The sequence below is a fragment of the Amblyomma mixtum genome, chromosome 5, assembly GCF_055824585.1.
Source record: "Amblyomma mixtum isolate Tamu chromosome 5, ASM5582458v1, whole genome shotgun sequence".
NCBI lineage: Eukaryota > Metazoa > Arthropoda > Arachnida > Ixodida > Ixodidae > Amblyomma > Amblyomma mixtum.
In genome coordinates this window covers 144,888,263-145,176,620 of record NC_143016.1, presented here as the reverse complement: position 1 = coordinate 145,176,620, position 288,358 = coordinate 144,888,263, and the positions used below count along the sequence as shown (strand labels likewise).

The 288,358-nt window shown below is 48.3% G+C and overlaps 3 protein-coding genes across 5 annotated transcripts; 2 read left to right on the top strand and 1 right to left on the bottom strand.

Moving 5' to 3' along the window:
- The first annotated feature begins 80,952 nt into the window (after window positions 1-80,952).
- On the top strand, window positions 80,953-97,642 carry LOC149343985 (uncharacterized). Of its 3 annotated transcripts, none has more exons than XM_089546115.1 (6): window positions 80,953-81,300; window positions 82,899-82,977; window positions 83,550-83,624; window positions 87,868-87,998; window positions 93,590-93,698; window positions 97,577-97,642. In XM_089546115.1, the coding sequence occupies exons 1-6, from the start codon at window positions 81,285-81,287 to the stop codon at window positions 97,626-97,628; spliced, it is 462 nt and encodes a 153-aa protein (XP_089402241.1). In that variant the 5' UTR covers window positions 80,953-81,284; the 3' UTR covers window positions 97,629-97,642. The 3 variants fall into 3 exon arrangements, with proteins under 3 accessions (XP_089402241.1, XP_089402240.1, XP_089402244.1); XM_089546114.1 differs by having other exon boundaries at window positions 82,896-82,977; XM_089546118.1 differs by having other exon boundaries at window positions 82,896-82,977; window positions 97,572-97,642.
- A 5,050-nt stretch (window positions 97,643-102,692) lies between these two features.
- LOC149343984 (uncharacterized) lies at window positions 102,693-110,135 on the bottom strand. The gene is made up of 2 exons (XM_089547119.1): window positions 109,141-110,135; window positions 102,693-102,762 (listed from the first exon to the last, which is right to left on the bottom strand). Exons 1-2 carry the CDS (start codon window positions 110,133-110,135, stop codon window positions 102,693-102,695), a joined length of 1,065 nt encoding a protein of 354 aa, XP_089403245.1.
- A 35,341-nt stretch (window positions 110,136-145,476) lies between these two features.
- On the top strand, window positions 145,477-280,866 carry LOC149343983 (uncharacterized). The gene is made up of 18 exons (XM_089547118.1): window positions 145,477-145,591; window positions 146,109-146,171; window positions 163,151-163,279; window positions 175,332-175,390; window positions 180,203-180,216; window positions 194,322-194,345; window positions 198,043-198,160; window positions 220,178-220,340; window positions 242,364-242,421; window positions 248,863-249,110; window positions 252,158-252,244; window positions 254,364-254,583; window positions 259,469-259,622; window positions 267,147-267,268; window positions 270,236-270,365; window positions 273,142-273,312; window positions 276,269-276,382; window positions 280,726-280,866. The coding sequence occupies exons 1-18, from the start codon at window positions 145,477-145,479 to the stop codon at window positions 280,864-280,866; spliced, it is 2,130 nt and encodes a 709-aa protein (XP_089403244.1).
- The last annotated feature ends 7,492 nt before the right edge of the window (window positions 280,867-288,358 follow it).

Genomic DNA, 288,358 nt, shown 5'->3' with positions numbered 1-288,358 from the left:
GAACACAATATTCTATCCTTTATCGAATGCAGTTTAATTTCGTCCTCCATCTGTGTACTGTATGTACATGGTGGAAATAAATCTTCTTCTTCTTCTTCTTCACTGTTCTGTAATAAAGAGTGTCCACATTTGTGCCCTCTTCGTTATTTTCGCATAATAAAGAGCCTTAGTGAGCCCCCATGCAGTTTTTTAATGCAGAGATTCTGCGCTTTAAATGGAGTTTTAGAAGTCTTTCAACAAGGCAATGTTGGTTATAATATTGATGAAAGGTGTGCAATATGTGGACGATTCTTTTAGGCGTCGCATGGTCTGTACAATTATTACAGCTTTATTATTATTTATTATTATTATTTATTATTTCAGCTTTACTGTGTGCTTTGGCGTCCTCTGCCGCATTCGTTTTCCGCATATTGGAGAAAACCTGTAGGCAGGCCTTGCTTGATGAGCATCGTCACGTGAGTGCCAAGCGCGTCTCTGAGCTCTACTGTGGTTACACCCTGGTCACAAGTACAGATGATATAGCAACGGAGTTTTTAACTCGACTTTTGCTGACACTTCAAGAATTGCTGACGATGTTGATGTAGCGCGCTGTGTTTCAATGGTGTCCCCGCTCTCTGAGGATCCCGCGCAGAGGCATCTGCAGCGTGCAGCAGATGTTGGTGAGTTGCGAAACCACGGGTTCCTGAGCATCCGCAGGGACATCCCCGCAGGGGGATGATGGTGAGCAGTGCGTCACCACAAACCGAGATCATCCGCGCTTAGCCGTGCGTGGTATCGCCGTGTTCGGGGAAAAGGGGATTCTGGTGGTTGAGCCGATGCCGAGCGTTTGGACCTCCAAGGCCCCTCGGCGGAGGCAACAAACCACTTTGGCCCCAGGTTCCTGTAGATGGCACGTCCGGCCTCACTAGACCGGGGAAAATCGGCAGTCACCTTTTCCTATCCTCCCCTCTTTCTTTCTCTTTCCTATCTCTTTCTCGCAGCTCTCCTGTCTCCTTCTCTTTTCTTGGATTTTTGCTCCTTTCAGGCGGCAAGGGTTAACCTCATGTGTCCCAGCCACCTGCGCTACGCCATATTTGGTTAGAGTTACTGTGTACAACTGGCGTGGGTGGGGATTTTTTAAAAGTACCTGACCTGTCCCCCCTTGTTGGCCTCCACGGAGGATGGTTTAGCACGGTGGCTGAAACACTTACTAAACATGATTGCTCTTTGAAAACAGGGCGGAACGAAGCAGGGGTCTTTTTTCAAAAAAGAAAGATAACATTTCGGAAATTATGGATGTACTACATAGCGAAGGAGAAGACACACTAATATGCAGGTTTTACGTCGATGAGATGGTGTTCGAGGAGCTTCGGCCGTAGGTTAAGGGACAGCCAGCAGCAGTGCAGACGACGACTGCACCAAAGGAGCAAACCTTAATTGGTTCAGTGAATTTTTGAGCGCCTTATCAGCGCCTCTGTCAAAAGAGAAGAACCTGGTGCAGAAGCGGTATGCTCCCTCTCACAGCCATGTGGAACAGGCAAGCCTATAGCCAGTCAGATGGACTCTCGATCAAGCGACTGCTTCCTTACAGCCCGTTTTTTAACCCTAGAGAGGAAGTGTTTTCGAAGTTCAGGTCGGACGTCAAAGCTTTCCTCAGCGAGCGGAGCGGCATGGCGCTCATCACTCTGCCCCGAATGACTAAAAGGGGGGGCATCGGCGCAGTTTTTTACTCGACGCTGCTCAACACTGCACGCAGCAAATACAGCGGGTAGGGTTGAGGAGGTATAAAAAGTGCAACATCACACTTTCAGCCACGCACGGCCTCTTCTGTGCTTGTTAGTAACGTGCACAGCTGCAAAATAGCCGTCAGTAGCCATTCTTGACTTAGGCTTTAAGTTCCGGTGTAGCTTTGCTCAATTTGTTACTCCGATTCTATGACTCGTCCCGCCTGAAAGAACTCTACTTTACACTACTCCCTCTTGTTTCTACTAGTAGTGCTCAATCGTTATCAGAACCTCCCGAAAACATTTATCATCGGTCGCAATAACATGAAAACAGCCCACAGTATGAAAACAGTATAAGGGCCGCAACTGGCATCAGCCTGCAGATGCAGCGCATATGAGAACCGGAAATCAGCAGCCCACCAAACATCCTGAAAACGTCCCCTCAAGGCTTGTAACACATCCTCAATAAGTCCTGATAACGTCCTAGGTTGGATTGTCCTGGAAACATCCTCAGAACTATGTCTTCAAGTCATATGAGTGGGTTTCGTGGTCCTCAAGAGACGCCGTAGTGAAGGGCTCCGGAAATTTCGACCACCTGGGGTTCTTTAACGTGCACTGACATCGCACAGTACACGGGCTTCTAGAATTTCTCCTCCAAAGAAATTCCAGCCGCCGCAAAAATTGCCGGCAAAATAATACATGTAATTTGCATTCTCTCCACCTGACAACCTCTTGTAGAAAATTAATCCGTAAATTGCTGCACGCGCAAACCGCATTCACGCAGAAAAGTGAGGGGCCAGTCCGGCTCGGGCACGGGTTATGCAATGTCGTACTGAACCTTATGCCACACAGCCCGCATCGCTGCGGGTTCATTCTGAGTGAAAATCGATTCTAGGGGGCCTGGGGCCCGTCTGCGTGTTGCTGGGCAGAGAAATTTCGATAAATAGTTTGCATTTCGACATTAAAAAAGTTGTTCTTATAAAGTCAATCATTCCGTAATATTTATGGCCTCATAAAAATCGCATACTGACCGCAACATCCTCATCGTCATTATTGTGTGCGGCCAGTTTGCATTCAAGCCAAGCCAAAGTCAGCGAGAAGTTCACCCTTCTAATCGAGAGCGAGTAGTGTAGGAGTTGGCCGGGGCCACCTTCTCGCGGAAGAAGATGCAAACCAAAGAAAAAAATAAAAGCGTTGGAAGACCTCGGTCAGGCTGCAAACGTGCCGAATAACGTGTTCGTTTCAATCGACGCAGCGAATCTAGACACAGCCCAAAAAACCAGCTGTTCAGCGAAGAAACAGACGACACGTCGTATCTTTCGTTTCCAGACGCCGCCGGCAAAGATCCGTAGGCGCCCTGTTCATTTTGTTTGTAGAGATGCGACTCAGCAGAATGCGTGCGCCCAACGTTAAGCGCGAACTAAGCCAATCTACCAGCACAGGAGAACAGTGGGGAAAAAATGATAAAGAACCCAAGAATACAGTGCAGGAAGGCCAGGGCAAGGCGTTTCAAATGTCTGCGGCGCTCGCGTTCGGGCGTATGCGTCGGCACGTTTCCGACCGCCCAGCAGGCTGCGGCCTCAGGTCTCCCAGATGCATGCGATACGCCTATAAAGCGGGCGATGCGCTTGTTCGCATAGGGCTTCAGTCCCACGCGCTACAGAACACACATATTGGCGCCTCTACCCAGGACCGCCTTGTGGATAAGACGACACAATACAGCCTGGTCTGCGTGCAGTTCCACACGGCTGCGAAAGCTTCTTTGCTATTGTACAAGAGACCAGAAGACTCGGACCCTCCGTGGTCCTTTGCGTCCGCCGCCTGGTCTCAGAGTCCAAAGGCTTTTCTCTCCCTACCTTAAGACCTAGGGGCCAATGGCGCAGTGCGGAGGCGGCGGCACACGCTATTTTGTTCCCCGCAAAAATAAAAAAAGAGGGCAAGCTCTCCTTCTTAGAGCGGTCCCTGAGTGATCTTGTTTGTTGATATGGCCTGTATGGGGATTAACCCCGCAGCAAACGAAACCCGCTCCTGAAATGCTACGGTTGGCTTTTGGAAGTTCTCGCCGCCTTGCTTTGTGCACAGCGGCTCCCCCTCAAGGAATTCTGGACAAAGCAAATTACAGCTGGTTCCCTCCTCTTGGTCGGAGAGTGGGGGGCCTGTAAACCTTAGAGAAAAGGCAAAGAGAGGAGACGCAGAGTTGGGGAGAGGGATGGCGGGAAGGGGCCAGTGGTCGAACTGAAGCTGTGGAGCGATGATCTGTCCTTCTCAAAGCGGCGACGTCTTAACGGGTGTCCCTTTTGCAAAGAGCGAGGGATTTCAAAGGGAACCGCCGTCGGAACTGAGCTGAGCCGATACTCCTTTTGCGTGCGCGGTGCGCGTGGGAGATATCTGCGCACTGCTCGATGAATGCGCTGGAGTCGTTGGCCGTAAAACCGTGTCAAAAGCGACGAGTTAACGAAGCAGCGTCGTTCGGCCAGTACCTCCAGCATTGTGAATGTGTGCGGCCTCTAGTTGCAAAAGGTTTATGGCGACATTTACGGTGCTACGGCTGCTATCAGAAGAGAGCGAAGGATGGGCCTGCGGTCTTCCTTATGACCGCATCTGTGGACAGTGCTAATAGGGGTCTGCATCGTTTCGCTGTGTCGCGGTGTGGGTCACCGTGTGTGCAAGAATCTGACGCTCTTAATGTAGCGCTTATTGCAACCCACATGTGGAGGGGGTGCACCTCTTGATTTGCTCTTGCAGCATATGTGCACAGGAGAGAAGGTGCCCCTGTTTACGGTGTAAGCACTGGTGCGGGCAAAGGGTGCATTGATTTTTTAGCCTCTCCACCCAAAAGTCCGCAACGCCGACTCGCGCAAGACGCAACATAACACAAGTGACTCACTCGCACGTATGCGTGGTTGTGCGCAAATCACGGGTCATGCGTGGCAATTTCGCCGCACAAGGAAACGACGCACTGCCTGTGCTCGCTGCGTGGGCCAAAGCTGATCCTGATCAATTGTCAAAACAGTGAAACCAGCTTCAGTGTTAATTGTGTGCGTAAGTAAATATTTTTTGCCATAGAAGACCATTTTCCTCAGGTTGATGGCAAGGTTTTCGGCGTAAGCCTCAAGCGTGGGCAGTATATTCCGGGGTCGTCGCAAGATGCTGCCACGTCGTTTTTGAAAGTGCTCCGCAGCCACAGGTTACAAACTCCGAAAAATATCGAGTGACCTTTCCGAAATGTCGGGAAGACAGTACCGCCGTTTACGTGTAGAAGTTGGGATACATGTTGCAGTGATTAACTTTTTTTGGCAGTTGCTCATGCTGAAGGGCAGTGCTCCAGCTTGCTCACATTTATATTTCTGTAGGGAGCACTGAAGTTCAGAAGAGACGTAAACAGCCCGGCATAGCGCTGGCGGCAAATAGCAGTGAAGAAAGTGAAGGGTTTCAATACATTTTCAGGATCATTTGAGGGCATCCTGAGGATATAGAATGTCCTCAGAAAAATATCCTCATTATGTCCTCAGGATATTTCAGTGTTGTCCAGGAGGCTTGGTTCCCTCGTCCGATTCCCAATGTTGTGGCCTCGGAGCACGCCACAATGGTTGATCATGTAGTGTGCGACCAGTGGAATCGCCACGGGCGCATCTGAAGATCCGGGCAGAAAGCAAGGAGGACCCGTGCTCCGAGAATGGCCTGGGGAGCGTGAGTACCAACCACCTCTTCGGCCAAGCAAAGGTTATAAACCGCTGTGGCAGAAATACACCTGCCTCATTTAGACACTTGCTACTTGACCTTCACAGCGATCGCTACTGCCCCGCGGGCGAGCTCAAAGAATGCTGGCTGATTAAAAAATACAGCCGCGTGGAACAATGCTTTGCGGGGGACGAGGATTACGCTGACAGAGTTCGAACCGGGCAAGGTCTGTCTATGCTCTTACGCCGACCAAGATGTCGAGCTGGTGACGTACCGGGATTCTGGCAATGAAAACGATGGCGCCTTCCTTCCTCATTGGCTGGCCAACCCAGCACCTCCACCAAATGTCACGGCTTGACGTACAGGCCGGCGGCGAGAACAGATGAGGACAAGGGGCCCAGAAAAACAGGCAGGTCCGCCAGCAGCAAAGTCGTAGTCGGCGCGCGGCGATTGCTGTGTGTGTTACAACGTGTGAGTGCTGTGTCAAGTTGTGTGTAAAGAAGATTGTGATGGTGGGAAATAGAGTTGTTGGAGGTTAGTGAAAGAGGCCTAGTAGTGGAGTGCACTGAACAAGATGAAAAAGCTCAGCATAGTTGACAGCGGAAATTTGCCTTTCGGCGTTACGCTCTGCCTCGACAAGCCGTACATGCTACTGAAGGACGTGGAGGCGACTGACGGCTTTGTTAACGGTGTGGTAGGCACTCTACAAGAAATTGGATATGACCCGGATGCAAATGTGAAGAGGATATGGTTAATGTACCCGCCTAACGTCGAAATGGTGGGTCGCAAGGTGGAACGTACCGCATGGTTTATACGTATACGTTAGAGCCACCCGCAGAAGTTGGTTTGGTTTGGTTTATGGGGTTTAAGGTCCCAAAAGCGACTAAGGCTATCAGAGACGCCGTAGTGGAGGGCTCCGGAAATTTCGACCACCTGGGGTTCTTTAACGTGCACTGACATCGCACAGTACACGGGCCTCTAGAATTTCTCCTCCAAAGAAATTCAACCGCCACGGTCGGGTTCGAACCCGCGTCTTTCGGGTCAGCAGCCGAGCACCATACCACTGAGCCACCGCGGCGGCCCGCAGAAGTTGGTTTACGTGGCTTTCAGCGCGGCGCCACAAGCCTGTACATCCTCTTCATCACAAAAAAAGATGGCGACAATCGGTTACACTGCGCACGGCAGGTGCGTCGGTATGCTCCGAGAATCTGCAAACGAGTGCCACTACAAACTGCGATTCCAATTCGCAGCTGCGACCAAACTTGGCCAGGAACGAAACGCCGGTGTGTGTGTGTGTGTGTGTGTGTGTGCGCGTGTATATTGTGTGTGTGCGTGTGTGTGTGCCTAGGCGTGGGTGACTTTAACAAGGAGCCTACAAGTGACGCAAAGTTTGTGGAAGACGCGAGCCAAGATTTCGCATAGTATTATGCGATAAGCAACCTAGTCAGACAACCAAGTGGGCGTGGTGTATAGATGTTTAAACCACGTCATGCTACTTCACGGACCATCGACAGAAACAAATGCTTGTGTTGCAGTGGAAGTACGACAACAAGTGAACATTCATCTTTTGTACACATAGGCGTCAAGCCCGCTGCCAAAAACAATTTGACCCATGGCTGGGCAAGGCTATTTATTTGCCCGGAAGCAGGCTTGTGATATGTACATTAGCTGTATAGCACAGCTTCCCAAGCCTGATAGAGACGACATGTATATGACCCTGGCTGCGGCGGTCGCATTCCGATGAAAGCCAAATATGCTAGAAGGCTCGTGTACTGTGCGTTGTGAGAGCACGTCAAAGAACCCCAAGGTTATCGAAATTTCGCAAGCCCTCCACAACGGCGCTTTAGGGCGTTAAAGCCCGATATAATATTGTTGGCTAAAAAAACGGAGTGCCTGCAACCTGCAATGTGACTGAAGTGCTGTCTTTATTTATATGGCAATGACAAGAGGAAATTAACGAGGTGATAGGCGAGTACAACAAATAGTGCAAACAGGATACGTGCGGAATATGCTCTTGGAATGGTAACGCTGAATTCCCGTTATATTCCAGGCACACATCTTGTTACATGCAATTTAGCTGCTTAAATGAAACACAGAAATTTTTTTTTTATTCCCCGTTTCTTATGGCGTACGCTAGATGCAGTTCGGCGGCAGTGCTCCGGAAGCACGCATCTCAAGCTTATTTTTGCACATCTGTAGCCTTCTTCCAGAACGGACGTGAGGAACGTGGGTGGATGTCAGCATCGCGCCGTCAACACCTGCACACACTTGCCCTGCCCTGCCTTCTGCCGCACGCTGACAGTGAGACAGGCGCACGGCGACTGTGCATCACCTGACCATTTGACCCCTACCTGCTTTCGTTATAAGAATACCGCGCGACTACGTCCGACCAGTTCGGCGGCGGTGCTCCGGAAGCACGCAACCCAAGCTTATTTTTGTACATCTGCAGCCTTCTTTCGCAACGGACGTGAGGAGCGTCGGTGGAAGACAGCATCCATACTGAACTGCCATACTGAAGTGGCACTCGTACTCGGAGTCAGACATTCTCAACTTCAAGCGCTATATGTGCTATTCTTCCATCCATTCAATCGTGAAATGGAACTAATCATCATGTGCGATCGCATCATTACCGTATAACGCGAGATGCGAGCGCAAGTCGCAGAGTTCCAGAAGTTGAAGCAAGGGAAGACAAAGTCATGCACCCGAGATGCCCAGCGGTCAAGAAGGGAGGGAACATACCACCAACGGAAGAGTTCCTTGATAAGATGCGGCTGACCAATGAGGGACAGTATGAAATGATACGCGAGATCATCCACAGACTCATTACACCCGAGTCACAGCCCATCGAAATCTTCTTATTCACGGGAGGAGCTGGCTGCGGCAAGACAAGCAACAACTGGCAAGGCTGCAGATGCGCTGAGCGGAATCACCATACACAGCGCCTTCAAGCTTGGTGCAGCCCGTGAATCTGAATCAAGGACAGCCACACCAACCTCAACACATTCAGAATGGCGTTCAACAACGTCAAGTGCATCATCAGCGATGAAGTGAGCATCGAGTGACTCTCTTGTAATGACTGAACAACGCCGGCGTCGCATCTTCATGCGCATTGAGCAGTCAGCCATTCGGAGGCATTATTCTCCGTGGCGATTTGCGACAGCTGCCCCCGGTTCAGGCACCAGTAGTGTACTCGAATCGAGATTCTCGATCTCATTTTCAGTACACAGCCTGTACCTTGGCAGCAGCTGTCCTTCTATGCCCTCACCAAAGTGGTTCGTCAGAGCGATGTCACTTTCCTCGCTACTCACCAAGATTGACAATGGATGGCATGTTGACAGGAAGGCACTCATCGAGAGTAGTAGGTTCGTCCATGTCGACGTCGCCAAGGCTCCTAGGTCCAGGACCAATTCCCCTGTACTACTCGAACGCCGATACAGATACCTACAATGCATCGGTCTTTGAAAGCAGTTCACTCAGTAAGAAGACTTACGAGCCTGGAAGTTATCATGGCTTGACTAGCAACCCCAACAGGAAGGAGCCTCATGGATGAGTTCAGAGGTCTAAATGAGCATCGTCTAGCTACAATCACTCAACGATGCAACTCACTCATTGAAGCATCACAGTTCCAGTAGCGTGTGTAAATGTTCGAACGCTATCCTTACATGGCAAAGATCCTCTGTGTGACAGAAACTTCGAAAAGTCCTTTGGTATTACCAGTTGAAATCAAGGGACTGCATTACATCACTGGCGCCAGCCGACTTTCCAACCAAGCAGGGAGTTCTTCAATCAAGATGCCAGAACCGATCGAGATTTCCTCGAAGCAATGAGAATTCGTGACCCCACAAGACAAAAGCTTCAACCAAGAACGGGAGCTGCTTAGATTTAATTATTCAACACTCGCCCCAGCGTCAAGCAACTGGACTGTGCATTTGAATGACATCTTCCTAGACCTCAACTTCGAAGAAAGCATAGATACAACCGAACTCATCGAAGCAGAGAGAAAGTCGTGCTAAAGAAGCAGTCAAAGAAAGTGTGTAAAGTCAATGCGAAACAGTGCGCCAGGAAAAGTAGAGAGCCTCCCCTGAATTTTTTAGAGGCTCCTCTGATTGTTTACGTGAATAATCGCATCAAAGCAGCGCATGAAACATCTGGATTACCTCTCATCAAGCGGGAATCTGAAGGACTTGGCACACAGGTTGCGGTGGACTCGCCAGCTTTTGCACAGGCGGTATATAATCGTGTACTACGAAAGTAACGACTACGCTCATAGAGCCGCGCTGTTGACCAGATCACAACTACTGCCACTCGAACCAATCAGTCAAAATGTAAGAACATTCCGTGTCGATGCAGGAGGACAGTGCAGAAGAGTGAAAATGTACCAAATGTAATTGTACTCTTGTGGATGTGCGCTATGGAAACAGGTACTGCATGTGCAGCAATTTCTCAAAAGTGAGGATTCCTCCACAGCGCAGAAGTAGTTGAAACCAAACTTAGCCTGAGTTTCCCTCTGGCGGCTTCGCGGAGAGCTCTTGAGCGCTAGTTTTCAAGGCGTCTGGGTGCGAGATCTCCAGTTCATTCGAATTACAAGAGTGATTGATGTTTCGCGTTTAGTAATGATGGGGATGCAGCTTTGCAAATAAATTTTTCGGTAAACAAGAAAGTAATCTAGGGTATAATCTGTTCTACAGATTAGGCGGACATGCAGTTGAGCAGCGGCTCCCGTGTTTAATGTATGTGGACGATATGGTACTGTTCTACAAACATTTTTAATTGTTGTGGAGACGAAGGAGACGCTCTAGGTTTCAGTTTTAGCGCAACTAAATCAGGTGTGATGATTTTCAACGATACAGCTGATCAGGTGCTTACAATAACAATGCCAGGAAATACCCAAAGTGGCCGAATACCTCGGGATATGGCTAAACGAAGGGCAGATATACATGAAAAAGCATGAACAGTCTCTTAGGGCAAAATTAAGAAGAGACGCCGGGATAATGAAACATAGGGCATTATGGGGGTACAACAAATATGAAGTACTGTCACTTATTTCGCACCGTGTTATTTAGGACATGCACCCCCTCGTTTGTATGATCCGCATTGTAAGCAGCTAGCGGATCACGAAGAGATCCACAGAGCTCCAGGAACATCATGCAACCAGAGACAGTATTAAGGGCCTCAAAAAGCAAGTTCCGAGGCTCAAAAGCGCAGTCAAAAATTTTTCAAAAAATATCAAGTTCCTGAATAAGAATCAGCTCCACACTCTGTCTAATAAAAAGAACAACCAGGGCGATTCCTGGGCGCGAGAAACAGTCAAGCAGTGCCTACAAATTAAGTTCGCTCGGGACAACTGGATACGAAACGCTCAGAAAGCTCAGTGTCCGTCAAACAGGACACTAACTCGCTGGATCGAAGGTTTGAAGTTCATTCCGGCAATACCTCACCGTGCTGAAGAAGTACTCTTGGGAGGAAAGACGTAGCGCCAAAACCTGACGAGCCGGGTCAATCAGGCATTAGTGTTCATGCTAGGCGGTTTAAATCGGAGGTTGAAAGAGGTGATCGCTTATCAATTCACCAGAAATCACGTAGAGGGCTCTGTGCTCAAGCACTGTATGTCCTCGAACTAGTTTAATCATGCAGCCAGGTGTCTGTTAGAGTTGAAGTTGTGACATCTTATATGGGCGCGTCAAAAGGAGCGATGTGGCGAGAATTTTGCATTTCTAACCATAGGAACTCAATTGTATGCTCTATACCACACCCATGTTACTAGGTTCAGCAGTTTTGTAGCGAGAGCTACTACACCAGCCGCTTCGCGAGGTAAGCATGGCTGGGCGCTGAGCCGCGGCACTACCAATTTGTCCAACGGGCAATAATAATGCATCGCATCGAACGGGCGATGGCGTTCCTTCGTAAAATTGAAAATTGTTTTTTTTGAGGAAAGGGAATCCGCAGTAACTGTCTGACATATCTCTATGGACACGCGAACCGCGTCTTATAGGGAGGGATAAACAGTGGGATCAAAGAAATGGTGTATGGTTTATAAGGTTTTAACGTTCCAAACCGACTATATGAGGGAAGCTGCTAAGGCTCCAGAAAATTCGACAACCTGGGGTTCGTTAACAAGCACGCACTCAAATCGCACAGTACACGGGCCTCTAGCATTTAGCCTTCATCGAAATTATAGCCGCCCACCTCGTCAGTTGCGCGCCTGCGCGGAGTGTCGTCAGAGATGAGGCGTGTATGTATATATATATATCACAACGATACGCAGCCTGTGGTAGAAATGGACCGCTCGGAGGAAGCTAGGGCTCGTTTGTAGGGAAGAGGGCAAGAGGAGGTTCCGAGCCAAGGAGACAGAGGAAGAGAACGCTAAGCGTATCGATAAGTGACATAAGTTCGACGTGGCTTGACGGGTCCGCTTACCCGACGACAGTGCGTCCATGAAGAGAGACAACGATGAATCTAGTTTCTGAAAGAAGCTAGACATAGGAGGTGGAACGAACGCAAGAAGAAGCGGCGAGCTGATGAGGGTGAGGAAGAACATGCAAGGCTCTAAAATTCTTCAGCAGGAGCTCAAGTCTCTAACCAAGCACTATTTACATATCTCTGAGGTACAACCGTTCGGCCGTAGAGGCATTGTCTGCAAGTCCACTGATATTATTGCTTGCGCCACAGACCTGCTACAGTGCAAAATTTTTTGACTCATTGCCGGTGAAAGCTTCATCTCGGAACAGCTCGCTTGCTCCAAGGGTGTTCGTGGCGTGAACCCAGCATCTTCCCCGCAGGAAATACTGGACCAGTTTCAAGATGCAGGTGTGGGGGTTCTTTCTGTCTACCGGTGCAGTAGAGAAGCAAATGGTTCGTGCGTACCGACAGAATCATCAGTCATAAATTTTGCTGGCTCCTCCTCTCCTTCTGAGTTCAAGAGGTCTGGCCGATAGTGTACCGTGTGGACGCTCTGCAGCCCCATCCTCTCCAATGCTCCAACTGCTGGCGGTTCGGTCACAGTGGTAAAGCGTGCAAATCAGCGACGCGCTGCCGTCGTTGTGGTCAAGATCATTCAGCTGACAACTGCGCCTCTGATCAGCCCCTGTGTTGTCTCTGCAACTCCAACCACTCGGCTGATGATGCCAACTGTTCGAACGCGCTGACGAACAAAGCCTGTTGGAGATAATCCAGGTGAAGCGATGCTCGAGAGGAGATGCTTATGCACTTCTGGACCGAATTGATACGCTAGCCGTGCGCGATCTTCTGTTGGAGAACTCGAGTCAACTGTGACTGCTTTTATAGTGTCCACAGTGGAGAACAGGCTCTTTCTGTGGTCATCGAGCGAATGCTGAACACTTTGGCTTTATCCCAACTTGTTGCAGGCGAATCTGCGCTTCCTCGATCATCTGTTCAGGCGGCGACGTCCGCCTCCCACCAGCGCTCCAGGCAGTGTTTCTAGCGTAGATATTTGCACCACGGATGTTGAAATGCTATGTCTACCCAGAAGCGTCGAGCTCCTTCCTCACCCTCGAAGACAGTTTGCTCTGCAATCCAAAACAAATACCCTCAAAAGTAATCCCCCAGTCTGATGTGCTGAAAGAGGCTGTTGGTGCCTCTTTCTTCAGTCGATAACCATGGCGGGTCTAAAAGTTGTTCAGTGGAATTGCCGCAATCCAGATATAGTGCTTTTTGCAAGAACCGCGGCTCTCTCCAGTTAACCACGAAGAAAGACACAGGGTCGTCATTTGATTGCGCATCCTTTACCTTCACTACATCATGTACCAACTAGGCCCTACCCAAGTTTTGTTGTCTTCGCCGAATATGTCGTTGCCTATGCCAGCCGCACACTTACCAAGGCTGAGTCTCACTACTCTGTGACTGAGAAACAGTGCCTCGCCATTTTGTGGGCCTTAGGCAAGTTTCGCCCTAATGTGTACGCCCGTCTCTTCGACGTCGTTACGGATCATCACGCCCTTTGTTGGCTTTCCTCACTAAAGGATCCTTCCGGCCGCCTGGCTCGATGGGCGCTGCGTCTTCAAGAATTCAACTACCGAGTCGTGTACCGAGTCATGTACCGATGAGCAGACGTAGTGTGACCATGCATGACCATCTGCGAACCTATTGCGTCCATAGTGCAACCATGTGCAACAAATGTGCAACCTTGTGCGACCATAGTGCAACCATATGCGAACACAGTGCGTCCATGTGCGACCACAGTGCGACCATGTGCAAACATAGTGCAACAGTGCAACCATTGTGCAACTTATGCAACATAGTGCGACCATGTGTGACCACACTGCGACCGTGTGCAAATAGTGCGACCATGTGCAAACAGTGTGACCATGTGCAACCATGTGCGAGAATAGTGCGACCATGTGCCCCCATAGTGTGACCATGTGCGAACATACTACGACCATGTGCGACCACAGTGCAATCAATCTGCGAGCCTAGAGGCAACATAGTGCAACCATGTGCGACCATAGCACACCATAGTGTGACCACTGTGTAACCATTGTGCAACCATGAGCGAACATAGTACACCCATAGTGCAATTATGTGCGAACATAGTGCGACCATGTGCGACCACAGTGTGCCAATGTGCGAACATAGTGATACCATGTGCAGCCACAGTGCGACCATGTGCAAACATTGTGCTACCATAGTACAACCTTGTGCCACCATTGTGCGACCATGCAAGACCACAGTGCAACCATAATGCAACCATGTGCGACCATTGTGCTACCATGTGCGACCATAGTGCAACCACATGCAAACACAGTGCGACCACGGTGTGACCATGTGCGACCACAGTGCGACCATGTGCGAACATAGTTCAACCATGCGCGAAGATAGCACCACCATAGTGCAACCATGTGTGACCACAGTGCATCCATTGCACAACAAATGTGCGACCATTGTGCAACCATGGTGCGACCATATGTGACCGCAGAGCGACCATGTGTGTATCTAGTGCTACCATAGTGCAGCCATGTGGCACCATTGTGCGACCATGTGCTACCACAGTGCAACCATCGTGCATGTGCGACCATTGTGCAACCATAGTGCCACCATATGCAAACACAGTGCGACCATTTGCGACACAGTACGAACATGGTGCGACAAGAGTGCAACCATTGTGTGACCATATGCAACATAGTGGGACCATGTCTGACCACAGTGCGACCATGTGCAAATAGTGCGACCATGTGCAGTGTGTCCATAGTGCAACCATGTGCGAGAATAGTGCCACCATGTGAACCCAGTGTGACCATATGCGAACATAGTACGACCATGTGCGACTACAGTGCAACCATCTGCGAGGCTAGTGCCAATGTAGTGCAACCATTTGCGACCATTGTGAGACCATGTGCGAACAGTGCGACCATGTGCAACCACAGTGCAACCATGTCCGAACTTAGTATGACCATAGTGCAACCATATGCGACCATAGTGCGAACATGTGCGACCACAGTGTGACCATTGTGTTACTATAGTGCGACCATTGTGCAACCATGAGCGAACATAGTACACCCATAGTGCAATTATGTGCGAACATTTTGCGCCCATGCGCGACCAGTGTGCCAATGTGCGAACATAGTGCGACCATGTGCAACCAATGTGCGACCATGTGCGAACATAGTGTGGCGATATGCGAACATAGTGACACCATGTGCGAACAGTGATACCATGTGCATCCACAGTGTGATCATGTGCGAACATTGTGCTACCATAGTGCAACCTTGTGCCACCATTGTGCGACCATGCGAGATCACAGTGCAACCATCGTGCAACCATGTGCGACCATCGTCCCACCATGTGAGATCACAGTGCAGCCATCGAGCAACCATGTGCGACCATTGTGCCACCATGTGCGACCATAGTGCAACCGTATGCAAACACAGTGCAACCATGGTGTGACATGTGCGACCACAGTGCGACCATGAGCAAACATAGTGCAACCATGTGCGAACATAGTACCACTATAGTGCAACCATGTGCGACCAAAGTACAACCACGTGCGACCATAGTACAACCATGTGCGACCATTGTGCAACCATGCGCGACCATAGTGCAACAAAATGGAAACATAGTGCAACCATGTGCGAACATAGTGCGACAACAGTCCAAGCATGTGCAATTATTGTGTGACCATATGCAACATAGTGCGACCATGTGTGACCACAGTGCAACGAAAGTACAACCATGTGCGACCATAGTACAACCATGTGCAACCATTGTGCGACCGTGTGTGAATATAGTGGCACCATATGCGACCACAGGGGGACCATGAGCCGACATAGTGTGACCATGTATGACCATCTGCAAACCTATTGCGACCATAGTGCAGCCATGTGCAACCACTGTGCAATCTTTTGCGACCATAGTGCAACCATATGCGAACACAGTGCGACCATGTGCAAATACTGCGACCATGTGCAAACAGTGACCATAGTGCAGCCATGTGCGAGAATAGTGCGACCATGTGTGCCCACAGTGTGACCATGTGCGAACATAGTACGACCATGTGCGACCACAGTGCAATTATCTGCGAGCCTAGTGCCAACATAGTGCAACCATGTGCGACCATAGTGGAACCATGTCCGAACATAATGTGAGCACAGTGCGACCATTGTGCAAATATAGTGCAACCTTGAGCGAACATAGTACACCCATAGTGGAATTATGTGCGAACATAGTGCGACCATGTGGGACCACAGCGTGCCAATGTGCGAACACAGTGCGACCATAGTGCAGCCATGTGCAACCAATGTGCGACCATGTGCGAACATAGTGTGACCATGTGCATCCACAGTGCGATCATGTGCGATTATTGCGCTACCATAGTAGCAACCTTCTGTCACCATTGTGCAACCAAGCGAGATCACTGTGCAACCGTCGTGCAACCATGTGCAACCATTCTGCCACCATGTGCGACCATGCGAGATCACAGTGCACCATCGTGCAACCATTTGCGACCATTGTGCCAAAATGTGCGACCATAGTGCAACCATATGCAAACACAGTGCGACCATGGTGTGACCATATGCGACCACAGTGCGACCATAGTGCAACCATGTGCGAACATAGTATTCCCATAGTGCAACCATGTGCGACTCTAGTACAACCATGTGCGACCATAGTACAAACATGTGCGACCGCAGTGCAACCATTGTGCAGCCATGTGCGACCATTGTGCAACCATGTGCGACCATAGTGCAACCATGTGCAACCAGAGTACAACCATGGTGCCATGTGTGACCACAGAGCAACCATGTGCAAACATAGGGCGAACACAGTGCGAGCAAGTGCAACCATTGTTTCACCATACGCAAAATAGTGCGACCATGTGTGGCCACAGTGCAACGAAAGTGCAACCATGTGCGACCATTGTGCAATCATGTGCGACCACAGTGCGAACGTAGTACCCCCATAGTGCAACCATGTGCGACCATAGTACAACCACTGTGCGACCATGTGTGAACATAGTTGCACCATATGCGACCACAGTATCATATAAGCATCAGGACGCCGACGCCTTGTCTCGCTCCCCGCCGAACTTGCCAGCCTCTGCGAAATCGACGCCCCTGTTCCGTCTCCCACCATCAGTGACCTGCCTTCTGAGCAGCGCAAGGATCCCTGGATTCGTGCTCTTCTCGACGTTCTCTCCGACCCATCGGCGGTTGTGCCATCCCGCGCCCTGCGCCGTCAAGCTTCACATTTTGAGGTCTGAGATAACCTGCTTTATTGCCGTAATTATCATTCTGATGGACGAAAATGGCTCCTCGTCATACCTCGCCACCTCAGGTCCTATATATCTGTTCATGTTTTCACGCTGACTTGCAATGCGGTCACGCGGGCTTTTTCAAGACTTACACGCGCCTCCGCCTCCGCTACTACTGGCGTGGCATGTACAATTTCGTTTTGAAATACACACGCTCCTGTCTCGACTGCAAACGCCGCAAGAAACCCACCAACCGTACTGCTGGCGAGTTGCAGCCGCTGTCTTGTCCGCCTCGCCCTTTCGACCGCGTTGGCATCGATTTATATGGGCCCTCCCGTATACTGCTTCTGGCAAGCGATGGGTCATTGTTGCCGTCGGATGTGGCAACCTTTCTTCTGCGTCGATTCATCCTTCGACACGGTGCCCCGCGTGAACCCCTCAGCGACAGAGACCGTGTCTTCTTATCTGACTTCACCAAAGCTCTTCTCCGTGAGTGCAACGTCATCCATCGGACTTGCACCGCTTAAGGCCGATTCACACGACGGACCGTTCGCCCGCGGCCGCGCACTACGTGTTCATGCGTCAGCACATTTAGAGGCGCGCTGCCGGTCGTGAGAGGCCGCGGCCGGCAGAGCGCCTCTAAATGTGCTGACGCATGAACACGTAGTGCGCGGGCCGCGGGCGAACGGTCCGTCGTGTGAATCGGCCTTTACCACCCTCAGACAAACGGCCTCACTGAACGCTTTAACCGAACTCTGGGAGACATGCTGGCGATGTACGTTGGTTCGAACCACACGAATACATACATACATATTTATTTTGTCATATTTACACATGGAAGTATGTGTGCCCGCGGAAGCGCAAGACAGGGCGCTTGTAGGCGGGCCACGGCAATCAAAGTGCAGACTCAGTACAGACAAAATTACATGGTTTGCAATATAAAAGAGAGAAAAAAAAAGAAACAAAATCATATATTGATAGGAACAACAATCACACTTGTACACACTGAAAAAGCAGGTTAAATACAGATTATGACGATGCAACAACAAAAAAAGCACCCGTGCTTCCTAACACAGATCAATAAGACCTTCAGTGTTTCGAGCCATGATGTCAGTGTACCGTTAAGGTTCTACACGTAACTAGCCAGGATTTTACTTCTGATTTGACCTCTTTGATAGTCTGCAATGATAGTATTTTTGTTGGAAGCTGGTTAAAAAGGAAGGGGACGTAGAACATTCGGCACCTTTTTCCATACTGTGTATATATTTTGGGAAGTTTAACGGCTCTACTTTTCTTAGTATTTTAGGTTTGTTCACAGGAAGCTTAAAGTTATTAGAAAAGTAGTTTCTACTAATTACTACATGTGTAAATAAATCTTGAGTGAAGTATACGTACATCAGCTGCAATCATTCTTTCAGCACTATCTAAGGTCTCTCTAGACGTGCCATACAAAATGTTTGCGGAAATTCTGTGTAGTAACCTATCGATTTGGTTCCTTCTAGACAACGCACATGAGCCATAAACAGTGACACCATACCTTAATATAGACTTTCCTATAGTTTTAAACACAAGCTGATGCAACCTAACAGAAGTATTGAATTTCATTCTGTAAAGATACATAGAAGTAACACAGAGTCGTTTGATGAGATGCTCAACATGAGAAGACCAAGACATGTTGGCGTCGAGATGAATACCTAGATATTTGACTCTTTCAGACAAGGGCAGGTAAACACATTGGCATCTAGGGCAGAAAGTACCGTGTACAATAACAGATTCTTTTAATATGACATTTTTGTGCGGATTTCTAAAACAAAACCAGAGCCGTTTTCTGCTTGTTAATGTAAATCTGGTTACCTGAAACCAATCACACACTTTTTTAACATCCGTTTGAAGCAGCTCTGCAGCCCTGTTGTACGACTCATTCGGAACAAGGAGCGCTGTGTCATCAGCGTACTGGTAAAGTACCGAATTCAGTCTAAAGTATGCCAAGTCATTTACATAAATATTGGGACTGGGACCTCATTCTCCCGTATATTACGTTCGCGTACAATACTGCTACGCAGTCTATACCCGGACTTTCTCCTTTCTTTCTTTACGGCGGACATCCCTCCGTTCCCATTGATACTGTTCTCCCCTACTACCCTGACGCATCTGAGTGCACCACCGTTTCCGAAGCCGCCAGGCACGCCGAAGACTGCCGCCAGATCGCCCGGTCGCTCACGACAGCTACCCAGACCGTTCAGAAAACCCGCCACGATGAAAATCAACCTCCCCAGCATTTTTCGGCCGGCTGTCTTGTGTGGCTGTGGATACCTCCCCGTACTCCGGGCCTCTCCAGGAAACTGCTCAATAGGTATCACGGGCCCTACCGCATCTTGCAGCAAACATCCCTGGTCAACTACATAGTTGAGCCCCTCACGTCGTCACCCGATCTCCGACGCCGCGGCCGTGAGACCGTCCATATCACCCGCCTCAAGACATACCACGACCCCGCTCTCTTGTCAGCCCCTTATGTCGCCAGGATGGCTCCTCTTCTGTCCGGGGGCCATTTTAAGGAAGACGACGGGCATACGCGCGAGTCGCATTGCCATCGCCTGGTGCACGCTCCTAGCTCCTTGCCTGACCTCGGACTGTTGTTAGCCCTGCTCCCGTTGTGAAGCTTCGCTGAACAAATCCCACCATACAATTGTAATACCTCCCAGAAGAACACAGCACCAATGCACAGAAAAAAACAATAGTTGTCTCTGGTGTACTGCACAGGTGCCAACCGTCCATGGCGCAAGCGCCTCCTTAGCATGAACCCACACATGCAGCGTAGATGTGTGCCATTTAAAGAAGAATGTTCTTGCAGGAGGAGAAATGCGCATTCGCCTAACACGTTTTAAACCACTGGTGCCACAGCACTCCAGTAATGGTTGCCGATACAACGGTGCAAGAAACAAATACTCTGCAAGTGCCTTAGTTTATATTGCAAGTGTATGAAGGCACGTGTAGTGAATGCACAGATGTCTTAGAAACGTATCTTCGAGTTATGCACTCAGGCAGTCACGAATAATTCAATTATGAGCGTGTAAATTACAGACGTTCCAATGAAGCGAGTTTGTACGAAACGCGCGCAACCTTACAGATGCCAAGACACGTCCAGTCGCCCGATACACCACAGCTTTGGTTTATTTCATTAGGGTTTAACGTCCCGAAGCAACTAAGGCTATGAGGGACGCCGTAGTGAAGGTATCCGGAAATTTCGACCACCTGGGGTTCTTTAATGTGCACTGACATTGCAGAACACACGAGCCTCTAGAATTTCGCCTTCATCGAAATTTGGTCGCCGCGGCCGGGATCGAACCCGCGTCTTTCGGGTCAGCAGGCGAGCGCCGTAACCACTGAGCCACCGCGGCGGGGCACCACCACAGCTTTCGCTCTCACAAGGTTCAATGGTAGCTAAACCACAGCTTATTTTGAAAGCGAAAGCTTCACTACTTGCATTTCCAGCCTTTGCCGTGGCGCGGCGGTGCCACCATTGACCTTTAGTTGACCTCTGTGTGACGTCATGTGTGACATCCCTCCGAAGAGATGAGCGACCGACTCGCGCCGTCGCGAGCCGCGGCGGTGCCGCCACCGGCGCCTAATTCCTGCGCTCTCCGCTAGGAGCGCGATTGTGGCGTTGCGCTGAAAAGATTAGGCTCGAGTCACGTCGCTAGAAAGCAGTAGCTGTGCCAACCACCAGCGCCTTAACATCGCTTCGCGATCTCGCGCCGTCCGTGTGCGACGGCGGTGCACATGAACGGCGGCCTGACTGGACTGGATTGCACTGGACTGGATTGGATTAGAATAGATTAGATTACTTTGGATTGGATTGCATTGGATTGTATACAGATGCATCGCCACAAGTCTAACCACAAGCACCACCACCACCTACACTACCAGCTGAACCATGGCGTAGGTACGGATATTGCTTTCGCAATTACCGGGCTTAGCCGAGCTAAGCGACAGCGAATTTTTTTCTTGGTCCCGGTCACGCAGGTGCATAGGTCAATTCGCTTGCAGAGATGGTGCCGCCCCACGGTCAGCGTCCGTCGCGCGGTTTCGGTTCGGTCTTTGGGCGCGCAGGACCACTTGGTGGCAAGCAATTATGAGGGTGACAGGCATCTTTTCTTGGGCGCTGTACATTTTTAATGTGAAAGCATTTCTAGGCTACGTAGGGGGGGTTATGTCACCAAAACATGTCCGCGGCAGTTGTCACATTCTCAGAAGACGTAGCGTGAGACGAAAGAGGAAGACGTGAGGATGATGGTGAAAATATGTCAGTAGGGTGATTAGTTCACTAATTGGAGGTAAAATCATGTCAGTAGTGTAATTAGTTAACTAATTGGAGGTAAAATGTAAAAGAACATCTAAACAGTGTGGACGTCGATATGGTGAGAGGACAGGAGAACAGCAGTCGATGGTAAACTAGTAGAATATTGTGCAAACAGCGAAGTAAAAGTTTCAAATGAATAGAAAATTGTTTTGATGAATGAAAAGTATTCAATTAAAAAAGTGATTGGCGTGTAGTAATAAGGGAATTTATAAGCAAAGGTTAATGGCCGGTTCAATAGGCAGGATGGGTATATAGTAAGTGGGCAGGAACGAATCGCGGCGCCAAATCTGACAACTCAAAATCGGTGGTTGAAATGAAAAAAGGGTATAATCAGAGTGATCAATAATTAATCAATTAGTTATTCATCAATGAAACAAGAAGCAACAGGTAATTCAGCAGTTGATCGACACGATTTGGGTAATCAATGATCGATCAATGAATCGATAACTGATCCATCTATCAATCAAAGGCAAAGAGGGCCGAGAAGGCGTCAATGCTTTCGCATTCCTCCAATGCGGGTAGCTGCAGTGATCTCTAACGTTTTTTTTTTTAATGCAGGAGCAACTCTCGCATTACTTGGCTCAATGTGCGAAAACCCAGCCGTCATAAGAAACCCATGGCAGAAGCGCGGCACGCGAATGACGTCATCACCCTCTTTGAAGCAACAGGCCGCCGGCGTTCATCAGGTTCATTCGCGCTGGCGTTGACAACGTTACCGCCGGCGTCACCGTATATGCCAAGCCAGGACTACGACTCGTCGAGCTCGGAGACTGCTTCGGTGCAGACAGAGATTCGCGCTGTGGAGTTAGTCGATATGGGACTCATGGTTACCGGTCAGACGGCAACAACGACATCCTCCCTCAGTATAAAGGGGACTTCGCCAACGAACCCGAACAAATGTACTGTCAGCACCATTGCGGACTTCGGAAAAGTACTGTCATCGCTTCGCAAAGCGGTGTAATCCCGCTGAGAACTAGTGTCATCGAGAAAGGACAGCGAACGCAATGTGGGTAAAACTCTACTTTAGTGAGAACTCTGCCAATACTCGGCTGTGAAATCGCGATATGGCCGGTTTGTCGCCTTGCGTAGTGGCGACCTTATAATAATGCTTTATTTCCACCAAATCAAATACAATTTGATGGAGGAGGGGAGAAAAAAGCGGCTATCCGCTTGACGGAGTTCTCCTCTCCTGTTCAGACGGCAGTGACAGAAAACGAGGAACTAAATTGAACATCAAGTCATCAAGTCATTAAGAACATGAAACGAAGAACGAAATTGAACATCAAGTCATAGATGAACAAAAACATCAATATAAGCAATGTCTGTAACCGAACAGAATACACAGAAATCAAAAGGGGGTATCAGCAACGAAAAAGGGGTATCAGCACAGTAGACGACCAGTCATCAAATAACAAAAAGGGTGGAGAGCAATTCATAAAACAAGAGTTGATGTATTAGCACTTAACCAAATGAACAATCATACTACGCAGAGAGGAGATGGTGATTTCACAGAGGTTTACGCCTGCTTCAATTAATTGGTTTTGTAAATACGGTAGTTGGTAATTAAGTCTTTGACGACCGTAGCTAGTTCTTGTGAATGGTAAAACCCATTGTGGTTTGTGGCGATGCGGATATGGTGAATCGGCCTGATGCAAAGGAGCCATAGAGGAAATGGTGTCAACATGGCGCTTTTGCTCAACTGTATACACGCGCAGCAGTCTGTAAGCATAGAGGTTTAATATGGTGATAATGTTGAGGTTAGTTACCAAATCCTGAGTTGTGTGTCTAACGGGCAAGTCAAACTATACGAAGGACTTTTTTCTGAAGTACTAATATCTTGTGTAAGTTAGTATGTGTTGTTGTTGCCCACACTAATGTGCAGTAGTTTAGGTGTGAACAGAACAGGGAATTATATAAGAGAAGTTTGACTGTCTGTGGTAAAATATGTCTGTGGCGTGATAGAAAGCCTATAACCTTAGATGTCTTCAACATGACATGACTGACATGGTCATCCCACAGCATATTTTCGTGAAAGTAAAGACCAAGTGATTTGAATGATTTTACTATTTCAATTTCTTGTGATTTATAAGCGAGAGCTAGTTCTGCACTACAAGTTTTATTCTTCGGACGGAAAATTACAGCTTTGGATTTTAACACATTTATTGAAAGAAAATTTGAGTCTGACCATTCCTCTAGATTCTTTAATATGCGATTAGCATGTATGTTTAGATCGTCACAGGTATCACCAGGTATAAGGATAGTAGTGTCATCGGCATAAATGATAAAGCGGGCGGAAGTGTCAATAGTTAGAATGTCATTAATGTAGAGATTGAACAGCAGAGGGTCAAGGATGCTGCCCTGAGGGACACCGGTATTAACTGAGCGTTGTGATGATTTGAAGTTTCTAATCTGAACATATTGTTTTCGAGATGATAAATAAGATTTCAAGAGATGCAAAGCTTGTCCTCGTATCCCGTATAGTTCGAGCTTTTCCAAAAGAATACTGTGACTAATCCTGTCCAACGCCTTCGTGAAATCCACAAATATGCCTAGTAGTAACATTTTGTTTTCAAAATGTTCTAATATATATTCCTTTTCATGAAGAAGGGCAAGCTCTGTTGATTTATTCTGTCTGAATCCATACTGTGAACTAGTAATTATGTTATGAGATTGCAGAAATTTTTCCATTCGTATTAGCACGATTTTTTCTAAACCTTTAGAAAATACTGGAAGAATACTAATTGGTCTGTAATTACCAAAGTCATTCTTATTGCCCTTTTTATACAGGACAGTCACCTTTGATATTTGCATATCTGAGGGGAAGGTTACGGTTTCTAGACATAGGTTATATATATAGGAAAGAGGAGTAGAGATGTATTCAATGATATATTTCACTGGGCGAATCTGGATGTTGTTGACGTCACAAGAAGTGGAGTTTGATAATTCATGGAATGTTTCTATAATTTCGCTTTCATCAACAGGTGCAAGGAAAAGAGTGGCAGGGCACCTAGAGATAGATCTATGGTGCAGTTTGATGAGATTCACTGGTCACTGACCATTATATGAATCTATGGTGCAGTTCAGATGCAGGTTGAACATATTGTGTGAAATGAGTGTTAAATGCTTCGGCTAAGTTTTCTCCTACATAATCTTTTCCGTCATGGGTCACCTTATCAATGGTAGCGTTGACATACTTGGCATCAAGGGATCGCAGCTTTTTCCAAAGTATGTCAGGACGGTCGACTGAGCCAAAGTAATTCTCATAATGTCTCCTTGCATTGCGGATGTCATTGTTTAACTTATTTCTGTATTTCTTAAATTGTTCAAGAATAGAAATGTTTTTTGATGCAACAAAAGAACTGTACAGTTTGTTCTTCTGTTTTATACGCGCAAGTAGCTCTAGTGATATCCATGGTTTCCGTACGTTCCTACCTCTTCGTTTAGGGAAATGCTTGTTATATATAGAGTTACACTTTTCTGCAAAGGCTTGATAAGCGTAATTCGCGTTGGTTTTGTTATATACATCGTTCCAGTTTACACCGCACATCTCCGCACGAAAAGCGTCGAGGGATGCTGCTGTTATGACTTGGATGAAAGATGCATTCTGCTTTCTGAATTTGGGTTTCACAGTCTGAGAATAAATAGATTCCCATGTGGTCACTCAAATCACAACAAGTTACCCCAGATATTATGAATGAAGGATTGATATTGGTGATAAATAGATCAAGAAGTGTTTCGGAACTGGAGGTTATACGGGTCGGCTCTTTGGTAGTAATCGCCAAACCGAAGCTGCGCAGAATTATACCGAAGTTGACACTATTTGCTGCATTGGATAACATGTCTATGTTAAAATCACCGCTTATGACTAACTCATAATTATGTTCGCTTATAAATGTAAGAAAGGACTCGATGTATTCAAAGAACAAAGAAATGTCACCGCTTGGTGGTCTATAAAACACAGAAAACACAGTATTATTGGTTATTACAGAAACAACTTCCACATCTGAAGACATATAACATAGGTCTTCCACCATGTCACACTCAATTCGGTTGTTAGCAAGAATACACACTCCTCCACCTCTACGACAATCACGGTTCATAGAAAACGTTGAAAATGACGGCAAATGGAAGTTATTCGTATTCAGCCATGATTCTGAAATCATAACAAAGTCAAACGAAAAGCCAAAACTCTGGAGTAAAATTTGAAACTCATCTAGTTTGTTGTTTAAGGATCGCACATTGAGATGGAAGCATTTCAATACAGACGAACACAGCCGCTGTGGGAGCAACTTGTGGCTTATAGCACTGGGTAACAGATAACGTACGCTTGCAGCCATGATTGAAGTTGTGGTATGGCATTGCACTGAACAGGAAATTATCAGTTGACAAAGTTAGCTAGATCGCGTGCATCGGTAACAACCTGCACGTTGTCGCCTTCCTTCTTGCGGATGAGGACTTTGCCGTTTGAATACCAAACAAATCTATTGCTTTTGGCCCATTCTTTAGTTGTTGAGAGAAGAAGCTTTGCTCGGCGTGTCAGGTTGTCACAGATGTACAGATTGCTGTCCTTCTCTCGGAGCAAAGCTCGCTTTTTCATCCACTCATCTTTGAGTGTTTGCCTTTCAAACCGCACTAAAATAGCAGGCACTTTACTTGGCTTAGATGGGAGCCTATGACAAGCCTCAACATCGCTCTCCTCGACCTCTGCTAAATCAACTAGTTTAGCCACCTAATTGACTTTCTGGAGGATGTTTTCCTGGTCAGTTACCGGCACGCCATGTATCTCTAAATTCATTTTCCTGCTCCTAAACTCAAGGTCATTTATATCAGCATGCAGCTGTCGTATTTCTTCAGCATTATTGGCGTTTTCTACATGTTCGTCGAGCTTTTCTTAATCTGTACAATCTCTTTATCCTGGTTGTTAAGACGATTTAGGATATCATCAAAGTGATCAGACATAGTTTGAGTGTTCAATGTTGTCGACCTGTTCCTTAAGTGGCAAGAGGGCGTCGAGCTTGCGACTCAGTTCAGCGAACGCGGCAGCTACATTGAAGTCCTGAGACGCGTCTTTTGTATTCGCCGCGTCACTACGGGAAGCCGCTTTTTTGCATGTCGGACAAACAAATTTTTTGCGGCAGTTCCCACTTCTGATCTTCGCAGACGCATCTGTTAACCCTGAACAATTTTCTGCGTGGTATGGGTATGCGCACTGCTTACATTTAAGAATATTGTCAGCAGGTTCAATCTCAAGATTGCAGGCCAAACAAATTTCCTTTTTTCTGGCAAGCTATAATGTAGCACACTCTTGCAGGCCAAACAAATTTCCTTTTCTGAGTCACTCATGGCAAGCTATAATGTAGCACACTCCGTAGGAAACAACAGCAAAAAAGAAAACAAAAACAATCTAGCAAGCTTGGCAGCAGCAGTGGTTTGAGCATACGCAGCGAAGAAAAGTGTGGAAAAAGTACCACAAACCTGGGAAAAGAGCACAGGGACTTGTCAAAAACGCCCGTCCGTAGCTGCTGTTAAAGGGGGGCGTAGCCAGTCGACGAAGATAACGCTGCGCAGTGTTTGTGATGCAGGATCCGAAAGCCACCAATTCCTGGGAAAAGAGCACAGGGACTTGTCAAAAACGCCCGTCCGTAGCTCGCCACTGCCGCTGCCGAACTCAGCAACACTACACTCGGAAGCATAGCGCAGCAGCACTAACATTTCGCCAAAACACTAAACTCAGAAACAGAACTTGGCGCACACTCAGCGACGAGTATTCCTCACATTTACACATATAAATTGCTTAGGTGTCCCCCTAATTTCCTTTAACGACGGTTGGCAGCACCTGCGGCACGATCTGTGCTGCAGGAAGAGGGCAGGATTGGCCCGCTTGAGGCAGGAGAGCAGGCGAGTCTTTCAACATCATGCTGTAAAATGCCGCCTGAAAATGCCTTGCTGGATCCTATCGTAGGGACATCGGAGGGGGCTTGCTTGGGGGGCGCAGAGGCCGTATTCTCGCCCATATAGGCACGGCCATAACCACGGGAGTCGGGCCAGCGTTCTCCGAGGTTCACGAGGTTGACGCGAGTGTGCCCTATAATTTGTAAACCGCGATGACGTCATGGGCAACTGAGACATTTCCTCCTGAGAACGTTGAAGCAGTCGTGTACGAACGCACGACGCTATGGCTTCTTGCAACATGAGGGCCAGCAGCCCGTCGCCAATCGTCTCCATCAGCACGTCCCCAGTCCGCCCAGTGTCGTCGGAGTTACGGCGGGAGCGAGGGGCTGCGTGCTGAACCCCGGGCCGGTGAGCCGGTAAGCACATGATGTGTATGCCTTTCGACTTGCGCGCACTGATTACCTGTGCTCTGAGGTTTTCTGTGGTTTAGTCTGGAAGGTGCAAGAATGCATAAACTGCTGGTTGGCACATGGCTACCTGTGGCCAGGTGCACGATGTCACACAGGTGCTCACACACTAACACGAGATGAGATTGTCAGTAGCATCTCGTCATCTCGTCAAGCCAGCACAATGAGTCATAGCAGCCACAGGTGCCAGGTGGTGTGGAGCACACTACCAGTGACGCTGCCGCCGTCATTGCACCGTCCACAAATGCGCTTGCCTCTCCTGACGAGGTGTGCCAAAGAGGCCGATGATGTGATCTCGCAGAGCTCTATCACGCAGGCAGGTAATCTCGGATCAGGTCCCCGCCAACTACCCAACAAGCAGAGGCGGCCCATTGCTGTCAGTGCCATCAGCAGTGTAGTCTTCGTCTGCATCCAAGGGTTCCACCAGGCGATGTTGTCGAATGCGGCACATGCTGCAATGGCGACCAACCCCCGCTATAGCTCGTAGTGCAGCATACAGTACTTCTGCAGGCACCAGAAGCAGGTTTTCAGGTCCCAATGCAGTGTTTCACAACACATTGCATTTAGGCATGCGCTGTGTTTTACTGCCTTTCTGGCAAGTTTGCTCCCAGATGTCCCGATAATGGCGTGAGGAGCTACGGATACAGTGATATGCACTGTCTCCTGCACAACCAAAATGTGCAGTGAAGCATGTAGTAAGGTAATGATTCATACTAACTAGTCCACATGACCTTCATAGTAATTACTAAGAAGTACATACCTCTGTAGCATATGCCTTGTAGCTTAACGATGTATAGCTGCACAATATCAGTGATGTGCAGAAAAAAATACACACACACCCTTTGCCTTGCTGTTTTAGGCAGAAAATACGATTCATTTTTAACATAATGTCGCTTGTGCGTCTGCTCCACTAATATCAATAGAAATACAAAAATGGTTTGGTTTGGTTTATGGGGTTTAACGTCCCAAAGCGACTCAGGCTATGAGAGACGCCGTAGTGGAGGGTTCCGGAAATTTCGACCACCTGGGGTTCTTTAACGTCCACTGACATCGCACAGTGCACGGGCCTCTAGAATATCTCCTCCAAAGAAATTCTGCCGCACACGGCCGGGATCGAACCCGCGTCTTTCGGGTCAGCAGCCGAGCACCATAACCACTGGGCCACCGCGGCGGCAGGAATACAAAAATACAATAAGCTGCAGTTGTATGGCACTGCTACATGTCTTCCATAGTATAAATAGCCCGGCTCATTCTTGAAGCTAGGTATGAGGCTATGTGCAGTGCTGTAGCTTATACAAGGTGTCTAAGGTAACTTTCACCAAGATTTTGAAAAAACCTATGCGTTCTTCAGAAATGAAATGGCTTGGCTGTTGCCAGGGTTGATCTAAGGTTACAGTACCATATTTATGCCCGTCCAGCTCCAATAATTAGTCGAGACTAAACTTTTCAAATATAGCTTGAAACGTTGAGGTGTCAATAGGAAAGTTGTGGAGCTCCACAAATAATGTCCACTCCTGGCAATTCCAACGAGATTGACTGAGCACGACCGTTTTTATTCGGGAAAAACAAAATCCTGCGTAGTTTAAAAAATACCACGTGACACAGCGCTCTGTGGGACCGGATGCGCCGCGATTACAGCGCTCTCATGCATGCTTTGGAAAAAAAACATCACTCGCTTCGCGCCTTTCGTGCTGCGCAAGACATTAGCTTCGCGCTGTGCTTGGTTCCAAGTTAAGCGCCAGTGGGCTCGGGCGGCCGTTAAAAGAAAGCGTGTTTCCCGTTTTTCAGTGTAATGCACACGACATTATCAAGCTTGTTACATGCGCTTTTGCAAGATGGGATCTTGCTACCAAATTCGAACTGATGAGATTGTCATCATTCCGCCACATATATTCTGCTAACGTAATATCAGCGTCAAATGAAATGCGAACCGCGGAAAGCCTGGCCACAGGTCCCACTTACTCATCAGCCTGTCGACAGGAAACAGACACGCTCATCCGGTTTGCGATGCTTTTGCTTGCGTTTTCTTTGACGTTCGTTGTCGCTTTTTGCCACTGGAGCGCCACAATCATTCTTTCAACGTATGGAAGCTTGAGCAGCGCGGTTTCGCTGGCGGCAGCGGCTCTAGCCCGCGTGGTTCAGAGAAACGAGCGTTCTTGGCTCGCTTGCCTGCCGCGCTATAATTTTGCTTCCGTCATCGTCGTATTATCAGCGCCTTGCTGCAAAGCAAACAATAAAAAAACTGACCGGGTTAAGGTCGGGGTTCTGAATCCCTTCTTTCTGGTAGTGAGCGATTATCATGTCTACAGTGATTGCAGACGAGTGCACAAAGTCGCGAATGACATGCATTATGCTGTGTGCGCCGTTCTCGATTTCTTGCTTCCGTCTGCAAGCGCTATGAATCCCATGATGACTGAAGGAAACTAGCTCGCCCGCCCAGCAACTAATCGTGTTCTGTTAGTGAACATATTTTTATTGCCGCCGGGAAGACTGTAATAAACTGGGAACCGATCTTCAACGCGTCATTTCAAAGCGACAATGCCAAGTGTTCGGATGGAAGATAGACAGCGAATCGTTTCCCTTTACCTCCACGGTGTGCAACAACGTGCCATTGCAAAGGAACTGGGTCGACCACTGTCGACAATTAACAGAATTTGCAAGGCATAACGGGATGAGGGAAGGCTCAGTAACTTGCCCCGTGGGCACAGACAGCGGGCGACAAGCAAGAAAGAAGACGAGCACATTGTCGCCTCTGCAGCCGACACGCCCAATATTACTGCTCGTGGGATAAAGGATACCTTTCAGTTGGGTGCCAGCACGTCGACTATTAGACGTCGCCTGCACGAGGCTACTCTTCGAACCCGAGTAGCGTCGCAGAAGCCGGCGGTCTCAGAGGCAAACAGAAATGCAAGGATTGCATTTGCGGAAGACCACTCTTCATGGACGGTGGAGGACTGGCGCTGCGTTCTCTGACGAGTCAACTTTTTCAACCCGTTGGTGCCAGCGTCAGCGAATTTGGAGAGCTGTAAACACCAGGTGTGTATTTTCTGCCATGTGAGCATGTAGACTGCCAGATTTGAGGTAGAATTGCTTAAATGCGATAGCCGTCTTCTTTAAAAATGCGAAGCAGAAAGAAGTTTTTGTTATACTCTGGGTCCTATCGATACTTGGTCCTTATGCGTATACTCTTTGTGCTACGTGTTTTTTTAGGCATTTTTGCCGTCTCTGCTGATGGTAAAATTATATCATAGCCACTAAATCCTCGGTTCTTTTCCTCTGTTCAGGTTCGAGCCGAAGAATTTTCATCGCGTTGCAAGCAGCGGCCGCTGCTCCGTCAGTGTATGGGGGGCGGTGTGCAAGGACGGCCTTGGACCATTGGTTCGCCTGCACGGAAAGTTTGATGCCGCAGCTTACCGCGACCTGATCCAGAGTGTCGTGGTGCCCTACGCCCTGAACGGCCCATTTCCCGACGGGCTGTACTATTTGCAACAGGACCGCAGCCCCATACACACGGCCAAGTCAGTTACCTGTCTGCTGGAACAACTGGGAATCATGTTGCTGGAGTGGCCTCCACAAGGCGCTGACATGAACATAGTGGAGAATGTGTGGGGTGCTATGAAGAAGGCTCTTTCGCGGCGGCCACTCCAGGCTGGCTCCCAGGATGCTTTGTGGGCCGCTGTGCAAGAGGAGTGGGAGCGCTTACGGACTTCGGACTTTGCGGCCCGGCTGTATGAGAGTATCCCTCGGCGAATGGCAGCGGTGGTCGCCGCTAGAGGCGATTTCACGAAGTACTGACTTTGTCAGACAGCTGCTCCTCACCGGATGCACGCCACCGACCCCTTGACGGGTCCTCCCTGAGTGCCTCTTGTCTGTCTGATGCCGAGGTTTTGCGCATCCACATAGTTACCCTGAATAAAATTTCTTTTTTCAATGGCGTACGGAGAAAGCACCAACTTTTTTTTTATTCGACAAGTGTGCCATGATGCATAAGTTGAGAATGGGTGAAATAATTGCAGGTGGTAAAAAGTCAAGGAGTGATGTCCCGTTTCCCATAGGTAGTCCGCGCACGTTTCACTTTTCAAGCACAAATACTGCGGAAAGTAGCAACGTTGCATGCTTTAGCAAGCGCCGTGAACCTCCCGTCTTAATTCCCGCGAACCGGCCAACATTTATTTCTTGGCATCGCAGACGGACGCTGATAACACGGCGATGACGGAAGCAAATTCAAAGCGCTCGCTTCACCCACGCGGGCCAGAGCCGCGCCCGCCAGCGGAAACGCGCTGCCCAAGCTTCCATATCTAGAAAGAATGATTGTGGCGCTCCAGTGGAAAAAAGCGACAACGAACGTCAAAGAAAACGCAAGCAAAAGCATCGCAAACCGGATGAGCGTGCCTGTGTTTCCTGCCGACAGGCTGATGAGTAAGTGGGACCTGTGGCCAGGCTTTCCGCGGTTCGCATTTCATTTGACGCTGATAGTACAGTCAATTGTCGCCGCAGAAACGGGAGCCGCGCTTTCTTTTAACTGCCGCCCGTACCCACTGGCGCTTATCTTAGAACCTAGCACAACGCGAAGCTCTGTCTTAGGCAGCACGAAAGGCGCGAAGCGAGTGACGTTTTGTAGCAAGCACGGATGAGAGCGCTGTAATCACGGCGCATTCGGGCGCACGGAGCGCGCTGTCACGTGTTATATTTTGAACTCCGCGCGCTTTAGTTTTTCCCGAATAAAAACGGCCAGGCTATGTCTATCTCATTTGAAGTCTATGGGTTGGACAATAACTGTGGAGCTCTATAACTTTCCTAATGACGCCTTAACAAACGTTTCAAGCTATCTTTAAAAAAAGTTTATCTCCACCAATTATTCAAATGGACGAGCGAAAAAAAATGGTACTGTAAGTTAAATTCAGATAAACACTAGTAACATCCATGCGATTTCAGTTCTGAAGAATGCTTAGATTTGTTGTTTAAATCTTTGTCCAAAACTGGGACAGCCTCTATACAGTATTGTGCGTTTTTATTGTGAATATTTTCAAAGTTTTTCCAGCCTCAACCTCTAGCTCGTTTGCGGTGAAACTGCACACAGAGCTTGTGTATTATGGTAACTTTTGTATGGTAGCAAGTTCTACAATGGTACTTACTTAGCTGAGCCGTGCATGATGCGAAAACGTAATCGTCTGCGTAGAGATCGATGTACCAAAACCCGCAAACGCAGTTTTTTCACTGAAGGGCGACAGTGGCTCCATCTGTTTCCTGCAATGGAAAGCGTCACGACAAGGCGCCGAGGTGAGCGTTGCAAACAATATCCTTTTTGAATGGTGACGACTAGCTAATTTTTTCTGCTCAGCAAGCCGAAATTGTTGGAACCGCTACAGTTAAAACGGACGCAAATGCCGGAACGCCATATTCAAACGGTCCGCACATCTTGCAACGCTCGGCTCGGCGCTTTGCGTGACGCTTTCCACTGCAGGAAACAGATGGCGCCACTGTCGCCCTTCAGTGAAAAAACTGCGTTTGCGGGTTTTGGTTCACTGATCTCTACGCAGACGATTACGATTTTACATCACGAACGGCTCAACTAAGTAAGTACAGGTGTAAAACTTGCTACGATACAAAAGTTACCATAATAGGCAAGCTCTGTGTGCAGTTTCACCGCAAACGAGCTAGCGGTTGAGGAGGGAAAATTTTTGAAAATATTCACGATAAAAACGCACAATAATGCATGTTGTCGAAGTGGCCCGATAATCGACAGGGATTTCTGGTTCTTTACACAGAAGAAACACTACACCCTCCAGCAGTCCTTGATCCACCTTCCGATTCAGCCCTGAGTAGCGCCACCAAAATCCATCATGGCGAGATCCCGGGCAGCGAGGACCAACCGCAAGGATTTCACGTTAGCGGCGCATATCTGCGAGAAAACAGGCGCAAAAACCCAGTCGTCAACTTGCATTGTCGAAGCCTAGATTGTGAACACAACGCCAAAAAGGCAGTCTACTCACGATCACGGTGTCCACCGCGTACATTCCTTTGCGGCTCCAGAATGCTGCCTTTTGCAGCATCAACCCGCGGTGCACTGACTGCGATAAGTGTGCCATCGACGCAGCTGACGATGCCGGGAACGGTGAAGGAAAGTCGCCTTCGCCGGGGCCTTTTCCTCTGGGTAGAGTGGCAAGTGCACCCATCCCCTTCTTTGCGCCATCTTTGCAGACAGCCTCCGCTACCAGACGCACAGACGAGCCGACCGTCAGTTGCGCGAGGATGATCGTAGGCTAGTTGCACCCGCAGACTAAAAAACCTCCGAAGGTAAAAAAACGGAGAGCGCACGGAAAACCTGGCGCCGCACCGACAAAACGCTCATCCGTACGCCTCCCCGCAGTTTGTAGGCAAGTTTGCAGCATAACCATCGCACTCTGTGCTTATCCAGTCGAAATAAGCGGCGTAACAGCTCGCCCGGCAAGTCATACATGTATGTGCCCTCGTGCACAGTCGTTCGTCGTTGCTGGCGCTGATGTTGCATTTACGCCACCAATACATCATGGACGCCGTCGCCATCTTCGCTCTAAAACTTTGTACAGCGACTCCTAGCGCTCTCAAAAAATCCTAAACAAGCTAGCATAATTATAGTAGGATAGAACTTAAAAAAACAGCAGTTGCCTGGGCCGCGGTCCGTGGCATCCTGTATTACTCCGCTGGCCAATTGCAACACCAAACTAAATCAGCCTTTTGATATTTCACTATATAAAACAATTCATGTATCAAAATTCTAGAACTCAGAATCTTTTTCTTGTGATAGCCTTCTTGTTCAGGTAACAAGAATTGTTTATAAGCAGCGGAGAAATTCTGTGCGCTAAGGCTTAATATGGGCGGACTTCATTGCAGACGTATCCGAATATAGGTGTGCAACGTCATCCGTTTTTTTCTTCTCATCCACGACGCAATTGCAGCTTACCGTGACACAACTTTTGAAAATGGCGCCGCTGAGCAACAGGAGTGGGAATTTCAGAGCGCTCTCAATTGTAGAGGGGTTATAGAGCGGTATCTAATTTGGCTCCTTGTAAAACACGATAACTCCATTGCTTGTTTAGATTCACACTCCCTTCATGACTTCTTAAAGCGACTTCCGTTCGCTAATTATTATTGGCTCATTTCTTCTGCTCTAAGGGGTGTAGGCTGCTGCGGCCAATGGCCAACAGCGTGTGAATCGAAAAACGGAATGTAACCGCAATAGAATAACTATCACACAGCGAGGTGTGCTATCGCTACGCTCAGGACGTGCATATAAATGGCACGCTGCTGTGGCCTCTACGTCACGCTCAACTCGCGGCCGCTGACACAAAATTTGCCGAGCGCAATTAGATGCGACAGAACAGCAGATACGTCTGAGTAACGCGGCATGCTATTGCAATGTACCACCACGACCGCTCACCGCAGACACGAGCGTCTTCTATGTCACGGTCATTTGTCTCACCCACATCGAAATCGGAAGTTGTATCCCGAGCATTATTCGCGTCTTGCGGAAATAAACGCACGCAGTAGAATGCTCAGAACGGGCGCAGTAGAACGGGCGCATTGTTCGAGCTCAAATATCGCACAGAAATGGCATTTGGTCCGCAGGATTGTTTTATACCACGTTTGTTTGTGGCACTTACCTGATTCGAACAGAATAAGTCAGATATTCACATCGTCTGCGGCGACGAGGAAGGGAACCGGTGGCGCCATCTCGATCGTTTGTTCGCCGTGAAGATTCAGCAAAGGAGGGGAGAGTTTGCGGGAGGTTCCAAGACTTTTTCAAATTCTTTTTAATTGGTCACAAAAAACGTAGTTTGGCAAAAACTGCGCAAAATTCGCTGACTTTCGGATGCCTATCGCAATCAATCTCTTCGTGCTTCGAGTGTCGTCTGCTTTCGAGGGTCGGGTAAGGCGCAGCGGCAGGCGGTGCGTTAACTCCCGGCGGGCAGGATTTTGTTTGCCCTGATAAGGGCCGTTTCTAGACGTTTTCTGGATATCCTGTGCCGCTCAGACGTCAAAGTGGCCGTCGGTGGCTTGGATGCACACATCCAGGCGGTCTCCATAACTTATGAAAACGTTTGCCCGCATTTCATCCGTGATCTGGTCAAACGCGTGCTCACCCAGTCAAAAAAAAACATTGGAACCACTTGGACATTCCAAATGGAACCAAGTGGACATTTCCATTGGTTCCAATTGGATTTCCCAATTGGAACCAATTGGTTCCAGTAGTGTTCTTGGACACCCGACCAATTGGACCCAACTGGACTAGCCAATTGGACCCATTAGGCCAGGCAGTTATTTCACCCAGAAAATATTCACAAAATATGTTATGTTCATTGAGAGAGGTAGCTAAATGTTTGTGAATAATATGCTCTAAAATCTTGGATAAATATTTCTACAATTGAACATATTATAATATGCAAAAGGAAAACTCAATTATGAGGACTGCAGGGAGATGTGCCTAGTGCCAATCAACATTGTTCTACGGAAATGATATTAACAAGTTTTTATGGAAATAAAAGTCAACAGGCACAAATACATCACACGCAAGCAACATTCAGGCACTAGTAGCATATATTTGCTCAATATGTACATCCAGAGAACATACTTCTGCTCCAACTTATATACCCCATTTGTGAGGCTCTCATGCTGGGGCCAGTGGCGCTTGCCCACAAAGCGCAATTATTTAATTTCAGCTGCAGTGGTGGTGCAGATGATGAGTACAATTTAACAGGTTAAGCTGCTGATAGCTCTTATTCTAGGAACCATATTGGTTCTACCTTGTCTGTCAAAAATGCAAACATTCATTGGAAAAATGGGTGCTGTTGGGCGGGCCAATTGGATAATGGTCCAATTGGATAGTCCAATTAGACCGTCCAATTGGAACACCATTCCAATTGGAACCAGCTGGAAACTCAACTGGTCCAATTGGAACAATTTGGAACTAGTGGGAAATCCAATTGGTTCCAATAGGTTTTTTTTTTGACTGGGCAATGCGGGCCTTGAGCGCAGCGATGCTCGTCAGTGTGCCAGCGCTGTACACAAATGATTTTATGAAGCCCCCAAACAAAAATGTCGCACGGAGTGAGATCAGGTGACCTCAGAGGCCAGGGCATGTTTTCTGGGCCGCGGCCTATCCACTTGTGCGGGGCATCCAACAAACGCCGAACCTTTGAGGCGTAGTGTGCTGCGGCACCGTCGTGCTGAAAAATGCAGACATCTTGCTGCATGTGACTCAGGTTGAGCTCAGGCAGAACATCATTTTGCAGCAGCGACAGGTAAGAGTCGGCAGTGACAGTATCACTGAAAAAAAAAAGGTCCCACGAACCCTTCTCGCCAAAATCTGTCACCAAACTGCCACACCTGGAGAGTGCATACGTGTTGTTGAAAACTTGCGGATTTTCCCGCACCACTGTCGCGTGTTTCATCTGTTCACTGCGCCGTTGAGATGGGAAATAGATTCATCAGTGAACAGTATAAACTGCAAATGTCCAGGGTCTGTAGCAATTCTTCTCTGCTCTGCGCGACAGAACTCCATTCGTTGTGTCAGGTCCTGGGCGGTATGTTCGTGGAGCACGCAAACTTTGTAAGGACGCAGCCCTCTCTTCCTGAGGTGTCGGCTCACTGCTGACGGTGTGGTGCCGAATAGCAAACCTGCGCGTCGGCAGGAAAGCCGAGGGTTGGAGCCGAAACCACCCTCAATTGCTTTAACAATAAAACTCCGGCAGCTCCCATCATCGCATCTTTTCGGTCTTGCGACAGTTGCAGCTTGGCGCTCCACCTTTTCAGAGATGAGTGATACGGCGGTGGGCGATGGAACACCGGACGGAACTTCTTACGCACGAAGAGCATGGAATTAGATGCCCACATCAAAGACACCCCATGGCGTTTTCTTCTGTGTACGGTCTCATTTCTCGGTGCTAAGTTTCCGTACTTTATAAAAGAGGGCAAGACTGAAAGCACAGACTGAGAAGCTGCAGTCGGTAGCGAACAGACGTACGCAGACGATCGAAAAGATTTATTGCGATAGGCATTCGAAAGTCTGCGAATTTCGCGCAGTTTTTGCCAAACTACGTTTGTTGTGACCAATTACAAAGCATTTCAGTCTTCAAACCTCCCGCAAACGCCCCCCTCCTTTGCTGAATCTTCACGGGGAACAAATGACCCGCGCCACCGGTGCGATCGCTGACAGTAAAGCTTGATTTCATTCGCCGTCGCCGCAGACGATGCGAATATGCGGCTTTTAAGGCGAAAGCCTTTATTACCTCATACTGTCAAGACCAAGACGTGTTAGCAAATTTCTCCGCGTTTCAGACTGGTTTAAATGGTCGTGACGTCACAGCGCGCGAATTTCAAACGGGGCCAATTGTACTTTGGCTAGTAATCATGCGACCAATTAAATGGATGATACAGTGATGCTGCAAGTAAGTGGACTGAGTTTAGTTAATTAGCTAATTAAGCAATTAGCCTATTTAAATTTTCTACTAGGACCAGATAAATAAATAAAACTGAGTAGGAAATAGGTCGAGTTGGGGAATCGAACCAGGGTCTTCGGAGTGCGACACGCTCACACTAACCACTCCGCCATGCCACCTTTTTTTTGTCTTTATTGCACTCCGCCATGCCAGCTCGATGGTTTGGAAGGAACAAAGGCGCGTCTAGTGAATTTGGCGTCTTCGTTCACCCCCATCTTCCTTCCCGTACGGCGAGGTTCAGGTGCCCACCGAGATATGCGAGACAGATACATTTCCTTCCCTCAAAAACCAATTTGCCGTCGAGCAAGGCGTAGAGCCGAACGGGCGATGGCGTTATGTGGACTCCCTGGCAGCGTTGCAAGACGCTGTCGCGTTCCACTCTTAGAGGCGAAGCTTAACATCTCACATCAGTGACACAAGCAGCAACACTGCGCTTAAGGCGCCTCACCAAAGTGAAATGGGCTTTCAACAATGTTAAACACGGAAGCATCCTGGCCACCTTGAGTTCTACTGATTGTGGGGCTAGGACCTACGCGTATGTAACAGATTTCTTGACTAATCGCCAGGCCTTTCTTCGGATTGAGGACGAGGAATACGGCCCATACATGAGGGGAACAAGGGGGTACCCCGCAGGGAGCGGTGCTATCACCGCTCCTGTTCAACATAGCTATGATGCGCCTCCCAAGACAACTGGCCCGGGTGGAAGGCATTCAACACGCTTTATATGCAGATGATATTACAATTCTGACCACTCCGGGGAGCTTTGGGGTCATGGAGGACCGCCTTCAGCAGGCCGCCTCCATAGTCGATGCGTATGCTATTGACTGTGGGCTCCAATGTGCTCCAGCAAAATTAGAGCTTCTGCATGTCAGAGCGAACCCAAAGGATCGGACAGCAATACACATCTCTCTGTCACGAGGCACTATTAGAGAGGTGGCGGAGCTCCGTATTCTGGGCCTTTTCATTCAGCACACACTCAGACCGGACTCCACTTGTGAAACTCAAGAAAGTAGGCGAACAGGTAGGGCGCATGATCCGCCGCGTTTACAACAAGCGGGGCGGTCTATGGGGCAGGGACGCGCTTCGGCTCGTCTATGCCTTCGTGACTAGCCGGATCCTCTACACCGTGCCATATCTATGCACTACTAAGCAAGACGAGGCGCGAATAGACGCCACCATCCGCAAACCAGACGCCACCAGTGCCAAATTAAGGCATTGGGGGTGCTAAATTCCTACCAGGAGCTGCGGGAGGCCCACCTCGTGAACCAATACACGCGGCTCATGCAGACGGCCCCTGGGGTCCGCCTGCTAAACCGCTTATACATCCAACACGACTGCACCCCAGAGGAGGCAGAGCGGATCCCAGTACTGTGGCGCCATATGCTCTGGGTCTCCCCGCTCCCCCTTAACATGGACACCGACATGCACGAAAACAGACAAGCGCGGGATCGGCTTTTGAGAGGCAACACGGCTTCCGACCCGGTGTATGTTACGTAGACGTAGCAGGACCATAGCCCACGTGATTTTACACTGCCGCTGTCGTTCACCAGAAAAAATTCAGGGGGCACTTTGACTGTCTAAAGTGGGTAGAGGCGGAAGCGTTTCCCGCACCACCTTCGCTGTTTCTGTGGCACTGGTGGCGTCACATATAATTGAGTACTAATTAAGAAGGGATGACAAATCACTAATTAATGGTTCATTACTGATCAATGCCTGAATACTAATTAACTTCTAATTAATGACGCTTAAGCTTCGCCTTTAGGAGTGGAACGCGACAGCGCGTTGTAGCGCTGCCAGGGAGTCGACGGAACGCCACCACCCTTGCCCTTTGCCTTGCCCTTTGAACGCAACGCTTTTTGAGGAAAGGAAATGGCGCACTAATTCTCTGTCATCTCGGTGGACACCTGAACCGCATCGTAGAGGAAGGGAGGAAGTGGGAGTGAAAGAAGATAGATAAAGAAGATAGATAAAGAGGAGCCGTAATGAAGAAAATGAAAATTGTATTTGAGGAAAGGAAATTACGCAGTAACTGTCTCACAAAATTCAGGGGGGCACTTTTTTGACCTAAAGTGTGGTCACTGATGTGTGGTTAAGATGTTAAGCTTCGCCGCTAAGAGTGGAACGCGACAGCGTCTTGCAACGCTGCCAAGGAGTCCATAGAACGCCATGGCCCATTCGGTTCAACGCCTCGCTCGTCGGTAAATTGGTTTTTGAGGAAAGGAAATGTATCTGTCTCTCATTTTTCGGTGGACACCTAAACCTCGCCGGAAGGGAATGGAGGAGGATGAGAGTGAGTGAAGACACCGTATTCACTAGACGCGCCTTTGTTCATTCCAAACCATCGAGCTGGCATGGCGGAGTGCTGGCGAGCTGGCATAGCATGCTCGTCTCTCACGCCGAAGACCGGGGTTCGAATCCTGAGCTCAACCAATTTCTTAATCGGTTTTATTTATTTATATGGCGTGACTAGTAAAGCTAATTAGGCTAATTGGGTAATTAAGCAATTAACTAAGCTCAGTCCCACTTACTTGGAGCATCACTATACGATCCATTCAATTGGTTGCATGGTTACTAGCCAAAGTACAATTGGCCCCGTTTGAAATTCGCGCACTGTGATGTCACGACCGTTTCCACCAATTGAAAAGCGTGACATTTTCTGTCGACAACTGCTGCTTACAACGATGAGACATTAAAGGCTTCCGCCTTAAAATGCACGTTGATGCACTCTCCTTTCGAGCACCGAATTCAATGCGAACCGAGGAAGTAGCGATAGCGCTTGCTGCTGCCCACGCCCATTCGAGAATCATCATCACGGACTCGCGAAAAGCATGTTATCATTACTTGGCAGGGGAGATCTCCCCCTTAGCTGCTTGTATTTTAAGACGGACTGCCACTGATCCAACACCCAAAAGAATCATTTCGGCTCCTGGCCACCAGGGCTTACGAGGTAATGAGGCCGCTGCCGCGGCTGCCCGAGCGCTTACTCACCGGGCTCCGCATCCCAGCTCTTCTGGCTCGGAGACTAACCAGCCGCGGCTGCGATTCAGGGAAGTAATAACGCATTACAGCGCAAACCACCGCCTTTTCCCGGCCCCTGCAAAGGGGCTGAGTAAGACAGAGGAGCGAACTTTTGAGGCGCCTGCAGACAGGTACTCTACTCTGTCCTGCAATCATAAAACATTACGATCCTAACACGGATGGGCGATGCCCGCACTATGGGGAGACCTGATATCTTCCACATGGTGTGGGCATGTAATCAAAATCCCCACCCCCCCACTTCCCCTGCCACTTCCAGAGAGGCATGGGAGAATGCCCTCAACTGCTCCTTGCTCGAGTCCCAAAGGGCTCTGGTGCAACGGGCGAGAGACGGGGCCTCGTCATGCGGTGTCCCGGACTAGGGACACCGACTATGCAGCGGGGCCACTCTGACTCCCAAACTCTATTTCACCAAATAAGTTTTCACCACTACCACCACCACTGCACTTTTAGTCAATAAAGTGCCCCCCCCCCCCCCCCCCCCTGAATTTTCTTCTTTACTGCCCCTCTTTCTTCTTTCACTCCCACTTCCTCCCTTCGTGGTCGGTGCGGTTCAGATGTCCACCGGGAGGACAGAGAAATACTGCGCCATTTCCTTTCCTCAAAAAGCGCCGCGTTCGAAGGGCGAGGCAATCGCACCGAACGGGTGGTGGGGTTCAGTGGACTCCCTGGCAGCGCTGCAACATGCTGTCGCGTTCCACTCCTAAAGGCGAAGCTTAAGCGTCATTAGTTACCAGTTAATGAATAACTAGTAATTAATTAGTAATTTGACATTAACTATGTGTGACGTCATGGAGTGCTGACGTCACCAGTGACACAGAGGCAGTCAAAGTGGTGCGGAAAACGCTTTCGCCTCTACGCACTTTAGACAGCCTAAGTGCCCCCTGAATATTTTTTTGATCGATTCAGCCAAGTCACCCATACAAATGTAGCATGAAACAATTCTGCCGACCAAATGCCATTTTCTGTGCAAAATTTGAGCTCGAAGAATCCACTATTTTAGCTGGAAGAAGCATTCTACAGCGAGAGTTTATTTGCGCAACACGCGATAGCTCTCGCTCTACAAATCATGCGAACTCAATCCTCCGAGATTTGCTCCAACGCAAACCGCGGGGTCCCCATGAATTGAGGACGCAAGCTGACAATGCAAAAAAAAAATGGCTGAGGCTTAGCTTAGGTTACGCCTAGTAAGATGCGAAGCATATTGTCGCCGAGTTGCATATCGAGCACGCCGCTTGGCTAGACGTTCTTCACGCTCTTCATCAGTCTCTGTAGCACGCCGCAACTTTAGCTTCTCATTCCAACGAGCAGCCCTGTCTCCAGGAGGCATCTCTATACCGTGTACGCCTAGCAGAGGCAGGCGCACCCCCTTGTATACCGCCGCTCCAGCATCACGTGTTCACTACAGCGCACCTAGCGGCAGAAGGAGGAAACACATTCGTCGCGACGTCTCGCGCGACGGCGCGAGCTGGGGCCCCGTTTCTCCTATGTCGTTAGTCACGCATCACGTGGTCCTGCTTGGTCGCGACGCCTCGCGCGGCTCCCCGTTTCTCATCTGCTGTGACGTCACGCACCACGTGGTCATCCTTGGTCACGACGCCTCGCGCGACGGCGCAAGTTGGGCCCCCGTTTTTTATCTGCTGTGACGTCACGCATCACGTGGCATGACATGGAGGTCACGAAAGGTCAATGGTAATGACACCGCCGCGCTCGAGGAGCTGGTTTGGGCTATTTTAGTATGCTTCGCATAAGAAGTTTTCCTCAGTTAAGCCCGGGATACATGCGACGTTTTTTTCAACGACATTCGCACGACAGAAACGTCGCGGCGGCGCGACGCCCGGCAGGAGATACATGGAGCGTTGAAGCGGCGGCGCGCCGCCGCGTGTATCCCTGGACGCGAAAGCAAATGTGATCAACAAATGGAAAACAGCACGGTGCAAGGAGATCTGTGAGAACAGCGACGCTGACGATTCTGTTAAAATCAGGAAAGTTTCACTTCGGCACCATTCTACAAATTTTAGTAGCACGCGCGCTTAACTACCTGTCAAGATTTGCGTGCTCGAATGCATGCCGTCGCGTACAGGCGTCCAAATCTTTAGCTGGCGTGCGCGAGCGGCGACTTTTCTGTACGTCAGCGCCGTATGACGGAGCGAAGTTGGAAATAGGATGAGGCTAAGCGCATGCTCACAAAGCACGCTCAGCTGGGGCTGTCGTCTGCTAAGCTGTTCCTTCTTAAGGACGTCACCCCTTATTATCGCGTTTCGACGAGCAGACAGCGTGAGTAGGCCAACGGTTTTGCTCGCATTTTACGCTGCGAAGAACAGCGTTGTAGCAACCAAGCGACGAAATAAAACTGAAAGATATGCCGAACACGCCCAATCATGCGATAAGCCGGAGAACATGGGTCGTTATCATTATGAATGGACAACATGGGTCATTATCGTTATGAAAGGGTTATCACTAGCTGAGGCAACAATCTGCAAATCTTCTTTTGTTTTCCTGATGAGGTAGCGAGGAGCATCTTCGATCCGGCTTTCGTCCCAGTAGGCACGTATGATTCTGCCCACTGAAGTCCCGGCCACTCCAGTTGCTTTAGCATCTCCTTCTGCGATGAGCCGCCCAAGGACATCCCTATAATTCGGAGTCTTGTCGCTTGACATACACGGAGTGGAATCTTGATAACTGTTCCGAACTGCTGCGAGCACGGCTGCAGAGCAGCTTCACTTAAGTTTCACAGCGGCCTTTTAGTTTCGTCGCCAAGCTGAAGCATAAAGCACGCTGAGTGTTGATAAGCGCCCTTCGTTCAGATGAAAAAGAGCTTTCGCGTCAGCAAGTAACATATGAACGATCCATGTTCTCCGGCTTATCGCATGATTGGGAGTGTTCGGCCTATCTTTCAGTTTTATTTCCTCGCTTGGTTGCTACAACGCTGTTCTTCGGAACGTAAGATGCGAGCAAAACCATTCGTCTACTCACGCTGCTCGTCGAAACGCGATAATAAGGGGTGACGTCCTTAAGAAGGAACAGCCTGGCAGACGACGGGCCCAGCCCAGCGTGCTTTGTGAGCATGCGCTTAGCCTCATCCTGTTTCCAACTTCGCTCCGTCATATGGCGCTGACGTACAGAAATTTCGCCGCTCGCGCACGCCAGTTAAAGATTTGGGCGCCTGTACCTTTCTTTGCACGGCCGCTCAGCCGCGGACACCAGCGGCTGTGGCTGTCTTCGACGCATTCGCTTCAGGGAGGGAGCGCATGCATTCCGATCGAAGATTCGGCCGTGTTCTCCAAAAAAAGCGACATTTCAAGTCTGATGAAGCATTTATTTTCACAATAACATTTCCGTGCCAAAAACACTGCGTAGCTCGACCGCCATGGCGGCGATGTTGGCGGCGGCAGTCAGACGACCGGAAGAGCGGGCTTTCTGCGCTGCTATTGGCTCGCTTCGGCCGCCGCTTCCGGTCTCACCGGACGCCGCGCGTCAAAATCTAGCCGGTCCTGAGCGGCGGCGGAGGGCGTTTTTCTCGACGCCGGGTGTCAAATATGCGCCGTCAAGCGAAAATCGACGACTCGCCGCGGTAAAAACGCTCCAAGTATTCAGGCCTTTAACGATGACGACGAGGGAGTTGCAGCCGCAGAATTATAACAAGAGAAAAACCGCGGAAGCACGAAAAAAACTGAAGGCTTAGCCGGACGCGCAACAAACGCGCTATTTCTCAACAGAAAAACCGCGGAAGCACGAAAAAACAAACTGAAGGCTTAGCCGGACGCGCACGAAAAAACAAACTGAAGGCATAGCCGGACGCGCAACAAACGCGCTATTTCTCAACAGAAAAACCGCGGAAGCACGAAAAAACAAACTGAAGGCTTAGCCGGACGCGCACGAAAAAACAAACTGAAGGCATAGCCGGACGCGCAACAAACGCGCTATTTCTCAACAGAAAAACCGCGGAAGCACGAAAAAACAAACTGAAGGCTTAGCCGGACGCGCAACAAACGCGCTATTTCTCAACAGAAATACCGCGGAAGCACGAAAAAACAAACTGAAGGCTTGGCCGGACGCGCAACAAACGCGCTATTTCTCAACAGAAATACCGCGGAAGCACGAAAACACGAACTGAAGGCTTAGCCGGACGCGCAACAAACGCGCTATTTCCCGCAGCAGACGACTTGAAGAGAATTTTACAGCATAGCAAGATGTCCACAGCAATAATAACAGCAATGAGCAAAATGTTCGTCAAAAGGGATCTGAAACCACAAGCGCCGCTGGGTAATTATCGACATGAGCAACCAACGCACTTCAATTGCATGGCTTGATAACAATTAAAAAACCAGATCGGAAATTTTTTAATTAACTGCAGTCTGTGCTCTACACAACGTCATAAATACATTTCTGGTGATGAGAAGGCGCAACGTAAAACGGAGACGAAAAATGTGGACGTTACGACGCCATGTACCAACTAGCGCAACAACAAGTTCTAATTAATAAATACACCAACTATAGCAGTACCAAGTTGTAGTTAAGAAATGCATGTTGCGAGAAAATAAAAATTGAAGTGCGTTCACTATGCAAGTAGATCAGTCTGATACGCGTAACCACAATGCAGTAACAATCGGACGGATAGACAAGTAAAAAGACAAAGCAAAGCTCTGCAGCGTCCGTTTGTGCGCACACGTCGCATCGTTCTCAAGCAGCGAGACGCAGCTAACCCATAGCGACTCATCATGACCGCGCCTAATCACAGCCCTTCATTTCGTTCGCAACGCTCTCTCAACGCCACTTTAGCGAACACCAAGCGAACCATGAAATTCATCAGCCAGCAGCGATTGCTGCAAAAGGTAGACAACTCACCTTACAGTCGAAGAGTCCCGTGCGGGCAGCGTGGAAGCCATGCTCTCAATCTTGACACGCAACGGCCAGGGGGTGACCCAGGACCTCCGGCTGCCGCTAGCCGCTCACCTCTTGACACCACGGCTCCGAGCAGCCAGTCCAGAATAATGTCCTCACGCACACACCACATTCACCAAGAGTCTCAACGTGACTACACCATTGCACCTCTTCAGCCCAACGCTGCAAAGGGTCACAGGACGCCGACTCGCAACGCCGTCCCCAGCGCAGCCGACGACAGCTTTCCATCGCGAGCATCCGCCGCGTTCTCTAACGCTCCGCGACATCTCGCTAGCGTTCCGGCACGATGGCTCCAAGTATTGACAAAAATGTCGCTCACATGACCTACTCGGCATCAATCATACCGCGAGGACACCCGCGACACCCATTTCCACTCCAACGTTCTCAGGTCGAAACCGAGCTCACCACCTCGCTAACAAATCACTCAGCCGCTGACGCTATATCGCTGCGTTTCTGGACAATTCGAACGCTTCTCGCTCGCGCAGCGAACGCTACAGCGAATGCACGCGCTACTTGACGCCTTGAGAATGAAGTTTCTTCTTTTCACATAAACGACGCAACATTGTTTGCGACCACATTATTCGGCGACATCTAAAATGAGTCAGCGAGCTCCCAAGAAAAGCTGCCACTGCGACGCCATTCCCGCAATCTCCAGGCCATCTATCGCCATCTTGAAGGGGGTCCCGAAAAGCTACGAGTGGGTCTTGTACGATGCCAATAGATTGGACGGTGTGGCATTGCAAAAACTATACTGCGTCCGTCCGCACCATGCCAACGTAATACTTCGTACAGGACACTCTACACCGAAGATACATATCTCACCAGAGCTGCTCTCAACAAAGGACAGCCGGAGCGCCTCGCATCCAGCCTGCACAAAACGATCGCGACACTCCGACCACCACCACCGCTCCGACTCGCCCAGGCCACACGCGGCCTCGTCACTGTAGAGCGTCTGTAGGGAGACTGGCCGGCGTGGCCACTACAACCGTAGTTAGAGTCACGTGCTCGTCGCGGTGACGTCAGTCACAGCAACGAGCCTAGCAACGGCGCCGTGCCGAAAAAAGCAATAAAGCTGCAAAAGCGTGACCTTGGGGAGCGCCGAAAGCCTGACAGCGGTTTCGCACGAAAGGTGCCCTAAAACATTGCATGGATGCGCGGCTCTTGTCGTCGAAACGCCCGAGGACGGACGCGAAAATCTCGAAAATGGCAGCTGGTAAATGCGCTATTGAAGTGAGTTACGCCTTGATGTGCGGAGCGCTGCTGCCTAGGCGTGAATATCAGCGGTAAACGGATGCAATACGAATAGTGTCACTGATAGGTTTTCCAGTGAGGCCGCGGAGCAGCACCGTGGCCGATGCCGTAAGGGGCACCGTGTGGTCTTGTTGAAGTCCATGTGGTGCCTTGGCCAACGTAGCGTCCGAAACTGATTTTGCGTTTTCTCCTGCCTGCTTCTATTGGCACATTTCACGACCTACAAGGGACGCCTAGGTTATTCAATACAGCGGCGCTACTAAGGACTGTTTGTTGGCGCAATGTACGTCGAATCGGGTTTGTTTTGAAATTTGGCGAAGAATTCGCGCTTTTTTAAGGCGAAAGCCTTTAATTAAATGCCGCCGAAATGCCGCCGCGGTGGCTCAGCGGTTATGGTGCTCGGCTGCTGACCCGAAAGACGCGGGTTAGATCCCGGCCGCGGCGGCTGGAATTTCTTTGGAGGAGAAATTCTAGAGGCCCGTGTACTGTGCGATGTCAGTGCACATTAAAGAACCCCAGGTGGTCGAAATTTCCGGAGCCCTCCACTACGGCGTCTCTCATAGCCTTAGTCGCTTTGGGACGTTAAACCCCATAAAGTAAAGTAAGTAAGTAAGAAAGCCTTTAATGCCCCATTGTTGTCGACAGAAGGCTGTGAGTAGAGGTATCACGCTTTTGACGGGTGCCCACCGAGATATGTGACACAGTTACTGCTTAATTTCCTTTCCTCAAATACAATATTTTTCATTTTCTTCATTACGTCCCCTCCTCCTTCTTTCACTCCCACTTCCTCCCTTCCTTTACAAACGGATGGCGGGTGTCCACCGAGATATGTGAGACAGTTACTGCGTTTTCCTTTCCTTAATTACAATATTCATTTTCTTCATTGCGGCTACTCTTTCTTCTTTTCTCCCACTTCCTCCCTTACTGTACGGTGCGGTTCAGGTGTCCACCGAGATAACTGAGAATTACTGCGCCATTTCCTTTCCTCAAAAGGGTTGGGTTCATAGGGCATTGGATTGGATTGGATTGGATTGGAAAACTTTATTCACCGGCAAAAAGTGATTTAAGGTGAGTTCTTGGTCGCGCTAGATGGCCGTCAGCCCGTGGCTTACGGCGACCTCGTTGGCTCGCTCCACTGCCCGGAGTTGGATCCCCGGGTCGGAGCTGAGCAGCACGGCCTCCCACTGCTCGGAAGTTAGGAGCTGAATTAGGGACGGGGGAGGTGGATCCTTTGGACAGTTCCACAGGATGTGGTCTAGTGTCGCTCTGTCGCCGCACTTGTTACATTGGGGGGAGTATTGCCCGGGGTACATGAGCGAAAGTACCGCCGGGTTCGGGTGGGAATGGGTTTGCAAGCGACGCCAGGTGGTCTCCTGGGTCTTCGTGAGCGATTTATGCGGTGGAGGGAAGATGCGTCTTTCGAGGCGAAAGTGGTGTGTTATGTCGTGAAACGAGTTCAGGCCATCCCTCGAGAAACTCGAGTCAGAGGAGCCCACTGCCCGGCCGACGAAACCTCGGGCGTAATCGTGGGCTGCCTCGTTCCCCGGGTTGCCCGAGTGGGCTGGAACCCATAACTCGATCTCCCTAGCGGGGGTGTGGCGGGTGCTTTTGAGGATTTGGAGGGAGATGGGGGAGACGCGGCCCCTCGCAAAGTTGCGTATGGCTGCTTTGGAATCGCTGAAAATAATGTCAGCTGATGTGTTGGCTATGGCTAATGCAATTGCCGCTTCCTCCGCCGTCTCGGAGGAGGTGGTGTGTATCGTGGCGGCTGTTAGGGGCGAACCGATCCCGGTCACTGCGCCTATCGCGTACGCTTTGTGCGGTGTTAGATATTCCGCCGCGTCCACGTAAGCGGCCGCGGGGTAGTCCTTGTATTTGGCGTGTAAGGCGCGGGCTCTCGCCTTGCGCCTTCCCTCGTGGTGCGTAGGGTGCATGTTCTTAGGTAGGGGTTTGACAGTGAGCATTCTGTGTACTTCGGGGAAGAGTTGTTTCGAGTCCTCGGTTAGGGGTTCGGCGTTTATCTTTATACGGTGCAGGATGGCCCTACCTGCCTTGGATCGCGTGAGACGTGCATACTGGGAAGTGAGGTGTGCTTCGCACAGTTCGGGTAGCGTGTTGTTTATGCCAAGGGCTAGCAATCTGTCGGTAGGCGTGTTGTGCGGTAGACTGAGCGCTGTCTTGTAAGCTTGACGGATGAGGCACTCTATCTTGATCTTTTCCGCTTGATAGAGGTGCAGGTACGGTAGAGCGTACACGAACCTACTGAGGACGAATGCTTGGATCAGTCGGCAGAGGTCGTTCTCCCTCATGCCGCATCTCTTGTTTGCTATTCGTCGTATGAGCCGGGTGGTTTGATTGACCGTGGCGGTCAGTTTGCCTATCGTTTTGCTATTCCTGCGGTTGCTCTCAATGAGCATCCCGAGAATTCTAATGGTAGGTACTTCCTTGATAGGGTGTCCTCCTACATTTATGTGTAGTGAAGGTGGGGGTGCCTGGCCTGTGAGGCTGCCTCTCGGTCTGTCTCCGAGCACAAGCAATTCTGATTTAGGATGCGAGCATTCGAGCCCCGCGCCAGAGGCATGCGACTCGATTACGTTGACGGCCTCCTGCAGCGTCTCCTCTATTTGGCCGTCACTGCCCGTGGACATCCACAGGGTGATGTCGTCCGCGTATAAGCTGTGTTGTAGACCCTCGATTGCAGCCAGTTTCGGGGGTAGTGTGATTAGGGAGAGGTTGAATAGGAAGGGCGAGAGGACCGAGCCTTGCGGCGTGCCTCTGCTTCCTAGGGGGATGGGATCGGACGTGAGACCTCCGAGCGATAGCTCAGCCGTTCTCTCCGAGAGGAAAGAGCGAACGTAATTGAACGTTCTCTCCCCTGGGTCGATGCGTGAGAGGTTCGTGAGAATGGCTTCGTGTGAAACGTTGTCGAAGGCCTTTTTTAGGTCTAAACCTAAGATGGCCTTCGTGCCTTTCCTGTATGAGGGGTCTAGGACGTCTCTCGAGAGTTGGAGCATGACGTCTTGCGTGGATAGGTTCGCTCTGAATCCTACCATCGTGTGTGGGATGAGGTCGCGGTCCTCCGCGTAGCTTTGTAGCCTGTTGTGGATAACGTGCTCCATGAGCTTTCCCACGCACGATGTTAAGGATATGGGGCGGAGGTTTTCTATAGAGAGTTTTTTGCCTGGTTTCGGGATGAATGTGACCCTGGCGTGTTTCCATACCTGCGGGATCTCGCCTTCCCTCCAGTACGAATTCATCAAGTCTGTCAGTGCCGTCACCGACGTCAGGTCTAAGTTTCTGAGTGTCTTATTGGTTACTCCATCTGGTCCCGCCGCAGAGGTGGTGCGTAGTTTGCCGAGTGCAAACCACACTTCGGCGTCCGTGATGTCCGCGTCTAGGGTCTCGTTGGGGAGTCCCTCGTACGCGGGAAGCGGGTCTATGTGTGACGTGTTAAGGTAACGGTTTCGCAGGTCTGCAAGCAGCTCTGCGTTCGTGCCTTGGTGTTGGTGTATGAGCTGTGCAAGTTGATCACGCTGTGTGGACTTCGTCTGCGTGGGATCTAGCAGGTGCCGGAGCAGGAGCCATGTTTTCTTGCTTCCCAGTTGTCCGGTTAGATTGTCGCAGATCTGTCCCCATTGTTGTTTCTCCAGTTCTAGCGTGTACGCTTCGATCTGTCTTTCTAGCTGCGCTGCTCGGCGTCTGAGCTGTCTGTTGTGACGCTGGGTCTTCCAGCGTTTGAGTATGCTGGCGTTCGCCTCCCACATGTGCAGGAGTTTCATGTCCGTGGTTTGATGTGGGTCCGTGGTTTGTGTGTCTACCGTGGTGGCTGAGACGTCCTCTTTGAGCGTGCGAGTCCACTCAGCGAGGTCGTCTATGTGCGTGGGTGCGGTTTGTTCCCGGAGGCGTCTGAACTTGTCCCAGTCTGTGATTCTGGTGCGCGCGGGTGGGGGTTTGTGTGGCGTGGTATTAAAAGTCGTGGATACGATGTAGTGGTCGCTGCCTAGCGTGTGTCCGGTGTTTGACCATTGCGCTTCGCGCACGTTTTTGCTCAGGGTGAGGTCTGGCGATGTGTCCGCACTAACACTATTGCCGATTCGCGTCACCGCTTGGGGGTCGTTTAGAATGGTGAGACCTAAGTTTTGGATTGTCTGCCACAGCCTAGTGCCTTTGGGGTTGGTATTGCGATAACCCCAAGCCGAGTGGTGAGCGTTAAAGTCGCCCACTACTAATAGTTGTGCTCTGGCAGCCAAGCGCGTGACTTTTTGGAGGAGGTCAGGAATTCCCGGCCCCCTGTCTTTTGGCGAGCTGTACAGATTCAGTACGAAGAGGTTGGCATCCCCCTTCTTTCTGGGTACGATTTCGAGGAGCGTGTATTGCGCACTCGAACTATCTATGGTGTGTTGGATCGCGGTTATGTTCCTTTGGACCAGCGTCGCAGTGACCGGGGCTAGCGTCGCCGTCGAGTCTGCAGGGGTGAAGGCTTTAAAGCCCGGTAATTTGACCGGGCTATTGGATTCCTGGAGCGCTATAATGTCCGGCTTGTTTGCCGAGTGTTGAATGTGAAGCTGCAGGTTGCCCCGCTTGTTGCGGAACCCCCTGCAGTTCCACTGCCATACGTTAATTTGCTGCTGCCGAGGGGCCATGTTGCGGCAGTTGGGGAGTTAGTGTTTGAGATGGGTTTGGGCTGGGTGGGAGTGGGAGTCTAGCTTCAACGGCCGTCAAGCGGTCCGAGAATTGTTGAAAGACTTCATTTAGTCTGTGCGCAAATCTGGCCTCAAACGCCGCGAATCTCAAGTCTAACTCGGCGTTGAGTGCGGATTTGATAATCTCTTCCGAGGCAGTACACTCTTAGAACTAAAGGAGTGCAGAGGAGTGCCCAGAACACACTTTGAAGGAGTATTCGCTTGTCCCATATTCCACTCCTTTTTCCAGAATAAAATTACTCCCTCTGGACAAAGAGTGATCCAACACCTACTCAAGGAGTACTGTACTACTCCTGCAATAGAGTACAGGCACTCCTCCGAGGTAGTAAAGCTACCACATTGAAACAGCATCCTACTACTCTTTCAGGTAGAGTTCCAGGACTCCGTTTGTTCGAGTGACTATACTCCTTCAAGGAGTATCAGCCCAGATCTTATTTTACTCCTTTAAAAGGAGTTTCACGTGTTTTCAATGTATCGTACTAATTTTCTTATTTCATATATTCTTCAGAGCAAGTTGGTCATATGTTTTGCAGGATCCACCTGCGCTACATCTACAAAAGAGTAATGAGCAAAAGGGATTATAATCTTTGAGTAGAATAATTTTTGCTCATACAACTACTTTATGGCTACACTACAGTTTGCATATTAGTATGGTGCTCTGTCTGCGTTGGGAATAACAATGGTTCAAGAAATAATGACACAAATGTACAACACTGATAACTTTTATTTCTCAAGTCATTGCTGTGATTGCTGTGGCTGCCCAAAACACGCTCGGGAGGCGCTCGCTAGGATCAAGCCCCATTAGTGTCTCAAGCAGCAGACAAGCCCGCTTTGTTTTTGGGGTGTACTTGACATTAAATGCCAAGAACACTGCCAAAAGCAAAGTAAACCCATCTACCAAATCCACCGCAGTGAGCTGTAAGCGCTCAAAAGAAACTAAGATGCTGGATGATGCCGTAGCTTGCTCGGCTGAGTGAAGGAGCTTTGGCTATGAGTGCATTTCACCGGGTGCCTGCAAACATGAATGAAAATAATGCAAGTAAGAGTCAATTCCAATGCCCTTTTCATACTATCCTGCATATAACCCCATGAAGAAAAAGAAAGAATACAACTAGAATGTACTGATCGTGTGTGTCATGTCGCCACTAGTGTGTACCTATATTGTGACCAAGTGCAGACACCTTTCATTGCAAACCTTCATTCAGAGCTACAATTTTATGAAGCCCAATACAATTATCACTATGCTAGTCCTTTCAAAAGCTGTGTGCATGTAAAACAAGCACATATTTACCAAATGAAAATTTTAACATGAGCAAGCTCTTCTGCAAGTATCATGATCAGCCTGACTACGCCCACTGCAAGGCAAAGGCCTCTCCCATGTTCTCCAATTAACCCTGTCCTTCGCCAGCTATGTCCACCGTGTTCCTGCAAACCTTCGCCCATGGAACATGTTGCTGCTTCCTGCTACGCCTGCCTTCTCTTGGAATCCACTCCGTTACCCTTAAGGACCAGCGATTATCTTGCCTTCGTCTTACATGCCCTGCCCAAGCACCCTTCTTTCTCCTGATTTCGACTAGGATGTCTCCAACCCGCGTTTGTTCCCTCACCCACTCCGCCCGCTTCCGATCTCTTAATGTTACGCCTATCATTTCTATTTCCATAGCTCGTTGCGTTGTCCTTAACTTAAGCTGAACCCTCTTCGTTAGCCTCCACGTTTCTGCCCCATAGGTGAATACCGGTAGGATACAGCTGTTGTATACTTTTCTCTTGAGGGGTATTGAAAAACTGCCATTCATGATCTGAGAGAACCTGCCATATGCACTCCACCCCATTCATATTCCTCTAGTTATTACTCTTCATGATCCGGATCAGCGGTCACTACCTGCTCTAAGTAAATGTATTCCCTTATCACTTCCAGTCATTTCTAAAACCACACCTATTGTGCTTGACGGTTCTTGTCACATAATACATTGTGCAGTTTAAAATATAGGGTAACCTTGAATCGGGAAAACACTTAAACCAATGACAGTTTTCTTGCTGAAGAGAAATAGCTGTTGCAATTCCTGTTTCTCAGATACCATTAACTGAATTTCATGCTCTAAAATAGTGAAGGAAAAATTCAAAATTTCTCATCTCAAAGAGGCAGACAACAAATTTCAGTTTGGTTTGGGTTGGTTTATGGGGTTTAACGTCCCAAAGCGACCCAGGCTATGAGAGACGCCGTAGTGAAGGGCTCCGGAAATTTCAACCACCTGGGGATCTTTAACGTGCACTGACATCGCACAGTACACGGGCCTCTAGAATTTCTCCTCCAAAGAAATTCCAGCCGCCGCGGCCGGGATCGAACCCGCGTCTTTTGGGTCAGCAGCCGAGCAAATTTCAGTTGCACATTTTTTTTTTTAATGATGCATAAGGCATTACTATGCACGGATAACCACACAGTATTTGCCTATGACTGCTAAATAATTTGTAATTAAATATCTTCTCTCTCCTGCTTCACTTTTAAAAACTGAGCAATGGCAATGGCATCAAAGGTCAGTATAAGCCAGGGGAGGCATGAGGAAAACTGCAATATAATTGCGGCTTCGTCATTCATTGTGATTCCGACTCTTAAGGCAGGCTGGCTTTAGCATTGTAAGAGGATTCTGGTGTGGGCTAGTTGGTTCATGCTTAATAAACAGATTCACAACAGCGCTACGGCACAAGGACAGAAGAAACACGAAAAATACAGGACGGGCGCTGACTACCAACTCTTTATTGCGTGAAAAACCAGCACAGATTTATACTATTTCCTTGACCACGTGATGCACTGTCAGCCACGGGACACAGCGAAGGAACGCTTCACACGTTTGGGGAGTCATCACACAGCTCGACAGAACTCATAAAACGTGCATGCACTATCAAAAACTATAGCATTACCAAGCTAATGATAAAGGGACTAACAGATACAAAGATGTGCATGGACCAGCTACAGCCAATGACAACTGCAGCTCAGATAGGCAAGAAAATGAGTACTTCAAAGCAAAGCGGAATCTTTGGGCTACGTAAAAAACATTCAAGAGAGCGAGAAGGCGTAAAAGCATGAGAAAAGCATGAGCAAAATGGCGATGAAAAAAAGTAAAAGTTGCTAGGCAATAGGCACAGTCAGCAGGCTAAAAGCGAAAACAAGAAACCGACACCAACAAATAACACGGTAAAAGTAACAATCGTTAAAAAGGGAAACTAAAAGAAAGAACAAAAACATGAACCACCACCGGCCAAGCAATGAAGACGGTAAAACAACTAAAAGTCTTTAAAAGACAGAGGAGCAAAGTTCCGCATAAGGTCAACAAACAAAACAACGCAAAATAAAACACTATAAGGTGAGATGCAGGAAAAACCGTTTGTCAGGATGTCTAGCAGTTAAAACGCAAGAATCGCGTCCGTTCAAGAAAGGTCCTTTCTTTTTCCTGTAAACAGACAGATGAGCTGCTGATGCACTCGTCCCCAGCCTTTTCAATCAAAAAACCTTCAATAATCTCCCTTTCTATTCTACTCCTTGCGGTCGCCAGAAACTTGGTTTCTGAAAACATAGGTCGACAATCGTGACGGGGTTGGTTACAATGTAGTGCCATGTGGCTCCCAGACTTGTTTTTTACGTTCAGGAAGTGTTCGCTTGCTCTGTCATTGAAGCAGCGTCCGGTCTGGCCGATGTATACTTTTCCACAAGTGAGGGGAATCTGGTAGACAACTGCGGATCGACATTCGGTGTACTGACGGGAATGTTTTACTGAGCAGGTCGCCCGCTTCTTCCGGTTTACCATCGGACACACTCTTGCCAACTTACATGGGGCAGAAAACACAACGTTCACATCGTACCCGGGTGCAACCTTCTTAACATTGTGCGATAGCTTATGGATATAAGGAATTACGGCAACACGTTTCCTTTCCCTGGGCTCTCTCCTTCCCTCTCCTAGCTTCATTTTCTGTAGTAAGGCTTCGCACAGGCCTGCTATGAGGAAAGGTGAGTAGCCAGCTAAAAGAAGGCGTTCAACCTGGTTATCAAAGCTGTAATCAGCCATGTGCTCGCAACTTTTTCGCAAAACTTGTCAAGCGGGCAGTCGCAACTAGCGCACTTCATGCGTCACTAACAAAAAGTTGCGAGCACATGGCTGATTACAGCTTTGATAACCAGGTTGAACGCCTTCTTTTAGCTGGCTACTCACCTTTCCTCATAGCAGGCCTGTGCGAAGCCTTACTAGAGAAAATGAAGCTAGGAGAGGGAAGGAGAGAGCCCAGGGAAAGGAAACGTGTTGCCGTAATTCCTTATATCCATAAGCTATCGCACAATGTTAAGAAGGTTGCAGCCAGGTACAATGTGAACGTTGTGTTTTCTGCCCCATGTAAGTTGGCAAGAGTGTGTCCGATGGTAAACCGGAAGAAGCGGGCGACCTGCTCAGTAAAACATTCCCGTCAGTACACCGAATGTCGATCCGCAGTTGTCTACCAGATTCCCCTCACTTGTGGAAAAGTATACATCGGCCAGACCGGACGCTGCTTCAATGACAGAGCAAGTGAACACTTCCTGAACGTAAAAAACAAGTCTGGGAGCCACATGGCACTACATTGTAACCAACCCCGTCACGATTGTCGACCTATGTTTTCAGACACCAAGTTTCTGGCGACCGCAAGGAGTAGAATAGAAAGGGAGATTATTGAAGGTTTTTTGATTGAAAAGGCTGGGGACGAGTGCATCAGCAGCTCATCTGTCTGTTTACAGGAAAAAGAAAGGACCTTTCTTGAACGGACGCGATTCTTGCGTTTTAACTGCTAGACATCCTGACAAACGGTTTTTCCTGCATCTCACCTTATAGTGTTTTATTTTGCGTTGTTTTGTTTGTTGACCTTATGCGGAACTTTGCTCCTCTGTCTTTTAAAGACTTTTAGTTGTTTTACCGTCTTCATTGCTTGGCCGGTGGTGGTTCATGTTTTTGTTCTTTCTTTTAGTTTCCCTTTTTAACGATTGTTACTTTTACCGTGTTATTTGTTGGTGTCGGTTTCTTGTTTTCGCTTTTAGCCTGCTGACTGTGCCTATTGCCTAGCAACTTTTACTTTTTTTCATCGCCATTTTGCTCATGCTTTTCTCATGCTTTTACGCCTTCTCGCTCTCTTGAATGTTTTTTACGTAGCCCAAAGATTCCGCTTTGCTTTGAAGTACTCATTTTCTTGCCTATCTGAGCTGCAGTTGTCATTGGCTGTAGCTGGTCCATGCACATCTTTGTATCTGTTAGTCCCTTTATCATTAGCTTGGTAATGCTATAGTTTTTGATAGTGCATGCACGTTTTATGAGTTCTGTCGAGCTGTGTGATGACTCCCCAAACGTGTGAAGCGTTCCTTCGCTGTGTCCCGTGGCTGACAGTGCATCACGTGGTCAAGGAAATAGTATAAATCTGTGCTGGTTTTTCACGCAATAAAGAGTTGGTAGTCAGCGCCCGTCCTGCGTTTTTCGTGTTTCTTCTGTCCTTGTGCCGTAGCGCTGTTGTGAATCTGTTTATTTAGCATTGTAACTAATTAAAACGATGAAGTAGCGATATCGTAGCTTTTTTGTGCCTTCCATAACCTATACTGAACATTGATGTCATAGCAATTGCTATGCTATTGAAACAGGGAAGAAAAGAAATCTGGTTGTAATTATTTAGCGATTGGAGACGAATACTATGCAACAATTCTATGTATACGAATGCCCAGCACGTCACTACAAAGAACACACATAACCAAAAATTTGGTGTTTATACTCATTTAAGGTAATACTACTTCCCACGCAAGAACACGACAGCCATGTGTAAACTTTTTGCTTTCATAGTAATAAAATCTATCCAACGACAAGTTAGGCGCAGCATGCCTGCTCTTTATAAATATGCAATACTGACAATGTTTGACACTAGCATTTGGCATGAACGAGATAACTGTGATTACTTCGCACATTACGTGCCAGTCCATACTATTATGCACAATTTAGATTTGCAAATGTAATGTGTAATTCTCTATGACTGCCACGTTAGTGCACTGCAAACCAATGAAGTTGTCTTGCATTTGCAATGTTCTCACTACTTTTATGCAACACTGATCACTTCAGTATATCTGCATCGTTCTGTTAGACGGCCACGGGATAGCTAGAATTAAGGCTATTTTATGTGATGGAAACCATTGACTAGACAACAAAGAAGAAAAGCCTCAACTACTGTCCTGGTGCTGGGACGTCTAATAAGAGCTCAGAAAGACTCGGTTTCAATACGCCAAACCCTCCGCATAACATTACCCTGTGCGAAAATACCCCACCCCACCCTAGCTTAATTTCTGTCCACATGCACCAAGGCTCACTGCACCTGTTATAAATATTGCCCTAAATATTGCAATCAAGCTGCCCGTGTATGCATAGGCTATCTGTGCATCGAGAAAGAAAGAAGTTGTTAGGAATGTTTCACACCAAAAACAGAAAAAAAGGCAGCCTGTTTCTCAGAAACAGCTAAGAGCATGAAATGGTGTGTCCAAAAAGATTAGGCTGCTTTGTACTTATTTATGACAACGAGAACTGTCAGAGCTGCGCTTTCAAAAACTCAGGAGCTTTGTGCACAAACGTAGCTTCCGTATGCACGTCTTGCAGCACCAACGCTTCCGAATTGAAACGACCGATGAATATGCACAGGAAAAAGCAAATAGAGAGCGCTTGAATTTAAAAGAAAAGCTACCTTGCACAATCAGAAATTTCACGACAGAACCTTCCAAACAGTGACGTGTACTGGTTGCGGTATACCGAATATATACCTAGCAAATAAGTGTGCGCTTTGTTAACGAGCGGGATTCTGTGGCGGCAATGCTACAGCTCCAATTCCGAAAACCTAATGCTGCAAAAATTGAGTTTTCAAAATACGTGCGAATGCACGATACACTTTTGCACGCATTTAGAACTTTCAGTTGTGAAACACAGACAACGAATCTTGTGTATGCGTCTTCCTTGGCTGGTAAAAAAATTCTATAAGTCTCCAGTTTGCCTGTGTACTCCACAAATTCTAGGATCCCTGTCCGCTACATGTCAAATTTCACTGAAGCGAAAGTAATACAACCGACAGCTGATGATCTGCTAGGGCAACAGGATTTCAAAAGTTTGAGAAGGGCAGTGGGAGTCCAATCCAGGTGGAGTAGTGAAATTTGACTAGTAACAGACAGGGATCCTCCAATCTGTGGAGGACACAGCATACATTTTATAACATGCTTAACGAATTTTTGGGAGCAGCATGCTTTTACCCTTCTACTATTTGTTGCTACTGAATCAGTTTGGCGTTGACAAAAGATCTGTAATAAGGAGTAATTACTCATTGACATCCACTCGAGCACAGCCAAATGGCTACAAAGGAAAGCTATACAGCTTTCACAGAAACTTCGTAGTTAAAGAAAGATTCGTCCTGGTCCGGTGTTCGAACTCAGAACCACCACTTCACTGGAGCAGTCGCTCTATCAATTTGTCCAACCTGGACGGCAAGCTTATGGTAGGGCGAGAGCGAAGTGATCAATAACTTGAGTGGGAACTGTGCTGGTCCAATGTTTTAGGACCCCTAAAACATTGGACCAACACAGTTCCCACTCGAGTTATTGATCACTTCGCTCTCGCCCTACCATAAGCTTGCCGTCCAGGTTGGACAAATTGATAGAGCGACTGCTCCAGTGAAGTGGTGGTTCTGAGTTCGAACACCGGACAGAACCACCACTTCACTGGAGCAGTCGCTCTATCAATTTGTCCAACCTGGACGGCAAGCTTATGGTAGGGCGAGAGCGAAGTGATCAATAACTCGAGTGGGAACTGTGCTGGTCCAATGTTTTAGGACCCCTAAAACATTGGACAAACTCAGTTCCCGCTTCATGTTACCTCTAAAACATTGGACAAACTGAGTACCCGCTTCATGTTACAATACTGAGTGACATTTTGGTCTATACACCAGAAATACCGGTAAAGCATCATGATAGAACACAATATTTTTTAAAGGGATAAAGGAATATGTTCGCCCTTTCAGAGGGCACATATGCATAAGAGGCAACATGTGTGAAATAGTCTCTGCACCTGAAGCAGTGTAAATTCCATTATGTTAACAGCAGCAGTCAAAAGCTTCATGAGCGACTATTTCATACAGATCATGTAATTACATTCATGTAATTCAGGATCAGATTCATGTGATTATACAGGGAGGTACTGCTGCTAAGTGCACGTAGAGCTCTGCATGCATTTCTAAACCCGGCTGTGAGCCTATGTCTACGAAATTTTTCTAAATAGGCAGGTAAGGTATGCATCACTAGAAAACAATACCTACCACAAACAGCTGAGGAGAGATAGCACAGCCAAAAGCTGGAAGCACGAATGGCCCAGTAGATACTGGCAGCTGGCAACTGCAAATAAATATGTCAGAGCAACTGTTGTCAGTGGCCGTAACAATGTCATGAATGACAAGAGAAGAAATTGTCTACTGCTTCATAAATTAGAATAAGGTAGTAACATAGGAACACAAAAAGCAATGAGAGGGCCCATGACAAAAGAAATGAACAGATTGTATGTGATGCACCGATATACATTTTTTCAGTAGATTTACATGACTGTCACACCCGCATAGAAAGATGAGCAGGCTGGAATACCACTATTTTTATGCATGATGAAAAGAGCGTAACTATTCGAATATAGCATGCACAGGATTTTATTACTACTAGGGTGCTTTGCAGCAGCACCGAAGGTATTTTTAAATTGAACGTAGCGACCAGTAGACCCGTCTGCTTTGCACAAATGATGAGAGGATGGAAAAGGCATGCATTCATTAGCAAGAAGCACGATATCTCACATCACAGCATGAAACGAAAATTGGTATTGCATTTAACAAATCTGCACAGAAATAAAAACTGCCTAGTGGCAATGCAAGTAAGAGCAAGGGAAAAAAATACCGAAGAAAACTGGTGAGTGTGGTGCAGGGAGGTCTGTGGGTAGGGTCTCGTGCCTGGGAATAGTTCCGAGCGCGGAGAATCGCCGGCAGCACAGCTGGTGGCAGTCAACCAAGAATAAATAAGAGAAAGTGAAAATCAATAACAAACCATCACCGATATAGCGAACGACTTGAAAGCGGGCCGCACAAACGAGGGATATAGCAAAAAGCTTGAAATCCTAAATAAGTGCGCAGTTGCATCCCAAACAGTTCTCAAAATCTGAAGGCGAGGAAGCATCGACACCTACACCTCAGGGCAGACGCAAGAACGATCTAACTCTGACATAATACTGTGTCAAATTCTGTTCCATGGGGAAGCACAGATAAAAATTTACAAATGACTAGGCAAGGGATATGCCCCAGCCTTTTACACGCGATCATTGTCCCCGAAAAAATTGTATGACAAATATTAAGGCGTAAGCACTAATCCTACGAGTACACACACTGAGCACTGTCTGTTGGCAGCTGGCCTAGCGCGAGTGCTCTGTCGCGCGGCACTGCCGCTCATCGTCATCTTCTAAGTAGCACAAATCAATCCGACGGGCACCAGCCGCGAGGCAACTCGACCGTTGTCAGTTCTCTTGTCTGTCCGCAGCTGGCCTAGCAAGAGCGCTTTCTAACGTGGCACTGCACGCTCATCATCCTCTCCTATGTAGCACAAATCTATGCTATTGGAATGTAATTGTCTGTTGTTTTTCGCAGCGCTAGCAAGCGACCGCATAACTCTGTTATGATAACTGGTGGCATTTTTATTTACCGCGGCACCCGAGTACTAAACGCAGATAGAGACTATGGAGCAACAGTTGCCATGCGGCCTATACGCCCGTTCTTTTCTGGTAAAGGCCGATTCACACGATTTTCCGTTCGCCCGCTGCCGCGGCCGACAGCGCGCCTCTCAATGTGGTGACGCATGAATACGTAGTGCGCGGGCCGCGGGCGAACGGACCGTCGTGTGAATCGGCGTTAACGCATTATAGCTGAGGCAACCGCACGCAGACTGCCTGCACTGCCATCCCTATATAGGCGCACACTAATAACGCGTGCGAATAGAGATCAGATGTAAAGAAACGTACACGGGACTCACCGTTCAGACGGCTCATCAAGGCTTAGCAAAACCGCACATTCTTCTTCGTTGCCTCTCCAGATGACAAGAAGTCGTAGCGCTACCTTTCTTCAGGGCTTTACCCGTTGAAAATCACCAGTGTTGACAGGGCGTAATTCTCGTCGTTGGTTTCCAAAACACACTTGTGTTCTTCATACACGTCCACCGCACGAGCACTCAAACAATGCTACGAAAACCCAAATAACACAAAACGTGACGACGGCTGCAGTTTTGCTTCGTTGAAAAAACCTACAAATGCGCTTTTTTTATTACTAATATTTGAATTGTGTTCGCAACAAAAACAAATTATATTTTTTCATTTTATTTCTTTATTAAATGCGAATACCAAAGCGCTTTTAGATACTTTTGCTGACATGTCGTTTGTAGAAGCTGCGATCCTGTGATCCCATCCCCGGGTGTCCTAGCAGACGACGGCGCAGACGACGCTGTTGACGGAATGCAATTTCGATTGACGGCAGCGAAAATCCCTTAAATGCGACAAAAAAGGCAAAGAAACGCACCGTATCGCAAACTGGTCCATATCAAGGATATGTTCGACGCGAGCGGTAGGACAAAGAGCAGCTGCGATGCATTACTCTACGCGACACTGGCATGGTCGACGGAGATCTACATGAAACAGAGCTTAAATGTGACCCGTACAAGCGGATTACTGTGATATCAACTGCGTTACGGAACTACGACGATACTTGCTTCACACTTTAGCTTATATGCAACAGCGGCCCGCACTCGCCGCATCCTGTTCGAGTGTACTTTCACTAGCAAGAGCCCACATGCATGGAAGCCGACAGAAGCAACTGTCTTTTCGAGTTCAGATTGTTCCGAGAAATACGAGCAGCTTACTTTAGCACGTACTCGAATTCAAGTTCTCAGCCTGTGTGTCACGTACGGTGACGATGGCGTCGAGGACGAGCTTAAGAATCGCCTTAACGTGGCCGCAACGCAGCCGGTATCCCAAGCATTCGTGCGCTAATTGTTGTTCACCTGTACTGCGAACGTGCGCTCAGTCGCAGGCCAGCCGCTAGCTGCTCGATTTGCCAGCCTTGCGAGTACAATTCGCAAGTTTCTGAGCCAATCTTTGAGCGAGCCGAGCTTTCAGCTATGACGCTGCTCGCGAGCGCGCCGCGCGACGAGCTTCGGCCTGCTCCCTGGCTGCCGTATTCGTAGCTAAGCCTAGGAGGTTTCACTTCGATGCCAGAGCTGAGAGCGCTTTGAAACTGGCTAGCGCTGAGGTGCTACTCTTTGCATTGTAAGTACGTTTTATTGTGAACTATGTCTCGTAGTGAAATAAAGATATGTTCGGGTCCACCCGAACGGTGATGATGGCGTCGAGGACGAGCTTAAGAATCGCCGCAACGCCGCCGATATTCCATGCATGCATGTGTGCTAAATTTGTTCACCTGTGCTGCAAACGTGGGCATAAAGGCTCGCTCAATCGCAGGCCAGTCGCTGCTCGATTTTCCAGCCTTGCGTGCGCGATTCGCAAGCTACGGAGCGAATCATTGAGCGAGCCGAGCTTTCGGCAACGACGGCGCCCGCGATCGCGCCGGGCGACGAACTGTGCGCTGCTCGCTGGCTGCCCTTGTCGTCGCTAAACCTAGCCGATTTCACATAGATGCTGTAGCTGAATGCACTTCGAAACTGGCCAGCACTTAGGTGCTACCCTCGGCACCGTTTTACTCTGAACCCCGCGTCATAAGGAAATAAATATATGCTCGGTTTCCGCGACCCCTTCAGGAGCGGAGCTATAGCAGAGGCCAGGCGAACTCCAGAGCAGCAGCAAAGCGGCTATGGGAGGAAATTTGTATGGCTGTTATCGCTTCTACCAACAACTCGACATTGGCTAATGATACTCTATCCCAGAGCTTTGGTCGTGAACAAACAATACCAGTGCATTTTTCTGACGCCGCCATCCAGGCTGGCAGGCCGGCCCCGAGAAGCTAGCGCGCCCTTACGATTGTATGGCCGTAAGGGCGGAGGAGTAAAACAAGCACTGAACTCCCTTGGGGTATGCAGGAGTGGAAATGCCATTTTACTCTTTTGTCAAGAGGAGTGAACAGGACCTTTCACTCTTTCTCGTTTGTAGAGAGAGTAGATTGAGACCTGCAGGAGTAGCGAGGCTCTTTTACTCTTAATGCAGGAGTAGCAGTTCTTAGAGTGTAATCTTTGCGCTGACTTTGTCCATTATGGTGAGTTTGGCTTTGGGTTGCGGTTCCTCCTCATGGGAGGCTTCGGCGGTGCGTTTCTGACCTGCTTCCACTTCAGTGGGGGCGGGGCGTTTAAGGCTGGCGGGCGCGTCGAGTTCCATCGCTTTTGTGGAAGAGCTCGGTGTTTGCGTCTGCGGTTTGCGCGTGGGCGTCTGCTGTAAGGGTGGTTGAGGTGTAGGTTTGCTTAAGGGGGTTAGATTGGGTGTAGGTTGGAGACGGTTTTTAAGTTCTGCCATTTCTCGACGCATGGATGCAATTACCTCCTCTAATGTGTGTATTTTGCCTAACAGCTCCTGTTCCCGAGCAGTGGCTTTGGAGGCCATGGCCGCCCAGCTCACCTGTTTACCGGAGCGGCTGCTGCTTCTGTCGGAGCGGCTGTAGTCGGCGTTCCTTCGGCTGGCACTCGAATCTCTACTTGAACCGAGCGGTGGATAGGATGTCGATCGGTCGCGGGACTTGCTCTGCTTGCGCTCCTTCGGTGTTTGATTGGAGCGTTCCTTGGAGCGGGACTTGCGAAATTGCAGCTGCTGGTCCGGTTGGGGGGTGGAGCTAGCGTCTTGTTCGTTCTTAGACGGCTGGTGCGGGCGCTTGATGAAGCGGTGTTTTCAGTTCCTCCCGCCCGTCATGTGGGAGCCGTTGCAAACGATGCATTTGGCCGTGCATTTGGGTTCTTCGCCTTCGGGTGGGGCTGGGTGGTTCTCGCCGCATCTGCGGCATAGATGCGTCGCAGGTTTGGGACATACGTCGGTGCGATGGCCCGTCTTGCGGCAGTTAAAGCACGTCTCAACGCGGCTGTGGAAGGGGAAGCAATTGAAGAGGCCTGCCTTGAAGCATATCGAGCGGGGGACTTTGCTTCCGGCGAAGGTCATCACGATAGCGGTCGACCTGCCGAGGCGGCGGGCCGCCACCACGGGAATGTCCGGGTTATAATCGAGGAAGCCGTTGATGATCTGTTCGGGCGTCTCGTTCCAATAGGCGTTGTATATGATGCCCTTTACGGACTCGTCTGGCGGTGGGATGTATGCGGCCATGTCGTACGTTTGGTCACCCAGCTTGAGAGATTTGAGGTTGACGTAAACCAGGACTCTGGTCTTTACGGGGGTGCTGATGGTAAACGTGTTGTTGATGGGGTTGATACGGATGCGATCATGGGCTGTTGCCTCTTGATGCGGGAGGTTGAGTTCACGGCAAACTGCCGCGTGTATAACTTGTGGGCTTATGGTGCGTAGAGCCAGGCTACCGCGGGGTCTGACAACGACTTTATATTCGTCTGTCGGCAGGCGGGGAAGCGGCGGCTGCTTGCGTTTCGGTGGCGATGTCTTCTGTTTAAGCGTTGACTTAGACTTGTCCGTGGACGGGGGGGCGCCGACAGCGACGCTGCGCTCCTGCGTCGACGGCGTTCCCTTGGCGTCGCGGGCGTTCTTCCCGGCGTTCGGGCCGGTGCGTCGATATCGGTCGTGAAGCCTAGTGATGAGCTCCCAGTTCTTGTCGGCAAGCTGGTCTGGGGTAGCGTCTTCACCTACTACGGTGTATTCCATTGCAGCGTTCAGGATGCCGGGCTCCATGACTGCGGCGGCGGTGGCGAGCCCCGGCGGCTCCACGGCCCGCGCTAGACCTAGCGTTAGGCCTAGTCAGGTGGGGCACGGAGCGGCGGTAAAAGCCCTGAAAGCGGGCTAAATTCGGGAGTCTCCGGGCCAAAAGTGGTGTCGGTGGGAGCGGACCACTTTCACTGACCTTTTGGGACGAGGCACGGGGCCGTAGGTTGAAAAGAATCGCCAAAGGCGGGCTGTTAAACCGGAGCTCATGCGACGCGCGTCCACACGGCTCGGCGGCTCCTGGCGTTCTCATAGGGCAAGGCATCGCGCCGAACGGGTGGTGGGATTCCGTGGACTCCCTGGCAGCGCTACAACACGCTATCGCATTCCACTCCTAAAGGTGAAGCTTAACCATCATTAATTAGAAGTGAATTAGCATTTAGTCATTAATATATAATTAGGAATTAATTAGTAATTTGTCATTACTTAGTAATTATTTAACAATTATGTGTGACTTCACCCAGTGGTGACGTCACCAGTGCCACAGAGGCAGTAAAAGTGGTGCGGAAAATGCTTTCGCCTCTACGCACTTCAGACAAAGTGCCCCCTGAATTTTTTTGTCGATGGTAGCGACCTAGATTGGGGCAGTCTTTCGTTGCTCAACGATGTAGAAGCACTAAGCAGAGACAAGGAAGAAATTATTGTCCAGCGAGTCAGCACGGCTAGCTGAAATGCAGAGCGGTGGACGGTGCACGCACACTAAGGAGGAAATTTCAAATGGTTAACATCGACGTTGAAGAGTTCAGGTGAATGACAACACAAGACGCGCAATATTTCAAATGTGGAACTATAGCTAAGGAACACTCAGCGACAGCCATGCACGTGGCGCAGAAATGCTAAAAATTCTGTCGTATGAGTTTTAATTTCTAAAGCTGCCCATTTTGAGTTCTCTCGCGCTAGTAAATTTTACTGACCACGTGCTACTTTACATACGAACATGGATTTTAACACGAGAGCGGTAAGAGGTGAGGGAGATCACCGCAGCGGAAGGCGATCAAGCCAAGAAAGCATACGAACTGGCAGCCACGTTGGGGGGGGGGTGTTAGGTAAAGCTCCTCATTTAACCCCTGTCTGTAGCTAATCGTCCCATATATCGGCGACGGGAACTTACTGTGGGGCGAAGGGGGATAATGGCGCGGGGACAGAAGCCGCGCACCTGTCTTAGCAGAAGCGGGCCCTGCAGCGTGGATTAATCTAGAAATCGCAACCAATGAGCGGCTAGGCATTGGGCCGTACCAATGCCTACCTACGAGGTATTTATATTGCAAACGTACACGCTACTTGGAAGCACAAGAAGATGAAAGAAAAATAACACGACAAAAGCAGAAACTTACAAATCTTATGAAAGAGACGAATACATATACAAATAGGCATATACTACGTTTCATACATAGCTGTCAACGCTGCCAAAGGTACGAAAGTAGTCCGCTGCAAAAAAACAAGCAAAAGGTATCCGTCCGCCTCGCTTCGTGGCTGAGTGGTACGAAGCGCGCGCCTGTGTGTTCATTTTACAAAGGGCCTAGGTTCGACTCCCGGCTTGGCTGTTTTTTTTTCATTTCTTTTTTATTTTTCTTATAATTATCATTAGGTAGAAAGTCGAAACTGTCAAACTCTAATGCGTACTTTGAGAAACACTGCGCTATTTACTTCCTCTGCTTACTTGTTTCGAAGGGAAAAAGCAGTGTAGTGTATTGGCGACGGACGTGATTGCGAAGTGCTGTTCTCGGGCGTTCAGTGACGTTTTTGCATGCGGCACACAATGAATCATTAATTGTGTGGTGATAGAATTCAGTGCGGCGTCGATTATTCCGAGCAGCCTCGGCTAGTTGCAACCCGGCACTGATCGGCGTACTCAGCGGCTTTAAAGTGAGCGGCGTCTGATTCGGGAAGTCTCCACTTTTGAGCTGTTGTCACAAGGAAAATTCTTTGAAGTGCTTCCATTCGTAGTAATGTTTTGTATTAGATGTCGGATTCGGTGTGTTATGGGTGTGAGCTAGTGCGGTGAGATGGGGATTTTTGAAAGCTGTGTATTTGAGCCGTGAGCAGAGATTCCGCTGAGCAGGTCATCGAACGCAACAAGTGGTGTCGTATATTAGCGCACTTGCCGCTCCAGTTGACATTGTCATTGTGAGAAGCCGACGACGAGGTTCCGTGGTTCCTGAATAGGGCGCACAAAGAGGTTGACGAAGCTCGCTGTTCGTTCTCCACACCGTAGCTCGTCATCGTCCTCTCGCGGTAACAATATAAACGAGTGAAAATTCGGACTTCTTACACACCAGTGAGATGTAAGCGCAGCGTGAGTGAATGTTGTGGCTGGCGTTTAATTGTTGACATCCGCTCTCATGTTTTTAATCTTCGTAAATATGATCTTTGTAACTAAAGTTGTCCATTTGCTTCAACGTATCTACTATCGTTGTTTTTCACTGCTGCCACAACTCACAAGAGTGTAGAAACTGGTGCTGTAGGTTATGTAATGGTACATATAACATTTGCTACGCGTATCATGGGAGTGGCCTACAGCGGTTGTACGGTCGGTGATTTTTACAGAAAAGAGAACAGCGCACCAGGTCTCGGAGGAAGGAAATGCTTCAGGTGAACCACTCAAGCAGACGACATGACCGGCCGGCCTGCGCGGCTGGCCTAGCTGCGAAAACCTGATACAGGAGGGACCGGAAAAAAAAAACTAAGGCACTCTGTTTTGTAGAACATAAAAGAAAAAGCAATCTTTTTGCAAAATAAAACACCGGTATCATTATACTGCAACATCAACCAATATTTACTTTAATTTTGAGTTCATCACGATTTTTACTTTTGACGCACTACATTACGATGCGGACGAGGAGCGCGAACAGGCGCCGCAGCCTTGGCTGCGTTGACTGCTATGTATGAAACGGAGCATAGGTATTCTAGAAACTATTGCGCCCGGCTACGCTATAAAGCGCCGGCGCTGAGATCGGCGTTACAGCGCGCGCTAGAAAAAAATAAAGATGGACAGCGCGTGCTCGGGGCGCACGCCCGGCACGGGCAGTTCGGAACTAGAAGCCTGCCACGCTGGTCGCCTCTCTCTGGTGCTCCGCTGCGACCCCGCAAGTCTTCAACAGTGGTGACCCGGCGAACCGTGCCTTCTATCTCAGCGGCGTTCCAGCATGGCGTACTGGCAGCACCCAAGTTTCGACCCGCCGCTCCCGGCGTTCCGGCCTGCAGGCGTTGGCGGGTGGTTCGCCCAACTGGAGGCTGCGATGTACCTGAACGGCATCACCATCCAGCCGTTCAAACACGCAGTCCTTTGCGACATCCTCCCGGCCGACCTCCTGCGTCGGCTCACCTACTCTGCTTTCGGCGGCCGGCCATACGATGAGCTGCGTGCGGCCGTCTTGGCGGACTTCGGCGCCTACTACGTTCCGCCGCCGCTCTACGACGCAGCGGACCCGTTTTCGCCGCCGCCAGCCTCTGGCCCTGCACCGGCCTCGCTCGCGTCCACGCAGCCTTCATCAGAATCCGGCCCGCCTCAGCAGCCTCTCGCCGCCTCGCCGCCACTCCAGTCCAGCGCCTCCACACCCCGACTTGAATCGAGCGCAAGCCACCTTGCTCCGTAGGTTGCAGACACACTCCATCCTTAGCCATTCTAGACTTTCACTCATCACAGACGGGGAATACGACCATGATGTAAAAAATAGCGCACAGGGAACACAAGGGACGGAAAGTAAACGACGCAGACAAGCGCTAACTCGCAAGTGAGGTTTATTACTGACGCGCGCAATATAAGGTAGTCACTTTAAAAACATAAAACAAAAACAACCCGGGAATACGACCCCATCTGCCAAAATTGCTACCAGGGAGCAATCGCCACCCAGGCACACATCCTCTGGGGTTGCGCGGGAAATCCGCCCCCTCGAACCTTACTGCCAGCTCCCTCGGAAGAGGGATGGAACCAACTCCTCAGAAGGCCAGACAAGAGTATCCAACTGGCACTCATTTCGTGGGCCCAGGAAGTAGCCCCACCTGGGGGCCACACCAATCCCACCTGCCCTAAATCCCGCCAATCTATGGCAATAAAGTTGTTTCTTTCTATCTGTGTTTTGAGGAAACTAAATGGCGCAGGAGCTCTCGGATCTCGACATCTCGGCGGGCACCTGAACCACGCCTTAAGGCATGCAGCTGAAGCTTCATATGTCATCGATCCTCCCTTATAAAAATGGTCTATAGACTTTCTATAGACTTTTTATAGACTCTATAGCCATCCTATAGACTTTTCCTTTTGTCTATAGACAGTCTATAGAAAATCTATGGACTAAAGTCTATAGCTGCTTCAATTTCCTTTTGTCTATAGATGGTCTATAGACTCTCTATAGACTAAGGTCTATAGCCGCCTCAATTTCCTTTCGTCTATAGAGTGTCTATAGACCCTCTATAGACTAAGGTCTATAGCCGCCTCAATTTCCTTTCGTCTATAGAGTGTCTATAGACCCTCTATAGACTAAGGTCTATAGCTGCCTGAATTTCCTTTCGTCTATAGACTCTCTATAGACTAAGGTCTATAGCTGCCTCAATTTCCTTTCGTCTATAGACTGTCTATAGACACTTTATAGACAAAAGTCTATAGCTGACTCAATTTCCTTTTGTCTATAGACGGTCTATAGACTCTCTATAGACCGAAGTCTATAACTACCTCTATTTCCTTTTGTCTATAGACGGTCTATAGACTCGCTATAGCCTAGGGTCTATAGCTGCCTCAATTTCCTTTTGTCTATAGACTGTCTATAGACTAAAGTCTATAACTGCTTCAATTTCCTTTCGTCTATAGACGGTCTATAGACTCGCTATAGACTAAGGTCTATAGCTGCCTCAATTTCCTTTTGTCTATAGACTGTCTATAGACTTAAGTCTATAACTGCTTCAATTTCCTTTCGTCTGTAGACGGTCTATAGACTAAGGTCTATAGCTGTCACAATTTACTTTCCTCTATAGACGCTCTATAGACTCTCTATAGACTACTGTCTATAGCTGCTTCAATTTCCTTTCCTCTATAGACGGTCTATAGACTCTCTATAGACTACGGTCTATAGCTGCTTCAATTTCCTTTCGTCTATAGACGGTCCATAGACTCTCTACAGACTACAGTCTACAACTACCTCAATTTGCTTTCGTCTATAGACTGTACACTATAGATAGTCTACTGCCTATAGACCAGTCTATAACAATCGTAATTTTATCTAACAATGTTCGATACACTGACCTTCGACTAAGTCCAGAACAATGTCAATTTCTTTTTGCACTGTATGTTGAGGGGACCTGCATCTAGTGACCGCAACTATGTCGGGATTCCCCCACCTCCTTCGCTATTACGGAAATTAAAATGTATTGCGTAAGGCCATTAGAACACCCTCCTGTATATTGTTTTCAGGAGCCTTGACAAGCTCCTTTTCGTTATACCGTGACGTATATTGTCAATACAATTAAATATTTAATGCTAACAAGTAAGCCGAGGAAAAGCAGCCGTTCTTGAAGTAAGGGCACCCGCAAACTGTACTACATCGAACGAATACGCTGTCCCTTAAAGGAATCGCTCGACAAAATTCCATTCCATCTTTCAATCGTTACTGTCCAATGTGCTGAAATCAGAAACATTTTATCAACGGATCTACATTTCTCTTTAGAACGTCCTGAAAACAAAGGGGGAAATACGGGTGTGAGAATTCAAGGAAGCGCCCATGCCTTAGAAACATCTTAGATTAATCTCAAAGAGCCTGGTCCTTTCTGCGATTAACATCTGCCATTTCTACCTTTGCAGTTTGTATTCACGTGAATAAGTGCTGCGACGCAACAATCACAAAGCCAGTATTTTTTCGTTCCTACCCTTGCACCTGTTGCTTCGGAGCCGATGACACGCTGATGTGGCGCATATGAGTTTTCTAAACACGAACACACGCAAAAAGGACGTTATGCTATGTAACCTTATAATTATTATTTGAGAATTGTACCACATACTATTCGGTGGGAGATGCGGCGCGTATACCGACAAGAAGTTAGATTTCGGTTGTGTTTTCACGAAAACAATAAAATTTTTAGGGGGTAAGCGAAGAATTTAAGATTATAAGCCGATTGCCTTCTGTGGTCTTGGATATCAGATCAAGCTGCACACGGCAAGAGTGCGAGCGATAAAGATACGACTGTGAAATGGGTTCTGTTTCACGTTTTACCCATTTTACCGCGAGACGGCGGAAAATCATTCGGGCTGCAAACAACCCTGTGCGTGGCTGCATCAATGGCGGTGGCGTGTTTTTCGCGGATTACGTTTTCTTCAAAATCCAGCTTCATCGTCTCCTTACGGTAAGTCTACACGTTTATATTTTATTCATTTGGTCTCCTATACCACTCTAAGCAGAGCTGTGTGTGCAGAACAGATTATGTGCGCAGTTACAAACGTCCTATCTTCGTTTCTAAGCCGGAAGCCATCGGGCTCTCGACTAATGCCTCTCTGTGCCGCTGTCTCTTATCTCTGTGCCGCTGTCTTTACTAACGCGCGGAAAGGCAGTCTGTGCGATGCCCTTGATGATAAGCCGCTCCTCGCGAGCTGTCTACTAGATTTTTCGTGTTTCAAGGTAGATGCGCGGCCAGAAATGTCGTTTAGCCTGTGAATGACGGCCGAAATGGAACTGTGTGTTAGTTAGCGCCGTGTGAGCTCTATTTACTTTGCACCTCCGAAAACGTACTTACTCGACAAACGTACTCGTTCAGTGGTGGATTACATTTATTTTCTTATCTTTGTGTTATCGCCTGTCTGGACCATGGAGTGCTGTTCTTTTGGAGGTGTGCATTGCTTGCTACGTATGGACGCTCGCTCGGTGCGCGTCGTGGACGCCGACGTTTCAGCAAAGTTGTCTTGTAACGCTATAGACTGGAGCGCGAGACGTTTGTCTAAGTTGTAGTCAAGCGGCGCTGGAGGAATGCTTGTAGTGTGATGGGTGAATAAAATTCGTTGCCGGCGCGAATGGACGGCGTGCTCAAACACCGCGAAGAACCCACGAGCTCCATCCCATCTCTTCTTCGTTGCACACGTATGGATTCGTCCGTGTCTGTCATCAGAGCCGTTGGCCGCCGCCGCTGGCTTGCGGGCACTTCATTTTGAAAGCTGGGTAAAGGTCGGCTCGACAAGAGGTGGCTTACATTTCGTTCCGAGTGGTTCGTTCATGACTCCCGCTCACACGTGCACAGATTTCTCGAATACCATTTGCGCTAGAGGCAAAGTATGTGTTTCTGATTTAAGACTTCTACGTTACGAAAGCGCCGATGTGACTCGCCGCTTATTTGCGCCTAAAATTAAATTAAGCTCTCGTGTTATTATAGCTGCGCCTGTAATTGTTTCATTGAAATACTTCCTACTTAGAGCACGTTCAATGCTTTCGCTGATTTTTCTAGCAGCGTTGGGTTAGGCTACCTCCATGCAATAAACACACCTCTTTACTGCGCTTTTGGGGCTGCACTTGAAGGAAAAACTAAGTGAATTTCAGACGGTATTTTATCGTGACAGTAATTTGCTGTCTCAACCTCGCGACTGCTTTTGAAACGGCGCAGCTGCAGCCTCTGTGTGCTGTATTAGTATTCTGAATAATGAGCGCGGCATGGAAGCGCTGCAACCCGCTTGTTTCTAAGAGCGCGCGCAGATGTATGAGTATGCTGTTCCGTCTTTGTGCTTCAAGTTATAGGCGAAAATCTGTGGTGAACTGGTTGCTTCTGCCTGCTGGTTTTGTATAGCTTGTGCCCGTTTGAGTATCAGCTTACGTACACTCGGCCAAATCTTTAACTGGCTCAGGTGTTGCATCGCTAAATGCACCTTGTAAAAAGGTGCCTTTTGGCTACACTGCTGGCATATTCATGTTGTAATTTGACGCGTGAGATGGCATTTCATAGTTTCTTTTTGTTAATATAATGTTTGAGTGGAGTACGTGCATGTTTAGATCAAAGTTATCAGAAATATTCATCGTCTGCCGCTATACGAAGAGCCGAAACAAGCGGAATACGAAGCAATGGTTCTGGTGGCGCATTTGCACTAATCTGGCTAAACGACTTGTCTGCCATGAAAGGAGTGGTACTTTACACAGAGAATGAGGCCATATGGACCAGATCCATTTCTACGTATGCCGCTTGTTTCAGCTGTTCGTAGTGGCAGACGAATGTTTCTGATAACGTTGATCTAAACACGCAAGTACTGCACTCAAACATTATATGAACAAAAAGGAAGCACGAAATGACATTTCACTCGTTAAATTACAGCATGAATATGCCAGCAGTGTAGCCGAAAGGCACCTTTTTTACAAGGTGCATTTAGCGATGCAACACCCGAGCCAGTTAAAAATTTGGCTGGGTGTACCAGGCTTCACGCAGGGTATTTTGAAGCGCTTCTTCTATAGCGGTTATAAGAATAAATGCTGCAATATTCTCCTTTTTGGATCCCTGTGTGAGGTGCACTGAATCTGTATATTATGGAGGTGGCATTCTTAACAGCTCCTTGCGAGTCAATGCAGATATATGGCACAATTGTTCGAAGTCTTCTGTTACAAATAAAGTAAAAGGATTGCCATAAAGAGGTCAGTATTGGCTGTAACAGTATTGCCATACAGAAATCAGTATCAGTACTGGATTCAGAGTAGAGTGCACCAGGCATTAGGGTTCTTTGTTACAATGTTTTATGACGACGCATATAATCTTTCGTGTATTTACTGATATGATTGAGCCGGCGTGATAGCTCAGTGGCTATCATGTTCGTATGGCGACCTGAAAGATGCAGGTTCGATTCCGGCCTAGGCGGTCGCATTTTAATAGAGGCAAAATGCTAAAGGCCTGTGTACTCTGCACAGGTGGCCGAAATTATTCCCCAGCCTTTCACTTCAGCGTCTCGTAGCCTGTGTCGCCTTGGGTCTTTGAACCCCATAAAACCAAACCAAAAGATCAAGATTGCCTTTCTAGGATGGCATAGCCAGGATATGCCTTGCATTGTAAAGCACATGTGTAGAGATGGAATGGGAATATTTTTTTTTTCAGTTCCTCTTATATTATTTTTTTTCCTTTGTGCTGTACAGGTAAACGTGCCCGGACGATTTACTGCACACAACAGGCCACAAGAATGCTTCTGATGAAACTAGCCGGACTGTTACTTTCAACTTTTATGTAACTGTGGTGCATTCTTATGGTGCATGTATTGCATATTCCCAGCCTGGATAGCTTGGAAATAAACTAAATTTGTAAGTATATTGATTGTTTCATGTGTGAACTCTGTCTGGTGACCTTTTTCAATGATTGTAGACAGTCTATATGCAGTCTATAGATAATGGTCTACTAACAGTTTAGTAGACATATGTCTATAGACTGTCTATAGACAAAGGTCTATAGCACTGCCAGGCCACACACCTATGGAATGTCTATAGACAGTCTATAGACATATGTCTACTGGACCAGTAGACTTTTGTCTGTAGACTGCCTATAGACGGTAATCTACAGGAAGTCTATGGCCATAAGTCTATAGGTCGTCTATAGTCCGTCTATCGACAAGTGTCTATAGACGGTCTATAGACACCTCTATAGGAAATGTATGACCATAAGTCTATAGATCTTCTATAGACTGTCTATAGACCTGTGTCTATAGACTTCCTATAGACCCATAGACTTTCAGTAGACATTTGTCTATAGACTGTCTATAGACAAAAGTCTACTAAAAGTGTATGGCCATAAATCTATAGACTGTCTATAGACCAGTCTAAAGGATTTGTCTATAGACAGTCTATAGACTTCATAGACTAAAGTCTATAGACAGTCTATGGACTGTCTATAGAAATTTTTATAAGGGCTAAGCCCTGCCGCAAGCTAGCCTTCAGCTTCAAATCCCGAAAAGACACCTCAACCGCACCTTAAAGAAAAATGTCTAAAAAAACATGCAATTGAACGCGCATATGTCATTGGTAGGAACCCATGTGCCAAGCAAGCTTCCAATTTGGCTAAAACATGCAAGCTGAATTTCGATGGAGGCTAAACGCAAGAGGCGCCCGTTGTGCTGTGCGATGTCAGTGCACGTTAAAGAACCCCAGGTGGTCGAAATTTCCGGAGCCCTCCACTACGGCGTCTCACAAAGCCTGAGTTGCTTTGGGACGTTAAACCCCAATAAAGCAATAAACCAACCAATAAAACATCCAAGCTATATTCAAAGAGATTTATTGCTATCACACACCACTGCCACCACATTGAGGTCAACCAGTGATGATATCGCTGGGATTTTGTCTTCACCTGAGATATCTGTTGCTCAAACCAGCGTCGTCATTTATGGGGGGGAGGGGGGCGTTTTTGCACCTTGCGTCTCTCTCGCCATCATTTCTTCTATCTTTGGGTGGCAGCGTTTGTGACCCAGTTCGGGTGTGACATCATCACGCTCAAAGTTTTGCGTCATCCTGTCACGTGGCTTTGTGTGACGTCATCACTCTAAATTTTGAGTCATCATGTCACCTGGCTTTGGTGTGGCGTCGTTACCTTCACACGCGACTCACTTTTTGCAAGTTATTGTCCCGTGATGTTTGAAAATAATCTTGCCACTTGCCTCACTATCAGTTCGCTTAGCCAGTCACTAATAGTGATGATGTCACCACTTTTCATTGCGTAATATTTTCTTAATGGCAATTTTTTTAATTACTTTTACTAATGAGTGGTGTGACGTAATCATCCATCACGGCATATAAATCCCTCAATAATGTATTCCTAATTATCGTTAAGCTTTTACATACTTATTCAACTGGAGTGACGTCATCATACGGATACATTTTGTGGACACGTTTTGCGGGCAAGTTCTTCGGAGAAAATTCAGGTATATTTTGCTTTCGCATTAAAAACTGTCTCGTGCTGCATCGCCTGACGTTTTCAAGAAACAAGGCGCCTGCGCCGGTTTGAAATAGGTTGAGGGCAGCACTCCCGAATAAAGTAACCCTGGTTGGATGCTCACAGGAGTGATTCTTGGCGCCCTCTTTCTCGCAGTGGTGTTGTTTGGCAAGTTCCGTATAAAATGTTCAGTCTTGGATGGTGCTTGGCGCGTTTTGCACAATCCCGTGTTGGTTTCACAATAAAAAAATTGGCGGACGCGTAACCTTCACCTTTAAGTATGGAACGCTACAGCTTGTTGAAGCGCTCCCGATCAAAACGCACGACAGAATTTTTTGTCGCGTATCTGTCGCGCGACAAAATTTTGTGTCGCGCGACAAGCTCTCTTGTAGTGCATTGTGTCGTGCGACAGGGGCTCGTGTCGTGGGTTCTTTCTCGCGACAAAAGTGTTTGTAGTGGGTTCTGTCGCACGACAGTCATCATTCCTGTATTTTGTAGTGTGCAGAAGGTGCCTGTCGCAGGATTTGTCGCGCGACAGGTTTCTGTCGTAGGTGCTGTCGTGCTTCAGGGAGAGTCGTGCCGCGCGACAGGGCCTGCGTGCCTCGACAGAGTTGCCTGTCGCGGGTTCAGTCACGCGACACTACAGCCTGTCGAGGTATCTGTCTTGCGACAGATACCTGTCGTGGGTCTGTCTTGCGACAGATACCTGTCGTGGGTTCTGTCTTGGGACAAATATCTGCCGTGGGTTCTGTCTTGGGACAAATATCTGTCGAGGCAAGTGTCGTGTTAGAGGTTGCAGTCGATGGTAATTGTGGTTTTCCACAGAAATCTCGAATTTCTGTAGCGCCATCGTGGGATAGTGATAGGCGGACATTCACCAATTTCGTGTTAAATCGCTTGCACTTTGGCGAGCCACGAAGACGATGCGACTTGCTTTGATCGATTGGCGACGATCATCGAGAGAATTAAATGAAGTGTTAATTCACAAACGCGACTCGAGTTTGCAACTCGCTTCCCTACCTAGCTACCGGCCGCACGAAAATTGGCGGGGATGAGAGGCGCCGCTCGCAATCAATCTTCTCTTCAGTTCGCACATGACAGTGTGAGCGAAAGAAGACCATGCTCAAGAGAAAGGATATGCACCAGCGAGAATGCTAGCGGTGCCTGTGAATGAGGCAGTGCTTGCGGTAGTGGCATGCTGCGAGCCACGCGAGCGTCTTCATTCCATCCGGCGCGAGCATGACGAATAGCGCTACTGAAGGATGTACTCGTGGCTGCTGTGACCTGTGCGTCTCGCAACATACTGTACCCACTACCACATGCGGAGAAAAAGCTAAGGTCACATATACGCGTCGCTTAACGTCACGTAATGAGAGTAACCTGATGGCGAAAAAGCTGGAAGATTACTCGCAGTAATCGTCCTGCTATCACAAAGGCAGCATGTATGTTACGCACGCATGACCTGTTGCCTGTATAAATGATCAAGGCGACTCCCATATCAAGTTTCCACGTTTCAGTTTTTAGCCGCGCATGCTGCAAGATCATCATAAAATATGAAAAATATATATATATATTCTTACGTACGACTTCTTTCATTGCTTCCATTGAAAATTTCATGACAGTGACACAACCATCTCGCTAAATATAGAGAACAGCGTACGAATCCTAAGGCCCAGTACAGCCTTGAGCGTGTTTGAACACGGACGCCTAGAAAGGGCGCGCGCGTGGACCGTTGCGTCGCGCCTGCGCTGTAATTTCCCGGAGGAGCAAGAACCCGAATATTTGCCAGTCGACGTGGCGTTACCCCGCGACGCCAAGGATTGGGTGGCGAGTTCTGCGACATGAAGTCGCGCCGCAAGAATTCGGTCAGTGAGTGACTTCCCCATGAGGATGTATTAGTTCGGGGCTCCCCCTCCGTGACCAAGGGGCTTAATTAACTCGCGCGAACTCTGTGACTCCCTACTGTAAACGTGCGTTTAATGTCCGTTCACACTCGCAATAGCAAAGGCCATGCGGCCAGCAGTCGCCTGCGATCGGGCAGCAGCTCCACGACACTTCCTCACACCTACAAGAGTGACCTGCAGCTCGCCTGCTCGTTTGATTCTCACGTGAAATGAGAAGTATTGGGACTGACGTCAGTCGATCGCGCGCTTTGGTTCAGTCTCCTGCGCCCTCGCGCCTCGTCCTCTAGAGTGTTCTGGTCCCTCACGCTCGGTCCACTAAAGTGTTCTGGTCCCTCGCTATTAACAGTGTGCTACGACAACCTGAGCGAAGAGTAGAATGTCGGGGCGGTTTTGACGTGCGCCACTGCCATGCAAGCGTAAGGGCGCTCTTCTCGGGACCGGCCTGCCAGCCTGGAAGCCGGCGTCAGAAAAATTCACTGGTATTGTTTGTTCACGTCCATTTACTAAGCTCTGGGATAGAGTATCGTTAGCCAATATCGAGTTGTTGGTAGAAGCGATAACAGCAAAACAAATTTTCTCCCACAGCCGCTTCTGCTGCCCATTGCAGCTCGCCTGGCTTCTGCTAGCTCTGCTCCTGAAGGGGTCGCGGAAACCGAGCTTATTTCACTATGACGCGGGGCTCACAGTAAAACGGTGGCGAGGGTAGCACCTCAGTGCTAGCCAGTTCCGAATCGCACTCAGCTTAGGCGTCGATGTGCAATCGGCTAAGCTTAGCGACGACAAGGGTAGCTAGAGAGCAGCGCGCAGTTCGTCGGCCGGCGCGCCCGTGGGCGGCGTCGTTGCCGAAAGCTCGGCTCGCTCAATGATTGGCTCAGTAGCTCGCGAACTGAGCAGGCAAGGCTGGAAAATCGAGCAGCGAGCGTCTGTCCTGCGACTGAGCGAGACTTTATTCTCACGTTTGCATGCAGCATAGGTGAACACATTTAGCACACATATATGCATCGAATATCTGCTGCCTTACAGCGTTTATTAAGCTCGTCCTCGACGTCACCGTTAGCGCGGAAACCGCGCATATCTTTATTTCACTACGAGACATGGTTCACAGTACAACGTACAGTGAAGAGAGTAGCACCTCAGCGCTAGCCAGTTCGAAAGCACTCTCAGCTCTGGCACCTGCCAGGCTTAGCGACGAATACGACATCCAGGTAGCAGTGCAAACTTGTCGCCCGGCGCGCTCGCGGGCAGTGTCATTTCTGAAAGCTCAGCTCCCGCAATGCTCAGCAGCCAGCGACTTGGGCTCGCAAGGCTGGAAAACTGAGCAGCTAGCGGCTGGACTGCGACTGAGGCCACGTTTGCAGCACAGGTAAACAACTTTTAGCTCACATATACGCTTGGGATACCGGCTTCGTTGCGGCCACCTTAAGGTGATTCTTACGCTCGTCATCGAGGCCATCGTCACCGCTCCTGACGCACTGGCTGAGAACTACAATTCGAGTGCGTGCTAAAACAAGCTGCTCGTATTTCGCGGAACAATCTGAACTCGAAAACACAGTTGCTTCTATCGGCTTCCATGTGGGCTCTAGCTCAATTGTGAAAGTACACGCGAGCAAGACGCGGCGAGTGCGAGCCGCTGTTGCATATCAGCTAAAGTGTGACGCAACTATCGGCGTAGTTTCGCAAAGCAGTTGATATCAAAGTTATCCGCTTGTACGGGTCACAGTTAAGCCCTTAGTTTCGTGTAAATCTCCGTCGAGCATGCCCGCGTCAGTCAAAGTAATGCATCGCAGCTGCTCTCAGTCCTACCGCTCACGTCCAACATATCCTTGATATGCACCAGCTTGAGGTACGGTGCATTTCTTTGCCCGTTTTGTCGCAATTAAGAGATTTTAGCTGGCAGCAAACGAAATTTCATTCCGTCAACAGCGTCGTCTGCGCCGTCGTCTGCTCCGTCGTCTGCTAGAACATCCGGGGCACCCTGGGTTAAGGGGTCACAGGATCGCAGCTTCTACAAAAGTATTTAAAAGCGCTTTAGTGTTCGCACTTAATAAAAAAATAAATTTAGAAAAATTTAAATATTTTTCTTCTGAACATAATTTAAATATTAGTAGTAAAAAAGCGCATTTGAGTTGCAGTTTTTCAACGACGCAAAAACAAGGGCAAAGCCGCTGGCGCCGGCGCCATGTCAGTGCGTGCGTTGCCTCACGTTTTGTGTTATTTGGATTTTCATGGCATTGTTTGAGTGCTTGTGCGGCGGACATGTGTGAAGAACAGAAGTGTGTTTTGGAAGCCAACGACGAGTATTACGCCCAGTCAACATCGGTGAGTTTGGACGGGCAAAGCCATGAAGAAAGGCAGCGCTACGACGTCTTGTCATCTGGAAAGGCAATGAAGACGACGGCGCGGTTTTACTAAGCCTGGATGAGCTGCATGATTGGTGAGTACCGTCACCGCTTCTCTATTACTGATCTGTATTCACACGCGTTATTAGTGTGCGGCTATATAGGGATGGCAGTGGAGGCAGTCTGCGTGCGGTTGCCTCAGCTATAATGCGTTGCCTGAAAAGAACGGACGGCAATTTCCTCGCTGGCGTCCCAGAACCCTCCTCGCAGCGCCGCCCGTCCTCCTCCTGTTTTTCTCCATTCTCCTCTTTTTTTCTTTCACGGCTGTTGCGCTCTTCGGTCTATTCCTCCGGCGAGTCTGCCTCCGCGCACCGCCGCCGCGAATCTGCGCGTCTTCTGGACCGCGGCCTGGTCAGCGCGCCTCTCAATGTGCTGACGCATGAACACGTAGGTGGTGGCAAAACGTTTATTGCCAATGATGTAAATCGTAGGGGCGCCTGGTTTGCCGCAAAAGTCTGCATGATGACGAGAATTGGTCTGGGTATCGGGCATGCAGCAGTATTGGGTATTAGAGCAGTCCGGGTTTGTAGTTGTCGCCAATGTGCAGCCTGCGCTATGGTGAGGGACGGAGCGGGGGGTGCGTATTCCCTTCGTTTGTCTCGGTAATACGAGAGAATATCACGGAAGAAGACCAGGTAGTGCGCGAGCCGGCCGCCCTAGAAGCTCGCCAGGAGCAGAACAGCTGTGAAAGAAAATACGAGCAGAATCGCAATCCTTTAATGTCTCATACTGTCGTGAGCAGGGAATGCTAGCAAGTGCGTTCGAGTTCCGGCGAAGAAAAAAAAACACTTTATTGAGACTGGGAATCGAACCAGGGCGTTTGGCACTTCAAAGGTAGTCGCTGCCATTGCGCAACGAACACGGTTTGAGCAAGAGTAAAGGCAGATCTAGTGAGCGCGCGGGTTTCGTGAGTGAAATAAAACAAATGAAAAAATTGCGAGTATGAAAAGAAACAAAAATATAAGAAATTAGATCATAAAACACGAAACATATTGGAGAAAAGGCACATCTAGTGAACGCACGGGTTTCGTGAGTGAAAGAAAACAAATAAAAAATGCAAATATGAAAAGAAACAAAATAATAAAGAAATTAAACTATAAAACATGAAAAATATTAAAGAACACAGACCGCGTGGTCCAGAAAACGCGCAGATTCGCGGCGGCGGTGCGCGGAGGCAGACTCGCCGGAGGAATAGACCGAAGAGCGCAACAGCCGTGAAAGAAAAAAAGAGAACGGAGAAAAACAGGAGGAGGGGCGGCGCTGCGAGGAGGGTTCTGGGACGCCAGTGAGGAAATTGCCATTATTTTGAAGACAGTGATCGCATGTGGAAGGCTGGCGCATATGTACTAGTCATTTGTAAACTTTTTATCTGTGCTTCCCCATTGGAACAGAATTTGGCAATATTATGTCAGTTAGGTCGTTCTTGTGTCTTCCCTGAACTGTAGGCGTCCATGCTTCCTCTCCTTCAGGGCACTGAACTGTTGGGGATGCGACTGCACACTTATTTGGGATTTCAAGCTTTTTGCTGTATGCCTCGCTTATGCGGCCCGCTTTCAGGTCGTTCGCAATTGGTGATGGTTTGTTATTCATTTTCACTTTCTCTTATTTATTCTTGGTTGACTGCCGGCAGCAGTTCTCCGCGCTCGGAACTGTTCCCAGGCACGGAACCCTACCCACAGACCTCCCTGCACCTCACTCACCAGTGTTCTTCGGTATTTTTTTTTTTGCTCTTGCCCCTACTTGCATTACCACTCGACAAATGTTTTGCTGTTTTTATTTGTGTGGAATTTGTTAAATGCACTACTAATTTTCGTATCATGCTCAGTTGTGACGTGAGATATCGGGCTCCTTGGTATTGAATGCATGTCTTTTGCATTTTCTCTTCTCATTTATGCAAGGTAAACTGGTCGACTGGGTGCTATGTTCAATTTAAGAATACATTAGACGCTGGTGCAAGGCACCCTAATAGTAATTAACTAAAGCCTGCGCATGCTATATTCGAATAGTTGGGCTCTTTTCATCATGCATAAGAATAAAGCGGTATTCCAGCCAGCTCATCTTTCAATGTGGTTATGACAGTCATGTAAATGTACTCAAAGAATGTGTATGGGTGTTTCACATACAATCTCCTTATTTATTTTGTCATGGGCCACCTCATTGCTTTTTGTGTTCCTATATTAATACCTCATTTTAGTTTCTGAAGCAGTCGACAGTTTGTTTTGTCGTCATTCATGACAATGTCACTGGCACTGACAGCTGTTGGTCGGGACGTATTTATCTGCAGTTGCCAGCTGCCAGCATCTGCTGGGCCATGCGTGCTTCCTGCCTTCAGCTGTGCCATCCCTCCAAGCCATTCATGGTAATTATCTTTTTCAGTTACGCATACCTTACCTGCCTGTTTTGAAAAATATTTTCAACATAGGCTCACTGCTGTGTTTAAAAATGCATGCAGAACTCTACATGCACTTTACAGCAGTACCTCAGCTTATTACATGAACTGCAAATTTGTACGAAATATAGCCGCTCATGTAGCTCTTGACACTGCGCTGTTATTATAAAGTTGAGCCTGCTTCAGGTGCAGTGACTATTCCACACCTGTTGCCTTTTATGCATGTGTGTCCTCTAAAAGGGCCAAAATGTTCGTTTATCTTTTAAAAACGTGCTGTACAATAATACTTTAATGGTATTTCTTGCTTGTACACTGAAATGTCAGTCAGTAAAGTAACATTGTATGATGACACCAAATCTTGCGTGGCATAGCATCCTTGCAGCGTACTTGGCAAGCTCCTGTCAGCGCAGATGTATTGCTGGTTTATTGCTGTGGCATGTGGTTATACTGTACAGTTTGTACCTCTACGTTCTTGAAAGTATCCTTGAAAAATTTAAAATTGGTTTTTGAGCCAAGGAAGTGACAGAGTAACTGTCTCACATCTTGATAGGCACCTGAACAATGATGCAAGGGAAGGGATAAAGGAGGGAGTTAAAGAAGAAAAGAGGTGCCGTAGCAGAGGGCTGCAGAATAATTTTGGCCACCTGGGGATCTTTATCCTGCACTGACATCAAACAGCATGCAGTTTAGCCTGTGTTCACTTGGGCCTGCATAAAAAAAAAACGAGCAGACCTTCTTAGAACTAACATTTCATTGCACCAGCTACTTTGTAGTTTTGACTGCAGTGACCTGAAATCAACGGTTGTTTACTTTGCACAACCCACATACCCTGAACAAGATGTGATGATGCTAGACGAGGTGACCCTCTCTGCATAGCAGCAGGTTGGTTCAGGAAATGCGAAGACTCATGGAGAACCGCTCAGTTATATTTGATTTCATGTTATTGTAGTATTAATGGTGAGTTGTAGTATAAGTGATGAATTCTTGCAAATGATTGAGGACATCAATACTCAGTGTGAAAATGAGAGCTAAATCAATACTTAATAATCAGGAAAGAGGCCTTTTTATGAAATGCAGTAAGGTACTGGAAGTCGAAACAGAATACACCTCGGCCAGGTCATGCACAGATATAGAGCATTTGAAAGAAATGGTTGGGAGAATAAGAAAGGGGTTTATTGCCTTAGGCATGCACTCAGAAGTTACGAGCAGCACCTTGCAGTATGCTCAAAAAGAAATTTTAAACTGCTTTGCCTTTGCTAAGCTGTCGGGAAAAGTGGGGTACTTTACAAAGGGCTTAAAATTGAGAACAGTGCGGTGAACCACTCAGGAAAATCATAGGGTTAATGATAAGAGATTGGGAGAGAACTGAGTTGGTTGGAAATAAATGCGAATTAAAATCTGAGCGGGAATCATAAATGGACATAGGCAGGACATACATTTTTTAAAGAAGCTGGCTATCCTTTTGGATAGTGGAGCGGTTACTCACAGCAGGAAATTGTGCTCTTCTTGCTTTCATTTTATGGACATATGCTTTGTGTCTTACATCTCTTGGCCTGCCATAGGCAGCATATGCTCATAATAAATTTTTACCTGTCTAATTATGTGGCACAGGGAGAATTGAACTATATAACCTCATCAATGCACACCCTCTCTGAAGTGAACTTTGTCAGCTCCGTCAGTCACCACATTGATGCATGTCACCCCAAATGGGAGCCGTCATGGTGGCTGAGTGGTTATTGTGCTTGGCTGCTGACCCGGAAGAGGCAGGTTCGATTCCAGCCAGTTTTGATTCCAGCTGTACTAGTCTCATTTCAATGGAGACGAAATGCTAGAGGCCCAGGTACCGTGTGATGTCAGCACACCTAAAGAATTTTCCAGTCCTCTACAATAGCGCCCTGTATAGCCTGCGCCGCTTTGTGGCATTAAACCCTTTAAAACCAAGTAAAGTAATGGATACGTCATTTCCAAAAATTGTTTAAATTTATTATTTTCTAAACGTTAACAATTTTCTGCACCTGTTTTCCTTCGTCTTTCCCTCTTATTTCCTCCCTCATGCTAAGTAACAGGTAAGTGATTTTAAGTAAATATTTTGTTCATTTCATTAGGAAAGTTTCTCTGTCTCTCTCTATTGCTTTGCTTTTTGTATCTGCAGTATAGTATTATGCAGAAATATGTCAAGATTAGATCCAAGAGATATGGCCTAGATTTTAAGTTCTATAGTCAACCACACATTACTTATTACGCTATCAAGGCTTTTTTTTGGCATGTGCTACCGGTACAGAACTGATGTGGCCTACAGCGGTAAATATTGTTTGAATGTGCATAAATTGAATAGGAAGGCAAATTTCCCATTTGACTATGTAAATAGATCGGGCAATCATGTGCTCACAAAGCTCATAAACTTTTCTGTTTCCAAAACTTTCTGTAAAAGGCACTGACTCACTGAAATACACTACAGTTACTTTTGCCTAATCCTGATATTATTTACTGAAGATTGGTTTGAGGGAAAGTCCACTGAGCTCGAATGAGTGCACGGCAGCTTGTCTTTGTCCAAAGTATTTGGAGAATAATGAATTTTGTTACCTGGCAGAGATAAAGCAAGGATGGCAGTGTTTTGTAATGTCCACAGGGCATTCTTCCAAAGCCCAGTATGCATCTAATTCCTTCATTTTGTGCAACATAAAATGTCTTCCCTTTACACTCATGGTTGAAACAAAATGCTATTTGAATACTTCACCACTCAAAAAATGAAGGCCATTGTGCTGCTCTACAAAATATCAGGCTGCAGCGGTTGTTGCGAGGCAAATTCACCAGGTTGTCATCATCATCAGTCTAACACCCAGTGCAGGGCAGAGGCCTCTCCCATGTCTCTCCAATTAACCCTGTCCTTCGCCAGTTGTGGCCACCGTATCCCCACAAACTTCTTAATCTCATCCGCCCGCCTAACTTTCTGCTGCCCCCTGCTACGTTTGCCTTCTCTTGGAATCCACTCTATCACTCTTAAGGACCACTGGTTATCTTGCCTTTGCATTACATCTCCTGCCGAAGCCCATTTCTTCCAAATAACCCACGTTTTTTTCACACCTATTTGTCAGGCTCCGCGTTTTTTTCTCACCTATTCGTCAAGCTGCAAGCCACTTGCACGCTCTACAAACCTATTTAAAGTACATTATCCAGCATTGTTGGCATGGAGTGTGTAGTGCTAAAACAAAAAATAATACAATAGCTGATGATCTGCTAGAGCAACAGAATTCCAAGAGTTTGAGAAGGGCAGTGGGAGAACTAGCAAGGCGGGATAGCGAAATTCGACAAGCAGTGGACAGGGATCCTGCAACTTGTAGAGGACAGGCAAATTGGAGACTTGTGGAAGGGGCTGTAGTCTTGAGTGCGCCTAGCCGGCCTTGTGATGCATTGTATAGGGCCCTTTGTTTTTGAGTAAAACTGGTTTCTCCTGATTGTTGCATTCCAGAAAGATTCATCAAGATTGGGTTAAACCCAAGTTTCGCGTGCAAATGTGCCTGTAAGAAAGTGTAGATTGATAATGCATGAAGCTAAAGAACCACTGGAGAGTAGTGGATACGTCTCGTATTTCTTCGTAGCTATATTGTTTAAACAGTGCTGGCTATTTTAATTCCTTTTTAATGCTTATTGCTTGTCGAGTTGCATAAAATTTTAGGATAAATTGAAAACTGCAGGTAGGTTTAATTACAATAATTATACCCGTATTTCTGAAGCTCTGTTCGAAGAGAGGTCCACATTTTGTGTGCATGCTTTGAATTTGATTATTTTCACACTGCAAAATGGAGGACAGGTCTGCTGTGAGAGTTTTTTTGCAATGAAGCGAGAGCAAGTGGTGCGGAATGCTTGTTACTGTGTCGCCCTGCCAATATTTCTAGAACCCCTGGGACCACTGAGCTTGTGAGTATCTATGACTCAAAAGGTCGGAGCTGATTGCCCATTCCGTGGTTGTCTGTATTAACCGGTGCAAGGCCAAGGGCTCATAGCTAACAAGCATATGACACCATAGAACTAGATGCAGTCAGGCTGGGACTGTGCAGTATGTCAGTGTTAACGAGGTCGTGATAAACGAGGTTTACTCTGCGAAGCTAGTGTGAAATAATTGTTCTTATGGAAAATATCGTTTTTTCTTAGTCATTGCAGCAATACAAGCATATAAAATCTGATATCTCTCACTCATCCCTCTATGTTTCAGTTTCAAGGGACCAAGAGTTGCGTGGAAGTCGTGCAAGCCACAAAGTTGCATGCGGCTTGAGCCAGCAATCAGGAGCAGGCTGGGAATTTGCGAATTGCCAGTTGTATTCGCTCAGTCAAGCAGGCTTTACTGTAAGTACAGTGTTTTCGCCATAGCATTTCTTTGAAAAGTACGCATTGAGCTTGAATAGGACAAGCTGTCGGTCTAGTTGGTCTGATCCTTTGTGGTTGACAGAGCTTAGAAACACAGACTGGGGTCAGAAAGAAAAAATATGAGGGCACAGGTGCTGACTACAGATTTATTCCAGAATCACCGAAACACTGCATATATAACCAAAACACAGGCGCCAACAGGTGGCAATTTTATGCACTCGTGGCAACAATAAGTGATATGGCCAATAGTGGGAAAACAACACAAACTAGAAACAGAAACCAAGACTATAGAGCAGGGAAGGATGAAACCATAACAAGGTTAAAGGAATAGTTTTAAGCAAGTCATTTTTAAGACCACCAGCACGTGAAACAGTGGAACGGTTTGACCAAAATTTTCAAGTACTGGTCTGATAACACGGAACTAAAACACTACACGCAAACACAGATCAAGGGCAGTGAAATAAAAGTAAAATGGCAAGAAAAAACATGCCGTGAAAAGAAAATGGTGATTGGGCAAGCAAACAAGAATTGGTCTACAAAGGTGAAGTGAGCTAAAAAACTGAAAGAATAAAAGGGGAATAAATGCACATGAGCAACAAAGGTGAAGCCAAGAATTAGCATGGCTACAGGAGGAAGATGAGCTACTGTAAAAACAAGAGAGATACAATATCAAAATATGAAATTCAATTAGTATTAAAGATAAAAGCAAACAAAAACGCGAAAATAGAGGAGTTGGCAGAAAAGTCAAGGCATGCAAGATGTTTTTAAAACCAGGGCTAGGTCAAACATCCTGAAGAAAGGCAATCTTTTTTTCTGAGGGTGTTCTTGCCCATTAATCCTCGAGCCTCAAAATCCCGGCGGCTCCCACCAGTTCGTCATGTCGGCTTATTCTGGTGCTTTTTTAACACAATGGCACTTTTTCGAACATGGGTGGCATGGCTTTTTTCGGTCACAGTTTTGGCAATGGACTTGCAGATTTAGGACGTGCTTGTAGGCCAGTTGGTTGGAAATCGTTAGAAAAACCGCAAAACAGAATGGGACAAAGGCAGGCAAAACACAAGGCGGTACGACAACTGAACATTTATTGAAGAAATGAGTGCTCATATGGATCAGTTGCGCATGTAATCTGCAAACAATCATTGCAAAAACAACCTAGGGAGGGAAACAAATTCCAATTCTTTCTGAAAAATGGACACAGAAGGCGTGCTATCCCACCTATCTGGCTTCGACCTCAGGATGGCAACAGCCTTGAGAATTTCTTTCCAACTGGCCCTTTATTCATCCAATAATAACGTGCAGTTCAGTTTAGGTTAACAGTCTTTACAACTGGGACAGTGGACAGGCAGGCAAGGTCGTCCGGGCCTACCCAAGGAATGCTAATACTCTTGCAAGGGAGTGTTTCACCATCTACCAATTTGGCCGGTATAAAATCGACCACAGCTGAGAGGAATCGTGTACACCACCCCCGTTGCACATGGCATGAGGCATTCAAAAAGTACCGCCAACGGGCATGTTGTACGAGATTCCCCTCAGCTGTGGCCAGTTTTATATCGTCCAAAGTGGTAGATGTTTACACATTTGTTTGCAAGAGTATGCGTGTTCCTTGAGTAGACCCGGAGGCATCTGCCGTCCCACTCACTGTCTCATTGTAGACTGCTATCCCAAACTGAACTGCACACAGATTATTGGATGAAGAAAGGAGCAGTTGGAAAGAGAAATTGTCGAGGCTGTTGCCATCTTGAGCTCAGAGCCAGATAAGTGTGTCAGCACGCCTACTGTGTTCATTTTTCAGGAAAATTAGCGTTTCTGTCTGTGTTTCCCCCGGTTGTTTTTGTTTCGTTTTTGAGCAGGTGATTGTCATATTTGCTCAGCTCTATGGTTGCCATTGAATTTTTTTGCCTCTTTACGATTGTTTGCAGATTACACACGTGACTTGTCTATATAAGCACTGCTGTTCAATAAATTTTCAGTTGTCAGTACGGCCTTGTGTTGTCACCTGCCTCTGTGTGATAGTTTTGTGGTTTTGCTCTTTCCGACTGGCAGATTCCCGAGAAATGTACCCGATAAATCAATCTTATGCTCCCTTATCCTTTCATTGATGCCAATGTATACCTTGCCGCAAGACAAAAGGATTGATTAAATGCCTTCCGCGCATGGCGCTAAGGGTTTTCTGTGCTGCGTGGTGCAGCGTCTTTTTTTTTTCATTAAGGATTCCGCAACTGCAATAGGTGCTAGGGGGTCAGAGAAGGCAATGTCTACTCCTGCTTTCTCTCCGATTTTCTTAAGGTTCTGTGAAATTTACCTTTAGAAAATTCGAGAGATAGAGTAGATGCTTTTTTTGCCGCCGCCCCCCCCCAATCACCTATCACACCTCTCTAGGATCGTCAATGAAAAAGAAAAAAGAAACAGGCTGCACTGCATTGCACAGAAACCCTTAGTGGCATGCACAAGAAGTGCTTTCTCAATCCCTTTTTCTTGCTGCAAGGTATACATTGGCATCAATGGAAGGCTAAGAGAGCATTACACTGATTTATCGGGTACATCCCTTAGGTACCTGCAAGTCCACTGCTGATAATGGGACGCAAAAAAGCCATGCTGCCCAAAGTTCGAGAAAGCCACTGTGTTAATAGAGCCCCGTAATAAGCTGACGCAATGCAATGGTGGAAGCCGCAGAGATTTTCAGGCTCCGGGGTGAATGTAAAGAACACGCTTGGTTTCACTCGGAGGATTGCCTTTCTTTGTGGACGTACTTGATCTAGCCCTGGTTCTACATGTGTGTTACATGCCTTGCCTCTTCTGCCAACTTCCCTCTTTTGGTGTTTTTCCTTGATTTTTGCCTTCATACTGGTTATTGAATTTCACTTTTTTATATTTTATCTCTCGGCTTCACTGCACGTCATCTTCCACTTTTAACCATCTTAATTGTTGGCTTCACCTTTGTGGCTCATGCGCGTTTTTATTCCCCTTTTATCCTTTTAATTTTTAGCACACTTCACCTTCGCTTGTTGCTTAATTCTCGTTTGCTTACCCAATCGCCATTTTGCTTCTATTGCGTGTTTTTTCTTGCCATTTCTCCTTCATTTTTTTTTCACTGCGCTTGGTCTGTGTTTGTGTATAAGGTTTTTTAGTTCCATTTTATCAGACCAGTTCTTAAATATTCTTTCGGTCAAACCTATCCACTGTTGGCAGTCTTTTAAAAATGACTTGCTTATAAATTTTTCTCTCACCTTGTTCTGGTTTTATCCTGTGCTGTGTCCTCTGGTTTTTGCTTCTAGCTTTTGTTGTTTTTCCACTACTTCTCATACCACTTCTTGTTACCACGAGTGCATAAATCGCTGCGTGTTGGTGCCTGTGGTGTGGGTATTTATGCAGTATGTCGGCAGTTCTGGGAAAAGTTTTAAGTTCAGTGCCTGTGTCATCTTTTTTGTTTCTGTCCCTTGTCTGTATGTCTGAGTGCTGTCAACCACAATCGGTGCATTGAGCTGACTGCTCTGCAGCTACCCATGTGTATGCAATGAAGTGGCTTCAAGAATAATTATACAAAAAAATTGATTGCTTAAAATTTCTGGCATGTTTTTTAGGAAAACATTTGGCATTTAAAGGGCTAAGAGTGCTCTGAAAATCTAAAAATTATGTGCTTCTTGGGGCCTTTCCTCAAATTTCACATAACCTTGTAGCGTGATGCAAGACGTTCAAGTTGTTACCCACAGTTTACTTTTTTGTTGCCCACTTATTGGCTGCCACCTTCTTTGGGAGGCAGTGTCATGGGGTTTGGGAGACAATCTGATTCCTGTGTGTTGGCTGAAGCTGTCTAAGCTTTTGGATGTGGGGAGCAGGTTCACGGTGCCAACTTTTGGCTGTAACTACAGTTTGGCCATGACTGTTAGTCCTTTTCTGTGATGCAGTGTCATTTATGTAATGCATAATTTGATGATGAAGCAGTCTCGGGGGTTGCGGTGCTCAGCTGTTGACTTCAAAGACACAGGATCGATCCTGGCCGCGGCAGTCGCATTCTGATGGAGACAAAATGCTGGAAGCTTGTGTACTGTGCGATGTCAGTGCACGTGAAAGAACCCCATGTGGATGAAATTATCAGAGCCCTTCACTATGGCATCCCTCATAGCCTGAGTCACTTGGGACATTAAACCCCATAAATCCAAACCCATTTTGGTACTTCTCAGCTTCGCCGCTGGCCTCTGCAGGCCAGCGAAACCTCCCACAAGTTGACGAACGGCAGTTTTTACACCATTCGTAAATGCCTACATAGACGCTACATCATTGGTGGCAAAGGTTGCCAGATGTGCAAGCGTTTCCGGTAGTTTTTCTCTGTTGCTTTCGTCAGGCAGCTTGCAAAAGATGTTTTACTAGGCTAATAAACGGTGAGGTTCATTGTGTTCTTAAGGTGGTGCAGCGTGATAAAACAGACACTTAATAGCCATGCCATGCTTTTTTGTAGCCAAAGGCAATTTTTCGCCTTATTCTCATCATCATTTGCCTTTCATGCTTCCTCGAGGGACGGCAGTTGGAAGAAGGTCTCTAGAGCAGCTCCTTGTCTGAAGAAATGCCGAGTGGCATTCTTCAATCCTAACTGCCCATCAAATGGAAGAGCAGTTGTTTTCTCCACTCCACAGAGTGGAGACGGAGTATCGAGTTGAGGCGCACTTCTGAATTCGGCGGTTAGCCTTTCATAGGCAGCAGATATGCGCAATAAACTTTATTTGCTGTTAATCTTCCAGTTAAACACCAAATCCTCCTCATTCCTCATCAGTGCACACACTGTGTAAGGAACTTTGTCACTCCATTTGTCACCACTTTGATGTATGCCATCCCTAATTCAGGGGCTGTATAATTTTTGAAATTTTGTTGAAATTGCTTGAAAACCTTTGCAATTTCCTGCACCTCTCTTTTTCCCCCAAGTCCCAAACCTACGCAGAGTGCAAGTGGGTTTTTAAACTCCAGCTAAATTTTGTTATTCATCAAAGGGCTTTTCTCTCTACTGCTTTGCTGGGTGTATCTGAAGTATAATTTTATGCACCAGTGTGTGAAGCTTTGCTCCCAGAGCTATTAGCCCGAGGTAGTAATTTTAGAGCATTGCGTTGCGTTCTCAGCCTGGTTGCGTTTTGAGCCTGAGTTGTGCTGATTCCACGGATAGAACCCAAGTTGGCAGCCTCCAATGCAGCAGTGTATCCCAGTAGTTGCCATGGGAGCCGAGGTGGTTAGATAATGGAATAAAATAATAGCAGGTGGCAGTGTGATGCTCGAGCACCACAGCTCGAAACTAAACTATATCGATCAGTATATGTATATCTGTCTGGCAGGCATTAAAGTCTGGCTGCTTAGTCACGACATTCCTGTAAAATTAGTGGGTGAACCGTTTGGCATGAATGTACCAGATGGTGTCATACGATTCAGCCTGTCGTGCAGCATAAACTTACTAGTTAAGTTAGAGCCTTTCTTGCAGCACGGATTCGAACTGACAACCTATGTTAGGTGTATTAATGCTCATTATTCGATCTGCTCATTTTTTATATTCAACCACACTAACATTACTTATTACCCCATCTGTGCAGATTCCTTCTGGCACTATTTGAAGCTGAAGGGTTGCTCGGCTGAGGATCTCCAAAAGTACCACAAGAAGGTGACGCGCTACCTGGCACAGAAGTGCTGTGGCCTGCGGCGGTAAATATCTGTTCAAGCCAATAGTCTCTTGTTATATGCATGAATAGATTGGGTAAGCTCATGTGCTTACAAAACTCGTAACTTGACTGTATTTCCTAACTGTCTGTATGGTACACTTAGGCACTGGAATAACCTGCAAATCGCACTGGAATTTGCCTACTATAGTGAGATACTGCTTTACCCAAGTTCTGCTTAAGGATAGTCTGCTACTGAGATGACACACAGAAGATTATATTTATGAACCAGACTGTTAACAGCACTTATGGACCACATTAGCAGACTGTTCTGAGACCGCACGCAGCCAGGCTTTTCAGCGTGGAAGAGGCGGCTTTAGACAAGGCAGGCGAGCGCTCTGTTCCTGCACATTAAGTAGATGTCGGATGAATCTCGAAAAAATATGAACGACGCGCCAGGAATATGACTACTACAACCCTTCGGAGATGTGCAGTGCACAGTATACGGCCATGCCAGCGACATGTCTTTCTGTTCAAACTTTCTCTAAAACCGCTGTCACTATGCAGAAGCAGGTAGCAGTATCTGTACTAAGAATCTCTTAGTGAAGCAGCGCAACGGCACAAGGCCAAGGGAAGAAGGGGACAAAAACAGCGCTGAACTGACAACAAATGTTTATTCCGGATGCTAACAGCATATATATACTCTTTTGCACCTTAGAAAAAACAAAGAAACAGAGAGCAGCAGAAAGTATCAATCCCAGTCATTATGCGCATGCAGCTGTATCGCGTGTACATCGATCATTTGAAATCAGGAAGTTGTGCTCTTTCACCGAGATGGCAACGGAAGGAGTGCTGATACAATTCGCACCCAGCTTCATGATCTCAGATGCCTCAATAATCTCTCGTGTAAGCTTATCCTTGTGTTTGGTAACAACTTGGCTATTTTTGAATTCTGGGTAACATGAACAGTCACGACAGTGAGTACCTATGTGGCGGGCCGCGTTCTTGACATTGTTTGCGTGCTCTTTAAGTCTTTCATTAAGACACTGGCCAGTTTGGCCGATGTATGACCCACCACACTTCAACGGGACTGAGTACACCACGTTGTCTTGGCATGGCACATACTTCATCCTGTGGTTTTTCTTGCAATTATGACCAGATTCCGATCTTTTATCCGGGCGATTAACTCTCGCACACAAGCCACTCAGTCTGACAGGAGCCGAAAAAACATCTACTCCTGCCTTTTTGCCTATTCTCTTCAAATTGTGGGACACAACATGAACATAAGGTATTACTGCCAGATTTTTTTGCTTGGAATGGGGGACAGCTTTGCCCTCCTTCAGCTTTTTCAATATCCCTTCTGCTACTGATGCCAGAATATGAAGGGGGTATTTTGCGTCTGTTAGCCTATCAACCTGATTGGAGAAACTAAATTCAAACTTGTGTGGGCAGGATTTTTGCATGGCATTTTGAAAGCATGACGCCACAATGCCTTTTAACAAGCTTCGAATGGGCTGAGCTGTATGGAAGTAAGGGCTTTTTACCCCTAGGATCAAATGCCCAGCATACATGGAAATCAGTAAAATATAAGGTCAGATCAAGGAACTTAATGCGATCATTCACAGCCACTTCATGCGTAATTTCCAGCGGCGAAAGCACTTCACAGAATATCGCGCACAGGTCATTCACTTCCGCAACGAAGCTAGCCGGGTCACAATCTAGTAAAATTAGGTAATCATCTACATATCGGAACACTCTTGCAACTGTTGAGCTCATGAGTGATTGTTCGAGTGCCCTGTCAAGCTTAGCAAGGAACATGTCACTTAGCAATGGAGCGATGCAAGATCCTATGCAGATCCCATTCTTTTGAATAAAAACAGTTCAAAAGAATGGGATCTGCATAGGATCTTGCATCGCTCCATTGCTAAGTGACATGTTCCTTGCTAAGCTTGACAGGGCACTCGAACAATCACTCATGAGCTCAACAGTTGCAAGAGTGTTCCGATATGTAGATGATTACCTAATTTTACTAGATTGTGACCCGGCTAGCTTCGCTGCGGAAGTGAATGACCTGTGCGCGATATTCTGTGAAGTGCTTTCGCCGCTGGAAATTACGCATGAAGTGGCTGTGAATGATCGCATTAAGTTCCTTGATCTGACCTTATATTTTACTGATTTCCATGTATGCTGGGCATTTGATCCTAGGGGTAAAAAGCCCTTACTTCCATACAGCTCAGCCCATTCGAAGCTTGTTAAAAGAGGCATTGTGGCGTCATGCTTTCAAAATGCCATGCAAAAATCCTGCCCACACAAGTTAGAATTTAGTTTCTCCAATCAGGTTGATAGGCTAACAGACGCAAAATACCCCTTCATATTCTGGCATCAGTAGCAGAAGGGATATTGAAAAAGCTGAAGGAGGGCAAAGCTGTCCCCCATTCCAAGCAAAAAAATCTGGCAGTAATACCTTATGTTCATGTTGTGTCCCACAATTTGAAGAGAATAGGCAAAAAGGCTGGAGTAGATGTTGTTTTTTCAGCTCCTGTCAGACTGAGTGGCTTGTGTGCGAGAGTTAATCGCCCGGATAAAAGATCGGAATCTGGTCATAATTGCAAGAAAAACCACAGGATGAAGTATGTGCCATGCCAAGACAACGTGGTGTACTCAGTCCCGTTGAAGTGTGGTGGGTCATACATCGGCCAAACTGGCCGGTGTCTTAATGAAAGACTTAAAGAGCACGCAAACAATGTCAAGAACGTGGCCCGCCACATAGGTACTCACTGTCGTGACTGTTCATGTTACCCAGAATTCAAAAACAGCCAAGTTGTTACCAAACACAAGGATAAGCTTACACGAGAGATTATTGAGGCATCTGAGATCATGAAGCTGGGTGTGAATTGTATCAGCACTCCTTCCGTTGCCATCTCAGTGAAAGAGCACAACTTTCTGATTTCAAATGATCGATGTACACGCGATACAGCTGCATGCGCACAATGACTGGGATTGATACTTTCTGCTGCTCTCTGTTTCTTTGTTTTTTCTAAGGTGCAAAAGAGTATATATATGCTGTTAGCATCCGGAATAAACATTTGTTGTCAGTTCAGCGCTGTTTGCCCCTTCTTCCCTTGGCCTTGTGCCGTTGCGCTGCTTCACTAAGATATGTCAGACCAACTCGCCCACCAGTTCATGTTGTACTAAGAATTCGTACCTTAAAGGAAAAAAGAAAGCGCTATGTCCACCTTTGGCACGATTTCTGCAGTGATGTGCGTTCTGCCGGCTGACAGTACACCGCTTGCTTGGTGTTGTAGGCCTAACATGTGCTTTACTCAAGGTGTAGCGAGAAGCGCTTTTGAACTAGCCACCAGCGATCACAGAAATGTCTACTCTTTTTACCGCCTCTACAATAACTTTATGGTGGTATGAACGTGTAGTTTTTATTCCCGCAACGTCTTCGTAAGTGAAGCGCGCGGAAAAACGGGCCAGGCGGACCGCCTCGCATTGATAGATGCGGGTTGCATGCACGGACTCATTCTGAGCCGTTGGCAGAACAGTCATTACAGGCCATGATGCACTTGGTCACACGTTGCATGCACGTATGCATCTTGATTTCTATCTGGAAACAGCTTGGTTGATGTCACTTCTGTCAGTAAAGTGCTCTGCATGCCAATGTCTCTCCCATTCCGGACGGTTACCGCCAGCCATCGTATGAAGCGGCGTGTGCATATTCTTCAGTTGTATAATTGAGGCTTTAATGCATTATTCCTATGGGTTTACGTCGGGCCCGTGCCAATTTGATGTTAAATGTGGATCGTTGCATGAAAGGGGAATGCATAATCAAGATTCCACTGTATGACTTTTGTAACATTTGCATGCATTTGTTGTGTATGCATACTATATATATCACTTCTTTTTCTTCACCTAGGACAGTCTGAACAAGAGACCTGCTGAAGAAAAATTCTGTATATATGTAAATAAATAGTCAATTTGCTCCAAGTGAGGTGTTTTTATACCTGGCTGTACTGCAGGAATGCATCGAATGTTCAGTCAGACTGCTGCTCTGTAGCTGCATATTAATTGACAAATAAAGCGTACTTGGTAATGACTACAGGAATACAACACACTACACAAATGCACTACAGAAGGCAGACTACAGAGATACGACACTACAGAATTACGTCACTACAGAAGACAGACTACAGAAATACTACACTACAGAAAGACTACAGAAATACTACACTACAGAAGACAGACTACAGAAATACTACACTACAGAAAGACTACAGAAATACTACACTACAGAAGACAGACTACAGAAATACTACACTACAGAAGACAGACTACAGAAGTACGATACTACAGACTACAGAGGACAGACTACAGAAATACTACATGCCCAAAATACGACAGACTACAGAAGTTTTCTGTCGTAAATTCCTGTAGTGCGTTTTGACTGGGCTGCCAGGGTATTACTCATGTACGCATAAGTACACAAGGACACTTCACGAAGTCAAAGACCACAACGCATTCCCTAGGTCCACTCTTATTCAGTTCCAACAGCGGGACTTCGTAACCAGTTCTGCGCGTGCTCGACTTGGAATCTGAAAGACCTGGAGTAAAGTTTAGGCTCTTTTTCTTCCTCACACCAGGAGTGCCCCGTCAGTGACGGCTTGTTGGCTCGAAGGCATACCTTGTACGCTGATGATATTACCGCATGGACCACTCATGGATCTGATGGAGAAATTGTGGAAACTCTTCAATTAGCAGCTGACACCATCTCCGCTCATGCGTCATCTATTGGGCTCGAATGCTCCGCCTCTAAATACGCGCTTCTCCTCATAAGACCCAAATATTCCGCTAACTCGCCCATTGAAATCGCTTTACAAGGAACCCCTATCCCCGTCACCCCCCCCCCCCCCCCCTCCGCATCCTTGGCCTTTACTTCCAGGATTCCGGACGCAACGATCATTCCCTTAAAACACTCAAGGCCTCCACGCAATCCGTGTTGCAACTTCTACGCCACGTATCCTCCCTGCACAAAGGTTTAGACGAAGCGGACGGCATGAAAGTAGTGCACACTTAGCCGCATTTTATACGCCACCACATATCTTAAGCTGAACCGCATGGAAACAGAGCGAATGAATGCCATGATTCGTCTAGCAACCAAGGCAGCCTTAAACCTACCTCGCAAAACTAGCACAGGCAAGCTCCTTCAACTAGGCATGCATACACCTTTCAGGAACTAGTAGACGCGCACCTTCAGACACAGTATCTAAGACTTGCCGCGAGCGCAGCTGGCAGGCATATCCTCGCTTTCCTTCGCATCAACATTCCGGACAACCATACATCCCTTATAGCCATTCCTCGACACATTCATACCCCCTTCGTTGTGAACCCCCTTCCTCGGAACCTTCATCCCCAGTACCACATCCCTCGTCGCACTGCTCGCGCTAAGGCCCTTCACAAGTATTACGGACAAACCCAGGATGCCATTTGGGTAGACGCCGCGTTCACAACGCATGAAGCTGTAGCAGTTGGTTACAGTCAAGGAAGTAACCTCCTTTGTTACAATGCAGCCCTAGCACAGCCCCTCACACGCCGCCTTCCCTCGGGCTCAACGCCTGAGGAGGCAGAGGAAACCGCCGTCGCCCTAGCCCTTGTACATTCCAATGCAAACTACATCTTTAGTGACTCCAAAACGGCTCTGTTCAACTTCGCGAGAGGCAGGATTCACGCCCCTGCTTGGGAGTTGTTGAACACCCCCACCAAAAACTTACCGCGCAGGGTAGAGCTCCAGTGGGTGCGGCTCGCTCTGGGAATCCACGAAACGAGGCTGCCGATAAATTGGCCCGAGGTTTGATTTGCCGGGCTCAGGACGGCCTCGACCCAGGCTTCTCGAGAGGACGGGCGCACACCTTTGCAGAGCTCACGCAAATGCCCCGCTTGGACCGTTTGACTTGCCCTCCTCCACACCCCTCCCTCACCCATCCCAAACAGATCCTCTGGAGACGCCTCCAGACCCGCTCTCTCTCATCCCCTCAGCTGCTATCTCACTACTGTGGCACCTCTCCTGCATGCTCCCTGTGCGGCGACCCTCACGCCACACTCTCCCACATCCTTTTCAGCTGCCCTGCTGAGCCTCCCCCGCAGGGACAGCCCGCGTTATCAAGTTCGGAGGACTGGGAGATCGTGCTCTCGTCTCTGGACCCGCCAGCGCAGCTTGCTGCGTTGCTTTGGGGTGCCGACGTCATGAACAAACACCATATGAACGGTCCGACGTAGAGTGGGACCGTGCGGTGGTCCAGGGACCCAAGGGGGGTTTGAACACAGTTGCCATAAGAAAGTTTTTCTCTCTTTTTCTCGAAGGCTGAAAGCTTTCTTTGCACCAGTGGTGCCCCATCAGAGGCGGTCTAGCAGACAGTGTCAGGCAAGAACACAGGACTTGCAGATGAGATAAACTGATGCTTTATGTGCATGGATTTACACATTTACAGCAAGTTGAGCAGTGAGCCCAACAACACGAAACTGGCTAAAGTTAGCGGAGGAGGCCCCAACACGGCATAGCCGCAGATGCACATCTGAGCGTAGCACAAAACCCCTTTCCCAGGCTCCGGGGCGAAGTTTTATAGACCTACGGGCCCGGCCCACATTCAGCACCATCCAATTATGATAAACTCCTCATACAATTTGTTATCAACCGTCTGTCCCGCTCCCCGTAAGGCACATAACCCTCTCTCAGTTAGACGTGAGTTTCACTTCAAAAGTCGTACATTCCGAGAATAGACACGGATCTCGGATTTAGGGTAGTTATTAGTCCCAAAAGCGAGCCACGACCGTCGCGAACAGCAGTCGGAAGCGACGAACCGCGTTCCAATGCGAGTCGAATTCCTGTGGACTGCTGACTCAGAAAGCGCCTCCCGGCGTCCTGTTGATGGCACAACTCAAGGGGCTGTCCCTGTCTTTGATGGTTTGGATCATGGGGTTTAACTTCCCAAGGCTACTAAGGGTATGGAAGACCCCGTAGCGGGGGGCTCCGGTAATATCGACCACCTGGGGTTCTTTAACGTGCACTGACATCGCACAGTACACGGGTCTCTAGAATTTCTCCTCCAAAGAAATTCAACCGCCGCGGCCGGGATTGAACCCGCATTTTTCGGGTCAGCAGCCGAGCACCATAACCACTGAGCCACCGCGGCGGCGTCCCTGTCGCTGAGCAAGTGGCGGCCTACGCAAGCTCGTTTCTTGAAAACTGTTGACGTTCAGGCTTTCGAGCTTTGCCGCCATTACGGAGCACCAACTAGGCGCACCGCCGCCGACAACGCCCATTTATCTGTCCCCGTCCAGAGTGAGCGCCTGACCCCGTTTCGTCTGGCAGTGCTTCCTCTTCAAAAGAGCTGCCGAACTTCCGAACGAAGCGCTCGCAGCTGGGTTGCGCCACGTCTAGGGTTCCTCAATACGGCAGGAGCTGTCGGCGTGCGGCACTCTGTCGGTGCAGGCACTCTGTCGGTGCAGAGTACGTGCTCTACGTACGCGTTCGTTAGTTTTGTTCACAAAGAAGGAACTCCGGTAAAACTTAACAACTGGTTTAATTGGCAGAACGGTAAAACAAGAAAACTTTACAGAGAGATTGGAAGCACGGCCTTTCTGTTGAGCGTCTGACAAACCCACTGTCTCTTCGATACCGGGCAGAGTCCTCCTTTCTCCCTCTTCCGCCGCAGCCCCCGCCTCTCCGACCTTGGACAGTAGAGACAGAAATGGTAATAGCACTTCATCTCAGATGAAGTTAGCGCATGTCCTGTGTCAGTCTTTCTTGTGCATGTCTTATTCCAGCGCTATTACAATTTCTGTCTCAAATCATGCACCATCTAGCCCAAATTGTCGTTCTTCTAAACCTTGGGTAGTAGAGTTCCTGGAAAACGGCGACGGGCAACCGCGCTGTCCGACCTCACAGCCCGGCGCCCGGTTCAGGGACGGTCGCGGGGGGACGGCCGCGGGATCCCCTTTCGGGCGCCTGCCGCTTGGTCGGCTCGCGCGCACAAACACACGCACACACGCGCGCACACACATGTACGAGGGTCCCTGGCCGAGGAAATCGCGTGTCGAATGGCGCCGCATCTTGGCCTCCTTTTCGTGTCCGACACACTCCCACCCGAAATGACGAAGTCATTTGATTACCGGAGAGTTCCTGCTGGTTCTGAATGCTTTTGAAATCTCTGTGAAAGCCCTCCCTCTGCTCTTTGCGGATCCAAAATATTTCAGCTTGATCAAGTTCTTCTGCGGTAAGAGCTCCAACTTCGTCGTTCCGTCATCTCACCCTTAAGACGAATCGAAGCAGCCAAGCTGTTACTCTGATCAGTCTTGTGAAGGAACTGTAGCGCTGAATGTCCATTAATGCAGGGGAAGGCCCGTGAGATGGCATGGCTGGCAGCGCCTTCGTTGGCTGTTTATGCTGCAGTTCCGCATAGGTGAACGTGTTTTGCACCAGTCCCTGTGGCCACTCGCCATCAGGTTTGCGGAGCCACTGGAGCGCTGTCCACCACACGTTACTGGCCGCAAGGCGAGAAACGGCAATACCGCGCGTCAGGAGCTCCGCGGGATTCTCTTTTCCGGGGCAGTGCCTCCATTCATAGCCACCGGTGACGAGCTGGATCTCGCAGACACGGTTGCGCACAAACTGCTGCCAGCGTCCTGGGTCTTCTCGTAACCAGTGAAGCGCGATCGCTGAGTCGGTCCACAAAATTACGCGATCCGGGTGCCGCCTGAGCGTGTTTAGTACATAGCTGCATAGTCGAACGGCGAGAAAACATGCCATGAGTTCCAGCCCCGCTAGAGTGAGTTCTTTGAGAGGAGCAACCCTCGATTTGCTCATCACTACAGTTCAAGTTAGGCCGTCTTACGAGGCGATGGTAAGGTATGCGATCGCCCCGTAAGCCGCACGACTGGCGTCTGCAAAGATGTGTAGATCCGTCAGTGCTGCCTGCCTGCCGACATCCGCTCCATAGTACCGAGGCACCTGTATTTCAATGAGATGTTTTAATTCGCTGTACTATGTGATCCACTTTTCGGCTATGTCTTGGTAGTGGATCATCCCACTCCACGTCTTGTCGCCACAGATCCTGAAACAAGATCTTGGCCCGCACGATAAAGGGTAACAGCCATCCCAGCAGGCCATAAATCCGTGCCGTAGTTTGTAGCATGGAGCGTTTGGTGTCTAGTTTAGCAGTGTTGTCTGCAACGCACGGCGAAAAGGTCAGGCGATCTAAAATGGGCTCCCATGTCAACCCTAGTACCCTGAGTACACCAGACAAATCCCAGGGGCTTGGTTTCTTTAGAGCCTTGCCCAAATAGCTGGCGCAACCTCTCGTTATTCGATGACCATTTGTGCAGCTTCATCGAGGCGGCGTGGAAGATTTCATTGGCTTCGGTGTATAGCTTCACGGCCTCCTCTTCCTCGTGTGCACCAATTAGCAGGTCATCTACATAAAGGCCTCGCTGCAGCTGCATCCCAGTGTGAGAAAAACCTGTTGTTTCTCTGCCAATTACTGAGGTTTGCAGTGCCACGGTTTGGAGGCAGTTTGTCTGCTCGGCACCGTCCTAAATAGGCCTTTGAACAGTCCATCCAGCTGATGTTTCCACCGCCCTCAGTCGTTTCCCCAGTTTGACGGATCTGCCTGTCGTTAATTCCCGTATGTGATCAGACTTGATGAGCAGCTCAACATTTTTCGAACCGTCGTAAATTAGGTCCGCTACTTCGTACCCAAGGGACCTCAATTTCTGCAGTGAATTTCCCGGTGGCGAGGGAAACGGTTGGTCAGAAATTGCATCTGTTTCCAGCACTTCGAGTTCGCGTTCGCATCCGCGTTTTGTCTTCAGCGTTACTCGGACTCTTTGGAACTCGCGTTCCTCTTGGTGGCGTCCGAACACACCGACTGTCAACCTTTCATGCCCGAGAAGCGTGCATCGTAGTTTCGGCGAGGTGCCAGCGGTGATGTAAGATCGCTGACTGCCTCCGTCGAACAAAACTCGCACCCGAGCGCTGGAAGCTTCTCCACTACACAACGCAGTCGCGGTCTGCCGCAAAACGGTTCTTTTGTGAGTGGAGCTGTCTGCCGTGGCTCTCGCTTCGAGGCTGATTTGTGGACTCGTCGCTGTTGGGCTTGCTTCGGGTGGCCTGATACTAGAGTACGTCGGGTCGCACATTGTGCTGGCATGCTTCTTGCAGCATTTGTTGCACTTCACGTTTACGCGGCATGCTCGTGACTGATGTCCAGTTTTCGTGCACCTGAAGCAACGGCAGGATGAACGCAGAAGTCGTTTCTTCTCTTCTAGAGCTTTTGAGGCGTCACAATTCTGCGTTTGGTGCTCGTTAGAGGCGCAGACGAAGCAGGTCAGCGGTGTTGCGCTCTGATGCAGCATCGCTGCGGATCGGTCATGCATGTCATGCGTTTTTTCATTCATCTTGTGACTCTTTCATGCCTTCTCTAGGCCTTTGTTCCAGGTCCATGCCTTGCAATGCAGCCAAGTTCTCTCTGCTTTCCACGTCTACTCTCAAAATGGAGAGTAGCTTAGAAAATGAGACGGTACCTTTTCCGCTGTCGTCGGTAGTGTGTGACGAAGTTTCGGAGACGGAGCCTTGTTGCTCGCTTGCGAGGCTGTCGGTGTCGACAACGCACCTTCGGCTGAAGTCCTGTAAGATGCCTCGGGGAATTGCTGGCTGTACAATCGGAAGCAGCATTGAACTGTAGGAATCCAACTTCCGTCCGAGCGTTTCCAAGCCTCTGATGTGCGCCGCCAGGGTATTGTAGAGACGGCGAAGGCCACGGACATCTTCTGAAGAACGCACCGACTTCAAATCAATTAGCTTCTTGAGATGTTATTGAACAAGAAGTTCCTCGTAGCTGAACCGTTTCGTCAGGAGTTGGATGGCGTCGTTGTAACATCGTGACGTCGATGAAAGGCCCGCCAGCGCAGCTGCCGCGTCGCCTTAACCGATGCTCGCAGGTAGTGGAACCTGTCTGTGTCAGTGAAGTCTTCGTTTTTGTCTACTAGCTGCTGGAACACTTCCCAAAAGGGTTGCCAGTCCGAGCGCCGCCCGGTGAATTTGGTTGGTTGGTTGGCCTCAAGAAGAATGGCACATACCCACTACGGGGGAGTGGCCAAGACACAGGCGGTCAACTGTTGGAATGATTAGGAGCTTTAGAGGAAAAGGAGTATGAATAGGGTATAGGCGGACAGATTGGACGACGCAACGAAAGGGGTCCTGTTAGCTGGGAGATCGAAGATGGGACGACGGCTTTATCTGCAAATTTGAATGCACCATATGGAATGGTTCAATTTTGTATTGACTGAAAGAGAGACAGAGAAAAATAATAATAATAAAAAAATAAAAATAATAATAATAATAATTTAAAAAAAGGAATATAATAAAATAAAATAAAAATATAATAATAATAATAATAAATGAACTGTTTGATAATCAGAAAAATGAAAACAAATAGAAAAATAAATAAATAAAATTTACATTAGCATGGGAGTCGCTGTGTTTCTAGAAGAAATTTTTGAACTGCACAACGCGCACTCCTGTTGCTTCGTCCAAGGGAAGTAGCGCCAAAGGAAAGAACAACCTCAGTGGTCACAGGCAGACCCAGCTGGTGAAACGGAATTTCTAATAGGCGCCTCCTCAAAGAAGAGAATCGGCGGCAGAACAGCAGGTAGTGATCCACTGTCTCAGGCTCGGCACAAAATGAGCACAGTGGAGAAACCGCCAGACCAGATCTGTGAAGGTAGAAATTTAGCAGAGGAACTCGGCATCGCAAACGCGTGAAAGAGACCTCCAGTCTGCGCGAACTCCAGTCTTTGCTGCTCCAAGGGTGCAGAACGTGCTTATATTCGGGAGATGAAGTAAGCGCCGAGGCTGAAAATTCCTGAAATATTGTGTAACTGCGAAACCTCACCGCAGCTGTATATGCGCAGGTTGGCAGGACAGCAATTATTGGGCCAAAGAGAGAGGCCCTTGCTAATGAATCAGCAACCTCATTTAACTGAATGCCCACATGACCCGGTACCCAAAGCAACCTCAGCGAATTTAGATGGAGCGGGATCAGCTGCTTAAAGAGGCGTAATGCCTGAGACTCAGAGGGTAATGACAATGAAAAGCAAATAGATAGAGAGTCCGTCATAACCATGACTTGGGAAACGGCAGGATCTAATTTACGTAAAGCTAGAATGACAGCTAATAATTCGGCCAGATAAATTGGAGTGAAGTCAGGGAGACGGAGAGAAAAGGACCATCCCAATGCAGGTGAAAAAATGCCCACACCTGCCTTTTCACGATCCTGCGAGGCATCGGTAGCAATGAGAATATGAAAAGGAAAGGGCCTTAGGTGGTCCTGTAACAAACCGTGAAGGAGAGGAAAGGGCTGGAGCTTGGCATTCGATGGTAAAATGTTATCAAATGCAATCTCGAATGAAGGAGAGATGTTATGCAGTGGATGGATATCTGTGAGCTTAATGTTTAAGGGATCGAGGAGAGACTGCACGAAACATATCTGCGGAGTATGCAAACGAGACCAGGTGGCATTTAAAAAGACTGCGGGTTGACTAAGAAATATTACATTGGATGTGTGGAGAGGAGAGTCGCACAATTTTAAAAAGGTTTGGACTGTTAAAAGGCGAAATCTGGCTAATAAAGATGGAATTCGCGCCTCAAGGTGCAGGACAACATTAGCTACATACTTTGGAAGTCCCAAGCAGAGGCGCAACGCCTCACGCTCCAAGAGCACAAGCGGTCGAAGTTTATAGGCAGGAGCTCCTGAGAACAAAACACATCCGAACTCCAAAATTGGGCGGACATACATTTTATAGATCAGCAGAAGTGTGTGCCTTCTCATCCCTGACCTAGCGCTGCAAAGCCGACGCAGGATGCCAATGGCCCGAACTCCTTTTACAGAAACTTGCTCAATGTGAGCCCGCCAGGAAAGAGTAGAGTCATATATCACTCCAAGATACTTCACTGTTTGAACCTGAGGAATTATATGATTTCTATAAGCAAGGCAGATATATACAGAATGAGAAACCGGGAAGACCAACAAGGCGCATTTGTTCACATTGAGGGACAGATGGATACTTCCTAACCAGTTGTCAAGAATATTGAGGTAATCCTGCAAGATCTGATACAGAGAGTGAATATCTTTTGCAGACGCAAAAAATGCGATGTCGTCAGCGTACACGTAAGTTGTCACATTATGGATGCATGGAACGGAGCTTAGAAAGATGTTAAAAAGAACAGGGGAAAGAACTGAGCCTTGCGGTATACCTCTTGTCTGTCGAAATTTCCTTGAAGAAACACCATTTCGGCAGCAATAAAATTCTCTGTTTTCCAGGAAAGCAAAGATCCAGGCTACGAAATAGTTTGGGAAATTAAGGGCCTGTAATCTGTGTAACAGCATCGAGTACTCGACGCTGTCGTAGGCTTTACTGATATCCAGAGTGACAAGCGCGGCAAACTGTTTAGTGCTGCGAGCTAATTTAATACGGCTCTCAAGGTCCGTATGAGCACACCAAATCGAACAGCCCGGCCTGAAACCAATTTGACAAGGATTCAAGATATCATTTGCAGAAATGAAATACATGATACGACGAAGCAGAACCCGTTCCACCAATTTCACTAAATTCGATGTTAATGAAATCGGGCGTATGTTGTCAGAAGTGAAACCCTCCCCTTGTTTTTTAAGTAGTGGAACTATTTCCGCAAGACGCCACTCATGGGGTATCCATGGACCTTTAAGGGAATGGTTAACCAGAGCCAATAGATCTTCAGGAGATTCGGTAAACAAAATTTTAATCATAGATGTAGTGACCTTATCGGGGCCAGGAGCCGCTGGTGATAGGCGCAGAACGATTTGCGAAAGCTCAGGCATAGTGACCTTAATGAAATCACTTGAGATATATGAGAATGTAGGTGGAGAATGAAGTGCAGATGTGAATCGACGTTCTAGGCCACCCGCAATTCCCTCTAAGGCCTTAGCGATGTCAGCAGGGGATTGAACGAGGGATTCAATATTGACAGCCGGTGGAATCACTTTCCTTCTAATCATAAAATTAAACAAGGCCCGTTTATTCCCTGACTGAGAAAGAAAATCATAATGACTTGTAATATACTCCTCCTTCGCGCAGGAGATAGTGCGCTTAAATGTTGCTGCGACATACTTATAATCTAACCAATTTTTTGGGCATTGATTTAGGAGGAGTTTCTTCCAGGCTGCTTTCCGCCATCTATAGGCACGCGTGCACTCTGCATTCCACCAATTATTGGTGATTGCATTCTTGGATCCTGTGACAATGAATTGAGACTGTTGTCTTGCGCGTTCCAACACTGTGCATATATCTGTAGCTTTACATTCGGAATTTGTAGTGGTGTTTCGGTCCGAATCGATTGTGAGAGCTGATTTGAGAGTGTCTTTAAAGCGACTGTAATTTATGAAGGTGCGCTGTTGTCGTTCGGGAAGAGTTAAGTTACACGCAACCCTGAAACTAATCGGTAGATGATCACTGTTTGTCGCGCAGTCAACAGGCGCCCAAGACGAGACAGAGACTCCTGGGGAAGAAAAAGTTAAGTCTAACACAGACCGGCACAGACCACGTACAAATGTAGGCATTCCTGAGTTGTTGCAGACTATGTTGTTGTCGCAAACCGAATCAAATTGTCTAGAGCCGAAACAATCTGTTTTAAACCCCCACGTCACGTGGTGCGAATTAAAATCTCGAACTAATAAAACCTGAGATCTGCTGCTAGACATCAATGAGTCAAGAGGCCGAGTGTCATGCACACCTGAAGGGAAATATGCGTTAGCTACAGTAAAGGGCTGTTGACCTGGGATATTGAGATCAACCGCAAGTATTTTGCACTGACTGTCCGCATACTGAAAAGAAATCAAGACCCTGTGACAAAACTTTAAGGAAAACAGCAACAACAACCCTCCCCCTCGTGAAGACCTGTCTAGCCGGAACGAACGTTAATCTTTAAGATGATAATTAATATCTGTAGTAAGCCATGTTTCCTGTAACGCAATTACATCCGGTTGAAGTTGATTGCATAGGCATATTAAATCTGTTGAAGCTGAGGATATAGATCGGCAATTCCATTGGAGAACACTTAACGACCCTATCTTGGCGGGAGTGCTGCAGCGGCAACTGCCGCTTCGAGAATCCTGGTCTTAGGATTTTGATTTGCATGAGTTTTCTTGGACTTGGACTGGTGACAAGATGGATCCGGGACACTCAAAGGAGACCCACTTCGTTTTTGGGCGCGGGTATTGAATTCCATCTCAACACATTCATCAGAGGCTGCGTCCTTAACGCTGTTCGGGAGAGATTTTTCAGGAGTCGTTTGTCGCTCATGCTGACTTTGGCCCTGTAGAGCGCTATTGATGTCCACAGATGGTGGAGGAGCAGCCGAAACCATGGAGGACAAGAGCGGAGCGGCGTGCGCTTGCAGCAGATTAGTCATCTGGGTAGCTACTACCTGTGAAATGCACGTGGATACAGTTTCCATAATGCGTTCCAGTGCATTCGCCACTGCTTTTTCAACCGCAGCGGTAATGGCTTGTGTCCAAGAGGCGTCCATTGCAGGTGGACATTTGGCAGCCGCACTAGAATAACATGAGGCTCTATCTTTGACTGCGGCAAAGGCCTCTCGTCGCGTGCATCGACGTTTATCTATAATCTCTACAACTTGCACTTCTTGAGCTCGTGCAGGACAATCAGGACAGTTGGCAGAGTGGGCACCACCACACAGGCAACATTTTTCTTGCTGTTCAGGGCATTCTTCTCTAGCATGGCCTTCGCCGCATGCACAGCATCGTGAGCCCGATTTGCAGGCTTTGGCGCTGTGGCCAAATCTCCAACAGTTCTGACACTGAAGGGGACGAGAGTTAAATGCGTCAACTCGAAACACTAGTGGCCACACTTTGATCTCTGAAGGGCACACTACTCCTGCGAATGTGGCTATGACGGACTCTGTAGGTATTTTCATCCCCTCTACCATTCTGCTGCAACGATGGACCGCAATGACGCCCGCAGACGAGAGGTTCTCCAGCGTTTCCGAAGGGCTCAGTCGAGAGTCAACACCTCGGACTAAGCCCTTGGAACATGCTAGATGAGGCGGAATAAATGCGCTCACCGGGTGGTTGGCGAAGGAGGTGCACTTCAAAAGGTCGGCGACACAATCCTTGTCCGGTGACCTGCACAATATCCCACCCTTGCCGAACTGCCGCACATCTGTGATTCGCATGTAGTGAGGCGATGTAGTCTGAACGGCCACCTGCACTGCTTCCGGATTGTTCAAACGAATCGCACCTCCATCAGCAGGAACTAAAGCCACAGGAATGCTGGTTACTCCACTGCGAAAAAAGACATCGATTGGGAGCTGGTCCTGTGGAAGAGAGGCCGACCAAGGGGAAAACCCTTGGACGGGAGAAGAGGTAGACATTAAGCCGTCGTCCCGCGCCCAATCACCCTATAACAGGAGCAGGCACAGAAAACAAGAAGGAGAAATTCGGCAAGCTAGCACAACACCGCCAGGTACTCAGCCGCTACCCCGCAGAAGGTACTCTCTTCTTTTCGAGACACGTGCGGCAGCGCTTCAGTCTGAGGCAGCTTCCCTCTCGTCTTCACTGACGTGGTCGTTAGGGTGGCTGGCATGGCTATTTGGATGGTAATGCCGCTGCCCGCCGAATCCACAGTAGGCTGCGTTGTTGATGAACCAGTGTCGATTCGATCCAGCAAGGCAAGATATAACATGGTCTTGATAATGATGATGATGATGCTGTCCTCAGACTTAATGGCACATACCCACGGCGGGGAATGGCCAGGGTGCATAGCGGATACAAACGCAATCATGTACAGGGAATGGAGTATGTTGATAATTTGTCTTGGTACTCGTACACTTGCTGGTATTCGCTTTCAGCATCTTCTTCTGGTACCAATGGCTCAAATTCTTCGTTGACATGCTATAGCTGTTGCTGCAGCTTGCTGAGTCGAGCGTGAAACGGTACAGCTTCTGTACTTGTGAGGGACGCTTGGCTCTCCTCCGTTTTGTTGATGAGTGCAAGGCTGTTCGTTTCTTTAAAAGGCGCTCCATTCTCTTCTACAGTTCTTTTGGCCAGTTAGTTTACCGGACTGATGAGATCGGAAGTCGTCGTTGCCGAGACGTACTTGAAGTGGATGTGTTGAGCGTGAGCGTTGGAGCGATGTAGCGATGATCTAAAAAAATCCACAGCAGAAGTCCCGGGTTTAGGCACCAAACTTTTTTGTACATGAGAGAGTACGTGCTCTATGTACGCGTTTGTTAGTTTCATTCACAAATAGGAAACTCCGGTAAAACTTAACAACTGGTTCAATTGGCCGAACGGTAAAACAAGAAAACTTTGCAGAGAGATTGAAAGCACGGTCTTTCCGTTGAGCGTCTCACAAACCCACTGTCCCTTCGATGCCGGGCCGAGTCCTCTTTTCTCCCTCTTCCGCTGCAGCCCCCACCTCTCCGACCTTGGACAGTAGAGTTCCCGGAAAACGGCGACGGGCAACCGCGCTGCCCGACCACACAGCCCGCCGCCCGGTTCAGGGACGGTCGCGGGGGGACGGCAGCGGGAGCCCCTTTCGGGCGCCTGTCGCTTGGTCGGCTCGCGCACACACACTCACACACGCACACACGCGTGCACACACATGTATAAGGGTCCCTGGTCGAGGAAATCGCGTGTCGAATAGCGCCACATCTTGTCCCCCTTTTCGTCTCCGTCAGATACGGTGGCCGCAGCTGGCAAAATACAGGGTTAATAGAGGGATATTGGAGAGGGCTTTGGCCTGCAGTGGGCGTAGACAGGCTGATGGTGATGATGACTCATATATCGTTCGTGTTTTTTGTTGACGGTGCCCTTCAAGCAAGGAAAACTTGAATTCATCCAAGAAGAAGTCCTGCAAGGCGCAGAACTGGCGTTGCATGAAATATAAACAGTCTGGAGGAAGAAGTTTTTCGGGATCCTATCGATGGGTAACAGCTCCGCACAAAGGCTTCATCGTCATCATCAGCATCAACGTCGCAGTAGTTGAGAAGCTAAGCAAAACGAACCTTTATTTCTATTCGGAGTGTCGTGACTGACAAGACTGTAGACTCAGCTCATTTGTTCGTGTGTGGTCAGTGTACAGGTGGCGCTGAAGCCATGTGCGCAGGGTGCAGGATATGACGAAGAAGAAGGGCGGGATCGCCGCTCTAGCTCGCCGCCATTTTATTTGAGGTCCACCAAGCAACCAGCCAACCAAGTCGCCGCCAAACAGCAACCACCTCCTTGCGGGACTCGCGGCCGCACCGAAAACAACTTTCACAAGGTAATTACGAATGTAAGAAGACGCCATACGACTCCGACCCACAGTCTGTATGATAGATTGACCGATTGAAACATGTCGTTACAGTGGTTACGCGGAGTTTCTGCGTTTGAGGACACCAACAACAAATCTGCCACGCCCTTCCTTGGTCTGACAAGAGGCACCAAGTCAGATTCCCTTGACTGCTAACCATGGGTGAGCCTGTTTATTTTTTAGAGCGCAGCTCTTTGGCGCCCGTTTCTGCGTTTCGCGGTAGCGCCGTCGCCATTGTCATTTGTAACCAGCAGTGGACACCTTAGTAGTGCGTTAAGCTGCGAAACCAATGCGACGGTATCTCGGAAAGCAAAGGAAATGCACATAACTTCCCTCTTAGAACAGTGGACACCTCAATTGTGCACTAAGCTACGTGACTGTAGTGACAGGTGTGTGCTGCATGCGCTGGCATTGACAACGCAGTTCCAGTTTAAGGGAAGCAAGTGCGCATAACTGGCTCCCTGCGTCAGTGGTCGCCTCAATCGCGGTTATAGGCACGTGGGGTGATGAGAGACAGATGTGGGCTGCAGGTATTGACAACGTTGTGCCAGAAATGCAGCACTGAAGCCATAGGCCGTCGGCGTTCATTGTGTTCATTGGCGTTGGCGTTAACGTTTTACACTATAATCATTTAAAAAAAAGAAAGTGCGCATAACTGGCTCCCTGGGTCAGCGGACGCCTGAATCGAGCGATGAGAGAGTGGTGATGAGAGAGAAATGTGGGTTGCATGCGTTCGCGCTGACAACGGTTAGCGAACTCTCGCGATCAGCCATTAACTGCAACCTACCGGAGTGGCAGGGTGTGTGGGCACTTTTATGTACATATAAAGACAAACAGGAATTTCTTACCGCTCATGCCGGAGAATATCCCGTGCCTCTCGCTCGCAATGCCTCCTGTGGCTGTGACAACCTCGCGAAATACTTGCGTAGACATCGTCTTCAAGAACCAGGCATTGGTGCACCAAGTCGAGCCTAAATCCGTCTATTTCTTCGGCCACAAGTCTTCCTTCATGACAATCAAGAACTGTTAGTGGAGTGTCTCTTGAAGGGGGATATGTGTGAATTGTAGCAAGTTGTCTAACTGTATATACATGTCTTTCTTTAATTATTTGCTTCACTCTATCGAAAAGCTGTAACAGGTGATGAGCTGCGCTCAAATTTCCCATGAGGAATTCACGTAATCATCGGCAAGTTTTTGTGCCCCCCCCCCATTCTCATAAACAAATATACACATGAGCATAGAGGAGCACACGTTTTGAAGCTGGCAAGCTTTATATACGAACGAATCACCCTCTTGCCTCTGTATTCTGGCTTAGCTCAGCTTTTGTGTGTATGCAGAGTGGGACCGTTCTCCGGGAGGTGGAGTGTGTGTATTCTGGTACATGCCCGCAGAAAGACGTGACATACTTGTCAAGCTGCCGTGTGGAATCGCGTTCGAAACCAGCAAGAATTAAAAGAACGTGGTCAGTGGCCAGAACATGTTCAGGCTCGTCGTCCGGTACTCGTGGATTAGATCACCGAATATTTACCAGTAGGCGCGTTCTGCAAGGATTGTTTTGTAACGAATATCTACTTTTCATTTCATTTGTATCGACGTCCGAGTGACGCAGCATCGCGCAAAAGCAGCAAGCGGCCAATGGCACGAATCACAATGTAGCGGTTCCCTTTGTCAGCGATAGTCTTCACCGTTCGGCGCAAGCACGCTTTAACCATTCGCTGGGATGTGCAAGCTATGGCGAGGTGCAGCCGCCAGTGAGCAAATGGTCTGGGCGCTTCTTACGGGCGCTCGAAATACGCAGCTATGTCACCGAACAACAGTTAGAAATTCTAACGGACCAAATGGGATGGGAATAGACGGCGGAGAAATAGAGCCCCTGGAGAAATATCCCGTGACGGGTATGGGAGTATCAAGACACATGGTTTGCAAGGGGGCGCTGGTATTATAAAGGGGCTAGTTTTAGTGAGCGGTGAAACATTAAATTGATCACGTCCATTATTGGTCATAACTACTGTCCATGGTTCACGGTAATGTTAGTTTGTTTATTTTCAGAGAAAATAATATAGATTTCGGTCTGCTTAAGCCAAAGAAGGTTTGAGGGGCAGTGCCGGGCAGTTGGCGACAACAAAATATGCATAGAAACATAATATTTAGAGGGAAAAAATACAAAAATACAATAAAAACAATGGGGCGAAACAAACAGATCTCAGAGTATTGCTCAAAAACAGTTTGTTTTAGAAATCTCCGGCTTGTTAAACTAACGGCATCGTCAGGCAAGCTGTGTTCAATACCATGAGGCCTCCACGTTGGTTACTAGCCTCGACGTTTGCATCACGCAATGGCTTGGTGTCGTGATGTGTGCGCGCTCAGGCCTGCAGGTTCCCTCACCGCCGCAGTGCGCAACTATTTTGTGAATATTCGTCATTTCGGGCCAACTACGCGATCGTCACATTAAGGCCTTAACCGCTGATGCTGCGATCTACCTAATCACAGCACGCGATATACGGGGTGTCCCAGCTAACTTGGACCAAGATCTGAAAAAAACAAAAAAACTAAGTGCTCTTCAGAACTGTAAAATCGTGGATGTTGTTATGGTTTATCTAATGTTACAGTATCATTTTTTTCGCTCCTCCTATTTGAATAATCAGTCGAGATAAATAAATGAACTTTTTAAATATAGTTTGAAATGTTCAGCTGTCAATAGGAAGGTTGAGGAGCCCCACAAATATTTTCCAACCCAGGGACTTCCAACGAAGTAGACTTCACGTCGCCGTTTTTATTCGGCAAGAACGAAAGCCCGCGGCGTTTAAAAAATACGACAGAACAGCGCGCTCCGTGCGCCGTGATGCGCCGCGATTACAGCGCTCTCATCATGTGAAAAACATACTCGCTTCGCACCTTTCGTGCTGCCCAAGACAGGGCTTCCCGTTGTGCTTGGTTCTAAGGTAAGCGCCAGTGGGTTCGGTCGGCATCTGAAAGAAAGCGCGGATCGTGTTTTTCAGCGTAATTCACACAACGATATCAGCCTTGTTATACGCGTCTTTGCTTGTTGGGATCTTGCTCCCAAATTCAAACTTAACAGATTCTCATCGTTCCTCCGCATGCATTCTGCTAACGTGAGGGTGCAATTATCGCCGCAGAAACGGGAATAACACCATCTGTCGGGCTAGTTGGTTGCGATTCATATGTATCAGCAGCGCGAACACAACACAGGAAGAAGAACGAGAAGAAGGTAAAGAGCTGTGATTACCTCAGCGCTCGTTACCTTCTTCTTCTTCTTCCTGTGTTGTGTTCGAGCTGCTGATACACATGCAGAAACGGGAGCCGTATTTTTTTTCAACTGCCGCCAGACAGTAAAAATCCTATAGACAGTACATGCCTATAGGATTTGTACTGTCTACAGATTTCACAGTGGGAAGTCTATAGATTTCACTAGAAAAAGTACAGGGGCACTATACAGACTGTGTAACGAAATTTTTGTAAGAGCGGTGTCTCTTTCAGGGCTGACACAAGACAAAAAGTGCGCTTTAGCCACACGTCACGCCGCGACATGCGGCTGGGCGTGGTCTCTTAAGATCCTCATGTTTGTGAGAACAGGGCTAATAGCGTAGCCGGTAGAAGAAACTACAGAAAATGCTTGCTACATTCGAATCTATGCAAAATCAAGGATTTATGCTACGTACAAGCGACAATGAGAGGGCAGTGTCGAGGGACAGAGCACTCGGGCTAGGTGCAAAGACAACGCGACAACGGACGATTTTGCTCGGGGGTGGTACCCATGGGATTAGTGTGTACACACTTGCGGTTATTGCTTAATTAAGGCGAAAGCCTGTAATGCCTCATCGTTGTTGACAGAAGGTTGTCAGTAGAGGTGTCATGCTTTTCTAGTCAGACTAGAAAAAAATATTTGTGCACGATGGGGTTCGAACCACCATACTTCCGTTACTCAGCCGAGCGTGCCAATGGCTACGCTACTTCCTTCCAACGCGTATGTAGTTCTCCGTGTCTAGGACGCTGGTTAATGTATGCAGAAAGGCGTGGGATCGGACGGATGCGTCCCAAATGCCCCCCAGTGTGCACCATTTAAGATTCACAAAGAACTGTATACTTAATTAACATCTTAACCACACATCAGTAGCACAAGCAGCGACGCTGCCTAAAGGCTCTCGTCTTACCGCATTTTAGGTCAAAAAAGTGCCCACCCCCCCTGAATGTTTTAGTGTAGAGCTATCGTAGAATCTGTCTTTGCTTCGGGCCACTTTTTCACAGTGCAGCGCAGTACTGAGCAACTGAGGGACTAGCACACAGGTGGTACGATAGGTACCAGACCGCTGCTTGTATTGCCAACTGCGCAACTGCGTCTGATGTTGTCGCAGTGACTAACCGTGCAGCCTTGTCCCGCGCATAATGGCAGACCGCTGCGGGCGCATTTCCAAAAGACTATAACGTAAAGCGCGCCTAGACGACAGCGTTTTCGCGGTAACCGACGAGGTAGATGAGGGGCCCATGACTGAGCGTACTTGCAACTTTGTCGACCTTGCCTCTGATTTTAGAGCGCAGTTCTCTGGCGCCCGTGTGTGCGTTTTGCGGCGTCGCCGTTGTCCGTTGTAACCAGCAGTGGACACCTTATTAGCGCTTTAAGCTGCGAAACCAATGAAGCGTGAGCTTGGAAAGCAGAGGGAAGACGCATAACTGCCCTCTTGGAACAGTGGACTTCTCAATCATGCTTTAAGCGACGTGGTGGCGGTAGTGACAGATGTACGCTGCATGCGTTGGCATTGAAGGCGTTATGCCAGAAGCGCGGCGTTGTAGCCCTAGGCCTTCGGCGTTTATTGTGTTCATTGGAGTTTACAACGTTTTACACTCCGATTACTTAAGGAAAGTACCTGCGCATAACTGGTTCCCTGGGTCAGTGGACACCTCAATCGCGCTTACAGGTACGTGGTGTGATGAGAGAGAGATGTGGGCTGGAGGCAGTGACAACGTTGTGCTCAAAACGTGGCACTGACAGTCATAGGCCTGCGGCGTTCATCGTCGTCATTGGCGTTGGCGTTGACAGTACAAGTACAAAACTTTATTCCGCAAAATAGAACGGGGTTTAGGGGTTGGGGCCTTGAGCAGCAGGTGGTGTTCCTAGGTACAGGATCCCATTGGTTCTTGCTGCCTCCTCGGCCCGCTCAACCAGTGTAAGCTGACCTTGGGGGTCGGAGCTAGACAGAAGGTCCTCCCACTGCTCGACTGACGTGTTTCTAACTTTGGGCTCTATCGGGCTCGCCCCACAGCCCCATGTGGAGTGGTTGAGGGTGACACCACACGCATTCTGGAGTGTATTGCGTAGGCCAAATCGTACTGTATAAGTAGCGACTTGGGTGTGAGTTTGTTTGTAGCCGTCTCCATGTAGTTGCCTGATGTCTTGTGAGTGTCTTGTGGGGAAGCGGGTATTTACGGCGTCCTAACTTCCAAAACATGGTGAGCTCTCCGTAGCTGGTCAGATTAGTGTTGGTTTCCCCTTGTCGTCGCTCGCTCGGTTTGTGTAACCTGGAACTATCGCGTCGACTTTAATGTTTCCGTCCTCGTGTTTTTTCCGCGCTGTTTTACCATGGTTAATGTTTCCCTCCACTCCTCCGTGCCCAGGTGCCCATACCACATTCTGCTTGTTTTTGAGATTTGCCGCCTCCCTGAGGAGGGTGCCGGCCTGCTTGCTTATTCTTCCCCTTAGGAAGCGTCTGCATGGAGTCTGTGAGGCTGTTACTATTGTGTAGCTCTTGTTTCTGTTCGCTTCCGTGATGGCTAAAGCTATTGCCACCTCCTCTGCCGTGTCTATCCCCAGTCCTAATTGACATGCTGGATATTTCTTTTCCCTGGTTGTTAAGACGGCTACAACCGCCGCTTCTCTGTCTCTGTACGTGGAAGCATCTACGTAGCGGACGTTTGATTTCTTTGCCGGGCTTCGGCCTAGACTTCTTGCCCTAGCCTCTCGCCTCCCTCTGTTGTGCAGGGGCCTCATTGTTTTTGGTATAGGGCTGACCACGAACGTTTCCCTTATCTTTTGTGGTGTGTCAGTGGAATTCTTGATCTCTCTTATTGCGTCTCGGTCGCCAAGTCTTGTTTGTAGGTGCCTTCCTACTTAGGATTGTGCTAGCCTGACTTTCTGAAAGAATGTGGCCGCTTCGCTGTGTTCGTTATAGGTGTTGAATACTCCTAGTTCTATGAGCTTTTGCGTGGACGCTCTGCGGGGAAGTCCTAGCACGATCTTGTATGGTTTTCTAATTTGGGCGTCAATTTGATTGATTTCCTCTCGGTTTAGTTTGTGGTACGGGAAGCTGTACATCAATCGTGGTATCACCAAGGCAGTGACTATCCTGACTGCGGCGGCGTCCTTTATCCCGTTTCTTCTATTCGTTATCCTGCGGATCATTCCGTATATTTGGCTCGTTGTTTTGGTTAATGTTTTAATCGTGTGATCTCTTTTCTCGTAGTTTTGGAGCCACATTCCTAGGACCCTGAGTTTGTCCGTTTCCCTTATTGATTGTCCCTTCAATATTAGCGTTATCTTTTCAGGTCTAAATCTTTTTGAGTGTATTCGGATAAACTCCGACTTCTCTAGTAAACATTCCATACCACTGTTTCTTGCGAAATCCACGATGCGTTCTGCCGCCTCCTGCAAGATTTGTTCTTTCTCTCCGGTGGACCCTTTAGTGGTCCATACTGTGATATCTACCGCGTATACCGTGTGAACTACGTCCTTGATGTTGCCTAGTTTTTCCGCCAGTGAGATCATGGCGATGTTGAATAGTAAGGGGGATACGATTAACCCTTGCTTGCGGCGTTCCCTTGTTTGGGGTCTTTTTGCGTTGAGACTGGATGTTGCCGATATATAGTAGCAGTGCTGTCCGTGAGGAAGGCTTTTACATATTGAAATGTTGTTGTCCCGCAATTTGTTCTTGAAAGCCCCTTGAGGATAGCCTTGTGACTGATGTTGTCAAAAGCACCCTTCAAGTCAATGGCCAGGACTATGCTCTCGCAGTAGCTCGATACTTGGTCCAAAATGTCCTTTTTTAATTGTAAGAAGACATCCTGCGTTGAAAGCTTTGTCCTAAAGCCAAACATGGTGTTGGGTAAGCAGTCATTGTCCTCTAAGAAGCTATACAGCCTGGTGTGACCAACTCTTTTGAAAACCTTTCTTAAGCACGAGTGATATGGGTCTTAGGTTGTCCAAACTATGTGTCTTGCCTGGCTTGGGTATCGTGATTATCTCCGTATGTTTCCATGCCTCCGGTACTGTGCCTAGTTCCCAGTGCTTATGCATGAATTTTGTCAACGTTTTACACTTCGATCACTTTACGGAAAGGAAGTGCGCATAACTGGCTCCCTGGGTGAGTAGGCGCCTGAATCGCGCTTATAGGAACGTGGGGTGATCAGAGATATAGATGTGGGATGCAGGCATTGACAATGTTGCGCCAGAAACGCGGCGTTGAACATAGTGTATATTGCCGCCTTATCGTTGTTCACTATCGCTTCCCCCCCCCCCCCCCCGTATATCTCCCTCTTGCTGTCCTTTCCCTGTCCTTTTATTCCCGCAGGCCGCAGCTCAGATGCTTCAGGTTTCCATGGCAGATGCTGCAGTTAGCAACATATTTTCCTTCCATTGCTGTTGTCACTCTGTCTCTGTCCTTGTGGTGCCACAGCAGTATGAATGCGTAGGCTGCTGTCCGCGCTCTTTCGATGAGTTCTTTTTGACTCGTTTCGTCCGAGGTGGACAGAGCTGCCTCCCACCCCTCCTGCGTTGGCTGGTTATTGACAGTGACCGCCTGATTTCGTTGGCAGGCCCATACCATATGGTACAGGTCCGCCTTCTCCCGGAAGAATTTGCAGTGTGAGTCAAACGACTCCGGGTCTATAGCGTGTAGTCTGCGGGGGTTAAGTGTTGGTCTGTAGCTTTCGGAGGGGTAGTTCCTCCCCTTTGTTCAGTGTCTTAGCCGGTGGCGGGTATACCCAGCGGGATAATCTGATGTGCGGAAGTATGTCGTTGTAAGTTAGTAGTGGGGTAGGAGGTTCCACGGCATCCGCAATGGGTGCCCGGGGGAGAAATGCTCGGGCTGAGGCATGTGCACTCTTTCCCTGGGATGCCCTGGTGACCTGGTACCCATATTAAGTGTTTGTGTGTGGGTTGGTAGCCACGGGTGTAGCTATCTTGCCGGATTTTAGCTGCTAATGGTGCGATCCTGCCCCTGAGGTAATTGAGATACGCTGTTTGTGAATCTGTAAGAATATATTCCGAGCTAGTGTGTGTTGCAGCTAAAGCAATCGCGACTTCTTCCGCAGCCAGTATGTCCTGGCTAGCCAGTACTAGTCCGTCCATTGTTTTGTTTTTGTGTAATACCGCGACGGCCGTCATTCCCTGCCCGGGACCCGTAGTATCAACATAGATCACGCCATCGCGCCCGCCGTAGTGCCTTTTCATAGCTTCGGCCCGTGCTTGTCGTCTTGACTGGTGTAAGTCGGGGTGCATATTCCTGGGTAGTGGAGCTGCTTTGAATTGTCCTCTCCATGAGGCTGGAATGGCGTTTTTAAAGTATAGCTGTCAGGGGCAATTGATGTTTAAATCGGTGAGGACTTGTCGGCAAGTCCGACTAGTGGAGAGCCGTACTACCTGCGCCGTGAGGTGTGCTTCTATTAGCTCGTCTATCGTGTTGTGCACTCCCAGCCGTAAGAGCCGGTCCGTCGATGTCGCAAGAGGGAGGCCCAGTGCCTTCTTGTAGGCTGTTCTGATTATGCCGTCTATGATCCTGATGTCACGCTTCTTGAGGCGGAGGTAGGGTGCTGTGTAGACGACGCGGCTTACGGCGAAAGCCTACACCAGTCGCAGAGTATCTTCTTCTCGCATCCCTGATTGCCGCGTTGTTATCCTGTCGATCATCCTGGCGACGTGCTCGCTCACGAGCCGTAGTTTCTGGAGGGTGAGGAGGTGGTTGCCGTTGTTATTTATGTACAGACCTAGTATCTTGAGGGTCTGAACTTCCTTGATGGACGAGTTGTCAATGCGGATGTTGATGGTGTCCTTATTATTTCGTTGACGGAAGGCTATGAGTTCAGATTTTTCGGGACAGCTGGTTATTCCACACGCCCGTGCATAATTTTGAACTATTTTTGCCGCTGTTTGTAGTTGTTCTTCAATCATTCCCTTACTTCCCGTGGTTGTCCAGATGGTTATATCATCGGCGCACAGGGCGTGGCGTATGCCCTGTACCTGATTGAGAAGGGGTGGGAGATGTAGGAGTGAAATGTTGAAGAGAAGTGGGGATAGTACTGCCCCTTGCGGAGTGCCTCTCGCGCCCATCTTCATTTGCGTTGTTTGTTTTGTGCTGGTGCTGACGTTTACGGTTCTGTCCGTCAGGAAATCGCAGATGTATGAGTAAACTCGCTGGCCACAGTTCGTTCTGTGGAGGTTGTTTAAGATCGTGGGGTGCTTGACGTTGTCAAACGACCTTTGAGGTCGAGAGTTAGAAGCGCTCGGTCCCTGTTTCTGCGTGCGGGATCAATGACTTCGCGTTTGAGTCGCAGAAGCGCATCATGGGTGGGCAAGTGTGCCCTGAATCCAAACATCTTTTGTGGCAGAAGCTCACTGTCCTCAAGATAATTGGAGTGACGCGCGTTGACTGCCTGTTCCATGAGTTTGCCTGTACACGACGTGAGGGATATGGGGCGCAGGTTTTCGATGCTGATTTTCTTGCCGGGTTTGGGAATAAAGTGTATATTGGCTGTTTTCCATGCTTGAGGAATGGTGCCAGTACGCCAACATTCGTTTATGTAATCCGTGAGTTGCTGCAGAGCCTCAGTGCCAAGGTTGGCCAGAAGACCGCCTGTAATTTTGTCTTGCCCCGGGGCTGTGCCTCGGCGCATATCTGGTAGTGCTGCAATGATTTCCTCTAAAGTGAAGTCTCTATCGAGGTCTTCGTTCGGTTCCCCACGGTACTCCTTATTGTAGGGTTGTGGGTCTCTCGCGGTGCAGAAACACGGCGATGAAGCCATAGGCCGTCGGCGTTCACTGTGTTAATTGGTGTTGGCGTTAACAAAGTTTTAACTCTATAGGTAGTTTAGGTTATGGGAGAGAGATATGGGGTGCATGCGTTAGCGCTGACAACGGCGAGCGAACTCTCGCGATCAACCATTAAGTGCCACCTGCCGGGGTGGCAGGGTGGGTGGGGACTGTAATGTAGATATAAAGACAAATAGGAATTTCTTATCACTTATGAGGGAGAACAAATCGTTCCGCTCGCTCGTAACGCCTCCCACGGCTGTGGCAACCTCGCGAAATATTTGCGTAGACCTCGTCTCTGAGAACCAGGCATCGGTGCAGCAAGTCGAGCATATATCCATCTACTTCTCCCACCACAAAGCTAGCTTCATGGCAATCAACTGCTAGTAGTGTGTTCGTTGAAGAAGGAATATGTGTGAAAAAAATGAGTTGTCTGTAAATGTACATACATGAATTGATCAAATTATTTGCCTCAATCTATTGAAAAGATGAAACAGCTGATGAGCTGCGCTCAAGTTTCGCATTAGTAAGTACCGCAATCGTCGGCGTTATTTTTATGTATTTTTTTTTTCGCTATGTACTTTTTGGCCGATTTTGCTATTTATTCATCATCGTACCGTGAGAAATGTGGAGAAGAAGAGCTAAAGATTATTTCATTAATTTTTCTCCTCTCTTGTAGGTGAACCTGAAGCGCCGAAGCCGGAGGGTGACGTGGCGCCGGCGCCAGCAGGAGATCGTGAGTGCTTTCACATTGATGGCTTCATTATGGAAGTATCGCATGATGGCGGTGCGGGGTTTCGATCCCCAGTGCCGCCGGATACCCAGCGGTGATCCAATGAGTACAAGCTTTCGCCTGGTCTGGTGCTCGGCGTATTTAGGGTGAAATGCTTCGGAAAATGGTCTTTGGCCCCAGACTGAGTAGAAGAAAAACGCCTTCCGCCGTGGAGCTCTTTGGTCACAGATACCTATGCGCCATAAAAATCCGTCATCATCGTTAAGGAAGTGTGAATATAACGGAAACATCGATAACACCTTAACTTCATACAACCATGTTTTGATATTACCAATAGCAGAAACCTGCTGTGGCGTCAAACAGGCATCAACCTACATGAATCGATTCATCATCAGTAGTAGTAGTAGCAGTTGTAGGGGGGGGGGGGGGGGGTAGTCGCAGTGGTAGTGGTGGTGGCGGTGGTGGTAGCAGTAGGAGTAGTAGAGTCTGTCATACTCGTTATAAGTATGAGAGAAGCCAACAGCCACAGAAACCAAGGGACACAGGGGATTTTAATTTTATTAAGGCGAAATCCTTAAATGGCTCATACTGTCATGACCAAGACGTGTTAGCAAATTTGTCCGCGTTTCAGATTGGTCGAAATGGTCGTGACCTGACTGCGCGCGAATTTTGACGGGTGTCCACCGAAATATCTGAGACAGTTACTGCTTAATTTCCTTTCATCAAATACAATTTTAAGCCGAAAACCTTTAATGGCTCATACTGTCGTGACGATGACGTGTTAGCAAATTTGTCCGCATTTCGGATTGGTCGAAATAAATCGTGACGTCACTGCGCGCGAATTTTGACGGGTGTCCACCGAAACATGTGAGACAGTTACTGCGTAAATTCCTTTTCTCTAATACAATTTTCATTTTCTTAATTACGGCCGCTCTTTCACTTTCTTCTTTCACTCCGCTTTCTCCCTTCGTGTACGGTGCAGTACAGGTGTACACCGAAATGACAGAGAATTACAGCGTCATTTCCTTTCCTCAAAAAGCGTTGCGTTCATCGCGCCGAACTGATGGGGGCGTTCCGTGGACTCCCTGGCACTGCTACAACACGCTGTCGCGTTCCACTCCTAAAGGCAAAGATTAAGCGTCATTAATTGACAGTTAATTAATGCACCAACAGAATGTGAAGTGAACAATCGTCTAGCAGGATGCAGTACTGAGGCTTTCGCCTTTCACCACTATAGCCGCTGAAGTTCCTCGTAATTCTAATTTATTTTGTGGTGTTGATCAATTTAGAATATTACTGAATATTACGGCAGCTACGGCGCCCGTCTTTTCGGGGTCCGGACTGACGCCTCGAGCGCTGACAATGTGCCCAAGAAACTTCAGCTCATGGAACGCAAAGTGACATTTTTCCGGTTTGAGAGAGAGACCAGCGGAACGTATGGCTTCGACAACAGCACGCAAACGTTTCAGGTGCTCATCGAACGTATCGGAGAAAATCACTACATCGTCCAGATATACGAGGCACGACTGCCACTTCAGGCCAGACAGCACAGTGTCCATCATTCGTTGGAATGTGGCAGGAGCCGAGCACAAGCCAAATGGGAGCACCTTAAACTCGTATGAACCGTCAGGGGTAATAAAGGCGATCTTCTCTCGGTCGCGTTCGTCCACCTCTATTTGCCAATACCCATTGCGGAGGTCAAAGGATGAAAAGTAGGTGGCATGGCGCAGGCGGTCTAGGGAATCATCAATGCGTGGCAGAGGGTACACATCCTTTTTCGTGACCTTACTGAGGCGCCTGTAATCTACGCAGAACCTGAGGGTGCCATCTTTCTTCGTGACAAGGACAACAGGCGATGCCAAGGGGCTCTTGGGCGGTTGTACGACGTCGTCCTGGTGCATTTGTGTAACTTGGCGGCGGATGGCGTCACGTTCTTTTGGAGACACACGATAAGGGCACTGACATAGTGGTCCTTGGTCGTCAGCAACGATAATTCGGTGCTTGGTAAGCGACGTCTGTCGCACCTTGGGAGTTGATGCAAAACAGTCGCCGAAGGAATAGATGAGATTTTCTACTGAGCGTTTCTGACTGGCCAAGAGGTGCGGGCTTACGTCGGTCGGGATGGATGTAGCCGTCGCGTCGTCGAGGTCTGACGTCGTGGACAAAGAGCACTGCCTGGTACACTCTCCGAGCTCGTCAAAGTAAGCGACGACCTCTGTCTTCGTTAGATGCGGCGGTTCACGGGTAAAGTTGGTGACTGAGATGCCGGTACCACCGTTGGCGAGTTCTACTAGGCCTCGGGCTACACAAACTTGCCGAGCGAGTAGCAGCGACATGTTCGCTTCAGCGATGCCAAGGGTGCCGGTGCTGCCATCACACTTGACTCTGACGAATTTGCTGGCTCGCGGAGGGATCGTTATGTGGTCGTCAAATAGGCGCAACACTACTCTGCTGGGCTCGCCGTTGGTGTCAACGGCTCACTGGACGGAAAAAGATACCATAAGCTCCCGAAGGTCGATGACCACAGAATGCTCTCGAAGGAAATCCATGCCCAGAATGAGATCTTTCGAACAGTCAAGTAATACGGCAAAGGAGCCAGTGAAAGTAAGACCTCGGTTCTGGATGCGGCAGGTGCAAACGCCGATTGGCGTCACTACATGGCCACCGGCGGTGTGGATCACGGGTCCACACCAAGGCGTCAGAACCTTACGGAGACTCGTGGCGAGCTGACTCGTCATCACAGAAAAATCAGCGCCGGTATCGACGAGTCCTGGTTACTTGATAATTATCGGCGGTAACTAAAATTTCAGCTGAAACCAATCGTTCGCAGCACGTCGGTGAGGTCGTCGGATCGGGTGGTGGCCGCCCGGGTCGTCGCGTCGAATCGTCGGGTGGAGGCTGTTGACTCTGTGCAGTGGCGGCGGCCCTACCCCCGGAGGACGCCGTCTTCAGTTTTCCCGGCGAGGGGACGTGCGTCTGAACTGACCTGAGGTTGAGGGCCGATTGGGCGAAGCAAAGCGCTTCGGGGATGGCGATCGCGATGCGCGCTGCTGAGAGTTCGTCGGGGGCAGCACGTGAGAGGCCAGGTACTCATCTATGTCCTGCGGTCTTTCACCATAGCGCGGTCGAGGCGCGTCCGGCGGGAATCCTCTCAAACCCAGACTCCTGTACGGGCAATGCCGCAGAATATGGCCAGGCTCCCCGCAGTGGTAGCAGAGCGGGCGATCGTTGGACGTGCGCCACACGTGCGCTTTGCTGATAGAAGGGCGCAGGTACTGCTGCTGCTCGACGGGGCGCAGGTAACGGTGGGGTGGTCGTGGTCCGGGAACGGGGCGAAACGCTTGCGGCGCGGGGGCAGGTCGGCGCAGGGCATCGATGTAAGACAGGACTTGCGGCTCCGGTAGTGGTGCTGGTTGTGGCTGCACCGCTCGCTGGATTTCGTCACGGATGACGTCCCCTGTTGAAGGTATGCTTGGCGACGGAGCATCCAAGCGGAGGTGGCGCTGTTCTTCGCGGACGATGCTCCGTACTACCTCTCGCAGCGCCTCGTCCCCGGAGCCTGCCAAGGACGCGAAGTAGTGAGTGGTCGCTACATTCGCCTGACGGCCGTATTGGGCACTCCGTTCCTGCAACGAACGTTCCATACTCGTAGCTTCCTTGGCGAAGGCGGCGACGGTTAGCGGAGGGTCGCGCATGAAGCCAGCGAACAGCTGCTCCTTCACCCCACGCATAAGGTGCCGCACCTTTGTAGCTTCAGGCATGGCAGTGTCGGCCTTATTGAAGAGGCGTGTCGTGTTCTCTATAAACATGGCCACTCTCTCGTTGGACTGCTGAGACCTGGAGCGAAGGGCAATCTCAGCATTTTCCTTCCGTTGGCTCGAGCTGAAGGTGGCGAGCAACTCGCGGCGAAAAGCTGCCCAGTTGGAGAAGGACGCCTCATGGTTCTCAAACAAAGTTTTCGCAGAGTCGAGCAGTGCAATATACACATTCATCAGTTTGCGCTCGTCGTCCCACTGGATGAATGCGGCCACACGGTTAAAACTGGCCAACCAATCCTCCACATCCTCGAACCGGTCGCCGTGGAAGGATGGTGGCGACCGAGGTGTGAGAAGGACGAAAGGCGGAGCACTGCCGGAGCACTGACCTGTCTGGCTGCCAGTGGTGGACGTCATAGCTCTCACAGGCCTTTTCAGTGGCTCAAAGTCGGTTTGCAGACCTCGCAGGCCACGGCTCGTTTTGTGGACGCGTGTGGCGTCCGCGCATTGGGGAGAAGCGTCACGGCTGTCGTCGGGGTCAGCGTACATGGGATGGTACCCAGCACCTCCACCAAATGTCACCGACAAACGCAGCAGGAAGCGTGAAGCACAGCCGTTTTCTAGGACGAGGCTCGCCGAACCGCCAAGCTTATTCAAGACAAAGAAGACGCTCGGCCACGCGCTGGGAGACAAGGTTCGGGTACCAGGTGGCGCCGGCAGAGTGTCAGCAGTGTGGCAATATGTTATCGCTTCAAGCTAATTGATCAGAAAAACAGAAGAAAAACAACCACATGCCGGCGGTGCCAACCGAACCTCCGACCTCCGAATTACTCGTCAGGTGCACTATTAACTGAGCTACGGCGGCGGCTGTTAAGTCATCTGCTTTCGGGGGTATTTATGTTTACAAGTGACCTAACCTTGAGAGTGTTCATCAGCGCCACCCACGTTCATAAGCGGCGGACGTACTACGTCCTCAGTTACCGCTGGTGTGGCTTGAAACGTCATCGAGCGATGAGGGTGGAAGCTGTGTTAGAACCCTCTTATGCTTCCTACGGCGTCAAGGCTGCCAGGAGCGAGGCCCTCGCTAAGCAATTAAGCAAACAAGGGAAGGGGATGAGGGCCTCGTTATAAGTATGAGAGAAGCCAACAGTCACAGAAACCAAGGCACACTGGGGATTTTTACTTTATTTATTTCTTTTGTGGTGTTGATCACTTTAGAATCACTAATATGTTATCACTTAAAGCTAATTGATTTGAAAAGCAGAAGAAAAATAAACCACCAAATGAATAAAATAAAATCCCTGTGCCACTTGGTTTCTGTGGCTGTTGGCTTCTCTCATACTTATAACGAGCCCCTCATACCCCTTCCCTTGTTTGCTTAAATGCTTAGCGAGGGCCTCGGTTCTGGCAGCCTTGACGGCATACGAAGCATAAGAAGGTTCTCACGTAGCTTCCACCCTCGCCTTTCGATGACGTTTCATGTCGCACCAGTTGTAACTCAGGACGTACTACATCCGCCGCTTATGAACGTGGTTGGCTCTCAATAACACTCTTAAGGTTAGGTCACTTGTACACACAAATTCCCCCGAAAGCAGAAGACTTGACAGCCGCCGCCGTAGCTCAGTTAATAGTGCACCTGACGCGTAATTCGGAGGTCGGGGGTTCGGTTGCCACCGGCGGCATGTGGTTGCGGTTGTGGCAGACAAAATTGTGGCGGAGAAAGCCAGGTATCTTTAACGCGGCAGCGCAAGTAGTTTGAATGTGGCTGGTCCAGCTCAGATGCTTATTTAAGGTGACGCCTAGGTACTTGTAATTGCCTACATTTAATAATGTCTTGCCGTTCAGCGTATGGGTCAACTCTTGTGGTTTTTCCTTATCCGTGGCCTGCTGAAGAAGAGTTTAATCAGTATTGATTTGCATTACCCATTCCACGCGCCAGTCTAAAACTGCAGGAATGCTTGTTTGCACACATTCTTTATCATAGTAACTTTATACTGGCTATATGAAAATTCATTCAACTGCAGACAACGTAACAATTATCTCAGTAACATCATTGGCCGTGACGATGTCATTTTAGCAGTAGTGTTATATTAATGGTAGTTGTAGTAGTTTGAGCAGTAGTAGTAGAAGTACAGAGTAGAAGCGGTCGGGAAACTAGAATTGAGGGAGGAAAGAGTAACCAGCCGCGGGTGTTAGGACTCCCTTCCTGAACAGCGCATACCTCATCAGTGCATAGAGCAAAAAATAAGCAATTGCTCGATAAATAAGAGGCAATAATGCGCCCAATTATGGAAATGATAGATCATATATTAGGCCAAATAGGGCAAACTATTTTATCTTGTCTTATGTTCACTTACCTCCGAGAGAAATGACGCTCCTGCAAAGAGGAGCCAATAAGGTAAGTAAAGTGATGTATTTCGATCACATCACTTGGGAATGCGAACGTAACAGAGGCCGAAGACATGAAGACATCGGCCCACCGCTAAAATCTGATTTTTGGAGCAATAAATGTTTTTCACTCACTCACTCGTTCGGCGTTCTTGGAAGAATAGACTGCGCTAGGACATTTTAGTCGGAATAGGTTGAGGCTAATTTCATGAAATCGCGTTGGCCCGAAAGTGGAAGGAAGACAGGCAGAGAACTTTTAATTGGTGAAAGTCTATCAGAAGTGAGGTTAGGACCCGGGGACAGGATTGCGTCCTGAACGAGCACTCGGCCTCTGTTGATAACGTTTGCTCCGTTACCACTGAATAATTTTTGCAACACTTGTGCAACATAAAAAAAAATGAAAGCGATGCTGGTGTCACTTTAATCTTTCTTTTGCTTTTCAGAGCCGTCAGTAGCACCATCGATGGGTGAGTCCGCATTTTTAAGCTTAATAATCATTATCACGACCATATTCATCACGTTCGTCAGCAACAGCAGCAGCCTAGGTTATCACAACTGCAAGTAAAAGGTCTCTTCCGAGGACCTCCAATCGGTCCTCTTCCAGCAAATCGGCTTAACCCCATTTGCCCACTTATCTGGCAAACACGACCCCTAGCTTTCCCTCTCTTTTTATCATCTATTTATTATTGCGATAGCATTTATGGTGCCGTCTTTCAAAAACCACCCGCTTTCTTCGTAACGAAATTCCCTCATTGGTCGATGGAATTATGCTAACCTAACCCACTGTTCCACCTTTATCCACCTCTTAGTCCTCACAAATCCTAGAAATTCTGTTTGTTTCAAATACCCACTAATCCACCTTAATCCAATTAATCTCCACTAATTAACCTTATTTCATTCTATCGACTGAGTCCATGTCCAAAAATGGGGGAGGGGAGTTCTTGGAGTAATTTGGACTGATCCAACTTCCATATGCTCTCGCATTTTCTGTAATAATGTTGCCATGACGGCCCTATGTCTTGTGAATCTACAATCGGCGGTCTCGAGTAATTTGCTGCTAGCAATGCAGCGCTTCTTAATCTGTGAAGAGAGCGTGAAGAGAAGGCTGAGAAAAAGTTAGTATTCAAGCCTAAATAGCGCTACTGAGCATGCGAGATTCAGCTGCAGCCATTTAAATCTGTTTGGCCCATTCATTCCAGCAACTTTTATTCACTTTCGACTTCGTTCTTCACTGTACTTTCATGAACTTTCCCCTACGTACCATTCTTCGCGGTGCCCCAGCGCGGTTTTCGATTAAATGTCAAGCTCTTTCGTCACCCAAATGGGTGGGCCGCGCACGGTGAGCTCGCGAGTGATGCAAGGATTATGTACTTTTCTCGGTTGGATTTGGGCGGGCTACAGCTCGTAACCTGAGTGCGCCATTTAATTAAATATTTCTGCGCAGTTTTATACCTACTGCTATTTGTTTCTCATCACCTTTATCATTCGTCACTGACGTTACACTTGGCTTGTTTACGTCCTGAAGCAAGACCCTCAAACGCTCCCTCGAGTTACAGTGGAGGACTATGTTACCTTGAGATGGTGATTAATAGCACTTATACGAATCTTTTGCGATTGATACCAAATAAATATTCGCTGGAGACACGAGGCGGAAAACAACGGCTCGATTGTGCCACACCGGTTGACGTTTGCGTACTGTTTTTGCATGCGGAGGCTTGAAACACTTAAAGGCGCGCCCTGGCCTATGCTACTGGCGTATTACAGGCTTAATAAATCTATTACATTGCGAAATAGCAGTGCCCAAAGCAGGATAAGAGACATACCATGCACACATAAGGGACAAGAAAGGAACAAAGCGTAAAGTGCGCTCCGTGCACTATGATCATCTCATTCATTTCGTGGAGGGCTGCAGTTGCTGTACACTCCCTCCACATGTTGCGAAAAGGAATAGCGATAATTAAATCAGCCTTACTTTGCTCCAGAAACCCGCCACGCAGCGCTCTAGAAAACGTTCACAGCGACACCTATTTACCTTATTCTTTGGCAATGCGATAGCATGAGGATCTCCTAATACCTTAGCGGGAAGTGATGTTGCTTCCGGCCTTGTGACATCATTCCCTCCAGCCACATTTAATGACCGACGACACATTTTTTTTCGATGAGGCTTTTAATGCCGTCCCTACGGTAGCTAGAATGGGTAGGTATGAAACCGGGCCTTGGAAGCGTGGCCCCAGGGCACGCCGACGGTGCTGTGAAGCACTGAAGCCCTCGGCGAAGTAGGCCCGTGGCGCGGGTGGAATGTGCGCATTGCCGTAGCCGGGTTGCTGCTACTGAGATTGGCCGCTAGGGTGCCAGGAGTGCGGAAACGCTTCGTATCGGCTCTCTACAGAGGCAGCGTTCCATGCCAATCGCCAGCCACCACCGCACCTAAATCACCATTGCCGAAACCGTGAAGGTGAGTGATTCAACTCAAGATCACTTACGAGCCAGCACAACCCTAGATGGGACCACGGCGACCGAAACTCCGACCCTAGCGAGCGACCACTGCGTTAGGCCTTGCGCCACCCGACGTTAGGCCAACGCCCAAGCTGCCTCCCTGCACGAGAGACCATGGAGGTGACTGTGCTCGGGACTCGCCTGAATCCTCGACACTACGAGCCTTACGGACTGAACGCATGTTTCTAAAACACAAAAATAATGCCGGATGACAATGGCTCAACATACGCAACCAGAACGCCGCCACGTCTTGCACGGAACGCCGCCCACAGGCCACTTCAGCACGCGCAGGGGTCAGAACGCCGCGCACAGGCCGTGCCGATAGGAGCGACGGCATCGCGTCGCAAACCAACGCCTGCCGTCCCCTCAACCGACAGCCGCGCAGCTACAAGAACTCCGCGCAACTGCCTACAAGATCCGACAAATGCCAGCGCTGCCGCGAGGAGGGTATAAGGTGGTATTCCGATCGCTAGGAGGTCTCTTTCTCTCAAACGATACCGACGCCGCTCCTCACAGCCGTCGCCCAGGCCGCCGGCATCACCGATCCTTCCCCAAACAGCTGCTCCTCAGAACGCAGCCCACAAACAACACGTGCACCGTCTCCATAGAAAACCAAGCACTTGCACTCAAGCTAGTGAAGATTGCAAACATTACGTACGACGATAAGGCATGTGATGTGACTTCCTACATCGCTTCTCCGGACGGGTCAGCACGGGGAACCATCACAAACGCCTTCTGGAAAGAAGCGCCACAAGGTATAATTGCAGACCCCATCGGCCGAAACCCCTAAGCCAACGTTATAGACGCAAGACGAACAGACCTCTCCAGGTCTGTCCCCATCAGGTTCGGCCAGCCATACGTTCCACGCCAGGTTGTGTACGGAGGAGGGACTCCATATCTGCACCCTGTATAGATGCAAATTGGAGACTTGCAGAAACTGTTGGAAGGTCGACCATCGCACTGATGTTTGCACTGAAGCCAGGACACACCGATGCCAGCAAAGTGGCACCAACAACCCCCCCCCCCCCCCCGACTACCTGCAATCTTGAATATCTTCATGCATCATTTGGAACGGTCCTCATCTAACCGGGGATGCACCTGCATGTACCCCCCTCCCCCCATCCGACAACCGAGGAAAATAGCACCCTCCGAGTACGGTCAAACATCACGAAGCCCTATTAAGTGGACATCGGACTTACAACCAGACCGGTCGACCAGCAGATCCAGAAACCGTCATGCTGAGAACCCAAGCGCCTTCCGTGAGCTGAACGCGTCAAAGAACCGGACCCCAGGGACGCGGAGCTCCGGGCCCTTAGGGCGGAGGTAAATTGGTTCACTACTATGCTCACCACCCCCACCGCCACTCCATCTCCCCCACCGACGTTTCTTATTGCCAGCTCTCACCATCTTACAACCTCACCCCCACCCCTTGCCACCGCCGCCTCCGCAGAAAACCGGGCCCGCCCAAAAAGAAGCGCCTTACGCAGTCCACCTCTATTCACTGTGATGACCTCCAAGCGCTGGAGGCAAAACTTAACGCGACATTCGAGGTTAAGTCGGAGGCCAAGCTAGCTGACTTCATCGCGCGGATGAACACCCAGCTCTTCAATTTCTCAGAACCAAATATGACGCTACTGGAGCTTCAAATGGAGTCTGTTTTTTTTTCGAGAGCCATGAGCTCCCTCGAAAACAGACTCACACAACTGGACCTCCGCCTCCAACGCAGAAAACAAACACAAGAATCCCTCATCCCTGCCTTGCAACATCATATACCCATCTTCATCTTCGCAATCCCCCATACTCTCCGAAACCCCCGCACCTCCTGTCCACCCACGCTCCAATATGGCGGGACGGAACAATAGTCGTACAACCTCACACTATTACAGTAGGTTTACCGCGGCTTCCGGGGAAAGCGTGTGCAGCTACAGCAGTTCCTACCTACCCTAACCTTCCCACCGCCCATTATCCTCCTGCAGGATACCCAGTACAAGGCGAACCTTCTCAGATACAGTGCCCAACACTCCAAAGAAACGGACACGCCAGGCATCACCACACTCGTGCACAGAACACTGGCAGTACAGCTTACTCCAATAATCTCTGCATTACCGTGTATATTAACAGAACTAATACCCCCGTACACCTCAGCAGCAACCTCTCTACATCCATAACATTTCATCATACCCCTTCACAACTTATGCACACCTTCGTTACCCTTCTACGCGACATCCGTCAAGCAGCCGGCGCACACCCCCTACCTATTGGCGGCGACCTCAATTCACTGCACGTTTACTGGGGATACCATAACACAAAACCCAGGGGGAGGCGTCTCTGGACAGAAATAAATGCACTTCAGCTCCTGTTCCCCACGCGCATCGGCACCAGTGTGCAACTGGACACTAGTCCAGACCTCACGCTGAGCCATGCCATTCGAAACGTGACATAGCAAACGCACCACACAGACCTTGAGAAGTGATCACTACCCCATACTGATCACACTTCCTTGACATGTAGCGCAAAATTACCCAGCAACATTCACACATCAAATGGGATGACCTGCGCAGCATGCGCAGGGACCTCCCCAGCACGCCGATTCAAGACATCCATGGATGGGTTGAGGCCATTCTGACTGATGCCGCCGCACATACACAATACATTAACACACCGCCGCATATACACGGAATAGGTAGTCGACTGGTACATCTCTGGGAGGCACACATTAGTGTACAAACCAGGTGGAAGCGCCAGAAACGCAACCGCAATTGCGGAAGCGCCTCGCAGCAATTCAAGTTCAGCTCAACTATAACGCCGACATTCTTAACCGCGACAAATGGGGCAAAATATGGAACGGGATGCCCGGTAACCTTAGCAGCGAACAACCTTCGCAGCTCCTGCTTCATTTCATCGACCTCAATCATTCCACATTACGCACGCATCGGACGACACCGGCTCATTCTCAACGCACCACTGACACCCACAAACCAAATCGATCAATTGAAAACTACACACCGGGCACTACTGCACCGGCTACGGGCACTAACTCCACTGCACCGGGCAGTAACACCCCCCTCCCAGCATATGCAGGTACACATAGCCCAGACCTCGATGCAGACATAACAGAACAGGAGGTCAGCTCCGCTATACAGTCACTGCGTACCTCCTCGGAACCGGTGACCGACGAAATCACTAACTGAATCATACGCAATATATACGACCTGTCCGTCACCCAGATCACAGATTATTTCAACGAATGCTGGCAGACAGGCAGCATTCACCAAACCCACAATCGTGGCGACATGCTAACAGTCTTTTCATCACCAAACCCAATAAACCTGTTTCAATTACAAACTTAAGAACCATCTCCTCACCTCTTGTCTAGGTAAACGTTTAGAACACGTAGCACTCAACCGACTTATAAATCACTTGGTCACGCGCGACTTCTACCCACATAGCATGGTCCGTTTTAGTCCTCACCTATCCCCACAGGCCGCCACGCTGCAACTAATGCACGAAGACCTCGACCCCAAATCCCAGCGCACACAAAGCCATACTCCCGTTAGACCTCTCGAAAGCCTTTTACAAGATCCACCAGACCGCCATACCAACCGGACATCCCCCATTAAATACTGGACATAAAATGTATTCTTACATCCGCGCCTTCCTCACCAACAGCACCTCGGAGGCTCACATAGGTCGCCACTCCTGCTCCTCCTATACCATTCTGGGGTGCGCACCCCACAAGGCTAAGTACTATCATCATTCTTATCAAACGCCACCCTCATCCCCCTAATTGCTTCTCTCAACCACATACCGCACCTCCGACACACACTATATGCCGACAACATCACCCTGTGAACTACGACAGGCAACGATGTGCCCATAGATGACACTCCTCAACAGGCACTCTTCACACGCACGCAACAGTACGCTTGCACTATAAGCCTCACATGCTCCCCCACCCAATCCGAACTCCTAACCATGCACCCTAATCCCCGCACCCGTCCTACAACACCCATCAACATTACACTGAACGGACAACCAATAATACCATACATAACACCATACGGATACTTGACCACCACTTGCAAATCAACGCACACAACAGCTTCACTGTAAAAGAACGTAAAACACAACAAAAGCACTAGCACGTCGCATCCGGCGCGTCTCCACCAAACACTAAGGACTGAAAGAACAGGACATGCAGCCTCATCCACGTGTTCTTATTAAGCCGCATTCCTTATACCATGTCCTATCTCGAACTAGACTACGTCCCATCTCAAACTAGAAGAAGCCCTCATTAGGAAGGCGTACAAAACCGCTCTCCATATCCCCCTCACGCACTAACATCAAAACTCTTAACCACACAACACCACACAAGAGCTCGTTGAAGCCCACAGACAAGCTAATACCTACGGCTCACTAACACTTCTACAGGCAGACACATACTAGATAGACTCCATATCCTAATCCCCGCAAACCATCCCCAGCTTCTCCCCTTCCTTTGACACATAGACTTCGATCTCCTAATTAAACCCCTCCCACGCAACACAACCAGAGTACCACGCCGCACGCAGAGCGGCGCGCGCATGCGCCCTCCTCAAACACTGTGGGTCCGAACATGACGCCGTATGGGTGGACGCGGCTTGCGCGGGCACGGCTGACGCGGTGGCGGTTGTGGATCACTCGGGCTGTCCACTCATCTCCGCTCCCCTCCCACCCACCTCCACACCAGAGTCAGCAGAGGTGGCTGCAATAGCCGCTGCCAACGCCCACACTGAAGCCCGGCACATTCTTACTCCATGAAAGCCATGAACTTAAGTTGTGCCACTGTAAGCTCAATAAGCGGTACTGGCGTGTCGCTTGGTGGTTCCAAACGACAAGCCAGCGGGGCTAGGAGTTCGTGTGACTCACTGAGCACCGCTGTTGACGCCGCCGGCTATGCAGCGTTGGTAACCGGCGGCTCAGTTTGTTTCCCGAAAGCGCGTGCTCTCGGTTCACGGGGCGTCTGTCCTCTTGGGCGTAGTGCACTCGTTGGCTGCACCGGTAGCAGAGGGTACTCGGCCGTTGCCGGGCGGGGCAGTTGTCGCCACGAGCCGGTTGATCGTTCCTTCCTGCTGGGCGTACCGTCGCAATTCCCCTTTGTTCTAGCGTCCTCGGGTCGGGATGTCGCTCCCGATTCTACATACTTCGACTAGGTGCAGGTGTGCTGCACGCATATCATACGTGTACGGGTCGAGAGCTCGGTCTGACAGTTCTCAGTTGTCCGTTACTGAATGCAACCGTTTCGGCTCCCAGGGAACGAATGCGAAAACTGACTCCGTTCCAGGCGCATCGAGGCTAAAGTGCCTGCGACGCTGGCGGTGGTGGCCGATACACGCGGGAGGCGAGTATGTCCGCCTGTATGCGCTTGGCTGCCGAGGCGAGTTCATCCAAGTCCCTGAACTGTATGCCTCGTAGCTGGCTGCGAATGTAGGGTGAGCTTGTCGTGTGACACGCTGTACCTTCTCGCCGTTCGGGTCTGAGGGGTCTGCGATACGATAAAGTTCGTCCATCGCCCTCACGTACTCAAGCAAGGATTCGTCCGGATGCTGAGTACGGAGCTCCAACTCGCGCCGCAGACGAGGCTCGTAATATGCGGGCGACGTGGGGAAAGCAGCGCTCTCCGTGCTAGATCTCTGATCCGTGCGTGTGCACGGCTCCCGCCAGAAGACAAGCAAGCCGCGGGAGAAATGCGCCTTCTCCCGGGCTGTGGAGATGGTGTCTCTCTGTTCTAAGAGGGGAGATAGGGAAATCTCCGGGAGGCGTCGCGGCGGGGGGCACGAAAGGGAGCGAGGGCGCCGTGAGTGCCCTCCCTCGCAACCCTCCCGAACGGCGGGCGCATAACTTCGCGTGATTATTACGCGCGGCCGTTACTATAGGGTAGGAGATTCATGTGTATCCTCACAAACGGTCTCAGCCAGCAAAGTTCGAAGCTAAAGAGGTAGGGGGGTGTATCTGCGGGCGTGGAGGGCCGAATTACCGCGCCGAGGCACGAGTTCTATCGCGCAAGGCCCGCAGCCTTCGAGCCATCGCCGCATCGACGGCCATAAAACCTGAGTCGTCGCCTCGGCCCCCGTATGTGAACTGTCTGCCTGAATTTTCCTACCTCTGTAACGTTTTGTATGTTCCTACCTTTAAATGCACTCTACGCCTTATTCTTCGCTATAGTTGGATGAGCTTATTTTTGTATTGTCCGGCTCCTGCGTGTCGCCTTTCTAGCTCTGTGTATTTTCTGCTACTACCTCTATTTGTTTTTACCTTTTTGTGTTTCTCCCTCTCTGTAAGTAACCCCTGTAAGTAACCCTCAACCCCTTGAGCTCCTTCTCGATGACCGACGCAGCGACACACGTGCACCACGCGCGGGCTGACCGACATTAACAAATAAATGTTGGTTGGTTGGTTTATGGGGTTTAACGTCCCAAAGCGACTAAGGCTATGAGAGACGCCGTAGTGGAGGGCTCCGGAAATTCCGACCACCTGGGGTTCTTCAACGTGCACTGACATCGCACAGTACACGGGCCTCTAGAATTTCTCCTCCAAAGAAATTAAACCGCCGCGGCCGGGATTGAACCCACGTCTTTCGGGTCAGCAGCCGAGCACCATAACCACTGAGCCACCGCGGCGGCCAAATAAATGTTGTTCAACGCCCGCTTTTAGGCCACAGGGATGCGTAAATCTGCCTGTGTGCCTCTACGGCTTGCGCTAGGCAGCTAGTTGACGAGCGATAGTTGTGGCACCGAGCGATTTGAGAAAATGTAGAGATACTGCTTTGACAGGTTTTGAGAGACGGCTGCCTCGTCCAGAAGCACCTCGAACGGGCCCTCGATCGCGACGCAGGCAATGGTCAAAGATACGCTGTTTTCATCCACTATTTTTCTTATGCAGGCACATGCGTCTATGAAATCTTCAGGCTTAAAGTTTGCCTAGTCGATAACTTCGATGGTGGCAGCCGAGTCACGGAGAACATTGGACAGTTTTCCGTTTACTGTTAGTTCCCGGAGATAGGGCTGCAAGAGACAAATTTTGGCTTACGGCAGCCGGTCGCAAGGTGTCTGGGCTCTCGGCACCGGAAACAGACGATCGGATTTTTAGCTTGAAAAGCCTTTTCCTTCCTAGCATCTTCGTTTTTGAGTGTGGGAGGGCTTTTCGACGACATGTTTCTCGCGGAGCTGGCGGTTCTCTCATTTGAAGGAAAACGCGCCCTACTATCTTCCTCAGATTTAGCCATGGGCCTAACGCGCGTTCTGTCTGATTCCCTACGGTCCACAAACTCGTCAGCAAGTTCTGCCGCGTGCTCTACGGTTTTTCTCTGGCCTCTCCTGCACCCACAAGCGCATTTCATCCCCCAAGCAACGATAAAGCTGTTCCAGACAGAGGACTGCTTCAACGACCATGTCGCGATTCTCCTAAGCCTCCTCCGCTTTTAACCGTGCACTCAACGAGATCGACTTTTAACTTACGAGAACTCCTGAAATGTTTCGCCCTGTCTCCGCCCGGCATCTCTAAAGCGGCGCCGGAATGCATCCGCCGACAGTCTGTATTTCTTCATAAGTGCTGCTTTGAATTTATTGTAGGGATCAGCGTCTTCTTTCGATAACCTGGCAATAATTTCGGCTGATTCGCATGGTAGCACATCCAAAATTTTCTGTGGCCAGGTTCCTTGTTGCATTCCTTCCTTCTCACAAACCCTCTCGGAGTTTACGAGGAACAGTCCGAAGTCCTCGTTTGCTCGTAAGGCTGGAGGAGATTTTGATTTTTCTCCGCGCCGAAATATCCTGATTGATAGTAAAATTATTGTCGGTGCGGTTCGCCTTTGCAATTTGGAAGTCCAAACGCTTTAGAGAAAGGTGTGTTTCTTCGGCTTCCTTGAGATAAAGACGTTCGTTTTCAACCCTGTCGGCCTCCTCCTTAGCCTTCCTGATTCCCTCCTGAATGACTCCCCAGGTCTCCGAAATATCGTCATCCTCAGCACCACATTTCTGAATGGCCTCAATCAGATGCGGCTTTCTGTGACTTTTCCAAACCTCAAAGCCCAGTTCTTCACCCAGCAAAATCAACTCTGGCTTCTTCAGTTTGCTCAAATTCATGGCAATTCCCGAACTATGACTTTCGAAACAAGCTGCTACGTGAATACTTTAGCGAGCACGTTAAGAAAACCTCTACAGGTTGTGATAAAATTTGCAGACTTATCAGCCTGGCAGATTCTCAAAGAAAGTCAAGCGCTTAGCACTGCTGAATCCACGACCAATCGTGGACTATTCCGCCGCTGCCAACCGGATGTTATATTTCGCCGTGCTAGTAGCGTGTTTCACTAGGCATCGGATTCAGGAACACCGCCGCTGTACCGATTGAGGAAGGAACTTGGGCCGGAGACGGAGAGTAGGAGAAAAAACGGAAAACCTTGTTTACATATTTACAACAATTGTTACATTCTAGACATGCTAATCAGATGCTGAGAGAAGTCTCAGAGAATCGCGGCTCAATGAACGTGTCGAGCATTTTAAATAGTCTCTCCCGTTGTCTTCCCGCTCTTTTCGTCCAATCGTAGGGACTTCGTCTTGGGCGACGCCTTTGAGTGGAGCCAACGACACTCATTGGCTGGCTTTGCCATTTCGTCGAAATCGGGTAATCTTAACGGCGCTCCCCTCTCCATCGTCTTCATCGGCTGAGTTAATGGGATAAAATTTCCCGAAAGTGTTCTTTCCTCTCGTCACCGCCTCACCCAAAATTGGGCAAGCAGTTAACCATAGGCAGCTGTCAGGTGATGAGCCTTCAGTAAGCCGGACAGGGGGTTCCCACGACTTGGTCCAAGGAAACGCCCAAAGGCGAAGACCTGCAGCAGTGCCACCCGCGCCCTCCCCAAAAGAGTGAAGGCTGGATGACTGACAGCCGTTCGTCTCCGTGCGTGGTGGCAGGCGTTGAGTAATGCCTCCCTGGCGGTGGTACATACATGGTCACAGGGTCATTACTGCTGCGTTGGGCGCTGCCCTTAAGTCGGGAAAACAGGTGGTGGCAGTGACGCCTAATTGGAGGCACGTGGAAGAAAGGAGTCGTTAGACATTGTGTCTCCGTCTGTCCTGTCGGGCGCCATCTTTCTTTTGGGGTGGTCGCATGGTAGCGCGTACACAGAGGAGCATCGCTGTAGCAGAGCCCCGCACTGCCTATGTGAATGGCTTAAGTCAAGATGGCTGTGGCAGGAACAAACAAAGGGGGGGGGGTAGAGTCACAACAGTATGTTGCTCGATATTCTTTGCTATATTTATGTTAACTGGCGCGGGCGTTACGCTGCGGTAGCACAACAGCATAAGAAAAAGAAGGCTATGCAAGTAATTATTCCAGTGGCTGGTAACCGCGCTCAATGGTGGCCGCTGCAGCGTATCTTAGCAGACACATCCACGCTTTCGCAAATCCGAGCAGTGTTGCTCTATTCGACCTGCTTATACGGTACATCGCTTGAGAATTGTGCTCGCGTTGTTGATATGAAGCATGCATATTTATTTATGTTCAGTGAACATATTGCAGTATCCAGTAGTATTTCTGTTTAGGAAATGGAGTGCCGATATCGTATGCCGGTAGAAAACAACAAAGCTACGGATTCTATTGAAGAGATAGCTTTACTGCGGCAGGTTACAAGCCGTCAGCTTGGCTGTGCCTCAGGTGTGGGGGCCGGAGAGCATAGCCGTTGTCATGGCAACCGCCGCAGCTGGGATGGACCCTCGCCTTGCCTGGCACTTCTTGCGGGTAGCGTGGCTGCGGCGGCAGTGTCGTTGCCAGTGCTCCGCCAGCTGCGCATGCGCGTGACGTCACGACACACCGCTCCTCTCGCCTGGCGCTTGGCGCGGTTAGCGTGGCTATGGCAGCCGTGTCGGAACCGGTGCTTCGCCAGCTGCGCATGTGCAATACAGCGGAGAGGAGGCGAGGCGTTTGTATAAAAGAGGCGTTTGGCAGTGCAGCCACGGCTTGAGATGGACGAATCGGCTCGGCTGAAGGAAGCCAGAGACCGCCCTTGGAATGAAGCCGCCGGGACGAAGATGAAGAAGGAACGCCCAGCGAAACGCAGCGGCGAAAGACTGACTTGGCAGTTCGACTCAGGGAGTTCCACTCGGCCAGCTGTAGCTATCGCGTCACTCCTGGCTGAACCAGAGCTAAAACCACAGTCAAAACGGCAGCGCCATATCCACCTCTAGCGGCATCGGCGTGCAAGGGCGTTACGCGCGCCCGAAGGAACGCGCCACGGTTTTCGCACTATCCTATTCTGGCCAGTTAGCTACCGTCGCCTTAATATCTGGTCAAGGCGACGATAGGGAACTCCCTTAAACGCAACCCTTTGGGTCACAAGTAACTTGTTCGGAGTCAGCTTCAGCGGCTGCTGGGCTGTTATGCGCCGTCAGTGGCTGGAGCACAGATTTGTAACCCTTTACAACAAGGCATGAAGAAGCACTTCGAGCCTGAGAAAACAAATGCCGAACACTGCGCTTGAGATGGACTCACGCTCCGCGTTTTTCGGTAGGTCTGATATAATTGAAGCGAGTGTGCACATTGCCGATTGCTTGTTTTGCAGACATGAGTATTTTTGAAGACGCCATGAGCTCTGATTAGATTACATAACGACTTATTACAAGAATGAGTAAACTACATATAACTAAGGCCCTTAAACAGCATTGAATGACGGCGCGAATATAGGGCCCCAGAGGCAGCTAAAATCTTTTTTTTCTGCAATCGTGGCATGCTCCCTGGGAAAATCTGAATAGTCGGGAAGTTTTCAAACACTGCAAGATAACTGGGCTGGAATAACTAATTAGACTGGAGGGGCTAATTTAATCATTCCGAAGGGTTAGTTACCATTGCTACCTGCCTTCATATTTAGTAAGACGTCACGATAGGCATCGTGAGCACATATTACTGTATGGCGCCGGGCGGTGAATAGGAGAAAACCAGTTCATTGTTTTTTTTTGATACCTCAAAGACTCCTGGTATGGGGCATTACATGAGGGATGGGCATGACAGTTAAACAACTATGGTCTTAATAGCATTCTTGAAATGGATGCGTTTCATACATGCGTTACATACATATGGGGCTCTATTCTATGAATTTGTTTCTGTATTTGTTTTTGTATAAGCCCACCAATGATTACTGCTAGCTATGACGTCAGCGCTGCCGTCACTGTGCACGATAGTTACAATTTCAAACGCAGAACCTAGCATTGAGAAAGATGCTGAAAAGTAGATCGCTAAAACAACCACTCTTAGAAGCGTACTCTGTCTCTCTTGAATGAAATGAATTACTGCAAAAAGCTAACAAATGGGCATTTTTCAGGGTGAGAAAATTGTTGCGCAGTAATCAGAGTTCCTTCACAGCTGAGGCTTGAATTGCTTGCAGGCGAAGTTACTTCACAATCAGTTTACTTATATGACTTTAAACTGGTGTTCTATCCACCGTTGCGTCTTTTTGCACTTCTCTGTATGGTGCGGTTACCAGTGCCACTTATCAACAAATCCTACTGTGCTTCCATTTTCAGCGAAGGAGTAAGTATTCAACATTTATGTGGGAAGCATGTTATTTGGTTCATGTATGCGAAAATATGGAAAACCAAGAACAGGGGTGGAAAGGCAACTAAACACAGGCACACAATATGGTTCCAGTGTCAGTCCTGCACCGTTAACAAACAGACAAGCAATGACAGCAAAAACATAACAACAAAAAATATTAATGCCGACAGGACCTTGGCTTTCAGGCACAATCGCACGATGGCGGTTCTACAATACTAGGCTTGACTCAAAGAATAATGGCTGCAGCACCTTTGGGGCGCAGTACCTTAAATTATTCAGGTACCAATGCCAACCATACTATACTGTTTTACTGCTGCGTGGAATTTGGAAACACAGTGAAGGTCCCGTGTACTTAGAGGAAAAACGCTTATAAAAACTGAAAGTATAAACTAGCATACATGCACGCAGCACTGCAACGACAAAAGAAAGTTCATCAACAAACTCTTCAAACAATTGGGGCTTTCAATATGAATGAAAAAGTAGACTCCCCAAGAGAATTCCTTCAAAGAGCCGGCGGAAGTTGGACGGCACGGGATCAGGCGGACTTAAGCGGGGAACCAAAGCTAAGCCTTGGGTCTCGATGGCACGCTTACAGCGGCAAGGTGCCAGATGGGGATCCGCATAAATGACATGGAGGAAGACTTCCTTGAGACGCACACTATATATATGGAGCTTATCTTCCAGGGTTTCCTCCAGCAGGCGATGAAGTCATTTAGCCTTGTACTTGTTTTAGAAAACAATGTTACTTATCCTGGGAAAATTCATTAGCAGGCGAAGCTCGGAATTTCGGCACACCCTAGCCATCAATATGTCACTTGTCGAACTAGACGTAAAAATTGGCTTATTGGGATACTTTCGCATTGTAAGCGGTGCACTGACGTTTCGTCGGCGGTCACAAATCATGGAAGCGAATTAGTGGGATGCGGTCGAAACAGGTCTAGCTTTTCTCTTCCTGCTGTTCTCTAGGTTGTCCTCGACCTTGTGATGGCTCGTAAATTTTGATGCTGATTGGATTCGATTGGCCGAAAAGGGCGCTTGGCCGGAGAACGTCATTTCTAGCTTGTCTTGGTCTACACAAAAGGAGTTCAAATGCTCATTTTTCAAGCTTTGTATATGCAGGAAGTCGAACGCGAGGTCAGGGGATGTTTTTAGCTGTTGAAAAAGCGGTGGTATAGGAAGCGAGGGCTGAAGCGTCCAGGCCACAACTGCTGTTGCCCGATTTAATTTTATTGAACTAGGGCCACGTGACAAAACAGCACGGTCACAAGGAGGAAAGTTGTCTTGCTGAAGGAGTGATTGGTATTATTTGAAAATGTGCCTTTCGTGTAGCTTTTATGTTTTGCAGACGTACAATGAAATGTAATCGTTGCCGTAAATTTTTGCGTTTTGGACCGCTAACTTGAAAATGAAATGAAAAATATTAAAATCGATAAAGTGAGGTTTTTTCGCTCAGTGCTTTGCAAGGACGAGAATGTTCTTGTGGCTTGAAAACAATTTTTTGTCATCTGTTTTTCAGATGTTGGTTTTTCTATTTTTTCTGTATTATCCCAACTCCAGCTTCAGGCCGAGACGGGCGTGCGAGATACGTAAATAAATAAATAAATAAAATATAGAGACCTGTGAATCAAGGTTGTAAACCAGTCTACACCGTCTGCAATAACAAAGAGCTGAAGTTGCGGATGGTAGAATGGCTGGTTGAGGAAAAGAACCTTGGAGAAGATTTCCGAAATACATCTTGAGAGTTGGGGAGGGGGGGGATGCACTTGCAGTTTACTTGAAACTCTAAATCTCTATATTGAGCAATGCTCTGGCCCTTACCTTTCTGTAATTTTTGGTTTTCATGGATGCCTCAAGTGCTCCATTTTACAAACTCGCGAGCAAACCGTAAGGGAGTAACTACCCGCTATCATCCACCCAAGCTAGGTCATACGGCTACTAAGAGAAGGTATGCAGCTTTTCTAAACACTCCGTAGCTTGGAATAATCGTTCCCGTCTGTCGAACGAACTCAGGACCACGGCTTGTCCGGATCAGTACTTAAGTTAACCAGGACGCCTAGCAGATGGAACTATAAAGCCAAATTAATATATTAACAACAAGAAGTGAGAATAATGCTCCCCTAAGCACACTGAAAAGACCTATCCTTCTCGTCAGAAATCTTTCCACCAGTGGTAGTGGTATAAATTATTCACAAATGTACAGTCGCCTTGAAATCAATTTTTACTCTTTAATTACTTGATAGAAGCATTTTCAGTTCACATCACTTTTTTTTTTACTTGTGCTCAGCTTTTGAGCTGCGCTCCATGGCCATATATTGCCATTGCGCCAAGAACATTCAGCGATATCATTACCTCTTTGGAAATCGATTGCACTGGAATCGTATCATCCATGCCTTCGTGCAAACTCGTCGCCTCCGCTCGCAGAGGAATGGAGGAGGGCGGACTCAACGTACCACTGCTCGTCTTTGGCGCCGTCGCCCTGGGGATTCTGGTTCTGTGCGGCGTGTTTTTCTTGCTTCCCTTCAACAAATCCATGGATGATGGTGAGTGTCTCCTTCGCTGCACGATCAGAATGAGCGAGCGAGCAAGGGAAAAGTGTTACTTGCGAATCACATGGCACCAGTTCGCTGTTGGTGCTAAGCAAAGAAGCAGCTTGGTCTGGATGCTCCCTTCGAGACCTGAGCAGCTGAACCAGGGGAATGAAGTGATTGTATTAGTAGTATACAGGTGGTTCGATGCGGAAAATATATATGTGCCTGCAACGGCAACTGCTATATGATCGAAAATGGAATCAAGGCTCGACAGTGTGCTTAGCTAAGTAGCGACTAAAAGGTGTTCGACTAAAAAAAGTTGAAAGGTACCTCACGCAATGTGACACCAGTCGCGGTGTCAACTGGAAAGGGTATCATCGTTGCGTAACGGCGTCATGGTCATGCGGAAAGAAGTTTAGTGCACCACATGTACCAGTGGCAGTTATATATGACATCGCGAGCACCATTGTCACGTGAACGATGCCAAACGTCACGTGACTCTCTATGGCACGTTTCGTTTTCTTTGCAGGCGGCGATAAGAAGCCGGGCTCCGATGATAAAACTGACTCCGCCGGCCCGGGAGGACCGTCAGGTACAGACGAAATTTTTCTTATGCTACGTTACATCGACGCACTCCAAAAGCACGCTATTCACTGAGACTAAATCAAGGCATAGGGTAGTTGTTGTACGCTGTTTTTTTATTTTTGTCGCAGAAAAAGTTCAAGGAGTAGCGAGAAAAGAGCACATGTGTTAGTATGGAGATAGTCCGCTGAGCAATGCAGTCTCATGGATTTTTTTTTAGCGAGTTATGAAAAGGCACAGGAAATGCGTGCCGCTTTATTGGGATTATACGGCTTACGAGGTCTGTTAGATAAGTATCCGACTTTATTTTTTTTGCGAACACCTGATGGATATGAAACAAGCGCGCTTGCATCAGCCGACCTTGAACCTTCGTGCGCATGTACGATTATTTTCCGGCCTGCCGATAGCGTCAGTCGCTGGGACGCAGCGTTTGAGTGACGCAGTGCGCAGTGCTCTCGTCGGTTTTTTATTACAAGGAAAATGGCGGAGCGACAGGAGCAGCGCTACTGCGTCATATTTTGCCAGAAATGGGATGACAACCAAGTGGAAACTGTTCGGAATATTCAGTGTGGCTTTCGGTGGCAATGCTATGAGCAGCACACAAATTAAACAGTGGTACAATTGGTTTAAACATGGCCGCACATCGGCGGAGAGCGAGCCACGCTTCCGTCGGCCATCAACATGCCGAAATGACTAGGTCATTGCCGAAGTGAACGCTGTGGTGATGCGGCACCGTCGTGTGACTATCCGTGAAATTGTGGAAGAGGTCGACATCAGCAATTTTTCTGCACATTCCATTATCCCCGAAGATTTGGCCATAGAGAGAGTTGCGGTGAAATTCGTGCCGAAGCTGCTCACGGCGGAGCAAAAGCAGCTTCGTGTTGAAGTCTCGCAGGACATGCTAGATTCCACAAACAGTGACCCCGACTTCATAAACACCATAATCACTGGTGACGAGTCTTGGGTGTACGGGTACGACCCGGAAACCGAATCCCAGTCGTCACAGTGGAAGCATTTCATGTCACCTAGACCAAAGAAGGCCCGCCAAGTGTGCGGCAATGTCAGTGATGCTGACAGCTTTCTTTGACTCCCTCTGTGTGGCACACCACGATTACGCACCCTACAGGGTCAAACAATGACCAAAGAGTACTATAGGGACGTCCTCCATCGCCTACGTGGTGCTGTGCGGCGCAAGAGACCGGAGTTACGGTCAACAGTAAATTGGCGCATCCATCACGACAATGCTCCTGCACATTCCTCGCACTTGATGGACTTTTTTGGCGAAAAACCAGACTCCTGTAGTTCAACAGACTCCTTACTCTCCTGATATGGCCCCTGCGACTTCTGGCTGTTTACCGAAGTCAAGGGGACATTGAAAGGAGCGCGATTTCAGACAAGAGAGGACATTATGGCTTCAACGACAGCTGAGCTAAACTCAATTCCGAAAGAGGCCTTTTCGGAAGACTTTCAACGATGGCAGCACCGCTGGGAGAAGTGTGTGGAGTCCCAAGGAGACTACTTTGAAGGTTATTAGGTTTCCAACGCTCCAGTTATGCCAGTTTTTTTTCTTCGGCCAAAGGTCGGACACTTTTCTAACAGACATCGTATTTCTTACACGACACATCTCTAGCAGATAAGAATGAAGGGCAAATTAAGGGGCTTCCAACTGCTCTGTTCTTGTGCCCTCGCAGTGCTGTGAACGAGTAAGAGCTGTGCCAGCGATGGACCCCAATATGCCCAGTCATTGTCTTTTCATAACATAGCAGCGGTTTGGGTTCAGGCAGTCGTGGCCCAGAGGTAAGGACCCCTAACGAGCCCCACATCCCTTTGTTCAGGGCATTCCTCCACTGCAAATGAGAGAAGAAAAAAAAGCAGCCGCGGCAGAATTACGTCCCGCCACTGGCTTTTGCAAAAGACGTACTGAAGCAGCTTTGTCTGTTTTTTACCTCTCCAGCTAACAGGGCCCTCGTGACGGCCGACAATAAGCCCCCGCCAATTAAACACCTCACGGAACATTACGTGTCTCCCAGTTTCTCCCTTTTACTTTTATGACTTGTCTCATAGGCTGTCCCATGACGCTCACTCGAGCTATTTTTTCCCTCGATGACTGTGATTCACTACTCCCTGCGGTGTCAGCATACCACAGAGCGCTCAGTAAGCAGGCTGACAGAACGCTGCGTTCTCGTCACAGGTCGGTTGTCCGGTGCCTTGTCCGCCCTCAGGCTCTTTTAGATGCAAGCGAAATCTCTAGCGTATTTCTTCCGCCACGACATAACATTTTTTTTTCTTCCGCCACGACACAACATTTTTTGAGTAGCCGTTGCAGCTCCAAAGGTTACAACGACCAAGTTCAGACCTCCGGGACTTGCACTGATAGGCCTGGGCGAGAGCACCGCTTCTGACCAATCACGGCAGGGCGTAAAATAACGTGACAAGAGGATGAATTGAATTAAAGAAGAATGTTTGGTTAGTAGTGCTGAGGGACTTGATCCGACCTGATAACCATAGAGAAGAAACAACGAACATCGAAACGGAACCTGGGGGACACGCGCTAGTGCAACAATGCTCGCGACGGTGCCTGAATGTCTGCACCCCCGTAGGACAGATAATCGTCCCAATACTGGAGATGTATTCGCAAAAGACCGGTTATATAAAAGACTAGAGTAATATCTTTCATATCCAATATTGGGCTGATTAACTGTGCTGCCTGGGCAGCGACTAAGCATGTGAAACCGATGCCTAGCGAACAGCATCAACGCGACGCCCCGCCGGTTACGGATTCGCCGAGTCACTGGCGTGTGAGAGCTTCTCAAAAACAAGAATCTTGACACAGAGTTACAACTCATGACTTGCTTCCTAGCTCAAAACCAAAACTGCGCAGCGGCTGCGGCGACGCAATGTATTTTTTATTGGAATGGCCCTGACGTTTCTGCGCCTGGCGGTGCAGCCTAAGTGCTAACGCATCAATTAACGTGAAGGCGGGAATATGAACTGTGTTGCAGCTCAGCTTCACTGTGGCCAGGATTGTGATGATGCTGGTGACAATAAACTTCTGTCTCTATATCGTCAGTCTGCACAATGGATGGTTATATAATGTTTTTTTTCTTCTTTTGCAAACAGGAGGCCCAGACTTATCAAGTAAGGTCGACCACGCCGCTCACGGCATCTACTTTTGAAGAGCGCTTAAAAAGAAAAAAAAAATGAGTGAATGTTGGGTTTATATTCTGGTTTGGATATGGGTGGAAAGAACGGGGGGGAGGGGGTGTTAGCAGGTGCAGTGTTTTTTTTTGGAACAGGAGAGGGTTATTACTAATCAGTTATTTTTTTTGTGAACAGTGGTGTGCACAAAAGTGTGCATTTTTTTTATTCGTGATAATTGACATTTTCCATGATCTACTTACATAAGTGTCTTCTTGTTGCAGGCTCCAATTTGATGGCGACAGCAGCACTTAGCGAGGACGCGTTGTCAAAAGATTATTTGGATGCTGAAGTGATGTCTCTTATGAGTATATAGAATTTTGTAGGTATGTTTAAAATGTAACTGATGATGCAGCGGTTGAGAAGGTAACGCTCTGTTGTACGAACATGGAAAACTTCATGTATGATTGAAGCCATGACATAAAGCAGGCACTGATACTGATTTTGCTTGAAAGGTTCTGTTGGACACCTTACGATTCAAAGCGCACAATTTTGTTGTGGCAAGGCATATTGTGAGCAGGGCAGTGGCTCTGAAATATTCGTTTGAATATTGGCACGGCAGCGCTTTGTTAACTCGGAGTCGATGGATGAAAAATAAGTCAACCACTTCAGCTATCACAAGACGTGAATGTCATCGGTTGTTTCGCGCGTGGTTCTTGTGCATCCCTTATTAGTCTGAACTTACGTGCACTCATTGTGTAACGGCTATGGATTGATTCATAATGAAACCAGCAGGGCAGTAAATAAGTGAAGGTGTGTGTTAATCCAGCTTCGACTGCCTATGAAGCTGCTAAGCGCATCTAAGGCTGGGGTTTCCACTAGGATGCAGTTGTGTCGGTTGGCGTCTATATCAACACTTCGTTAGCCGGAACTGTGCACTAGCTTAGAGAGCGATGTTGGCAGTTCCCCATTATGAAGTCTATAGCTCAAGAGAACTTGTTCGATGAGTTGGTTTGACCGGGTCCACTGTATTAGATGAGCATCGGGAACGATGGTCCCGGACTATCGCATCGCTCCCAATTAATAAATACCGCACACTTCCAGGGTGTGATGTTTATGGGCATAGCTTTGTTTAACAGATTTTTACTGCGAAAGAATAATACGACTGAATCCAACATATATCGTCTTAGGGCTCTTCTTTCCTAAATGTGGCTTGTGGTTATACACACTAAGGTCAGTAGTGCACATTTGCATTGTAGTGCTGTTCCTTCAGAACCTACTGGCGGCGTCTCATTGTTTAATCTTTTGCAGCATGCCAAAACCTACTGTCACCGAAAACAGGCCAGTGATTGTGCCTGGTGCGATGCAGGTTGATGGCGTAGGGCACGTCGCCATCTTAAACTAAAATTGGCGGCTTGTAGAAAGCTTCTCCAAGACCCAGTAAGCAGCACCAGACACCATTTTTCAAAAACAAATAGCCAATGCGATCACTTTGTCACATGACGGTTGCAGAAAGGCTAGCTTGAAGAACCCCATTCGTAACGGGAATATCATTAAGGCCCAATGAGAGACCGCTATTTTCACGCCATCAATTGCTGCTGTATATTTCTGTTAGAAGGCCCCACTGCTGCTATCCCAAGTATCGTGGTCCGATTGCTGGAATACTGATTTAATCAATATGAGGGTTGTTGATTTAGGGTCAACCTGCACGGATTGCAATATATTGTTACGTGACGGCTGTAATGTGCAGAGGTAATCTGCTATGCAGAGGATCGACGACTCGGGACAGTCGCTTAGCACACAAGCGCGCACCACAGTGTTCTTTTCGTTCCTAACACTTCGTCGTCCTCCCGACGTCCGCAGCACTAACCCCCTCGACAAAAGAACAGTCCCGGTGCACACTACGCAGGCAAGGGAGAGAGCGCGAATGGTAAGGCTTGAGGCTTGACACATGCACGATGTCGGTTCCTGGTGCAGCGGCCGGGGATGGTAGATGTAGCAGGGTGATCGTACGTGACCGCAGTTAAGGGAATTACGACACGGTACGGGCCTGTATATCGCGGCAGATGTTTTTCACACAGACCGACGCGGTGGGACGGGACCCAGAGCAACGCAAGGAAGTCAGGAAAGTTGGCGACGTAGCGACGAAGACAGTCATGATGGCGTTTCTGAATTAACTAGGGATGCCAACAACCGCCGGCGGGCGACGGCCGGCGTCGGCGCGGGCGATGGCGTCCCGAGCATAAGTACTCGTGGAGGCGATGGCAGGCAGTACACCCTCGAAGGGCAGCAAAGGATCGCGGCCAAAGAGAAGATAAAAAGGAGATAAACCTGTTGTGTCGTGATGTGTGAAGTTCTGCGCTAGTGTCACAACTAGGAGGCTAATATCCCAGTCACGGTTATGGTCTGAGACGTACATGGAAATCATGTCGGCGAAGGTACGGTTCAGTCGTCCAGCGAGGACATTCGTCTGTGGGTGGTAGGCCGTGGCGAATTAATGACGAACTGAGCGGGAATCGAGAAGTTTGGCTGCCACTTGAGAAAGAAAGCAGCGACCGCGATCGGTGAGTAGGTCACGGGGAGCACCGTGGCAGAGTATGACGCCATGCAGGAGCAAGAAAGCGACATCCGTGGCGGAGCTCGTGTGATAGCGTGGTCGTGTGATAGCGTAGAGCGTCCAATAGTGCGTCGCGATGGCGATCCATTTGTTACCTATGGCAGACACCGGCAAAACGCCGAGAAGGTGGAGACCGACAAGGAAAAACGGGTCTATCAGGATGGGAATCGCCTGAAGGTGTCAGTGAGGCGAAGCGCATGTGTCTTCCGGCGTTAGCAGAGGTTCCAAGCGCCCACATATCATCGGATAGACCGGTAGAGACCTGGCCAAAAGAAGCGGCGGCACACGCTGTGGTACGTGCGGGATACTCCGGGATGACCTGCGGTGGGGATATCATGGAGCTGTTGAAGGACGCTGCAACGCAGGTGCTGAGGGACCACGAGCAAGAGCTCAGTGCCGTCAGGCCGCATATTGCGCCGGTAGAGGAGGCTCTCGTGCGGCTTAACACTGGTTGGATGAAGGCGGGTCGACAGGGTGACGGGACAAGCAATCTGCGGCGTCGTGCAAGAGGTCGGTCTTGTAGACGAGAGAAAATATCTAGTATTGAAGGCGAACAGTCCAGCGCCCCAGCCTCCAGTAGGGTCATTGAGCGAAGAGAGCCATCATAAGGCGTGATCATGCGTTATAACAGAGAAGGGGGGCCCAAACAAGTAAGGGTTGAATTTGGCACTGGCCCAAACGAAGGTGAGGCATTCAAGCTCGGTGATAGAACATTTGCGCTGTGACACAGAAAGGAGACTGCTGACGTAGCAATGACGTGAAACTGATTCCGTTGCCACTAAGCAAAGACACCAATGCCATGGCTGCTCGCGTCGATCCGAAGTAGTGCACTGCACGGGCCAGCCCGAAAGCCCGGGCCCGGCCCGGCCCGCGGGCCGGGTCGGGCCGGGACAGGATTTGTTTTGCCGGGCCTGGGCCGGGCCCGGGCCTGAAGTAGCGGGCCCGGGCCGGGCTCGGGCTTAAAGCTGCGGGCCCGAGCCGGGCTTGGGTCCGTACAGAAACGGCTTGTGTCCGACTTTTCATTCACTATTGCAGAGTGAAGTACAGAACTAAGGCATTGAAGCAGCGACACGGATGAGCTATGGGTTATAGTACGCGCCGAGAAAAAAACTAAGCTTTATTCATTGACTTATTTATTTCCCTATTTCCATGCCGCGGTGCAGAAAGAGTAAAATTCAACCGGCCTTAATTGGCCATTGATCGTTCTTAATCCCAAAACATACCTATACACTATTAGAAATGCATTTGGCAAGAACATATTAGTTTAGGACGCAATATTCAAGCCTTCTAGCTGGTCGTTTCTTCTGAAAGGCGACCAGTTCGGCTATGAGCTCAACCTGTGAGATCGTGTTCACTAAAAAAAATGTCATCGTACTGCTTGTTAGGCAGCTTTAATATTTATACTTCGCGGGCGGCAGAATATAACTAATTAAAATCATGGGGGAACGCAAAGTAGATTACTAGACGTGTATGCAGCCCTTTTTATTTAGCTCTCGGAACTTCCGAGTTTATCTTTGCCCACCTACACAAGATCTTTCTCCAAAAGACGGGCCTGGCGAGCCCTACTCTTAATCACTTCATTCTGGGTTAAAAAGAACCAACTTTCTGGAAGCCAAACTGCGGTTTCAGAACCTTTGTCGGCCAGTTCCTTATCGGTGTAGTAGCAGTCTACTTGCTCAAAGTGAGCAGTATACCTCAAGCGTTACTGTGAAACGGGCCATGCCGGGCCCGGGCTGGGCCTCATTCCGGGATTCACGGGCCGGGCTGGGCTCGCTAGAACAATAATTTAGCGGGCCCGGGCCGGGCCCGGGCTTGAAGCCGCGGGCCTGGGCCGGGCTCGGGCTTCATGTCTCAGGCCCGGGCCGGGCTCGGGCCTCAGATTGAGGCCCGTGCAGTGCTCTAATCCGAAGTTCCATGGAGTCTGAAGGATCAACGTGAGCTAAGACAGGTTCAGTACTGAGGACAGAGATAAGGGTTCTGAAGACGGCAGCTTGGGCGGGCCCCCACGAGAACGAGACGTCCTTCTTGAAGAAAAGCATACAGCGCAGCTTAAAGCACACAAGCACAAAAGACGAAAGCAGACGCACGAGCGCTCGTATGTCTGCTCTCGTCTTTTTGATTGTCTGTTTTAAGCCGCGCTCTCTATTTTTATTCATGGATTACCAACTAGGCCGCAACCTTATCATAGGTTCCTACTTGAAGTGCGTGGAAAAAGGGCGGGCTATTTCCGCAAAGTTCTCTTTGAACCGGCGGAAATATGAGCAGAGCCCGAAGCTGCGCACATCACCGGAGCAACGCGGAAGAGGAAAGGAACGCACGGCGCGCACGTTGTCGGCGTCGGGTTGGACCCCAGCAGAATGTACTAAGTGGCCAGGGATTTTGAGCCGACTGCGGCCGAAGGTATATTTCTTCGAACTGAGATGAAGACTGGTGCGGCTGATGATTGCAAGGATGGCTGAAAGGCGGTGTAGGTGGCTTTGGCATGTGGACGAAAAAAATTACGTCTGAACTATCCCAATATAAACTACCAACTAGCCCGCTCTTCCACCCTTGCAAACTTACGTCATCCGAGTAGCAGAGGCACGTCGTCCATTTGAAGCCGCAGGAGGGAGTCCATCATGCGCTCGAAGGTCGCAGGGGAATTTCAGAAGCCGAAAGGCATGACTTTAAATTGGTACAGGCAGTCCGGGGCGACAAAGGTGGTTGTCTCACGATCACCCTCCTCGACAGCGGGGCGACAAAGGTGGTTGTCTCACGATCACCCTCCTCGACAGCGGGGCGACAAAGGTGGTTGTCTCACGAACACCCTCCTCGACAGCGACTTATCCTGAGCGAAGATCGGTGCAGGAAAAGTAGCTAGCGCAGTGGAATCAGTCGAGAGCGTTATCATTTCGAGGCAGACTGTACACGTCTTTCATTGCGACGGTATGCAGGAGGCTGCAGCCGACGCAGAATCGCCGTGTTTTATCTTTCTTTTTACCAAGCATGACAGGGGACGCCCACGTACTACTCGAAGGCTCGATAATTTTGCGGGTCAACATCTTGTCTACCTCTGCCTGGATGTCACGGCGCTGAGAGAGGGAGACGCTATTGGGCCGTCTGTGAAAAAGTGTGCTTCGCCGGTGTCATTGTGGTGGGCGGCAACAAAGGTTTGACCCAAGGGTCGAACCTCCTCCTCAAACTAAACATCCACTCAAATTAAAGTCCTCAAATGAAAAAAAATGTCACTGTACGAGGACAAGAGGCTGTGAAGAGCTCAAGATCGTCCGCGATCATCCTGGAAATATGATCCGCATGGCAGAGCTGCGATGCAGGAACGTGGGCGACAAAAGTCGTTGGGTCACGAGCCAGAGCATTAACTGTGCAAGCGGCCAATGGGGGCAGGTCAGGAAGTGAAATGCCGGCGGCAAGTAGCTGAGGAGACAGCCTGAAGGGTTCAGGTAGGTTACAGTAGCAGGTACAGTTGCTGGTGTGGACCACGTTGCGGGGAAAGACGGCGTTACGGTGCAGGTTCACTCCGGTGATAGGGCAAGCGACGTAGTCTCGATCAGGGACGGGAGGAGGAGGCAACATAGGGATGTAGACGGCAGCTTGTGGCGAGAGAGACCAGCAAACTGGGTGGAGTGAAGCCGAGGTAAGCTGGTGGAGTCGTCATAAGAGAGGGCCAGATCCATTCGGAGAAGCCTGAGGAAGAGTCAATAGGAGCTCAATGGGCGGTTAAAACGAGTTAAAAATGGGCGGTTAAACGAGGAGCTGGCAGCACTGTTCGGCAGCCGGTCAAAAAAGTTTGAAATGCGCCGGTGTCTGGCCTGCTGGAAACGGCGGCACATCTTAAGAAGAGAAGCGACCGTAGAACAGTCTATGCAGAGCAGCAGGTTAAAGGCATCGTCCGCAATGAGTTTCAGTATGTGGCCGACTCTATCTGCCTCTCTTTGTAAGATTTACGGCACAAGGCCAGGACATCCTGATGCATGGCTCCATCCATGGGGACCCATGGCGATGCATGGCTCTGAAGACGTTGGGCGCGCGACGCGAGAGCCTTCTTGGCGACGAGTTGTTCACTGGGCTTTCTGAAGAGGTCGCTGAGTTTCGGCTTACAAATGTTCCGTGAGGTTGTGACCTTCGTGTATTTCGAACCACACCCGCGCGGTGTCGGCCAGATAAAATATCACATTTTAGATCATCAGCGTCACATCCCACAAGGCCAGTAGTCCACATCAATGTCGTCTGTCCCGCAGAATGGGCCTAGCTCGTGGTGGTGGGCCACGACGATGGCGCTGGAGAGCAAGCACGATCCACAGAGAGAAAGAAGGATCTTACTGCCACGGCTGTTAAAGGCGCTTTTGCTGTTTCGGTGATTGTCGCGTAGGCGTCATCAGCGTGAGACCCTACCATAATGATTAATCAGCATGCCACGCTGATTTCTTTGCACGTATTGACGTCATTAATGACCTCAATACAACTTGCCACTGCAACATACCAACAGTAGCAGTCCGAACGAAGTGACGTCACGAATTAAAGATTCAGGACGTCTCGCGCAGTCGGCCTGAGAAATGTAATTGTAGTAACAAATGAAGGAGAACGCACTGAAACGTCGTTATGTCCGTGTAATCGCCATTTTGCACGATAGTGCTCATTGAAACGCGTGTATCTGATGCTTTTCTTACGTAGTGAATTTTCTCTACAAATGAATTTTCTCTACAAAGTGATACAGCGAACCTGTATTGTCTCCCACTCGGTATTTAGCGCTCATTATGACGATTTGTAACGGAGCCCACCACTTCCAAATCATTTATACGTGAAAGCTTGAAACCACAGCGCGAGTCTTGCTCTGTCAAGCACCACACAAAGCTCGCAAAAAACCTGACCCGCCTATACCGATGCCGACACAAAGCGTTTATGCTGTCAGTTCGTCACTTTCGGGGAACGTTATGCTTCTTAGGCTTATCTGTTGGCCGAAATTTGGGCACGCGGTCTTCGAATAATGCCACACTGCGCGTCGCGGACGGTCCGCAGCGCCTGGAAAGATTAATCAAGATGCTTAGAATTCCCCTTTTTTAACCTCCTCATTGCATTGGGCGCAGTGCGCGTGCCTATATTCATACTTTGGCGAAATCTCGAGTGCTCTCTCTGGCTCACTCACAAAAGATTGGTCAACCTACGGGCTCACTAAAGCTCACACTCAGAGAAGCCCGGGCTACATCAAACTCATAACTCACGCTCACTTAAGCTCACAACTCACTTGGGCTCAATCAGACTCGCCAGTCATCCGGGGTGAACCACGCATAGCGATACATGTCTCACTCAGACACACGACTCATGTAGGCTAGCTCACTCATTTGATCTCACGACTCACATGAACTCCCTGATTTCGACTCACGACTCACTTTGACTCACCCACTCACTTTACCGCGATAGCGTTGAAGACCATGCTACCAAGAAAATCCGGCGTCGTCGTTGCGAGCTAAAATCGCGAGCATGATTCTGGCAGGTGGTGCCCACAGAGCAACCTAGGAGGTAGGCGGCCACCTAGGTCACGTAACCTTGCAGTGTCATCACAACGTGCCCACTGGATAGCCTACAAACTATCCGCCATGGCAGATGGCAGCTAAATTAATGATTTGTCGCTTGGGAAGAGTAACCGGGACCACACCAGGCTGACCGCTTGGAGCACCTGATATCGCAGGATACTGGCGCATCGCTTATCAGATGGATCACTACGCCGGGAGGGATTTGAGGACACCCTGGAATCTATGAATGCAAGGTAGAGAATGACCTCCTGCATATATCTGAATTAATCCTTCCACTGTCATATCATACCCTTAAGGCTGAGCTTGAGTCACCTCCAAATTTTGACTCACGACTCATCTGCGCTCATTCATTCGGACTTACAAGCTTCTTTCGGCTCATGACTCACCCAGGCTCACCTTGACTCGGGACTCCCATAAGCTCCCACATCGAACAGCTGAATCGTTTTTACGCCGAACGGCCCAAGTTACACTCCTAAAAAGCCAAACAGTTGTTAAAAACAGTGTTGCGCTGAGCTCTTAACTGCAGCTAGCCTGTAGCCAGGGCTGGCTAAAAGGCCTAGAGGCCTGCAGCTGCAGCTCGCGGCCAAAAGAGATGTGAGGTCGCTGTAAGTTTTCGGCAACCAATTAAAAATAGCAGTAAAGGAAGAACTATAGCAACCGGGATGGAGCAAGCCAAAGCTAATATCCAAGAAGACAAAGAGCGGCGACTAATCAACTTTTCTCGCCTTTTAATAATTTTCCAAGTGGAGCAGCCACAAAAATTACATACCACAAAGCAGCGAAATCGCTCTACATCAGCACCTCTATCAGAAGCGCATTCAGTATTACGAATGAGCAGGAAACTCGCGTTTATGAACGTTACGAACTCGTGCCCGAATTAGCATCATGGAGTAACTTGTGATCACGGGATTGTTCAACCTCAGATCATGGATTTATTTTGATTTGATAGACCCATACTCTACCCGGCTGCCCAGAAGGACGCAGATCACAATTTAAATGTGAGCCAACTATCAACACTGTAGGATCATGATCTGAATAAGAGTCCGAACTGACTCGCAACTCAAATCATGATCTGAACATAAGGTCGGGCACACGACTCCAAATGTGGTATGAATGTGAATCCAGGAACGTTGCATTTTGGGCGAGTTGGTTATCCGTGGTGTACGGAAAACTAGTATCTAATTACCGCCCAATTTCATTAACATCCATTCCATGCAAGCTACTGGAGCACATATTATATTCGCAGATCGCATCACACCTCGACAATAACGCTTTCTTTTATGAAAAACAGCACGGTTTTAGGTCAGGCCATTCTTGCGAGTCCCAGCTCTTCGAACTCACTACAGACCTTCACTTAAACTTAGATTCTTCTTTTCAAACCGACGTCATTTACCTGGATTTCTCCAAAGCCTTCGATCGCGTTCCACACCGGCGTTTAATGACAAAACTCTCCTGCCTCCACATCGACCCTTTAATCCTGTCATGGATCGACTGCTTTCTCCGCGACCGCTCACAATATACAGTAATAGGCAACCATAGATCGTCAAATACCACAGTCCTCTCTGGTGTCCCTCAGGGATCGGTGCTAGGACCACTCCTTTTTCTCATATTTATAAATGATCTTCCTAATGCCGTATCATCTCGTATCCGTCTCTTCGCAGACGATTGTGTCCTCTACCGCCGCATATCTACTCCCGATGATCAGACACTGCTTCAACGCGACTTAAACCTCATAGAAACCTGGTGTACATCATGGCTCATGCAACTGAACATTTCGAAATGCAAGTTCATGCATGTATCGAGAAAGCGAAATAACCTCAGCTATCAGTATTCATTAAGTTCCACACCACTCTCCGAAACAGAATCATACAGGTATCTTGGAATCATCATAAACAACAAACTAACCTGGTCTGAGCACATCGCAAAAATTTGTACAGACGCTTCCAAAACGCTTGGGTTTATCAGACGATCCCTTGCTTTTTCACGCCATTCTGTCCGACAACTCGCCTACGTAACATTCATCCGTTCCAAACTCGAATATGCCTCGGCGATCTGGAATCCCCATCAAAAATATCTAATCGATCAGCTTGAAGCCATCCAAAATCGCGCGGCCCGTTTTATCACATCGCAGTACGGCAGACAACAGAGTGTAACTCTTATCAAGGCATCCCTTGATCTGCAACCCCTGGCACTCCGGCGTAAAATTTCACAGCTCTGTTTGTTTCACAAATTGTTCTACACCTTCCCACAGCTAAGACATTCTGTATTGCACCCGCCGCTTCGCACCTCACGACGACTTTTTAACTCTTTAAGTCTGCAGCGCATACACGGCTCCACAAACTCATTTAATAAATCTTTTTTACCTAGCTCCATTACACTGTGGAATGACTTACCCGATTTCATAGTTAATGAAACAGAACCCGTTAAATTCAGACAGTTATTATCATCACATTTCAAGGGCTGAGTTATTTTGTCGTGTTTTTGAGTGTGTGCATGTGTTTTTTTTTGTTTTTGTTTTTTCTTATCTCAAGTTGCTCTTGAGCTGCTGTGTCTTTCTCATGTTAATATTTTGATAATGTTAATGTTGACCATGTATCCTGTACTTTGTATTTCTTGTTGATTTTACTGACCACTGTTTATGAAACGGCCTTTCCCCCCCTTATGTAATGCCCTAAGCCAAGGGTCCTTAAGGGTAAATAAATGATGATGATGATGATGATTTGCACATACCCAGGTTCACGCACGGCTCAGATCAAGATCAGAATGCGAATCATGGTTCAATCACGACTCAGGTCATGAGCTGAAATGAGGCTGAGTGAACCCGAAAAGTGGACGCATACGCGAGTCCACCGACCTATGCTATTATGCTTAGTTTAGTTTGCGGTTTCCCAGCATGGTCGCCGTTTAAAATCGTTTGTTCGTGCGCTCGGTGTGCTTGACTGTATGTACATCTCACTAGGGCGAAGCTGCGAAAAAAAAAACAAAAAATTTCCATTCACGAGAGGCGGCCGACATAAGCCAGTAGTCGGTCGTGCGCATGCACTAGTATAAACTTTTTGGTCCCGTTATTGGTGTAGAAAGGTGTCGAGAGTGTCCCAGGGCTGACTATATTGTGGACTTCATAAAAAGCCGTATATTGTTCATAACACATTCATAATATTACAAGGGTAGACGTGTGGGCTAGGTTGTGGTGCACGCTTTTTTAAAATAGCGCAAAAGACACGGACGCAGACAGAAGGGACGCACACAGCACTGAACGCAATCTGTCATCTGGAATCTCTCTAGAAACCTGTCTCAGCAGCGACAGGAGCTGTGGTGCTGTCTTCTTCAGCTTAACAGGTTATTTCGGACCGAGTCTAATTACCTCCGTGACCTCCTTACTGAGTTCCAGGTTTTCTGGGTTGTGAACCTGCCTACTTGGGGCATGATGCTTCAGTGGTTGGCGTTTCCTTAAATGCGCCAAAGTTTGTTGCTACAGGTAGTCAGCTGTGCGAACCGCGATAAGCAAGAGCTCTCGTAGCCGACGCTTGGCCATCGCGGGTTCCAGGTTTTATACACTTGTACGGAAAGGGACATTCTGTGCAGACGAGCTTGTTTTAGCCATTCTGATATTAGCATCGTGAAGATACAAGCGTCATGGCCCACTGACGGTAACACGCCGCCAAACAAGGCGACGACGTCTTTTGGGAGCTGTTTGGTTCTGATGGAGTACGAGGGCTAGCACGCTCACTGTCCTGCTTGTGCAAGCTCCCAGAAGACGTAGTGACCTTTGTGACGGCTTGCTACCGTAAGTGAGGCACGGCGCTTGTATGTGCAGGATGTTAATATCAGAATGGCCAAGACAATCTCGTCTGCAAAGAACGTCCCTTTCCGCACAACAGCACAGAAACATAGAACCCGCGACGTCCAAGCGTCGGCTACGAGAGCTCTTGCTCACCGCGGATGGCAGAGATGAATTCCTATGCCAACAAACTTTGCTTCATTCAAGGAAACGTCAGTCACCGAAGCATAATGCCTCATGTGGGCAGGTTCAACAAGGGCCACCTGGAGCTCCCCAAGGATGTCACCGAGGTATCCTCTCTCTGAATTTCGCTGTTTAGCCGGAGACAGCACCCGAGATTCTGTCGTTGGTGAGGGAGGTTTGGAGCAAGGTTCCAAAAGAAGACAGATTACGGTCAGAGTGTTGTGTGTCGCTTCTGTGTGCATCCGTGTCTTTTGAGCTGTTTTAAGAAACATTCATATTATTCATGAACATCCAACATCATAAAGGTGTTATCGAACACTTTTAAAGTGTTGAACACCCTGAAAAGGTGTTGGCCCTGGGACAAGAGCGTTGTAGCGAGCAAATTCATTCTCTTCTACCTTTTGATCTTTATGTAATTCGTTCGCCTTATCCGTAACTCTGTTATCCTACGCTGGACACCAGAAATACCGTGCCAGGATCAGCAGCAGTGCTCATAAGCTGAGAGGGAAAAAGAAACCACAATGTTCACGGGCGACTACAATGCCCAGTAACGGCTTCAGCAGATTGAAAACAGGGTTAACAATTCTGGACAGGTCTCACCCTGTCGTCCACGGCATCATTCTTTTAGGGCTCGTTTTCTATGCACTAAAGCCCATTCGGGCCGGGTATGAAATAGGCGCGCTTTGACAGCGTGCACATATTCTGTTGCTGTGCCACCGGCCATCGCACTAATCGCCAGCTAAGCTGTCCTGCCGCAGTGCAACTATGGACGCTATAACAAAACCATGGGTGTAACGAAGAAATTGCAGGACTCTTTACACTTCGTTATAACGAGGTTCACCGAATCATAGAGATGTCACTAAATATAGCGTCAAAGTGCTAACCGTCCTCATGACGTTTTTTGCACAAACTTAAGGAGAATATCTAAAAACTCTTCAGCACCACTCCATGGAGTGGAAAATGAAAAAGGTGCTATTGACTGCAACAACAGTTCGCGTTAAAAATAACCAGGTGGTCTAATTATATTGGAGCTTTCCACTGCGTCGCCTCCGTTCTTTTTTCACTCCCTCCTTCATCCCTGCCCTGAAGGTGCGGTAGAGTTATCCACGGAGGAATGCAAAAGATACTTTGCCGTTCCAGAAAACGAACTCACTTGTAGATACTTTGCCCTTTCCTGAAAACGAATTCACTTGTCTCTGTTGGCACGCACCACAGGGTTACTTTTTATTGTGAGCAGAGCGACGCTGTGTAGAAATTGAAGTTAGAATAACTCCTACGATTACAGGGTTCTAATGAGGAACAGGCTATTTACAGTGAAAACAGAGGACGCTTTTCAGGCTATAAGAAAGCAGAGAAAAAGTGGTCTCCACTTGCCGTTTTCATAAGCTGACTGAGATGATGCTATTAAATATTTGTACATATATTTCTGATGCTTGTCTACATCGCATCCTGTTCCTGCCGTTGATCACGGAATGTGCAATATTTTCGGCATCATCATCAGCGTCATGACATCAGCTGAGTGAAGAGAAATAAATATTCCCTTTCTAACTTGGAACTTAATGGCAAAAAAAAAATTGCCCACCAAATAGTCGCCAGCTGTTTCCAAAAAAAGCCGAACAACCAAATTCCTCTCAACGCACAAGTTGGATGGAGTTATTCTCGGTGTTGCTTGAAAGCACGCGCGAAGCATACGCTGCTTTCATGGCGATCGATTTGACTCAAACGTTGCACTGGTGCAGAGTTGACGTACTACGGAGTACGCATAGGAGACCTGGAATCCAGAGAACACGGCGTGTCTGGAAAGGTGTACGCTGCGACGGCACAACTTCTCTGCCTCGTCGACTTCAATTACGATGGTGCAGGGTCCGGTAAGTAATATGCAGTGAGTGAGGGTTCGTCACAAGTTCCCAGAACATGGGGTCTGCTTTGGAGCCGTGCGGTGAGGCTCTTCACAAAAGTATCGGCAGGTCGAGGAGGACTCATTCTCACCGCTGAGGAGCTTGATACCTTCGTAGGCACCTTAAGCGCTCCACCGCGCTTCTGAAGGAAAACCCTCTGCCATTGAAACCGTTGACTAAAAACGTATGTGCATGTGCAAAGAGTAAGTTTCAGTATTTTCGTATTTTCGTTCAGACAACGAAGGTCAGCCTCACCTGTGATCAACAAGCAGTCTAAAAATTGTCATCTTTACGATTTAACGCTCTTGTAATCAGGCACACATCCATTTATGGGGATAACCAACAATTTAAGGGTGTTCATGATGCACCTGTGATCTTAATGTGATCATGAAGAGCATAATGGTGTTCGTTACCACCATGCTCGTGTTTGCACATACCATAAGAGTGTTGATAAACACCCTGAAAGGTGTCATTCGTGGGTTAAGGTTTGACAGTGTTGTAAACCTTTAAAGGTGGAAAGAATTTGTGTGAGTGGTACCAAACACCACTGTTGCTCAGAGCCACCACACTAACGCTGTTACAGGTAAAGGAGATGTGTGTTAAAAGGTCTAAAGAACAGTTATCGTGGTCCATAATAAAGGGCCTGTTTACATTGGTATGGATGGCGTCATTTCGTGCGGACAACTACGACGTTTCTATGCTGCGGGAGAGGTCAGGAGGTGGAGATTCTGGCTCTGACAGGAGACGCTATAAAACTGCTCTCTTGTAAAGTGCTTGTCAGCGACAGCTTTGAGTGTCGCTATAAAACGTGCAACCGGGAATTCGGTGCGGAGCCAAGAGACTAAGGCTCATCTAGCGGACTGTGACGTTCTGTTCTGCAGTCAGTCGGTCAGTCTCTTTCTTACCTCCCGGATAATCACAACGCGATATTTTTGAATGTTCAAAGGACTGCGCCCCGTGATGGTAACCAAGAGAACTAGTAGCGCTTGGAGCGCGTTCCTAGTAATGTTGTTGGGGACGCTCTTGGAGAGCGCAACGGACCTGCATTTGCAAATACTGTGTAATAGGTTGTGGTAAGCGATAGGAGAGTGAGGGTGAAATATTTTGGTGAACGACTACGAAGAGTGGTACCACACTTGTACCACACAACACAACCTATGCAACAGGACAGCATGAAATGTTTGTTATACCGATATGCACAACTAACTATGGTTTTGATATAATGAAGTACATTCTGCCAAAATGTTTGAACAGTGATCTAAACAAAATGTCCTTTTCTTTTCTTCGGGAACCCTTCAATGATTAGGTTGTATTTGTGACCGTTGCGAAATGTACTTATCTCGCTTTTTTTCATGTTTACCGTGCATAATGTTTCCCCTGTAATGTAGTTTACTTCGCTGTATTGTGCGTGAACTCTCTCCGCTAATATTTACGGGTGACGAAGCCTGTCAAGCGGTCATTGCGAACCGCTATTTTCGTCACCAACGGTTTTTGTTTAACAAAGGCCGAAATATCTGTAGCCGCTCATTGCGGCGTCCCTGATAGCCTGAGTCGCTATGGGGTGTTAAATCACCACAAACGATAAACCATTAATTTAACCATGTTTGGAGAACAAGGTAACAGGCTGGGCCAATTGGTCTAGCCTAACTGAAAATAGCGGAAAGGAAACAAAACTAAACTTCTAAAGGAAAGGAAACTAAAGGGAACTAAACTAAATTAAAGGAAACAACTAAACTTTGAGCAGCGTTTCTGAATGCATGCTAGGCAGCTCGTAGCCAGCACTCATTTTAATCACATTTATCTCTCGCATTCCTTACATTCCAGCCAATTTGAGTGGAATGACTGTTAAATGTGTTTTTCTGGCTTGTATATTGTCACGCAGTGGTGAGGAAGTCGTAGACAATAGACGAGGTGACTTGCGCCCACAAACAATTGAAGCCGGTGGCTGTGGAAATAACGAGGAGGGAAGGTAACTGCTGGTCTTTAAGGGTAACAAAGTTTATTCCCAGAAAAGGCAAGCGTAGCAGGTGGTGGCAGAAAGTTAAGTAGGTGGATGAGATTAAGAAGTTTGTGGGGATACGGTGGCCGCAGCTGGCAGAGGGCAGGGTTAATTGGAGAAACATGGGAGAGGCATTTGCCCTGCAGGGGGGGGGGGGGGGGGGGGGGCTGAGGCGGATGAAGGTGATGAAGAGACTTTCAAGATACGGCGTGCAAAGCAGCAACAGCAGTATCCAACAACGCAGAATCGGTTCCACCTGAGTGCGATAATTACATCCCTAAAGGAAGCGATGAAGCGGCGTGCCGGAGGCTTTGATGAATAAGCAAACATTCGTTACAAAGCTTAGCGTCAATATATTTTGGAGCGTTTCTAAAAAAAGTTCGTTTTTTCTATTTGCCGAATGTATGCCTTTTTCCTATTCCTCCTTGTTTCAGTGTTACTTTCGGCGACTTTTCGAGAATTAGAAAAAAATTGAGAGCAAATGATCGCCTTGTAACTTTCTAGCTTTTGACTTCACGGGGGAAAATAGAACTCTTAATTCTGCTTTTAAAAGTCAGGAGTGTCTGTAGTAAATTCGGCGGAAACTTCAAAAAAGCGTTTCAGTGAATTATGCATCGTCCAGAAATTTTTTATTGTGCTCCAGAGCTCTATGTTTGTGGGACTCCAAATGTATGGGAGAAGAAAACGTGCCGTCAAGATTGAAATATGTAGGTGCCCAACGTCGCTTTTGAACAAGTAGAGAGGAATGAGCTTACTGCCCACTTTGGGCAAATAAACTTAGCTGTTGAAAACAAATCGGAGATTGTGGTTATCAGATAAAGAGCAAAAAGTCAAGGCTCAGAAAACGGCTGGAAACCCAGCGTGTCGAGAGCAGGCTGAAAAAATAATCAAACGAGGCAAAAGCACCATGGACGATGAAATGATACCGGGAAAAAATGTAACAAAGGTATATGAGATCAAGAGGTAACGCAAAAACAGCACCAGTAGAGGAAGCGATGAAAGCGCAACAAATAGCTTGCAGGCAATTCTGGGCACAAAGAAAAGATACTGTTTCAAATACTAATACAAAGGGCGTTCATAAAGTTCATATTATCAGCACTGTAAATTTATATTATTCGTTCTCTGCATGCATGAAATGAGAATGTGTCTTTATAGTTACAGTGGAATGTAACTTTTTTAAAGCGTAAGCCTTTCTTGGCTCAAGAATTGCGAGGATGGAAGCTATCCGCACAAACTGTGAATAGTAAGTTGTATGACCGTTAAAATAAAATGGAAAAGTTGATTAAGCAACAATTGATTAGCAACATATATGAACTCAAGTAAAAGCAGAAATAAACAGAATAAAAAAAAAGAGAAATCAAGCAATGAAATAATAAAAATAAATATAAACAAAAAGAAATATAAAATAAAAAGAGTAAAAGCAAACACACTTGAACGAATAATAAAAATAAACAGATGAAAAATGGACGCCGAAAGAAAGGAACGGGAAAGCTTTCGCATTTCCGCTCATGAGCATACTTAAGTGCAATTCTTTAATATTTTCTTTAAAATTGCGCGCAAAAGCGCAAAGGCGCCAAAACAAAACTTTTACCATCCATCGGGAAAACTGAAGTACTTGCACTGACCTACTTTTTGTATATGAAGAGACACATTGTCCCGAAAATTGAGGCACAGTTCTTGGCGGTGTGCGTTCACAGTGCACCACTTTGAGTCTTTTCTCAAATGGCGCAGGCGGTTTAAGTGCAGTTAAACATGCCTGGGAGACCAGGAGCGGAATGGCAGACCATCGCTATGTCGTGAACCACAAAATTCTGCGCATCTGGAGGCTATAGTTCTCACTGGCCGGCGGATAACTGTTGAGGAAGTAGCAGAACAAGTTATCGTGAGTGCAGGCTTAGTGCACAACGTCCTTGACACCAACAAGCTCCTGACGGAGGTGGCCGAAACTGGGTTCTACGGTTGCTGAAGCTTATTCAAGAAGAGTTTCGGAAGAAATCTGCCGCATAAATGTTGATGCTTTGCGAGATGTACTCTGATGATTTTTCGACCGCCTATCAGCACAGATGAGTCTGTGGGGCCGAATTAATACCAAGAATCCTATCGGCGAATAATGGCAGGATGTAAACTCACTAGTGCCAAAGGAGGTCGAATTTGTGCCGTAGTCTGCCAAGGGTATGACGGCCGTGTTCTCAGACGGTCGTGGCTCTGTCTTGCCGATTATCTCCGCAAAGACGATAATGTTAAACTATTACAGGGAAGAATTATTGGAGCATCTAACTAAGTTGCGAGGTGCTGTCAAAGCCCACGAAGGCCTCCGTCTGCTTCATGGCAATGCGCCAGTTCACTCAGCACTGGTGACGGTGACAAACGCAGTGTCGCTAGGCTGCAAAATTTTGCATCTACACTCACCCCGTCTAGCACCAAACTTCTTCGTCTTCACTGGCGTCAAGTGAACTATGCGCGGGAGACATTTCTGGGGCGACGACAAAGTGATTGCTCAGATGGAGCTCTTCCTTAAATATCAACCTTCCCAGCTATCTGGACAAAAAATATGAATACTGGAGAATTGTTTGGTTCAGGTACGGAAATTTTCGAGGTAATTGTCCATTTTGTGATGCGTGGCAAAATATTAAGTTTCTTTATCGCTCGTATCAAGTCTTACAACTGCCATGCATACCCGGCAATTCTGGACAAAAGCATTTTTCAACAGAAAACCGCGTTTGAGTTTCAAATAATGTAAGGTTTAACTATAGCAATAAATATATCCTCAGATCACTCGACGGCAGTCTCGTATTTTCTTCTATTAACGGATTTCCCATCGTGAGAAGCGTTCCCCGTTGGCTTTCTATGGCATTGTTAACTCTTCGATACTATCGGTGGAAACACTATAAAATAAAGATTTGGCTACATATTGTCACCGGCACACGGTTGAAGAACAAAGGTCAGGTTTAATAAGATGATATGGGCGTTCCAGACAGCAGGGAGCTAGAGCGCGGAAGAAGACAATCATCGAGCACCTCGAATGCCCAAGGCATGAAAAGTTCCAGCTAAAACAGTTCGGCCGTGGTATGGCGCCACTGATTGGATCGTATAGTGGCATTGCTCTCCCTCTCTGAAGGAGACCCACTCGGTGCCGCAGCAATGAGAAGCACAAAAAGAAGGGACGCCACATATGTCCGGCGGCAGGTGCAGACACGCCTGAAGCGCTAACGGGCGTGGTGCGGCTTCATCCGTGCGACATGGACGACTTCGGAGGTCGGCCGTCTTGAGGAGCGAACTGTCCCTTGGGGGAGAACTTCATAGTTCACCTCACTCACTAGGTGGAGTGCCTCGTAGGGGCTGAAATATCGGCGCATAAGCTTTTCAGAGCGCCCACGCATGCGGATTGGGCTCCAAACCCATACTTGTTCGCCGGGCTGGTAACTAACGGCTCTGTGGCGGACGTTATAGCGGCGAGCGTCGTGGGTTTGCTGGTGCCGGATGCACTGTCGAGCGAGTTGGCGGACGGCCTCGGCGTGACGAACGAAGTGAGCAGCACCCATAACAGATGAGAGAGTACTATTCGGAAGCAACATTGCGTCAAGCATGATTGTATCTTCGCGATCATGCACTAAACGAAATGGAGTGAAGCGCGTCGTTTCTTGTAGAGCAGTATTATAGGCAAATGTGACGTAAAGGAGTATGGCGACCCAGTTGCGGTGGTCTGCGCAACACACATAGAATTCATGTCAGCGATCGACTTGTTGAGCCGTTAGGTCAGCCCGTTCGTTTGAGAGTGGTAAGCGGTTGTTTTGCGGTGACTTGTGCCGCTAAGCCGCGTAACCTTCTGCGTAAGGACCGGGGTGAACGCCGTTCCCCTGTCAGTTAGAACGATGATCGGTGCAGCTTGTCGAAGCAAAATGTTTTGAACGGAGAAGATCGCAATTTAGTCAGCGGAACCACGAGGGAGAGCTTTAGTTTAACAGTACCGGCTCAGATAGTCGGTGGCGACCACAATGAAGCGGTTACCCAGCGTGGACTCTGGAAATGGGCCGATTAGGTCCATACCGACTTGGTGGAAGGGGATTTGTGGCGGATCAATAGGCTGTAGTAGTCCGGCTGGCTTGTTCGGTGGCGTCTTGCGACGTTGGCACATGCGGCAAGTTCTGATGTAACGCTGGACAACTGCAGCAACGCTGGGCCAGTAGTACTTTTGGCGTATCCGCGTCAAAGTGCGGGAAAATCCCAGGTGTCCAGAAGATAGATCATCATGGCACGCCTGCAGACTTCGTCTCGCAAGGCCGCAGGTACGACGAGCAGATAGACAGCTTCCGTCGGGTGGCAGTTTTTCTCTATACAGCACGCTATCGCGCAAGCAGAATAACGACAGTCCACGTGAGAAGATTCGCGGTGGTGGCTGAGCGGTTCCTTCAGGATACTCAATGAGAGGCCGTAGTTCAGTGTCGCCTCTTTGGTATTGAGTGAGAACGGACGTGGAGATGGCGCCGAGGAAAACAAAATCGGCGTCGGGATCAGTTCGGTTGTCCTCAACAGGAGCACGAGACAGACATTCGGCATCGCTGAGCTTCCTACCGGACTTATAAACGGTGGTGAAGTCGAACTTTTGAAGGTGAAGGCTCCAGCGTGCAAGCCGCCCCGAGGGATCTTTGAGGTTCGCCAGCCAGCACAGCGACTGGTGATCACTGACGACTCTAAAAGGGTGACCATATAAGTAAGCGCGAAATTTGGTGACTGCCCACACAATTGCCAGGCATTCTTTTTCAGTGGTGGAATAGTTCGCCTCCAAGCGTGACAAGGTGCGGCTTGCGTATGCGATTACGCGTTCGAGACCATCCTGCCACTGCACAAAGACCGCACCGATGTTGCTGGCGTCTGTGTGCAGTTCAGTGTCGGCTGACTCGTCGAAGTGGCCAAGGATGGGCGTATTTTGGAGACGAGTGCAGGTGTCTTCGAAGGCCTGTTGTTGGTCTTGGCCCCAGAAGAACGGTTCGGCAATTTTCGTGAGGCGGATGAGGGGCTCAGCGATCTGGGAGAAGTTTCGCACGAAACGCCGATAATAGGCGCGGAGACCCAGAAAGCGGCGCACACTTCACTTATCGGTTGGCCTGGGAAAAGCAGCGACGGCGGCTGTCTTATCGGGATCAGGGCTTACTCTCTTAGCGCTCACGATGTGGCCCCGAAACTTCAACTCCTGGAAAGCGAAGTGACACTTTTCGGGCTTGAGGGTAAGACCGGCCGAACGAAATGCGGCGAGCACGGTGCGCAGGCGCCTGAGGTGCTCTTCGAACGTGGCGGAGAAGATGACAACGTCATCCAGATACACGAGGCAGGACTGCCATTTTAGATCGGCAAGCACGGTCTCCATCATGCGCTGGAAGGTGGCAGGAGCCGAGCACAGGCCGAAAGAGAGCACCCGGAATTCGTACAGACCATCCGGTGTAATAAATGTGGTCTTTTCTCGGTCCCGTTCGTCAACCTCGATTTGCCAATAGCCACTACGTAAATCTAGCGACGAGAAATGCGTGGCGTGGCGTAGCCGGTCCAGGTAGTCATCAATTCGTGGCAGAGGAAAAACATCTCTTTTGGTCACTTTGTTTAGACGTCTGTAATATACACAGAACCGTAGGGTTCCATCCTACTTCGCCACAAGAACAACAGGCGATGCCACGGGCTCGTCGACGGCTGTATCACGTCGTCCTGGAGCTTTTCTTGAACTTCTCGGCGAATGGCGTTACTTTCCTTCGAAAAGACCCGATAAGGCGGCTGGCATAACGCTCGCTGATTTGCGTCAACTATAATGCGGTGCTTTGTGAGCGGAGTCTGCCTAACTTTGGAGGTGGAGGGAAAACCGTCGCGGAAAGATTCGATAATGCTCTCCAGGCAGCGTTTCTGAATAGACGGCAGGTTTGGCTTCACGTCGGTCTTTATGGGAGTGGTCGGCATCTCCGCTGATGCCGGGATTTCGGACAACGCGTGCTGTCTCGCGAATTCACCAAGTTCTTCGAAATACGCAATAGCTGTTTTGCCAGCCAAACACTGATGTTGACAACCAAAATTGGTCACCAAAAGTTCGGTTCGCCGACTGTTCAACTCAATAATTCCGCGAGCTACACAGACTTGCCGACCCAGGAGCAGCAAGATGTTGGTTTCAGCGAGGCCACGAGTACAGGGGCTGTTATCGCACTCTACGGTAACAAACATGCTGACTCTTGACGGGATCAACACCTGGTCGTCACAGACGCACAACTTAGCCCTGCGTGGCATGGTATCGTCGTCGACATGGCCTTGGGTGGAAAACGACACGAGTAGCTCCTGGAGGTTTATGACGGCACCGTACTCCTGAAGGAAATCCAAACCGAGTATGAGGTCCTTGGAACACTCGGGTAACAGGAAAGCAACCAGGGAAAGTAACACCGCGGATCTGGATTTGCGAAGTGCAGACGCCAATCGGAGTTACGACATGGCCACCAGCTGTCCGGATCTGCGGCCCAGACCAAGGGGTCAGAACCTTCCTCAGAGCCGTGGCTAACCGACTGCTCATTACAGAAAAATCGGCGCTGGTATCCACGAGGGCGGTAACGTCATGGTTGTCGGCTGATACCGGAATTTTGGCGGAAACCAGTCGGTCGCAGCGCGTCGTTGAGGCCGTCGGATCAGGTCGTCGTCGGTCGGAGCGTCGCGGCGAATCTTCGGGTAGAGGCTCTTGACACGGTCCAGTAGCGGCGGCCCTACCCCCAGAGTACGCAAGTCTTCAGTTTTCCCAATGTGAGGACGCACCTCTGAACTGGCCAGAGAATGACGGGCGGCCAGGCGAAGGGAACCGCCTTGGGGATGGCGATCAGGACTGGCGTCGCTGCGAGGCCGAGGACTGCACATTATCAGCCAGTTACAGCTCGATATCCCGTGGTCTTTCACCGTAGCGCGGTCGAGGTGCGTCAGGTGAAAACCCCCTTAAATCCATTCTGCGATGGGGGCAGTGACTGAGGATGTGGCCGGGCTCCCCGCAGTGGTAACAGAGCGGCCGATTGTTTGGCGTACGCCACACGTGCGCTTTGCTCATGGGGGGCCTGGACTCCTGCGGAACGGAGGGTACTACTGCGGTTCGCTACTGCAGAGATGGCACTGGCACAAAAGCGATGGAGGAATAGGCGTGCATCGCTGGCCGTGGACTATGTAGTGCGTCGCTGTACGTCATGACGGCGGGCGCCAGGTGTGGAGCTGGGGGCGGCTGCACAGCTCGCCGGATTTCGTCACAGACCACGCCCGTTACGGCAGCGACACTGCCCTGCGGAGCTTCAAAGTGAAGTTTCGCCAGTTACCCGCGCACAAGGCTTCTTAAAAGCTCCCGAAGCTCCTCTGCGGGCACCGACTTATGTTTGTACTGGGAAGCGGCTGCTACAGTAGCCTGACGTCCGTAGTGCGCGCCCCGTTCCTGCAGAGAGCACTCCATACCCGTGACCTCCCTTGTAAAGTCGGCCACTGTTCTTGGCGGGTCACGGACCAGTCCGGCAAACAGCTGCCCCTGTACGCCGCGCATTAAGTGGCGCACTTTCTTGGCCTCGGGCATAGCAGGGTCGGCCCGATTGAACAGCCGCGTCATGTTCTCGATGAGCATCGCGACACTCTCCTTCGACTGCTGTGATCTCGAGTGCAGGGTGACCTCGGCCTTCTTTCCTTTCGCTGGTGGTAAATGTCGCTAGCAGCTCTCGACGGTGGTAGAGGAAGCTTCGTGGTTCACGAACCATGTTTTGGCCGAGTCCTGCAGCGCAAAGTAGACGTTGCGCAATTTGCGCTCGCTGTCCCGCTCGCTGAAACCCGCCACTCGGTCAAAGCTGCCAACCAGTCTTCAACGTCCTCGCACCTGTCCCCGTGGAACGGTGGTGGCGACCGGGGTGCGTGGAGGACGAATGGCTGGGCATTCCCGGAATGCTGAGTTGTCTGGCTAGCCACGGTGGATGTCATGGCTCTTACTGCTCATACCGGCGCTGTCAGTTGACCAAACTCCGGTTGTAGGCCTCGCAGACGGCGGCTCGCTTTGTGGACGGGTGTTGAGTCCACGCGTGGAGAACAGGCGTCAAGAGTGTCCTATGAGTCTGAGCACATGGGACGCTACCTAGCTGCTCCATCAAATATGTAACCGACGAACGGTTGAAGAACAAAGCCCATGTTTAATAAGACGATATGGGCGTTCCAGCCAGCAGGGAGCTCGAGCGAGGAAGAAGACAATGTTCGACCACCTCGAATGCCCAAGGCATGGCAAGTTCCAGCTAAAACTGTTCGGCCGTGGTATGGCACCACTGATTGGATCGTACGGTGGCAATATAATAAGAATGAAATATTAGCTGGACTTGGAAAACCAATTGGGAACATTTCTGACGGTAGAAAAAAAGACTGAGAGCAAAAAAATCAAGCCTGCTCAGGGGAGATATCAGATGAGTATATATTGATATCTGTAGTGAAATCTTACGATGTATCAGAAACTGGTGCTCGTAAACTACTTCGTGTTGAAAAATGCTTTTAACCAGTATTGCTGCTTATGAGTGAGGGACACTACAGGTGAAGTTTGGGATGGTTCGTCCATAGGTGGCCGAAGTGCGTGGTCTGGTAGGTGAATATGTAGAGAAACATCAAATTACCACTTAAGTCTGATTTCTTTATATGTGTTCCTTCATGTTAATAATGCCAGCGTTCACGGCGGAGCTGTTGGAAACCATGCTGTCGTATAGTCAAATAAGCTACGGGAGGACGACAGCGTACCATTAGAAGACCAATGGTCTTGCGGAACGGAGCGCTTGAGCAAGACCATAGCAGACATGGTTGCTATGTACTTAGACGCCCAACATGATTTGGCACGTCATCCTGCCTTACGTTGTCTTCGCCTATAGCGCTGTAGTGGAAGAGATCACACAGATGGCACCGTTTAGGCTGACCCATAGCAGGGAAGACACGAGTCGACTCGACGACAAGCTAGCTATCGTCCCGGTGCTACAGAGTACTCCGACGCCACGCAGAATACAAGCCGGGGGTCCACGCATAGATGTGGCTGCCCATGCGCCACCGCAGGCTGAACTAAAAGCTTCTGAGGCACTCCTTCGTACAGTATAAGATCATCTGTTGACTTAGAGAGCTTGACTAGGAAGTGGCCCGCGACGGAGCAACAACATCAAAGAAGCGCCGTGCACGCCCAGAAATTGTAGATGTGCGACGAAGACCTAATTATGCTCTCCAAAGGATTCCGTGTTTACATTATGAGTTATTGTTTCTGCATTCTCAGTGTTTATTTTGGCCCGCATTTCTGCTCAGTGTAAAGCATCCGTCCGATGCTTGTTTAAGAGAGGGGTGATGACGGAGAGCTTTGTGATGTTTATTTGTTCATGCTTACTGCCGCCGGTACGCAGCTTCATTGTTTTTTTTTGTGGTGCAGGATGCAACTAGATTTATCTCGACAGATCGCAGCCAGGTATGAGCCATTCTACGTAGTTCCAGGCTGTTGTGGTAACTTCGCACGCCGCATCTTGAAAGTTCGTTTTCAGCTTTAAATCAAGCACGCCTCAGAGCGGCAGAAATTGACGGCCTCCTTAGACGCTTGTTTCCAGAACCGCCTCCGAATCATTTAGATATTCTTGGGCTCAAGTCAGGTCAATAAAAAAATTCTTTTCGAAGGTCTTTTCGCTTTATTCCTGACCGCAAGACTGCTGTCACCATTACGTGACAATATGAATTTTGTGAGCGCTTTCGTCTGTTAAGAAACAAAAATGTCCCACAAAGTAACGCCAGCGCCAATCCAGCTGAGCGAAAGCTGTCACGGTAAGGCCATGAAAACTCTGAAAATTTCGCAGATTAAAATAGCCACAGGGGTAACATCCTGGTCTCTGGTTTCGGCAGTTGGTGCCTTGTGTTGGGGTTCCTATTGATTTTACTGAATCCCGGGAGACTATGCAAGGGTTTTCAGGGAAGTTCGAGAAAGTCGCGACGAATAGCTTTCATACCGTTCACTTAGTCGTTGCTCTCTCCGCTCCGTAGGTGCCGTTTTCATGGTTGGAACGACGGACAATCCCGACGAGAATGGCGAAGTGCTACAAGCAGGGTAAGCGGCCTTGGCAAAAGAAAGTAATGGCTGTCTAATAGTCGCGTGATGCGTCGATATCTCATTTTACTTCTTTCGAACTAGCAAACACTTTTCTGCGTAGTCCTAGCAGAAAGGGCATGCGGCAGAAATTCTCAGCTACTATAAACAAGAGTGTTAAAGGAAATAACAATGTGAGCACAGCAAAATAAAACTTTATAAAAGGGACACACATCTTCCCCTCCTCAGCTTTGACATGATAAAAACTCATCATGATGCTATGCAGTAAAAATTCAAAATTGGAAGCACATTTCACGGAAAACACTTCTAGTCTAGCGTCGCAAAAGATGCACCTAAAGCTAAATAAATTTGCGCTAGGAAATATGGATTTAGTTCTGCAAACTTGATAGAAAAAACGGCCGGTGTGCAGCTTAAGGAATGCTGCCAAGGTGGGCTTAATGCTATGATATCGATGCCGGAGTTTAACATCGGCTTTCTTGGCGGAACTATAGACTCCCGGAAAGCAGATATTGCAACCGTTTTAATGCGTACGGTCGCATTCAAACCTTTCAGTGGAGTGAAATCATCGGTTGGGTTTTGCTCGTCTGTTTCGGCTGTGATTTACGTAAAGAAGGGTTTCAAGTAGAACAGAAATATGTCTGACTGGTCTCGCGGCTACGAGCTTGACGTCATCGTTCACTTCGTTATCATTAACACGAATTAAATACAGCTGCCAGGCAGTGCCATTTAGCGTAGTCGTCTATCCCGTTCTTTTCAATAGTCACGCGGTCATTCTCTTACTTTCTCATGTCCCGGATGGCGTCAAAGGCTATTTCTGATGAATGAATGGATGCAAGATAGGAACAAAACTTTAGTTTCAGTTAGTTGGTGAATAGACATCGTCAATACAATACGATGCCCTGTGGTAGGCGCTATGGTCCCCGTTTTCTTGCGCCATTGTATTCCATGTACAAGATAGGAGCGCCCCCTTTGAAACGGGGTGGTTGATGTTGCCATCGTGCTCGTCTTTTTCTTTACATCCCTTTAAAGATGCCATTATTCGGTTTATATAGTCTCCATGTTTTAAATACTATTTAATCCTTCACACCGAACTTCTCGTCACCTCTCTGTTTTGAGCTACCAATATTCCAGTCGCTTTTTGCAAACGTCCACCGCAGATTCATTGACATGACCGTTGCTATCTGAACACTCGGGACTCAGGGAGAGTGACTGTTCCTGCATCAACATCCGGGTGGGTGCCGTGACATCCCAGTATAAGATGTGCAATTCTTTCTACTCATTTACCGCACCTTGCACGTGTGTCGTCTACTTTCTTATATTTATTTTCGGATGGATGGACGCATGCATAGGAGCACCCCCCTTGAAACGGGGTGGTGGCAATTGCCACCATGCTCAGCTTTTCTTTCTTTATTTTTGTTCAACTATGTTCTTAATTCTCATTAAGATTCGGCAACTTCTTTCCCTACGGTTTCCTACGCTTCTAACCTTTTGTCACAACTCTGCTTTTAAGCCAGCGATCCTCCTATCGCTTTTTGCGAACATCCACTGCAGATTTATTTACATGACCACTGTTATCTTAAAATCCTTGGGCCTCCGGAAGAGTGACTGTGCCTGCATCGACATCAGGACGGATGCCATCACATTTGAGTGTGAGGTGTTCAATTGTTTCCACAGACCTACCACACACTGCACATGTGTCATCACATTCGTTGATTTTTTTTTTGTAGTTGCGCGTTCTAAGACCTAGATTCAAAGAGTAGGGCACTGCCTCTTGAGTTATCGTAGAAAAATTCTTTCTTGGTCTGCCTTTTCCAGTATCGATATAGTTCTACACTATGTTTATTTTCCATTGAATTCGTCCAATTTTTAACTGCCGCGTTTTTAACCTGTCGTTTAATGCTCTTTCTTTCTCTGTCCTCATGACCGGCATACTTACTGGTTAGTTTTCTAGTTCTTTTCCGCCACGGTGAGTGACCGCTCTTTCTGTATAAGGATTTAAATACCTTAGTGCCCACTTTTTACCTTCCAATTTCCTCAGGCGTTCTTATAGTATATAGTATTTTACTCGTAGCTTCCCGTGCTTCGAACAATGCCCAGCCCATATCTCCTTGTACTGCCTCGCTTGTGGTTTTGCCGTGGGCACCTAGTGCTAATCTTCCAAAAGCTCTGATTTGCGTCTAATCGCGACTTAACTTCTGCCCTTAAACACAGAACCGCATTCCGGAAAGTAAGCCCCGGCACCATTATTAAGGCGGAAGCCTTTAATGTCTCATCGTTGTAAGCAGCAGTTGTCGACAGAAAATGTCACGCTTTTCAATTGGTGTAAACGGTCGTGACGTCACAGTGCGCGAATTTCAAACGGGGCCAATTGTACTTTGGCTAGTAACCATGCAACCAATTGAAGGGATCGTATAGTGATGCTCCAAGTAAGTGGGACTGAGCTTAGTTAATTGCTTAATTACCAATTAGCCTAATTAGCTTTACTAGTCAGGCCATATAAATAAAATAAATAAAACCGATTAAGAAATTGGTCGAGCTCAGGAATCGAACCCCGGTCTTCGGCGTGAGAGACGACCATGCTATCCACTCCGCCATGCCAGCTTTTTTTTCTTTATTGCCACTCCGCCATGCCAGCTCGATGATTTGGAATGAACAAAGGCGCGTCTAGTGAATACGGTGTCTTCACTCGCTCTCATCCTCCTCCATTCCCTTCCGGCGAGGTTTAGGTGTCCACCAAGAAATGAGAAAGAGATACATTTCCTTTCCTCAAAAACCAATTTACCGACGAGCGAGGCGTAGAACCGAATGGGCGATGGCGTTCTATGGACTCCTTGGCAGCGTTGCAAGACGCTGTCGCGTTCCACTCTTAGGGGCGAAGCTTAACATCTTAACCACACATCAGTGACCACACTTTAGGCCAAAAAAGTGCCCCCCTGAATTTTGTGAGACAGTTACTGCGTAATTTCCTTTCCTCAAATACAATTTTCATTTTCTTCATTACGGCTCCTCTTTATCTATCTTCTTTCACTCCCACTTCCTCCCTTCCTCTACGGTGCGGTTCAGGTGTCCACCGAGATGACAGAGAATTACTGCGCCATTTCCTTTCCTCAAAAAGCGTTGCGTTCAAAGGGCCAGGCATCGCGCCGAACGGGTGGTGGCGTTCCGTGGACTCCGTGGCAGCGCTACAACGCGCTGTCGCGTTCCACCCATAAAGGCGAAGCTTAAGCGTCATTAATTAGCAGTTAATTAGTATTCAGGCATTAATCAGTAATTAACCACTGATTAGTGATTTGTCATCACTTAGTAATTAGTACTCAATTATATGTGATGCCACCAGTGCCACAGAAACAGCGAAGGTGGTGCGGAAAACGCTTCCGCCTCTACCCACTTTAGACGGTCAAAGTGCCCCCTGAATTTTTCCTTTCCAAATACCTCTCTGTACTTCATATTTGTTGTACCCCCATAATGGCGTATGCTTCATTATCTCGGCGTCTCTTCGTCCTTTTTCCCTAAGAGACTCTTCATGCTTTTCCATGTATACCTGCCCTTCGTTTAGCCATATCCCGAAGTATTTGTATTCGGCCACTTTGGGTATTTCGTGGCCTTGTTTGTAAGCAACTGATGAGTTGTATCGTTGAAAATCATAACACCTGACTTTATTGCACCAAAACTTAAATGTAGAGCGTCTTCTTCGTCTCCACAACAATTAACTAAAGTTTGTAAATCTTCCTGGCTATCTGCTAACAGTACAATATCGTCCGCATACATTAAACCCGGGGCCCGCTGCTCAACTATCTTTCCGCCTAATCTGTACGACAGATTATAACCTAGATTACTTTCTTGTAGCCTCCTTTCCATATTAATCACATAAAACCTGAACAGCAGCAGTGATAGAGGACAGCCTTGCCTTAATCCTTTGTGCACCCCCACAGTTGTGGTACTTTTTATTCCTTCCCATGTAATCTCAACTTTATTATCTCGGTAGATTTCCTGTAGAAAAACAATTACCTCAAGACCTATATCTACATCTTTTAACATGTTCCACAGGAGTTCCCTGTTCACGTTATTGTATGCACCGCTTATGTCCAGAAAGGCTAAATACAGAGGTCTCTTTTCCGCCATAGCTATTTCTATGCATTGGGTAAGCACGAACAGGCTATCGTCTAAGCGCCTACCCTTCTGAACCCAGTCTGACGTTCTCCCAGTATCCTATTACCTTCTACCCATGACTGCATTTTTAATTTCACCGCCTGCATTTCCAGCCTGTATGCAACAGGTGCTATCGTAATCGAGGATATTATGTTCATCTTATCTCCTTTCCCTTTATTAATCAAATTCATTTTACTCTGTTTCGAGCTGTGCGGAATTTGCTTATTTGTTATGACTGTCTCCAATGCTTTTATCAGCGTTTCCTTGCTTCTTGGGCCAAGTTCATTAATCAGCTTACTTCGAATTTCGTCTGCCCCTGCCGATATGGTTTTAGCAATATTTGCTTCCGCTTTTTTCCAGTTAAGACTAGTTAGTTCGAAGCTGTTCTCTATTGTGCTGGCCTGTGTTGCTCCCTCACTTGGGGAGATTACCCTATTGTCGTTGCTAAAAGACGCAGCCATAACTGACGTAATGTAGTTCACAGCATCGTCTCGCTCTAAACATTTTTCCTCAGCATCTTTAATCTGTTCCTGCTTTCTTTGATTTGTTTTTCCAGACCAGCTTATATGGTTCCATAATTTTGTTGGCCCCCTTTATTTGCATCGCGAACTTCAGCTAGCCATTGATCACATGAGTGCTTTATTTTAGCCTGGACGAGGACCTGAACTTGCTGTTTCTTTGGTCGATAACATTCCCATTTTTCGCTTATTTCCTCTTCAGATAACTGCGCCCTGTTTGCTTCTCTGTGTTATCTTGAAGCCTCCCGTCGTTGTTCGGTTGCCTCATTAATTTCCATATTCCACCAGCTTCGTGGCTTCCTCTTTCCTCTCCAGCGGTTTACTCCTTTCACTTGTTTCATTTTTGTAGCGATGAGCAGTTCTAACTGATTATAATCCCACTTTTCCATGGGGCGTTTCTCGATTACTTCCTCTATGTCGGCTGCTATTAGTGCTACTTGTTGGTCGTTTAATTTTGCGTTGTCTTTTTGAGTTCGCTGCATTTCTCCTTTGACTAGGGCTCCCAACTGTAGTCTAATACGTTTATGATCACTTCCTAAGCTGCACTTCCCCTCTTCGTCTATTTCCTTTATTGCGAGCTCTCTATATATGCCCTGCGGCATTAGACTGTAGTCACTGGTTGTCGGCCTGTTCCGGGATTTCCGCGTGATTTGTCCCTCACATTTAGTTTCTCTATTAACAATAACTAGGTTGTGCCGCTCACAGAAGTCTAGCTTAACTTCCCGTTAGAATCTGTGTATCCATCCAGATCCTCGATGCGGCCATTCATGTCTCCAAGCAGAATGATATCGGCACCGTCTCCAAACTTCTTTATATCTTCATTGAGGCACTTGACTAGATCCTTGTTTTCTGGTCTGCGTTTGTCCCCGGTCCCTAAATAAACTACCCCTAGCCATGCCCTTTTACCAGCAATAGTACCTGATACCCAGACATGTTCTTTGATTTTATTTGTCACTTTCTTCCTAGATGTATCAGCATACCTTCTCGTCCTCCTTTCTTCTCCGTTGTTGTTCTGGTGCACCCTTCCCAGACATAGCCATCGATTAAAGGTGGATCTTTTAGATTCCTCCGATCTGTCTCGCATAGAGCGTACACATGTACTTCTTCGTCCTTTAACTGCTGTTGTATTTGTAGGCATTTCGCTCTCGTTCTACCCACTTGCATGTTTCTGTGACTTATCCGGGCGTTAAATTTCTTGTTCGTAGTTTTCTTTCTGGGACTCCTAGTAGCCATTTTGTTGGGCTTAGCCGCCGTTGTTACATTTACTACTTCGCTTCTACCTACCCCTACGCACTTAGCCACCGTCGACCCCCTAAAAAAAGCTACCGCTGGGCCTCCCAGGCGCCAGCCTATCTCTTCTCCTACCCTTCCACTAAAATGCTTGCAATCTCGCCTAAAACCTCTGCCCAAGCCAGCTCTGTGCACTTCCTTGTTTATGTCTACCCCCTCAAAGCCTTTCTCGAGGCTTAATGTCCGTATCTCTCGATTAAGATTGACAACATCGTTAGCAACCTTTCCATTCCTTCCTTGTACCTCCGGCACTGTGCACACCACGATCTGCGCTTGCTCTGCTATCGCCCTTATACCGTCAACTCCCTCAGCTAATCTTTTCACTACTTGTGCGGCGTCATCATTCAGGACATCATTTAGCCCCGCCGCTACCCGCCGCTATCGATCAAGTTCTTCATTTCTTGACTGCAGCTATCTCCGATAGTGACAATATTGGACTCTTGGTGCCTGTCGAGAGAAGGCAAATGGAAGTCCCCAGAAATTACTAACGTATCTGTCTGTAGTGTTTCGAGTGCATCTGTAAGATCCAACAGTGATTTCACTGAACAACCCGGTGGTGGTTAAAAACTGCATATAGTCAACACTACCATTAGCCAGCATTAACGGGCAAAACACCGCCTCACATGCGACTGCATCAATATTGACCGAGCGTGAAGAAACACCGTTATCTACTAAAATAAACACACCGCTTCCATGTGCATTCCTGACCTTCCTATAAGCGTTGAAGCCAGCCGGAAATACTTCGTCGTCAGCAATGTCTTTATCTAATCATGATTCTGTCCCTACGATAACATTTGGCTTGACTGCTTCTATGAAAGCAGAGAAATCATCCACCTTGTTCTTAATACTTCGGCAGTTGACTAAAAGGAAGCAAAGACGTACAGCCTTTGTCAAAAGTTTGGAGCCCAGGAGGTTTGCTTCTGAAGCCCACTGTCTGGTTCGTAATGCATCTCCAGCGCTCCAAATTTGCTGAAGGTAAGAAGATTTCTGGTCCTGCCTCCTCCAATGGGTAGGACTACCACGAATGTTACAGGAGTCCTACTGCAGGGCTTAGAGGTAAACCCCCTGGGCTCTAAACTTTTGACAAAGACTGTACATCGGTTGTCCGAGATGGTCACGCCAGCAGCACAACTTGGTCTGCATCACAGTCAAACACGTACGTTTGTCCGTTCATGATCAGGATGTCTTATCGGAGGCTCACTTTATCGCCTTCGCTATTCTGTGACTTTGCATATTCCAATAAGAACTTTCGTTTCGTCCTCACGGCTTTGAAAAAATCCTCCGAAATGCTTATGTCACTCCCTTTTAACTTCTTCGCGCTACTTAGAATCTGTTGCCTTTCTCTGAACAAGGTAAACTTAGCAATCAAAGGATGTGTTTTTCCAGACTGAAACTTGCCAATTCTGTGTGCCCTCTCCAGAGAAACTGACTGGATTCCCAGTTTTTCCTGACAAATATCTTGGATGTGGCGTTCAGATTCTCCGCTAGACTCGATAGCCTGGTTGTCTTTCGCTCCGTAAAAGAGAAGATTGCAGCATCTACTGCGGTTCTCGAGGTCGTCTATTTTTGACAGCAGTGACTGCAGTACCTGCTGCGGTCGTTTGTTTTCCTCTTTGCATTCTGAAATTCTAGCTTGTAAATCTTGAAGGCTGTGAAGTTTTGACTCTAAAGACTGAGTTATGGAGGCAAGGTCGCTTATGATGAGCGTCTGCGTAGTCTGTGCTTCCTCGATAGCTGTAAGCTTCGCCGTAATTATATTTTGACCTTCCAGAAGCTGAGCACGTGTCTTCTCAAATGAGGGTCCTGGGTTAAGCTGAGGGCACTAGTTTGTTGCACTCGAGGAGCAAGCTGCTTTTTAGCTAGCTCGCAGCGACCAGAAAGCGTGCCGCAGACCTTGCGCAGCTGCTCGCTGAAAGTGGGCCTGTCGGAGGTGGTGCCCTCGTGATTCAAGAAACACGTTTTTGCGACGTCAGTCAAGTAGAACACAATATTAAGCAACTAGTGGCAGTCATCCCAGCGGTTAAATGCGCTGACGCGGTCGTAATTATCAAGCCAGTCCTGGACATGTTCTCCACGAAGTACGGCAAAGACCTGCGGTTCGCATTAGCGGCTACTGACTGTCCAGGGCGCGGTAGCCGCAGCATGGGCAGAGACGTCTTGGGTGGTCGGGTACTGTAGCCCTCATCCATACTTGAGGACCATGTATGCAAACGAAGGAGGGAACGGAGCTCCAGGGAGGACAGTAGAGTGGTTGAATGCAAGAGGTTGGAAACAGGAAGGACACCTCCGCCACGCGTGAGCTGCCACTTGAATGAACGTATTTATTCAAGGACTGCCTGTCTCTAAGTGCGCGATATTCCGGAAAAATGCGAGCGATGGCGATGGTGAGTATATAGAGGTGAAATCGGTAGAAGGTCCCCCAACGCGCTCACAATATATTTGATTTATTTTGAGGCGACGTTTCGGACAGCGCCTGCTTCTTAACCAGTCTTCGGAAAAGACAGGCTCTGTTCGCACAGTCAACTCAATATAAATCTCTTCCTGAATGAAGCGTACCTCAACCTGCCGTTTCACTTCTAACAACTAAGTTCGTTTAACTGTCTATGCTGATATATATATATATATATATATATATATATATATATATATATATATATATATATATATATATATATATATATATATATATTGTAACGTGCTTCCATAGAACCTCGACGGAAGAAGCAGAAGATGAAGGACGAGCAGAGAGAAAGGAAGAGAAAGAGCTGAAGGACGCTGGTAGGCTTCCTGCTTCCATCCTGCTCCGACCGATCCCCTCTGTGAATAACCCCCCGTGCGTGCTAAGCACGTAACAGCTTGGTGAGAGGTGCCGGGTATCGACCACGGAGCATTCCATCTACCGAAGGAGCCGTAGACTCGCAGGCTTCCCACCACTGCCATCGGACATGCCTGGAGACGACAATGCCGAGCAACCCGGGACATCCACAGCGAACAACTGGCCACATTACCGAGAGCCCCGCACATTTTTTGGAAAACCTGAAGAGGACGTTGACGAGTGGCTGAAACACTACGAGCGGGTGAGCAAATACAATCGCTGGAACGCTGCTACCAAACTGGCTAACGTGGTGTTTTTCCTTGCCGCCACTGCCCTTGACTGGTTCGACAATCATGAGGATACACTGAGTTCATGGGCAACCTTTACGACCGAAATCAAGAAAAATTTTGGGGATGAATCGGCAACAAAGAAGCGTGCTGAACAGACATTGCTTCACCGCGCGCAAGTACCCGGAGAAACTTGCACGGCATACATCGAAGCCATCTTAAAGTTATGCAAGCTAGTTAACTCCAGTATGCTTGAAGAAGACAAAGTCGGCCACCTTCTAAAAGGAATTGCGGAAGATGTTTACAATTTCCTGATTAGTAAAGAGAGCCTGAGCACCACCGCTGACGTTATAAAACATTGCAGAACATTTGAAGCTCTTAAGCTGCGTCGAATTACCCCTAAATTCGGAAGATTGGCCAATGTCACCTCGATAGCCAGTGTTGAAGCCTGTCCTCCAAATTCTATGGCTGAAATGATTCGAGAGATTGTGCGCGAGGAATTGTCCAGATCCCGGGACACCTTCTGCCGCACAGAATATCTGCGGCACAGTTCTGCACCGGAGGAAGATGTTGCCGCCCTGTCGACTCCGTGGGCTCAACCTAACGGCACTTTGCCCAAGGACGATCGGAACATTGCCCAACGTTATGGCCACCAGCCGGCGGAAAGGAGGCCCACCTACCCAGAAGACGTTGTTCGTCAGCAGCGAGATCCTGGCTCCAGCCAACGTCGCGACTTTGTTCGCCAGGACTTTTATGGCGGTCGCTGGCGCTCTCAACCTTTGTGCTACCGGTGTGGCATTGCAGGGCATATCGCTAGATATTGCCGCCGTCGTTTCCCGACTTCTCAAGACTGCCAACCCCCAGCGCCTACTTACGGACAAGTGCACACCGCGCAGCAGCGACCCTCAACGTCCGCTTGGGACCCATACCGTCCGAGCACTTTGCGGAGTTCATCACCTGCATCTGACCGCAGTGTGACGCCGCCACCTCAGCGCCAACGGCGGTCACCTTCTCCTCGACGTCGTGCATCCCCTCCGCCTCCGGGAAACTAGGAGGCGCGGCCAATGGAGGTGAGGCCGCCGGCGAGTCGATGACGTCCAATATACCTCTGCCCGTGTTTATGTTGAAGAACAAGCTGGAAGTGTTTATTGATGGTGTGAAAACAATGGCTCTTGTGGACACTGGTGCTACCGTATCCGTTATGAGTTTGAGTTTTAAGAACCGTTTAGGTAGGAAAGTTATGTTTAGTGGTGACCGTGCAGCGTTATTTCGTGGTGTCGGTGGTGAACCTTTGGTTCCACTTGGTGTGTGTGCTTCGGATGTTGTTATTGGTGGTCTAACGTTTAGAACAGAATTCGCAGTGCTACCACGGTCAACGCATGATGTGATTCTTGGAATTGATTTTCTGCAAGAGTGTGGTGCAACTTTAGACTGTCGTACGGGAGAAATTGCTTTGAATTCTTCACTACTTTCAGCTCTTGTGGATAACTCGACACCGGATTTTGGAGCATTTGCGGTGGAACAAGACACTATTGTACCAGCTTTCTCCGCAGCATTCGTGCGGGTTTCCTCTATTCACAATCAGTGCGAATCTTTTGAAGCTGTGGTAGAGCCTACGACACTGGCCTGCTCTAAGAAGAGTATCGTCGTGCCTCGTTGCGTCGTTCCCGTGGTGAGAGGCCGTACTGAGCTGTGGACAGTGAACCACTCTGAAGAGCCAGCTGTGTTGCCCCGGGGCCTCAAACTCGCCCGTTTCGAGGAAGGTGTGTCAGGTTCCGTCGCGACGTTAACCAACTCTGTCAGTGAGCAGCACGTGAAAAGAGATATGGAGACCCAAGTTAAGGCTATGATTAATCAGGCTCTTCCCACAACCGAGCGTCGCACTCTAGTGGAACTCCTTCTGAAGCACGTGTTCGTGTTCGACTTTGCCAAAGACGATTCTACACCACCGCCTACCAGTCGTATTCATCACACGATCAACACCGGCTCCGCACCTCCTATACGCCAGAAGCCCTATCGAGTCTCAGCCACTGAACGTAAGTTAATAGATGACCAAGTTCAAGAGATGCTAAAGCGAGGCATAATTCGAGAGTCTTCAAGTCCTTGGGCAGCTCCAGTTATCCTTGTTAAGAAAAAAGATGGCACATGGAGGTTCTGTGTTGACTACCGTCGCTTAAATACGGCCACGAAGAAGGACGTCTACCCGCTTCCACGTATAGATGACGCAATTGATTGTCTGCACTCCGCTTCATACTTTTCTTCTATTGATTTGAGATCCGGCTACTGGCAAATCCCCATGCACGCTGCAGATAGGGAAAAAACGGCATTCATAACACCAGACGGACTTTACGAGTTTAACGTTATGCCTTTCGGATTATGTAACGCACCTGCAACATTCGAGCGGTTCATGGATACAATCCTGCGTGGCCTTAAGTGGCAAATTTGTTTATGTTATTTGGACGACGTTGTAATTTTTGGCAAAACGTTTAGTGAGCACAACAGCCGCCTGGATATTGTGCTTGATTGCATGGAACGAGCTGGCCTTATCCTCAATTCCAAGAAATGTCATTTTGGGAACCGTGAAACAATTGTTCTTGGTCATTTAGTTGATAAAGAAGGTGTTCGACCAGATCCAAAGAAAATTGAAGCTGTCAAAAGTTTTACGGTGCCTCAATCAGTGAAAGAGCTGCAGAGTTTTTTAGGACTCTGCTCGTACTTTCGACGCTTTATAGCTAGGTTTGCGGACATCGCTTACCCACTGACGTGTTTGCTGCATAAAGATGCACCGTTCAATTGGACCAGCGAATGTGACGCAGCTTTCCGACATCTGAAATTTCTTTTGACCTCGGGCCCCATCCTACGCCACTTCTGCCCATCTGCACCAATTGAAGTGCACACTGATGCAAGTGGTATCGGTATCGGCGCTGTACTTATACAACGCCATGGTCACGATCAGCACGTGGTAGCATATGCCAGCCGGTCATTGAGTAAGAGCGAAAGAAATTACACGGTTACTGAGCAAGAATGTCTCGCCGTTGTTTTCGCTGTACAGCGCTTCCGCTCCTATCTGTACGGGAATGCTTTCACCGTCGTGACCGACCACCACTCGCTTTGCTGGCTAGTGAGTCTTCGTGACCCCTGTGGCCGGCTTGCTCGATGGGCTTTGCGCCTACAAGAATTTAATTTCACTGTGATGCATAAAAGCGGCCGTAAACACTCAGATGCCGATTGTCTTTCCCGTTTGCCGCTTCAAACGACTGATGACGACGCAGACAACTTTGATGAATACTTGGCGTCACTTTCACAAGCCTTCCCCGATCTTCAAGTTTTCCGAACTGAGCAACGCAAAGACCAAACATTAACCTCTTTGTTTGATGCCGCTCAAGATTCTGTAAAGAATACTTTTTGCATTCGCGACGGTTTGCTTTATAAGAAGAATTTCGCTTCTGGAGGAGCACGCATGCTTCTTGTCGTACCCGAAAACCTACGCATCACAGTTCTTGAAATGATGCACGACGACGCCACGTCTGGGCACTTGGGAGTGACACGCACACTCCACCGCACACAGCAACGATTTTACTGGCCTAACATGCGTTCAACCATCCAGCACTATGTAGCCAGCTGTGTGCAATGCCAGCGCTTTAAGCTGCCGACTTCAAGTCCACCTGGCAAACTGCGGCCAATCACACCTCCAACAGCCCCGTTTGAGCAAGTTGGCATTGACCTCCTTGGACCTTTCCCACGGTCCTCGAAAGGAAATCGATGGATTCTTGTGTGCGTAGACCACTTAACCCGTTATTGTGAGACAGCCGCGATACCAGCTGCTACTGCGTCTGAAGTATCTAACTTCTTACTTCGTTTCGTCATTCTTCGGCACGGCCCTCCTGCAGTTCTCATTAGCGACCGTGGACGCCAATTTACAGCGGACGTTGTTGAAGAACTTCTCCGCCTCAGCAGCTGCAGTTTTCGCCACTCCACGCCATATCATCCCCAAACGAACGGTGTGGTAGAACGCACTAATCGGACGCTCACCACCATGCTTGCTATGTACGTCGCTGCAGATCATAAAGACTGGGATGGCGTCCTCGCGTTCGTTACTCATGCATACAACACAGCGCAACATGAGACAACTGGCTACAGCCCCTTTTACCTACTCTATGCTCGCTCGCCTCGCTGTGGCCTTGACACCATTCTACCATTTTTCATCCACGACGAACCTTCTCTTGCGACCACACTCTGCAGAGCTGAAGAAGCTCGCCAGCTTGCCCGCGTTCGAATTTTATCTTCGCAAGAGCGTTCCAAGAACCGCTACGACGTCCAACACCAAGAAGTTTGTTATGTTCCTGGTGACATTGTGTGGTTGTGAACCCCTCTACGCAAGCGTGGTCTGTGTCAGAAACTGCTATCCCACTACACTGGACCGTTTGTTGTGTTGGAGTGCATTAGTGACGTTAATTACGTTATATCGCGACTAACTGCTAGTGGTCGACGGTCACGCCAGTCTCAGGTGGTGCATGTAGCCCGCCTCAAGCGATTCCATCCCAGACGGTCTATTTAACTCGCCCGACGGGCTTCGTCTGCGAGGAGGGAAATGTAACGTGCTTCCATAGAACCTCGACGGAAGAAGCAGAAGATGAAGGACGAGCAGAGAGAAAGGAAGAGAAAGAGCTGAAGGACGCTGGTAGGCTTCCTGCTTCCATCCTGCTCCGACCGATCCCCTCTGTGAATAACCCCCCGTGCGTGCTAAGCACGTAACAATATATATATAAATATATATATATATATATATATATATATATATATATATATATATATATATATATATATATATATATATATATATATATATATATATATATATATATATATGCGTGTGCCGCCGCGGTGGCTCAGTGGCTATGTTGCTCGGCTGCTGACCCAAAAGACGCGGGTTCGATCCCGGCCGCGGCGGCTAGAATTTCTTTGGAGGAGAAATTCTAGAGACCCGTGTACTGTGCGCTGTCAGTGCACGTTAAAGAACCCCAGGTGGTCGAAATTTCCGGAGCCCTTCACTACGGCGTCTCTCATAGCCTTAGTCGCTTTGGGACGTTAAACCCCATAAAACCAACCAACCAATACATATGCGTGTGTGTGAGAAACAAGACAACAGCCACAGAAACCAAGGAGCATAGGGGATTTTTTTAAATTGCGGTGTTGATCAAATAATCGCCTGAATGCAATTAAAGGTGGGCGAATAAAATTATTGAACCATATAAGCTGTCCTGATAAAAAGATATAAAACGAGAATGGATTCAAGATGCTGAGGAAAAATGTTTACAAAGGGACGACGGTTTGAAATATATGTCAGATACAGCTGAGCCATTTGTGAGTGAATATAGGGTAATCTCTCGAAATAGAGACGTGACAGAGGAGAGAATAATGTAACGGACCTTGAATGTGACTAACTTTAACTGAAAAAGGGGAAGGGAATTATTCACAAATGCACGGACAGAAGGAATCCCAATTATTCTGATTAATGAACTTGCTCCAAGCAGCAGCCAAGCGCTATTACAAGCACTGGAAACACTCATTACGAATTAGCTAATTCCGGACAGCTGATCAGCGAGCAGAATGAATTTGATTTACAGACAAAGGAGACAGGACGAACACAAAATATTTCAGACCTTTTGCGATTACATCTTTTACGTATAAGCTGGGAATGCGGGTGGTGAAATTAAAAATGCACACAAGCTTAGAAAATAATAACACACTTGAAGAACTCCAAAATGAGTTGTAGAACGGTGGGCGCTAAGATGATAGATAACCTGTACTTGCTTACCTGATGCACAGAAATAGTTATGGGGAGACATGCTTAAGCATTTAGCGTTCCTGCAAACAAGCGGTGTGTATGACAACGTCAATAGGGACTTCTTGCGGAACATACTCAAAGATGAATGTGTCGGATCATGAGATAAGGTATTTCCAAAGGAAATATATAGAGACAATAAAAGTGAAATTGCTGGGAAGGAATAAGAATGCCAACTCTCGCTGTAAGCGAACGAGTAAGGCAGAGTTGTAATTCATGACTTATGAGATACGTGTAAATATGGAATTAAAGGCTACAAGAAAGTAAGGTTAGAATCTGTCATAGAGATTAAATGCTGCGGTCACAGACCAGCGGCACTCCGGTTTATTGTATGCTACGGCTATTGTGATGTTAGCTGATAGCCAGGTAGTTCTGCAGGCTCTCGCTGATTCCAATGCAAACGAAGGAGACGCTCTCGGTTTGAAGTCCAGCGCACCTAGCTCATGTCTGGTAATTATCAACGTTTCCACTGAGCTGGTATTTGCAATTAAAGGTCATGAGATACCAAGACTGGCAGATTACAAATATCTGGTGGTGAGATACGGGGATCGCAGCTGGCAAAAGACAGAGATAATTGTAGAGACATGGAAGAGGCCTTTGCATTGCAGTGCGCGTAGTCAGGCTGATGAAGATAATGACGCGGGTATGGGTAAACAAAGTACTAAATATATGAAAAAGCACGTTGAGGCGAAAGGGCGAACCCTATGAACCATAGGGAACTTTGGTGGTGCAAGAAGGATGAAGTACTGCGAGGTATTTGGAAAGGAATAATGGTGCCAGGGAATAAATACCCTTGGAAATGTGGACTTGTGCCCACGGGCAGAAAGCGCGAAAAGACAAAAAGAAATTGAACAAAAAACGACACATGTGCAGTTTATTGAAAATCTGTAGAAATAATTCAGCACCTTATAGTAGAATGTGCAAGTATCCATCCGAATGTCTTTTAAGGCTTCGTCGCTCCTTGATGCCCTGGGATTCAGGTATAACAAAGGTAAAGTGGTTGAATTTGCAGTAGTAGTTAGAAAACAGCGTTTGGCAGGTTACCGGCTGAAAAGCAGAGCGGTGACGTAAGGTTGCAAGCCTGGGATCAAAAATTAAATTGTAGCTAAAATGGCGATTTTCAGGTAGTTCCTTGTATTGCACCAGCTGCTAAAACAAATATCAGTGAGAAAAGGCGAACGACGTTAAAATTGCCACCACCGCGCTTAAATGTGGAAGCTCCACAATTCCATGCATCCATCTTTCATTATCGTTATCACCATCCATCCATCCATCCATCCGTCCGTCCGTCCGTCCGTCCGTCCGTCCGTCCGTAGTGGTTTGAGCGCCCGTCTCGGCTGCGGGAGGTGGGTGGTTCGAAACCAACCCACCGCCGGGCACCCACCGGTCAAAAGGGTACAAGCGTCCCCCGGCCTGGCGCTCGGCTTCCTTCAGGGGTGTACGTTTGGGAGAAGTGAAAAGGGCCACAAATTGGGCTTATACCGCACGAGGCGGACTTATGGTTGCTTGGCGGGGGAACTTATCACTCATCCGCCAAGGCAACTGTTTGGTCTAAGACCCTTTTCCCAAGCATTTCACCCTAGAAGAGCCGAGCACCAGGCCAGGGGAAATCTTGTACCCATTAAAGAAACCGGTGGGTACCCGGCGGCACTGGGAATCGAACCCAGCACCTCCCGAATGCGAGGCGGATGCTCTACCACAAGGCCACGCTTCGGTCCCGTCCGTCCGTCCGTCTTCTTTCCCTCGAACGGTGCTCGGCGCTGTCAGATGCGCCGGCACGGAGTGGCTGAGTTGCTGTGGGGCCTCGTCGGTAACTGGACCCAAGCCGGGCGCCTATGGAAGCTGCCTCGCATAAACAGTGCAGGTTGCGTAGGTGCCACTGTGCAAAGCGTGAATTTTTGCAAAGCAAGCGACACGTATGGCACTGTGCAAAATGCGACGAGGTAGGATACACGCGTCGTTCTACCTAAACGTGGAGCACTTCAAGTTCTTAGTGCCCGTGATGTAGGCACCATCGCGCAAAGAGTGTTATACCGTGAATAATGCGACATATAATCCGTTACGAGCACAATGGAGCAGCGCGACAGATAAGCGCTCATGCCCAGTCATGAAAGATACATGCCTCCTGCGGGGCAGATAGAAAGTGAGAATTTCCCCAACAGCTTTCTTGGGGAGCGCTTCTATAAAGGGAAAAAAAGTGCACAAAGTGGGAATGGCTCTGGCTGTTTTTCGAAGAAACGGCCTAAATGAAAGCTGGACATTGCTCCTGGCTCGCAAATAAAAGTAGAAAACAAGGACGCCATGCTTATACCATACCGATTCATCGAGCAGATGAATCTTAGTCGATAAAAGGCGCCACGAAGAAGCATAAGCTTGATAGTTTTTCTCCTGAACACAGCCGCACGGCAGTGCGAGAAAGTGGCGTGTGTGCTTGTTTGGAACTGTTGCACACTATACTGATGCAGTTGCGATTGGAAAAGCTCGAGTACAATTCTCTCATTTGTTGTTTTAGACCGACAGCATAATAGACGCACTGCTCCTTATCCGGGTATTTTAGTTTTAGAGCAAACGGTTTCATTCAAAGCAAAGGCTAAGATAGGAGGCGGCTCAGCCAGCCACCTCCACTTCCGTTGAGAAACACCTACCAACCTCAGCCTGTCAGAACTGCTGTATGCCACCCACATGCACTCTCCAGAAGCCCACGCCACAGGCAAATAAAAATTATTCCACCCCCCCCCCGTCACCCTCCCTTCACCCCTCTATCAATAGAACTGCTCACCCATCTACCTGCACCAACCTCCGCACACGGGCACCAACCTCCATGTTGAAGGTGGCGGAAGCAGAGTAATTACACACTGGAGGTTTTTATTTTGTTTTACAATTCAGCCAGTGATTCAATGTTTTTGTCGGGTAGTACCCGCTCTTAAGTCAGATTTTTTCATTGTAAAGTTCGTGAGTATGCCACTTATGTTAATCAAAATAGCCTTCATGCTTAGAAGACAGAGAGTTTTAGCAGAGCGGGTTTACTGTCCGCTCCGCTCGCAGTTCCCAGCGGAGCCACAGCGGAGCGTCGCGCAAGAGTAGAGTTTTAGCGCTGCGTCTTCCCCGTCCGCTCAAGCGAGGCGACTCGTTGCGCCTACTAGTGGTGGTAACTGGACTTGCCAGAAAATGGGTATAAGTAAGCCTCTCTGATATATGTATAAATAAATAAATAATAGCTGTTTACGTTTGCTGTATGCTTTCTGGTAACAACAGTGCTTTGGTTTTAACAGTGAAGCTTTGGTATTACAAAAAAAAATAAATGTCTGCCACTGCGAGAGCCAAGCCAAGACCACGCAAGTCACCCCTCGCAGTGTGCGCGTGTACGCATTTGTAGCGTTGTCTAGCGTGTGCATTCATCCTGTACAGTGGTGAGCAGCCTTGTCTAGAGCGCTTGAGCAGTGCGCACTTGGTAACAAAAACCGAAATTAGAGAGCAGCCCCTCATTACAGGGCAAAGTTTACGTGCCTGCTTTCTTTACGAGGCTATCTGGCGCTACTTCCGTGCAGGCGTTGCAGCTGGACCCTAGAGGCTGCCACAAAATCTGGATTTGTTTGCAAGGAAGTGCACCGCCCGAGCGCTCTAGACAAGGCTGCTCACCACTGTACGCGTGCGATCGTCGATCGTGATCGAGTTGCGTTCGCAAGTTATCCGACACCGCCTGCAACCTGTTCGCCATGCCAAAAAGTATCCGGCAAGACCCGCTCCCTGCTGTCACAGAAGTAGCGCTGGCGGCCGCCGTGTTGAATGTTTACGTTTGGTTCGGCTAGCGCGAGTCCAGAAGGCTTTGCGCGAGGCCCGCTCGTCGGGCCGCTCCGGACTCCGCTTGGCTCGCGCGGGAGCGGGGCGGAGGAGCCGTTCCGTTCGCGCGCTCCCGCCTGAGCTTCGCGCATGCGCATTAGCGCTCCCGCCAGCTCGCTGAGGGGAGCGAGCGCACAAACCAGCTCAGCTAAAACTCTCTATTTTTTGCTCACTCTACGCAGACAAGCGGTTGCCAGGAGCGCGGGGTAAGTATTTACAAAATAAAAACATTTTTCTTCCTTTTGGGGGGATAAATACATATCCGTCTGCGTCATGTCGGAGACTGAGTCATGCTTAGTTCTGCGTCTCCTGCTCTGCGTTACATATGAAGAGATTGAGGAGGAAAGGAGAAGGGGGATGATTGAAAGCTGAAGGCAGGGCAGTCGCTGTAAACACCACCTGCGACGACTTGCACGTGGAGGCTCCACAGAGATGCCTGGGTCAGTGCCGAAGCTAGCCATTTTTCGCCTTAATGGCCTTCCTGATGCTATCGCAAAAAAAAAATCGCTAAAGTTATGATTATGTGTCGACACGAATAAATCCGAGAGGCGCAGAGGCCGCTGTTCGGTAGAGCCACGAAGTCTATACCGTTCACGCTCGGCTTCAAGCACGGCCTGATATTTCCGTTGGTCAGGCTATCGCTCGCGATCAGGGGTAGTAAACTTCAGCCGATTTATGTTTAAACTATGTCGGTGTACCTGCTGACTATAGAACTCCAGTTAAAAAATGAACGTTAAGTTGTATGTGCAGCCTTTGTGCTTTATTCTTGAAGCGCGTGCAATAATAATCTGCCAAAATGAGCCTAAATATTCACCGCGGGTTTGTATGGTTACACATTTCCTTTCTTTCTTTCTTTCTTTCTTTCTTTCTTTCTTTCTTTCTTTCTTTCTTTCTTTCTTTCTTTCTTTCTTTCTTTCTTTCTTTCTTCCTTTCTTTCTTTCTTTCTTTCTTTCTTTCTCTCTCTCTTTCTTTCTTTCTTTCTTTCTTTCTTTCTTTCTCTCTTTCTCTCTCTCTTTCTTTCTTTCTTTCTCTCTTTCTTTCTTTCTTCCTTTCCTTCTTCCTTTGTTTCTTTCTTCCTTCCTTTCTTTGTTTCTTTCCTTCTTTCTTTCTTTCCTTTCTTTTTTTATTTCTTTCTTTCTTTCTTCCTTCCTTCCTTTCTTTCTTTCTTTCGTTCTTTCTTCCTTTCTTTCCTTCTTTCTTCCTTCCTTCTTTCCTTCCTTCGTTCCTTCCTTCCTTCCTTCCTTCCTTCCTTCCTTTCTTTCTTTCTTTCTTTCCGTCTTTCTTCCTTTCTTTCTTTCCTTCTTTTCCTTTCTTTCTTCTTTCTTTTTCTATTTTCTTTCTCTATTTCTCTCTCTTTCTTCCTGTCCTTGCTTCTTTCTTTCCCCTCTATGACGCGCAATTTTCTCCATTAAACGCAGGGTCACAGCATGGGCAAGTCAGGCACTAAAGAAACGACAACGGTCGAATTGTTTAAGGCACTGCAAATGAAGCAGAGCTCCTTTTGCTCTCGCTGTTCGCATCTCGCTCGGTGTTAAAGATTTGTTGTGCTCTCTTTTTTTTTTTTCTGCGCCGCCTCGAGGCGCGACAGAACACTGTCGTCCAACGAGTGGAGTGGTGGCGAAAAGTGATACCAGTGGCGAGCATCCACGGATGTCGTAGCAAAAAAGTAATTGCGGTAGTTAACAGATTATAATGTGTAAAATAAGTGTTTTGGTGTTAATTATCCTCGAGCATGAATTCGAGGTGAGAGAATATGCGAAGACACTAAATCCATGTTGGAAGGGCTGTTCTGCTTGACGCATGTCTCATTCCGGTACCGAGCTCTGCCATAGTCTACGTTTAATTTTAGTGCAGGGAACCAGATTGCTGGGATGGATCGCGGCCGCATCTTTTCGATTGAAGTCAAACGTAAAAGCCCTCGTGCGTGGAGATCTGGACGCACGCTAAAAACACACTAGCTGCTAATGAATTCCATGAACTCCTGCACTTCGGCGTACCAGAGGACCTCAGTGAGAAGTTCTGGTACAAACATACCCTAATTCGTGCAACCACAAAAGTCGCTGAACGCCGCGCCGGTTCAACCAGCCCGCTAAGGCCGGCTACTCCTGTCTTACCATTTGGCTGTTTCAACAAGACGACACGTTACGCATCAGCGCCGTTGAAACTTCACGGCGCTATAACATAAATAGCGCCGTGTTTTAACGTCAGCCTCACGAGAACTAGCATCGCGCTGTTTGGACCAGGTGTGGTGGAACGTGTGGCGTGGTTGCGCCATATAGATTTAAGAATTTTCTCTACACAGGCAACCTATAGATTTGGGTCGATAAAATCTATAGATCTTCTCTAAACAAATTCTGTAGAAGAGTCTGTACAGATTACAAACCTTGTAGGCAATCTATAGATTTATAGCGATGCAATTTAGGGGACTTGTCTGTTAGAACAGAATTTTATCTGTGAGCACAAAAAAAGAAAAGTCAATAAGAAGGCAGAGGTGCCTAAGAAATATACAGAAAGTATATAAACTACTTTTCTAGTGCAGAGCGCTGCTCGGTGCAGATACTCGTGCTCGGGAAGAAGCAGATAGTCGAGACGCGCGGGTACTGGAACTAGCGGCGCTTCAAGTCACAAGAGGAGGCACTATGAAACATTCCTGTTTGGCCGCATTTTGTTCAACCAACTGGCGCGAACATTCGGAGCTGAGTCTGGATGAGCGCTTGGCGCTAACGCATGCAGCCAAGAGGCACCGTAATGCTGCGAATGCTGCATATAGACAGGAGGGCAGTAAAAACCTCAGGGTTCATCCTCTCCACCTCGCTTCCTTGATGTGCTCGTTTATTTGGCGTTGGACGGGAGGAACACGACCGGACGATGAGACACAGACGAACAGAGGAAGTGATCTTTTATGAAAGCTTGAAAAACGGTACAGAAACTAACAAGCAGAGTAGGAACCGGAGTTTCGCACTCAGGTACCAAACTGACGCAAATTTACGACTTGCCGAGAGCTGTGGCCTGTTGAGCTCCTTCGATGAAGCCTAGCCGAGAACCGCGTAATAGCATGCAGCATGATCTTCAACAGCCAACTCCTGAACTTCTAGAAGCGGGCGACGGCGCTGAGAGAGGGAGGTGGCGCTGCACCAAGCATTAAGCTGCGTCTCCTTCACCGGCGTTGACGAGAAGGCTGGAACTTTCTCAAACGTATCTCTACGCTCGCCGCCTCGCCAAGGCTGCGCGGAGACAAGAGCCCGGACCCTCGAGAACGTGCCGGAAAAGTCCCGTCTTTCTGTTCTCAGTGCGGCGTGCTCGTTGCAAGCGCCTAACGCTCGGTAAGGCAGCCTTACAGGGTCGGAACACACAGACGTGCGGCGGGTCCAGTGGAAGAGGTAATGCGCTAGAACGCCAGCCACAAACACGGAGCTCGACAACATCGTACCCATTCCAAGATCCAAGTGCGTTTGCGTGCCGCCTACATCGTGGCAAAGTAATGTCGGCGCGAGCAGCCTACACGGCGGACCACCGCAGTTGCTGTTGAAATTCCCGTCATGCGTTTCAGCTGTCACGTGACCTCTTGCCCTCTGTTTTCTGCTATCTCCTCTTTTCCTCCGGCTTTCTAATCCCGAGTCCTACTTTTGAGTTCAGCTGGCTGCTGGCAAATAAAAGTTTTTATTCTTTCTGTAGTGTTGCGAAACTGCACTGCTGTAAACGCGGTAACGAGGAATGAAGAGCTCCAGTGCTTTCCATGCGCCGAAATATATTCATACGGGCTACGAAGCGTGGCCTTCAGCCGTCCCCATCGAGATTATGTTTAGGGTATCGGCCTGAACGAAATGCCGTTTGCAGCAGACTCACTGAGCGGAATCAAAACAGAAGGTTTTAAGTGCCTCACCTCATGCTAACCACTTGCAGGCCGCAGCGCCTCCAAGCGGAAAACCTCAGGAAATACACCAATGAGAGAGTCATTCTCAAAACTTCCAAGCCGATCCAGGACTACAAGTACTTCAGCGTTTTCTCCAAAGACAAAAAGGTATGCATGCTTTGTACTAGGCTTGTTTTTATTGCATTGCGCTTACTGACACTGGAACCCTGTTTTGGGGTTTCGGTGAGAAAAGGAGCTTATGTACAGGAACACACCGACAAAAAATGCAAACTAAGCACGCGTACTGAAACAAAAAACAAACAAATAATTAAACAAACAACTGGGTGGTTGGTTGGTTTATGGGGTTTAACGTCCCAAAGCGACTAAGGCTATGGGAGACGCCGTAGTGGAGGGCTCCGGAAATTTCGACCACCTGGGGTTCTTTAACGTGCACTGACATCGCACAGTACACGGGCCTCTAGAATATCTCCTCCAAAGAAATTGAAAACCAGAAACATAAATACGTATTACGGAGTCAGAGAAATTCGAAGTGAACCTACACAGTAAAGCAGCAAAGAAGAGCGAAGCCTTACTTCATCGATTGGGATTATTAGGTGAGGTGTGAAGGAATCGGTGCCTTGTAAGGCGTAGCGGCACAGCATCGCTCTGGAAATGAAGTATCGCGAGAAGCTCTCCTCCTGTTTAGGGAATGGCGAACCGCTCCAGTCCTATCCCCCGGTGACAGCTACCCAGGGCGACGCAGTAGTAGCAGTAAGCCACGGATTTCATGAACTGAAATTAGACAGAGAGCCTAAGCTCGCAGATTGGGTGAATGTCGCGCCGCCTATCAGAAGTAAAATGAACAATGTACAAGTTACGAGCTCCTAGGTGGCGTGTAACTGGGCTGGGGCCTTAGAAGAAAACCAGTTAAGGAGACCCGCAATAGAAGTGCCTTGATATATTATTCGAAATGGTAATTTAAAAGCTAGTGCAGAGAATATATTTCAATGCTTCTGAAGATAAGGACGATGAAGATGAGAAACGGCGAAAGTTTAATGTGGAGCTCCCTAGGCGGCGCCTCCATCTGCGAAATCTACTAAACCTCGCGAATACCAGACGGGCGCAGATGGCTCACTCTGTGCGTGCGCACTTCCGCATGTCCAACAGGTCCATAAGGCTCACTTGGGCAACATCCTTTTCTTGTTTTGTTCAGGGGCTTCGGTTACGTAATGCCGCAAGTCAGATGCCAACCGCACCTTAGAATTTCCTTAAGTTATCTTTATTCTGAAGACAAGAGAGATCCGTCGCAGACTATCAACACCAACACTCCTGTTTGGTGGCTAAGAGGGCAGTAAGCTGCACTCAAGCGCACTCCGTGTTAAGAAAGGGAGTGGGCCAGCGGCGACATTACTCCCTTTTTACACCTTCATGTCTTTTATTGCATGAAACGGAGTTCAGTATTTCTTCATGGAGTAAGATAGAACCTTTATCTAAAGTATACAGTACAGGTAGTTGGGTTTTGCAACGCGTGGTGCGACTCTCAAGAACACCTGCACGTCTTGATATGCGGAGGGATAAGAAGGCGACGCTGTCGCACTTTCAAGATATGAAGGACCCTGAGGATGCAAAACGGACAACCACACTGTACGACTCGAAGACAAGCACTGGGTTGCGTATTTTCCCAAAAGGCTGCATTTATTTCACTATTTTCTTTGCGCCTATCATACGGGAGTTCTTGTCGAGTCCTATGTACTCTTGGGGGCTAACTTCTGCGTCTATTACTCCTTCTTTCCTCCCTGCCACTCACTCACGGCGCGGATTAGACGTGAGTCGAGGAGTGAGGCAGTTACTGTGCCTTTTTTATTCTAGAAGTTTAGCTTTTTTTTCTCCATCTCCCTTTTTCCCTAGCGCGCGAGAGAGCGTAGATAAAGGCCGATTCACACGACGGTCCGTTCGCCCGCGGTCCTCGTATCACGTGTTCATAGGTAAGCACATTGAGAGGCGCGCTGTCGGCCCACGGCCTGGTCAGCGCGCCTCTCACTGTGGTGGCTCATGAACACGTAGCGCGCGGGCCGCGGTCGAACAGGCCGTCGTATGAATCGATCTTAACCTAGCGTTGTACAAAGGCTGTTGTGCCTGCTGTGGAGGCTATGCGTGGACATATGTGCAGTATATGTTTTGAAAAGTTCACTTTATTTTAGTCAGCTGGATGCCTTATTATTATGTATCTATGAGCTTCCTTGGCTTGTGAGTGTCCGGACTCAGGAATGCTAAATTTCACCTACCAAATTTATACAATCTATAATTCATAGAAAAAAATTAACAGCTTTTCGGCGGCGTGATTCGCAAGAAATTTGCAGAATTAGAAGCTCTTTTTTTTTTCATGACCCGACACATCACACACACATCGTTTCATGTGCCTTTAATGCACGATTATTCATCTTTGTACTTGTTTATACTTGCATGCTTATTTTACCCTCGAGATCATGATCTCCCATGTGTCGCGACGTACTCTCCGAAGGTGTTACTGTTCGGCTCGCCAGTTTTTAAGCCGCCCATTGATGGTCCCGCTTCCATGAGGCCTACTCACAAGCATTGAAAAGCGCCGTTTAACCCTAAAGCGAAGTTCGTGCATAACCACTTAAACGGAAGTGCAGATGCCGGCGCGCACTCGCCGCCCTGATATTTCCGGTCGTCTTCTCAGCTCACTTTCCACATCAACCTCTGCCTCTAACTGCAGCCACATGCCGGGTTGTTGCCGTGGCAACCATCCTTAAGTTGCGCATTCCTCCTTCCACGGTAGCCACCCTCTGGTTTCTTGAGGTTGCAGCCATTTTCTTGCCTCTCCCTCCATTCCACTACAAGTAGAGGCGGGGATGCTCCTGTCTCTTATGAAACTTGCAACTTTGGCAGGTGGTTGCTTCAGGGGGTATTAGTAGCCGCAGTATTGATCAATTTTATTGCAAGTGAATGAACTTGCGGTTCGTCGTGTCCTAGCGGGAGGGGCCCTTTGTCCAGAGCTCCTGTGGCCTCGTCTGCCGGTCGGGCCCGGTTAACTTGCTGTCGCTGGGCATTTTGTGCGGTTGAGGAGGGGGCATCCTCCGTGTTATATTTACACCCCCAAGGAGTGTGGTACTGATCAACGCTGTTTTTGCAAGCATGGCGGCCGGTTATGGACGCTGGAGCGGAATGGAAGTGAAGAATAGGGCCTGCGGCCTCAGGAATACATAGAAGCCGAAGTTTTGAAGGCAGTTTTCTGATTTTGCACTGCACCTGTGATGATGTCCCTGCGAGAAAATTAACCAACTTGATCCTAGAACATTTTGCAAGTTATAAAACGTCATATCGAAGGCGCTGTATAATTAAAACACCGCGTTATGTTTGCGCGAGGGTTAGTGCTAACTGGGGCAAACGAACGGGAGCGCTGCAGTTTTACACACTTATAGGGAAAACTTTAAGGATCATTTTTATTATTTTTACAGAGTACCATAGAGGCAGCGGTTTGTCAACAGTTCATTAGTGCGTTGAAGAAGTGTGTGAGAAAGTATGTTGCCCCATTTAGAAGGTATCTTTTTAAAACGCCGCGATAAATTTGTCTTGTGAAGCCGGGCGTACACCGAAAAGGATGCTGTCCCGTATCGCGAGAGCTTCCAGTGCAGTCCGATAAGCTGTCACATGGGATTCATTTCCTCACTAATCATAATCAGCCTGACTGCTCCTACTGCAGGGCAAAGGCTCTCCCATGTCCCTCCCATCAACGAAGTCCTTTGGCAGTGGCGGCCACCTTATTCCCGCAAACTTCTTAATCTCATCCGCCCACATAATTTTCTCGCGCCCCCTGCTACGTTTGCCTTCTCTTGGAATCCACTCCGTTACCCTTAAGGATCACCGGTTATCTTGCCTTCGGATTACATGGCGTGCCCAAGCCCATTTCTTCCTCTTGATTTCGGCTAGGATGTCACCGCGTTTGTTCCCTTATCCACTCCGCCCGCTTCTGATCTCTTAACGTTACAACTATCATTTTTTTTCCATAGCTCGCTGCGTTGTTTTTAACTTAAGCTGAGCCCTCTTAGTTAGCCTCCACGTTTTTCCCCATAGGTGAGTACCGGTAAGATACAGCTGTTGTAGACTTTTCTCTTGAGGGATATTGGCAAACAGCCATTTATGATCTGAGAGAACCTGCCATATGCGTTCCACCCCATTCTTATTCTTCTAGTTATTTCCCTCTCATGATCCGGATCAGCGGTCACTACCTGCCATAACTAGACACATTGTCTTACTGCTCCAGCACCTCGCTATCTATTGCGAACTGCTGTTACCTTGCGAGACAGTGGAACATTACTTTGGTTTTCTCCATGCTAATCTTTAACCCCACCGCTCTGCTCTGCCTGTCTAACTCATTGATAATGCTTTGTACTTCATCTCCTGAGTGACATAGCAAGGCAGTGTTATCAGCGAACCGCAAATTACATAGATATTCTCTATTAACTCTTATGCCCAACTGTTCAGATTTCAGGTCCCGGAATACCTCCTGTAAACAGGCGGTGAATAGCATTGGCGAGATCGTGTCTCCCTGCCTGACACCTTTCCTATGGGAATTTTATTGCTGACTTCATGGAGGACTATGGTAGCTGTGCAATCGTTATATATATATCTTCCAATATTTTCACATAACAATCTTCTACACCCTGATTCCGCAATGCCTGCATGACAGCTGAGGATTCCACTGAGTCAAACGCTTTCTAGTAATCAATGAAGGCAATATATAGGGTTTGGTTATATTATGCACATTTCTCTATCACCTGACTGGTAGCGTGAATATAGTATATTGTCGAGTATCCTCTACGAAAGCCTGCCAGATCATTTGGTTGGTTGAAGTCCAGGGTTGTCCTGGTTCTTAGTAAATACCTTCTAGGCAGCTGAGAGTAAGTTAATCGGTCTAATTCTTCTGTCCTTGGCGTTTCATTTCTCTTGAATTAAGATAACTTTAGCGCTCTTCTAAGCTCCTGGTACGTTCTGATTACAATAACGTTCTGATTACATTCGCTACTGTATAGATTTGTGTAAAACTCTTCGGCTACTTTAACTATCTTATCTATGTTGCTAATAACATTGCCCTCTTTGTCTCTCAGCGCATACATCTGGTTTTCACATATACCTAGTTTTCTCTTCACTCCTTCTAGGCTACCTCCGTTCTTTAGAGCATGCTTCATTTTTCCCACGTTAAACTCCCTTATGTTGGCTACCTTGTGCTTATTTATTAACTTCGATAGCTCTGCCAGTTCTATTCTCTATGTGGAGTTAGACTTGCTCATGCTTTGGCGTTTCTCAATCAGATCTTTAGTCTCCTGAGATAGCTTGCCATTATCCTGTCGAACCATCCTACCACCTACTTCTGCGTCACACTCCATAACGATAGCTGTGAAATTATCGCTCACTGTTTCAACATTACGGTTGTCTTCTTCAGCTAAGTCGGAAATTCTGTTCTGCAGCGAAATCCTGAATTCCTTGTGGGGATTGAGCTTCTTGGGCTACCCGGGTGTGCGCGCGCATCCGCCGTTTCGTTCGTTAGAGCGACCCCCCGTGGGGTGTCCGCGAGCGGAATGCGGGCAGCCACGCTGCTTGTCGTCCCGCTTCGACCTCGCGTCCCCATTGGGTCACTCCGAGTGACAGTTGGGGACGTTGTTTCGGCTAGAGGCCCCGAGCGGGAAATGAGCGGGGAGATCGCCACCGACTCGGGCAGCAGAAAGGTGCGTAGAGTTTGGCTCCCGGGTGCCCCGGCCTTTGCCGGGGGCCCAAGAGCGCGGGTGCTATAACGTGCGCGCCTAGTATGTATGCTTGAGTCCAGCCCCGAACCTCCGGAGCCATGTAGCCCGCATATGCGGCGCCGACGCGCTCTGGATTCGGAGGGGCCTGATTTGGCTGGTTCTCCTTCATTGCCGGCCATTGCCGGCGACGACGCGCGATAAGCATCGACGTGCGACCTGCGTCGTCAAGATGTGCTCCGCGTATACCCCACCTCCCTTGTGTTGTGTTGCGCGCGATTTAACCCTTTGGTTGGCCGCGCCACGCGCGTACGTAGTCTTTGCTTTGCGCGCGCGGCTCCGCAGGCCCGCTTTCGGGTGCTGCGGCGGGGCTATGGGTTGTACCGAGGTCTGGGGATTAGTGCAGTGTTATGTAATGCAGCTTTCTGTGTAATAAACACTTGTTCTCTCAAATAACTGCGCTTTCCTTCCTTCGGAGCAAGAGCGCACGCGCGCACCAAACGCTGGCAGTGCCCTCAGTTTGCTCTGGCCCGAACCCGCGATATGTGGGCGAAGTGCTACCTAAATAGCACACCGTCACTCGGGTGATGACGATTCCACATCCTATACTTTCCCACTTAACGCCAACTCTTTAATAGCCTTCCGGTTCACTAGATTCCTCCGTTCCCTCTTCAAATCTAAGCTAATACGAGAGCTTACATTTCGGTGGTCGCTACAACGGACCTTTCCGAGGACCTCCACATCCTCTACGATGCCAGGGTGAGCGCACAGTATGAAGTCTATTTGATTTTTATTCTCGGCATCGGGGCTTTCACACATCCACTTCCTCTTTGCTAGTTTGCAGAAGAAGGTATACTGTCGTTCAAACTAGACAGCCTAGGCAGCATTACCTGAAAAATCACCAATTCTGGAGCGTAACTAGGGACTGTAATGCGTGGAACAGGAAAGGATCTGGGGCAAGAGGTGAAGTTTTCGGGTTTTTTAATGTATCAAGGCGTGTCATAGTATCGACGTGAATATTTTTGGTTTGTGAGCCTGACCGCGAATCCAGTGTATTGGCAAATGACATATTTATTTTGTGCAGAGCTGATGAAGGTTTGCGGTTTACGGAGGCGTAAGGTCCCAGACCGACTCAGGCTATGAAGCACACCGTAGTGAAGGGCTCCGGAAATTTCATCCTTGCGTTCTTTAACGTGCGCGGACATCGCACAGTACACGAGCCTCTAGACTATCTCCTGCATCGAAATTTGACCGCCGAGGCCAGGATCGCACTCGCGTCTATTGGGTCAGCAGCCGAGCGCCATAACCACTGAGCCACCGCGGCGGCTGCAGAGCTGATGAATTCATTGTTTAATTTGCAATGAGTGACGAAACGCCTTGAGCTGTTTAAATGCAGCCAGGAAGTCGGAGTAGAGGTAGAGTATATTGAATGCGGGAACGAGAGGAAGGGAAGGAGTGACATTGTGAACCGCCTGAAGGTCCATACACTTGACGCTACAGACCGGGGTGTAGAGATAGGTGTCCGATGGAGTTAGGTTGTGAAACGCTCGAGGGAACTTCCACCAACGGAACCTCCGCTCTGCTTCATTCAGCACTTTCAGTTTGATTCCGTCTGACTCGGTCTGCTCTGTCGTTCCAGCCGAGTGGTCAGACATCCGCTGCTTTGAGTGCTAGGCCTCAAAGGCATTTTCGGAGCGTTAAGTGGTGCTATAGTACTGCGGGCACTCGTCGCATATTAAGCATGAAATGCTTTTAGCTCCCGTTGTCGGCAGTGTGGTGACGTCACGCCGAGACCGAGAGCCATCATCCGGGCACTGAAATCCACTCATCCGGGCACTGAATTCCAGTCATCCGGGCACTGAAATCCACTCATCCGGGCACTGCAATCCACTCATCCGGGCACTGAATTCCAGTCATCCGGGCACTGAATTCCAGTCATCCGGGCACTCAATTCCAGCCATCCGGGCTCTGAAACGAGAACATCCGGGCACCGTACGAGACTTAACGAGATTTAACGAGACTCTCTAAGCCCTCCTACGCGACCGGCATGCAAGCGCCGGTTGGTCTCCAAATGAGACAAAAAATAACTGCTGCCAGTGCCTTCTCAATGTTTATCAAGATATCAGTGGAGCTGTGGGTTTGATAATGCACGGAATTATAATTTCCGATTTCTAATAACGCGTGCAAAAAGCACATAAATGCCACGTTACACTTCGTTGCCATACGTGATCCGGGGGAGAAGCGCTGCGTTCAAAGGGCAAGGCATCGCGCCGAACGGGTGGTGGCGTTCCTCCCTTCCTTTACGGTGCGGTTCGGGTGTCCACCGAGATGGCAGAGAATTACTGCGCCATTTCCTTTCCTCAAAAAACCTTGCGTTCAAAAGGCAAGGCATTGCGCTGAACGGGTGGTGGCGTTCCTCCCTTCCTGTACGGTGCGGTTCGGGTGTCCACCGAGATGACATTAGGCCCGTAAACATTTCATGCTTACTCTACTCTCGTTTACGGGAGAGGCAGATTTTTTTGTTCCCGTTATGGGCTCGTTTTGTAGACATAATTAAATGTTCGCTGTTGCGAATACCGATTTTGATTTCCATATTTTTAAAATCTAGATTCGCTTTCAGCGAGACACGATATATATTCACGTCTCCTAAAAAGGCCAGTTAGCAGAATAATTATTCGTAGAAACTTTTTAGATATCTTTTGAATAGTCTTGTAGCAGTTATTCACAGTCCGCCTTTCGCATAATGCTCCTGTACGACCACTCCCATGCATATTTCATGGTTTTCATGATAAAAAAAATTATATATTCATTATCATCGGCAGCTGCAGCCTGACCACACCCACTGCAGGGCAAAGGCCTCTCCCATGTCTCTCCAACTAATACTGTCCTTTGCCAGTTGCGGCCACTGTATCGCCGCAAACTTGTTTATCTCATCCGCCCACCCAACTATCTGCCGTCGCCTGCTACGTTTGCCTTCTCTTGGAATCCACTGCGTTACCCTTCAGGGCCAGCGGTTATATCGCCTTCGCATTACATGCCCTGCCCAAGGCCATTTCTTCCTCTTGATTTCAACTAGGATATCATTAACTCGCGTTTGTTCCCTCAACCACTCCGCCCTCTTCCGATCTCTTAATGTTACACCTATCAGTTTTCTTTCCATAGCTCGCTGCGTTGTCCTTAACTTAAGCTGAACCCTCTTTGTTAGCCTCCACGTTTCTGCCCCATAGGTGAGTACCGGTAAGATACAGTTGTACACTTTTCTCTTAAGGAATATTGGCAAACTGCCATTCATGATCTGAGAGAACCTGCCATATGCGCTCCACCCCATTTTTATTCTTCTAGTTGTTTCCCTCTCATGATCCGGATCTGCGGTCAGTACTTGCCATAAGTAGGCATATTCTCTTACTACTTCCAGCACCTCGCTACCAACTGCGAACTGCTGTTCCCTTGCTAGGTTGTTGAACATACGCCGCCATAGTTAAAGGATCATCGGTGCCTGCCTCCCTCTCTTCCACTACACCACCTTCTCCATCCTTGACTGACGAGAGCCGCTCCTTCGACCTCCGGCTCGCAATGCTGGAACGCCAGCGAGAGCAGCAGCTCATTTCCCACGATCTACAACAGCAGATACATGCCTTGACTCATACCCTCCAGACAACCACCTCCTCTCTTACCTCCCAGCTTATGAAGCTAAATGAGCACCTTGCCACATTCACCACTCTTTCCTCCAGCGCCCAGGTCGTTCCTTTGGCTGACCTTGTCGAAACCACCACACAGGCACATCACACTCGCTTGGTTCATCTGGAAACTTCGGTTCTCCGGATTCTTACCACCCTCCAAGCACAATCAAAGCAATTGCAATCCTTCACTTCTATACTCCAATCCGTCCATGAGTCACTGCCCCCGGCAAAAATGAAGGAACGCGTACCATCACGAGCCTCTACCTCTTGTGGGTTTCTAAGTGGACACAGGCCACCACCCACCGCGGGTTCGAGCTTCGCGCGAGGCAAGGGCCCCGATCAGCCGTCACCACACACACACACTGGGACACCGATGCGGTGCACTCAACCTCCGCTGGGAGGAGAGCGATTCGCCGCAAAGAAATAGGCCTCCAAGTTCACAAAGGAGACGTTTATTCACGTCGTCCTTCAGCAGTACACACACACTCAATCGTCACCCCGTCCCGGGGGCGCGCGAGGAGCAAGGCTCCGCTGTGCGCACGAAGCGACTCGAGCAATGCGCGCCGCTAGCACGCCGCTGCAGGAGAATGTCCCCGAGGCAGTGCTGTGATCCCTCTCTCGTGTCGACCGTTGGGCCGGTTGCGAGAGAGAGTGGGCAAACAACGCAATGTACGCCTGTCGGAGGTCGCTGGACCCCGCTGGACAGGCTCGAGCCGCTGCAGGTCAGAGGACACGTGCGGGCGAGCTCGAGTATGCACTGGTCCGAACGGCAAAGGCCGGCACGGACAAAACAGTTGCGTACGCACCTTACGCTGTCTCGGAGGGATCCCCCTCTCTGGGCCCCGCTCGGACGGTCGCGCGGTGCGCGGCCGCCCAAAGCTGGTCCCGAATTCCCGCCAAAAAGCGCCAATGGCAAAGGCCCTTGGGGAGCCGGGGCGGAGCTGTGGCTAAATTACAGTGATTAGTCACCCAGCCGCCTCTCCACCGCCTGAGGCGGGAGCAAGGGAAAGAGGAGAAACAACGAGGGAGGCCGGCACAGCCGCGCAAAGGCGACGGCGGAAAGCAAGGATTCCCACATCCCCCTCTCCTTAAATGCCCTCCTACCCATCGGCAAAGCACGCGGCCAAAATAAAGAAATCAATACACAAAAAAATAAGCTACACTTCAGTTCCAAAATAAAGAAATGAATACACAAAGAAACTAGCTACACTTCAGTTCCAGCCAGAAAACAAAGGGAAAACAAGGCAAACAAACAAACACTGGCATACGCTTCAATAAATCAAAACAGCTTGCAGATTATATACACGGTACACAAGGCGATGTGAATTCAACTGTACAGCTATGTGACAGGTGGATGTCAGCCCCAAAGTTCGATGGCGCGGCCTAGTGGGCCAGTCAGGGACTCACCGCTCGCAGACTTCGTTGTTGAACGGGTTGGGAGGGCCGACGACTGATGGCGGTCTTATTTCCGTTGATGTAGGGTGCGTTGATGACGACGGGGCCGCGGCAGAGCACTGACCTCGCGCCCTTGGACACGACATCACGTTCGGGCACAAGACAGTTAGTGCACCTCCTTCACGCCGGCTCAAACGGGCGCGGACGTTCGGCGGCGTCCTGATGTGTAACCTTGGCCACAGCGAGGGGTTCTTCTCATCCTCGCGCTCACGCAGAAGAACACAACGGCACAACTCACAGGCGTCGCCTTGGCTCATGGTTACGCGCGCACACAGCCACAGCCACAAACACTCATACACCGGCACGTGCGCGGACGCTGGTCGACGACAACGACCCCCCCCCCCCCCCCCATCAGAAGCGTCCAGAGGCGCCGCGGCGAGGGTCAAAGGGTGCACTTTCCGCCCCCCATCGCCCCAAACGCCCCGCCAACTTCCCCTCCATACGGGCCGCACAAACCTCGCACCGCGACACACGGCTCTTTAAAGAGCCAACCACCCAAAGTCAGGCCGGAAATGAGAAAAGGCGCGCTGTACAAACGACACCCATCTTTTGCTGCTAGAAGATAAGAGCAAGCATGAGCGGGCTGAAGTTTGCCTATGTACATCTCGGTACGTTAGAATAAACACAGACGAAACAAGCAGGAAACGAAAGTGGCTAGAAAACTGACTAAAACAAAACAAATAAATAAACAGATAAACACACAAGGCTGGAACTGAGCATGCTGCAAAAAAAAAATAACACACCGTGCTTCGCCTGGGTAGGGCCTGACGAGAAAGCTCGCCAGCTAGCTGAGGCTGCGTGCCTTCGGTTGCGGAAGAGTCCGCCGTCCGGCATCAATCACGCCGGTGACCGTCGCCTCAGATTGTACCGGTGCTCCGTACGCTTGCGTTCCGCAGCACCAGTTGTGCCTTTGCGCTTGCCTTTGATACCAATGGGTACCGGCGCAAGCTCGTCAGACCGTGACGCGTAGGCCTTCAGGTCCATGAACCCCTGCTTGCTCCTGGGGAAAGGCCCCATCAAATCGCAGGTGGCCATCTGCCACGGACGCACAGTGTCAATCGGTTTCATCATTACAGGCGGCTTGCCGCCCCGTGACTTCACCGCTTGACAGATATGGCAGGAACGGCAATAGCGGAAAATGTCACGCTTCATGCCGGGCCACGTCACCGAATGGCTCAGTTTTGCAAAAACTTTGGAGCCATTCAAATGACCGGCCAGTGGTTCGTCATGAGAGAATCTCAACAGTGCGCCTCTCAGACTTTTGGGGATAACCACCTAGAACGGGTCGATGGACTCGTCATCGGTGGCTATGTATTTCAGCACGAGCCCGTCATGGTCCAGCAAATATGAATCCCCGGGGTTCGCCGCGACACACGCTGGCTTCTTCCCCCCTGCGCCCGCTACAATACAAGTAGCGTCACGGCGCTCCGTCTCCCTGAGACCGTCGCTCACCTCGCGACAAAAGGGGTCATTTTGCTGGGCTTTCAGTAGCTCTTACGGCTGAAAACGATTCCATTCATCCCAGAGGGGAGCATGGTCTCGTCCCCACTCAGATTTGCAGCCAAAATTTCCGTTCGCGTCGGCACCTCCGAGGCGCTCACGAAGAGCTTTGCCTCTCGTCCGCTTTGCGAAGCGCTGCTCGCCTGGTTAGCGGAATGGGTTAACCCGTTTGCGGGTTCCCCCTCTTTGCCGCCCGGCGGCTCGTCCGCTGTTTCGCCCCCTCCGCCTACAGGCGTCAAGGCGCCGCTGGCGAGTGGGGCACGGGATAGCGCGTCAGCTACCACGTTTGTGCTCCCCTTTCGACACTGCACGGAAAAGTCGTAATGCTGTATCAGGAGAGCCTTGTGCGCCAGCCGACCCGCAGGCTCGCGGAGCCGCATCAGCCAACTGAGCGCACTGTGGTCTGTCTGCACCACGAATTGCGTTCCATCAAGGTAGACGTCGAATTTGCGCAGTGCAAACACGATGGCGAGGCACTCCTTCTCGGTCACGGAATAATTCCTCTCCGAGGGCAGCAAGGAGCGGCTGGCAAAGGCCAGCGGTTGCAGCACGCCATCGAATTCCTGTAGGAGAACTGCTCCTAAACCCAGATCGCTCGCGTCAATCTGGACTACGAACTGTCTGGTCAGGTCGGGTAGCCTGTGCTGCGCTGTCTCGGCAATGGCACTAGACAGGAGGCGAAAGGATCGCTCTTGCTCGGGCTCCCATTGCCACGCGGCAGTCTTTCCCAAGAGCTTGGTCAAGGGTGCCTGCACGCGGGCACAGGACGATAAAAGTTGGCCATTCCCACACAATGGCGTAGGCCGCGTACGTCCTTGGGCGCGGGAAATTCGAGTATGGCTCGAAGTTTCTCCGCATCTGGCTCAATGGAGCCCCGGCCTCAGCGACTGCGCCCCTGCCTCAGTGGAGGCTTGGGCGGGTTGCACGAACGAGGGAGGCAAGGCTCCTAGTTCGATGAGCGGCGCGGTTTCCGCAGGGAACCGGGCCAGCGCCTCGCCGTTTCCAGAGCAGAATTGACTGCTCGCGGGGCACGGCTGCTGCTGCTCGAAACTGCCGGTTGCGGCAGCGTGACACGAACTGCTTTCGCACTGGGCGGGAAGATTGCACAGCTGAGGCATGTGACCACCGGATGCACCGCAGGGTGCTCCCGATACAGCTCCAATGGCGGCTGCGTGGTCGACATTTTGGGTTGTGTCGCCGCAAAACCCCAATGGGGCCGCGGCCAACCACGGTGTCTAGCTATTCGAGGGAACAGCAGCCAGAGGATAAAACGACGCTACAACTCCGTAGGGAGCCGACATGTAGCTGCCAAGTGCCCCGCTGGGGGTGGTAGACATTGTGCGCAAGCGTGCTCGGCAAGGCGACCTGCTCGGCTAATGTGCCATCAAAGGCGTAAGCGCCAATGACTTAGCACGTTGGGCGCCAGTTGTGGGTGTCTAAGTGGACAGAGGCCACCAACCACCTCGGGTTCGAGCTTCGCGCGAGCCAAGGGCCCCGATCAGCCGTCACCACACACACACTGGGACACCGATGCGGTGCACTCAACCTCCGCTGGGAGGAGAGCGATTCGCCGCAAATAGGCCTCCAAGTTCGCAAAGGAGACGTTTATTCACGTCGTCCTTCAGCAGTACACACACACTCAATCGTCACCCCGTCCCGGGGGCGCGCGAGGAGCAAGGCTCCGCTGCGCGCACGAAGCGACTCGAGCAATGCGCGCCGCTAGCACGCCGCTGCAGGAGAATGTCCCTGCGGCAGTGCTGTGATCCCTCTCTCGTGTCGACCGTTGGGCCGGTTGCGAGAGAGAGTGGGCAAACAACGCAATGTACGCCTGTCGGAGGTCGCTGGACCCCGCTGGACAGGCTCGAGCCGCTGCAGGTCAGAGGACACGTGCGGGCGAGCTCGAGTATGCACTGGTCCGAACGGCAAAGGCCGGCACGGACAAAACAGTTGCGTACGCACCTTACGCTGTCTCGGAGGGATCCCTCTCTCTGGGCCCCGCTCGGACGGTCGCGCGGTGCGCGGCCGCCCAAAGCTGGTCGCGAATTGCCGCCAAAAGGCGCCAATGGCAAAGGCCCTTATGGAGCCGGGGCGGAGCTGTGGCTAAATGAGTGATTAGTCACCCAGCCGCCTCTCCACCTCCTGAGGCGGGAGCAAGGGAAAGAGGAGAAACAACGCGGGAGGCCGGCATGCCGCGCAAAGGCGACGGCGGAAAGCCAGGATTCCCACACTCTCCACTATCATAATGGCGTATGGCGAGCACCTCGAGATTGGGCAGTGGACCTGCCGAAATCTTTGCCACAATAAGACTCCCCTCCACCAGTATCTACTCAACCGCCCCTCCTTGCCTCATTTTCTCCTTCTCCAGGAGACCCGGACGGCCCGCACTGCTTCAGGCTACCGCGCCTACTATGGCACTACGGCCACACCACTTGCGACTATTTATGTACGCAGTCACGTGCTCGTAGAGCCAGTTAACATCATCCCCTCCACCCTCCTTGAATATTTAGTTGGTGTGGTTTATTACCGCCCTTCTTCCCGCATCTCAGTCGTCCTTTCGTCTTTTTACAACACCCCTGTCGCTTCCTCTTTATTCTCTGGTCTGGGCAAAATCCTCAACTCTCTTTTACCTCCCATCTCCTCTTTGGTGGTGACTTTAATGCTCAGCACACACTCTGGGGCTACCCACAAACCCTCAAACCCGGCCGCCTCCTCTATTGTCTGGCCCAGGAAACCTTCTTAATACTCCTGGCTCCCCTACTCGAGCGGGACCTGCCTCACAACGCCCCACGACACCCAACCTCACTTTCTCTCGGGGTTCACTTTCCTTTCACTGGCAGGTGACAGCCGAAACTCTTCTCAGTGACCACTTTCTCATTCACATTACCACCTCTCTTTCCCACATCCCTCGCTGTCATCCGGTTATTCACACTGACTGGCAAGCTTTTCGCACTAATGTCGCCTTCGACTCCTTTCAATCCTACGACGACTGGACGTCGCGCATCTCTGCAGTGCTCACGTCCAGTAGCCGTCGCGTTCGCTCTCGTCACCCAATCCCAGACCCAGATCATTACCTTCTCCGTTTATGGCGTCGCCGTAAACGTCTTCAACGCTCCTTTCCCTCCCAACCACACAATGGCCAACTTTCCTCCCGGATCACTGCTCTGCGGGCCGAGATCGTCACCCACTGCGCCTCCCTCGAGCACTCTCGTTGGAGTGCTCTTTGTGATGGCCTTGACTCTGCATTGCACTCGCGATCCGCATGGTCTCTCTTTAAATCCCTCCTTGGCACTAAGCCTGCCCTTGCTCCCACTCTAGCTAAAGCCCTCACTCAGGGGACTCCGAAGTTTTTGATCAACTCGCCTCTCTCTACCTCCCGCCCCCTCTGACACCCTCCTACCCGGTGTACTCAGGTGGACCTAACCCCCATCTGGGCCAGTGCTTCACTCTCCGGGAGCTCGAATCTGCTCTTGCTGCTAATGCTACACGCTCGGCTCCCGGTCAGGATGCCATTACATACACCACACTTCGTAAACTTCCTGACTGCGCCAAAGAATTCCTCCTTCAAACCTACAATGAGGCCTTGGAGAGCAGCTGCTTGCCGAGCTCCCGGACATCCTCCCTTATTTCTATGATTCAAAAGCCGGAAAACCTTCCTCTCTCTCTAACCTCCGCCCAATCTCCCTTACGTCATGCGTTGGTAAGCCACTTGAGCGAATGGCTCTGACTCGCCTCTAATTTTCTTGAGGCACGGGAGTTCTTCCCCCATTCTCTCATTGGCTTCCGACGCCGCGTCTGTCCCCTATACCCACTAAAATTCACGCACTTGTGACCGTCGATGCTCGCAAGACCTTTGACGGTGTTTGTCACGATCACATCCTTTCTCAACTCGCCTCTTTGGACTGTGGCTCTCCCATGTACTCTTATATCCGCTCATTTATCTATAAACGTGTGACTCGCTTTCGAGTAGACACCCACTTGTCTGACCCACACCATCTCACCCGTGGCACTCCTCAAGGTGCTGTTCTCTCTCCTACCCTTCTAAATCTCACTATGGCCCCTCTCGCCTCCCAGCCAGCTGAAATTCCCGACCTGCATCATATATTTTACGCCGATGACATCACTCTCTGGTGTTGATCTGGCCCTCCCGGTCACGTACAGCACACCCCGCAACGTGGCCTAGATCTTATCGACTAATTTCTCACCACCGCTGGCCCCTCTCCTGCTCGTGAGAAATCCGAGCTTCTCCTTCTCAACCATTCCTCCTACCAGTGCTCACACAACCACTTCGTCTCTTTCCACCTTTCTGGCTCTCCCATTCCTGTCGTCACACAGTGCAAAGTTCTTGGCTTCCCTTTGCATGCGGCCAAGAATGTGCAAGCTCTCCACCGCGCTTTCACCACCTGCCACTCGGTAACTCACCTCCTACGGCGCATGGTCACTCGAAGCTCAGGTCTCCACGAGGCTCACGCGTGCGGACTTGCAAACGCGCTGGCCCTCAACAAGGTCTTGTACTTTGCACCCTACGCTTTCTTCACCCAGACTCAAAGCTCTTGAGACTGCCCTTGTAGGCCTCTACAAGGCAGCTCTCAACCTCCCTATCACTACCTCTACCACTAAGCTCTTTCCCACAGGCCTCTTCCGTCCTTTTCGTTCTCTTCTTAGTCTCCATCGTGACTCGCAGCTTGCCCGGCTTTCCCTTACCCGTTAGGGTCAGTGGTTATTGACTCAAGCGGGTATCTGGCCCATTCCAATCCCCCCTTTACCTCTCCTATTCCGATCCCCGCTCCCAAACTTCGTATCCTTCCCCTCCCGACCAACATGTCCCCCGTCCTGCACGCCGGCCGTCGTCATGCGGTCGCGCAGCACCATTCCCCTCTGTGATATCCAGGGTGTAGCCTACACGGATGCCTCCATCGTGGCTCCTCGAAGTTCCTGCGGATACGCCCTGTACCATCTACACCTCCCTGCTCCTGAAACCCACATCAGCGGGCCGTGTCTACACCCTCCAGACGCATTGTCCCTCGAGGTCCTCGCCATTGTACATGCCTTCCTGTCATTTGCCCTCCTTCCCTCTTTCCAAAAGCACACAGTCTATTCAGACTCACAAGCCGCTATACGCCACATACAGAAACGCACCCTGACCCCTCCTCTCCAACAGGAGGTCGATCGATCGGTCTCGGCACTGCAGCCTTCCATCGTTTTCTTCCGCTGGGTCCCTGGGAATTCAGGGATTGACGGCAATGAGCTAACCCATCAGCTCGCCCGCGACACACTTTTCCGGGCACCGTTGAACCCCTGGCCCAAGCCCTCGGAGGACGGTGGGAGACTCACCCTTCGCCGCACCATAAAAGAGGTCTACCTTGAGCTCCGCCTCGACAAACGCCTTTACCCTCCCCCTCATCCATAAATCACGGTGCCAGAGTCTCGCCTTCTTCGGTACATCCAAATGAATGCAGTTGTCACCCTGTGCCGCCCCTTTCTCTATCGCTATCGGTGGGACCCTTCCTGTCCCAAATGCCCCTGTATCTATGCGGACCTGGCCCATTGCCTCTTCTATTGCCCTGCTGCTCAGCAGGCGGGTTCCTTCCCCCCACCCTCTCTATCCATCACCACCTGGCTCGACTGGCTTGGCGCTGAAGGGGAGAAAGAACAGCGACTTCTGGTCGCCCAGGCGGTCGACATGCTCGGCCTATAAATTATGGTCGAATAAAGGTCTTTTACTACTAGTTACTTTCGTTTTCTGCATGTTAATTTTTAGCCCGACCGTTCTGCTCTGCCTGTCTAACTCATTCATCATGATTTGTAGGTCTTGTCCTGAGTGGCTTAGCAACGCAATGTCATCAGGGAATCGCACATTACTCAGGAATTCTCCATTAACTCTTATCCCCAACTCTTCCCATCTCAGGACCCGGAATACCTCCTGTAAGCAGGCGGTGAATAGCATTGGCGAGATCGTGTCTCCCTGCCTGACACCTTTCCGTATTGGAATTTTATTGCTTACTTTATGAAGAACTATAATAGATGTGCAATCGTTATAAACATCTTCCAGCATATTCATATAACACTCCTCCGCACCCTGATTCCGCAATGCCTGTATGACAGCTCAGGCTTCCACTGAGTCAAATGCTTTCTCGTAATCAGTGAAGGCTATTTATAGGGGTTGGTTATATTCTGCGCATTTCTCTATCCCCTGAGTGATCGTGTGAATGTGGTCTGTTGTCGAGTATCCTTTACGAAAGCCCGCCTGATCATTTGGTTGACTGAAGTCTAAGGTTGTCCTGACTCTATTAGCGATTACCTTAGTAAATACATTGTAGGCAACGGACAGTAAGCTGATCGGTCTCTAATTTTTCAAGTCCTTGACGTCTCGTTCCTTATGAATTAAGAGAATGTTACCGTTCTTCCAAGCTTCTGGTACTATCAAGGTCACAAGGCATTGGGTATACAGGGTGGCTAGTTTTTCTAACAGAACCTCTCCTCCTTCCTTCAACAAATCTGCTGTTATTTAATCCTCACCAGCTCCTTTCCCCCTTTGCATTGTTCCTAATGCTTTCTTTACTTCATCTTTCGTTACTGGCAGGATGTCCCATTGCTGTGCTCGACTGCCTCTCTCATTAACTTGATGATTACATTCGCTACTGTACAAATTTGTGTAGAACTCTTCGGCTACTTTAGCTATCTTCTCCACATTGCTAATGACATTGCCCTCTTTGTCTTTAAGCGCATACATGTGGTTTTTACCTACGCCCAATTTTCTCTTCACTGATTTTAGGCTACCTCCAGTCCTTAAAGCATGCTCGATTTTCTCCATGTTAAACTTTCTTATGTCGGCTACATTGCGCTTATTTATTCGTTAGCTCTGCTAGTTCTATCCTGTCTGCGGAGTTAGACGTCCTCATGCTTTGGCGTTTCTTAATCAGATCTTTAGTCTCCTGAGATAGCTTGCTGGTATCCTGTCGAACAATCCTACCACCTACTTCTGCGACGCATGCTGTAACGATAGCTGTGAGATTATCATTTTTGTTTCAACACTGCGGTCGTCTTCTTCAGTTAAAGCGGAAAAATCAGTTCTGCAGCGATATTATGAATTCATCTATCTTCCCTCTTGGTGGTAACTCGTTAATAGCCTTTCGCTTCACTAGTTTCCTCCCTTCCCTCTTCAAATCTAAGCTAATACGAGACCTTACAATTCTGTTGTCACTACAAGGGACCTTACAGAGGACCTCGACGTCTTCTACGATGCCAGGGTGAGCGCACAGTATGAATGAAGTCTATTCCATTTTTAGTCTCATCATTGGGGCTCTTCCCCGTCTACATCCTGTTTGCTCGTTTTCGGAAGAAGGTATTCATAATCCGTAAATTATTTCTATCTGCGAACTGTAATAACTCTCCCCTTCTCTTCCTAGAACCTGTGTCATAGTCACGTACCGCCTAGTCTCCAGCCTGCTTTTTACCTACCTTCGCATTAAAGTCGCCCATCAATACAGTGTACTGTTATTTTACTTTGGTCATTGCCGATTCCACATCCTCATTGAAGCTTTCAACTATCTGGTCATCAGTGCTTGATGTAGGCGCGTAGGCCTGCACCACCTTCAGCTTGTACCTCTTATTAACCCTAATTACGATAGCTGGCACACTCTCGTTAATGCTGTAAAACTCCTCGATGTTGCCAGCTATATTGTGATTTATGAAGAATTCCACACCTAGTTCTCGCCTATCTACTAATCCACGACAGCACAGTACGTGCTCGCCCTTTAGTACTGCATATGCCTCATCTGTCCTCCTAACCTCATTGAGCCCTATGAAACCCATTTAATACCGGCTAATTCCTCCAACATCACTGCTAAGCTAGCCTCACTTGATAAGGCTCTTGCGTTAAACGTTGCCAGGTTCAGTTTCCAATGGCGGCCTGTCCGGAGCCAGAGATTCTTAGCACCCTCCGCTGCGTCACAGATCTGACCGCCGCCGTGGTCAGTTGCTCCGCAGCCGCTGACGACTGAGGGCCGAGGGTTAATTGGTTTGTTCATGGAAGTTTGCAGCCAAGTACTACAGCAGGGTGGCCAAATCCTGTTCTGATGAGGAAGTGCGTTGTCGGTTCTGGTCACCGAGATCAGGCCGCACTCGAAGCCTGTTTATGCAATTCCATCGACATGCGGAATTTTTTTTTTTAATCCGGTGGAGAAGCGTGGCACCGGGATTCGAGCCCCGGTCCTTTTGCACGCGAGGCGGATGTTCTACTTCTACGCCATCGCTGCCCTAAAAATTATATATAAAGAAAAAATTCGTGTGAGAGTTCTAATGGCTTCATTCAGCAGCCTGGAGTCCTGTGCATATCAAACCGGAGACAGGAATCTTGGCGACGCAGAGGCATGCCATAGCGTTGTAAGCGTAGGTCTAGATTTATTCTACGCTGGATGGATCGTATATAGAAGCCGCGCCTTTGAAACGGGGGGTGGCAGTTGCCACCATGCTCGGCTTTGTTTCTTTATTTTGGCTTAACTGTGTTATGAATTATTAAAATTCATAATTTTCTTTACGTTTTCAAATCCTTCTAACTTTGTCACCTCCCAGCTCTTAAGCCATCATTCTTCCAATCGCTTTTTGTAACTTCCTTTGCAGATTTATTTACATGGCCTCTGCTATCTATAAACACTAGGGCCTCAGGAAGAGTGACTCTGCCTGCATCGACATCCGAATGGATACCACCACTTTCGAGCATACGGTGTTCAGTAGTTTCTACAGATTTGCCACACACTGCACATGTGTCATATTGGTTAATTTGTTTTTTAGTTTCACGTTCTAAGACACGACGATCCGGCTTAAAAGACAAGGGCACTACCTCTTGAAGTATCATAGAACGGTTCCTTCCTGATCTACCTTTTCCAGCTTCGATATAGTTCTACAGTCTGCTTTCTTTTTTCCATTGAATTAATCCGCTGTTTACGTTCTGCGTTTTTTACTGTCGTTTTTGACCTATTCCTCCGTCGTTGTGCCCTGCATACTTAATTACTAGTTAGTTTCCTGGTCCTTACCCGCCACTGCCATTCAGTTCGGTTTCTATGTAAGTAATGGAATACCTTAGCTGTCTACTGTTATACTGCAATTTTCTCAGCAGTTTTCCGTAAAATATTTTACTTTGAGGTTCGCCTACTTCGAACAATGCATATGCAGGCGGTTTCTTGGCACAGGGGCGCTTCGCGGCGTATCTGAGATGTGGTGGGCACTGCACCAATCAGTTGCGCCAAGTTGCTAGGCCAGCCGACCAATCCGGGATTTGCTCACGGCAAACCCGGCCAGCACCAATGACGCCAGATATATCCATAGTAGCGCCCTTAAAGCCATCGATGATGAAAAAATAATTGAGATCACTGCGGCGACCCGCATCAGAACAGTGCGATAGCAAAACGTGCACATGCTATAGCTATGTCTGTGGCTGTTCTGACGCCCTTATACTATATCGACGTCTATGGCTCTGTGGACATCTAAGTGTATTTTTTAGGGATTTTCTCGTTTAATAATGAACTAATTACACCTTGAGGACCAAGTTTTTCACACAGCAAGATTTTATCACACACTATCTATCACAATCACACTCCACACATTTATTTTTAGAGAACGTAATCGTGCGGACAAAACTTGAGGACATATTTTGCGGACACTTTTCGCTGACGCGGCATAGCCATACAAGGCTTTCGCATTACAAAAAAAACATACAGCAGCTTGCTCAGTGAACAACAAAATTTTGAGGAAGAGAGTGACATACGAAACATTTTAATTTATTGCAGGCAAGTTATGGCGACGTGAAGATCGAAAATTTTAACCCGCCAGCTGAAATGGACTTGGGCGCTCTTATGAACACTGGTCATGGTGCGGCATCAGACAAAAACACACTTCTGGACTCGACACGGTTGCAAATCAAGGGCCTTCGTTTTGACGGCTCGGCACCCGGTAAGTCTTCAGCGCGCTTTCTCAAATGTAGGGATGGGCTCATGTGTCAACTTTCAGAAGGTCGATCCCTGTTTGCAAGTAGGCGTAGATCAACAATACGATGCTTGTTCTTTGCATTCTGGCGTGCCTGTATTGTGCGCAGTGCTTTTACTTCTACAGCATCTAGAGTATGCAAGGAACCGGACTGATAATGCCGCAAAACGAATTTGTTCTTTTGGTGTGATTAATTTGTTGATCCTCAGCGCCGAGGGTAATTACGTACGGGACACTCAAGAACCTATATCGCTGTTCATAACGCTCGGCTACAAATTCAGAATTTTATCCAGCGAATGACTGTATTAGTTGCAAAGTTAACTATCAAAGTTAACGATGATTGCAAGTGAATATCATTTACCTGTTTTTAGGTCTCTTACAACTCTGGAAATACACCTGGTATCTGCTTTTCTCGTATTCTTTCTCGCCATCACTCCTGGCTGTTTCGCCTCCATTTCTTCTTGGTGTCTCTTCTTTACTGGTCGCTTATTAGTTGCTCAAGACATTAATTAGGAGTTCTGACTGCTGGCGCACGCATTTTTATTCCTTTTGGAATGAAGAAGATGATACAGCACCGCCACCAACGACGACGAAGCGCTAGCGCCGCCCGTAGAAGGCTCGTGCTGGAGAACTGCCGCTTGTGTGCCGGTCCCTCGCCTCGCTCGTTCTTAGACTTCTTGCGCCAGGGTCTTCGTCGCCGGCGCTTGAAGGTGCCAATAAACCGCTCTACATTTGGTGGAGGTTGCTGCGGTCACCTTTTCCCATCACCGTGGACCTTCGCAGTCGCACCATCCCGATGTCTAAGGCCGGTCAGCAGCCCCCCAGTCAACAGCCAGCCCTCTCGCCGGAGCCAGTCATCTGTTCCGGTGCCGTCCGGCAGCGGGACCCCGCTGTTTTCAGCGGCCACAGCGATCAAGATGTGGAAGATTGGCTGGAGTCGTATGAACGGGTGAGCCGTCATAACAACTGGGACGACCGCGTCAAGCTCACAAATGTGATATTCTACCTGAGCGACGTCGCTAACCTGTGGTTCCGAAACCACGAGGCCGACATTCCCACCTGGGCCGTTCTAAAGACCACCCTCGCGGAGGTTTTCGGTCGTCCCGCCGTGCGGAAGCTGCGCGCTGAGCAAAGCCTGCGTGTCCGAGCTCAGCACACCAATGAGACTTTCACGAGCTACATTGAGGATGTAGTAGACCTTTGCAAGCGTGTTGACCCGGCTATGACCGAGGCTGAGAAGATCAAGCACATCCTGAAAGGCATCGACGACGACGCCTTTCAGATGCTGTTGGCGAAGAGCCCCACCACCGTTGCCTCGGTGTACACCCTGTGCCAAGGTTTCGATGAGTTGCGCAAGCAAACAACGCCTTTGCGCTCGTCGCTCTCCCCCACCTGCCGACTCCATCTCCGGCCTGGGCATCAACAATGAATTACTCGCTACCATCAAAGACTTCGTGCGGGACGAGGTAGCCAGGAAACTCTCGCTCCTATCGCACCAACACCCGTCACCGCCCGTCCTCAGTCCTGAGATCCGGCACGCCATCACGCGGGAGGTCACCGATGCACTTCCTAGTCTTCGGCAACCGGCACCCTTGGCTCCCCAGGACGGTCTTTTCCCAATCCAGCCCACTCCTGTTGCCGCCCCGTTGAGCTACGATCCTGCAGTAACAGTGCCGCCTGCGCCAGCACCCGTGCCTCTCACATATGCCGACGTTGTCAGAAGACCACCGCCGCCGCAGGCCTATGCATACGCTCCTCCTGCGGTGTCTGCGCCTGCTGCTCCCCGGCACCGTTTCGCGCCCGTTGCCTACAATCCTTGGCGCACACCTGACAACAAACCTATCTGCTACGCCTGCGGTCGTCCCGGCCACGTCGCGCGCCTCTGTCGACGTACTCTGCCTGCGCCTCTACACCCCATGCCGGATTACCCCGCTACCCATCGGGGCACCTCACCTGATCGCGCTCATGGTCGTCAGCCCTACGTTTCCCACCGATCGCCGTCCCCTCGCCGCCGCTGCTTGTCGCCCATGAGGCGTCGCACCGTCACCGCCGATTCGGAAAACTAGCAGCCGCAGTTCCTGGGGCACGAACTGCGCTATCATCGCCCTGTTCAAGTCCTCGCCTTTCACCGCCAAATCTTCTTGACGTGTTTGTGGACGGCGTACCGACACTTGCGCTTGTGGACACTGGGGCTACCGTTTCTGTGATTACCGAAAACTTCTGCCGTTCGCTTCGAAAAGTTACGACCCCATCTTCTGGACTCTCCCTCCGTACAGCTAGCGCCGAGCCCGTTCATCCTTCTGCCGCTTGTACAGCCCGCGTCGTCATCGCCGATGTTTTATACGTTGTCGAATTTTTAGTCCTCCGTGCAAGCTCCCATGACGTAATCCTTGGCTGGGACTTTCTATCCCGCCATAGCGCCGTCATTGACTGTGCCCGTGCGCATGTCGTATTTTCTCCGCTCTGTGATACACTTTTCGACGCACCTCCGATTCGCTGTGATGATAAGCTTGTTGTTGCCGAGGACACCGATATTCCCCCTGAGAGTGCTGTGTTCGTCCCTGTGTGCGCCGCCTCTGTTTCTGACGCCACCGTTCTCTTCAAGCCGTCCACCCTCCTTGCCTCTCGCCGACGTCTCTCTCTTCCCTTCGCCGTCATCGACATTCACCACGGTGCTGCCGCAATCCTCGTCTCCAACACCTCATTCTCTGCGTTTCCCCTGCTTCGTGGCGAGTGCCTTGGCCATTTTGAAACCGCTGACTTCATCTCTTCCTTGGACACCGATGCGCCCTCCTCCAGTCTCGACCTCGCTGCCCTCACCCCACGTGGCGCTCCTCCCGATCACCCACTGCCTTCGGACATTTTCGACCGCTCTATTGATCCCGCCCTCGACACAGCTCAACACGCGCAGCTTCTTGTCCTGCTCAATCAGTTTCGCTCATCGTTTGACCACCAGTCCTCTTCTTTGGGCCGTGCGACCACTGTCGAGCACCACATTGAAACTGGTCCACATACTCCTCTCCGCCAGCGCCCCTACCGTGTGTCCCTTCCCGAGCGCCGCCTCATCGCTGAGCAAGTGGACGACATGCTACAACGCGGCATTATTCAGCCATCTGCCAGTCCTTGGTCATCCCCAGTTGTCCTGGTGAAGAAGAAGGATGGCTCGATACGATTTTGCGTGGACTATCGACGGCTCAACAAAATTACGCGCAAAGACGTCTACCCGCTACCCCGAATTGACGACGCCCTTGACTGCTTGCAAGGCGCCGAGTTCTTCTCATCTCTGGACCTTCGTTCCGGCTATTGGCAAGTCCCGATGTCTGCGTCCGACCGTCCTAAAACGGCATTCGTTACCCCTGACGGCCTATACGAATTCACCGTAATGCCTTTCGGTCTGTGTAACGCTCCCGCCACGTTCGAACGAATGATGGACAACATCTTGCGCGGCCTCAAGTGGAACATTTGTCTTTGCTATTTAGATGATGTTGTTGTGTTTTCGCCCGATTTTCCGACGCATCTCCAGCGCTTGCGCCAGATATTGAGCTGCCTCACCCGTGCTGGCCTTCAACTTAACCTCAAGAAGTGTCACTTTGGCGCCCGGCAACTGACAATACTCGGCCACCTCGTATCCAAAGATGGCGTCCTACCTGATCCTGACAAACTCCGTGCTGTGGCTGACTTCCCTAAACCGACCTCTACGAAAGAGCTGCGCCGATTTGTGGGCCTCTGCTCCTATTTTCGGCGCTTTGTCCCTAATTTCGCCTCTATCGTCGCGCCCCTTACGAAACTCCTCAATGGTCCCGCTGACCTGTCTACGTGGGACTCTGCCTGCGATGAAGCTTTTGCTACGCTCCGTCGCCTTCTTACTTCGCCCCCTATTCTTCGGCACTATGACCCCACTGCTCCTACTGAGGTCCACACCGACGCAAGCGGAATCGGCCTCGGTGCTGTCCTGGCCCAGCGCAAGCCCGAATTTTCTGAATACGTTGTTGCGTACGCCAGCCGTGCTCTCACCAAAGCAGAGTCGAACTACACCGTGACTGAAAAGGAGTGTCTGGCCGTAGTGTGGGCTCTCACGAAATTCCGCCCATACTTATATGGCCGCCCGTTCACCGTCGTTACTGATCACCACGCCTTGTGCTCTTTGGCCTCCCTCAAAGATCTCTCAGGACGCCTTGGCCGCTGGGCGCTCCGTCTTCAGGAATTCGATATTACCGTAGTCTACCGGTCGGGCCGCAAGCACTCCGACGCCGACGCCTTGTCACGCTCGCCACTGCCCACTCCTGCGCCCTCTTCCCCCTTACCTGATTCCCTACTCGCAGCGCTCACTGCTATGGATATGCCCAATCAACAACGCCAGGATCCATGGATTTCGTCCCTGCTCGATGTCCTTCGTGCACACTCTACGTCCTCCTTCCCTCGAGCTCTTCGTCGCCAAGCTTCCCATTTTGCCATCCGCGACGATCTCCTGTACCGCCGCAACTATCGACCGGACGGCCGAAAGTGGCTCCTCGTGATTCCCCGACACCTTCGGTCTGAGATCTGTGCGCACTACTATGCCGACCCTCAGAGCGCTCACGCTGGATCACTAAAAACCTACGAGCGACTACGGCAGAGGTACTACTGGCGAGGCATGTACAACTTCGTTCGTCGCTACGTTCGCTCCTGCACAGCCTGTCAGCAGCGGAAGTCGCCACCTCGACCCTCGACTGCCCCGTTACAGCCATTACCGTGCCCGGCTCGCCCTTTCGATCGTGTGGGCATCGACCTATATGGGCCGCTCCCCTTCACGACCGCCGGGAATCGATGGATTATAGTTGCCGTGGACCACCTCACTCGGTATGCTGAGACCGCTGCCCTACCTGCGGCTACTGCTCGCGACGTCGCCCTCTTCCTTCTTCATCACTTCGTCCTGCGTCACGGCGCTCCGCGAGAACTTCTCAGTGACCGCGGCCGTGTTTTCTTGTCTGAAGTTGTTCACGAGCTTCTCGATGCGTGCCACTCAGTCCACCGTACCACTACTGCTTACCACCCTCAAACTAACGGCCTCACCGAACGATTCAACCGAACTCTTGGGGACATGATCGCCATGTACATTAGCTCCGACCGCACTAATTGGGATCAAGTCCTTCCGTTCGTGACCTATGCATATAACACCGCATCTCAGGCAACCACCGGCTTTTCCCCTTTCTTTCTTTTATTCGGGCGCGAGCCTTCCTGCCTCCTGGACACCATCCTTCCCAACAACCCCGACAGCTCAGAATATACTTCCCTTTCTGACATTACCCGGCATGATGAGCAGTGCCGCCAGTTGGCTCGCTCCTTCACCGCCGAACGTCAAGGACTCCGCAAACATGAGTCCGATCAAGACACGCCCGCTGCACCCTTCTCTACTGGATCATTGGTCTGGCTCTCTGTTCCGGCTGCGTCCAAATTTTCGGCCAAGCACATTGGTCCCTACCGTATCTTAGAGCGTACGTCACCTGTCAACTATATCATCGAACCGGTGACACCTTCTTTGGACCATCGCCGCCGTGGTCGCGACGTCGTTCATGTCAGCCGCTTGAAGCCTTATTACAGCCCTCTCGTCGTCTCCTCGCCTTGAGTCGCCAGGATGGCTCCCTCTTTCCGCCGGGGCAGTTGGAATCAAGAAGATGATACAGCACCGCCACCAACGACGACGAAGCGCTAGCGCCGCCCGTAGAAGGCTCGTGCTGGAGAACTGCCGCTTGTGTGCCGGTCCCTCGCCTCGCTCGTTCTTAGACTTCTTGCGCCAGGGTCTTCGTCGCCGGCGCTTGAAGGTGCCAATAAACCGCTCTACACTTTTTTTACTTTAGCGAATCTAAGCTGCAGCCCGTCTTTGCCCGGAGAAATTCATTCTCGTACAGTTGTTCCCCAAAACCATCTCCGATTGCAATGTATTTCCAGAATCACTTTTTCAAACCGATAATTTTATTCAGGCACTGGAAGCACGCTTGCTTGGTCAGTTTGTGTCATTTTGTTATTTTGTTTCTTTTTTATTCGATCTTGAATAAGTTTGTGATTGTCACGCTCTGTGCCCGTCCTGCTGGAGCCACAACTGCCGGCAGTATCTTGAAACAAATAAGAAATAAATAAAACCACTTCCACCACTAACACCAAATCTCATGTCACTGCGGGTGCGTCAGGGGCGGCTCGCGTATGCAATCTGTTATGCAATTGTGTATGCAACCTTAAAGCTATGACGCCATAGTTTAATGGGTTCATGCTGATATAGGTGGAATTCGTCACTTTATATTCATAGATCGCTGGGACTCTTCATATCACTCCAGACGGCGTAGTTAAGTTGTTAACCCCGTACCGCATAATGTATGATACGGTGCATTTTAGTTTTCCAAACTTATTGTGATCAGTGAGAAATGATTCCTTACTAATATAGTATTACAGTGTTCCCTATTTCGAAGCCATGCCCGCAGTAACTCAACCATCGGAAGGATTTGTTTAGAAGTTTTCTTTTAAGAAATGCGTGGAGGTAGCGGTGGGAGTTAATTGAGGAAATTCTACTAGTAGAGGAAAAATTCTCTGCATTCTAACTGAAGGTGGAGTTTCGAAAAAAATATTAGGCCACAAAATAGAATTTTGTCATTCTGTGACAGCATCTGCAGCATGATACTGCTTCCGGGTACACTTGGAGAGGAGTATATACTAGATTATCACATATGATACAGCATGCAGTTATGGGAAATTTTGTCACTCTATACAGTTTCATAATTTCAGCTTCAGGAAAAATCGCAGCGATCCGGAGATTTTACATGCTTTTTCGTATTCAGAAGGTTTACATGCCTTTCTTTAATATTTACTCCTTCTAATTAAATCGGTCATAGGACACCACCAGATTTTATGGAAGAAAGGAAAGTGAGGTCATATATCCTCAGCGCTGGGTTCGTCTGTTTCCTCGTCCCATATCCGTTCGGCAGGTGGTGTTAGGAGCGGCGCTAGTGTAATTTGTGAGGAGGGTGAAGAAGACGATATCATGTTGGTGGAGGTAGAAGAAAGCGCGGGACACAGAGAGGCGAGGATAGATTAGGTGTACAAAGGAAGAAAAAAAATGCAGCATTGAAGCTAGCTGTTGTTGAAGTGCAAAAGACTAAACGCCAGAAAGCAGCCCATGAAGTGCAAAAGTGTTTGGTGTATGCGGTTTAACGTCCCAAAGCGACTAAGGCTATGAGAGACGCCGTAGTGGAGGGCTCCGGAAATTTCGACCACATGGGGTTCTTTAACGTGCACTGACATCGCACAGTACACGGGCCTCCAGAATATCGCCTCCAAAGAAATTCTAGCCGCCGCGTGCAAAAGTGTGTTCAGCGGAATCCAGAAACTGCATTTCTTTAGAACAGTGACGGAACGCACTTGGTCACTGCACGGCAACTGCAACGACAAATTTTAGGGGAGAAAGCATGGTGCCCTGAAAAAAAAATAACTATCGGCATGAGACTGTTCCTAGACAATGCAGAACAAGTATACGCGATAATACGAAGCCACCGGCGCGATTCAACTCTGATATAAAAGCTCTCATCAAGGCAACCAACCGCGCGGCCCCTAGGCGCCGCTGCTTGCTTTCGAAGGCTGCTTAGACATAGACCAATAGACGATATGCGAAATTGCCTGGCGGTCTGGCAACACCGCGCCCACAACTTCCGGTTTCCATCTTGGCTCGGTCGAGCTCGTCGAGCTGGTGCATCGTTTGCTATGCGTACTTTCTTCATGCGAGTGGAATTTCAACAGGCAAGCCTCAGCTGCTGCGTTTTTTTCGCAGCTGATCTTTGACCAAATGTAGGTGCTTTCAACAGGCGCCAGCTTACTCCTACCGCGTCCTCATCTTCGCTTGAAGTCTGGCGCTGATGATCGCAATAATCGGCAATCGAAAGTGGGTTGGAAAGTCGAACCGTGACCGTGTGCGGTTGTCGTTTTAATGCTCGCATTAAAGCGCCAGTTCAAGCATAACGCATTATCATGGCTATTTTATTCCCAGGTGGACGCGAATTCATCTGGTAGAGTAGCGAGCGGTTATTTTGCGCTGAGTGCGCACGTGTGTTGACATACTTCTGTGACAGTGCGAACTTTCGTTCGCGCTGACGCCAGGAGCTTCGTGCATTGCAGTATAATCACACAAGACCCTCGACCAGCTGCGAAATTCGATTCCTCTACTCTAATGTGCAATGCGCATCCGCGGTTTTCAACGTCACCGTTTCAGAGCCCGGCGTCGGTTGATTTTAGCCACAATTCGTTGAAACCGCGTCCTACTTAAGACGCAGTCATTCAGTCGACATTAACAAGAGGAAAGTAGGCACGCACATATAATTCAAAATATTGTTAGCAAAGACGCAGCTTTTTTTTTTCAGATAAGCACTGAGCCACCGCACCGGCTTTATTAGAGAAAGATGCTACAGCTGTAGGTGCATATGCACGGACTCGATACGCTGGTCAAGCTGTGTGTGCAGGGGCGAAATTAGCATGTTCGGTTGCTTCCGAAACTTAATTAGCTTACTCCCAAACTTGGGCAAATGGCTTTGTTGCGAAGCAAGCTGTTGGAGCTTGCCACAGCGGTAATAAAATCTGTTAGCCTGAAGCGTTTTCAGAACATTGTTGCACGTACTTTCCAGCTTCGAAATCTTTCCCTCCTTCATAATAAAGTAGCTATATTATTCGCTTCTTTTCTTTTAAGATTTTCGTCGCCGTAGATATCGAAGGTATAGGAATCCTCAAGAAATAAAGCATTCGCACCTCAGTTTTTATACGTAGGGTGTATTGCTTCACAAAGACTCCTTAACGCGTATAACATATGCGTATTGTCCAGAGAGTTTGCTCGCCCTTCTAATACTAATTGAACACGGGAAAAACGTAACTGAACACGTAGAAAACTAAGCAGTAATCGGCATATGGTTCTTCGAGTGAACTTATTTCGCCACAGCACGAGCGATTGGCCCGCTCTAAAAAAATTACCTTCCCTATTACGTTGTTCAAGTATGCGTCTATATATATTCACGCCCGACCGGAGAGCTGATAAATGCACGAAATCGGCTTCTAATTTTGATCAGAGACAACAAAGGCTGGGGTCCTTATCTTAATTTGAACGCAAATCACCTCGAAAGCTTTGTCAAAAATCAGCGCAGAAAGCGAAAGCTGGGCACTGATCCGCGTGCTGACACATGATACCTCGCATGGCGTTTTGTGTTACTAAAACGTTGGGACGGCGTAAAGAAGATAGAAAAGCGAAAAGCTTGAACGCACCTAGTTCTGGCACGCATCGTAGTGTCTTTTCACAGTGGAGAGGGTAGCGCAACACTGCATCGGCATTTTACTTTTCAAACGAAGCGCAGCCGTTTTAACCCAACGCTGGGCAGCAGTTTCGTTTTCTGTACCGAGCCAACATGGAGGACTTAGTTCTCGGAGCGCTGAGAGATGGCGCTGCGCATTTCGCATATCATCTATTGCCCTTTTGCCTAGTGAAACAAGTGCGCTGTACGCCAGCCTTCACATATCGCGCTGATTAGGTTTGACTTGGACGAGAAATGGTAACCTATTTGAAGACACCACGCCGGCTTCCTGCTGTTGCATTGAAAGTGCATAGCAAACCACTGCCTTAGGTGTACAGGTTCCAGAAGGCTTCTAGTCGTGCTTTTTAGGGGCTTGCAAGGCTGGATATCTCAGAAAACACTTTCATTTCAAGTAACTATCATTCACTGGTCTGTACTGAAATACTTTTTCAGATACGGCTGTTTAAATGCAGTTTTATATCTTATAATAAGGGAGTAATTACTCATTGACATCCACCCGAGCGCAGCCTTACGGCCAGAAAGCAAAACTTTACAGCTTTCTCAGAAACTTCGTAGTGAAAGAAATTCGCCCTGGTCCTTGGTTCGAACCCGGGACCACCGCTTCACCGGAGCAGTCGCTCTACCAATTGAGCTGCGAGCAACGATGGACATGGAGGAAGCTCGCCGGAAGCACTCAACACTTCTGCTAGAAATAAAGCAAATTTGCGCAGCTTCGCAGCAAAAAAAAATACAAGTTTGCAGGCGATTGTAAAGATGTCAAAAGAACCTATTCACAAAATAACTTAAACGCGTTTCTGATGAGGGAGGACAGAATGGTTCGACTAATACTGCACTTGATAAAAAGATGAGGTGACAGAAATATAGCGCTTTGCTTCCTATAACTAGTTCTGTTGAACTTTTCTCTTCGCTTGCCTGAGCTAAGTACAGAAGAACAACACTAAAGATGAAGAAATCGAATGCAATACAGTAAACGATACTTAAATAAGGCAATAACACCAATAATTTTACGTTGTCGAAAAACGTTTTGTGTGGGCAGTATAACTTACTCCGGCAACGAGTCTGATCTCTTTCTGTTGAAGCAGTAACAGTTCGTTGAAATTTGTTTTTTATATAGTGCCAAAGTTCCAGTGACAGTAGTTAATACGCGACTCAAATAATGAATTATACAGGGATATATTTCAAACGCATAGCAAAATCACGTCGATGAGAGAAATGATGGCAATTGTTTCAGCTTGTTTTTTTTGTGAGACAAGCTACATGGTCAGACCACTTCATAGAGGCATCAAACACAACTACAAGCGAACTGAACGTGCCCATTTCCACCTCATTGCTTTTAAGTAGGAGAAGTCTGTTTGTAGGAGAAGCACTTGTTTGTTTGCGTGTTTCTTCCCCTGTCTTCGTTTTTCGCGCTGTAAGTACGTAATGTTGAACGTTCACCAACTCGCGCAGTTTTCGGTTCTGCTGAGGTTTGTTTATCTTTACTCTTAGATCTACTGGCCTGAAAAAAAAGAGGTTTGATTTTATTATAGTTTAGGGCTAAACCATTGTGCTAGGACCATGAGGGAGAGCATTCAGGATAGAGTTGCCTTTATCTACCAGGTAATCTGGCGAACAGCCAGATAGAAAGTAGTTTGTGCCACCAGCGTACAAAGCGTATCGTGCATCTGTGGCTATGCTAATGGTATCGTTAATGTATGATTTAAATAGACATGGGCGCATAAGGCTATTTTGCAGAAAGTCGCTGTGTATAATTTTCTGAAGACACAAAACTACGCAGGAAACAGGACACAGAAAAGAAGCAGACAGGACGAGCGTAGTCTAAAGAGGCCTTCTCACCAAATAGCTTCTCAGGCAAGACCACAAAGCCGCCTTCCTTATCAGCCTGCATTAAAGCAAGTCCGGAGTCATTAAGGCAACCGGCTACTCTCCTCAACAGGGAAGTGCCGTCCTTTTTCTCTTCGTAACCATTCCGCACAGAGTCAGTGCCTTCCAATAAACAGTGTCCTTTCTCTTCACCCTGCACCTTCTCTGCTATCTTGTGAGCCGAAGCGAGAAGCTCGTGCTTCTTGAGCGGCACTTCAAGGCAAAACTTCGGACCCCTACTCAGAACCTTTTCTACTTCGGGTGTGATCACAGCCCCTCCAAGAGCAACAACAGGAACCACACCAACCTGCTTTTTGGGCGCTGTAGGTAGGCTCAGCCTAGTTTTGTTCCAAAGGAATTCGGTGCTTGCCTCAGCCAGCCTCTTGTAGTCCATCAGTAGCCTGAAGCCAGCAGGTCCCGTACCCTTCCAACTGAAGCACACAAATTGTAGCCAGTCCATCAACAGGCGAACATGCCTCCAATATTCGCTTCTTAGAATCTTCGCCATCCGCTTCCAATGACCTTCTGAGCAGCCCAGAAACCCGAAAAGACTTGAAACACCGGGTGGACAGACGTTCTTCCTTAGGCAGAAGCCCAAGACCCTTGCTTCGTTCGTCGTAGCAGCGATGAAGGTGGTGCACAAAGCGCATTGCTCTTCGAAAGAACGTTGACATAAAACAGAGCCCCATGTAGAAGAAATGAATTCTAGAAGTGTGTGATGAGAGGCTAGTTGGTAAGACATACTGAAGACACAAAACTACGCCACAGTAAGACACAGAAAACTATGTTTTCTGTGTCCTGTTTCCTGCGTAGTTTTGTGTCTTCAGTATGTCTTACCAACTAGCCTCTCATCACACACTTCTAGTATAATTTTCAGTGTCGATGCCATATCATCACAAAACACTGCTCGTTTTGGGATGATATGGCAGACAGAAGCCACAAGAATTGAGACACATTCCGCGGACGGTATATATTTTTTAATTTGCATAGTATGGGTCATTGTATATCAGCCTGAAAGAAGGCGGGGTAAAAAAAGTTCATGGCAGATTAAAAAAATTCAATCGGTGCATAGGCTCCCGCTGGGAACCCCTCAGAAAAGTAAAAAAAAATTATTTCCAGCACCTGTACCTTCCGCTTCAGACAATGCAGTAATTGCTGCAGCGTCGTAACGCAACGCCGTGATTAGTAAGTAATATGGTGCAGATTTTACCCCCCCCCCTCCCCAGACGGGAAGTGCTGCCGTACCACCCAAGCCTGCTTTTTTCTATAACACTCTTTTGATCAAAACAAAGCGAAATATTCGCCATACGCTAAAAATCGTAACTTCATACTGTACTAGCACAGAAGCCGCCACGATTAGCTGTGTTTATTGAGGTACTGAGCATAGGGGATCGAGATATATAAAGAGAATTGCTAAGGTGATGTCGAACAGGTGATTTAAGGAAGATATGCTTAGTACTCACTCAGTTGTTCGAGAAACCCACTGTTCACACTAAAGTCTAGTTAGCTAAGAGGTGGGCAGTTCCGGTGATGCTCGCATATTCTCATATCACGTGGAAGAGGGTCAGGGTGTCCTGCGCAACAAATGCATTTTGGCGGTGTGCTGCTGGCGCGACGGAAAGTAGTCTGTCTGTAGCTACCGATACACGACAGCTTGCTCTCTCAACAGTGTACGGTAAAGTAAAGCCCCGAAATGTGACACTTATGGTTCCTCTCTGAGAAACTTGCAAGGTCACTGCTGGAAATGTGAGGGCAGAAACAATGCTCTCTTGTTTGCGAAAAAACAAGTTTCGACAAAATGTGAAAATTAGCAGACGCGCGAAATAGTGGACGCTTCAAGACTGGCAAGCTCAAAAACGAATGCGCCAGCACGCCCTGTGTTCCTTTCTTGAACAAAGAGATTCCATTCGTTTCTGGTTTTATTCAGTTTTAGCCTTTGTTTCATTGGCACGCTTTACATGTCTTTTTTGCTTTTAGCCGTTTTTAGTCCTCGGCCATCATTATTTTCACTTTTTTAGCTGTGTTGCGTCTTAATTCTTGGCGATTAGTTTTCATCTGCATTTTATCATTATGTTTTTATCTGCGCTGTCGTGTTGAAGCACGGCGCTGGTGGTGGTACCAGGCTATAGAAGCAAATGTACGGAAATTAGGAATGCCAGGAAAAAGCAACGAAAAAGACCAACTTTTTTCCGGTGAATTAGTAAAAACAATAGGCAGATGCCGAGAACAACAGTATGCAGATTATTTATGTAGAAATAAACCCGAAGGTCATGTTATTAAGTTGAAAACAACACAACGCAGTACTATCGCTGCTCTTTTGTTGTTCTTCCATTTCGTACGGTAAACTCTTGTCTGAGTTGTGCTCAGTCCTTCCAGCGGGGCCTTTGTGCGGATTATCTTTGTTAATATACTAACTTTTGTTTGTTGATTGTGAACGTGAACTATTTCTTTTTGTATGGTGTGTAATTCAACGTATGAAAATTGTACGCCTAGTTTTTTAAACGTTGAATTTCATCCTTTTATTTTTTCTCCTGTCTGCTGAAATGAATAAGTGCGAATTTCCTTTGTTTAGTTTTATATATTGCTGACCAGTGCGTGATGTAGCCAATGCGGGGGCCTGTGGCCTTGTCAAGGTTCCATTATGACAGCTTTTTCTACAGGTCTCCGGCATCATGTATACGTGATGAAAATTAAGTGAATATTATTATTATTAAGTTTGACACCGAACATACCTTCTAATAGGGGAGTAATTACTCATTGGCATCCACCCAAGCGCAGCCATACGGCTACAAAGGAAAGATATACAGCTTTCTCAGACACATCGTAGTTAAAGAAAAATTCGTCCTGGTCCGGGGTTCGAACCCGGGACCACCGCTTCACCGGAGCAGTCGCGCTACCAACTGAGCTAACCGGGACGGCAAGCTTATGGTAGGGCGAGAACGAATTGATCAATAACTCGAAGTGGGAACAGTGTTAGTGAAATGTTTAGGGGAATCGCCCAAGGAGAAGGAAATTTGTAATAGGGGAGTAATTACTCAATGGCATACACCCAAGCGCAGCCGTACGGCTACAAAGGAAAGCTATACAGCTTTCTCAGAAACTTCGTATTTAAAGGAAAATTCGTCCTGGTCCGGGATTCGAACCCGAGACCACCGCTTCACCGGGGCAGTCGCTCTACCAACTGAGCTAACCGGGACGGTAAGCTTATGGTAGGGCGAGAGCGAATTGATCAATAACTCGAAGTGGGAACAGTGTTGGTCAAATGTTTAGGGGAATCCCCCAAGGTGGAGTAAATTTGTAATAGGGGAGTAATTACTCATTGGCTTCCACCCAAGCACAGCCATACGGCTACAAAGGAAAGCTATACAGCTTTCTCAGAAACTTCGTAGTTAAAGAAAAATTCGTCCTGGTCCGGGGTTCGAACCCGGGACCACCGCTTCACCGGAGCAGTCGCTCTACCAACTGAGCTAACCGGGACGGCAAGGGCATGGCTGCGCTTGGGTGGATGCCAATGAGTAATTACTCCCCTATTACAAATTTACTCCACTTTGGGGGATTCCCCTAAACATGACCAACACTGTTCCCACTTCGAGTTATTGATCAATTCGCTCTCGCCCTACCATAAGCATGCCGTCCCGGTTAGGTCAGTTGGTAGAGCGACTGCTCCGGTGAAGCGGTGGTAACGGGTTCGAACCCCGGACCAGGACGAATTTTTCTTTAACTACGAAGTTTCTGAGAAAGCTGTATAGCTTTCCTTTGTAGCCGTATGGCTGTGCTTGGGTGGACGCCAATGAGTAATTACTCCCCTATTACAAATTTACTCCACCTTGGGGGATTCCCCTAAACATTTGACCAGCACTGTTCCCACTTCGAGTTATTGATCAATTCGCCCTCACCCTACCATAAGCATGCCTTCTTAGAATGGGAAAAAGATGAAGTGACTCTGCTCCGTCTCGTGCTGACCTGACTGGCTGCTGGTGTTCCTCGGCGCAGGAGACTTCTTTGTAACGTTACGTTAGAAATCTTGTGGAGGTGCCGGGTACGCTTGCAGTGCTGCATAATCTAGCTCCCACTACGGAGCTTACGTCGGTACATCAGCCCCCCGGCCGACGCCTACGTTTAGAGCCCCCGGAATTTGGACCCCTTGCGGCCGCTACCAGGACGACGCAGCCTCGGGCCCCTGTAACATGTGCGGCAATGACATCTGAGAGTAGGCTTCCCGCAAACATCCTCTGCCATCAGCCGCAAACACCACCGTCTTTTCATGGAGACGTGTTCGAGGACGCCGAGGACTGGCTTGAGGCCTTCGAGCGTGTGGCACGTTACAACGGGTGGACCGATGAGCGTAAGCTCCACAACGTGTACTTTGCTCTTGAAGAGTCGGCGCGGACATGGTTTGAAAGCCATGAGGCTTCCTTTCAATCCTGGGAAGCTTCCTGTCGTGACTTGAAGGCCACTTTTCCCAGTTCCGACCGCCGGGAGCGAGCAGAAGCTGCGCTCCACTCGCGCAACCAGCGCCAAAACGAGAGCGTGCGCATGTTTTATGAGGACATGACACGTCTTTTCAAGCGCGCAGACCCACAGATGCCAGAAGACAAGAAGCTGCGCCACCGGATGCGGGGCGTGAAGCAAGAACTTTTCGCAGGACTAGTGCGCAGCCCACCGCGCACTGTTGCGGAGTTCTCAGTGAGGCTACCACCATGGAAACGACGCTGCAACACCGGGCTCGTCAATACAATCCTGACGTGAACATCATTGGGTCCGACGCACTACCTATGCAGGGCGGTACGATATAGATGCACTACGCAACCTCGTCCGTTCTGTCGTGAGAAGAACTGCAAGCCCTCCGGATGCCTTTCAACACGCCGTCCTTTCCATCACTGGCTGAAGTCGTCCGGGACGAGGTGCGTATGGCAGCTGAGCGAGTTCCTGACGTTTCCTACCAGGTCGACGCGAGACCCACGTACGCGTGCGTCCTACGTAGGGCTCCCAAGCAGGACCACAGCATCAACACCGTAGCTGCAGCAATGGAGCCGCAGGGTCCGCCTCGCTACAGCCCTCCGCCAACCTATCAGCGACCCCGTAAGAGTCAAGTATGGCGGGCCCGCGACCGTCGGCCCCTCTGCTTCCATTGCGGTGAAGCAGGTCACCTCTACCGGGCGTGCCCGTACCGCCGCGTCGGCCTGCGGGGTTTCGCACCGGACGACCCCTGCCCTCAAAATGGCGAGCGGCCTACTGAAATCGCAAGCCACCTTGCTACGCAACAGCATCCTGTTACGTCCGGCTACCAAGAGCGTCGGTCTACGTCCCCGACAAGCTACCGTTACTCAAGTCCGAGCTATCCCCGACGCCGACGCTCTCCCAGCCCACGCCGGGAAAAACTAATGTCAGCGGCCTTCGGAGGCAGGGTCGCTGATGTCGCGAAATGTGAAGATCCTCCGTCCTCGTCACGCCGACTCGACGAGATTTCGCTGGGGTCAGGTAGCAACAGCATCCGACGGGCTACATTCGACCGATAAGACGACATTCCGCTTGGGACAGGTGGCGACAGCATCCGACACACTACCTCCGATTTGCGCGTAAAGATTGATGGCGCCGATGTAACGGCATTACTAGACACCGGTGCTGATTACTCGGTAATGAGCCAGGCCTCGCCCGCGAATTGAAGAAAGTTTTGACGCACTGGTCCGGCCCGAAAATTCGCACGGCGGGGAGTCACTTGATTACCCCTGTAGACAAGTGCACAGCGCGTGTCAGATCCGGGGTTTTGTGTATGTGGGAGAATTCGTCGTACTTCGCGAGTGGTCGAGAGACTTGATCCTTGGCCTAGACTTCCTGCAGACTAACGGCGCTATCATTGACCTCAAAGAAGCGCGTGTGACTTTCTCGACGAAACGGGCCGTGGCGCGCATTGAAATCGAGGATCCGGAACTCAACGTTGTGCGTATTGTCGACGATGACGTGAGGGTGCCAGCACGGTCTAGTGTGCTTGTTCTTGTGCGGCACGACTTTTTCACGACTACGAGGGCATCGCGGATGGGCACCTACGGCTACTTCTCGAGAAGGAGATAGCCGTTGCTCGAGGACTTGTTCCACTCCATAACAATTGGGCTACTGTCCTCCTGACGAATTTTGCTAAGGAGATGCGGCACCTCGCCAAAGAAACGGCTATTGCCTTCCTTCACGACGTTACTGCCTCGCCTCGTTTATGCACCGCCGGGGCCAACCCTCAAGAGGAGGCTACATCTTGCCGTCTCCTTCAAACCGTTAAAATTAGCCCGGACTTGAAGCCCGATCAAAGGAATCTTCTTTCGGCTCTTCTGACTGATTTCGCAGACTGCTTCGCCACTGGCTCCAAGGTCGGTCGTACTCCTGTCGCCAAGCACCGCATCATCACCGATGAGGCCACGTTACCGGTATGCCGACGCCCGTACCGGGTTTCTCCTAAGGAACGTGAAGCCATTCAAACGCAAGTGGATGAGATGCTTGCGGACGACGTAATCCAACCTTCAACGAGCCCATGGGCGTCGCCAGTAGTCCTCGTCAAGAAGAAAGATGGCACCCTGAGATTCTGTGTCGATTACCGGAAACTAAACAACGCGACCAAAAAGGACGTCTAAGCGCTCCCCAGGATTGATGATGCCCTCGACCGTCTACGCGATGACAGGTACTTCTCATTAGACCTCAAAAGCGGTTACTGGCAAATCGAGGTGGATCAGAGAGACCGAGAGAAGACTGCATTTGTGACGCCCGACGGCCTATACGAGTTTAAGGTGCTTCCGTTTGGTTTTTGCTCTGCGCCAGCCACGTTCCAACGTATGATGGACAGGGTTTTATCAGGTCTGAAGTGGCAGTCGTGCTTAGTGTACTTAGATGATGTCGTCGTTTTCTCGCCTGCTTTCGAGCAACACCTGGACTGGTTGCGCATTGTGCTTCAAGCACTCAAAGGCGCACAATTAACGATTAAGCCGGAAAAATGCCATTTCGCTTTCAAAGAACTTCCCTTTCTCGGCCATGTTGTCAGTGCACAGGGCGTTCTCCCTGATCCCGACAAGACTACCGCAGTGTCAAGTTTTCCACGTCCCAGCGACAAAAAGGCACTTCGGCGATTTCTGGGCGTTTGCTCTTACTACCGACGCTTCGTCCAAGATTTCTCCAAGATAGCTGAACCATTGACAGCACTAACCAGAGAAGACATACCCTTCCTGTGGGGAGGCGATCAAGAACAAGCTTTCCTGGAGCTCCGAAGCCGCCTCCACAGGCCCCCCATACTCGCCCATTTCGATGAAAACGCAGCAACTGACGTCCACACTGATGCCAGCAATTTTGGCCTTGGGGCTGTACTCATCCAGTGGCAAGATGGCGTAGAACGAGTTATCGCTTACGCGAGTCGAACACTATCCCGATCGGAGGCGAACTATTCAACGACGGAGAAGGAGTGTCTTGCGGTAATCTGGGCCATAAGCAAGTTTCGACCGTACCTGTATGGACGACCCTTCGCGTATTGTCAGCGACCATCATTCGCTGTGCTGGCTGGCCAGCCTCAAAGACCCGTCTGGACGCTTGGCTCGATGGAGCCTTCGTCTTCAAGAGTATGATGTTACCGTTTATAAGTCGGAACTTAAACACCAAGACGCAGATTGCTTGTCACGCGCGCCCTTGGACTCCGCTGCAGTGGAAAACGCCGCCGATTTCCCTTCATTGCGGCCATTACTCAATCCCATATGGCTGACCTTCAACGCAAGGACCAGGAGCTGGCGCCGCTCATCGAGTATCTAGAAGGCCGCGGAGGTCCGGTACGGCCTGTTTTTCGTCGTGGCTTGTAGTCATACACTTTACGAAGTGGGGTTCTCTACAAGCGCAATTTTGAAAGATCACAAGAGACATTCCTACTTGTAGTACCTATAAACCTATGGCCGGACATCTTGAGCGCTTGTCACGACGAACCATCCGCCGGCCACTCGGGAGTTAGTCGCACCCTTGCCAGGATTCGGGCGAAGTATTATTGGCCGAAATTATTACCTTCAGTAAGATCTTATGTTAAAACCTGCCGGGACTGTCAACGCCGAAAATCTCCCCCCATGAAACCAGCCGGATTTCTTCAACCTATTGCTCCACCGAAAACTCGTTTCCAACAAGTGGGAATGGATCTTCTTGGCCGTTTTCCAAAGTCAACTAATGGAAAGCGTTGGATTGTTGTCGCGACGGACTCCCTGACCCGGTATTCTGAGACCGCGTCGCTAACAAATGGAACTGCCACCGAAGTCGCAGCATTCTTTGTTCACGACATCGTATTGCGCCATGGCGCCCCGGCTATTATTATTACCGACCGTGGGGCAGCTTTTACGGCCCGCCTGACTAAGGCAGTGCTGAATCTTACACACACTAGCCATAGACGGGCCACGCGTACCACCCGCAGACTAACGGCCTGGTGGAACGGCTAAACAGAACTCTGGCCGACATGCTGTCTATGTACGTGGATATAGAGCATAAGACCTGGGATCAAATTCTCCCATACGCCACGTTCGCATACAATACAGCACTTCAAGATACGACGCGGCTTACTCCCTTCGAGCTTGTCTTCGGCCGCCGAGTGACCACTCCCCTGGATACGATGTTGCCCGTATACCCCGATTGCGAAAGTGAACTTGATATGGACGTCGCTAGTTTTGCTCAGCGTGCAGAAGAAGCGCGGCGGCTGGCACGGCAGCGCATATACCTACAACAGCAACTAGACGCTGATCGCTACAACCAGCGACGGCGCTTCGTTTCCTACGAGCCTGGAGACTAGGTCTGGATTTGGACACCCGTTTATCATCGCGGACTGTCTGAAAAATTACTGCGGCGCTACTTCGGACCATACCGTGTCCTCCGCCGCATCAATGACGTTACCTACGGAGTTGAATCTTCCACTCAAGACCCCTCAAGCCGCAGACGACGCAAGCTCACTGACGTTGTACATGTCGTCCAAATGAAACCCTATCACGGCCGCCCTGCTGACCGATCTGGAGACTGATAGTGCCCCGTTTTGTGTTGTGCTCCTCCTGTACTAACCTAGCACACTATCTGTCGGCCCATAGCTCACCAGTATGCTCCTAGTCGGCCGCAACGAGGCGATGCTGCAAACAAGGGGGGCAATGACACATGCCTTCCTTAGAAGATGAGGAAGAACGCAACGGGCAATTGGGAAAAGACGAAGTGACTCTGCTCCGTCTCGTGCTGCCCTGACTGGCTGCTGGTGTTCCTCGGCGCAGGAGACTTTTGTAACGTTACGTTACAATACCATACTGTACTCTTGTTTGAGGAACCACTGGATCTGGTAACTTTAATAGGTTGCTTGTTCTCCAGAAAAAAGCTCTAAGAGCCATTGAAGGCTATTATGGGAGACCGCGAGATTTACCTTCAGAACCCTTATACAAAAAATATGCTATTCTACCAGTACAACAAATTTATTATTTTCGTTTACTGCAGTATCTTCACCATAACAGATTGTATGCCACACTACCTGACAGGCCTGCCATAATTTACCATCTGAGAACACGAAAAAAACTTGTGCCCATCACTCGGACTAACTACGGGAAACAGAAATTAACTTTCCAGGTACCATTTGTCATCAACCAAACTTCACTAGAACGGGAATTCTTGTCATCAACTAAGGTATTTAAAAAATGCATAAAAAATTTGGAAGAGAATCCTGTTTCGTTTTGTGGCCTATACTCGCTATAATATGTTTTTGACTGGTCTTTGTTTCCATTAAAAACATACTGCGGCATAAAATTTGTCACTGATGCATTCAATTCATGCTTGTTTGTGTCATATTGTTGTTATATAATTTGGTGTCATTGATGTATTCAATTCATGCTTTTTTATTCATGTTGTTATTTTATTTGGTGTCACTGATGTACTCAATTCAGGCTTATTTGTGTCATATTGTTGTTATACTATTTAGTTTCTTTGTTTGTCCTGCATAGGTGCTAAAGGTGTGTGCTGCCGCCTGTACCAGGGAGCCAAGGCCTAGTCAGGCCTACCGCCTTTTGCTTTGGCTTCCACTTTCATTTTTAAAAGAAAATAAACACCAAACCAAACCAAACGAATTCAGTGGTTCTCCACCTGAAAAAAAATTGCCGACGATTGCATTATTTCCTAATGCGAAATTTCAGCGCAGCTCATGAGCTGTTTCAGTTGTTCTAGAGTTTGAGGCAAAGAATGCGAGCAAGATATGTATGTACATTTGCAGACAGCTTTTTATTTTTCAGACATATTCCTTGTTCGAGAAACTCTGCACTAACAGTAAAGTTACTCTTGAGAAAGATTATAATGCAAAAGAATTATAGCACTTTAAGTGCACCACGAAAAGACAGAGGCAAACAAAGGAAACGCAATTCGCTAGCGCTTCGCCCCGCGGCACATCCCGCTGATGGTCGTCTTTGGCGCCGCATTAATTCTTGGGTTATGCCCCAACAAATTCGTCTCTTGCGTGTCCTCAGCTGGCCTAGCGCGAGCGCTCCGTTCCGCGTTACTGCGCGCTGATTACCGTTTCCTGCTCAGCACGAATCAAACTTTCTGAGCGGAGCAGAATCATCGTTCGCGCGTCGTCTAAAAAAAACAGAAAGTTGAATCAGTCACCATGTGTGTTCCTCCATTCGGTCATTCCTGTATTTAAAATCAGTAAAAACAATCGTTGCAAAAAAAAAACGCTCTTGCTTTCGCACTGAATATCATGTTGTAAACAATGTCTGCAATTTTCTCCTGTCATTAAGTCGACTCAGTGCCTGTACTCAACCTATATTTTTTCTCTTACATGTCACAGCCACATTCTTCACGGTCGGAAAGGGTAAAATCGAAGGGAGCAACGCCATCAAGATACAGTAAGTATACATGACGCCTGTCATGAAGTAGTTAAGTGACGCGGGATTTCCAAACGACTGTGTCCGGGAAGTGCCCATTTAATCTGTGTGCAGATTGGGTCCGGGTTGTATCTGTTCTCATGCGCTTTGTGGTGGTGCCCGTGATATCATTGTGTATACGCAGTAAGCTATGCCGCGATACACTGTCATCTAGTGGATGTGCATAGTTGGTTGGTGAGCACGTTAGTCTGATGTTTAGCGTATCAAGAAGAACGCAGGTAACGCTTCCCCCGTCCTCGTGTTATTGTCACGCAGTATTACGATAGGGTCGGTCGCAGCCGGGAAAAAAATTAGGTTGGCGTAGAGTCGAAACGATTTATTGGGCGAACGTGTTCCCAAGTCACAGATAGCAACTCGACAGTAGCGACCACAACAAGTGCCATATCCGCTCATCAGGCTCAGAATTGCCCTCAATTTCTGCATTGGTGAATTTAAATGGGCAAAAGAATATTGACTTAAGACGCTATTCCGATGGCGTTGTACAAAGAATATGAAAAATGCATGACACGAAATTCTTAGGCCCGATTGGCAGGTTCAGGTTTCAACATAAATCAGTAGAAAGCTGTTGCCAAATGTCTGATGAAAATCTCGAGGTTGCGGGAAAGAGTAGGTGACTAGTCAGGGATGACTATATGTCGAAAAGAGGGGCGCTGCACTTACACATCCCGAATCTGTATCCTTATCACGTTTCATTTGGCATGGATGCCTTGACTGCTCCACCATCATGTTTTCTGGCGTTCTCTGCCTGTCCACGTAGGACACATTGTCCAGGGGCTAGACTCTATACATCCAGTACTTCCCGTCCCATGCTCGAGGAGAACATCTATTTTTGACGACCCGCTTGAAACCAAAATATTTAGCTCTTTCATGGTGTTTTATGCGTAGTAGGTCTTCACTGAATAAATAAAGAATATATTGCTGAGACTTCAGCATGCCAATTAACCCTTCGGCTCGCGTACTTCGACCTTAGGTGTTCTTTGCGCCCTGTGCTTTTTTTAAGGAGCTTTACGGACAGTTCAAATGAAATGGTTGCCGATATCTTTCCATGAATATGCAAAAGCGTGAAGCGACTATTGGTGCACGCAAGCTGTCTCAAGATCTAAAAGTAATGATGCTGATAACGTTTGTCTTTTTTTGACACAGGAGGAGGATGAATAATATTTGCATAGTTTGCTACAGAGGGTTATGGCCGTGATTGGGGGGACTTTTTTGCTCATATGGCCCCAGTGGTGGGAGCCGCCACGGACAAAGGCCTCCACCCAGTCGCAGCCACAATCCTGAGTAATAAATTAAGTAAACGCTTTTCCCACTCCGTAAAAAACATAAGCTCTCAGAACCTGTAGCAGTGTGTGACGCGAGGTTCTGCGTTGCCTACTGAGCTCTTCATCCCACGATATATTGAGCTAAAGCATGTCGGAGCGGCTTTTGTAATATATGGTAATAAAAAGTGTTTCACCTAAGAAATTTGGCAATTTTTAAAAATAGCCTTTTTGAGGTAGAAGAGCGGTGCAGTACATCAGAATACAGCTAAGATGTGCTACCTAGCAGACTAGTTAACTAATATTGAGTAGTACGCTGTGGTTACCGTCGGCGCTCTGGCCCAAGAATTTATGGCTGTTGAGACTAGTTATTTTTTTAAGTATTTTTGTATCATTTCCCGATGTAGCCAAAATTTGTTCGCCGACAGCGCCGAGGGTAACCGCTTCTTCGAAAATCTAAAAACTTATATGGATATTAATTAAAGTGGGCTTCTCGCCTCTCAATACTTAAGGAGCCTAACAGTAATCGTTAAAAGCATAGCTATTTAATATTAGGTAACCAGCCTGTTGTTAGCATACCTTACCTCAATCCTGATGTACAACGGCGCTGAGAATGCTATGCCCAAAAAAGAGCTTTTCCAGCTGACAAAGCTTATTTGTAAAACCTGCGTTAAGTACCGAATACAGCCATCCCAATACAATATCATCGCAGTAACTTGATATACATTTATCCTCTCAGTTTTTCACGCATACTCGTCCTTCGACTTGTGCTCTTGTCCAGTCCGCCGCCCAATAAGCCTGGCGCCATCGCCGCTAGGTCCCTTTTCGGGCGGCGCGTATATAAGCAAGCGCCTTAGACCGATTCTACTACATTCCTCCACTCCGGCTATACTCGCGCTGCTCCTTAAACTCTATCAGGGAATAGGAAAACGCGCAGAATGTAACCAACCCCTATATGTAGCCTTTATTAATTTCGAAAAAAAAACATCTGAATCAGTGCAAAGCTCAGCAGTCATGCAGGCATGGCAGAATCGAGGTGTAGGAGAGTGGTGTGTGAAAATACTGGAAGGTATCTATCGCGAATAAACAGCTACGATAGTCATCCATAAATTCAGCAATAAAATTCCAATAAGTTAGGGCGTCAGGCAGACAGACACGATCTCGCTATTACCATTCATTGCTTCTTTACGGGAGGTATTGCGAGGGCTGAATTGGGAACAGTTGGGGACAAGACCTCATGTAGAATACCTAAATAATCTGCCATTCGCTGATGGCACGGCCTTGCTGACTCACTCAGGGGATGCTCGGCAAAGCACGATCATTAAGTTAGAACGGTGGGTCTAAAAATTAACATGCAGAATACAAAAGTAATGTTCAACAGTCCAGCAAGAGAACAGCAGTTCGCAATTGGTAGCGAGCTGCTGGAAGTGGTAAGGGAATACATCTACTTAGAGCAAGTAGTGATCACTGATCCGAATCATGAGAGGGAAAGAAGGAGAAGAATATGAATTAGGTCGAGCACATTTGGCAGGTTCTCTCAGATCATGAATGGCAGTTCACAAATATCCCTAAAAAGTAAAGTATATAAAGTATATAACTGCTGTTACTTGCGGATACTGTCCTATGGGGCAGAAACCTGGAGGCTAACGAAAAGGGTTCAGCTTAAGTTAAGGAGAGCACAGCGAGCTATGGAAAGAAAAATGACAGGGGTAAAGCTGAGGGACAGGAAGAGGGCAGAGTGGGTGAGGGAACAAACGCGGGTTAATGACATCTCAGTAGAAATCAAGAGAAAAAATGGGCTTGTGCAGGACATGTAATGCGAAGGCAAGATAACCGCTGGTCTTTAAGGGTCTTTAAGAGCGGATTCCCAGACAAGGGAAGTGTGGCAGGGTGCGGAAGAAAGTTAAATAGATGGATGACATTACTTAAGTGTCAAAGAGAGGGTTAATTGGAAAAACATGGGAGAGGACTTTGCCCAGCAGTAGGCATTGTCAGGCTGATGACGACGATGAGGATGGTTGACGTGGCAGCCAGCCTGCGGTTTGGAATTCCTTCGCTCTCACCATACCTTGCTCCCTGCACAACGACCACCCTTCGTGTACGCTTTCTTACGCTCCCATAATAGCCACCGCATTCCATGGTTGCCAGTCGGAGGGTGGTTCCAGAGGCAGCCACTCCCGCAATCCTTGCTCTTCCCATACTCATCTACTACCAAGGTAACCGGCATTTGGTTACACAATTTTACATTGTGTCCCCTTCATGTCTCCTTACAGAGTCTCCTTCATATTCTCAATAGACCCACCGGCGGTCAAAATCGTAATGTCTTCAGCAGACAGCACGTGCATGACACCTAGTATGCTTTGGACATTTTTTCCCCATTCCTCTCGGTTTCTTTTTTTTTTTGTGCAGCTCTCTGGAGGCCGGTTATACTGTGAGATGCTTTGCACTCCATTACAGATTTCTCTGCGCCAGATGTCGTTACGTTGTATTAATCGAAATCTATGTTTGAAGATTACAACCTCACTACACCGGGGTGCGCAATTTCTGCGTCCCCTTGTAAGAGTACAGTTTCCAGCAGCGCCACTGGCGGAAATGATGCAGAGGATGATGCTATATGCCTAGCCAAAGCTAACCTCTGCCCTTAGCCTCAAAGAAGACAAAACGGCCTCGGGCACACGGGCTAATCTCTCTCTGCTTACAACATCGCCACCAGCATTAACTTTTAAAACTGCAGATCACGTATTGCAAACTTAGCTCTAAAAAGCTGCAAAATGAAGTCTGCATCGCCCCGCACACACTTTATTTATTTATTTATTTATTTATTTATTTATTTATTTATTTATTTATTTATTTATTTATTTATTTATTTATTTATTTATTTATTTATTTATTTATTTATTTATTTATTTATTTATTTATTTATTTATTTATTTATTTATTTATTTATTTATTTATTTATTTATTTATTTATTTATTTATTTATTTATTTATTAGTACCTCACAGCCTCCGAAGAGCATTGGGTGAGGGGGTCAAATCGAAAAAAAGGTATATACAGATGTAAAAAACCGCAATATCGGTACAAGAACGCTGTACAAGTCAAATACAAGAAAGGAACACGAAATTTATACAAAACGGAGTTAAAATAACATCAGACACGAAAATAGAGAAAAAAAAAGCGACACACGAACATGATACAAAAAAAGCAACCAGGGGCAACAGAAGTGGTAAATGGGAAAACAACGTTAAGAACAAATGAAACTGTCGTACATTTCGAACATCACTATGGCAATAAATGTATACATAGTTGTTTTTTAAACTCACCAGGATCAATGAAGGATCAACTCACCAGGACTTGCTCTATTATTTATTTTATATGTTTATTTATTGGATGGGCAATGGGTGGTACTGCCCGTGGGCAGGACAAAAGGAAGTAATTAGTCTCCTGACGAGGCCCTGGCCCCACTGGGCGCAACAGCAGCGGTTACAAAATTCATATAGACAGAACACATACAATTGGATATAACAATCATCACCGTACAAAAATGCACATGAAGCATGTGACAAGTTCAAAAAGAAACACATGTTATTGTTAACACTTTGTACACAAATATAGAAACCAGAACACAATAACTTTGCAATTAGAAATAATTATTCGTACGTGTTTGGCCTTCTTGGACTGAACAGAAGTTGTATTGTGCGTATCAAAGTTCTCAGACTTCTACACGTTTTTGCGATCTCGAGAATGTCTGGGTAATTATTACATAGTTTCATAATTTGATGATCAATTGTAATCATAATTTGTCCTTGTTTTTTCTATGAGAATGAAATTACGACACAATTTCACGCGCCTCATGATCACACGACCGCAGGCGTTGCATTGTTGGAAATAAAAATAAATGGGAAATTCTTGGCGTGGTGGCACCCACTACCACCCCATTTCAATGGACCACCTCATGTATCATCCCACTTTATGCGCAAAACAAGGCAAGTTTTATAGGTTTGAGAATTTTTAACTTAATTTTTGTTTTTTGTGCTCTAAGCCTGAATTGTGAATATTCACCACAACTTTCATGAAAAATCCGTGTTACAAAAATTTTTTGTTTGAAATGCATACCTAAGAGGCCGCATTCATGCAACTTCATTTTGATGTGTTGAACATCAGTGTAATTGCACATAATTTTCAGGCTAAACCAGAAAGCTAGAAGGTTACTAAAGAGGATTCTGAAATCTCCTTTTAACCGCGGTAAATCGATCTACACTGTCCTAGCATTCTTATCAACTTCGAATATTGTCCTGTGAATCTGATTTCCTTATCAAATCGAATTAAACTTCCCTGCTCATGCCTTTCTTTTTTAACTCGCCTTCGAAAAATGGACGAGTCAATCAACGCGTGGCGTCCCTTTCAGCCAGTCGCTTGGCGACTTATCTTTCGCTTTTATTTTATTTTTTAGGTTTCTGTTTCAGTTTCAGTCACAGACTATACATCCACAAATTAGGCTTGCGGAAATAAAAATACGCGTCGACGTTTTGCTTTCATCGATCGCTACGTATCACTCCGCCGATGGCAGAGCGGCAAGCTGCCACGCGGCTGGCTTAAAGGCCCTCCACGCATGGGCTGACTCCTCGTCTTTTTGAAGGTGAGTTAAAAAAAAGGCGGAAGCCGGGACCTTTAATTCCATTTAATAGGGAAATCGGCCACACAGGACAATAATTCGAAGCGTCTAAGAGTGCTCGGAGCGCGCAGATCGAGTTGGCGCGGTAAAAGTACGGCTCACAATCCTCTTTAGTGCACCTTTAAACACTCTGATGAAGGAGCTAACGTCACTCAGCCGTTTCTTCGCCAAAAAGCTGATTGGCTGCATCGCGCAGCTTGGTGCGATCAGGTGTGTTCACGTGTAGGCGCGTGCTCTAACAGTGCTTCATAATTTGCACTCAAATGTAGCTTCGCTCACGAGTCCCGCGCATATGAAAGTCTACCTTGTGGCGCGGTCTGGATAGGAAAACACAGAAGCAAGCGGTGTTGACTCGCTAATTGCGCCTTCCGGCGTTACTTGTTAGGTACTTCCACTTTGTCCTTTTGTACTGGCACCTTGGTATTTGCTTGCAACTCGTTGTAATGCAGCTGGAACCGTTCTCCTCCAGAGAGGAGGTGCTTAAGGAGTATCAAGGCGAGGACATTGAGCTGAGCCTGCCCGAAGGGAAAACCTGGGACCAGTACGAGTGGTTTTCACTCTTCTGCTTCACGGCCCAAGCAGACTTCGGACACTTGCAAATACCCTCCGCAGACACCCTGACGGTGCCTGTCTACTTCAAAGGAGGCAGCAGACAGGGCCGACGAGCCGTGCAACGACGAGCACGTTTGGGAAACCTCAGCGTCAGAGCCGAATCAGGTACGAAAACAATCGAGCATGTGCTGCACGCGCTCTTCGAAAAACTAGCGCACGAGCCATCCTCTTTTTGAGCCTAAAATCTTCAGTGCCAAAGGACAAATAAACGAGCTTACATGCGAGGAACGACCAGCGGCAAATCTTTCGTGAAATAATGGGGCCGCATAGGACGAAGGCTTAGTGCAAGCGCACTTCATCACTCGGCCTTAGTGCTAGCCTGAAGTGTTTTAGCCACCTCCTCCTTCCCACACTTTCGCCGTAGTCTCCTTCCCATTCTAGGGTAGTAGAGTTTGGTTGGTTCCCATGGCAACTACGAACAGGCTACGCGTTGTCACGCTCTCTCCACATCCATCCCCTTCCACGATAATCATTCTCCGGTGGGGGATTTCTCCGCTATCTCTACACTCTCCTCCTTCCATGGTAAACTTCTCCCAGATAGTTAGGGTTGTAACCAACCTCTGATGAGTCCTTCGCACGATCATGCCATAAAGCCTCCTTCCATGGTAAGCGTCCTCTTCCTTCCTGGGCAATTACCCTCCAGATGGTTCCCGTGCCAACCGCTGACAGGTTGCGCCTTGTTACGCTCTCGTCATACCTTACCCTTTCAAGCGTAACCATGCTCGGGTTGAAAATTGCTGCGCTTTCCCGGTACCTTCTTATTTCCACGGTACCCAACCTGAGGACGATTCTTGTGCTAGCCACCCACCGGTTACGCATTGCTCCGTACACGTCATACCTCCCTCTATGCACGGGAACTACTGTTCGAGTGGTTTTATTTATTTATTTATTTATTTATTTATTTATTACAGATACCTGCTGCGCCCAAGGGCATTATTGCAGGGGGGGAAACACAATAACTTCTGCTCATTTGGCCGAAAGTACACATAATAACAGAAATACAATCACGCAACTAATAGATGAGGAAAAACATGCACTGAAGGAAGACAACCACACTCCACAAATAAAATAACACTAATGAAATGAAAAAGACACGCGCAAGACAACTGCGCGCCACGTCACATATCAGATAAAAATGCGCGGGATTGACCTTCCCTGCAGCACTCAGTGACGCCGGCTGGTAGCCTGTTCCACTCATTGATCGTCCGTGGAAAGAATGAGGTTTTGTAAACATCTGTGCGACACTTAATCTCTCGGATCTTCCACTGATGATCAACTCGTCTAGAAAAAAAATGAGGTTGAAGCAAATACCGGTCTTTGTCAATGCTCAGCTTTCCAAAATAGATGCGATGCATGATTTATAATCTCAAATGTTTCCTACGGTTAGCTAAAGATCCCCAGCCAAGGTGGTTTTTAAGAGACGTGACACTAGTGGAGAAGCTGTAATTATTGGACACAAATCTCGCAGCATTATTTTGGACGCTCTTGACCATATCACATAAGTAAGCAAACTGGGGGTCCCATACAGGGCAGGCATGTTCAAGAATTGGTCGGATGTAAGTGAAATACAGGAGTTGTTTGACAGTAGACGGTGCTTTATTGAAATTTCTTTTTAAGAAATTAAGCATTCTGCAGGCTTTGGATGTAGTATACTCAACTTGCCTCGTCCATGTTAGGTTAGATGAAAAATAAACGCCGAGGTACTTGTATTCAAGTACTTTTTGCAAGGGAACATTATGTAGTGAGTAATTTGTTTGTGATGGGGAACGCTTTCGAGTGAGAGAAAAATTGGCATTCTGTGGCATTCAAAGACATTTGCCATTTTGAGCACCAGGACTGGATCGAATCCAAGTTTCGCTGTAGTTTTAACGCATCAGAGGAATTTTCCACATCAGTGTAAACGACACAATCGTCAGCATAGAGCCGAACTTTGCAGGTAAGATCCAAAACAATATCATTGATATAAATCAGAAACAGAAGGCGTCCAAGAACAGACCCCTGCGGTACACCTGAGGAAATGTTTACACAACCTTAGTGCGAACCATTAATCAAAACACGCTGCATGCGGCCCTGAAAATACGAATGAAGCCAATCGATGACATTGGGGTGCAGACCAAGACAACTTAAATTATGTAACAATAGTAAATGAGGTACAGAGTCGAAGGCTTTCTTAAAATCTAGAAATACGCAATCTATTTGAGAGCCACGGTCAAAGGAAGAAACCAGATCATTGCTAAACTCAAGCAACTGAGTAGTACAGGAAAAACCTGTCCTAAAGCCATGCTAAACTTCTGTAAAATACCCATGAGAGTCAAGGTGTTTTATGACTGCACTATATATTATGTGCTCCAACGTTTTACAGCAGACACTCGTTAAAGAAATCGGTCGGTAATTAACAACAGAGCTTTTTGAACCACTTTTATGCACTGGTACCACATTAGCATTTTTCCAGTCATTTGGCAGAGACGCCGACTTAAGTGATGATCGGAACAAGTTGACTAAGTAGTAAGATATTTCATTCGCGCAAGACTTTAAAGCAAAGTTAGGAACATCATCAGGACCATCGGCAGAAGATGAATTGACATCACTAAGCAATTTTGACACACCTTGGTGAGTAAAAACCAATTCAGACATGGCTTCAGTGACAGATTCACGAGTTAACGGAAGTTCTCCGATGCAGTATATTGGCGCAAAAGAAAACTGAAAAACAGCATTAAAGCAGAATGCCTTATCACCATTATTAGTAATAACTTCACCATCATGGTCTAAATTCGGTATTCCGACTTGTTCACTTCCATTGTGTTTCAAAAACGTCCACAATTCCTTAGGAGTATTACGCAGTTTTGATCCCAAGTCATCCCCACTGGTGGCAGCACCTGTCATCGCAGTGCAGTGACCCCTCATTTAACCGCTGTACCACTATGCCAGGAGTGGTATGAGAACTCGCAGGGTTCTCTGAATGTAGAGTGACCAGGTCTGCATATCCACTATGCCAGGAGTGGTATGAGAACTCGCAGGGGTCTCTGAATGTAGAGTGACCAGGTCTGCATATATGAGAATTAACCCATTACGCTATCGCGTCATATCCTTAAGGCAGAGCTTAAGTGCCCGCTTTTTAACATTTTTTTTTCTTTTTCATGCTAATTCTCAAGCGGTCCACTTCAACGACAGCAGCCGACGCCGGCGAACCATGCATCGACGCATGCGTTTGGGAAACCCGAGCCTCAAGGCCGCATCTGGTACGAAGAGAACTGTGCATATGCTGTACGCGCTTTCTGAAAAAATAGCGAACGACTAATCCGCTTTTCGAGCCTGAGATCAACGATGCCAAGGGCAAACAAACGTTCTTACCCGAAGCAGGCGAAGAATGATGACCGGTTTATTGTGCGAGAAATGAGCCTGCAGCGCACGACAGTTGCTTAAAGCAACAACTTCAATAAAACATGGTGCTGGGCTAGTTGGTTATTCATACTTGGTAGGAAGACAGCGCAAAAAGCGACAACCACAGGGGAGGACAAGACACAAAAGAACGCTACTATCAACTGCGATAGCAGCGTTCTTTTGTGTCTTGTCCTGTCCTGTGGTTGTCGTTTTTGGCGTGGTTTTCCTACCAAGTATGCTTAGACCAACCTTTCTTCTTAACATTACAAGCTCTAACAGCTTTGCGACCTCAGTCATATGAATGTCTCATTACAAGCTTCTATTCAGGAAAAGCTGTATTCTTAGTCACGATCTGCATCCCTAACATGACTTTCTTATTTTCTGCCACTAATTGGAATACCGAACTTAGTATTCAGCTCGAGACGACTATTCTTAGCTTCCTTATTTGACATTCCCTTATACGAAGCAGAGATGCAGTTTGTCGGGCATCATTCCAAGCAGCACATGTGATTGGCCCAATATTGTAAACTTATTGGCAAAGGCCTGTCCAACAAAAGGCCACAGTGAAAGCATTCATTTGCAATAGTGGTCTGTTTGCCTGTGCTGCTTGAGATAGTACACTGATGCACTCTGTTTCGCAGTATAGTGGATTCATACGCGGAAAGCGATACATGTAAGCGCGCTCCCTACGAGAAATTTGAGGCCCCAGTGAACAGAACGTTTCGAAAGATGCTTACCGTAAAAACGTGTTTTCGTTCTCACTCTCTCAAGAGCTGTGAGGTGGTAGCGATACTTGTATTGCGCCTTCCCACTCTCGCTCCTTTCCCCAGGTACGTCGCTTGCAATATACGCATGTCCATTTTACCGACGCTATCCCAAACTGAAGACCATTATGAAGAGCACATTTTCCTCAATTTCAAATTTCCGTAATAATAGACAGCTGAAACAGCGGCAGTCTGTATTGGCTCCTTGACAGTTCAGTAGCCCTGGCAAATTAGTTGAGTGGCATCGTCGGTCATGCATGCTGTGCCCAGTGGCTAAGCGGCCGAAATGTTTTCCGTTACCTGAGTGGATTCAGACACATTTTTTTGCAAGCATTTCTTCGCAGAGAAGCCAACCCCATTCGTTCGCGATTGAACGCGGGCTTCTGCGTGTACTATCGGCAACAAATCAACACAGTCAAGAGAAATGAAAAACCAAGAGAGAGAAACCAACATATTAGCTCCTGGAGCGGGAATACAAGATTGTTTCATTGACGCTTCTTAATGACAGCTTGCGCGCCTAAGAAGTCGGATTAACCTGCGCAAGTACTGAACGTGCTCTAGCACAGATGTTTTCTTCGCGTTTCAGCTGTCTGTGTTTCATTTGTTGCTAGTTGTGCAGTCCGCGGCGGTTTGAAGATTGTCACACTCACTCTGAGCGAACAGGAACAATAATGGTATCCTACTGTGACGGGGACTAAGCTTCAAATAGAAATTACAGTTCAGTGTATAGGCAGGCAAGAAGCTAGCAAATCGAGGCTACTGCGTTCGCCGTTCTTGTCAAAAAAAAATGCACTAGGCCACTTTGAGTCTACACATAATAAGCCTAACATGCTCTCCTTCAGATGGCATCAAGCTGAAGTACATGGTGATGTACCATGCTTACTAGCAGATATTTCAATGTAAACAAGCGTTCAAATACAACCCCTGGGCTGGCTTGTCGTGTGTTTTGCAGAGAGCGCTGTACAGAAAAGTCTTGGCTCGAAAACTGCTGCGTACATGTGGAGAATACGGGCCTTTCTCGGTTAAAACCAAATTCCAGAAAATAAATTGGCTTACGTGTGTCGTTTTTAAACCTTAAACTGAGAACTCCAAACAGCAACAACTACATCACCTAATATGTTCTCTTCTTAACGCAAGCCAGATTGTGATGCGGTAGATTTACGCTGCTTTTCGTTTTGGTTTGTGAACCCTTCGATACGGGGCCATCCTGCAGGCAAGCCCAAGTTGCTAGCGTGCACATTCGGGGAGTTTGGCGTGAAGAGAGCAATGGTTCCCTCGGATGGGCTGTGCGACATCGTGTTCTACACGGACGTGGAATACGACAGCGACAAAAATACCATAGCTTCGACTGACGGAGGTCCAGCCTTCGCCATGCTGAAGTCGGCAGCCAAGAAGTACACCAAGACCACCTTCGGCACCTCAATGTCCACAGGGTGAGCACCGCCCCGGGCTCTGTAACGAGCCGGTTTAGTTTCTACGTCGAAGTAAAAAAGTGCCTCAAAAGGGAATGAGGTACGCCGAGCAGCGAGTGCAGTGAAAGTCAGGTTTGACTGTGTTTGATAGGTGCTCACTCAATCGGCGGGTTGTTTTTCAGCGGGATTTATCTGCTCCTGGCCACGCAAAGGTTCAGCAAGGCTTTCGTGTGCGGAATACTTGAACCAGAAAAGCAGAATTTTCTTCATATAGCCTAGCAACGGTTTGTGAACATGTGGTAAGGAGATTTACGAACTCGTGGGGAGCGCTCAGCACAGAGTCGTTGCGAAGAAAAGATGTTTACGCCAGAATTTTGTTTGCTTGCGAACGTAAATTAGCGTACATGTTTTCAGCTGCTTCAGCAAGAAGATAAAACTTTGGCCATAGTACGGTTAAATGTGTTAGAAGAGCGAATTTACATTGTGTTCTTTCTTTATAAAGATACGCAACATATCAGCAAACTTAAACCGGCAAATAGGGGACGCCTAACCCCCATGAATTTCTGCTTTTGCGTGCGTCATCTTTCGATTGCGATGGGCGATTTGTGGTTCTTACTTCAGTGACGGGTTGCAACAACGTCGAGCTTAGCCTGCCATGGTGGCTCAGCTGCTCAGCAGTGACTCGGCTGCTGATCCAAAAGAAGCAGGCTCGATCCCGGCAGCGGTGGTCCAATTTTAATGGAGGTGAAATTCTACACGCCCGTGTACTGTGCGATGTTCGTGCACGTAAAGATCTCCAGATGGTCAAAAGTTGCAGAACCGTTCACTACAGCGTCCCTTATAACCTGAGCCGCTTTTTGGCGTTAAACCCCCATCAACCTAAATCCAACGTTGAGTTTATAGAAAACATGTATAAAAACCGGTTTAATAGCTGTTCGTTGATTTTTTGTCACAGGCCAGATTTAGAATGCAATAAGACAAAACTTGAAGCAGCGATTACATGGCAGTTTTTTATGCCTCACTTGTCCGAAGCATTGCATTAATTCCTCTTTGACGTAAGAACCATCGTTCGTCTCTTTAAATTGAAAGCAACGAGTCTAGGATCCGTGGATATCAGTTTTAATTGCGAAGGACATGCGGAATATTGTAAGGTATTGTTATGGAAGCATTGATAGTAATGATCCAGTCTTGCGATTCGTAGCAAAAACTTTCTTTTATCGTTTTTTCACCGTTTCAATGTAGTAGTTACGACTGCCATTGAAAATAAATGGGGAAAGTTTAAAATGATCGCGAAACAAAAAAGTCGTTTGGGAAAAGACGTAAGCTTGCCGAGGGGATGTCTACGGATATAATGCGTTTTGCATTGCAGAATCAGCGTGTAGAAGAGTGTTATGTGCTAATATTGGAAGATATCTATAACGGCAGCACAGCTACCAAAGTCCTCCCTAAAGTCAGCAATTAAATTCCAATAAGAAATGGTGTCAGGGAGAGAAACACGATTTCGCCACTGCTATTTACAGCCCGTTTACAGCAGGTATTCCGAGGCCTGAATTGGGAACAGTTTGGGATAAGACTTAATGGAGAATACTTAAATAAACAGCGATTCCCTGATGACACTTCCTAGCTAAGCCAATCAGGACATGAATTGCAAAGCATGTTTAATAAGTTAGGCAGGCAGAGCAGAGCGGTGGGTCTAAAAATTAACATGCAGAAAATGGAAGTAATTATCAACAGTATAGCAAGGAAAGAGCAGTTCGCAATTGTTTACTTGGAGCTGGAAGCAGTAAGAGAATATGTCTTCTTAGAGCCGCTAGTGAGCGCTGATCTGGATCATTATAGGGAAATAACTAGAAGGATAAGAATGGCATGAGGGCGCATATGGCAGGTTCTCTCATATCATGAATGGCAGTTAACAATACCCCTCAAGAGAAAAGTATACAACAGCTGTATCTTACCGGTACTGACCTATGGGGCAGAAACTTGGAGGCTAACGAAGAGGATTGAGCTTGAACTATGGACAATGCAGAGAATTATGTAAAGAAAAATGATTGGTGTAAAGTTAAGAGATCGGAAGCGAGCGGAGTGGGTAAGGAAAAAACGAGGGTTAACGATATTCTTGCCAAAATCAAGACGAAAAAATAGGCTTGGGTAGGGCATGTAATGCGAAGGCAAGATAACCTTTGGTCCTTAAGGATAACCGGAGTGGATTCCAAGAGACGCCAAGCGTAGCAGGGGTTGGCAGAAATTTAGGTAGGCGGATGAGATTAAGAAGTTTGCGGGGATGCGGTGGCTGCAACTGGCAAATGAAAGGGTTAATTGGAAAGACATGGGAGAGGCCTTTGCCCTGCAGTGGGCGTAGTCAGGCTGATGATGATTGCGTGTTTACTGTTTAAACAAAGCTCATTGCTTCGATCTTGAGTCGCATTGCTAGCAGAACTGATGAAACTTTATTTCACTGGAGTTAAGATTTCTTAAGAGCCTTCGCACAGAGCAACTTATCGGAACGCTAAATATGCGAGAGCAACCTGTACCCGCTGAAAGGAAGCTCAAACACATGCAAACACACTGTTTCTTGCATCCAACGTTACACTGCGGCATGCAAAGCACTGTCTGGTACTGACTGCTTCGTGGTTTGCGAACGGAATGAGCGTCGCCCTAGCCGACGGTTCAGTCAGGCGCAATGTCCACTTAGCCGCAGTAAGGTTGATGGTTTCACCGCACAAGAGGAATGGAAGGTGGCTAACTTTGGCGGAAAAGGAAGTTCACATTTCAGCGGCGCACTGGTAGCTAAAGATATCATGGGAAAACAGGAAACAGGAGAGTGAGGTGCCAGGAAGCGGAAAACATAGAGCACAGAGAAAGATTCAGTGCGTTCAGTTTGCGCGATAGCAACGAGCCGCTTGCGACTGCAACGCAACACAGAGAAATGAGAAACTAAATTCCTTATATTCAAAATAAATACAGCAAATGTCCAAAACACTTACCAAAGTGCATCTTATATTTTTACGCACAACTGAGTCCCTACGCTTGTGGCCAGGTTTATTTTGGCTTGAAACGGTTAAAACCATGTTGACATAGAGTGTAAATCGGTTCGACGCTAAGCAGGGGGTTGAGGCGTACAGGACGCTCGGAAGAAAGCGCGGGGGTCATGGAGGAAGGAAAGAATTCAGGAGATGCCGTTACGTGACACTTTTATTACGAAGGCACTATGATAATCCTACTCCGCAAAATATTACTGCTTTCTTCACGCCTATGAGTCACGAAAGGAAAAGAAAGGCACATAACTGCCTCCCTTCTAAATGGAGACCTGAATCGCTCTGTGGGCTACGTAGCGGAAGTGACGGAAAGATGTGCGGTGGAAGCGTCAGTGTTGTCAACGTTGTGGCAGAAACGCTGCACTTGAGCAACAGGGCGCAGGCGTTGGTTCGGTTTATTGGCGTTGGCGCAGACAACGTTGCGCACTACGCTTCTCACATAGGAGGAAATGTAGCGGAGGCTGCGGAAGTGGTGCGCCCAGGAAACCATGTTACTCCGTCACGTATTAATATTTCCTCTCGAAGCCTCAGTGAGTGCTTGGATGAATACAGAGACCGGCATAAACTGAAGTTCTAGCGCTGAGAATGACGGCCAAAGCTATCGCTTTGGCCCTCTGACTATTATTTCAATCGAGTGTGGACAGCATTATAGGAACGGACGGAGTAAGATCGATTCACCCTATTAGCCGCGTATCATGCTGGATTATGTCATTCTTGCTTCTCGAAATCTCGATGAGGCGCAGGGAGGCATGATGGCAACGCGTAAAACGAGGTGCAGAAGCTTACAATTCGTGGTAGTTGTGATTTTCCGCAAGGAAATATGGTCACGGTCGCTGTGGTTTATGGCGAACTAGTTTTTGCTCGCTGACTTAGCCTGCGCGAACGGATGCGCTAGCTTCGGCAGCGTTGCTTGCTATGTACTGGAGCAGTGGGCCACCGGCGTTTATTGGGCTCTTTGTTATTCACTGCTCGCAACAGGTGGTTTCTCCCACACATTATGGCGTGCAGCTTGGATAGCCAGGGCCTCTTCTGAGCTTTCCTTGCTCCATGGCGCAGGTGGACTGCGCCAGCTGAGCGAAAGCGGCGACGAGAGCATTCGCTGCGCCGTGCCAGCCGGGTGTTGTCGCCGGCTGGCCGAGCGAGAAAGATCATGCGATCATAAAGTGAAGCAAATTGCATCATTCGCGTAATTACAGTCCGGTGTCAGGAACCGGATGCTACCTAAGCCCAGCATTGCGAGTGGTGGGTTAGCTGCACCTGATGTGGCCCGTGATTAACATGATTTCGTGCTGTGTAGAACAAAACGCGCTTGCAGTAGAAAGAGCTGGATTTTCACCGGTGCACCTGCTCTTCGAAAAGCCAAGCGAAAACATCGGAGTAACATAGTATACGTCGTACTTGTATTGTGTATGTTTTGTTCAATGTCTCGTATATGCGAAGGTTGACAATGCTTGCCGTGATCTACAATATCGTTATATCGCGGCTGCTCCTCTCTACTAACTTCTTGGACGTATAGGGGCGTCTCCTCAGCGTGGTTTTGAGTTAGAGATTCTGGTAACATTTCTGAGGAAACGTCTTGCTACAGATATTTGAGATGGGTTTCTGAGGAAACGTCATCTCGCTGATGTTTTAGAGAAGTTTCTTCGAAAACGCTTACTGTCGACACCGGTGAGATGTTTCGATCTACCCCAAGACGGTTGTAACCATTTGGAGCTGATTCAAGACACTTGCAAGACGTTTTGTGTTTCGTGGGATGACACTTTATCGTACCATGCTCTTCGGACGTCTCTAGTTGTTATTGATAATCTTGGAAGCCCGACCCTAATAGTAGATATGAGTACGAAAGCTCACACACTCATTTTTTCCCCCAGATCGATCATCAATGCCATGAAGGACAAGCTGCCGAAACTGAAAGCCTCCATGGACCTGCTATTTCGCGCCCGGTTCATTCACTTTGGGATGCTGAACGTCGAAAATATCGAACATTATGACACTTTAAAGAGTGCAGACCTTAGGTACTTGAAGGTGAGGTCACATGTGTAGCCAGCACTTCTCATTTGTCGAAAGTACGCTGTAATAACATGTTATCCTCTGTGAAAAATGCCTCCTTGATTTCAATGCCAGCCAAAAGTGTGATTTAAGAATCGAACACCCCTCTTACTGTGCAATACTCTGGTCTCTTAATGCACAAGCTTCCGTACTGCTCGGCATCTGATGAAAGGGGTTCAGAGCCCCCCAATTACTAGCGTCAAATGACGAGAAGTAGTCAAACTAGTCATTCGTCTCTCTTTTGCTTCACTAGGTGGGGCGTTAGTGGCGCCACGCAACTGCGAATAGACGAAAAGAGATGGTCAAAGGTTTCATAGGCATTATCCCCCAGGCTATGTTGGTGCCCTTGTTAATATTGGGTTCTCTTGACGCATTTCTTCCCATCTGCTTTATATTTTGTGCCGTTTTTCCTGCTATATGTTGCCTGATTTGAAACAGACAACCGACAATTTTTGCTGAGGGCTATGCAAGAAATAGAGGCGAGGATTGTAGGACGAGATAAACGCGAGGATTTGAGTTTAAACAGTCCTCTATTTTATACAGATGAGACTGTAACGCCTAACCAAAGTATAGAACAAGATTCGAACGTTTTAGGACGAAGTCGGTGCCTATTTAAGCGTCATTTTATGGAAAGGACGCAGATAGCAGCTGACCTAGCATCTTCACCGTCGTCGTAGAAGAAAGGAGGGGATTCTGGGCTGCTGGTCACGTTCGGTTTGGTGTTCTGCTTGTACCGCGATTTAAGATGGAGCTCCATGATTAAGCTGGTAATTGCAACAGGAGGGCGGAACCAGCCGCCGGATACAGCGAACCTCAAAACCGAAGCTTAGCCCAACTGAACAGTCATTTAGCAGCTGCGCTCTAAACCAATCTCTGGAAGTTCTTTATGCAGACTGAGCGATGCACTCGCTACAAGTCCTTATTCTGCGACAGCTAAACGCACCGCCGTGCCACCAGCGACGGGATCCAGTGATCCGTTTTTCTTCCTCTAAACTCATTCTGCTGCTGTGGTGATTCTCACAAAACACACGTACACCTCGGGTTGCAGAATCAGGCTTTGAGACAACACCTCGAACACATTTCCTTCCACTTCGCGTATTGTTTAGTTACTGTAGAAGGAGGCTAACGCTCCGGCCATTCGGCATGCGCCGCGTACATGGCCAGGCACTCCACTTTTTGGGAATAGAAAACAGGGTGCACTACATAATCGCTTTAAGGGCAGCTAGTTTAGCGAGAATGAGCGATGAGAGATGCACTAGTACAGTGCTTCAACTGTAATGACTACTAAACAGGCCGCCTGAGCATAGGCTCAGTGCGGTTGGTGCAAGGATTCAGTGGTCCCGCTCCTCTCTAAACCGTGACGCTTCCTCTGCTATTACGAACTCCCGAAATACATGCGTAAATGAAATACGTCTCTGCCTACCCGACCTGTACCATGACTGCAGCCGAACAGAACTACAAGATCACAGAGCAAGAGTGCCTCGCTGTTCTCTGGCCGTTCAGAAATGTCCCTCTTATTTCTACAGCCGCCAGTTAACTGTCGTCACTGACCATCAAAGCCTGTGCCGGTTGTCGTCCCAGAAAAACTTATCCAGGCGCCTCGTTCGCTGGATTCTTCGCCTGCAGGAATTCGACTTTGCCGTCACCTCCAAGTCGGGAAAAGAACAAAAGCTCGCCGATGCGCTCTCTCGCTGCCCCCTCGCTGCCTCTCGCCTCACTGCCGCTTCGCCATCCCTCCAGTGTGCTCCTTCCACGGCTATTTCGACATTGACAGCCGCAGCCAATGATATCATGCCAGCTCCCAGGATCGGCGATCTCGCCTCAGCACAGTTGCCCGACCCTTACTGTCGAACTCTCATGGATCTTCTCAGTGGCACTACGCGGCGTCTCAATGCCCGTATAGGTCGCCAACTTCTGTTTCAAGCTGGTCGCCGACATCCTTCTGTGGCGCGATTATAGCGCCCTCGGTCACTCTTGGGTATCTGTCATACCCCGTTTTCTTCGCGATGAAGTTTTGCAGGCATTTCACGACGGCTCTCTGGCCCGCCACTTAGGCTTCGAGAAAGCGTATGACCGCATAAAGCACCGTTTCTTTTGGCCTGGCCTCTCAGCCTCTGTTGGCAAATATATTTCCTCTTGCATCCCTTGCAAGCGCCGCAAACGCACCATGTCTCCTCTTGTGAGTGTGAGCCTCCTCCAGCCTCTACCCTCTCCTTTCTCTTCCTCCAAAGTCGTTGCAATTTGCCTCTATGGTCCCTTACAGTTAACTCCATCTAGAACCTGTTGCATCGTCACTGTGATCGACAACTTAAGCAGATACGCTGAAACGGCCACGTTCCTTCCGGCTATGCTTCTGAAATTGCCAATTTTTTTCCAGAATGCCCTACTTCTGCGCCTTAGTGCACCTCGTGTGCTTCTCAGTGACCGCGGCAAGTCATTCCTCTCCAACGTCCTTGCGGAAGTTCTTCATGCTTCTGGAGCTGCCCACAAAACCGGTTCCACCTATCACCATCAGACCAATGGGCTCGCAGAACGCTTTCATCTCACGCTGTCAGATTTGCTTTACAGATATATCAAGCCCGACCACAGCAACTGGGACACCGTGCTCCCTTTCGTTACCCTTGCATGTAATACTACAGCGCAAAGAATCAGCTTTTCGCCGTAGTTTCTTGTGTATTGCCGCCGACCTAACTTCACTCTAGAAGCATCTTTCTTGTCTGCCCCCCCCCCCCGCACCTTTTCCACCCTCTCCCATGAAGAATTTACTTCCCGTCTTGCCTACTGCCGCACCATTGCCGGACTGAATACTGACGCCTGCCAAGCCTCCCGGAAAAAGCACCTATGACTTCACCCGCCACACTGTGTCTTTTTTCCAAGGCGATGAAGACTTGCTGTAGACTCCAGTGTGAACCCCCAGCTTGTGCGCAAAATTCCTCACTCGCTTTGTTGGTCCGTACATCGTTCTCGAACAAACGTCCCCTTTAAACTATGGCTTTGTCCTTGTCAATCCTGTAAATGGCAGTCGTTGCCGCGGTAAAGAGATCGTCCACGTTTGGCGTTTAAAGCCCTTTGCCCGTTGGCCCCCTTAGCCCGTTGGCCCCCTTAGGTAAGAAAGTGCCTTCCTTCATTCGTAGATATCCATCATCATCGTGTGACCTTCGTCTTCCTCGGTACATACATACGTTCATCATCATCGCTCCTCTTCGTTTTCGGAAGACTGGCCGCCATTACTGCGAGTGTGAATAAATCTCGCCCCGTCCTGTTTCACAATATTATTTTTCAGAATCACATCTTAGTCCGACGTCTCGAACACATATCATGCTACTTCTGAGGTGGCAAGGCCTCCTTTGAGATTAAGTAGGGGTCAGATGGAAGCGCTCGTTCAGAAGCGGATATTTCTGGAATATAAAAAGTGGTCAGTGAGTTTACACAATATATAAATGTCCCTCCTAAAATTTTCAGCTCAAGAAATGGCGAAATGAGAACACCACACGAGCTGTGCTAATTCGCACTACCCAGTATCGTGATCATCCAGAGTTTTTTTTATACGGCTGCCGTTTGACCCAGCGCGCAGAAGGAAAGGACGAAGCGTGCACACTGCTTTCTCTTCGTTCATGGCCTAGTGGCTGGCTGTGCAGGTTATGCATGCCGATTCGCGAGCTCCATGACCTTCTCCTTCGATTGTAACGACCCGTACACACCCTTCCGTTAGAACTTTGCTCAGCACCGACGCTCGACCCATGAAATGGGCAGTGTCGAATTGGCTCTCTAGACAGAAGGTGTCTTCGGTTCTACGAGAATCCTCAACACGAAATAACATTGCTGGCTTCTGGAGTTCTGCCTAAGTACTACGTTCTTTTACTTGCGAGGAGGATTCTACATGCAAAAGAGTGGCATTGCGATGGGCAAAGCAATTCTGGCAACAGTTGCCAACCTTTTGATGGTGGGTACTGAAGACAAAGAAAGTGGCTTACTAATTGCCTAGAGGATTGATGCGCTACATCTACGAACGGTTCAGTATTAAAAAAAATGTCATATGTAGACAACTTCCTTGCGAATCTCGGCTTCGTAGAACCACGGTTTTGTTTCGCAGCAAAACGAGAAAAGCCAACATTTTGCTGCCTCAGGACGGGCTGTCAAATAAACAAGTGGATCATGTGTTCAAGTAACTAATAGGTATCGGCCACTACCTAAACTTCTACTCTTAAGATGCGGCGAAACACAATACTTCCATTGTATCAACTCTTTTGTAAGAGGCGAGCACCATCTGGCCCATGGCAATCGACATGAGTAAGGAAGCAGCTGTCGAGTTCGGCTATCTTCAGAAGAATGGCTCCAAGCAGAGCTTTACTCATTGCGTGACCCGTCGCCCGATTCGGTGGGCACAGAAGTCAATTACAAATGAGGCGAAGAAAGATATGCTCGCATCGTGGCAACGTTCGTGAGGGGCATGAACGAAACGTTGGCACTAGTTCTACCAAAGCGCAGCACTTGTGTTTCCCACAAACCCACTTCAAAGATAGGCAATTCCTTCCGCGACACGAAAACCGCGTCTCGTAGGAGAAGCAGTAAGATACGGTTTACAAGATTTCCTGCGGCGCATGCCCCACCTCGTACATCGGTGAGACAGAATTTGGACGAGAGACTGCAACAACATAAAAACTACGTCGCGAAATTGACACACAATAATGGCCAATTGTCGGCAGTCCTTCTACCCATTCTGCTATGTGGATTTCGCCGCACAATTAATAGGTCTCTTGCGAAGGCGGCGCCACCATGAATTGTCGTAGTTAGGAGAATGGGTAGCTCACACCGTGCGCTATCGAACAGAGAGGGTGCCCTGGCCGAGCACTGCGAACTTTTTGACCGCAGAATCACCGCCCGCTTGCAAGCGTGCTGACCGGACAGATTAGACTCTTTACGAGACTTCACCTTGAAACGCACTGTATCCAGAGCACAATAGGTAATGTAAACAGAGGAATGGGTTTCGTGAAATGAGCAGGGAGAATAGCGACGCCTGCTTTAGTCGCCCCGGAAGAAAGGGCGAAGTTGACCCTGAAATATGGTGATCAAGTTCTAAACTATGGTGCTCGGCTGCTGACCCGAAAGACGCGGGTTCGATCCCGGCCGCGGCGGCTGGAATTTCTTTGGAGGAGAAATTCTAGAGGCCCGTGTACTGTGCGATGTCAGTGCACGTTAAAGAACCCCAGGTGGTCGAAATTTCCGGAGCCCTCCACTACGGCGTCTCTCATAGCCTCAGTCGCTTTGGGACGTTAAACCCCATAAACCAAACCAAACCATTTGCTGGTGCCATAGACTCCTCTATATTGCAATTTCAGCCAGCCAAACTTCCGGATATTCAAGTGCGCTACCTGGGTCATAACTGTTGGGAGCTAAGGTGTAAGGGATCGGCAGTGTACGCGGGGTCATTGGAACGCGGCTAGGGGCGCTCAAAGCGGAGCGTCTCCTTCCTTGGAACGCGGCCGATCGCGAACGCGCCGGGAACTACGGGTGTCCCCCGCCCCACGGTACCGTTTCGCGCACGTGCTGGCGCGAAAGTGTATTTGTCTGTTTTTCACTTTTATTGTGCAATGGAAAGGGCGTTTTGCCCTACGGAAGCTGGAGGGCTGGCCATGCTCTCGGTAAACCAATCACGTGAGCAGTGTAACATGATTGGTTTCTACGAAACGTGGGCCGGGCCTTGAGGGCTTTAAAACTGGGCCCCGGAGCCGGAAGCGGGGTTCTGCGCTAAGGTCAGATGCTACGCATCTTCGGCTACGCCGAGTAGGGGCCTCCCCTAGTATTAGCCAGATCCACTTTTTGGTTGTTTGTCTTTTTGCCGTGGTATCTAACTTGTACATTCTGTAAATATTTGTATATAAATCATCAGTTATTGCCTTTTTTATCCCTGCATCTCAACTGATAACAAGACCGTCTCTGACGGGGCACCCCTGGTGCAAGGAAGACGAAAGAACCTGTGAAACTTTACATAAGGGTTCCAGCGCGCGCCTTTAAAAAGGAAACAAATATGTAGCCCAAACCCATCCCATCAGATCCGCTCTGGAGATTCGTTACGCTTCGACAATGTCACATGCGAAACAATATGGTACACAGCCATTTGTCTTATGAATGCAAGAAAACCATTGCGCCCTTGAACTTCAAGTGCGTTTTACAGTGTCTTGCTAAGTTGTTGTCCTTTCGTCCGTGCGTGTCCCAGTTCAGCCGACAAGCTGCTTTCCACACCTCAAGTTAACTCCACAAAGAGCGCATTCCGCCAGGAAAAAAGCGTTTTGAATTCTTTAATTTCGTGTGCAACATTAGGGTAACTATGTTTTTGCAGTTTTGGCAGCATGCGGCGTGAAGAGAACACGACTTCAACTTGGTGTCGTTGGACAAGCATTTCCAAACTATTTGACAGGCTGCGAATGTATGATATCACAACAATCTGCTGCCGGCTCTGTGTAGCATTGCCAGGAATTGCTTTTGAGAGAGCATTCCTCTAACCAGACGCAAAGCGACCGAGATGAGGTGTTGAGTACACTAGGCCCTCATCAAACTCTCGGAATGATAGTTGGAAACTAAACTTGGCCTTTAAGAAACGCTCATATCCCCTCCAGAGAGTTCCTGAAGTACATTTTAGCACTATTTTTAGGAGTTTTGAATTGCGGAGTTCAAACGCAGGGGCGGCTTGATCTTTCGACATTCGTAGTATCGGCAGATACTGTCGATATAAAAAAGAAAATCTTACCTTGAAACATAACTAGTAATTCACTTGGAGCTCATAGGTAAGGAAAAGGGGGTCTTCAATTTTTGAATCACGTACCGCTCCTTTTGAAATTGGAATTTTATGTTTCTGGATTATCAAAAAATTCAGGAGCCCAGAGTTTAAGGTAGATAACACTGCATGACGGTACTCTGGGCACCACACAATGATACAAAATACAGGGATAACTTTACAGCTACACAGTGTAGCAGTGTTTGCAGAAGGATACAGTATCAATAAAAAGCATGAATGAATCAATTTAATGGAGTGAAAAGTAACTCCTGATTAACGAGGTAAATAGCAAAGCTCCGAGAGCACACGAAACAAAACGCCCCTAGATAAAGAGGCAATTAAAAGAAATATAAAGTACCAACACTCGAAACACGATAAAGTCTAACAACACTTTTAAATAAGCAAACAGCTTTAAAGTCATGAGATAATGCTTAGTTGAAACACAGTTTATTGAGCTTATTGAGCGTCAATATCGAAATTTAAAACAAATAATTAACTACCGACAGAGCTATTCATTTTGCGGACGTCGCTGCTTTGAGAAAACCTAGAATGACGGTGGCCAAAATAACGGAGCACGAGGTCCTGAGAGCGGCCATTATACAGGAGCCTATGAAGACAGCCAGCTTCTGCAAGTCAGGCGTCACTCATTTCAGACACTGGTGCTTCGTGACATTCTGGCTCATGAAGCCTTCTCAGCGATGCTCTATTGCCCGCGGAAATTGCAGGTCGTCGACGACTTCCTGAAGAAAAAGGGTCCGCACGGACACTACCACTCCGCCTTGGGTATATCGCTCCGGGATGGCTCCAAAGGCGATGAGATTTTCGACGCGGTCAAGCGAGCCTCTCAGTGAGCGACGATTTCCCTACGTTTCGGACGGAACTTCAAAACACAGGCGACACAGTGGAAAGTGTCCCTCTTGCTATATTGGTCGCAGGACTGCAGTGTGCACCCGGCACTAGAGCTCTCAGATCTTACCATTTGTAAGGAGTAGGAGGAAGAACTTTAAGTTAACGGGAGTTGTGCGAGCTTATGGGTGGGGTTCTCAAGGGCTCTACTGGCTTCAGCTGCCTTCAACTTCAAAAAAATGATTATCCCCATGGGGTCACTTTGTGGGTGTTATGAATGGCGGCTCGATCTGGAAGCGGCCAGTAAAAGCTCTCGCCATGTAACCGCATTATCTTATAAGCAGCGTTTTTTTTTTAAATCTTATAACTCTTGCTTTGTATCTCAGATGGTCATATTGAATTCCTTAATGCATCTATTTGGCTTATATTGTTGTCAGGCGACTGTGCGTTTATCTACGGATCGAACGTTTGAAAATTATATATAGTTTGTGCTACTGACAACAGGAGTCGCGGCGCTTCTGAAACCTCGAAATTTTACCCCACCCAGACCACCCTTGAGGGATGTTTCCCAACGTTCAAGACAAAAGAGGTCTAGATGAAGTTACCAGGCGCTCCTGGGTGACAACTTATCGCTCCTTGAGATGCTATGCAGTCAAAGTACAAATGGTAGCAATGGGTACACACAGCACTCGAGCGAGCAATGTGGCAACGCGAAATGTGTAAAGGCATGCATTGGAATAGAACCCAAAAAAACGCCAGTTGGCAATAACAATGCATGGTCTTCAGTGTGCGCTACTACTAAACTAACCAATGCAAGAGTAGTACAAATCAACGTTTTCTCTTCAACAAGTCAGCATCGAAATTCTTGCGCTTATAGTTTCCTCTCCTTATTACTTTTGGATTAGTTTAGAAATAAAGTATTAACAACGGCCGATTCGCTTAGCACCTAGGAACGGTATCTGGTGGTCATCAATGGGGGCGGAGGCGCGCTGCAGGCATAATTTGTGCCCCACATAGCTGCGCTACGCTGCGGAATGCGCATCCGGCGCTCGACGGCGCAGTGCTCTCACATGGCGGCCGTCCTTGTGGGCCTGCAAACAGCGGCACTAAATGTTCTGTGTTGAGATTCGACGTAAGCACGTGCCGCAAGTGCGTAGTGCTCATCATTGAACCAATTTTTACTTTGCCGCCGCATGTTGTTTGGACGCCGCAGGGCAATGCGATGCATCGCACAGCAACAAACTGGAGCACATAAATTACAAGCGTAATCAATAATAAAGGGCAGTGCGCTCTTAGCCACTGCATGAATATGGAAATAGTTTTTCCATCAACGTTTAAGATAAATGTGCATAATGTGTAGACGGTACCAGTGTGCAGTCTCATGGGGCTGAAGCTTAGAGGCTAACGGAAAAAGTTCGAAAAAGAGTAAGAATTCTATCAGCAGCGATGGAAAGGAAAAGGAAAGTAAATGGACCGTTTACGATAAGGCTTGCGTTCGTTAATTCAGCGTGTAGATGTCTTGCAAATGTGAGCGTGAAGTCTACACGGGCTATTGTTGGGCTTTTGGCGTTAGACGAGCAGTGTGCATTCTGATATAAAATGCCGGTGGTACACACAAGGATTCGTGTTGTAATAAGGGAGTAATTGCTCTCTGACATCTCATGTGCAGCCATGCGGCTACAAAGGACAGCTATACAGCTTTCTCAGAAACTTCGTAGTTAAAGAGCAATTCGTCCTGGTCAGAGGTGCGAACCAGGTACCATCGCTTCGACGGAGCAGTCCCTGTGCCAACTGAGCTAACTGGGACGGGAAGCTTATAGTAGGGCGAGAGCGAATTGTTCAATAGCTCGAAGTGGAAGCAGCGTTGGTCAAATGTCTTAGGGAATCCCCCAAGTTCCACCTTGGGGGATTCCATACACCGAAACGCAGCATTGTGGATGCGCTTTGGTGGATGGCAATCTCTTATTACAAGTCTAGTTCATCTTGGCGATTCCCTTAAATATTTGACGAATGTTTAGAATGTGTTTTATTATGGCTTTACTAGTTTCCATCTTCCCTGGTTAATGTACTGCACATCAATGCTTTATGGTATCATCCCCCTTTTTGTCTCTTCTTTATTTTCCTTCTTTTTATTTATTGAGTATGTCGCGATGCTGCTCATTACAAGAACGGTAATTTGAGGGGATGTCACTTAAACAGCATCGCACTGTAAAATGAAAGCAGTCGGCTTAAGAGACAGCACGAGGTAACTTCGAATAGAGTAATTCTTTATCTCAAACTCATGTGAAGAAAACGAACTTTTACCTGCCGAGGTGGCTCAGTGGTTAAGGCGCTCCTCCACTGAGCCGGAGTAGACGGGTTCGAACCCGACCGCGGCAGCCGGTTCTCGATGGAGGTGAAACGCAACAGGCGCCCGCGTGCTGTGTGATGTCAGTGCACGTTAAAGATCCCCAGGTGGTCGGAATTAAACCGGAGACCTCCACCACGGCACCTCTTTCTTCCTTCATTTTTCCACTCCCTCCTTAATCCCTTCCCCTAGGATGTGGTTCGGGCGTCTATAGAGATATGTGATATAGTTACTGCGTCATTTATTTTCCTCAGAAGACAATTTTCATTTAGACACTACGCACTGCGTGGTGCGCGTAGACGGGGCTGCATTTCAGGGAGAGGACGCCAGGAGAACTAACGCTTCAGCGGGTGCTAAAGAGAATGAAACTCGATGGGGAGTTCGGGGAACATTTTTTTAAAGTTACTTTTCCGATCATTTCGTCGAAGCGTCGTGCTTACAGTGCCTGAACAGAAGAAATTTCGCACTAGTCATTGCCTTCCCAGGTTTAGGTTGCAGGCCGTTGCATCACTCGGATCTGAAACAACATTTATTTAGCCGTATTAAATGGGAAAATACGAACATCACAGAATAAAGTGGTTCTGTGTGCCATGCATCATCAATGTCTGTCTTTCCTGACAGCGACTTCCCTGGCCTGACGATGATCGTCGTTAAGCTGCACACCGATGGCGTACTCGGCGGCAGAGACCACTGGCCAGTGGCACCAAATCCTGATGACGTTGACCTCTCCGAACACAAAGCACTCTCACTGGTAAGTGACTGCATTCGCGTGGGCGTGTGCGCGCCATGAATGAGCTTGTATGTCTGTCCTAAATCATGGTGCCCTACTATGCGTGGCACCTCCGGTTTATCCACGCTGCTCATCGTTTCGATGAAATTCGGTAGCTCAAAAATTGACTAAGAGGGAATAAAAGGCGCAGTGCCTGTCTCACTTTCGGGGCACCTTACAACCGTCAGGAAGAGAATGAAAGGAGGAGGGAGTGAAACAAAGAAGCCAGACTTAGGCGCTGTAGAGTGAAAGGCTTCGGATTAATATTGATAACCGAGGTTAAATCAATTGCGCCACACCGCATAATGTAGGGGCGTCTTTTTAATTTCGCCCCTTTGAGAAAATGACCGCCAGCACCGAGATTTGATCATGCGTCCGCATGCTCATGATGCGAATATAACCAGCGATAGAAAAAAATGAGGTTGCTTTTTCACGAACAGAAAGAGCGCAGTAATCGCAGTAATATTTCCATTTTCGATGGGCAGTCGAACCACACAGTGAAATAAGGGTTAAGGCGGCGATGGGCTGTGCGATGTCAGTGCACACTAACAACCCCCAGATGGTCAGAATTGCTGCACAACCCTCCCTACCGCCCTTCTTTTCTATTTGTTTCACTGCCACCGTCGTCCCTTCCCTAGAGCGCCGTTCAGGTGCCCGTCAAGAAGCGTGATGGTTAGAACACGTTTCTGTTCTTGATAACCAATTATGAAGGCGGTGAAAGACGAAAAAGAAATTGGAGAGCATACTGCAAACTTGAAGTTTGCTGCTATCAAAACGTGCTCGACACGGCTGGGATTGAACCCGCGTCCTCCGGCTCAGGAACCGTGTGTTCTAACCCCTGAGCTATGTACACACAATATAAACACACTACCATGAGTGACAAGGCCTAGTCGGATGTTTAGTTTATAGTAATTTAGTTTATGGAGTTTATCGTCCCAAAACAACTAGGGCTCTGAGCGACGCCGGAGTGAAGGGCTCCGGAAATTTCGACCACCTGGGTCTCTTTAACGTGCACTGACATCCAAGGATACGCGGACCTCTCGAATTTCGCCTCAAAAGAAACTCGATCACCATGGCCTGGATCGAACCCTCATCTTTCGGCTGCCATGCCGGCTGCCCAGACCTGACTGAACGACAGTAAAGTGACTGAACGAATTACCACTATGGTGGAATGTCTGAACTTGCGTCCATATTCGCACATAGCTCTCCAGGCATTAAAAAAAGAGACCGATGGCTCGAGTATTTTAATCTCCTGCCATACATAGGGCATGCAAGTCTGGCCGTTCTTGTTCACTCGAATTTTGAAGCACTAGCGCACGCTTGCAACGAACAGTTCATTCATTATTAATGCCGTCAGCTGTATAGCAGTAATTAATTTAGTTGCAGTAGCTTTAGTGTTGCAGGTGCAAGAACGCACTTTGAGGATTGCAATCTCAGGAACCGATTGTCTGCCGTCATGACCCCCGAGAAACAGCCGTCTATGTGTGCTACTTGAAATCGTTTTAGGGCACTCCGACGCACTTTTAACGAAACCAGCGTTGGTTGTAGCGGCGTCCCAGGTTTTTCTGGTGAGCTTCAGTGGGCCGTGCAAAAACACATTCCTAAAAGTCGCTGGTTTCAAGCTGTTTAACACTGAACTCAACTGTGCAGGTTTGCGATTAGTGCTTATTTCAAACCGAATTGTATACGAACTAATTACCTTCTGTACTGAACCTGCTCCGAATAGTGTAGTTGTTAAAATGGATATCGAATATTTGCATGTATATTCGGTACGTGTACTAATATTTGTAATTCATTCTAAACAGCGAAGGGCTAGCGAGAGAGTTAAATCTCATGTAGATAAAGGTTTAGTTGTCCACAAAAGAACAATGCTGTCCACTATGTTTTATGTAATTCAACATCAGTATATCAACTCTGTGATTGCCATGCGATATGTATGAGAAAATTAAATCTATATACCGATGACGAGAGCGGCCGAACTAGCCCCGTGCCTCATTTAATGAGAGAAGTGATGGCTTTTCGCCTACGACTCTAGGTGTGAACACAGGGATTCTTAAGTCTGGCCGAACCTTGGTGCGCCGACCGATCTTGAATACCATTTTTACGATCATTACAAACGGCGTGACACGAACGGGCCGCGTCCTGACGTTAAACCTTCATTACCGTGCAGAGTGATCGCACAGCTTGTTGTGAGGCCTATGGGTGCATCATGTTTTTTGAAACAGTCGTCAGTGAAATCTACCGCCCGCCGTATTCGAATTTCGCGCCAATTGTACCAAACCCCTAAAGTGTATTCTATTCGTTTTAGGCAGTTTTAAACACGACCATTTGACTAGGTTAGAGGAACGAGTGAAAACTTAATCGGTTGGCGATCCGAAAATTTCGAACATTGATGCATCTCTAAACAACCTTTTTCTGATGGGTCTATGATAATATGTACTCTACACAGCTTTTTCCTTGAAGTGATTATTGATCCATGAGTTTGCTCTGTTCATAATTAAATGTACTTAAGCAGACAGAGTACTTTCTGAACAATCTAAATACCAAGGCCAATATGAAATGAAATTAAAGGTAAGAGGAGCAGACAGCTGGAATGGTCACGAAGTTGTTTAGGGTGGGAGTCTGGCTGAGTAGAGAGCTTGGTTCTCTTAGTGTATCCAGCATTTTCGGTGGTTAAGTACAAGTCGATGTCCCTTTGTCGATTCGTGTCATCTCTGTGGCCTCGCTTACGCTTTCCTTCGTCGAATTCTTCCTCCAGGCCCTCATCAAAGACGAGGCGAAGAAGCAGCTCCTGGACGTTGCGAGACACGGGCGATACGCGATGCTTTCGTTCGCCATGTACGCGAGGACGTACCGAATGAAGGCGAATTGGAGCGATGGTTCTGTCCGCGAGGCGTCCGAGAGTAGCCTCAACATGGAGTACCCTGCGGTGAGTGCGCGGATGTAACCATGCCAGTCAACTAAGCTACTCAACGCGATTGGCGACTGATTCAGCTAAAAGATGAGCGCGCAGAACAAAGACAGGGGACAAAATTTATTTATTTATTCATTCAGTAAACCCCTAAAGGCCCTCCATCGAGGGTATTACATAGGGGGGAGCAATGACACACAACGCAAAACAAGAATGAGCAAGCGCCAAGGTGCAATACATAAATACAGAAAGCACAAGTAGAAAACAAAATAAGAAACAAACAAAAACCTGTAGTGTACATTGTAATTTGCACGAAAAAGGAACAGATAGTGTTTTAAAGGCATAACAACCGCAGGAACAGAACAAAACAACAAAACAGCTGAATGCATCATGTGGTACAATCAATTAGTAAAGCTAAGCAGACACTTGGGTTAGAAGGTCCTGAAACTTGTTAAGATCCCTTTCAGAAGCGATGTGTGATGGTAGATTATTCCAGTCGACTATAGAACGTGGTATGAAAGAGTTCGCAAAAAAAGAAGCCTGACATGGTATGCGTTTAACTTTCAGCTGGTGGTCGCGACGTGGAAAAAAAGATTCACGTGATTGAAAAAAAAGTCATGAAGCAGAACATAATGGTAAAGTTTATGGAAAAGGGTCAAGCGTGATACTTTGCGACGATGTGATAACGTATCAAGTTCGGCGCGAGCCTTTAGTGCGGTGAGGCTAGTATGACGAGAATAATCAGAAAAGATGAATCTAACGGCACGGGTTTGCAAAGATCCGGGTCCCAGACGGCCGACGCATATTCGATTTTAGGCCGTATTAAGGTAACGTATTCTAGTTTTTTTAGGTGAAAAGGTGCTTGTTTAAGGTTACGTTTTAGAAGACCAGGAGAGCGGTTAGCAGCTGCAAGAATTTGGCTAAGATGGTAATTCCATGTTAAATTAGACTGAAGGTGTAGTAGGAAGTAGAAAGTAGAAATTTGAAGGAAGTAGAAATTTCAACCGGTTTATTAAGCAGAGTGTAAGATGTCGGGATGCGGCAAGACTTGCGAGCGAAAGAGACAAGTTTAGTTTTAGAGGAATTAAGGGTCATTAACCAAGAAGAACACCAGTTACTAATGGAATCTAAATCAGTTTGCAAAGATTGGCGGTCAGAGTCGTTATAAATGCTACGGTATATAACACAATCATCAGCGAATAATCTGATTTTGGATGATACGCAGGCGGGTAAGTCATTTATGAAGATTAGAAAAAGTAAAGGTCCCAAAACGCTCCCCTGGGGAACACCGGGCGAAACAGGTGAGGAGGACGAAAGATGATTATTGACAGAAATGAACTGAGATCGACATGCAAGAAAAGCCTTAACCCAGGCAATAACATCGCAACAAGTATCTTCATTTCTAAACAAGTTCAACCGTACAAATAAGTTAAAGTTTGCGTCAAGTTAAAGGAGCTTGAATATATTGAATATTTCTAATACAGTTAACAGCTTTCTTGTGATACTCTATTCGATTTCTATATTTTTTTAATTTCAGATATCCACCCTATTTTTATTCTGAATTTTCATACCTTCAAATTTGTTATTGGATACTTTGTTCTGGCTTCCTAGTGCATTGTGTGTCACCTCACTAAGAAATTATTAGGCCGTATCTTGGGCACGCCCGTATGCTCTGGCTTTCTTGTTTTTTCTTATATATTCATTCACTCCGCGTGCACATTATTGTGATAGTTGCATAAACTCTCGGCGGTATTCTGAAGTCGCTCCCTCTTTCGCCAACGTGACAAAAGACAGTGTCGTGCAGCAACCTTTTGGTTTATTTGGAGCCACACCCTCCCCCTCAGAGAACAAGGAATTACAATGCGTGTCCTGCACGGACTGTTGGAACACCTGTACTACGAGGCCACAGGTGCCCCATGTTTGGAAGTAGACATCCGCCCGTCCACATGTTGTTTATGGCGCAGGCTCACAACGCCGATCCCCTTAAGGGACATGTTTTATAAAAGTTCTCTCTCTCTCTCCTCTACCAGGAAAAGTGTGTATCGCAGTGTGGATGAGCATGTTCCGTATAGGAAGGAGTGCAGCCTCCCACACGGAAATGTGTCTTTTAGACAGCAGAATTTCCATTCCCATATTATACATGCGCAAGATGCGAGGGGACACCCGTAAGGGATATGATCGCAGCTAAGTGGGCGCTAAGGTCATAAGCCATACGAGAGAGTCAGGCAGAAATGTCGACGTGCTCAAGCACGTCCGTCCAACGCTCATGTTTTGTAGGTGCTCCCCGACGATAATGCACACATGCGCAAAGGTGTGTGGTGAGGTACGAGAATTGCCGTCCCATCTTCGTTCAGGGAGAGGGCCTGTTCTAGTTCATCAACGGCTGGCCCCAGTTCATCGTATCGGGTGTGGCAAAACTTTTTACATGCGGTTTCTATGGGAAGGCGTATTGGACAGGCGTGCTGTGCTGATCGACTTACCGCTAGAATGGTGACCACAGCGTGCAGGGCTGAGTAAGATAGACTTTAGTAAAACATCGTGGCCAATTAAACAGTTGAGATCTCTTGACATCCTAGCTAAAATTAAGCTCAGAGGAACCTTGAAAAGGTAAGTATTGAGATGAACAGGCGCCCGGTGACATATCACGGTAACTAATGTATGATAAGGGAAGATAGACAGAACCTGGAGAAAAAGGTTTGGAGAGAAGAGAGGTACATCGTTAAATAAAATTAGTCAGGGTAAACGTACAAATGTACGGTGGCAGTAACTCGTATAACAAAGGGCCTTAATTAGAAATGAATAGGAAAGGCGCCGATTTTGTGGCAGGCTTTGTGTGGCTGATGAAGATTATGATGCCGATGCTGAAGAGAGCATAAGCCAAAGCCACGTTTTAGGAAGATGTCAGTCGAAGGTCTAGAATTAAGTCGGAAGCACTGATGATGTTAATATTCCCCAACGGCTTTCTCACTTGAAGGTATGCAAAATGAAGGCTGAAAAGGACAGCTCTGACGCCCGGACGATGTACGCCGCCGACCAGCACAAAAAATTGCTGGCGCTCTTCGATACGCCCGCCACATTTAAAGCGAAGGTAAGCCGCGTGCGCATTGCTCTAGGTTTACAGAGTTGTGAACGCAATTATGAGAGCAAATGCATATAGGTGTACTGCATCCAGATCCAACTGTAAATAGGTGTGATTTAATTTACGGGAGTTTAACGTCCCAAAGCGGCCTAGGCAATGAGGGACGCCGCAGTTAAGGGTTCCGGAAATTTCGATCACCTGCGTTTCTTTAACGTGTACTGATGGATTTTCACGTAATGTTGCTTGAATTTAGGTCTTGTGGTGGCGATAAAGAGCAAGTATAAAGTGTTTAATGCGTAACAGGATCTTCGATGAATGACAGGAGTTAAAACACTAAGCGATGGGGTCTTGCGACCCGTCGGTCACATCGCTCAGTTCATTTCATATTTTAGTTTTAGTTTTCTTAGTTTTCTGTGTACAGAAAGCTAAAGAAGCAGGGACGAAAGGTACTGTGTACCTGACTAGGTCCCTAAACCCTTACTTTGTTCAGGAATAGATGATGATGATTTCACTGAATGTGGTGATTTGCCGACGACGTCATTTCGTGGGAACCACGCAACACCTTAGGAAGGACCTCTTAATGGGGAGGGGGTGCTGAATGGTATAACATTTGAGCCGTTGCGTTGATTTTGATAAAATCTTTTGGAATGATGCACTCTGATGCAATTAAGACAAAGACTGAATTTCAGTCTTTTATCGCAAGTGTGAAAGCAGTTGGCATGAAAATGAGCTACAGAGCATGTCAGTTTAATGAAACAATGATATTAAACTTTCTTGTATTTGAATAATTTTTTGGTATTGGTGACCCAGGGACTGCCTCTTCTCCGGGAAAAAGGGGACAGATTGTTGTTGTATGGCAAATCGTTCAAAAAATCACACGACTCAAACGCTGATGTAGCTTTTTCACTCTCACTATTATTTTAAAATTTTTCTTTTATGCCATGAAAACCTAGCAAACCAGAAAGATCTGTCCATTACCTGCTTTGTTTGAAAGAGTCTCTTGAGAGAGCACCATCAACGTAAAAGGCTATGTAGTGCATAAATCATATTTTCTCTAAATATGAAGTTTAGCTTGTCGAGAGGCTTTATTCGTTCTCTGGAACACGCCCAAATAAGCTTAGCACCAAAGATAAGCTCCGCAAACTATAAAAAAATTCAGGGGGCACTTTGACTGTCTAAATTTCGTAGAGGCGAAAGCGTTTTCAACACCACTTTGCCTATGTGACACTGGTGACGTCACCACTGGATGACGTCACACATAATTGATGACGAAGTAATGGCAAATTACTAATTAATGAAGAATTACTGATTAATCACTCATCACTAATTGACTACTAATTGATGGCGCTTAAAGCTCGCCTTTAGGAGTGGAACGTGACAGCGTGTTGTAGCGCTGCCAGGGAGTCCACGGAACGCCACCATCCGTTCGGCGCGATGCCTTGCCCTTTGAACGCAACGCTTTTTGAGGAAAGGAAATGGCGCTGTAATTCTCAGTCATCTCGGTGGACACCTTAACGGCTCCGTACAGGAAGGGAGGCGGTGGCAGTGAAAGAAGAAAGAGGGGCCCGTAATGAAGAAACTGAAAATTGTACTTGAGGAAAGGAAATTACGCAGTAACTGTCTCATATATCTCGGTGGACGCCCGTCAAAACGCGGACACATCTGTCGACACGGCTGCCGACACGGCTGTCGGCCTCGCAGCCCGTGGCCTCGTTGCAGAGCGCCCGCCTCGGCTTCGGGAGGTGGTGGGTTCGACTCCCGCCACCGGCCGGGTACCCACCGGTTTTCTCAAAATGGGTACAAGCTATGGCCCGGCCTGGTGCTCGGCTTACTAGGGCTACATTGCTTGGGAAAGGAGCCTGCGCCTTCAAATCCCGTCACTGTGGGCAGAGAGTCGTGTGGACAAAGCGAAAAAAAGGGCCACAAATTGGGCTTACGCCGCACGAGGCGGACTTATGGTTGCTTGGCAGGGGAACTTATCACTCATCCGCCAAGGCAACTGTTTGGTCTAAGACCCTTTTCCCAAGCATTTCACCCTAGAAGAGCCGAGCACCAGGCCAGGGGAAATCTTGTACCCATTAAAGAAACCGGTGGGTACCCGGCGGCACTGGGGATCGAACCCAGCACCTCCCGAAGGCGAGGCGGATGCTCTACCACAAGGCCACGCTTCGGGCCACGGCTGCCGACACAGACGCAAACACGGCTGCCGACACGGATTGCTAACCACAGCATGAGGCATTAAAGGCTTTCGCCTTAATAAACCTTGGCGTTATAAAGAATAAAGGCTAGAATTCAGTCTTGAAAGGGTGCGTGATGCGCTTCCATGGATCACAGCCATATGTTGTTCTTTTGCCAGCTAGTTACGACTCATGGGAGTGTAATTACATAATTGGTTTCTTTTTTAATGCGTTTCCGCTGAGTCATCGCAGCGCGCCTCAACAAGCAATAAAAGGTGAAAATGAACTGATATGCCTTCTGTCATTCAAGTGCACTTTGAAACCGATACTGTTAAGGTCGGCTGGTGACACCTCACATGGCGCCGTTACGGAAAAACATTTCATTTTTCTACACTTATTCTGAGGGGATTATGACCAAATCCGACCTAAAATATGTTCTCTATTAGCTTGTCAACCTCGTAAAACCAAAATGTACACCCGCCGCGGTGGCTCATGCTGGGCTGCTGACCCCAAAGACGCGGGTTCGGTCCCGGCCGCGGCGGTCTCATTTCGATGGATGCAATATGCTAGGGGCTCGTTTACTCTGCGATGTCGGTGCATGTTAATGTTCGAAATTTCCGCAGCCCTCCACAACGGCGTCCCTCCAAAATGTAGAAATAACTTTTCGGGATAAAAACCTTATATTTTCGCCCCCCATGCACCTTTAAGAGTTGATGCTGCCAAAAATATTAGCTAAGGCTGAGCGCATGCGTGAACGCTTTAAATGTTTTTTGAGAGAACTGCTACCCGAGTGGCAGAGCAGCTTAGTCGCTCTCAGCAAGTGTGAATGCCGCAGTTACCATGTCTCACTGATTAGGAGAACAGCTTTACTAAATGAGTATGAGATTCCAAGAAAGTATTCATCTGGTCACCAGCTATGTGAGACGCTGTGAATACTTATTTTAGCCGGCACGCTGGACAGCGGCGAGCAGATTGCAGTGTCATTCATTGGATCCTATTACGTTTCAGTCCTCTAATTGTTTAGCATATTCGAGCAGCCAATACGTGCAGTAGGAGCACGTGAACGGGAATACAGAACACTGGAGGCTGAGCATAAATGTTGGAGGTCTATAGCGGAGATCATAGGAAGCGCTTTTCGCGTCACACTTCCGTCATTATTTTCGGCTCCTCGTGTTTTTGATCACACCCTTTGCACGAGTACGCTTAAAAAAAACGGGATATTGCACAAACATTGGTATTACATCATGTTGTACTAAGGCTGATTTCTTAGCAGGAAATTGTGATGTGCGCGGCATGCCATGCCCAGAGCATTATAATAATAGATTCTGCGACTGCCACGCATGATACCGGGCGAAAGCAAACGTGGTCAAGGGTCGCAGTCCTAAATGGTACGAAAATTATTCTGTCAATTTATTTTGTGCTTTGTTTACAGAATTGTATAATTTGACTACTTAGTTCTGGCTTCAATCGTGCTCTTTTTAATTTCCTCTGTAAACGACAGACTGCCTCTGTTCATGTGCAAGTTTGCTTTATTTTCATTCCTATGTGTGTGCTGTTTGTGCTGCAAGTTTTGTAGGGACATTGGCCCAGTCAGTCGTTCATTGCTATCGCATTTTACCTCTGCCCCTTGGCTCTACTTCTGTACTGTCTTAAGCACAATAAACAAACAAACAAAAGTATGTGAAGAGTTCCGGCTTAGCTGCGGTATAGTCTCTAGAGGTTAACCTGCCTGAAGTTACATGGCGGCTAGTGGGGGACGCCGTAGCGGAGGACTCTGGATTGATATCAGTGACGTGGGGTCCTGGACGTGCACTGGCATCACACCCACACGTACGTTCCGCGTTTCGCCTCTAGAGAAACACTGCCGCTGATTGTGAGATTCGAGCCTGAGACGTTGCACTTACACCTGAGCTCACCGAGGCCCCTGAGCCAAGGCTTAGACCACAGGGAGAGGCCTTATTGGGCCGTGAACGCAGAGTGGCGTATGAAACACGAGTATGATCATGAGGCCTCTTCTGGTTAATGCCTCAATGATCTCTCGGCTGTCTCGTAGCTCGATCCCACAATTGGTAAAACAGCGCACCTGTTACAATTGCTGAAAGGAGCTGAATGGTGCTGCCTTAATTGTACTGTCTCTTATTTCAATTTAGTTCTTTGCACACTCCTCGTCCGCAGACTAAGGCCAGGCTCCGCGTGATGCCGAGAAAACTCACCGGCATGGTGGTGTACAACGTGGAGACGGACGACTACAAAGGCACCTGCGGAAAGGGGCGGTTCCCTCTCCTCAAGGCGATCAAGGAGGGGCTCGCGGCTTGACATTATTCGGCGGACGGCTATGTGGCTTAAAAAGGCTGATGGCATTTCTGGTGCCGTCAATGAAACAGGGCCTGCATTCATGTCTCTAGACATGTTGAATCAATTTTGTCTCCATTTTTCGCTGCAAGCCTTCTGAGAGAAATTCTGTAAAGATATGACTGTGTACAGGGTGTCCACGTTAACTTCAGCCAAGGGTTAAAAATAAAATGTTTGAGGTAGACCAGAGAAACCACTTACATAAATCTGCCAACCGGCATGCGCATCATAGGCAATTTTTTGTTCTGCAATTAACTAATTATCAATTAAGATAACTTTTCTAAACACGTAAGCATTGACTTTAGACAGCAAATGTAAATAGAAAAGGTATAGAGCACCTTTAGAAACCCCCATTTCATTTATTTGCGATAAAAAAACCTCACGTGTATCTTTTTTCCGAGCTCCAAAGGAAGCCCGCGAGATACAAACAAAAAAATTACGTGACTAGCGCATTCGCGCGCCACGATTGTGCTGCTCTCAACCGTGGCTTGAGTGAACGAAATTAGCTGCTGGCTAGGCGCGACGACCTCAATGCGCCGGCAGGCCGATATGTCAGTGGTGGTTGCGGCGCCCGCACAAACCAGTCTGCAAGCGTGACGGTGCGAGTTGCAGCGAACGCGCCGGGCATTGTAAGCTATGGCATGGCCAAAGGTGACAAACACAATTAGAGGCAGAAGAAGATAAGTAAAATACTTGCCTTTCTTCTTTTTGCCTCTCAGCGGCGAATAAAAGTCGCCGCACTTGTGTTTGTCACCTTTGGCCATGCCATAGCTCACAATGCCCGGTGAGTTCGCTGCAACTCGCACCGTCACGCTTGCAGACCTGCTCGCGCGGGCGCCGCAACCACCACTGACATATCGGCCTGCGGGCGCATTGAGGTCGTCGCGCCTTGAAAGCAACTAATTTCGTTCACTCAAACGACGATTGAGAGCAGCACAATCGTGGCACGCGAATGCGCTAGTCACGTGATTTTTTTTTATTTCGCTGGCTTTCTTTGTAGCACGGCAAAAGGATACACGTGAGGTTTTCTTTATCGCAAATATATAGAATGGAGGTTTCTGAACGTGCTCTACAACTTTGCTATTCACATTTGCTGTGTAAAGTCAATGCTTACGCGGTTAGAAAAATTATCTTAATTGATAGTTAATTTCAAAACAAAAAATTTGGTATGATGCGCAAGCTGGTTGGTAGATTTATGTAAGTGGTTTCCCTGGTCTACCTTAAACATTTTATTTTTTAACCCTTGGCTAAAGTTAGCGTGGACAACCTGTACATAACAGGGGTAATGTGAACACACACTGCACAATGATCTTCAACATGCAGATGGCCCGAGTGTTGCGCGGTACACGAATGTATCTGGAAATACGCGGTGGTCTCGTGGCGTGGGGTGTCGACCTGTTGTCTTCAATGAACAAATCTTGTCTTGCCTCTGCTACCTCACTCACCCTGGTAACTTTAAATTGCGTCAAGCTGACGGCTGCTTTGGCGGAAAGTTTTCCAAAGCATCCTGTTTATCAAGTTACAATGTTGGAGAAAATATGCTCCGAACAGCTTTTTGGTTCTAAAAAAACCGAATGCCCATGACAGACAACTTCAGCGAAGTTGAGCACACACGCGTCCAGTCCTCTTGAACAGTGTTTGTCCACAACGCAAGGACTTGGCCAATGTTCCTGTTTTTCCACCATGGTCCAACATTCACCCCTAATGGATTGCTAATATCATTTCTAGTTGCCTTCTTAGTTGCTACGCCACTTGTAAAGTGTATATGATGGGGATGAGTGTATATGATATGATGTGCAATTTGTTTTGGGCCACAGTAGCTGGCTTTCCTGCAAGCAGCCGTTTGACGCACTTGGACTGGCCAACAGCAATGCAGATTTATTCATCTTGTTCTCCACCAGCAGGAGCTTATATATATAGCTTTTAACATATAAGAAGCCAGTGCACATGCAAAAAACCCGTGAATAAAATTCAAGGAACAAAATTTATCCCATCTACGCTGCCCGCACATAGCAAGATTTCAAGGCGCCTGGAGCCATTGAACTGATGAGTCACATCGGTACTTATTTTTGCACTCCTATTGTAACAGAACTGTTGGAGTGCATTAAAAAAATTGCCCGCCAAGCTCTTGCACGATGACCTCGCGGAACGTAGAAGCTGCAAAGATGCACGATGTGATCATCAGCTAAGTACGACCATCGGAGGAAAAATAGAAGAACTTTTTAATAACACTGAATTTTGTGGCACACAGTGTGCGAGAACAGATACTCGCAAAACATTTACATAAAATAATTTTTAGACGATGCTGAATAAATACCGTCACACTAGATGCAAAATGTGGAATTGAATTTGCCAAATTTGCCTTCCAAGGACTGGCGAATCTCAGATCTTTATTGGCCGTGTACCAGCCTGAAATGCACATATTAAAAGTCGGAGAAGCTTATAAATTTAGTTTTTATTGAAATGAATAGATATTCCACTTATGATCAAAATTACTGCTGTAAATTGCGACCTGGTTTCTTGCTTCTTTATTCAAGCAAATTTATCGCACAGGCGATAGCATCTGCTCCCCATGGATGTGAATACAACTTTCAAGAAAGCTTTTTTTGAATGGAATAAAATATTGCATGCAAAGACGGCTTGCGCAGTTTTTCGAAATGCGCTATACTCAGGTGACTGATGGTAACTTTGTATGGGAAAAAAAGTGGGCATTTTATCTACCTTGCTTGGCATTTCTGTAACATGGTAGATGGAACTGTCACTTCTCAACCCCATGAAAGCGCTCTTCTGATAATCGATGGGTTGTTAGTTCAGGTGTAAATTGGTGTGAAATCTGTTGGAATCAGGAATTCCGCATTTTCTGGTACGCCTGCCAGTGGCCAAGGCAAAGGGACTCGGTACGAAAATATTACAGGCACCCTGACAGGCCTGCTGCAGTGGACCTCGCTTGATTGGAACGTAATGTTGTCTAAAACGGAGGTCGTTCTGAAGCTTATATATTGTCAGAATAGATGTTGGAAAATGATGAAAAAGCGCGTAATTCTGTGCACTGAAAACGCCTTTTGTGCAATGAAAATAAAAAGTGCTATAAATATTCTTAAAAAATAAAAATATTATTATTTCAATGCCTCTTATAGATGCAATTAAAAAACCTGTAAAAATACAAAACCCATTTCCAAACATGTAATGCCCCCTTGCAGGCCTTACAGGTAGAAATCATAAAAATAAATTCCAACATATGATAGTTGCTGCATTCTGCAGATATACAGATAATTCAATTGTGATGCGACATCAATAATTGAAGGAATGGTGCAAGCACTCAGCTTGCAAGAAAAAAGAACGAAACAGTGACGCAGCTTCCAGGAAAACGAAAAATATCGTTTGTTTTTTCTCTGAGCTCTGTGGCAAGAGCTTTCTAAACAGCAAGTTTCTTTGCCTCGTGCAGCACATACAATAATGAGCAAAGACGCCGCTTTTGAAAATTGGTGCTTTGGTGAACGCATCTCACCTCTGCTCATCCTAGGAAAACTTAGCGGCTTTACATCAGAGTTTTGTGTAATTTCGCGTCAAGCTTTGATGCGGTTGTTGGTAATAACTAACTGGAAGTAACGAAAGAACTACAAATATCCAAAAAGAGATCTCTTCACATATAGCACGCTTTAAAATACGAGGGACATCGTTAGATGTGTCATGGAGAGGTATTTCTAATACATGAAAAATATCGGATATATAGGGCCATCGTTGGAGGTGTAATAAAGCGGCATTGCCAATATGGTGCGGACACATAAGTAGCCATAATTGCAGGCGTAAGGAAGTGGCATTGCAATTATGGGGGCAATAGCGAACAAGTGGGGCCATTGTCGGAAGTCTAATAAGGTGGAATTGCCAATGTGAGAACAACAGTGCAAAAATAGGGCCATTGTTGGAAGCATATGCTTTGGCAATACGAGCCCACAGTAGATAAGTTGCGCCATCGTCAGGGGTGTAGTGGAATGGCATCGCCAATATATGGCGAACAGTGGAATGTAGGGCCATTGTTCGAGGTTCAGTAATATGGCGTTGCCAGTACCGTCAAACAGCCGACAAGCAGTGCTCATGCTTGGAAAATGACGTCATTAATGGTCCTATATAAGGCCAGACGTAGGCAACAGGCTGCCAATATTGGGTCGATTCTTTCTGCTGCCTGGGGAGTGATATCGAGCCGACCGTCCAGGAGGCTGTATGTACCCAGCTCTAAACAGTCTAAACCAGCGAGGGATGCAGTAAGTAAAGGTGAAAGCGAAGTGGGTGAAGAAGTAACCAGAACGAAAGAGTATCTATTTCAGTGAAATGAAGCGTGCATAAAAGGGGACGTTCATAAGGGCTTGTCAAAAAAATAAGTGCATCTATCACCATCTATACGCCGTTCGTATGTACCATGTCTCACCCATAATAAATTTTGCCTTAGAACCTATCCTCGGCGACGAGAATGGTCCGTTTTTGGCAAAGCGTTACCATTACTGGGGATGCCATTCGACAGCATGTCCAGCAACAGCCCGGTCTTGCCCTTGATTCCCCAACCTTGGCAATATAGCGTCCGAAAATGGTTCGTCAACGTTGTCTTTGACCTAGCAGACGTTGACGAACACTGTCTGCGCACTTCTGATGGCAGCCAGGATAGCTAGATCATGGCATATGTTGACGGATGTTGACCCGGCAGTTGCGATGGTTTGGCAAGATGGCATACATCATGAGATATGGTGGTCAGAAATCATGACATGTATCCTGCAGACCCTCTATATATCTTGTAAATACCCCAGCAACACAGCTAACCGGTCCAATATCGGAAATGTACCTGGGAAGGCAGGTCCTAGAAAGAACCACCGTAGAGCCACCCATTTCTAATATGGTGCCGATTATCTGTACTGCTTTGGTACATTACACTGCCTATTGCTATGGGCAGCGACAATTACGCTGGTCAATGTTGTCCCACAAATTTTCGTGGCTCCTCGACATTGAACATCAGCTGGCTTACATTGGTAGATATTGCCCCGCCAGTCATAATGACTGGTTGGCTCTGTATATACTGGCATACGTCGCCCGACATTGTACTGCCAGTATAAATGAGTAGGTAACTTCACATGCATTCGTCGCATATTGGTCAATATCGTCCACCGAGCCCCAATGATATCCCAACACTGTATGCATCATGGGCTATTTAAATTAATGTTGTTCAGGCGGTTGCAGTGCAGAGCAGACTTTGTATATGCCTTACCCTACACTGTTGGATATTCTCTACTCAGTTATGACAGATAGGCCACATTCGGTATATCTTGTCATGCGATGGTCAATACTAGTTTAGTTTAGTTTAGTCCATGGGGTTTAACGTCTCGAAGCGACTAAGGCTATGAGAGACGCCGTAGTGGAGGGCTCCGGAAATTTCGACCACGTGGGGTTCTTTAACGTGCACTGACATCGCACAGTACGCGGGCCTCTATAATTTCTCCTCCAAAGAAATTCTAGCCTCCGCGGCCGGGATTGAACCCGCGTCTTTCGGGTCAGCAGCCGAGCACCGTAACCACTGAGCCACCGCGGCGGCGATGGTCAATACTGTCCTATCGGTAACGATGGTAAGCAGTAGCTTTCACACTGCGTGGCTCTAGCTCGTAACAACTCAACTGCCAAGTATAAATAAAGCTGAACAGAAAAATGAAAAGTTAAAAAACTGCCAGGAAATTAAAAAAGGTAGAAAGAAAAATGAATATACATGCACTTTTATACTGAAAGAAATTCTGTCTTGATTCATCATTTTGACACTTTTTGTTTGATTATACAGACGTGCATGTTCGATTTGCTGCTTTGTTTTCCAATCAACGGTTCACTGTAAGGTAGTGGTCGTTCTCTTATCATAGCACAAATGCCAGTTTTATTTGGCAATATTCGAAGTGTCACAAAAAACGTACTGAATTTTCCTCGTCTTCCATTAGCACATGTTGCGCACCCATCATCGTACTAACTGCAACTTTGCTGCATGAATACTTATGTGACTGCGCAATATACGATTCGTCCAATAATTTTCACTTATACTGAAGTGATAGGAAACAGAAAGAAGGCGGCGGAGCACTAATATGACTCAGTAAAAGAATAGTCACAAGCCATACACCTAACATCAAGCATTGAAACGCTTTCCATTATCTCTACCACTAGTCCACCGCAAAACAATCCTAGGCTTATGCTATTCATTACGCACTGCATATTGTGCATTTGTTGCCGAGATTCCTAAAGAATTAATATCGTCGCTACATTGTGCACTGCGCCCCCTAGCATTCTATTAAAGCGGTAGCGTTAGGGAGCTCGTGCTGCAGAAAATCCGGCGTTGTGGACCGTGAGCGAAAAATCCCCGAAAAATCCGTGGAGAAGCAACCTAGGAGGTAGGTGGACCAGCCAAGTGACTCACACACAAACTTCACCTCAGTTTACACTGTCGCACGATCGCCGACTGAGTTTTTCTCGATTTCTCGATGGCATTTGATAACGTTTACTATCATTTTTTGTTCCTAATTAAAACTGCACCTGATAGGATTAGGCGCTAACATTCTGAAATGGCTGAATGTTGTCTGTACGCACAGTCAGCGATTTCAGTCAACGCTGTTGATTTCGCCGTTCACACTGTTGTTTCCGGCGTTCCCTAAGGCACCGTTTTGGGGCCGCTGCTTTTTCGAGTCTTTATAAACGATTTACCCAGCGGCCCTCTTCTCACCCTGTTTTTACTTACACTATGTTGTTTTTCGGGAAATAACAAATAAAAATGACAAGCAAGTTATTCAATCTGGCCTTAACGCCATCTCCTCATGGTGTAAAGCTTAGCGTAAAGTGTTGAATAGGTACCAGTGCCAACTTATGCTTATTTCTCTGGTTTGTAATGATTTGCCCGCATATATTCGTAATGGTGTGTTGCTTGAAGCTGTTACAACATGAAGCTGTTGCCTTTCCGCGTGTCATGATGAGCCCACCTCTGACCACTTGGGATTTGCACGCACGCTCGCTCGAGTGCGTCAGGCCTATTATTGGCCTGAACTTTCAGCGACCATCCAGCGCTATGTCAGAGGTTGCCGTGAGTGCCAGCGTCGTAAGTCGCCACCGCTAAAGCCTGCAGGTTTGCTCCATCCAATTGATCCTCCTCGCGCACCTTTTGACCAAGTAGGCATTGATCTCCTGGGCCCGTTCCCTGCATCATCTTCTGGCAATAAGTGGATCATAGTGGCGACTTATTATTTGACGCGCTATGCGGAAACCAAGGCAGTGCCGCGCAGTACATCCTCTGCAATCGCGCATTTCTTCATGCACCACATCGTTTTACGACACGGCGCCCCGTCCTCCGTAATCACCGATAGGGGCACTGCGCTTACAGCGCAGCTCCTGCACGAGGTGTTCCAGCTGAGTCACACGACCCACCGCAAGACTACTGCATACCACC

Coding starts and splice junctions, on each gene's coding strand:
- LOC149343985 (XM_089546114.1), top strand. Junction 82,978..83,549: donor TCACTCACCAGTGTTCTTCG/GTATTTTTTTTT, acceptor ATTTATCTGCAG/TTGCCAGCTGCCAGCATCTG. Junction 83,625..87,867: donor ATCCCTCCAAGCCATTCATG/GTAATTATCTTT, acceptor TCTATGTTTCAG/TTTCAAGGGACCAAGAGTTG.
- LOC149343984 (XM_089547119.1), bottom strand. CDS start 110,135: ATGTCTACCTCTTCTCCCGTCCAAGGGTTTTCCCCTTGGTCGGCCTCT. Junction 102,763..109,140: donor ACCCAGATGACTAATCTGCT/GCAAGCGCACGC, acceptor ATCTTGTTTCAG/GATCTGTGGCGACAAGACGT.
- LOC149343983 (XM_089547118.1), top strand. CDS start 145,477: ATGGAGGAGGGCGGACTCAACGTACCACTGCTCGTCTTTGGCGCCGTC. Junction 273,313..276,268: donor TCAACATGGAGTACCCTGCG/GTGAGTGCGCGG, acceptor TCTCACTTGAAG/GTATGCAAAATGAAGGCTGA. Junction 276,383..280,725: donor CCGCCACATTTAAAGCGAAG/GTAAGCCGCGTG, acceptor CCTCGTCCGCAG/ACTAAGGCCAGGCTCCGCGT.